Genomic DNA, 288,358 nt, shown 5'->3' on the forward strand with positions numbered 1-288,358 from the left:
ACTCTTTGAACCTCAAAAGGGAAGAAAGCAGAAATGCTTGGAAGACAAACAGAGAGGATCATGAAGATGGAAGGCCAGGTTTTGGAACAGGATCAGCTCCTTTAAAACACAGTCAGATGGGTTCTAACAATGGATGTATTCATGGTCATCAGTCGACTTACTGTTGCAGGATTTTACACATAACTCAGCCTTGCCATCTCTTCGTGGGGCATATAGCTGGTTTACAGTGACAAAAGCTTCTCCCCCTTTCTGCCCCTGGGACCCCTCATCTGTGGCACCCAAATCCCTATTGCAATACTCTGAATGGAGGTAACAAAAAGTGCCTGGTCCAACACATTTGGCTAATTTGGAAGATGTGCTCTTGTTGTTGTGGTTCTTTTGGAGATAAGAATATACCACTTCTAGCAATAATGGGATTGCTGTGAAATTTTGTAGACCCTGCATTAAAAGATGTTATGAAAATGAGCAATGTGAATCACAAGGTTACAATTTTGACCTTGTTCTGGACAAGTAGTGGCAATTATTTATCATATTCAGCATAATCAACATTACCTCATGCAAGGTGGAGTGTGTAATTATTTTATGTTAAAATACTTTCTCCTATTCAAGCTTAATATGCAGAGTCAACTATAAGCAATTTGTGAGTTGAATTTCCAGAAAAGTGAAAACACTGTGGCTCTGTTTTGCTATCAAAATATTTCTCTGTTTGTTGGAGAATCTGACTAGTTGGACTGGCTCATCCAACGGCATGAGTTTGAAGCGGAACTATCAGATTGATTGAAAAATGGCAGAAGGGAAGCTTTTTCAGCAATCAGGATTTTTTCAGTCATTATTTCTGTAATTCCACACACAAATTCCACAACTTTATCTTTAACCTATGAAAGGCAAATTTTTGTGAATAATTTTTGGAATCATAAACAGGTAAAATCCATGAATCTACATAAGGTAAATAAAACAAACAACAAATAATATATTTAAATATAGCTGCGAGCAGCAGTTAACAGGGTTCAAGCAGTTTAAGGCCTTTAAGCACATGTGTAAAAAGGTATTATATTTTATTTAGCAAGCATGTAACCTCCTAGATTATAGATCTAGGAGGTTAGACCATTTACAGCCAATACAGGCAATTTACTAAGGAAATACATGGTTTTTAAAGCTTTTTAAGGCTCTTAGCACCACCTATGATCCGATCTCCATAAACGTCTGCATGCTTGTTTAGAATCATATGTCGCAATTGCTCACCAAATTTCGTGAAGTTCTTCATTTTTGTTTATGAATTATGGGCTTATTTGTACACTTGACCATGCCCATTTTCTGAAGGGTAAAGTTAATTTTTTTTTAATATAATTATTGACCTAGATTCCAGAGAATTGTACTGCTTTGGTTTTATAGAGGTTGAGCAAAAAACCTAGGACTCGTTCATAAAAGTAGGTTTTTTACATAATCGTAAATATTTAATGAACGATTGACAGCAGTGTTTCTCAAAGCAAAGTTGTTCAGTATGAGGATATCTAACAAATGATATGAACTTGCGTCCCAATTCAGAGGCTGCATCCTTCAGAGGTTGCATTCGAAGGCTAATTGCGTCACTGCTGCTTGACAAAGACTGTCCCAATTCAAAGTTTCCCGTGAAATGAATGATACAACAGATGGATCCTTCGCGGCCTTGCCTACCCCAGAATTCATTGCACGCCAGTGAGGACACAAAACTTTGAGAGAAATTGCAGAATTACGTTTTTAAACATAAGTATTGGGTTTAAACTTACTCAAATATCTAATGGTACAAATGTTAAAAAAAAAAAGTAGTTCAAATGTTGACATACAGTGGTTACGGAAAGTATTCATTTTTGCACATTTATTAAAAAGAAAAACTGAAATATCACATGGTCCTAAGTATTCAGACCCTTTGCTGTGACACTCATATATTTAACTCAGGTGCTGTCCATTTCTTCCGATCATCCTTGAGATGGTTCTACACCTTCAATTGAGTCCAGCTGTGTTTGATTATACTGACTGGACTTGATTAGGAAAGCCACACACCTGTCTATATAAGACCTTACAGCTCAAAGTGCATGTCAGAGCAAATGAGAATCATGAGGTCAAAGGAACTGCCTGAAGAGCTCAGAGACAGAATTGTGGCAAGGCACAGATCTGGCCAAGGTTACAAAAAAAATGTCTGCTGCCCTTAAGGTTCATAAGAGCACAGTGGCCTCCATAATCCTTAAATGGAAGACGTTTGGGACCGACCAGAACCCTTCCTAGAGCTGGCCGTCTGGCCAAACTGAGCTATCGGGGAGAAGAGCCTTGGTGAGAGAGGTAAAGAAGAACCCAAAGATCACTGTGGCTGAGCTCCAGAGATGCAGTCGGGAGATGGGAGAAAGTTGTAGTAAGTCAACCATCACTGCAGCCATCCACCAGTCGGGGCTTTATGGCAGAGTGGCCCGACGGAAGCCTCCCCTCAGTGCAAGACACATGAAAGCCCAAATGGAGTTTGCTAAAAAACACCTGAAGGACTCTAAGATGGTGATAAATAAGATTCTCTGGTCTGATGAGACCAAGATAGAACTTTTTGGCCTTAATTCTAAGCGGTATGTGTGGAGAAAACCAGGCACTGCTCATCACCTGTCCAATACAGTCTCAACAGTGAAGCATGGTGGTGGCAGCATCATGCTGTGGGGGTGTTTCTCAGCTGCAGGGACAGGACGACTGGTTGCAATCGAGGGAAAGATGAATGCGGCCAAGTACAGGGATATCCTGGACGAAAACCTTCTCCAGAGTGATCTGGACCTCAGACTGGGCCGAAGGTTCACCTTCCAACAAGACAATGACCCTAAGCACACCGCTAAAATAACGAAGGAGTGGCTTCACAACAACTCCGTGACCGTTCTTGAATGGCCCAGCCAGAGCCCTGACTTAAACCCAATTGAGCATCTCTGGAGAGACCTGAAAATGGCTGTCCACCAACGTTTACCATCCAACCTGACAGAACTGGAGAGGATCTGCAAGGAGGAATGGCAGAGGATACCCAAATCCAGATGTGAAAAACTTGTTGCATCTTTCCCAAAAAGACTCATGGCTGTATTAGATCAAAAGGGTGCTTCTACTAAATACTGAACAAAGGGTCTGAATACTTAGGACCATGTGATATTTCAGTTTTTCTTTTTTAATAAATGTGCAAAAATGTCAACAATTATGTGTTTTTCTGTCAATATGGGGTGCTGTGTGTACAATAATGAGGAAAAAAAAAATGAACTTAAATGATTTTAGCAAATGGCTGCAATATAACAAAGAGTGAAAAATGTAAGGGAGTCTGAATACTTTACGTACCCACTGTATATCTTACTGAGATGCAATTATATATGGTTTATACTCTTTATTATATACAGAAATGGACCATGGTGAAAATATTTAGACCTTCACCTAGAACTGAATATTTAGACCTGACCTTCCCATGCACTTCTTCCGACAGAGTCCCTTGAGCTATGCATATTTTAACCACTAGGACACTAGGACACAGAAGCCAATATATTGTCTTGAGCCTCTCCTCTTCTCTTTTCACTTGTTGGGGTTCTCTACTTCTGGGCTTTCTCTGTTTCTGTTTGTTTGATGTCCTAGTGGTTAAAATATGCGTAGCTCAAGGGACTCTGTCGGAAGAAGTGCATGGGAAGGTCAGGTCTCGTAGCATAAATTGCTGCACACAACAAAGGTGGCCCTGATGAACCATGCTAGGGAGGTGAGCTCAGGGGTACTGAAAGCACCTCTATCTATGGGAACAACTCCACTTCCATCACATCCTTGGAACACGTGCCTTTTAAAATGGCCTTCACTCCTTGATAGAGCTGTTAGGTACAAGAGTGACGGTCTATTGTTTTAATTTCAAACAAAACTTCAAAGCCTTCCCTTGAGGTCTAACTAGATTGAAAGGTTTAGCACATTAAGCAGAGCACACATAATGACTTGCAGTCACACAGTCTTTTGTTTTCTGTAGTGTTGGTGCGAACACTACACAACTGATCACAGACTTGATGTATCAACGACACGGTAGTTCGACCCAGACAGAAAATACGATCCTCAAATTCATTCACATAGCAACAGAAGTGTTTATTCTTGATAACATGTCAACAAAGGACTTGAAAGACATCGGCTTGCATCGGTTATTGCAATGGTATAAACCATTATACCATTATAGTAATAGTTATAAACATAACTAATATTAGCATTATATTAATTATTTTTATCTTATATTGGAGGACGGAAAGGCATCTTTAAAAAGACGCATCTTTAAAAAGACATTCAACGTCAACGTGTGTACTATTTTAAGAATAGTATATAAGAAAAAATATACTCTTTGTTAACACTGTCGAAGTGATTCATTGTTTGAAAATCCAGTAACAACAAAATCCACATCAAAATCATTCAAGCTATTTTGTTGTCAGAATTACTTGTTGGTTTTTGAAGAATTCAATGTGAGTTTTTTTTACATCTTCATATGAAGTCTGTGTTATGAATTTGCAAGATTTTATTAAAGAATTGAAAATAATGATTTCTATTGACATATTAATTGTGTTGGAAATAAACTTACAGTATGTATATAGTTTTTTCCATCCATAAGTTTCAGTTTCTCTGTGTAAAGTCCCTCTTTTCTGTTGTTGTTTAGTTTTTTTGTGTATTCAATAAACAAATAAATACAAAAATCACACTTGGCATAGCATTGTGTGCAGGGCTGGCCCAAGCCTTTATGGGGCCCTAAGCAGAATTTGATTTGCCCCCGGTGCTGCCAATATGATTGACTATTTTCAATTCACACTATAATCTAACACACCCCTTATCAATTGTATTAGTTGTAGCTGTGTTGCTTACATCATACCAATGTCTGCCTGGCATGATTTTAACCTTCTACGGTTTTTAATTGTAACAGTAGCACACCTATATTGTTGTCCCTCTGTTACCAGTTTTGTGGACTTCCTAGAGAACAATTTGCAGCAGAAGCTGTAGACTCATCATTTCTTTGAAAATCAGCTCTGCTTGATTTGTTCCCCCATGAATGAATTGTCTGTAGGTGTAGTGGTAGTGGAAGGTTTTTCAGGGAATGTGAAGTTTTCCTTTATAGGTAGTGGCCCTCTGCTTACCAGATCAGTCTTTTCTGAGTCAGACAGAATAGATGACCACTCAGCTGGGTCAACTGGAGGAGCTGCTGATCCATGGTGTACAGTCTCCTCCTGAGGAGTCAGCTAAGGAATCGTGTCACCACCAGTGCAGAGCTTGCTCAATATTGGCAGCAGGTTGGTGTGAGGCCATCTGCATGCACAGTGAGGCAAAGACTTTTGGACAATGGCCTGGTGTCAAGAAGGGCAGCAAAGAAGCCACTTCTCTCCAAGAAAAACATAAAGAACAGACTGAAATTCTGTAGGAAGTACAAGGATTGGACAGCAGAATACTGGTGCAAAGTTATTTTCTCTGATGAAGCCCCCTTCCGACTGTTTGGGACATCTAGAAAATCGATAGTCCGGAGAAGAAAAGGTGAACGCTACCATGAGTCCTGTGTTGTGCCAACAGTGAAGCATCATGAGACCATCCATGTGTGGGGTTGCTTTTCATCCAAGGGAGTGGGCTCTCTCACAATTCTGCCCAAAAACACTGCCATGAATAAAGAATGGTATCAAAACATCCTGCAAGAGCAACTTCTCCCAACAATCCAGGAGAAATTTGGTGATGATCTGTGCATTTTCCAGCATGATGGAGCATCATGTCACAAGACAAGAGGTGATAATGAAGTGGCTCGGTGATCATTACAATGACATTTTGGATCCGTGGCCAGACAACTCCCTGGATCTTAATCCCATAGAGAACCTGTGGTCAATCCTAAAAAGGTGAGTGGACAAGCAGAAGCCCACAAATCGTGATCAACTCCGAGCACTAATAAGACAAGTATGGATCGCCATCAAGCAGGATTTGGCCCAGAAGCTGATATATGTGTACAGTAATTTAGGGAACACAGGAATTTGGATGGATGGATGGAAAGTAATGCCATGTAAGCACCAAAGGTTATTTTCATGGCAAAAATAGAGTCATTTAAAAAGCAATGACAAACAATAAACAAAAACTATCACAGCACTGTTAAAAGATTCATAAGAGATGTAAGACACATGGAGACACAGAAGACACAGAATCTCTCATCGACACCAAATTAACAACAGGGAAAACAGAAGCACGCTTCCCACAGTGGTTGATGAAAATGTCCTTTACAGAGATTCTTAGAATCGTGGTCCCCCTCATGAACCGAAGAGGCGTCGGAACGTGCTTCGAGATCATGTGAAGGACCAGCTGGGTTTGGGGAGAGAGCAAGAGAAAGGGACAAACCCGTCTCTTGCTCCTCAGCCAAATCCATGCAAGAGTCCCACGAACTAAGAGTGGATTCTGACTCCCAGAAGCAAGCAAGGCGAGCGCGAAGCACTTTGCCAGAAAGCAAATCGCAGTGCTCGCACCCACCCTGCTGCAACGCAAGAGCAGCGTTCTCTTCCCCCAGACAAACAGAGCAAAACTGATGCGTGTCCTCTTCGGCTGTAGAGCGAGAACAGGGGAACACGTGAAAGCCCCGGCTTTCAGTCATTCTCTCTCTTTTTATATATATATATAGATTATTTTCTTAGAAAGAAGAGAAAAGGAGAAAAGGTTCACTGCACACTACCTAACAAATTCTAATTTTAGCAGAGGAAAGAAAGTTTTGACAGGGTTGCACCACGCTTCTATATGGGCGCTAAAAACCTATACATTACACAAAAATATCTCCATTTTCGCTCGCGTAACGTCTCAGACTCTCTGGATTGCAGCAGCAACTTCTTGAGCGTGTCGTTGCTTATGGCCAATGACATAAATAGAAAAACACTACACATTTCTGGTGCTGTTTTGTGATTGGTTGGGCAGTCTATAGCCCACCCTCAATGTTTGCAACACACAGCCCGCCCCATATTGCGTTTAACCAATGCACAAATTGGGATTTTTTAAAATGTTTTATTTAAAACTGTTTCTCAAATGTTTGATTGGGTGGGCAAGACTCACATTTGGGTGGGCTCAGCCCACCCCTGCCCATGCCTACATACGGCCTCAGCACTTTATTAAATTAATAATTTATGTCCCAACTTAAACAATTAATATAATAATGGAATATCTTGTGTATTTTTCTTATCTTTGAAGTATGATTTAAAATATGTCTAGACCTTATTTTAGTCTTACTGAAGTTATCACAGTGTTAGTAGCATGTATAATAACTAATCAAAAGAATAATGAATGCTGAGTTTGCATGATAGCATTTGATGTCATCAATTTATGAAATATAAGCCAAAGCAAATGTTTATTTAAAAAACAAATACAAATAAAGAATTTAAGAATATATTATCATCATAACAAATTCCTGCTTATTTGCTTTCTTAAAGTTTTTGTATTTACAGAGGTATTTAGACAGTAAGTTGAAATTTTATATCCCAGGGGGTCAGAAAAGGAGAGGTCACTTTTTATCTCTGGGTGTTTTGTATGGTCTTAAAATAATTATAAATAATTAAAAGAAATGAACCAGGGTTTGTGTGGGCTGCTATTCCGTCAAGCTATAAACATTTACTTATAGTCAAGCTATAATGTATCTTGTATGGATTTTAGTCCTACCTAAAAATCTACAGTGGATGACATGCGGTATTCTTGGTATTTGCTTAACAACTTGTACTGTATATCGATGCTAGATGTATGGATTGGTAGTTAGGGTTGCTCAGACTGAACCTTAACATGCAGTAGCCTTTGGCTCAGCTCCACCAAAATATGCCCATTATTTACATTTTTAGCATGAGTTATGTTTCTAGTTGCTATTCCCTTAAGCGCCTGCCTATCTCTGAGGTCTTTGCTCAGGGCAAAGTGACTTGGAGAAAATGATTCATTGCATTTTTAAATGAAACCAATACCCTGCTGGAAAAAAACCCCATCTGAAACCCACTTATGCTGGTTTACAAGTCATAGCAGGTTAAAGCTGGTCTTTAAATGGTCTAGTAGGTCTCAAATCATGACCAAGCTGGTCCTCAGCTGGTCTAGCTGGTCTCCCAGCCTAGACAGGATGATGCTCAGCTGGTGTAGCTGGGTGACCAGCTGGTCTCCAAGCCTGACCAGAAGAAAAGTGCCCAGAGTCCCTCTAAAACCAGCCAACAGACCAACTAAGACCAGCAAACCACCTTTGCCAGGTTTAATCTGCTTTTACTTAAAAACATTTCTGGAGGGTAATCTCTCTGTTAAAGATTATTTATTAAAACAACATACATTTAAGATGTAGTATTTAAGTCCTTATTTTAAGATATTTTATTTAAGTCATAACAATTAATGACCTTCAGCAAATAAAATTACAAAAAATGATCACTGTTGTGGCGGAATGATCCGGCCCTGTCTTTAAAATGCAGAGCGCACCTCTTCTCTGGGAGCTGGCTTTAAATCTCCACGTGTGCATACACTTGCATCCTTGCACGCCAAGGACCAGAGCTGGGAGGGTACGGAGCTGCTGAGATGGTTTGCAGCCGAACTCGTTCTTCGGACCCCCGGATGTTTTGAAGAGTCAACGGGGATGGACAGCTCACGTTGTCGCCGACGGGCTAGATACCGGGCCGCCTTCCCCTCATGCTTGCCTTGGGCCTGGGAAACCTGGCCGCCAGTGACGCTATGGACATTCGAGGGGATCATGAGCGGCTGATTGACCCAGCTTGTGCCTGGGCCTTCCTATGGACACTACCCCACCCTTTCACAGAGCCCAATTCACCACGAGGATGCCAGATTTCCCCATTATTATGAACACTATTCCCCCTTGGACACTTTATTACCCATTTTGGACATATTTCCAATAAATGCCTCTCCGAGGCTTGACACAACCCCCTCTGTGTCTGTCTCTTGCTCACCCTGCCACACTGTTTTCAAACAGAACCAAGAAAACATCCCCTGTCTTCCATTGCTTTTTACAGACAAATCAGGCTGGATTGGCCGCTTAAACAAGTTTTAGGTGAAATCAACCTACAAATGGCTTACCTTTTGTTCAGTCACTGCAAATTAAGCTGGGATATGAGAAATTATTTAATCATAATTTTTTTTTTAAATCAGCTTTAAATGTATCTAACCTGATATTTTTGTAGTTCTTTTTATAGTGTTCTCCCAAGTAGGCAATCTTTTATTTAGAAATGCTGTTTGAAGCAAGCTTGCAGTATTACTGTAGCCATGGTCCCTGAATGTAGTGCAAGGCATCTGAGGCATATAACTGTTAGCTATTTCTTTTATGGAGAAATAGCTGGCCAGCAGTATCATATTTGCCTCTCAGATATAGGGCATTTCATAGCAGCTTCACTACAGTCAGTTCTGACTGGTCGACTTGCACCCAGTAAACAGTGAGAGAAATGTTGTACAGGTGCTGCTGTTACTAGGAGGGCATGAGTGTGCGTTTCTGACATATAGTGTGTACAGTATGCATTTAACATGTCTGTCTGTGAGTTATGACTTTATAGAACAAATAGTACAGTGGCAGATTCTCAGGGCCAGCAAAGCCTTCTCTGCTGGCCTAACATGCCAAATAAATATTTTTCATCCTTTTATTCTCAATCCCCTTTTTGCCTATGTATTCTCAATCACTTTCCACTCTTAATCAATCTACAAACAAATTGAGAAAATGAAGTTTACGAGTTTATCAAGTCAGAATTTATTCCTCGATGCTTACAAGCAAAGTGTGACAAATGTTTCACAAATTGCATGCCCGAATCCGAAGCAGCTCCACCCTGTCAGGCCTTCAGAATTTCCACAGAATCCCTCAACAGTGCAAATGAATGAGCATCTAAAGTCAGATTGTCAGATTCATCAGCCAATCAGATTGATTTATTTGTTCTTGTTGGGTGTGATCTTTAGGATATGTCCCGGTCAAGGCCTTCTAGCTGGCCTTGAGTAACACAATCACGCTTTAAGTGATGTATGTAATTCAAGTGCGAAAAGCGTAAGATCAAGCTGTCTGGCGAGTTGATCTCTGCTGGTGAAACTGAGATGTTCTGCCTGATCATGCGATTGAATAATTAAACAGGAAAGGAGGAAGGATTTTCACTTCAAGTAATTTTTTGCATTGTTATAGCAACCTCAGGAGTTTTCTAAATGTAAATTAGGCTGTTTGAGAATTCACTGTTGGATCAAGTTTTGAAAAGTAGTGCTGCGCTCCATTCAACTCGGAAAGTCAGATTTGACAACTTCCTACTAGGAAACGTGTAATGGAATGCATCTTTAAGTCAGAATTACAACTTGTAGGCTCGTGCAGAAATTCTCAACTCTTATTTTGCCGAGATGCAAGTGCATGATGTCACACAAACCTGTCGACACTCAGGGAGATAAACAAAGTAAGTGATAAACATTCACTTTATTAAGTAATATAGATACAGCTTGTTTAAAAAAACACCTGCAGAAACAGGTGGATAAAACATAATCTCTTTTGATAATCGTACACCTGAAGCACAAATGCTAGCGCTGCAGCATTGTTTATCAGTTGGGTTGCTAAGAGACATCTCTAATGAGAGTCAAACCCTTGCTAAGCTAACAGGAGCATTGCAGATCTGAATATTTGGGAATGGAATGCATTTATGGTCAGATATATCAAGTAGGAATATATCAATTATATAACTATATATATATATCAATTGGTATAACTAGTTATCTGCGACATAATGTATGATGCCCAAAGGCAAAGGATGTCTTATTCATTGCGAAACTATGTTTTCTTAATGGCATGAATCACACTGAAGGCCTAGACTTTAAATGCACAGCCCACCACTGAAATAGTAGTATGTATCTATAACTACTGTATAGAACTTTATTATTCTAGTAGTTCGGCTTTAGGGAATGCTCCATGCTCATATTGTATTATTAACCTCCAATATTTAGTTTCAACAATGTTAAAATAGAAATCTTATTTTCCACCATGGTGCCAGGGTCAGCTGTTTTTCGGATGTGTTCAAAGCTAGTAGACTAAAATAATCTGTTCTCTGAATAGTAATAAGAGTATCATAGGGTTGGCTAAATATGATGGGATTGAATTAAATATAACAGAACACCTGCTTCAGCCATCCAAAGGGTATAAGTAAAACAAAATTGGTCAAGTGTTAATAAATGACTGCTAATGTTTTTTTTGTTTTTTTTGCTTGAATTGGGTGTTGGATGCATTGATTTTAGTCTGACCTTTTTAAAGGCTGGGAGTGGAGAGGAATGATTTAAATAGCCATGTTCAGATCCTTGTAGTTTTGAAACTTAAATCCATCTTTAAAAACAACATCTTAATTTGTTAAGCCTACCTCTCAGTAAGCTTTAAATCATCCTAGAGAAGATACCTGAGTCAATCCATTCTTCCATTTCCAAACCTACAAATTGATTGAAACTAAATACCTCTGTGTCCATGTGGCTCTGTTCCTGCAGGATAATGGACTGTAATGGGAAGGAAATTACTCTGCCATTCAGTGCCAGCCTAGCCTGTCCCTGGGCCATAATTACCTAGTTTGGACCTTTTTCTCACATGGTTAGTAGTAGTGGTGGAGGAAAAAATATTCAAAGTATTGCAAAATTTTACCTTGTGATTCTGCATTAATATTTTATCCAAAGAATGAATTCTTAGTTACATTTGAACAAAATAATTATTGACAGCAATTGTGTGAGAAGAACAAATATTGCAGCAGTATAGTTCAAAATGATTTCAGTTTGACCAAAATGTAAACTCAGAATAAGCTAAGTCTATTACTTATTTATTTTTTAAGGATCTTTGTACAGATCCTCCATACAGCTAGACAGCAAGTTTTTTTTTCATGGAATTATGGATAACATGATCACATGGAAAATCGACCCCTTTCAGCTGAATAACTGACAAGCAATATATCCCCTTTAAATAATTTTGCAGTAAATATCATATAAATACCAACACACAAATTGCAGACAAACAGGTGCAACTCCTTACTTCAGAGGCTGATCAAGAAATTTGATGGGCTGAACATTTCAGCGAAGTTTTGAACAGGGCAGCAGCAGAAGCTGATATTCAAGAAGCAGAGACTGACCTTGATATCAATGTAGAAGTACCAGAGAAAGGAGGAGTGATCTCAGCCATTAAATCTCTAATAAATAGAAAAGCCCCTGGACAGGACAACCTCAATGCAGAGCTATTAAAGGTAGATCCAGAATTTGCATCCAGAATGTTACAAACAGCTTTTTACAGCCATATGGGAAAGACAGAAGTACCAGACAAATGGACAAAAGGCATTATCATAAAGATTGCCAAGAATTTAACTCTTATTCCAGTGTAATTAGCTTCCACTGTGGCTTACCTGATGGATTGTTAGACTTCGGACTCAGAAGACTGTAGTTCAAAACCAGTCAGGCACGCAAGATGACTTGTGGTACTCTCGTCTCACATTTCATCTTAGAAGCAGCACAAAAAGATGTGGTTGCTCCATAAAATATGCTTTTCTTTTCTCATTTTCTTTTTGGACACTATCAGTTAGGTTAAGGCTTTGGTTTAGGGTAAGGATGTCTGTTTTCTGTCTACCTCTCATTCTGTTTTAGATCACTATTGGTTAGGTTTACGTTAAAGGTTTAAGTTAGGGAATTCACTTTTACATGGTGTTTGTACATAAATGTGAGTTGGCAGTGTGTGTACACATCCACCCTATAATATCAAAAGTCCACCCACTCCTGTTTCTTATATTTCTATTAATCAAAAACAGTGTGTCAAAATGAATGGTTATCGTTTATGCTCTAAAGTGACTTCACGTTAGAGCAGGCCTCACCCACGACTGGTGACGGACTACACCCTTTTATCATAGATCCTCCCCTTAGTGATCTACAGACAGTCTGCCAATGTTTTCCACGCAACATAGAGTCCTCATGTAATCCCAGCATCAGAGCCACTGAAGACGCAGTGGACAAGTTTTGTTTTTGAAGGAATTGTGCCCCAAAAGATACAAAAATGTGTTTATGTTTGTGCAAATCATTTTACACCGGAATAACACCGAATTTTGTGATTGAGTGTCAATAAAAAGCAGGATTTTCCCAAAATTTGATTCTCAAGCATGGATCAGTACCAACTGTTCTTTTTCCAGCTTTATATCCTGGATGTAAGTATCGCACTTACATATTTTGTGAATGTTTGCAAATCGCCTTTCTGAATGTGCTTGTTAGCTGATTCCATGGCTAATGCAGCTAAAGTTACCTTTGTCTCAGATTGTATTCACAGAGACCAGAGCTATGTTGCTATTTTACATTTTTAACCCAAAAACGCTTACTTTCAGTTACCATTGTCTCTGATTGTATTCACAGAGACCAGAGCAATGTCGGGGTGGGAACACACGAAAACAACGTGTTTTTGATTCCACTCAAAAAGAGGCATTTACAACATGGTATTATAAATGATCCATGGGGTATTTTGAGCTGAAACTTCACAGACACATTCCGGGGACACCTGAGACTTATATTACATCTTGTAAAAAGGGACATAATAGGTCTCCTTTAAAACCTTGTCTGATCCTGACACCATTTTACTCACTTTTGGCTGGGATACTGCAATGTAATGAAGCATGTAATTTCATTTTTGCAAAAATGTTGCCTCGTTCAAGTAATGTTAATGAGACTAGGCTATATTAAACAGTAAACAGAATGGAAGAGACAACTTTACATCAACTTTGTGGACTTTGAAAAGGCCTTTGACAGCATACATAGGGACAGCCTATGGTGTATACTCCGAGCCTATGAGATCGCCAAGTGTTTTTACACCAAATTCACATGCAGAATAGGAAACAGTGACCACAACTTCGAAGTTAAAACAGGAGTGAGGCAAGGATGTGTGATGTCAGCACTGCTGTTCAGTATGGCCATAGACTGGCTGATGAGACGAACAATTGAAGATCAGCCAAAAGGCATAATTTGGACTCTTCTTTCAACACTGGAAGATCTAGATTTCTCTGATGATCTAGCATTGGTCTCTCATAATAACCAGCACATGCAGGAAAATAAAACATCCTTGCTCAACAACATTACACAGCAGTTAGGAATGAAGATCCACCATAAGAAAATGGAAGTGATAACATTAAATGTCACAAATGCCCTGCCAATCAAGTTGAGGGAGTAGATCTTCCTAAAATGAAGAGTTCACCTATCTAGGCAGTATCATCAGACATGATGTGTGAACAGGTAGTGACATTAGGAACTGCTCCAGCTAGAGCCCGAAGCCATTTGTTTTGAGAATAATGGCTGGCTGATGAAGTTATTGGCTGGCTAGCCGTCTCAGCCAAAACCTAAATGGCTGCTCCAGCCGCCAAACTTTTCATAGCTGCAAATGGCTGAAGCTGCCACTTCATGTGTACAGATGTCTATGTTATACTGATTTACTAGATCTCAATATTTCCAAGCAATGCATGGCTTACACTATATTTCTACAAAATGCAATACAATGTAATAAAGAAAACACCAGATTTTACTTTCACAACGTATGTACATATTTATTTTGTAGTCTGTATGCTACTAAACATTTTCAAATAGCCTACAATGTGTTGTGTTTAGGCTAAATGTATGTAGGCTAAGTTGTGTACAATAACTTGGCATTATCATGGATGAAGCTTATCATATTACACCTTGAAGGAGCAAGTGATGATTGTTTGCCATTGAGCAGTAGGCCAGTGGAACTAAACATGCATTCCACCGGCACACTACCTGGTGAAATGGAGAGGTAGCACCGGGCCATAGCGGACAGTGTGGGGAAAGTATTGCTATGGGTTCACCAAATTATTGAAGACAAATATCCAAAAATCTCAAAATTGACCAGTAAAAAAAAACGATGTTTTTGCCTGCCGTGTCTCGCCTTAATATAAACACACACTGTTATCAGTATTATTTTGGACAAAGTTTTGCACATTTCACTTCAATGTACACTGAAGCATGCGTCGTGAATTAGCAATGTGGAAACGGTGGTTTGTTACTGCAGTAATATCACGTTCAGTGCTATACATCTCTCCGTTCCAGAATATTTGGTTCATAACATCAATCTTTGATTCAGGTGTTTGTGCAACCGTGCCCTGAAGATTTAACAAAAGTCTGGGTAGGCCTAAGTTAAAAAAAAAAGTAAGTAGGAATTAGGAAAGTATGTGAGAAGTGAGATCAAAATTACCTTGCTTGCTTCTTTCCGCCATTTCACCTCAGTGCAAGAAAAAAATGCATCGCTGCTTCTGTACGGAAAACGAGCAATTTTAATTGGTCGTCAATTCACTGTGAGTCTGCGTATCGTAGCAACGAGCACAAGACTGTGCTGTTATGAATCCAGTGGGAAAATAGATCTCGTGTATTGTTTATATATTTTGTGTGTGTATGTCACTATGTGATAGAATTATTATTTGATGCAAATAATTCTAGCCGGCTCAGCCAAACTTTATCAGATGGCGGCTCAATTTGGCTTACGAAATTATTGGCCGGCGGCGGCTGAAATTCTAAATGGCGCAAATGGTGGCGCCTGGTGGCAGCTTCGGGGTCTAGCTCCAGCAAAGCTAGCAACACCTTTCAGATGCTAAATAACATATGGAAATGCCCAAAGTACAGCATTAACACCAAGCTGAGATTATACCAGAATTGTTTCCTTTCCACTCTGTTCTATGTTTTTATTTTTTTTACACTGATGTGCTTATGCTCTACATTAATTTTATGGCTCTACAGTGAGGTAAAGCAGGAAGTTCAGCTCTTGTTGTTGCTCAATGCACAAAAGTTTAATGAAGATGAATGAGAGTCAAGTAAAAGATTGCAAATATCACAGTTCACTAAGCAATACATTGAATCGCAATACACCAAGCATTAAGAATCGCAAATTTGCAATAGTATTGTTTCACAAACCAGATATCAGTATAATATCACCAGGCCCCTTATTATTCAATTTTTTTTAGGTATTGTATTGTAAATGGGATAACTTGATTTACTTACCTCCAGTTTTACATTAAAAATTTTGTTAAAAAGATCAAAGTCAAGCTTTTCATGCTTGAGCCTTATATTTAAAGAATTAAAAATGATTTTATAAAAAATAACAACTTTGTTTACTCTATTAAAACTGAATTGGGTATGTTTTGATGGAGTGGAGTCATGTCATTCTTAAGATGGCACACTTTGAAGCTGAAGAATTTATCTTTGTGCAATGATACAAAAAAACACAATTAAGGGAAGTTTTCATTGTTTCATTGTTAGGAGTTAGTGGCAACCATGTTAAAAGAATAGTTAATCCAAAATGAAAACTCTCACCCTCATGCCATCTCAGATGTGTATGGCTTTCTTTCTTATGTTGAACACAAATTAAGATTTTTAGAAGAATATTTCAGCTCTGAAGGTCCTCAAAATGCAAGTGAATGGGTGCCAGAGTTTTGAAGCTCAAAAAAGTACATTAAGTCAGCAGAAAAAACCACGACTTCAGTGGTTAAATCTACATATTCAGAAGCGATATGATAGGTGTGGGTGAAAAACAGAATAGCATTTAAGTCCTTTTTTACTATAAATTCTCCTCACTGCCCAATTGGTGGCAATATACACAAAAGTGTGAATTGCAAAAATGAAAAGACGTATGTGAAAATGAAAACTGTGATTTCAACAATTAAGACGGCAATGCTGCCTGCTGCTTGTACAATCAGGTTAGTGTATGTTCAGTATCCACTAACAGTGCAAATAAAAAAAATCTATCATGTGATATTAGCAGAAAAATCCAGCTCTCTGTGAATACCTACTAAGTTATTTATGCATTTTTTTATACGATAGCTTTGCTGCGGATAAAGCCTTTAATTCTAAATACACATGGACCTTTTGAGTCACAAGTTTAGAGACCCCATGTATACATTTTTATACAGTAGATACAAAACAGGCATCAGAAAGTGTATGTACCATTTCTTTCACATGCATTTTGAGGTATAAACAGATTTGGGTGGATTACTTAAAGAAAGTATTCTAGGCTGAATACTAAATACTCTCTTAAACGTATTCATTAAAGCATTCCGAATACATCAAATAAAAAGTATTCAGAATACAAGAATACTTTTAGAATACATTTGTATAAAGGTACAGCATTATTGTAGGAATTAAGTGTGTTATGTCATTATTATCTTATCTGAAGGCTACACCTCCACTCTTAACTAATCTAAGTAAAACTGCATAGCTAGTTTCTTTAAATTAAATGTGTAGTTGGACAGTAATATTTTTATTTATTGAAGGAAGAAGACAAACAGAAGGCAGTTTGTGGTCAACTACACTATTTTAACATTTTAATCTTTTTCTTAACTCATTATTTGATTGGACTGACAAAGAATAATATATTTTGAAGAAAAATATATATATATATATATAAATGTATATATATATAAATGTAAAAAAAAATCTCATAAGAAGAGATATATATATATATATATATATATATATACAGTATATATATATATATATATATATATATATATATATATATATATATACACTCACCTAAATGATTCTTAGGAACACCTGTTCAATTTCTCATTAATGCAATTATCTAATCAACCAATCACATGGCAGTTGCTTCAATGCATTTAGGGGTGTGGTCCTGGTCAAGACAATCTCCTGAACTCCAAACTGAATGTCAGAATGGGAAAGAAAGGTGATTTAAGCAGTTTTGAGCGTGGCATGGTTGTTGGTGCCAGACGGGCCGGTCTGAGTATTTCACAATCTGCTCAGTTACTGGGATTTTCACGCACAACCATTTCTAGGGTTTACAAAGAATGGTGTGAAAAGGGAAAAACATCCAGTATGTGGCAGTCCTGTGGGCGAAAATGCCTTGTTGATGGTAGAGGTCAGAGGAGAATGGGCCGACTGATTCAAGCTGATAGAAGAGCAACTTTGCCTGAAATAACCACTCGTTACAACCGAGGTATGCAGCAAAGCATTTGTGAAGCCACAACACGCACAGCCTTGAGGCGGATGGGCTACAACAGCAGAAGACCCCACCGGGTACCACTCATCTCCACTAAAAATAGTAAAAAGAGGCTACAATTTGCAAGAGCTCACCAAAATTGGACAGTTGAAGACTGGAAAAATGTTGCCTGGTCTGATGAGTCTCGATTTCTGTTGAGACATTCAGATGGTAGAGTCAGAATTTGGCGTAAACAGAATGAGAACATGGATCCATCATGCCTTGTTACCACTGTGCAGGCTGGTGGTGGTGGTGTAATGGTGTGGGGGATGTTTTCTTGGCACACTTTAGGCCCCTTAGTGCCAATTGGGCATCGTTTAAATGCCACGGCCTACCTGAGCATTATTTCTGACCATGTCCATCCCTTTATGGCCACCATGTACCCATCCTCTGATGGCTACTTCCAGCAGGATCATGCACCATGTCACAAAGCTCGAATCATTTCAAATTGGTTTCTTGAACATGACAATGAGTTCACTGTACTAAAATGGCCCCCACAGTCACCAGATCTCAACCCAATAGAGCATCTTTGGGATGTGGTGGAACGGGAGCTTCGTGCCCTGGATGTGCATCCCACAAATCTCCATCAACTGCAAGATGCTATCCTATCAATATGGGCCAACATTTCTAAAGAATGCTTTCAGCACTTTGTTGAATCAATGCCATGTAGAATTAAGGCAGTTCTGAAGGTGAAAGGGGGTCAAACACAGTATTAGTATGGTGTTCCTAATAATCCTTTAGGTGAGTGTATATCTTCTTATGAGATGATTTTTTTTTAAAGTGAGAAATAATATTAATATGCCTATATGTTAAATATGAGTCGCACATACTAGCCTCCCATACGTCTATAAGGCACAGATTGTATGGTAGTTTTGAATCTGATCAAGTCCTTTTCCATCATGCAGTCTTTGCATTAGGCCTACTTTTTCTACATTTGTTTTTTACCTATTCATATATGGAGGACCAAATGTGACAGTATTAGAAATAAATAAACAAATAAATATATTTGCAAAGAAATTTTTTATTTTTTTTTAATAAAGTGTACATATACCTTGGCGGCCAAATGTACAGGTTTTGCTGTTTTGGAAGGAAATTGTACTTTAAGTCACCAAAGTGTCATTCAACTGATGACAAAGTATAGTTAGGACATTACTGATGAAAAAACAGCATCATCACTATTTGGAACTTTTTTAAATTTTTGATAAAATCTAGACAAGCCCCATTTCCAGCAGACATCACTCCAACACCTTATCCTAAAGTAATCATGTTAAATTGCTAATTTGATACTAGAAAATCACTTGCCATTATATCACAGCTGAAAGTTATTTGTTTCTTTAAATTAAGCTTAACATTGTATTTGTGTTTGTTTTTGAGTTGCCACAGTATGCAATAGACTGGCATGTCTTAACGTCAATATTCAGTCAAAAATGCCAAAAAAGAAACAGCTTTCTCTAGAAACTCGTCAGTCAATCATTGTTTTGAGGAATAAATGCTATACAATGCTTGAAATCACCAAAAAAAAAAATACAAAATTCATACAAAGGTGTACACTACAGTCTTCAAAGACAAAGGACAACTGGCCAGATGTACAACTAAACAAGAGGATAAGTACATCAGAGTCTCTAGTTTGAGAAATAGATGCCTCACAAGTCCTCAGCTGACAGCTTCATTGAATTCTACCCGCTCAACACCAGTTTCATGTACAAAAATAAAGTGAAAACTCAGGGGAGCAGGCCTTATGGCAAGAATTGCAAATAAAAGACACATTTGAAACATAAAAACAAAAAGAAAATGTTAGAGTGGGCAAAGAAACAGACATTGGACAACAGATAATTGGAAAAGAGTGTTATGGATCTTAACACCATTGAGCATTTGTGGGATCAGCAAGACTGTGAGGTGCGTGAGAAGTGCCGACAAGACAGCCACATCTATAGCAAGTTCTACAGGAAGCGTGGGGTGAAATGTCACCCGAGTCACCCTGGACAAACTGACAGCTAGAATGCCAAAGATCTACAAAGCTGTCATTGCTGCATGTGGAGGATTTTTTTTTTAATAAGAAATCAGTTAGTTTCTTAGAAACTTTTTTCTTGAAAATCTTTTTCAAATTGTAATAGTAATTTTTAATGTTATTAATGTCCTGATTATACATTGTGATCAGTTGAATGCCACTTTAGTGAATAAAAGTGCTAATTTCTTTCCATAAGAGCAAAATCTGTACATTATTCTAAACTCCTTATGTTATTTCCTTATGTATTATTGTATTTATTTATTTCCACATGTATTTACTTCCTCTTTTATATAATTCAACATGCATTTATTTCTAAATTTATTTGTTCATTTATATATGTTTATATTTCCATATTTATTTATTACATCTGTGTCTAGTAATGAGGGGGCATGCTTCCTAATTCAGGCATAGCAATCAACCTCGGAGTGCTCTAGAGCTGTGGTTCTCAACCAGGGGCCGGAACCCACAAGTGGGCCTCAGCACACTTCCAAGGAAATACATAATTATGGGAATATAAACATATATAGATCAATAAATGTAGAAATGTATACATGTTGATATAAATCAATAAATTAGGAAATAAGTACATGTGGAAATAAATTAATATGGAAATAAATACAATAATGCATAAGTAAGTGCAAATATTCATTTATGTCAGATTCTAAAATGTATTTATTTATTTTATATGCACATTATTAATTTTTTACATTTCATTGCAAATATATTTATTTGTTTATTTATTTTTAATATGGTCTAATTTGGTCCTCCATATTATAGTAATCTATTATTGTCGTTAATATCTGCTATTTCTCAACAGTTCTGCAAGTTTCAAATACTTATCGTGAGTCGTCCGTTTTTACTCCACCTTTACACAGAAGCTGCATCTGCGACTGCATAATGTATTTACAGCAACAAGAGCTGGAAACAATTTATCATGCGCGCAAATGTTATACTTGTGGAAATAACTTTGACGACTGTATTGATACTGCTGCACAGCTGACAGTGCTCTGATATTTAAGATGTGCCGGAACGGTTGCCAGGTATTGAATCCGGGAATCATTATAAATGTATAAGATGTTGCATTTCTATTCTATAGTGAGTATCATCAGACCCGCAGTCCATTTGTAATGTCCAAAAACACAACCTGCAATTCCTTGATTTTAACCTGTGATTGTGTTTTCAAATTAGCCCAGTTTTACATGAAACCCTGGCCACACCGCTCATGTTGCAATGAAAGTATTACAAAATGAATGTATTATCTTTAATAGAAATCACTTTAATGTCATCATCATGCAGTTAATCTGCAATGTGCAAACTGCTCTGACCAACAGATGTAGTTGTGAGACCGGCTGGGCAATGATTCCTAGTTTATCAGATGGTAGTGCTGGTAACTGACTTCAAACTCAATCTGTGCATTTCATCTTTTATTCATTCAGCTCTCAGATTCTGGCTCCTCACACCCAGACAGAGCGAGAGGCAATATTGTTTGCCACATATGGTGATAGAACAGGCCAGTGGCATGATAAAACTCAATGAAAATGTTTGAACTCCTTGGTAGGTACAGTATTGTACAGTCCTGCTAAGGTTTGACTCATTGTAATGGCTTTTGCCATATGGCACAACATTGACTGTCTCTACTGCATGACTGCCAACTACAATAATGATTCCAACCCTGCCCCTCTCATCACAGTGTTTGATGCAACAGCAATTTATAGACTTTTGGATGTTATAGTATAAAGTGAAAAGAATTGTGAGCATGGTGCAGTATTTTCACTAAATATTAGTTGTAATCAAGCTCAGACAATAAGCTTTTGTTTTCCTTTAGTTTAATGCATACGCTGTATGCAGGCTGTGCCATCATGGAGTTCAAATGTCAGAGTCCATGCAATGAAAGTATTATATATGCAACGTTTTAGGATTGTGAAAAATGTAAAACAAAGAAAGTTAACTTCTTTGAACCAAAGGTCAAATTTAATTGCTTCAATTGAAGCACACAGGATGCTCTTTAGAACATTCTCAAATCAACCTGGGATAACATGGATCATTAGGTTTTGCTAAAAACTTATGGAGTCCATGCCAGCTCGAATGAATGCTTTCTCTAAACCAAAAGAGGGTCATACCAAATATTAAGAAATTCATACGTTTCTTTTGGTGTTCTAGTTTTCATTTTTAATTATGCTGATTTATACCATTAATGTAATTTGCAACAAAAAATTTATTCAATTATAAAAATGTTAATGAACCCCACTAATTACCTGTAAGTAATACAATTTGTTTTTAAAGTACACAAATTTGGCTGTTTTAATATGGATGGAGGATGAAGCCCAAAGTCTTAACCTCTAGGAGCACTTCTGATTAACAATTTATTCTTGTCAATGTTCTCTGAAGCAAGGTGTATTCAAGCAATACAAAAGTGAATTGTACCAATAACCCGACGTACCCCTTTTAATCCCAAACTTATGCTATAATCCTATTAGAACAGGACTTTTCTGTAAAATGTCCTTCATTCCTTGAGTGTCCTTGAATTCTGTCTGTGGGAGGAATGATTTGTTGAGGAATTTGTCCTTTACGTATGACATCAGTCTGTCCCTGGCTCTCGAGCCCTCAGTGGGGTTCGGCTCAGCTGCAGGCCCCTTTGAGTGTTGCTCAAAAGGTTTGTGGGATTTACCACAGATTTTTCTCACAGTCGTCCTGTGTATCTTCTGCTTCCTGTTGTAGGCACCTGCTGGCCTCTCAAGCTGTAAAAGCTCTGGGCAATTTGCCTTGTCCTGGCCTAACCTGTCCTAAGGAGGTTATAATAATGCAGCTACACATGTGCACAGTCATGTGTAAAGCTATCATACAGAATATGATGCATTTTATACTTTAAACCATTTTAATATAATTTTGGTGATTATTGACATGTACCCTTAATTAACTGTTTGATTAACTGATAAAGGTACATTTTTTAGGAAAGCATCTGCAAGAAAAATTTTATAAATGTAAGAGAGAAAATAATTACATAATAGTGTTATATTCTGGAAAAATATTGTCGTAAACATTATATAATGAAAAAAAATATATGAGTGACAAATGACCAAAATATACTGTTACAATAACAATTCTGTATGACATTACATTAGAGTCATCAATGAGAAAAGAAGGTCTGCGTGAGGTACACAAATAGTGAAAGATTTATAAAATTGTGGATGTGTTTGTGTCGCAGCGACAACCTTCATCAACCACCCTCCATTTTCAAACATGTAGTTCGGCCCTGAATGTCATATAGTGTTGTTTACATACATACATCTAGAAATAATACTTGATATTTTCTATAAAACATGGAGTGACAACCAGTGTGATGTGTTGAGTCCAAATATGAAACTTTTGTTTTAAAAAAAGTGCAAATGTGACAGAATAAATGGTGGTGAGAAGTTTGGTGAGATTGATACCTGTCTGTACCAGAGCGTTCCTCAACATAGCACTATATACACAGACAATAGTCTTAGGGGGCTTTTTAGTCAAACTTCTTGGGCATCAAAAAAGGTTTTGTTTGTGTTTTACACATTTAAATAGACAAATACCTTTTTTCCCCATTTAATTGAATCTGTCATTGATGTAGTAGCTCATGATTCCCTGGTTGGGAAACACTGATATAGATGGAAATTATAAAATAATAATGAAAAAAAATAAAAATATTCATAATGATGAATGCAGAGAAACATGAAAAGATTTTGATTCATCATGCCAGATCTTCTAGGGAAAAAGAGATTAGCAAAGATGCAAAGAAGTTGGGAAAAAACTGCTTAAAACGTATTTTATTTTATTTAATTTTATTCTAATTTCATATAGTATTTTAAAAGCAAACAGTTGCTCTTGTGAAATGAATGTCCTGCTGTTAAAAATCAGTTTGATCATAAATAGAGCACATGACTGTTAACCATGAACAAACGCAACATTGTCTGCATTCTTTAGTGTCGAAAACGGCACACTTGAAGCCGTTCTTCTCACATTGTCTGCCAGAACCCGCCCCATAGACAGGATTTCCACAAAACCATTTCTTGTGAATAATTTACCATTTCTCATGTCTAGAGAAATTTCACTGCCTGATCCTTCTAGAGAGCATTTTTTGGTACACAGAAGGATTCTGAGTGCAGTGGCGATTACAAGAGATTTAACTGGGTAGTGTGTGGTGGTCTTGATGTTTTCCCCCTCACCTTTTAGTTTTTTATCATTAATAATTCAATGGTTGCTTTGTGCACTTGCATTGAGGTGAAGTGAACTTTCATTTTTGAATAATTTCACTGTTGTACCTTGGATGGCCATGTACAACTCAAGATCACTCTTTCTTTTTTAAAACAGAACTAATACCAGAGGCAGATTTTATTGCTCAGATGTTGTTTGTTCATGAATCAGGAGACTTAATGGAGTTTTCAATAAAGTTTAATTTAAGTATCAACTTTCAGATGTTCCTTTTAAATTTGCTTAGGAAAACTAAAAATAGACACAAATTAGACAAACCCGTTGACACCTGAACAGTAAGTGTATAGAGCTATAAATGTACGTGAATAGCATTTGGTCATATTGAAATCTCAGATTTTTAATAGCAGATTATGGTATCTTGGCAAGATTTGAGACAGTGTTGAGATATCATCAAAACTCTAGTCTAGAGGAGATACTAGTGAGATTATTGGGTCTTTTTCTCAGGAGAAAAAGCTGAAAAGCGTGAGACATCTACATTTGTTCTCCATTTAATCTCATTGCTGTCTATGAAAAAATAAAATACAGATATCAAAGAGATCTCATGAGTCATTTTTCTTTCTTAGGATATTGTGTAATGTGTCCAACTCTTGATGTAAGTGAAGCGCTGGTGACAGAACACAGCCACTTTGAGCTTTGTTAACAGTGGCATTGATATGGTTAATGTGTTAATGTTTGTAACATTGTCAAATATCTTGCCATATTCATCTGTTCATTAGAGAAAATAAGCTGTAAGATAGAAATGGTGAATTATTGAAAATCCATCTGTACTGGTCATGGTGTTTGGCAATAGTGAGTTGACACCACTGTTGAAAGAACAGTGGCAGCAAAAAAACAACAACTTTTGATCACATTCCTTTTACTCCTTTTCATTACTCCTTCCTTTCCTTTTTATCGTAACACTCAGAGTCTCCATTTATAAACTTTTATACCACGGGCTGTTTATATACTCGATTCTGATTGGCTGGAAGGTGCGCAGTAAAACCGTTTAATGCACAGGTAGTACCAGTCAGTTTGATTACAGTTCGAAATTAATCCGCTACTATAATCATTGGTAACCATAGTAACACAGTTACGCTTGCAAACAGAGTGAGAGAAACATATGAAAACGTTTATTTAGGTAGGCTAAATGGATGATTTTTGCATATCGTTTAATTTGTATGGTGAATATGGCAATTTTGAGAAATGGGCCCAGGCACAAGACGAAATAGAAGACTTGGAGAAGACGTTGAATGACAAAAAGCGGCACAAAGAATTAACACCGACAGAGCTAGATAAGATCGAAGACGACAAAGATGAGGTCAATACGAAAAAGACAACTAAATGGGCAGTTAACACTTTCAGTGACTTTTTGCGCCAAAGACAGAAAAATTTTGATTTCGAGACCTGCTCTGCTTCTCTTTTAAATGAGACATTGCGGGAGTTTTATGCCTCTGTTCAGTCTACCGCTGGACGCGAATACAGTGTTGCAAGTTTGATGTGTCTCAGAGCAGGTATAAACCGTCACATTACAAAATACAACATCGTAAGTGATAAAGACTTCAAGTCAAGCAATGCCTTCTTTAAATCAGTTTTAAAGCGCTACAGGAAAAATGGAAAAGACACCAGCGTTCATCATCCGCGTATTACTGAGTCTGACTTGGAGAAAATTAGAAATGCACCTGCACTCTCCCCTTTCACACCCACAGGACTTGTAAAAAAAGTTTGGTTTGACATACAGCTGTGTTTTGCACGGAGGGGAAGAGAAGGAAACCGTAACCTATCAAAAGAGTCTTTCGTTCTCCGGCAAGACGAGAATGGGAAAGAGTACCTGACCCTGGCGCATAACCCAGAGACAAAAACCACAAGGATCCCACCGCATCGGATAGAGAAAATTTACGAGGATTTATGTTTGCGAGCCCCGGCGACCCACTTTGTCCCGTGGACAGCTTTAAAAAATATCTGTCAAAGTGTCCAGAAAATACCGGAGCGTTCTATTTGCATCCGAGACGCATCCCTCTGTGCAAACTCGAGAGCACCGAAATGTGTTTCACCAGGGAGCCGATGGGGCTCAACTACCTTGGCAATATGCTAAAACGTATTTGTGAAGAGGTTGGTAATAGATAGCCTATTTCGTTTTTGCCCATAAATTTAAACTGTGTTTATATTATTTTCCAAATCTAAATTGTATACTTTAAATTGTTGTTGTTCAGGTGGAAGGTATCTCACAAATGTACACAAACCATAGTTTGCGTAGCACTGCCGTTGGACGACTCTCTGATGCAGGACTAGAAAGTCGCCAGATCATGTCAGTGACAGGCCACCGATGCGAGGCGAGTTTGCGGTCATATTGGGCCCCATCTTTGTCAGAGAGGAGGGAATGGAGTGACATACTGACATCTAGAACCTCAACAAGCAAAGCGAAACGTAATTTCACCTCCAAGCCTAAAACTGAAATAACCCTACCCTTTTCCATGTCTAACTTCACGATAAATGGAAATGTGGAGTTTAACATCAATTAGTATAATGCTGAGTAAAACAATCCCCTATCGAAATTTCCAACTGTTTGATTTTTTTGTTTTCATTTAATTTAATGCATTTCAATAAATTTTATGTGTCTTTATATAGCCTAATCGTGGTTAGAGACACCGGTTTTATTTCACACTCTACATAATTCATTTAAAAAATGACATGATTATTTCAAATAAAGATTGCCTTGTCACTGTCAGTGTTGCCTGTCATTCATAAATAATTTTAATAAATCCATTAAATAATCATTAAGTTAGCTATATGCTTAAGCAACGAGGGACTCTTTCAGTTCTTTGTCTCTCTCTTTTAATAATGAATTTAAATAAATGTGATAATTCATTCAAATAAAAGCAATCCGATGGCTCTACTTTATTTAAAGTGGACGGAGTGCTAGAACTAACGAGCCGTAACTTAAGAAAATAACCGTCATTTTTACACGTCTGTTAAAAAATTACATTATTTTTACAAAATTAACATCAGTTACAGCTTTAACTTATTTTTAACTTGGCAAATAACCGTGGTATAAGCGGGATAATCCACGGCTAGCCATGCATTAAAGGATTTAAATGCTCCGCTTCGCGTCGGGTGGTTCTTCGCCTCTACGTCGTGCATTAAAATCCTTTAATGCATGGCTAGCCGTGGATTATCCCTTACATACGTATCAAATATATCAATGGCACCTTTATTTAGCTAGCCTTCTTTCAAAAAAAGCAAATAGTTTTGTGTTACAATTTTCTACTTTGGCAACAAAATCTCAATGATCTTTCTTTACACGGTCAAACAAGCAAGTGATAGACAGTGCTGAAGCGTTTTACCAATCCAAAATTAGCTAAATTAATAAATAATGACCAGCATTGTTCAATCACTGCCAATCATGTTAAAGTAAACTTTAGCATAATAAATTCTGAATCTAAGTTCTGATTACCATTGTCCCATTTCTGCCAACCATGTTGAGTGGTGCAAACATCATCTGCAGCCTGAAACTGAACTTTTAGTTGGATGTTAGAAGTGAATGAACTTGGCTGCATAGGAAATATAAGCATGGATGCTCCCTTGTTCCCTATTTAGAGAATGACTTAACTTCCAGGTGTGCTATCTGTCTGCACCGGTCTCAGAACAGTTTGAAATGCACCTTATTGCAACTCCTTTCAAAGCCTCTGAAAGCAAAATATTTGGATAAACCCATTAATTCTCAATGTGATAATGCACAGTAATTAGGGGATTTCTAAGGGGAAAATAACACTGTAGTCCACTGTGGTGGACATTGTTTTTATCAGCGTGCCGTTTTGCGATAAATTACTCAAAGTTTTTAAAGGCATACCGGATAAATCTAGAGACTCAATCTCAAACATTTTCTCAAACAGATACTCAAACATTTTTCAGTGTAAATTTAATTACTTTAGGTTTCTTACCTGATGTAGTTTTGTTGGCGTTTCTCCCAAAGAAAAAGCTCGGCACCATATTGTTTTGTCACATTACTCTGTGCATCAAAAGTTTAACCCTTAACTGACAGCCAAGAGTGTCCTGAACTGAGATCAGTCAGTTGAAATGAACTTAAATGATGCATAGCATATTGCAAGGACAAAACACACACACAGAAGGACACAGGTTTGAACTTTTATAATGACAGTGATACTAGTTCTATTCCTGCATATATGAGATCAGGTCAGTTGTCAAGTGATAATTATAGAGCTAAGTACTGGTAGGTTTCCATGTCATTAACAAAGGACATTTCTAGTTATTATCCAAGATGTTTATGACTTTCTTTCAGCTGCTGAACACAAACAAAAGATTTTTAGAAGAATATCTCAGCTCTGAAGGTCCTTACAATGCAAGTGAATGGGTGCCAACATTTTGAAGTTACAAAATCTGCATATTATGGCAACATAAAATTACTCCATGAAGCCTCAAAATAAACAGATCAATATTGAAGTCTTTTTTTTTTACTTTAAATTCTCCTCCCTGCTTATCACCACTTCACTTTCACTTTCCCATTCTTCTTCTTCTATTTATGGTGATTCACATTGTTTCTGCATATCAAAACCTACTGGGCAGTAGGTTTGTCAAATTAAAATTTGAATTTCAAATATTCTGCGAATTTAAGAAAGAAATGCACATTCGAATGTTAAAAATTTGAATTTTGGGGTTGTGCCAAGCACTGCCGATGACTTCAGATCGATCGCATTCTTGTACTAAAAAAGGTAAACACAGTACAGTTTAACAGAAAGCAAGTATCTCAAGATGCTTTTTAAATAGATTTTTTATAAGACACAGCATCTAAAAAAAGAGCGATCCTGCACGAGACCCTGAATAAACAAAATCAAATCAAAACATTGACGTTCGTCTAGCATGCGTTTACATAAAAAAACGAATGGATGGTTGCAAAAGCATTCGGTGCGAACAGCACCTTACAGTTGATGGAGGTACTTGGCCATTGCGTCTTGCTCTCTTATAAGCATTTCTCAGATTAAGCAATTTGTTTTTTAAACGCTGTCAGGAAAACAGTTCAACTTGGAAATGTCTGTCTCGAGATCCTCGAATATTATTAGAATTTTTAAAATATTTAAAGTACAAATTTGTACATAGTTTATCTGTCCACTTGACAGCCCTACTGGGCAGAGAGGAGAATTTAAAATTACTTATATATTTACCTGTTTCTCACACACACCCATCATATCATGTCTAAAGATATGGATTTGACCAATCTTATATTTTATTACCAATATAATGTAAGACTTATGGATTACTTTTATGCTGCTTTCATATGGATTTTGGAGCTTCAAAACTTTGGCACCCATTCACTTGCATTGTGAGGACCTACAGAGCTGAAATATTCTTCTAAAAATCTAAATTTCTGTTATGTAGAAGAAAAATGCATACACATCTGGGATACCAGGAGGATGAGTAAATCATGAGAGAATTTTCATTTTTGGGGGTGAAATATCCCTTTAAGTGATCTAGGGTATTAGAATAATAATTTACATATGAAAGAAAGAAGAATTAGAACATACTAGATATCTGTATAATGCCCTTTCCTCTGCATTCTTATGATATTTGTTCCTGCTTTAATTCTCCAAAACAAGATGTGACCATTTGAGCATTTCTGTTTGGTGATAAATAGATTTAGATGTCATTCAGCTTTCTGGCAACATTTTAGTCTTACTGCATGCCTTGCAAGAAATTTGCATATAATCATACTTGTCAGGCATTAGAAAGACGTTGTAGAAGGCAATTCAAGTGCAGAGACTGAATTTGAATGTATTAAAAACTGGCTTTATTCCAGGTACAGGAATCATAGAGATGTGTCTTCAACACACCACCTATCCCTGAAACATGGAGCCAAATGTCCTTCATGCATTTTACATTATGTTGTTAGTAAAGAGACGGACACCCAGGGCTTTTTCATACATATCCATTCTACCCAGGAATGTCCGGGGCAGATAACATTAGCAAATCGTCCTCTCTGCAGAGGATGTAGGACGAAAAACGTAGTAATGGGATTTTTGCTATCCATGTAGATCCATGTTGTGGATCATTCATTACATTACTCAAAAAAGAACTCAATTTAATTAAGGGCGGGATTTCCATTAAATACATTTGTATAGCCCCTGCTCATACAAAGTACATACATGCAATGACATGTAATTGAGTTGGTCAAACTTAATTTGGTCAAATATAGTTTAAATGAAATGGTTACATTTACAAACTGAAATTAATTTGCGCTTGTCAAACTCAAAGTAATCACAAGTTCATTGAACTTAATTAAATTGAGAAAACTTTTCCATGCAACTAAATAAATGTTATTAATCATTTGTATATGCCAGATGAGCAAGTGTAATGACAGTGAGGATGGGTGGATTGATACTAATGTATCGATGCTTCCGATACTGATGTGGTATCAAGAATATCGATCCTCGCATAAAAATATAGATTCTGAAGTTGTTGTTTTTTTAACTAGTGATCTTATTATTTAGATAATATGATTATTAATGCATCTCATAGGCTTCGAAGTGGAAATTAATAATTATATTAGCGAATTGTTGCATGGCACCGGAACTATATTTTCTTCCACTCATCTTGATGCACAGAAATGCTAATATACACCAGCAGACAGACAGCACTCACACTTTCAGTCTACAATTTTAATGACCACAAAACCGCATCTGGAGTTATTCACACCAAGTAATGACAAACCTAGACATGACATGTCTTTTTTATTGGTTAATTAAATTAAGAGGTGTTAAAACATTGATAATGATCTTTAAACCTTGTTAATAAATGATACCCTCATGAAATCTACCTGTGGATTTACTGTAGTAATATTGTATTAACCATGACTAGTAACCATGACTGTAGTGACCATATTATTTTTATTTTGGCAGCAAAAAATGTGATGATACAATTAACCATGGTTTTGCTACAGCATTACTGTAGTATCCTAAAATAATCGATACTTCCGATACTGATGTTGTATCAAAAATATCGATCCTCACACAAAAATATCGATTCTCACACAAAAATATCGATTCTAAATTATTTATTTATTTTTTAACTAGTGACATTTTTATTATTTGGTTACTACGGACAATAATCATTAGCTTAAAAGTGAAATAAAATGGATTAGCCATTATTAGCATACACTTGTGCAGGATGGGAACTGTTTCTTCTTCCACTCATCTTAACATTCATAAATGCTGAAAAACACAAGCAGACAACTGCTTGTTCAATCACAAGACTCATTCAAACAAGAGAGATCCGTGCCTTGTAGAGGTAATGATAGAAAATCAGAGAAACAGCTTCTGGTGTGTAGTCAAGGGCATATATATACGTCGTATGCCCTCCTATCTGTTGTAGGATTTTGCATATGCCCACCTGAAATAAGTGATTATACGTATGGCCGCCGGATCAACGAGTAGGCTTTTGACCTGGAACTTTTTCAATCTAATAACGCGATGCCGCAGTACCGTTGAGTGAATTGTGTTTTATTATTATTATTTAGAAAATGTACAGAGATTCTCTCTAAACGTGCACAGAGATGCACTGGGGATCACTGGCAAGACAGACAGTTCGAGTGAGCTGATCCACCAATCAGAACATTCATTTCAGACGCGATTTGCTAACCAATCATATTTTCCGTTTCAGTAAGGTGCGGGACATTTCCAGCGTCTGACACACAAGCATCCCTGGAGAAACTATTTTGCTCTGCATATTTATTTCCCTGCTAAACGTAAATATATGCATATACATTTAAATGTAACTTATGCAATTAAACTTTGTGAAAATACTGCATGTTACTGCACCACTTTTTTGCACTTTACTGCTGTCCGTTGTGCCTTTTTCTTGTGATATCAAATAAGTTACATTTATACATTTTACATTTAAGTAGGAAAAGAATTTCACTCTACACAAAAGCACATAATAGTACACAAATAATAAAAAAAATTATATAGGCTATATATGGTAATACAACATAACATGTTAACGTGAACATTACACTCATATTAATGCTTAACAGTTTATTGCGTATTATGAATTAGTTTATTTGTTAGACTAATTATAAAGTATTAACAATTTTCATAGTAGCCTAATAAAAGGAACAATAATGACAAGTATTAATTTAAATACATATTTAACACGAAATTACTTTACCATTGTTCTTAGCTGTGTACTCTACACCATGCCAGCAAGAAACTTTAATTCTTACACATTTTACATGAACTGTATATAAATGTAAATTAATTGTAGAGATCGGGTGCATGCATTTTTATAAATTCACAATATGCCCACCTCTTCAGACACTACAACAATGCTTCTTGAGTAAATTCATGCTAAAATAACATATCTAAAGGTGACATTTCTTATTTCTTGTAATTGTTGTTAATAAGTAATTAAAAATATAGTTAACCATAGTTTTACTAAAGTAATATTGCAGTAACTATTTACATTTATGCATTTGGCAGACGCTTTTATCCAAAGTGACTTACAGTGCACTTATTACAGGGACAATCCCCCTGGAGAACCCTGGAGTTAAGTGCCTTGCTCAAGGACACAATGGTGGTGGCTGTGGGGATCAAACCAGCAACCTTCTGATTAACAGCCCTGTGCTTTAGACCACTATGCCACCACCACTTGTTTTTATTTAACTAAATACCTTGGTTAAACTATAGTTACTGTATTGAAATGGTTAATTTTTGTAAGGGTAACAGAAGTCTAATCATTTTCTATTTAGGCAAAAAAAAAGAAAAGAATGACTTGAATAATGACTAGAAATATTATTTTTAATTACCCACTTTATGTCAAGTAATTGCAAAAAATGTATTTAACAGAGGTGTCGATGATCCTGGACTTAAAAATAAGTGGTATCGCCCATCCTTAGCCCATTCCTAAATGACAGTGAAACTGATGCATGTCAGTTTGATAGCAATTGCAAAGAGCTACACAGTATTCACTTGAAAGTGCAAGTTCATCCTCAACCAAAGCACAAACACCAGTCTTCACCACAATGGTAACCCCCCAAACTCAAGCCAAACAAACATTACTTTAAAAAAATGATAAATCAGAATAGTAAACATGAAAAAAAAAAAAAAAAACATCCTGTTCTTATTTTGCTCAAAAATTCATAAAATAACACTTTCAACATTTGTTCACACCATCCAGTCCCCTGCAAAGCATGCTGGGAAATCTAAATCCCCTGGCCACTTTCATCACTGCTACAAAAAATATTAATGTAGACCGTACTCTACTTGAAGTAAACTTCAATTTTACAAATTTAATTGAATTTAATGTAATGAATTTAATTTAAGTTAAGAGAAAATGTTATAGAATTGTGTTGCTTTAGTTAATTTTAATTAAGTACAGTGAACAACTTGCAAAAATAATTGTTTTGTGCAGTTTTTTGCCATTTTGTTTTCTGAGAGCACCAGATTTCTCAAGAGAAAAGCCTCTATAAAGTCATAATATAATGTTTATCTGTATTCATGTTTTAATATTTTGTAATGGGTTACTACTCATTTACAAAGACCAGAACACAGCTTCCCCAGCAAAACAAAAACTGGTTGACCAGCATGTTCTTTCTATGGAAGCTGATTGCCTTGCTCAAGGCAACCTGGTTAAGCCCTTTAAAGCCACGTCCACACTAATACATTTTGAGTTGAAAACGCATTGATTTAGCTATGCTTACTCCTCTCATTCTCACTTGATCAGTGTTTTCTTCCATCAAAAACAAAGACTTTAAAAAACACTTTCTAGCACTACATACTTTGGAAAACGATGAACTGAAAACCAGATTTTCGACAGTAAATGTGTTAGTGTGAAAGTGGCATAAGAAGCCATGCACACCTGGGGCCGCATTAAAGAAACATCTGAACTTATCTGTTTGGTAACCATAGCGATTTCAGGTAGGATCTCATTTAGAACATTGAAGTGGTCAGGTCTTTAATGCTGATAATGTAATTTTTTCAATGTAAAAAATAGTAATATGCAGAGACAACTATAAGAAAGCCAATCTCAGGTTGATTCCCCTTAATGCCTATTGCACACTACAAGACTCAAGCTTGTCGCTTTTGATGTTTTGATTCAGTGTCTGGGACTGAAAGTCTCAGATCGCAGCATGTACCCTTTGCAGACAGTTATGTTATGTGTGCACTCCTGCAAGTCACTACGACGGATCTCAAACCTGTTTGAAATCTGGATGGTGAGTCATCTGGTGAGTCATCATCTCTCCCAATGAGTGAAAGACCGGCAAAGAGCAACAGCGAAAAACAATATATGACGTGAGTACAGGAGGAGTGCATTGGAAGGCAGGAGATGGCGTTTTATGGAAATTATATAAAATTGTGATTATTTTTGCAATTCCGTTTGGTGTCGTAGGTGCCACATAAATGACAGCATCTGAAACAGAACATACGTTATGCTGTTGACCAGCCATGCTCTTTCTTATCAATATGGTATGAACAATTGCAATGTTTTACAGTTTCCTTTGTCCTCCCACATGGCTAATATCCTCCACATAATTGATTTAGGATGTGCTTGTTCAAAATTTGTTATACTCTTAATCGGCAGCCAAGCTCTCTCATGCTATATGTGAAATTGCTCTGGTTGTGTCTGTGGTGGCCAGCCACAGCTTTAGTGGACTAAATTGGCTGGGGACATGATTTAGCACGTTCCTTAATTGAATTAGACTGTGCAATGGTTCGGTTCTGGCTAATCTCTCAGCGCCTAAATCAAGGCCAGCTCAGTTTGGACTCATTTACCATCTGCTTGCTTGGCAACTGGCTTTTCGCTTATAGAACTTAAATAGGAAAAACATAAACACATGACATGCATACAACTTGAAATCCACAGTTGCCTTGAGTTTATGTATTTATTTAGCTTTTAATGTGTTGTTTTCTCCCAGATAGTTATGTTATCTTCATTTAAATACCCTATGCTGCCAAACCTTACTGTGTAGAAGGCAGTCACATGACACTTTCAAATGATGCAGCAACAGAAGATAAATTGAATTTCTTCACTATAGTCTTGGACTATCCATTGCACACAAGAGACAGTTTGTCTGTGGTTAATGATGTGGATCTGAACTTTACCTTTTAGGCCCACCAGAGATGTCACATTACTTGCTCAGTGGAGTTTTCAAATATGTTCTCTCAGACAAACTCTTAGTGTTCCCTGGAGATAGTGCAGGCACACCTTACCCACAGTATGCCCCTGATAGCTTAAACATGCCAACTGGATCAGATCCAGACCAAGTCCTTATTTGTCCACATTTTTCATTTGCTCTAAGCAGTGCCAGGGGCTCTTTCAAAACTACCTAGTGTTTCTGACAACCCAATACATCAACCAAGTAACTTTATGGCATGGAAACCCAATCTATCTTCATTTTGGTGACGTTCTACATGTTTATTAGCCTATAGAGACAAATTAAGCAAAAATGCAACCATTGTGTTTAGTGAATAAGGTTTCAGTGTTGTTACAATCAGTAATATCAGTTCAAACAACTCAAAATATTGTCAGCAAGTATTGAATGCATGCATGAAATTCATCTCCTATTTCAGTGGTTCTCAACCAGTGGGCTGGGACCCACTAGGGGGGCCTCAGCACAGTTCCAAAGGGGCCTCAATATGACTAAAAATTTATTTGAAAAAAGACAAATTAAATTAATCCAAATGCAAAAAATACTTTAAGATGTATGCCCATAAATTATAAAAAGACTCTTTCTGAATCTTCTAGAATAAAAAAAATTATCCATGATTAAATATTTTAATCAGACACGTCTAGTTTCGGGCAAGGGGACCTTCAAATATTGTCTTGGACAGTGGGGGGGGGGGGGCTTGGAGTCAAAAAGGTTGAGAACCACTGTCCTATGTAACTGAATTTACAATGTCACGATTTTTTTGATCAGATTCAATGTGTAAATGCATCATAGCATTTGCAGTAAAGCATAAAGTTGATGAGAAATTTTAAGGAATATTTTACCCAAAATTTAAACCTCTGTCATAATTTATTTCTCACCCTCATGTTGTTACAAACCTGTTTGACTTTCTTTTACTTCTGGAATACACAAAAGGAGAATGTTAGCCCCAGTCACCATTCACTTTCCTTGATAAAAAGATCAATATGCAATGAAAGTGAATGGCGACTGAGGCTAACACTCCGCCTAACATTTTCTTTTGTGGTCCACAGAGGAAAGAAAGACATTCAAGCTTGGAGCAATATGAGGATGAGTAAATTATGACAAAATGTACTTATTTATTTACTGGTGAACAATCCCTTTAAAAAATACTGTAAAGGGATCAATGGAAAGGAGGAGGCGAGAACCAGCTTGAGAATATAAATAATAGATTTAATTATAAACTTAAAAGACAACATAAACACACACATGACGGACATGTCCGTTAACAAACTCTCTCTCCCGCACGATCCCCTGCAGTCGACCTTTATCCCTCACGGAGGCTTAATTAGCCTAATACGGGACCGGGTGTGTAGGATCACGACCCGGCCCCGCCCTCCGCCCTGCCACATTCCTCCCTCGTTCTCTCAGGCTGGGGAGCCCCCAGCCTGACGTACACCCTCCCCCCCCCTTTCCCTGGGGGAGGGCGTGCTTTAAGTCTAGTCTGCCGGCAGATCATCCCCATCTACCTGGATGAGGGAGGGGACAAGGGGAGGGAAACAGAAATAATTAAAATGGGGGGGTACTTCCTGTAACAGTGTAGTACCCCCCAAAAAACACTGTCAAATTTAAAAGAGGGAAAAGGCCAACACAGAGTGACAGTGAGAGAGAGAGAGGAGAGAGAGATAAAAAAAAAAACCTCGCCAGTTCTCCGATACGCCGCAGCTTGTTCCTCGGCCACTCCTCCACCCTCTATCGGACGACAGCCGCGTCTCTCCGGGCGGATCAGAGGCAGTCCTCCAGCCCCTCGGGGAACAGAAGGGGTCTCCCACACCCCTGGCAGCGGTTCTCCCACTCCACGCGGTCGCCAGTGAGCCCCTCCCCGCTCGCAGTCGGCAGTCTTAAACCCCGCCACGTTTCAGCGGCCGGTAGGCAACTCTTGCGCCCCTGGCAGTGGCCCTGACCGCTCTAGACGGTCGGTTAGGAGCCCCTTCTCCCCACACGGTCGGCGGCCATCGTCCTCTTTCAGGCGGCTGGGCTCCTCGTTCCCCGGCAGATGGCTGCGGCTGCTCCGTTGGGGTGGACGGTAGTGGCGAGAACTCTACTACGGCGTATCCCTCCTCCTTCCCGGGTTTCCGGCACCAGTGTAAAGAGATCAATGGAAAGGAGGAGGCGAGAACTGGCTTGATAACATAAATAATAGTTTTAATTATAAACTTAAAAGAAGACAACATAAACACACACATGACGGACATGTCCATTAACGATCTCTCTCTCCCGCACGATCTCCTGCAGTCGACCTTTATCCCTCATGGAGGCTTAATTAGCCTAATACGGGACCGGGTGTGTAGGATCACGACCCGGCCCCGCCCTCCGCCCTGCCACAAATACAAATTAGATTGTGTACATTGCTTCTTGTGAAAATGTTTTGTGATAACACGTTTAAATTAAAGATTGTAGATGTGAGAGCCTTCCCCTCGTATTGCTCCTACTTAAGAATACAGTTTCATTAAACAGACATCAGACAGAGACTGTTGAATCATTTTATTTTTATGACTACTGCCATGCTTGGAGCACACAGTTGTAGTGGCTTAATTTCTTGTCATGCAATTACCTCAAAAGTGTTACTCTCTCCAAACTGCTATTAAATCTGCTGGCAAAATACAACACTCTGCTTTTCATCACTTTAAAACTTTAATAATGCACAGCTTTGCTTGCTCGTGGAACCCACTCTACAGGAACAACATCTCAATGTAGAAGAAGCACACATGTTGTATTTAGACAACAAAAATTGAAACATTCTTAGTTCCAACTAATTAAGATGGTTTTGTTTAGATTAGTTTGATTTGATTTAAGTTTGATTCAATTAGAGTTTTGTAGGCATTTCACCATAGAGGGTCTTATCAAATTACAGTATATGATACAATGAAGAAATCAAAGCTGAGTTTTTTACTTTTAATCCTGCAGCTGTTCTCCTGTTTAGCTGATGAAAACAAAAACAAGCCTATTTCCATCACAATCACTTAATATTAGTGTGCTTTTCCCAGTATATCAGTATACTTGTCTTTGTAGGTGCAATGTTGTATTTATTGTCACTCACAGTTTTGGCAGAAGGTGTTTCCTGCCACATATCAAGTGAGGTGCATTATTAGAACTCTAACTACTGAGATTCTATCCAGCACTCGGGGCCTCTGGAATGTGGATACCCATAGACAGTATTCATTATCCTCAGATCTTGCCGAGTTAGCCATTCAAAGCCACACTGGGGCCATTCCCCATTAAGACATCTGTGCAGAGTGTCACTTCAGAGGCTAGGTGCTGTGCTGAAATGTGCCACTCATCAACACTTGCTCAAAATGTCAGTTTGACAAGATAGCTCCTCAGGACAGCTGTCACTGCTTTGTGATTTATAATACATCTGCTCAGAATTTATGATCAGTAAGCGAAAATCAAAGTTTTCGCTACATAAATCTGAATCCTTATGTAAACTTTAAAGAGTATGACATAGATCGTTAAAAATTATGAGTTATTTTTTTAGTTTTCAAAGATTAATAAATGCTGTAAAAGTATTGTTCAATTTTAGTTCATGTTAACTAATGTTGTTAACTAATGTTGACAAATGGAACCTTTTTGTTAAGTGTTACCCTCGTAATAAGTGACATTGTCAATAGGCCGAGTGAAGCCTGAATTACCAAAATGCCTTAAATATAAAAAATACATACACACATGTTTGTTTCTCTATCACGGTGACTTAGATTGTTTTTTTTTGTTTGTTTTTTTATGGAGATAATGCTATCTTCTATTTGCTAAAACTTCCCCTAAATCCTCACAGAAACTATTGTTTATTTAATAGTTTTATTAAGACATTATTTATTATTTTCAAATTTTAATGTATTTATAAAGCACAATAAAACATCAACAGTTGACCACTGTGCTGTACAACCATATTACATGAGGATATAACAATCAGAAATGTAAAACACATACAACACACAATACACTCTGGTTGGTTATGAGCCAGGTCAAAGAAATACATTTTTAGCATTAACTTAAATTCAACTATTGTGAAAGCAGACCTGAGAAACACAGAAAGACTATTCCATAGCTTTGGGCTGGCTACTGCAAAGGCACGGTCACACCTCATCTTTTGTGTTGACCTGGGCACGGTCAACAGTCTTTGATAAGATGACCTTAGACATCTAACAGGTTTATTTGCACACAGTAGGTCAGAAAGATAAATCAAAAAGTAACATTTTAAAATAAATTCTGTAGCAAATTGGCAGCCAATGCTAATTGAGCCCTTTTCCTAATGGGCATTGTTGGCTGGTCTCCACAAGGTAGGTGATTTCAGGTGGGGTCATTACTTGTGTTTCTTTGCATTGTGGCAACGTGTTGATAAGTTACTTCAAATTAATGCAAAACTTCATGTGGCAAGTGGTTTACCATCTTTAACACTGGAAAATCACATTTTATCACCTCCTACAACTGATTAACTCACAGTTTACAGTGTTAATTTCACCCCCACCTTTACTGGAGCCTTTTCAGAATGCTTGTCTTTGCACACACCCTGTTTGAGGACCAGGCCACTCCAGGATGGTTCTTCTGAATAGCTCTGGGTGGATTAGTTTAGTAAAAAGGCTATATTCCCCTAAAGACTCCTCTGTTTTACCTATTTGTTAATTCAATACCCTTGGGTTCCACAGGTAAGACTGTTAATACTGTTAATCTTAAAATAGCAAGGCCACCTCTTTTAGTCTTACTGTTGATGTTCTAATTTGTATTTTATTGTAGGGTTAGGGTATGGGATGTAATTTAAAATAAAATATAATTTTTTAGTTTTGTGTGAAATTTATGTTTTTTATTTACTATATTAAATTGTGTGATATTTTGGCATTGTATCAGCCACCCTGCTCTCTGAATATCCTGGATAGCCATTAAAAAACCCATATCGGTTGACCACTAGCCAAGATGTACTGGAGCTGTTGGCTGGGCACTTGGGATTATTGTCTGTTTTTTTTGGGAATGGAAGGCATTTCTGGTCAGATCTGTCCATAGAATCTACAGGATAGTTGGACACTGAACTCCTTGATATTAAGAATGTGACAATGTGAAGGTTTTGCTTTTTAGTGCTTTGTCGTTTCCAGTGCATGCTCCATAAACTGAAAGACAAAGTAGTTTAATGTGCTTGGATTTATGTCGTTGTACCATTCTTCCTATTACAGAACAATACATCATGGAAACCAGAATCCTGTACAGACTGTACCTGCTACAACGGTATTGTCATCTGCAAACCCACTCGCTGCCGGAATCCCCAGTGTGACTTTCAGAGAGTAAGGCTGAAATCTTTTCTCATACCTGGACTAAAACAGGGCAGTGACAGTGTCTAGATGGATGAGTGGGTTGATATCTTAAAGGAATGAATGAATGGTTGCGTGGATGGGTGAGTGTGATGAGTGTGCAAATGATGGAAGTCTTTTATCTGGTAGCAACTCTTCTCAATTCCAAAAAAGTTACTCCTAAGCTATTTCAACCCATGTTGAAAAGTCACTTAAACGTAAAGACCCTCCTTTCGCTCTCCTTTCATTCCAAAATATGACTTCATTTTGTGGAACAGAAAATTAGAAGTTTTGACATATAATGTAAAGTATATTGTGATTTTGGACTGTTATACTCCAGAAATTACAAAGTAAAAGTATTTTATATGACTCATGCACTATTTTCCTGGACTTATGAAGTCAAAATTAAATTTAAGTTGTCCTTTCTTCTTAAGTTAAATACAATTAATAAAGTGTTGAAATCAAAGGTGGCTGCTACATCAATAGCATAAAAAAAAAATTCTTGGAACATATTGGAAGGCTAAAGATGCATATTGCATGTCTATTTGACTTCTACCTTTTACCCTCTTTACTCTCTTGGTCTGACTTTGTATTGTATTGTATAGTCAATGGATTTGGCATGTGTGTGCATTAATTGTACTCATTAATTAATTTGGCCCAATTAAACATGCCCAATAATGCTTCTTTGTAGAAGAGATAAAGTTTATTATTTTTGTTCCTTTGTCCTTGGTAGAACCCTCAGAAACCCTCCAAAAAACCCTATTACAAATGGTTTGATCCATGAGGGTTCAACTGGTTTATATGATTTGTCAAAGGGTTCTTGAGGGCTTCAAAGGGATTCACTAAGAAAAGGCACTGAAATGATTTATTGAAAGTCAGTGCAAAATAATCTTTCTGAGATATCAATGTCTTTATATATTCTTTTTGCAATCTGAAATCTCAAAAATCTTTTAAACATCTTTTTTAAGTGTGTGTAGCAGAAACCAATATACTGCTCCCTTATTACACTGAAGTGATCAGCCAACTGAAAATTTTTTCTAAAATGTTCCTCGTGGAAATGCTATATATGGAATGCTAATGAACATCTTTGGATGTTTTCTCAGGGTGAACGCTTGAGAATCCCACCAAACAAATGTTGTCCAGAATGTGTTGCACAGTTGCCTGGCACATGCCAACACGAGGGAGTGGTTTATGGGGTAAGTAACGCTTCTGATGACACAGCCGCTATGAAAGATGTTTAAGGCGCCCTGTCACTTGACAGATTTTCCCACTTCTGGTCAAGTACCCAACTCATTGATTGCTTCAGTTTTTGCACAATAGTGTTCTTGTTTGTGTTCCACTCTTGCCTGACATAGCAAGCTTCCTTATTTGGTCCCAATCACTCCTGCTAAAGAGCCACTTTGTGCTCTGTTTAAGATTCCAGCAGTGTAGCTTCCAAGTCAAGCAGCATTTACTTTTAGACACAAGCTGTGTTGTTATAGGGGCTCTGAACCATAATTTACATATGGTACATTTGCGCAGTTGTAAAGATAACACAGGATAGAGTTTTAAATAATTGACCATTAATCAGCTGCTTAATCACTTCCTGCGCTGATGTGTCTTGAAGTGGTATGACCCTAATGACTCCTACTGAAACCAGACTGAGGTGGTTTTCTGGTATTAGCTGGTCTACCAGGCTGGCCAAGCTGGTCTTCAACTGGAATATCTGGTATAGTGCCCACTTCCCAGAATCCTGTTAAAACCAGCAAAACAGACCAGCTAATCATCTGGTTTAAAACCAGCAAAACAGACCAGCTAATCATCTGGTTTAAATTGTTGTTTTCAGCAGGGATATCAACATCACTATCCAACCATGTTTTGATCCACAGCTCTGACTGTATGAATTTCTCTCTCGCAGCATGACAGTCAATGGAGTAATTCCAAATGTTCAGTGTGTACATGTTCTCTCGGGATGGTGGCCTGTGGGCCACGTGCTTGTCCACCTCTCAGCTGTAGGAGAGACCAAAGTCCCTTAATACCAGATGGAGATTGCTGCCCAATATGTGCTCAGAATGGAGGTACAGTAGTCTAACCCATCTAAGTAACTTGATTGGATACTATGCTATTTAATATTACTGTGGTAGAATCCTTCCTATGTAATTGCTGTCCTCTCTTTTGTGTCCTGTTGCCATCAGTCAGTTGTTGCACCTACAGTATATAGATAATTTGAATCATAAAGAATAACATATTAGTTATTTTAGATGCTTCCCACAGTCATGGGGAAATATCATATAATTTAAAATAGGGATTTCCAGACCTGGAAAGACATGGTAATTAGTTCATTCTTAAAAAGTTGTTGAAAAGTGCAATATATTACTATAGTGAATATACAATTTTCTAGTTATGCTCTGCTCTCAAATGTTTCATTGGCTGGAAATTGATCTTTGTTAGTGCAATCTCTATAATATTGTTTAAAAAAATCCTTATCCAGTAGTTGTTCGGATCCAACTGTCCACCAATGCAATGGAAATGCATTGGTGTTTCTCGGGCGGATTGACTAGAAAGGGTTGTTTTGTTTTTAATCTACTTTCTATTAGCATGATACATTGATACTATTGGCCACAGTAATACACCAAATAATACACAAACTGGGCAGTCATAACAGTGGCTCAACCAATGGTGTGAGTTTTAAGGCAGTGCTACCTGTTTGCCCAAATAATTGGAAACAGGGGGTAGTGTTTGAATCTTGTTTGAAAACCGTCATTATTTTAGAATTTTTGTTTGGTGTCGTTATTGGTGCAGAAATTACATAGGTCCATTTCTCTTTGTTGGATGTTTTGCTGATTGCTTTAAAGGCTTTTTTTTTACTTGACTGTATGGGTCCCAAGAGGGTTTATTCTGCTTTATGTTCTGTCCTACACTAATTCTGTCTTTTGAAATTGGTTCCCATAGGATTCTGTTAAATTTTGCAATGCAATGAAAGATAATTAAAACCTCTCTCTCTCTCTCTCTCTCTCTCTCTCTCTCTCTCTCTCTCTCTCTCTCTCTCTCTCTCTCTCTCTCTCTCTCTCTCTCTCTCTCTCTCTCTCTGTCTCTCTCTCTGTCTGTCTCTCTCTCTCTCTGTCTCTTTCTCTCTCTCTGTCTCATTAATGTATGTGACATTTCTTCATAGCCTCTTGCTCCTGGGAAGGCCGTGAGTATAGAGATGGAGTGGATTGGACACCCAGCCCCTGTACAAAGTGTCGATGCATAAATGGTCAGACTGACTGCTTGGTTGCAGAGTGTCAGCCTGTTACATGCAAAGCGGTCAGTAACAACCCTGAACTGTCAGTTGTGGTCTGTGTTTTGATCTATTTTACATGATACCTCAGATGAATAAATAGGCTACTGTATAAACACTGGTTATTATACAATTCATCTCTAACTCTAAAATTAACTAGTGATATAAGTTTGATGAAGCCTGTACTAAGGAAAAGTTCTGTAAAAAATGAAAATTCTGTCATCATATACTCATTCTCATTTCATTCCAAAAACCGTATGACTCTCTTTCTTTTGTGAAACACAATATGAGATGTTGGGCAGAAGTTTTGCCTCAGTCAACATTCACTTTCTTTATATGGAAAAAAAGATGCAATGAGGTTAACAATCTGCCTAACATCTTATTTGTGTTCCAAGAAAGAAAATGATTTGTGTAATTTGGAACAACATGAGTGAATAAAGGATTTTTTGGGGTGAACTATCCGTTAAAATGTAATTATGAATTCAATGAGAATAGGACTTACTACGAAACATTCATTCTGTTTGTTATGCAGAATGAGGAACTGGTGGTTCAGCCGGGACTGTGCTGTCCTCAATGTGAGCAGAATCCATGTATGGAAGCCGGGAATGAGTATAAAGTAAGCTGAAAAGAGATTAGAAAAGGCAATAATCTGATTAACCCCTGATAATCAAAACAAGCAAGTACCACCTCCCTAATGTTTATACCCTGATCAATGGAAACATGTAATCCCCCTTAGACCTTTTAAGTGTGTTTATTATTCATGTTGTGGCAGATGGCTTGAGGATAGAGCTGTGTAGAGCTGTGTTTGTTCACTAAGGAGAGTTTGGTGTATGTGATGTGCATGTCACTCCTGCCTCTATTCTCTCTCCAAACTTCTCTCTTTATCACATCTCCATCCATCATTCCTCCCGACATCGTTTACACATACAATAAACATTATTCCCTCAACTGGCTTTTCTGTTTGCTCTCTCGATCTCTTGTTCATTTTGATACAAAGCGGTCAATCCACCAGGAGTGTAACCACCAATATTCTGATTGAATATTGCATTTGAACTTAAAATTTTGCATTTGGTCCCGTCTGCCCCAAACCTAAATATGTGGATATAGGTATGTAATTGACATTAAATACTTAAATCTTAAACTATTTTAATCACCATTTTGCTAATTCTTTCTTACTTTGAAAGAATTAGTCAAAGGAATTCTTTCAACTTTCATTATTTTGCATGCAGTTATTATGACCGTACTAATTTAGAGCCCACAAGAGTATTTGTACTTTTGCAATATAATTTGTGACATCCATTTAAAATGAAGACCAAAGGTGACTAAAGATGGTAAAAAGTCTTAAAAGAAATTATGATCAGAAACAACACCTAAAATATACACTTTCTCTTATACATTCATGTAAATCCGAACTTAAAATTAAAACAATTAGACTTACATCCTTGCAACGCCCATACACACACTTCTCTTATACCTCTCTTTAGAAAAACACACAACATTTTTAAGCACGTCATTTAGTGTTGATTTTCCTTAAGACTTGCGCTTTCAGCGATCACGTCCCACTCAGTGGATTTTAGCTCTTTTGATCACCATGGATTGTGAAAGGTTTAGAGAGGATCACATTCAGCAGCCTCCTCATCTCCTTTCTTTATTTTTCTTGTTCAGTACAATGGCTCAATGTATAATTTCTTTGATATCATGAATTATTTACTGTAATGTTTTCTGTTGGAGAACAGCTTTGGGTTTTCTGAGATTTGTATTTTTTTATTATTTAGTTTGAATTGGAATACAAAATTCAGCCACCCAAATTTTGAAATTGAATAGAGATCAAAAAGGTGTTTGTGTTTTGAGTCTGTGTACGTTGCTTTCATACATTTTTTGTTTGTTTTGGAATTAAAAAACAAAAAATAAATTCTGCTTTGAATTTTTGTTTTTAATTTCAAAAGAAATATGCAAAAAAAAAGAAAAAACTTTTGGAAGAATAGGAATGTTCTAATTAAAATTGAGACTAATCCATCTGCATAGTTCTATCGTGTTGAACTCTTATTCTAATGGACGTGATTGAGGCAGGACAGATCACCATGTGCATATTGACCGGTCATGTTTCAGATCCACCCACATGTGCAAATCAAATATTCACACTGTCATCCATTTTATAAGCATGAGAACTTGAGCTGATTTCTCACTATTTGTCTTTTCTAACAAAACTTTATTAATTCTTTGTTTTTCAAATTTTGACAAAAAAACTAATGAACACGGACCGTTTTGCCATGAGATTTGTAATTTTACAAACATTTAAAAACACTGATGCTTTAATGGAGGATTGATGATATTCAGTAGGGTTCTAATAAAGTAAATTATTGTGTATGTATGTGTTCTTAGCATGGTGTGCAGTGGCAAAGGGGCAGCTGTACCACCTGTGTGTGTGATCGTGGTCACTCTCGCTGTTACACGGAGAAGTGCCCTCCCCTCCACTGTGACAAAGTAGGTTGAAATCTATTACATCCAACACTTCATAACAGGGACGGTTACTCTTCCAGCGTGGTGACTGAGAAGTTCAAGGGAGGACAGCTGTTGCCATACTATCTAGTGTCTTTTTAATATAATAGAATCACAATTTGATACTGATAGCTAATGCTTCTTATGCCTGAAAGGGACAGTTAGGATTTTTTTGTCATCCAAGATAGTATGCGCATGTATTTCGCATCTCTGTTGCTCAAGGGTGTTTGGAGTCCATCTCAGTATTTGCTTTAATACAAAATTATTTACATAACTTGCTTCAGAACAATACTCAGCAAGAAAAAAACAGACATTTTATTTGAAGGCCTTACCTTAATAGGGGTGAATCCTTTTGAGCCTTAAAGTTGAATTTAAATGAAATTAAACAGGAAATTAAAATAAAGTTTTCAGAGTTTTCTGGCTTTTAGTCCATGTTTTTAGATTTGAATACATCTAAATGCTAGTGTACTCCTGAAAGTTGACCAAATTAACTGTTATAAGGTATATGTGCTAAAAGTAACATAAAACTGTCTTCCCTTTTAAGGGTAAACTGACTAAAAATGTTATAAGGTATATGTGCTAAAAGTAACATAAAACTGTCTTCCCTTTTAAGGGTAAACTGACTAAAAATGTTATAAGGTATATGTGCTAAAAGTAACATAAAACTGTCTTCCCTTTTAAGGGTAAACTGACTAAAAAAATTATTCTCCACAGATTTTTGTCCAAACAAATCTTCTTTCCAGTCAGATTGCCCCTCCCCCTAATACAACCTAAGTGCATTAAATACACACATTTTTCCTTTGCTTTTACAAACTAAAGAAGTCAAACATGTGGTCAAATAAGTGTAACATTTTATAATGTATGCAAACTTGTGTTCTCCTTTGGGTCAGACAAAGGTCAAGAGAGCTGGCCAGTGCTGTGAAGACTGTGTCACGTCTAAAGGCAGCTGCCTCTATGAGGGCGCCCTCCGTTACCATGGTGATATGTGGAACGCCACAGGTTGTGAGTTCTGCATGTGTGAACGGGGACAGGTGCTGTGCCAACGTGTTGAGTGCGCCAGATTGGAGTGCCCACAGGTATGTGCCCAAATTTTATAGGTAATACATTTTGATGCAGACCTTTCAGCAAGGCATTATTCATTAAAATAAATTATTAACAAGCTCAGCTTGGGGGATGACCTATATACCACCATAAAAAAATTATTTGACAATTATAGAGCAAAATGTACCAGAAAAGTTTTAAATGCCTGTCGAAGATGAAACTTTGTAAAGTTGGATGCACTGTTATCTCTTAGGTCATTTTTTCTGGCTATGAATTTTTAGTATATTCAATCAATATATTCCAGCTTCTTCATTAATCATAAGGAACATTGAAAAGTTGAGCTCTAAGGAGATATATTACTAATTAATTGAACTTTTGGCCCAAATCCTGTACAGTCACTCTAAAGGTTATTCTTTTAGAGAGGGAACTCAGACTTAATCGAGTTGTGTCTGTACTTTTGTGAACTTTTCTGGGGCCGTAAAGTCATGTTTGGGTTTATGATAGGAGTATATGTGTATTACACAAGTTTGTTGCTGTGTTACCAGACTTGGTAATAACAGATTCCCCTTGTGGGTAAAACATCTCAGTTTAAAAACTGCCTGTCAGATGGATCTATCTGGCATCCAGGAGCTTCCATAATTTATTTAACAGCAAGGACAACAGCAGACCTGGCTGTACAGTATCTTTTTGAATATAATGATCAAACTTTCTGCCCAAATATGTAGTTCCAGATTTCACTGAAATCTTCATTTGCATGAAAGACCACCATGACTTTGGTAATCAAACTATGTTACACAGACTCTCCTATGCATATAAATTACTATTGAAAACAGCTTCTTATAAAGAAGAATTGAAAATCGCTGAGGTAATTAGAGAAGTGTGTCAGTGTCAAAAAACTAATCATTCCATTGGGGGTGTTCAAACCGAAATTAAATGAGCTTAAATTTCACACCTTGTGCCAGGGAGAAAAACTAGTCCATTTGCCAGGGAAGTGCTGCCCAGAGTGTAAAACAACAACCAGTTTCTGTATGTATGCACAGCCAGACCAAAAGGTATGAACCTTATTTTTTCTGTGATATTATGTTAATCACATTCAGTGGTATTAACATATATTATATCAGTTTTCACATGTAAAATATTACAGTATTTCTTATAATGGCAATAGAAGAAACAATCAAGCAAATCAATCAATCAATCTGACTTTATCCATGTAGGGACAGAAATCCAATGTCAAGAGCTTTAGACGCCTTTCTGTAAGTAAACATTTGAGCTTGGTTTATGGCTTAAAAATATGTGTACATATATATTTTGATATAATAAAAAAAAAATTATTACAGGAATCTTGTCTTTTTATAAGATGTTTCTGTATTTTTAATCACTGTTCCTTTTTTGAATTAGTAGTCTTTTGTAACAATGTTTTCTCAGAATCTGCAGAGTGTAAGAGAGGGGCCATGTCATGAGTGTCAGTGTCAGGATGGCCATGTGACCTGTTACCAGCACTCCTGTCCCACTTGTCCATTGGGCAGCCTCTCTATACCTCACAGTGGGCAATGCTGTCCAGAGTGCAATCCAGGTGAAAACTGCATCTGTGTTTTTTTGGCTAATAATAATAATGAAATACAATGATGGCTAAGTTTGGAATAATGTACAGATTTTGCTCTTATGGAAAGAATTGCTCGTTTTATTCACCAAAGTGGTGATCACAATGTATAGTCAGGACATTAATAACGTGAAAAATTACTATTACAATTTGAAATGGATTTTCAGAACTACTTCAAAGAGTTCTCATCAAAAAATCCTCCATGTGCAGCAATGACAGCTTTGCATTCTAGCTGTCAGTTTGTCCAGATACTCAGGTGACATTCTACACCACACTTCCTGTAGAACTTGCCATATTTGTGGCTGTCTTGTCGGGCACTTCTCACGCACCTCACAGTCTTGCTGATCCCACAAAAGCTCAATGGTGTTAAGATCCATAATGCTCGTCTGTTGTCCAATGTCTGTGTTTTTTGCCCACTCGAACCTTTTCTTTTTGTTTTTCTGTTTCAAAAGTGGCTTTTTCTTTGCAATTCTTCCCATAAGGCCTGCTCTCCTGAGTTTTCTCTTTATTTTTGTACATGAAACTGGTGTTGAGTGGGTAGAATTCAATGAAGCTGTCAGCTGAGGACATGATAAGTCTCTGATGTACTTATCCTCTTGTTTAGTTGTACATCTGGCCTTCCACATCTCTTTCTGTCCTTGTTAGAGCCAGTTGTACTTTGAAGACTGTAGTGTACACATTTGTATGAAATCTTCAGAGTTTTGGCATTCATTCCTCAAAGCAATGACTGACTGACGAGTTTCTAGAGAAAGCTGTTTCTTTTTTGCCGTTTTTGATCTAATATTAACATTAAGACATGCCAGTCTATTGCATACTCTGGCAACTCAAAAACAAACACAAAGACAATGTTAAGCTTCATTTAACGAACCAAATAGCTTTCAGTTGTGTTTAATATAATGGTAAGTGATTTTCTAGTACCAAATTAGCAATTTAGCATGATTACTTTAGGATAAGGTGTTGGAGTGATGTCTGCTGGAAATGGCACCTGTCTAGATTTGATTAAATAATTAATTTTTTCAAATAGTGATGATGCTGTTTTTTACATCAGTAATGTCATGACTATATTTTGTGATCAGTTGAATGCCACTTTGGTGAATTAAAGTAAAAATGTCCTTCCAAAACATCAAAAACTGTATATTTTTCCAAACTTTTGACCACTAGCATATTAAGAAAATTAATAAACTGAATACCCTCCAATTGCATCAAACTGAACTCTTGAAAAAAGAGACAAATCCAAGGCTCTCACATGGTATGGAAAAAAAAGCCTTTATTCAACCAAGCTTCAACATCTTAAACCTTACCTTTTCAGCACACCTTGTTTTTTTTTTTTTATCTTTTTCACTTATGAATCAAACTGAAATTAGGTTTTATATTTAACATTAGAGGAAAAATACCTGATTTATTTACATCACAAGCATTACATATTTCTATTCCAGTCTTAACAGCATTTCTTTATGTGCCATGTACAAAAAAAAAGTTTTAATCATTGTGAAAATCTTTATTTATCATCTCTCCAAGGAACAATTCCTTATCCATAAAGACAAAACATAGTTGAGCTCAGTGGGAGACAGATGAGAGCTATAGTATTAGATTATATTCTGCAAAGAAAACATGGTTATTTAGCTCTGCTGTACTTATGCGACTTGTGGTCTGCTCTATATACTAAATCCTTGGTGACTTCCATAGAGGAAGGGAAAATGCATCTCTTTCTCTCTCCCTCTCTCTCTCTTTCTCTCTTTCTCTCAAGGCCTCCTGTTCTCTTATCTAAGGTCTAGGGAATAAAAAATGTATTGACAATTTCTGTATGTGTCTATGTTTATATATTGCTTTTGTATTTAGGTTTTTGTCTAAAGAAATAGGGCAAATGATTAGCTGTTTAGACTGTAAGTGTGTGGATCGACCGTTTAAAGGCATCTCCATGTTTATGCATATAGATTATGCTAATATATCCTCTACACACAGCAGATACATTTTTATACTCTTAGCAGGTAATTGGTTGTCCTTTTTCCTGATTACAAAAAAACACTCTCCCTTGCTTCATCTGCATTTACTATCAACACTATTAATCACACATGTTAGGGAACATCTTGCATGCCAATAGTGCCTGTAAGATTTATAAATATGCTGAAGGCAATGTGTGTGTAATGTATTCACAGTCACATGACCGTTTGAAAACTTGAGTGCTTGTCACGGCTCTGGTGAGTTTGCAGGTTTATTCTGTTGTTTTGTTTTTCTCTCTCCTTCATGCCTTGCAGGCAGAGTCAGCACACATGATCAGTATTTCCATGGGAACATTGTTCGTTCCCAGGGAAGCGCTGATCATGCCGCTGATTAACGTGCTAGCTACACCTGTTCCACTTTTATTCCACTCCCTACTTAATCCTTGTGTGCCCTCATTGTCTTCGCTAGATTATTGCTTGTGCTGTCAAGTGGAAACCTTGCTCTCTTTATCTAGTTGGTGCTCTTGTATCAGTTGGTTGCCTGTCTCTGCCCATGTGTCGGGAAGTGTGTTTACCTTCCAGTTTGTCGTACACCTGTCCTCGTTGCCCATGAATTGCCAGTGGAGGATTCCTTGTCTCTGCCCGCGTGCCGTGAATATGTCTGTCGTCCTTCGTCTGGGCTTTGCTTTCTGCACCACACGACGCTTCAATGGAGTCTTCCTTCAGATCTGCTCCTGACTTCCACAACGCATACACCTGTCTATGAATACACTCATTCTTTGCCCGCTGCGGGGCCACAACGCACACACAGACTTGTTCTTCGCCTCCTGCTACTGTATCCACTGCTGGGATTCCTATTAATTGCCAGCACAGTTTAAGTTGACATTTGTTGTTAATAAATCCTCTGAACTGTTCTTCTGTTATTGAGTCTCTGTCTCACACTCGATCTGACAGTGCTAGTAGTGAGGAACAGTAGGAACCCAGCTTCAGTGTTCTATTAGGTAGCAACGGTGTTGGGCAAGCTACACAAAACATTTAGCAAGCTAAGCTACTAACTACTCAACAAATAAATTAGTTAAGCTAAGCTAAGCTAAGCTAAAAGTTACTTAAGAGAAAGTAGAAAGTTACACTACAAGCTACATGCCAAAAGTAGCCTGCTACATTTAAGAAATTTGTTTTTTCAACCAGATGCACAGAGCATACTTTGTCACAGATAAAGCATCTAAAAGACTTCACATAATGCTTATCTAAGCCATGGTATAGTATTGTACAGTATAGTGCAATACAGTATGCCGAATGGTGCAATATGAAATGTATGTGCATGTAAAACAAAAATAACATTCATATATATAGTACATTCTACCTATACACACCCATGTGTTCCAAATGAAACTCACTATTTTTACATACATTTTTTTCATATTTATACTACTACCTCTACAAACCAATAACCATTTGAACATAATTTCCTTTCCTTTTTTCCTGCATAAGAACTTGTACACAAACTATTAATCTTATCCGTTAATCCTGTGTCTAGTTGTTGTATTTATGTTCTAGAAGCTTATGATCAGAGGCCAAATTTCTTGTGTATGTGAGCATATCTGGGCAATAACAATGTGATATCTGATGGTATCAGATGGTAATACCATGGTACTTTTAGGAACAATTACGATATTTATGTACCATTCTGTATTTACGTGGTTCTTCAAAGTACTTCAAAGAATACCATGGTACTACCATTATAATTTGATATATGATTATCATATTCATATACAATTGAATTTACATTGATGCTTCAAGGAAATTCAAAGAATGCCATGGTACTATTATGGTACGTTACTATATGATTAACTTATTCATATACTGTTGTCTTAACATGGTGCCCCAGGTAATGCTACATGCCCAAAAAAACATGGTAATGCCATGGTACTTTTTGATGAGTTTTCGGGTACGCTACTGAATGTTTTCATACTCTTTTTAAAATGTCTTTCTCAGCAGCAGTCGCTCACAAGCTGCACACGTGTTGAACTTAATAAAGATTTTCTTCATCACTGACAAATGATAGGATGTACAGTATTTGCAGGTTTGGTATTTTTTGATTGTAGATCCACTGCAATCTGCGTTATCTTTATTTTCTGTATTTTGAAATATTCTGTGAGCGTTTTGCCAAGTGAGAGTGCACACCAAATGATTCATCAGCGTGTGCGTGAGCTTTCTGTGTCATACAGATTGATTCGTGAATCAATTCAAACTGCTTTACTATCACGTTTGAACAATTAATTGTAAAGATTGATTAATTTGAGTCTTACATCTTTAGTTCTGATTCAAATCTGGCGATAGTAAACACCAGGTGCACGCATGATATAGCGGTGTAGCTTTTGTTAAAGCTACACTGCTACATAATCAAAAATATAGCTTCGCTACTGAAAAGCTACTTGATATAATAACTAGTGAAGCTACCACCTTGCTACTCAGAAATGTAGTTAAGCTATTAGCTTCGCTATTTGTAGCAAAGCTACTGCCCAACACTGGGTAGCGATGGCTTGACTGAAACAGTATTGACTTGCAGGGTTACTGTGAGAAAAGCTATGTTGGATTTAGAAGGATTTGTGTGCTAGTGGTGATATTATAACACATTTGACTCCAAAAAAGTAGATTTTCCCAAATCAATGGCAAGTCGCAAAGGTCATTCTGGCAAAACATTTTTATGCTTGAATTGCAAAATTGAGAGCAGGATAGGTATTCAGTAAGAGTTATTGATTCACACACTAAAGTGTTTAATTAAAAGTGATGTATGGGTTTATGTCATAAAATTATAAAAAGGCTCTTATATTCTCCCTCTGGACATGAGCATGGCCCTGTACTTGCAGTCCGGGGGGGGGGATTATAAATGACCACCAAATAATCAGTAATGCCCCTTGTATCTCAATTTCTGTTACGGATCGGTCATAGTTGATATCGATTAGTGATATTTATCTAGATTTATTCTTATATAGGCCTACAGTACTGTGCATAAATATTAGACACATTAGATGCTTCACAAAAATGTCTTTAGTTGTTTATTTTATATTTTCTGATTTAGTGTGTCAATAGGAAATATCATTATTTTTGTAAACAGAATAGAATTGAAGTAACAAGGAGTCCTGCAACAGATGGTATGATCTCAACATAATTGAGCCAGTCTGGGATTATATGAAGAGACAGAAGCAATTGAGCCTAAATAGATAGAAGATATGTTGCAAGTTCTTCAAGATTCTTGGAAATCCTATCTGACAACAACCTTGAAAAACTGTGTGCAGGTGTACCTCTGATAATTTGTGCAGTTGTGGTCACATCAAATATTGATTTAGCTTTTTTTATGTTTACTGCACTTGTATTGATAAAATTTGTTTGAAAACATCCTCAATGTACAACATTTTGCACAGTGCAATATGTTTTATTTAATATTTTTACTTAAAAGGCCAATTAGTTAACTATTTGTTAGGAAACCAATTGACTAGTCAATTTTGAAAATAAGTATTTTTGCACATCACATCATTATGTCTGTAATGTTTCACTCTGCCCTACTGCCATGTTTCTTGCTCTTGCCTCACAGATAAAGCCAGTAACCTGCTACCAAGTGTCATCAGAAAGGGATTTATCAGCTCATTATAAACTGTGTAATTTATTATTGTGCCAGATAATGGTGCCAAAGAGAACCATGATTGGAGGCTCAGGTTTCATTTGAACCATGTGGAGAAATCATTTGTGCTCTATCAGTACACCAAAGACTAGGAGGCAGTTTGTTTGCATGACTGTTCTCTAGGTAGTTAACACAGTTAGTTGGAGTATTCTGTATGTGGATTAGGGTGTTTTCTGACTGTGTGGTGTATGTTTATGTCTGTAGCAGTCCAGTGTCATCAGGACTGTTTAACGTGCTCTGGAACAGCAAATCACTGCAGCAGCTGTAAGGACCCCTCTGCTCTGCTGATGAATGGACGCTGTCTGCAGGCCTGTCCTGAAGGCTTTTTTGCTCAGGGGAAAGATTGTGCAGGTAAAAACTTTCCCTTTGTTATAATATTTCATAGGCAGGTCACTAGGTTTTGGGACAGGGCAATTGTCTCCTTCTGTTTTGGGCCACTTCTTTATTGAGTTTCACCTTTTTTACCTCTGTAATGTTTAATGTGTTTGTTCAAGTGTTTCATGTCATGTGGTCCCCTGGTAGTGTGATTTCATGTTTTCCTCCATGTTCATGTGTCTTGATTTCATTGGTTTATTGTCTAGTTTCCTTGTTATTAGTTCTGTCTTGTCACTGGTTAACTTGTTTGTCATGTTACCCTTGTCCATGCATTTAAGCTTCATGTTTGCCATTGTCCATTGTCAGGTATTGTTTGTTTATGTAATGTTGTTTGGTAGTCAAGTCATAGTCAAGTCCATGTTTTGTATATGTTCACGTTTGTAGTTAGGGATTTGGGATTTCATGTTTGGAAATAAAACTGCACTTGGGTTCATCACGCATCTTCGTCTACCTGTTGCCAGCCATTGTTACACTCTGCTACTCTGCCCTATTTTCTTGGACAAGTTATCTTTTAACTCTTCATCTTACTTCCATTCTCACTTTATTTCTCCTTCTGCTGTTTTCCCAATTCCCATCAACACACACCTGGGTGCTTTGAGTGACTTTTGGAATTTTAAAATAGTGAATCCTATAGCTTTACTGACATGTGTGTGTGTGTTTGTGATCACGCTTGGGCGTGCTTCACCTTTGTGTCACAGTCATTTTAACAAGTTAAAACACAGACTGGATCCTTGACTGGAATTTCCCATCTCATTAGAGGGCTACTGGAGCTGTCACAGGATAAGAGCATAATTTGACAAATTTCTTCCCCATCCAAACAGACATGTTTAAATGCTGATGTAAAATTGGTCTCTGAGGCACAGAATAAGATGGAACGCTGTTCAGGGAAGATTTTTATGCATTTTTAAATCTGATATGAAGCCTGACCTAGTTTTGTGTGTGTTCACCACATACTCACACACACTATTTCAATTACAGTCTCTTCAAAATTTTTGTGCCCCTCTTTTGCAAAATGTTTTACTTTCACAGCCATAAACTGTATCCCACAACCCCTTTCACACTTTGCTTTCTCTCTCTGCCAGCCTGTCAACTGTCATGTGCCACCTGTGAGAATGACTTTGAATGCACAGCATGTGGTGGGTCCTTTCTCCTCAGTGGCATGCAATGTGTGACCACCTGTGAGAGCGGTCTGTTCCAGGACCGCACACGCTGTCTCAGTAAGTCAACTGCAGTAAACACTTAATTCACCATAATTTAATTTGCTTTCTATGATACTTTTTACATTTGCATACTGTACTTTCATGATGATTTCCTACCAATTACTGACATACAAGAAGGTGCATACATTGCATTGTGACAATCTCGGCAGGTAGCTGAACAGGAAAGATCCCCGTAACACTGTAAGAACACAGTATTATTTCATTTATGGACTTATCATGGAAATTATTCATACCCCGGTCACCATTGAATCATTCCAGGGTGATTCCCCTGCCGGCGAACATTTGTGTTTTCTGATACGGAATGCATATTGTTTGAAGTTGGAAGATCATTTAGGGGATCCCCGGGCCGGCTTCTCTTATAACACTCTCCCTACAGCTTGATACACATTTATTATCCTTCCACTTTCTCACCTTGTGTTCGACTATATTCACTTTTTAAATAGCGTTATTTTATCACCAAATCTTTTATTGTGTTAGGAAGCAACAGTGTGACAAATTTCTATTGTTATTTCAGTCAAACAACTGTTGTAATTTGAGTGTGTACTTTACATAGATGGGACATATCAAAGATTGTCTGGACTGAATACTTTTAGGTGATTTTGTAAATCGCTTGCAATTTTTCATTCTTTCATTCTTGGAAAAGACATTTCCATACTTAGTAATGTGGTAAAGTAATGTGAGTGCATGCTTTTCAATGATGTTAGCCAATAATAACAGTGGGCATGTCTTAAATGTGAAGTACACAAAACTGAAAACCTTTTTTTTATTTATCTATTTCAAACTATTCAATGATCTATTCAAAAGCTACAGAATAAATATATGTTTTTAAAGAAGATTTAAAAATGGCTAGTGTTGAAGCTGACCTCAAATGGAAAGGAAGACAATTCCATAGAGTAGGACCTATCACAGAAAAGGAACGATCAACTTAGATCAAGAGTGGCAGAGGAACCCTCAATAAAATTTTATCAGAAGACCTGAGTGCTCTGGTAGGGGAGTAAGGGAGGAGAAGGTCACTGATATATTGGGGTATGAAACCAGATAGTGCCTTGTAGACATAAATCTGAATTTGTAAATTGACCGTGAATTTCACAGGAAACTCAGGATTTCTCTTTCTTGAACTTGTTAATAGTCTAGCTGCCGAGTTTTGAACTAGCTGTAGGCAGGAAAGCGCAGTTTGGTATCTTTGCATGTTTGATATCTTTGAAGCAATTTAGGGCGTTCTTAAATTAACAGTTCTTGTCTATACTCACTGGGAAATAAAACTGTGAATCATCCACATAACAGTGTTAAAATATGCAATACTTCTGAAAAATAGAGCTCAGAGGAAGCATATGCAGTGAAAATAACAAGGGTCCTAAAATCGACCCTTGAGGGACACCACACTGTAATTGAGCCAACGTCCTTTCTTTTAGATAGGGGAAAACCACAGGAGGGCCATACCCCGGATGCCAACCATACACTCAAGATGATAGAGAAGAATATTATGGTCGATAGTGTCAAATGCAGCACTGAGATCTAATAAAACTAAGATGATATGTGAAGCTGAATCCATGGAGAGTAAAATATTCAGTGCTGTGCAAGGGCCTGAAACCAGACTGAAATGTATATAAAATGTTAAATGTATTTAGGTAGGAGTAGAGCTGTGAATATACAACTCTCTCCAAGATATTAGAAAGAAAAGGCAGTATGGAGATTGGGCTGTAATTGTTGTGTATTGCTGGATCCAAAAAAGTTTTTTTTAACCAAGGATGTAGAATTGCATGTTTGAAACTTCTTGGGACAACCCACTTGCTAATGAGCTGTTAATTATAACTGTCACACTGGAAACGATAGTCATGAAAAATTCTTTAAGAAGGCACCAAGAAAAAATATCCAGCTTGTAACTGGAACACTTCATCTTTGAACCAATTACAGTATGTCATAAAAGTTAGCAGACGTAGTCTCTAAGTGAGTCAGGGAGCTGGATGGGGAAAGCATGTCATGCATTCCATGACCCCTTTAAATCAACAAAACTTTACTCCCTACCCTAAACCTTCAACCTAAACCTAACCGATAGTGTAATAAAAACAATTGTTAGGTGAAAATCACAATTTCTGAAGCAACCACATCCTTTTGTGGCACTCACGTGTCGAGATGCATGATCTTCAGGACTCAGCCTTTGCATCACAAGTGCAACGTTCTGTCAGTTGAGCTATTGCTCAATTTGTAAATGTTAAAATTGATTGTCTTGAGTGAATTGAGTGTTTTGATGCAATAAGATAGCATTTTGTGAAGAAATGGTGAAAAGGACTGTAAGTGTATATGAACTGAAAATCTGCCATTTTACTCAGGATTTGTGTGAAAGTGAATAAAAGCCATTGTTGTTGCAATACTTTAGTGTTCATTTCACTAGGAAGATACGTACAAGCCAAGTAAAAATTATTTTGTAAAAATGTAGCTCTAGTAACTTTGACGAGGCAGGCAAGGAAGGAGGATCTAAATGCAGCTTTATTTAACAGCAAAATAAACAAGCTAATTCAGAATAAAAAGGAAACGCAAAACACAGGGCATAGAGTATAAACAATTCATGCAAAGACTGACAAATTAACCAGGGGAAACAAGGGCTTAAATATACAAGGGAAAACAAGGAACACCTGGGGAAACAATCAGGGGGAACCAGTCATGAAATAAAACTACAAAAGGATTACAAAAACAAACAGGACAGTGGGAACTAAACAAGAATTTCAACATAAAAGCGCTAAAACAGGAGTATGTGACAGTAACATGGTTCTATGAGACAATATTTGTCTAGCTGGTCAGAATGCTCAACCAAACAGAGCAATGTTTTGATCACAGTAGCTACACTTTGGGGGAATCAACTTACCGATGTAATTCTTATGGTTGTCTAAGCATAGATAAAAAAAAAAATATTTTCATGTCGAAAAATTGACACGTCACTTTGAATGAAGATCACTCTTTTTTTTTTTCTTCTTTTTTTTTTACTGTTCCAAGTAATACTTCAAAAATTCAAAAAATACTTTGTCTGTATTATGGTACAGATGGTAATACTAATTTACCACCATATTATACAGTATATAATGGTACTGAAACATGTATGTATGGTATTGCTATGGTAGCTTTCCAAAAAACATGGTATTGCTGTGGTGGTACACTTAAAAAAAAATTAACCAAACAATTCAAAAAAAATGTGAGACTTTTTTGCTTGTGTCAAATTGATGAAACAAGAAAAATTATGAAATAAGATTAAATAAACTTTTCTCAACCAATCTAAAATATATGTTTTATTTATTCATTTATTTTTAGCATTTAAGGCATTTGCACCATATGATTTTGCATCACATGCCCATATGGAAGATGTGTTATTCATGTTTTCTCTCAAATCAATATTTATATTCATTTCACAAATACTTTTCCTCTAGAAGATTTTCTTCTGATTCTGACAGCATTTCAATTTAATACATTAGTCATGTGAAATGAAGGTGTATTTACTGACTCAATAACTAAAGAGCCACCGGATTAGATTTAGAATTCCTGTTCAACGCCATTTTGCATCATGTTCTGAAAGGACAATATCTTTACTTAAAGCCTTATGGAGCATTAGACCATTGCACCAGTAGTGCATTCACTCCTTGAAAAATCAACTTCAAGACATGGCAATTTGATCTTGATAAGCTGCCTGACTATAGGAATCTAATCTCTAGGGGATCATGCATTAGTGACCTGCTAACTGGTCTGTAACAGTGTGACTGGGAGCACTAGACTGTTACTCCAGCCCCAACTTTCATTAAATTTCACACTTTAATAAGCCTCTGTCACTGATTTGATCTTAATGTTCCAAAAGAGACAAGATGGAGAAGAAGAATCCAGCTTGGGTTGAGCTCATTATGGTGCATTTAGCATGACTGGGTTCTACTGAGGGATTTAATGTGGAAGGTTTTTTATTGTGGTAGATGCTGATTCATTCTCTTATTTTTCTCTCAAATTGAGTGCAATTGTCTGTCTGTCTGTCTGTCTGTCTGGCTTGCTTGAAGGGATAGTTCACCCAAAAATGAAAATTCTCTCATCATTAACTCCCCCTTGTGCCATCCCAGATGTGTATGACTTTCTTTCTTCAGCAGAACACAAACAAAGATTTTTAAAATAATATATCAGCTCTGTTGGTCCATACAGTGCAAGTGGATGGTGATCAGTCATTTTAAAGCTCCAAAAAGCACAGACAATCATTGTAAAAGTAAGCCATGCAACTACAGTAATTAAATGAATGTCTTCTAAAGCGATACCTTTTCACTGTATTTGTTTACTTCCGGTCGCTCTCCAATGCGATCTGACGCAATACAACTGGAAGTGCAGCTCGACTTGTTTACAAGAGAATGCTGTTCACAAGCTTCATTGGTTTTGCTTTCATTTGAACATGCCAGCGTGCTTATGTCACGCGAGAGGCAGCATGAACTGTTTTCCCTCATAGATGTGCATTGGATAAAATTGCAAAATTATTTTAAATATTCAGAATATATATACAACAAAAAATAAATACAAAATACATTGAAAAAATAAAAAACTCAGTAAAGGAAATACAAATAAAGATTTATTAATATATTTCATTATAAAAAATTAATAGTATTGTTATAAAAAAAAAAAAATGTAAAACACAGACAGGCATTACCAAACTTTTACATTTGCAGACAGCCATACCCTAATGTGCTGTCACAAATTTTTTCTAAAATGCCAAGCTTTTTGAAACCCATTTGGCATTGTTACCTGCCTCTCTTGTTCACACATTGTTGTTGGCTGGCAAAATATTTTGGTACCATTCCAGTTTCTCAAGGATCCGGGCAGGTTTTTTAGCAGTGTGTGAAAGTGTGTGGAGAGGTGCCATGAAGTACAGTGAATGCATGTTTCACACTGGGCGCTGTGCCCAGACTCGCAGTTTAATCCTGAACGCCAGACTCACGTAAAGAATGAGAGAAGGTGTCTTGTGACCTTATTGCTGCAAAACCATAAAATGTTTTCACAGATACATTTTATATTTGTAAAAAGTATTACATTTGTTTATATAAACTTTATTTATATTTAAAGGGATAGTTCACCCCAAAAACCTCACCCTCACGTGGTTCCAAACCTGTATGAATTTCTTGCTTATGTGGAATGTAAAAGGAGATTTGTTTAATATGTAAATATCACAGTCCGTCTGTTAAATAAAATAGCAGATGATAGTGACTCACTTTAAAGCAAAGAACCCAAAGGCATCATAAAGCAGTCCATGCGAATCTTACTATCTAATATTATCTAATAACTTAGTGGAAAACTAAAAGAATACCTCATTTCTAAAGGGAAATATGTTTTGAGGTCACATTTACCCAAATCCCAATCAGACACTAATTCATTTCAAATTGAGTTCTGAAATTCACAGTCAGCTGATGTCAGACATAAATAAAGATATAATGATTAGCATGGCTTTGTGTTTCGTGATTAAACTTTAGATCTCAGTAGGCTAGCTTAAGGCCCTTGATTACATTGCAGTGCTTGCTGTGTGGTTCAAAGAGGCTGTGAAATGAAAGGTTACTTTTAGTGAGTGACACATAAAGCAACACATTTTGTATGTGTTTGTGTGTGCTTCAAATTGCGAGAACCTGTTTATGTGTAATCTAAATATTTTATACTTGTAACAAGCACCAACAGAAAGGTCATCTTTTGTATTTGTCTGACTGATGTGTTTTCTCTCGCAGTCAGTAGCTAAATCTGCTTTTATTCCTCACAGAAAAGTCTCACCAAACAGACCATAAAGTGACCTTGTAAAGCTGGCTCATGCTGATTTTATTTTTTTGTTTTGTTTTGCTTACTTAGAACTTAAAGGGAGCTGTTTTTTGCTCTGATTCTGAACAGGTTATTTACTTTTTCCTCTTTAGGTTGTCATGAATCATGTTCTTCATGCCAGGGGGCAGGGCCTCAGGATTGTTTGACATGCTCCGAGCCCTCCCACTTACTGAAGAATGGTTTCTGTGTGATGGACTGTGGCCGTGGCTTCTATGCTAGTCAAGGCAGTTGTTATGGTACAGTATGATGGGCAAAATTCTATTTTTAGTTGCTCTATGTGGATTTGTTTTTGTGATGGTATTTAATTTGATCAGGAATTAAATTGTAAATGGTTCTGAGCCTGGCTAAAAGGCTTTATAATCAAACTATGGTGCTTCTCCTCAATTAAATGAGGACTTGAGCTGAAGGGCTACATTTGCTAATTGAGTTTCTTTCATCAGCTTCACTTTCTCATATTTGTTTCAATATAAAATTGTATTCAATATACGGGAAGAGCCAACAGGTCATATACTGTATGTTGTGAACAAGTGTGTTGCCCTTTGCCATTTTTGATTTTGTATAGGCTTATTTTTATTTAAAGATCAAAATTGTGTTGTAAATTACAAAATTGTATTGTATCATTACAACTCAGTTTTTCATTGCATTTTATATTCATTATAGCATGCCTTATTATCACAGTTGTATTGACTATATCTTGCTGAGTAGAAACAAAAGCATGCTTTACAGATCTAACCTAGAAACGATTCAACCTGACAGCATTACGGCAAATGCAGAATGACACTGAAAATGTATTTTTTTTGCAGTGGGGAAACTTAAAGATACCTCAGAGATGGCTTGTCTATTTAGCATAAGAGAGAATTGTGTTGGCAGATGTTGTGTTTATCTTAGCTTCTTTGGGTTTGCTAACAATGGGTAAAAATAGCTTGTGGTTTGAGCAGCATTGACATTTATGCATTAATTTTTTTCGGCAATTGAATGATTACGGTATTGCTCATTTTGTTTGTGCCATGGTGTTTTAGATATTTTAGTCTTATGAAGTGTTTTTTAAAGTTAAAGTTGAATCTATATATCGATCTTTCTATAATATTGTGTACGTGCCCCTCGTGCTGCCAAAACAGCGCCAACCCGCATCTCAGAATTGCATTCTTAGATAATATTCTTCTCACCACAATTGTACAGAGCGTTTATCTGAGTTACAGTAGACTTTGTCAGTCCAAACCATTCTGGCCATTCTCTGTTGAACTCTGTCATCAATAAATTGTTTCCATCCACAGAACTGCTACTCACTGGATGTTTTTCGTTCTTGGCACCATTCTGAGTAAATTCTAGAGACTGTTGAGTGTAAAAATCCCAGGAGATCAGCAGTTACAGAAATACTCAAACCAGCCCACCTGGCACCAACAAATCAGCCAATCATGTGGCAGCAGTGCATAAAATCATGCATATATGGGTCAGGAGCTTCAGTTAATGTTCACATCAACCATCAGAATGGGGAAAAATGTGATCTCAGTGATTTGAACCATGACATGATTGTTGGTGCCAGGCGGGCTGGAACTGCTGATCTCCTGGGATTTTTACACTCAGCAGTCTCTAGAATTTACTCAGAATGGTGCCAAGAACAAAAAACATCCAGTGAGCGGCAGTTCTGTGGGTGAGAGTTCAACAGAGAATGGCCAGAATGGTTTGAACTGACAAAGTCTACTGTAACTCAGATAACCACACTGTACAATTGTGGAGAGAAGAATATTATCTAAGAATGCTATTCTGAGATGCGGGTTGGTGCTGTTTTGCCAGAACAAGAGGGGGACATACACAATATTAGGCAGGTGGTTTTAATGTTGTGGCTGTGGCTGCGGTGTGTGTGCATATATATTTGTTTTTAAAATGTATGTATTTTTATTTTATTATACAATATGCTTTTGCAGCTTGTGACCCTTCCTGTGCAACCTGTCAATCTGACAACCCCAGCTGCATGAGCTGCCCCCATGAATATGCTCTCCATCATGGGAAATGTATACCACAATGTCCACCACAGCATTACAAGGACAACCATGGCCGTTGCCAAGGTAAAAAGTTATCTGTTGCTGTTTTTATATTTTGTGCAATGTATCCATGTTGGGTGAATATTGTTAAACTTGGACACTTTTTGTCATTAAGATCAATGGCAAAAAGTGTCCCAATTTACCTGTAGTCACCCTAGATTTCCTGGAAACCAAAAACTCATAAATCACTTTTCTAGAAACTTGGGGAAAAAATAACAACAAATAAATCACATAACCCCCAAAAATCACTCCCTTAAAATTACTTAACCTACTTTTTTCTAAAACAAAAAAACATATTCAGTACATTAGAAAATTCTTATGAATGGATATTTATTTTATGATGGTGTTTTAGTGCCACGTAAAAAAAAATATATATATTTTGAGGATAAGTCGTAATATTTTGAGAATATTCTCATAACATGCCATTTATGAGAATAAAGTCATAACGTTTTAATAGTAATGATATTAATATAAAAATATTTTGAGAATAAAGTAAAAATTACAAGACTAAATTCAAAGAATTATTAGAATAATGTAGTATATTGTGAGAATAAATTAGAAATATTTTAAGATAAAAGAAATCAAAATATTAAACAGTGCATCATCACAATTATAGAATGGACTCAGAACCAGCAGCTTCATTAATGATAGAAATGGATGTACTGGATTTAGTCAAATCATATTTTGTATATGATTTAACAGTACATAAATTGGTCTTTTGGCACATCAGCACAGAATTATTATTGGTATCCGGACACTATAACAGTTATGTAGGAAATTTGATTCATTCATTTGTGGGTGATGCTTAGTCTTTTTTTTTCAAAACAATGCTATATTTGAGGGGATGGTACTACACAGAATGTCTTGAAATGGACCTATATATAATTCACAGCAATTCAAATGATTTTTCACTTCACTTGTGTAAGCATATTGCACCTACCTTGACAGGCACCCACAGGTTGAAAACTCTAAAGCACACCTCATTCATGAACAGTAAGCTAACAAAAAACTTCCCCTTATTGACAACAATGTTGCACAGCCAATGTTATCTCCCTGGTTAGTGGTATTTACTGTATCCAAAGACCCAGACACTCCACTTTGCTGTTGTCCACCACATCAACTTCATGTTACTTTCCTTATGACTTATTCTTAAAATATTACAATTTTATTCTCAAAATCCTATGCCTTTATTCTCATAATTTTGACTGTATTCTCAAAATATTATGACTTTGCAAAACTTTTGATTTTTTTTCATGTGACACTAAAACACTGTCATAATATTTCAACTGCTCTTCATTCCGTTTACATTAATATTTTTGGTGGGTGTTACGACCCAAGTTTGGGACCAACATAAGAAGCTGTCAAAAGAAAAAACCAGGGTATAAAACATGCTGAACAAAACAAGGACAGGTGAGCTGACTAAATGAAACTCAAATAACTAAGAGTGGGCATACAGTCATCAAAAATATTAATGGATATTATTTGATTACTTTTGGCTAGCAGTTCACAAGAAAGTGCATACATATATATTGTGGTTGTGACCGTTTATTTAACAGGTAGTTAAAGGGGTAGTTCACCCGAAAATTCTGTAATCATTTACTAATCCTAATGTTGTTCCGAACCCATGACTTTCTTCTGTTGAACACAAAAGGAGATGTTAGGCAGAATGTTTCTTCCAGTCACTATTCACTTTCATTCACTTTTTTTTTCATATAATAAAAATTAATCCTAAGGCTATCGTTCTGCCTAATATCTACTCAGTTGTTCCATGGAAGAAGGAAAGTCACACGGGATTGTATCAAAATGAGGGTGAGTTTTCATCTTCTTGTGAGATGTTACTAAAACCTTCTCCTGACCTGTGACTCTTTTGTTTTCTTCCAGCCTGCCACAGTTTATGTGCATCCTGCTCAGGACCCTCTGTGTCTCAGTGCACCACCTGCTCAAGATCTCTCATCCTGAACCAGGGCCAGTGTATGGATTCCTGTGGAGAGGGGCTGTTCTCCAGGGATGGACAGTGTCACAGTATGTAGTACAACATAGTACGACTGCATTTATACTGCTGCCATATTCTTCCCACCATTACATCATGATGTTGTAGAAACTGGGTCATGATAGATCATAGATGTGATGACCAAAACGTTATTGATTTTGTTAGTGAAATGAGAGGAGAAGGCAGATTAAGCCTTGAAAATGTGGCCTAAATTGTCACAGTATCAGCATTCTTATGAGCAGATACTAATCACATATTTACCATCTGGGTTATTACTAAAATACAAAAAACAAGTCCATTTAAAATCACTGTAAAGAAAAAAAAAACACACAAAGGGTGAGTGGCTTTTGTTCTGTAGGGGTTATATTTTACCTGTAGCTGTCCACTGCCCCAGTACATCAATCAGCACTGCATTGCAGGTGTGTGTGTGTCCCGAATACAGATAACCTTCTCTGGAGTTTATGTGTGTAGAGTCACACTCTTGTGTATGTGTTGTAGACTAGAATTGTTCCCAAAATTGTCCACAGAAGTGTCTTAATTCTGACAAAACCTGCATTTGCAAACATCATCATTTGAAAAAAATATTTATAAATAAAATAAATTATATATTTTTAATTAAAACTAATGCAATATATATATATATATATATATATATATATATATATATATATATATATATATATATACATTTTTTAATTAATTTTTTTTGCTCATCCAGTTTAGATTTGTTTTGTGGGCTTGAAGAAGGCATACGATGGGATGTCCTGTGGGGGACGCTGCAGGAGTATGGGGTACCGGGGCTGCAAGTGTGTGCCATTCGGTCCCAGTATAACCGTTGTGAGAGCTGTGTCCGCAGCCTTGGCCTTAAGTCAAGCTTGTTCACAGAGGCCTTTGGACTCTGACAGGATTGTCCCTTGTCACCGATCTTGTTTGTGATATTCCTGGATTGGATCTCAAGGCGTAGGCGATGTGTGGATTGTGTCTAATTTGGGGGCCTCAGGATTGCATCCCTGCTATTTGCAGATGATGTGGTCATGTTGGCATTATCATACTGTGACCTCCAGTGCACACTTGGGAGGTTTGTGGCTGAGTGTGTAGCGGTTGGCATGAGGGTCTGCACCTTCAAATCTGAGGCCATGGTTATCTGCTTGAAAAGGGTAGTTTGATCTCTTCAGGTAGAAAGAGAGCAGCTGCCCCATGTGGAGTAGTTAAAGTATCTCAGGTCTTTTTCACAAGGGAGGGACAGTTGGAGCGTGAGATTGACAGGCGGATCGGTGCAGCATCAGCAATAATGCAGCCACAATACCAGACCTTGGTGAAGAAGGAGCTGAGCCTGAAGGCAAATCTCTCAATTTACCAGTCAGTATATGCTCCAACTCTCACCTATGGTCATGAGCTTTGGGTAGTGACCGAAAGTATAAGATCACGAATACAATCGGCTGAAATGAGCTATCTTTGTAGGGTGGCAGGTTTCACCTTATGGGATAGGGTGCGAAGCTCTGACATCCAAGAGGGGCTCATAGTAGAAGCGCTGCTCCTCTGTGTTGAAAGAAGCCAGTTGAGGTGGTTCGGGAATCTGATGATGATGCCTCCTGGACGCCTTCCTGCGGAGGTGTTTCAGGCATGTCCAACTGGGAGGAGGCCCAGGGGAAGACCCAGAACACGCTGGAGGGATTATATCTCTCGGCAGGCCTTGAAAGACCTCAGGATCCCCCAGGATGAGCTGGAGGATGTGGCCAGGGAAAAGGACGTATGTGCTACTTTGCTTAGTTTGCTGCCACTGGGACCTAGTCCCGGATAATGAAGAAGATGTAAAGAAGATGGATGTAAACGTTTGTTTGTATGAAACCTGAAACATTTACATTATGGGACCATCCTCATATCTAGTTTTTAAAAATGTAAAAAAAAAAAGGCCAAAGTTATAGGATTAGGGTTAGTCTATAAATTTATAATTAATGAAATTTAAGAACAATAGAAGTCAAAGAGCATTCCTCCCTTTGTGACTGTATATGCATTTGCACTCTCCCTTTTTTCTTTTCTCAGCATTTTTCTTTTCTTTGTGCAGGATGTCATGCATCCTGCAGGGCTTGTATGGGTCCCGATTCCTCAGACTGCCTGCGGTGTGTCAAACAGGAAGAAGTTCTGCAGCCTCAGAGTGGACATGTCTCTCACGGGTCCTGTATGTCTGCTTGCAGGCCACAGCATCACCTTGACACAGATCACACTTGCAGAGGTGAGCATACAAGAAGACAAACTCTTACATTTTTCTCTGAATTTGAGATCACACACATATACTTTGGAGATTCTCAGTAGCTCCCTGATTATGAATGATACTATGGAAGATACATTCTGGAAAAAGTATCTTCACACTGTCCTGTTGAAAGATTGTTTACAATAGCTATTCCAAATGTCTTCATCCTTGATGAGTGAAAAACATTCAAAGATGCTTCTGCAGTTCACTTTAAATACAATAGGGGTTGTGCATGATGTGAAACACTCAGTGGAAATGGTGTTCATTTAAAATTAAAATCCTGACCAAATTCCCCCCAGAAAGGATTAACAATGGCTATTTCTTTACAAATTTAAAGAGTAAGCTGTTCTTTTGAAAAGGAGTGACAATGTGAACAATCATATATTATCACAAACACCGTAAGACATCTACTGATGACAATATACAGTAAGCTACATGCTTTCTATAGATCACAACGGAAACAAAAATTTACACTGTACACTGTAAAAATGTCAGGTAACCTAACAGATAAAGTAGCTAGCTTTACATATTATATAATCAAACATATTATACAATATGATTTAATCATATTATAATGAAAGTTATTGTAGGGGTTATATCAGGTAGAAATAGTTCCTTAAGGTCACAACTGCGTATATTCACTTTTTACAGTTTTCAATACCGATATAGCAATTCTGGCTAATAGAGTAATCAATAAATATTTTCACTGTGTGGCCAATTGCTGATGATGCTAATGGTAAGTCTACTGTTGACTGTTTTGTTTTTGTTTTGTTTTTTGTAAACCAACATTCACACTGGTCTAGTCTACACTGGAAGAGGTATTAGGGGGGCCAGAAGGGGGTGTTCACCCTGTAGTCTGTTTGGGTCCAAATGCCCCAGTATAGTTATGGGTACACTATACTGTAAAAAGGCAAGTCTTTCAAATGAGATGTTGTAACGAGATCCTGATTATAATTCCTTCCATTGGCCCTTCTCAATCATGGCCTTCTAATAATCCCCATCCTTTAATTGGCTCTATAACTCTCCTCTGTGTGGTGAGCGTGCTGGCGCACTATGGCTGCCGTCACATCATCCAGGTGGATGCTGCACACTGTTGGTGGTTGAGGAGAGTCCCATGTTCACTGTGCAAAGCGCTTTGAGTATAGAGTCAGAAAAAGAGCTATATAAATGAAACATTCATTCACATTCATTCATTTCATACACTGAACAAATGTTAACCAAAAACAATGTGTTCATGTGGTAACACCGTTTTATATCGGTAAAAGAATATGTATTAACATCACAGAATCAACCTGAATAGATTAAGTTAAAGCAACAAAACACATTTTTGAGGAAGACCAGGTAGAAAATGCTCCTTTAGGTAACAATTATAGGTTACCAGATACCACATACTCTACATAAAGCTAAAGTTTTACACGCAGATATCTATGACATGTTGTGAATTTTAATTAACCAAAGAGCAGAAAATGTGTTTCTAAAAATGCTATTTAATTTAATAACATTTAGAAATTCCTTGCTGTCTTGTTTCCGAAGGTTGTGAGAAAGTGGCCAGCGGGGCATCTATTCAATAGATCTTCTGTCATGAAGCTCACCACTATAATAATGACAAGTGCCTCTTTCTTCAACTAAGTCCTTTGTGTTGAGCCAGCATGCTCAGACAAATGTTGAGCTTCCTCAGGACTACTTGTCTGGAGAGTGTGTGTGTGTTTGTGTGTTTGTGTGTGTGTGTGTGTGTGTGTGTGTGTGTGTGTGTGTGTGTGTGTGTGTGTGTGTGTGTGTGTGTGTGTGTGTGTGTGTGTGTGTGTGTGTGCATGCGTGTTCTGATGGATCAGATATCATGCTGAGGAAATTCCAATGTGTAAATCCTTCCATGCTAAAGTCAGTCTATTGTGTGTGTGTGTGTGCATGTGTGGTTTAAGACTCTTTAACCTTAATGTGTCTTTATAAATTGATTAAGAGTGCATTAAAGAATTTCGCACATTATTGCAAATCATCACCTCCTCATCTTATGTATCAATCTCTTTTCTCTGACTTCATTTTAAGACACACCCCATGGGTCAAAATATAATTTAAAAGAATACTGATCAATATGCAAACCCTTTGGACATGTTTATTGTACATCTGAATTTCATTAAAAGATAGCTTAGCCCTATCATCCATTCACTCAATGGAATACAGATTAACTTAGTGTTAGTATTTAGGATGCCTGCTGTTCTTCTTGGGGGAACATACTCTATTATGGAGATAGATAAGCCCCTTTATGTTGATCGGCTATGAAACTTGCCAAAGCAGACGTATAATTTGAAGACAAGGAGATGACTATTAGGCCACTATGAAGGATGGGTGTATGTCTCAATGTTGATACCTGTTGATAAAGATGATTGTCAAAGGTCTCTATGTTTATATTTGTCAGTTTTCCAGTGATTATGGATGTTTTTGTGTGTTGCCTGTATGTGTCTACCAAATGTGTCACTTTTAGTCTGGCAGTAGTATGTTCAGACTTCTCACTTGTGACAGTCTTTCTTGTTTGAGTCCACTCCTTTCATTCAGCTGTGCCCACCATGCCAAGCTATTGACAGACTGCTCTTTAAGAGGAAATTGATTATTTCTATATATATATACAGCTTGAGGCATGTCTGGTAAACCTGATTTCAAATCCAGTGAATGTTCCTCAACTTTGGGGATGATATACTAGTAAAGAAAATTATAAGAGTGTTCTGTAAGTAACTAGTCTATGCAGCTAACCAAGATGGCTTTAATCCTCATTACTGTTTGTGTTATTGTGTTAGTAGTATAATGTGGTTGTTAATGCAAGAGTATTATTAGGAGAAATGTGCCAGTTGTGGTTGCGGGATTTAGTGTCTTCAGATGTCTGAAACAGTAATATCTGATGTGTCAAAGTGCCAAAATGAATTTGCTGTTTGAGACTTGTCTTTGTCCAAAGTGTTTATTTCAAATATTTTTGTTACAAATAGTAGGCTATTTTTAGATAGCATCTTGTTTCCAATACAGAGTATGTGGCCACATAAGAATGCAGAGTAGAAAGAGTATAATTGCGTCTTTCCGGCCGTCCATCCATACTTTCTTTTATCTCACCTAAAACCATAATTATATTTCCTCTTTTTTCAGAGTGTCACACCTCATGTTCAGACTGCACAGGAGGAAGTTTTCAGAACTGTACTTCCTGTATGCAGCCTAATGTTCTTCACCAAGGACAGTGTCTCAATAAGTGCCCCCATGGCTTTCATGCTCAGGACAGCACCTGCCTATGTGGGTATTTTTTAAGTTGTTCTGTACGGTTTTGTTTTCCCACATTGTAAATATAGATGTAAGGGTGCTTATTTAACTACAGGCTCTTTTGAGTTCCAGGGTTGGTTTTTAAAACAGATTTCAACTTTTCTCTTTTAGTTGTATGATTGTAACATTAAAACTCTCTGTACAATGTACCATCTGCAGCATTCAAAGATCCTAAGCAGAAACAGACTCAGTTTTAGCTTCTTCATTAAATAATATTCAATAATATATCATGAAATTATTAAATATGTCATGAAATGTTCCAATAAATAAACAAATAAAATATAATGAAATGTAAGCATAAATATATAAACAAGGCACACAATATTTATTTGTATTCACTATATATGAATATATATTATTATATAATTTTGTCTGGTATATTAAAATATGAAATGATAACAAAATATTAAAATATAATTTATATTTGCATATAAGGATGTGTTAAATAATGTGAATATTTAAATTGATGAAGTCAAATATCTCATTCTTTCCTTTTCCCTTCAGCCTGTAATCCATCATGTAAGGAGTGCACGGGCCCCTCTCAGGCTGACTGTCATGCCTGTCCGGCCCATGCCAGTCTCCATAATGGATACTGTCGAACCAGCTGTCCTGAGGGCCAGTACCTGAACGCTGTGGGCTACTGCAGTGGTGAGCGAAAACTTCCTCTGATCATCACCAAAAAAAGCATTATGACATGCATTCAAGTAACACTTTTGATCTCAAGTCACTGTGCCTGTTTGGGTTTAAGGTTTCAAATGGCCAAATATAGCCCTTGAGGGGGAATTTGGTGTTAAAAAAAATGACAGCTACTGAGTTAAAGTCAATGCCAAGAGCTTGTGTGTTTGTTTCTTTTGTAGAATGTGCTCTTAGCTGGTTTCATTCCTAAAAGTAGGAACTTTTTCAGTTCCTTTTTCAGTTTTTCAGGAACAAATATAAGAAACAGTAAGTGATGAAGAATCTTAAGATTTAATCTTGACCAGAAGATAACAGTGAATTACAATCATCTAAATGCATTAAAAAAAAAGAAAGAACAGATTACAATATATATTATATAAAGGTAAAAGGCAACATTATGAAGAATGCACATTTAAATACTTGCTGAAGAGTAACTGTAGGTTGTTGTGTTAATGCTAACTCATTAAATAGAAATGCTTTCATTGTTTGAAGTAAAACATACAAATAAAATGAGGTAATGTATTAAGATTGTATAAAAACAACAAATAAATCCCAGTTTTCTCAAGCAGTAAAAAAAAAGCAAAAGTAGTAATTGCATGCCAACACTTCATCAGTTGGGCAGATAATTGCACTATAAATAAGGGAAACAAATATAGGCTATAGATCAGAATTACATTTTTAATTACAAACAAGAAAAAAGGCAGTATTTGATTGCAGGTGTCCTATCCTCAGACCAGCATGACTTATAAGTAAAGTCTTGTCTTTAAGTCTTGTAAACTCCCTTCTGCTTTATGTAATCATCTGCTTTCATCTGTCCTCCATCGCTGATATAAGAGTTATGTGATTTCATCTGTCCTCCATCGCTGATATAAGAGTTATGTGATTTCATCTGTCCTCCATCGCTGATATAAGAGTTATGCGATTTCATCTGTCCTCCATCGCTGATATAAGAGTTATGCAAGCTACAGTGTCCTTAAATTTGAATCCTTCCTTGATATTTATTTAATTAAATCTAATCAAGAGTCAAGATTCAAAGCAGTTCAGTTCAGTCCCCATTGATGCCAGACTTAAATAAAAAACAGGCTAATATAGGTTTCAATTCTCAACTGAGAATTTTCCCATGAGAAACACACAGACATGCAATATGCTGTAGATGCAAATAAAAATAGCTACCGATGAACATCTTATATCTCTGCCAAATATTCAAATTTTTCATTATGAAACAATTTTATATGATTTAATAAGAATACATTTTCACCAGAGGTTTTTCAAATTTTTCTGATGCAATTAAAACTTTGTAATGCAGAGAATTCTCGTACTACTGTCTCCTTAAGATGAATTGCTTATGTTTATTCTTGATCTTTTTGTATATCGCTTTGGATAAAAGCATGTGCCAAATAAATAAGTAAATGTAAATGTAACACTCCTTAGAAAATATTGTCCATTTAATGACTTCTATGTGAACATCTGATGTAAACCTTTCTTCAAACTGTTTATGTTGTTTTGTTATTAAGTGACATATATGATTAATATAACAATAAATAGCTCTTAATTGAAGTTTGGGAATTATATTGAAATAGATCAGGTTGGGTGGGTTTATGTTAATGAACTTTATATTCTTCCTGGCCACTGTTAAAGTACTGGTGGAATAGTTTTCTGACATTGAAGACTCACATAGTACACTGAAATCTCAAATTATATGTGGACTTTCTTAATTGACTGACATTTTCAGAGGCAAGTGTTAATAGTGCTTGTTAATGTCAACATGTTAAAATATACAGTTTTGTCATTGTCTGTGGTAAGTTACATCTATATACAGTAGGATATACTGTATGCTGTTTATATATATAGATATAACCAGTATATATTCATATTATTTTTTAAATCAGAGAATATGAAATAATACCTTATAGTCTGCATTTTCTTTTTAGAAATGAACCAGTGATAGTTTACACTGGTTACTATGCAACACTTTATTATCTGAATGTTCAGTAGCCTTCATTGCAATGGAGGTAGTCTACTCCCATAGCTGATAAGGAGTGAGAGAGGCTGTACAGATGAAAAGAGTGTTTACTTTTGCACCTTTAGGAATGTCATCATGATAAAAATCAGATGATATCATTTTTATCTTCTTCTTTATATTTATCCCCTCTCCTCTTAGCTCACTTCAGTTCTTTTGAATTATATTTTGATAATTTGTGTTCTCTTTCTGTCTCTCTGCCTGTTTGTTTGGCTTTCAGAGTGTGAGGAGGGATGTCAGCGGTGTGTGGCAGATCTGAAGACTGGCTTTGGCACAGTGTGTTTGTGGTGTAAGGTTCCCAGGATGTTACTGCTTGGAGATTACTGTGTACCGCAGTGCCCACCCAGACACTACCGGTGGCATGGAGCCTGCAAAAGTGAGTGTAAAAATAAAGAGATGTGAAACCAACGTAAAACAAATACAAATAAAATAAAGTATGTTGTTATAACCTGGGAATAAAATGTATTAAATTAGATATTGATTTAGTACAATCAATTGTATAAAAAAATATTTTGAGTAAAAAATGTATTCAACTAACACAATTAATCAGCATGGCAGGTAACTAATTTGATAATTTTTTTTTTTTCCATTTATAGCAAAGGTTTGTTTAAATTAATGGGTTAACTCACCCAAAAAAAAAGTTCTTCCATCATTCACTCCTCCCCCATTCCAAATCCATATCACTTCTTCCATGGAACACAAAGTATATATTTAGCAATGCTATAATGTTTATGATGTTTTGAATTACCAATACCCACGTGCTCATCATTACATCATTATCATTATCTGCATCATCTAACAACACTTGATAATTCATTAAATCTCTCAATATCATATGGCTGTTTTCCTCTAAGTCCCTAGAGGGGTATAAGTGCAGTCCAGAACTCCAGTGGAGAGAGAGTGATGCACGCAGCAGTGTTTATGTTTGTGTTCATTTGTTGTGCTGAAAAGAAAACCTTTATGTGTTATGTTGAAATGTGTTAAAAATAAAGACTTATGTGGACAGTTTACCCAGCCCTCACTTCCTTCTTCACAAGAGAGCATGAGATCTTTCACAGTGGTGCCGTAACCCAGGAATTAGGAGGAAGAAATGCCGTCATGGAGTCCTCGCTGCTGGCCGAATTAATCAAGACCCTCACCGGCATCTACCAATCAGGGTGTGCTTGAGCTGCATGTGGAAAAGGAGCAGCAGTTCCAGATGCTCTTCCAGGCTCAAGCGAAGGACCCACCCCGGACCCACCTGTGGCCGTGGCACACGTCATGCTGGTGAAGATGGGACCTCAGGATGACCATGAGTTCCTCAAGCTCTTTGAGTGGACGGCTGGTGCATGGAACTAGCCCATCATTCAGTGGGTGGCCTGCCTCCTGCCGCTGTTGTCCAGGGAAGCCCAACTCACAGCCCAACAACTTCCTGCGTCCAACCTCCCGGTGTACGAAGACATCCTACAATGGGTCGGGCCGACGCCCAGAGCAACACCGCCAACATTTCAGCTCGCTGATACTCGGCGAGCTCGGCCACTCGTTCGTATTGGCTCGACAGCTCCGTGACACCTGCTGACGGTGGCTGCTGGCTGAAGGTCGCGATGCCGAGGAGGTACTCGAACAATTCATCGGCTGGCCACTGAAAGGGACAGCGGAGTGGGTCTAGTGCCTCTGACCGGCATCGCTGGACAAGGCGGTACAGCTGGCTGAGGACCATATGGCGGTGTATTTGGGGGCCGGCGAGGGGTCCTATAGGGGTACTTGACTATGGGAATTTACAGCAGGAGATAAAGTCCTTGAATTGCTCCTCATATCGACCTCTAAATTACTTGCCAAGTTGCAAGGGCCCTTCAAAGTCACATGGTTCAAATCGATTATGAGTTGAAACAATTAGGATAGAGGCAGAGCACGTCAGATTTACCACCTCAACCTCCTAAAACCATGGAGAGAGGTGGTTCCCATGACTTTGGTGACAGGATAGGGAGGAGCTTAAAAGTGAACTTAAAAGCCACCGATCAAGTCACCCCTTTCACTTGTAGAGACCACCTTTCACCATCCCAAGTCACGGAGGTTGCAAGGTTGCAAGGAGAGCTCTCCGATATGTTCTCACCTCTCCCCGGTCAAACGAATCTCATAGAGCACCAAATCAAAATGACACCAGGGGTATTTGTACGCAGTCATCCCTACCGATTGCCCAAACACAAAAAAGAAGTGCTAAAGAATAATTAAAGGCCATGCTAGATATGGGGGTAATAGAAGTATCCCACAGCGACTGGGCCAGCCCAGTGGTTCTGGTCCCCAAGGGTGATGGCTCAGTCCAGTACTGTGTAGATTATAGAAAAGTCAATGTGGTGTCTAAGTTTGATGCATACCCAATGTCTCAGATTGATGAACTGCTCAGTTGGGTATGCGTGGCTTTTATTGGCTGATCCCCTTAACTCCCATGTCCCGTGACAAGACGGCATTTTCCACACCATTCGAATTACATCAATTAGTGACCCTTCCGTTCTGTTTGTTCGTGGCCCCGTGTACATTTCAGAGGCTTATGGACAGAATCCTCAGACCGCACACTGCTTATACTGCTGCCTATTTAGATGACATCATTGTTTTCATTAATGATCTGAGGGCTGTCCTGAGGTCGTTGAGACTGGCAGAACTCACGGCAAACCCAAAGAAGTGCGCAAATCCAAGTGGAAGTACAGTATCTAGGAAACCTTTTTGTGTTACGCTGAAAATTTCCTGCACACAGGAACAGTTTTACAGTTTTCCATTTTATAATTTTTTGACTATAACGTTTTTTTCTTTTACGTCTGTCTAAACATCCTAATTTTATGATGTACAAAAAACTTAAGAGCATGGTAAAATATATCTGTCTGAAACAAATTTTATATTCATGAGAGGGCACATTGTTATATAATGCAATATGTTCATATGAGGGCACATGGATATATAATAGACCATGCCATTCAAAAATTACCTTTTGAAAAGATAAGACTTGAGTTGATATTTTTTCGATCACTTTTTCTCTCTCCCTTTCTTGTACATATGTCAATTATTACGACGCTGTTTTAGTGCCACGTTAAAAAAATTATAGTAAATAAACTATATCCTCTGAAACCGTGTGAAATGGCTTTCCAATAATCAAAATATATTAATACAATTTACTAAATGTCTCTTTGTATCTGATAAAATGTGAAAGATGCTAGAACAATACATATAGTTGCACTTAATGGGTTTAAGAGTGGTTCATAGCTCTAGTTAATTTACAAGCGTTTTTACATGCTACTTATATTATGATTCATTTATGAAAACATGCTGTATAATTTCAGTGCACTAATGTTCAACTTAGAGCATCGGGAAACACAGTCCAAGCATCACCCATGCTGAGCGGGATTGTGCAAACGTCTGTCTGGTTCTTTCTCCAGAATAAATTCAATTCATAACCGCTGCAGTGTCCAGATTCCAATAATACATTTGTGCTGATGTGCCAAAAGATGAAAAAGGATTTCTTTGTTGCTAAATCCTAAACTAAAATATGATTTAATTAAATCATCCACATCCATATCTTGAATTGATGAAGCTGCTGGCTCAGCATTCTATCGTTGTGATAATGACGCCCTATTTCTGGTAATTCTGACTTTATTCTAAAAATATTCCGACTTTATTGTCATTTTGACTTTGAAATATTACTAATCTCGTAATGCTACAACTTTATTCTCGAAATGTTGACTCTATTCTCTAAATATTATGACTTTAATCTCATAATGTTACAACTTTATTCTTGAGATTTTGACTCTATTCTCTAAATATTATGACTTTAATCTCATAATGTTACAACTTTATTCTTGAGATTTTGACTCTATTCTCTAAATATTATGACTTTAATCTCATAATGTTACAACTTTATTCCTGAGATTTTGACTTTATTCTCTAAATATTATGACTTTAATCTCATAATGCTACAACTTTATTCTTGAGATTTTGACTCTATTCTCTAAATATTATGACTTTAATCTCATAATGTTACAACTTTATTCTTGAGATTTTGACTCTATTCTCTAAATATTATGACTTTAATCTCATAATGCTACAACTTTATTCTTGAGATTTTGACTTTATTCTCGAAATATTATGACTTTAATCTCATAATGTTACAACTTTATTCTTGAGATTTTTACTTTATTCTCGAAATATTACTACTTTAATCTCATAATGCTACAACTTTATTCTTGAGATTTTGACTTCTAAAAATATTACGACTTTAGTCTCATAATGCATAATGCATAATGTTATTTTACTATATTATTATACAAAATTCACAAAACAAATAATTAAATTGAGAAGATATTACTCACCGAGAAAGTTGTTGATATATCATAGATCAATCTTTGTCACTACATTACATACACTACCGGTCAAAAGTTTTAAAACAGTTACTCATTCTTTATTATATTTATTATTATTATTTCACATTTTAGAATAATAGTAAAGTCATCAAAACTATGGAATAACATAAATGGAACTATGGGAATTATGCTGTGACTAAACAAAATCCAAAATAAATCATAACTATGTTATATTTTAGCATCTTCAAAGTAGTCACCCTTTGCCTAGAATTTGCAGACATGTACTCTTGACATTTTCTCAACCAACTTCTTGAGGAATCATCCTGGGACGCATTTTAAAGAGTATTGAAGGAGTTCCCATCTATGTTGGGCACTTATTGGCTGCTTTTCTTTATTATTTGGTCCAAGTCATCGATTCCAAAATCTTTTTTATTTTAATGAAATGTTAGTTTTATAATGAAATAAATTAATGTGTTGGCACAATTATATTTTTGTCTACAATACTAATTTCAAACATTTAAGCACACACCTTCAGATCAAAAGATTTTTAAGAACATGAGAAACATTTCAATCAAGTCTTCAAAAGTTTTGACAGGTAGTATATCTCCAGTTTACAGTGGATTTATAATTATTATAAACATTAATTTATCATTTATATACACAATGGAAGATGTAAATGAAGCCTTACTCATCCGACCCTTACATCCAAAGTTTAGGGTACAAATTCTCTGTGATCCTGTCTTTATTCTAACTGCCCTATGCGTTCTCCAGAATGTCACTTTTCCTGTGCGGAGTGCAGTGGTGATGGACCTCTCTCCTGTACTTCTTGTTTGGCCCCTGCTGTTCTGGCCCCATCAGGTCTCTGCAGCCCTCGCTGTCCAACTGGATACTATGCTGATAGAAACAGTGTGTGCCAAAGTAAGTACGGCTTACTTTTATTACAGCTTACATACCAGTCCGATTAATTTACTATCATAAACTATCATCTAGTTTACAGTATTCTGCATTCCATCCATCCATGATTATTTTGTGTTTTCAGTGTGTGACAGCCAATGTCTGAGCTGTGAGATGTCTGGAGTGTGCACATCCTGTAGAAACCCAGCTAAAGTGCTTCTCTTTGGGGAGTGTCAGTATGAGAGCTGTGCTCATCAGTACTACCTCAACACCACAACACGCACATGCAGAGGTGAGTCTCAGTCCGGCTGCTCTATATCTGTCAAACCATGTCTCAAAGGGGACATTGTGGAGGTTTTGTTATGTGTGCATTTGTTGTGTCATAATTTCTGCCTTTTTGTTGTTTTTTTTTCCTTTTAGTTTCTCATTATATAAAGAAGCATCCTGCATGCCAGAAAGTTATATCTAACATATATGCCTAAAATAATCACACACAAAACCAGAGAACAAAGAGATTTACTTATTTTTCTAAAAAGCAAGGTCTCGCATAATATTATAGTAATTAAAACACAAGGCTGTGTCGTTATAGAGGAGAAAGTTATTTGCTAATTGTTGTTGGTGTTTTCAGATGCTAATAATGTGGTTTGGGATTTGGGAGTGGTCTTAAAGCACCACAGACCCCATATGGCAAGACCTTTCTTTCACTTTGTTGGGATTTAGAGCAGAGAGAGGAGATCGAGAGGAGAGATTAGTTTTTGTCCCTGGAGTAATTTGCTGTGTGTGTGTTTGAAAGTGAGTGAAGGAGAAAGAGAGCAAGACTTTTTGTGAATGCATGCAAAGCTGTTTATTCCTGTAGTACAGTGAATGAAGGTTACCTTGACAACATGCACAACAGTCTTATTCCAGAAGTAAAAAATCCCATTCATTTATGACGAATTGATTTTCAACGATAATCCATAAAAATTTAAAGACAGACCTACCATGAGCTACGAGGTTGTTCATCAATGGTATATGCATCCGTTGAAGCCATCCATCCACATTATCAACTTCATTGTTTAAAATTAGCATTTGATAGCGGAATTCATGTTAAACAACTACATTACCCATGGTACATCAGAGTAATATCCACCAATCAGACAATGGAAACGTGGCTCGGTGGCCATGACGGGGGACTCTGGCGTGGCGGCCATGAAGGTGGGTTCTGGTGTGGCGGCTGCTGTGGAATTGCTGAGTTCCTCATCCGCAATTCCAACAGTGAACGAAGATCAGCTCAGCATAAGAGCATAGTCGAGGTATTGAGCCAGACTGAGGGTAATTCGACCGCGAGGCGTCATGTAGGAGACCATCTCATTCAAGCCTGCACGGAAAATGTCTTTGAGAGCGATCTCATTAAAATCAACCTCGCAGGACAGAGCGCAAAAGTCCCCCACATATACTTCAATGGGAAGGCTTCCTTGACATAGATGTTGGAGCTGAAATGCTTGGTTCATTTTGAAGGTCAAGTATTCTGTAACGTTGCTAGCAATGACAGGCAGACGAAGTCGAGGAAGTGTGAAACACCCAAGTGCATTTTTATTTACAAATCTTAAACATGAATCCAAACAAATGTGAAAGTACAAAACAAAGTGACATAAACATGGACTTTACTTTGACTACATTACACAAAACAATACGTGACAACTGACAAGGCAACCACAAGGGCTTAAATACATAAACATGTATGACAATGACAACCAATCAACAGACAGAACTGTAAACAAGATAACAAGACTAGTATACTTTAACCATTGAATAACAAGACCGCTAACAAGATACTCAAACAATGAACTAATGAAAACAAGACACATGAACAGGGGAAACACATGACAAGATTGCATGAGGGAACAGTAACTAAACTATCAAAATAAAAGACATTAACTCATGAACTTATTATTAAACATGAAACAAAAACAGATTTATACATGACAGATGATAAGTGCACAGCCTTGTACTTTATGTCCGGTTTTCAAATAAGTTTTTGCCTCACAACAAATTTGTGATGTTGTGATTCATCTTGGAGCTGGTTGGTTTGGTTCATGGCTCACAACTCTATTATGAAGGATTTTATTAAACATCTATGGAAGACATTAATGGGGAAAATACTTCCGGGACCCAGGCGGCTGAAAAAGTGGGCAGTCTCTAATGCGCTCTATACTGGAGGGTGTTGTGGTTGTTTGTTTCTCTATGGATGGGCACTACATACTGTGTAGAGCAACACAGTCAGACAGAGTGCTTTTCATGCCATTATACAGCTAAGATTGAGTTGAAACAGAGTGCTGTAAATATACAGTACCGTATGTCACTGCTGTTTAAATTGACTTTAGTGTGAAATTAAGTTTTTCAGAATGTTTCATATGTTTTGACTGGCAAGATCTTTTTTTTTTCAGTGAATGAGGGGAGAGAAAATGAGGTTATGTGGATAGAAAATAAGAAAAGACTGTTATGGGGCTTTTTAATATGCTGACGTGATTAGAGAGTAGGGATGCCAAGATTATACGGTTTCACTATTAACTGTGATTAAAAATGTCACGGTTAATTTTACCGCAAGAATTTAGAATTCAAGAATTAAAACCGTGAAATGCTTTATTTAGACGTGACAAAGATAATATACATATAAATATACAATATGTACTATATATTATATTGCACCTGTGTGGGTACTGCAGCTCTTACTATGTTATGGACGGTGGCTGAGGGGTGCTTAGCCAGGTGTTGCCGACTGAACGTGAACTTTTAATTCACATGAAACTGGGGCTACTACACACAAACTCCAAATGGAATTCAATCTACCAGACTCATAAAAGAGCGACTTAAATCAGCTGTTTGTGAACATTTCAATGACTGACTGAAGACGAGTGATGTAAATTTTGCTGACAGAAAGTCATAGAAAGAAACACATCTTACAAATGTACTAGTAAGTTGGTAACACTTTAGAATACTGTATCTTACTTAATGCATAACTAATAAGGAATTACTGCAGAACTAATAGGTAATTCTTCATTAACACTTAAGTCACTATTATTAACTTCTAAGGAAGATGTGTTAACTAATCAGTATGTAATAGCATTTTATAGTTGTGTTAAGTAACAATTTGCTAATCTATAACTATTGAATTCAGTCATGCCTCCTGATGAACTACTTTTAATTATCTACTAATTCAGCTTCAGGACAAATAACTATTGAGTAACTACTAATGAACAGTCGATTAATTACAATTACAATAATATCATAACAATTAGCCATTACAATATTCAGGTTGTGGCCCTTGGAAATGCAATACGCATTTCGTGGAATTACTACATTCCCAAAATGAGTCATTACAGCAAATTTAGTAGTTTTGGCCTGTATGGTCAATTGTTTTGTGAGTGTGGTCTGCAACCAGAAATCAACAACGGAATGGAATCCCATCCCTCTATAAGTGACTAGCCAACTTACCTCAGGTAGGTTTATGATTTATATACAGTATAGTGTGTGTGTAAAGTATCACATTACATTTGGGTAAATGATTCCTGTATGTAAGGCAATGACTGAGGGGAAGGGAACATACAGGGAACCCCTGAGTAATTAATAAAGAATTACCACATAATTATGAGGGAATTACTACAACCTGGAACAGTATTCTAAAGTGAAAATACAGGGAACCCATGATTATTCCCTGTATTTTAACTTTAGAATACTGTTCCAGGCTGATATTGAAGAAGAAAGGGTCACAACCTGAATATTGTAATGGCTAATTGTTATGATATTATTGTAATTGTAATTAATCGACTGTTCATTAATAGTTACTCAATAGTTATTTGTCCTGAAGCTGAATTAGTAGATAATTAAAAGTAGTTCATCAGGAGGCATGACTGATTTCAATAGTTATTGATTAGCTAATTGTTACTTAACACAACTATAAAATGCTATTACATACTGATTAGTTAACACATCTTCCTTAGTAGTTAATAGTAGTGACTTAAGTGTTAATGAAGAATTACCTATTAGTTCTGCAGTAATTCCTTATTAGTTATGCATTAAGTAAGATACAGTATTCTAAAGTGTTACCAGTAAGGTTAATATTTTAGCTTTGGTTATTTTAACGTGATGAATATGTTGTGCTTGAAATTCGTCCTTCGCTGTCAGGGCATGATGTACTTTTTATATGCCTATGGAAATTTACACCACTGTTAGTACTAATTGGATATTGGCTACGTTAAATTATAGAGAATGTAAGTAAAATTAATCTTATTTTATCAACTGACACACAAATAGTGGCTAGAATAACAGTGATGGTATAGGCACGCACTTCACTTCTAGTGGTCAATTTGGATTTAAAAAATTTGTATTACTTATTACATAAATGTAATCATTAATTAACAATGGTCATTAAATATGTTGTGGTATTGCATTCCTTTATCTTCTATGTAAAACTTTAGATTTAATTGCACCAGTGTTATTACAGTATAACAAAAACAAAAACCAACTATAACAATTCTCATGAACTAAAATAAAAAAATAAAAACATAAATACATTTTTCATAACCCCAAAAACACCTTTATAGAAATCTTAGGATGCTTCTACCTTAAGCAAAAGCAAAAATTGAGAAATTCTTAATACTGAGAAGTACATCTTTCGAAGAGCCTCTTTTCACATAATCCCAGAGAAACAATGATTGTCTAAAAAATATCTACAAAGTATTTGAAATAAGATGTCTTATACACCGTTACATCATAAATAAGTATGCAACATTTACAAACATTCCACCTCAAAGTCTATTAATTTTCTTTTAATATTACTATTCCCACCGGTGTTCATGAAATCAGCTCTTCCACACTTTCCAGTGTAAAATTTAAAGAGATCATTTCCCCAAATATTAAAATTATCTACTCACCCTCATGCCATACCAGATGTTTATGACCTTCTTTCCTCTGCTGAACACAAACAAAGATTTTAGAAGAAAATCTCAGCTATGTAGCTTTAAAGCTCCAATAAGCAAATAAAGGCACCATAATGTAATCCATAAGTGGCTTAATTTATATATTTATTTTTTAAATTAGACTGTCTTTTAGGGTGAGAACAGACAAAAATGTAACTCCTTTTTCACTAAAAATCTTGCAAATGCAGTATACAGGAAAGACCAGCAAGGAGACAGGTCTCCTGCCTGTATGTGCTTTTTGGAGCTTAAAGGTTTTGTACTGTAATGAATTTCTATGGACTTACAGAACTGACAGATTCTTTTAATATCTTTGTATGTGTTCAGCAGAACAAAGAATGTCAGACACATCTGGGATGTCATGAGGGTATAATGAAAGATTTTAATTTTTTTGGGTGAACATTTTATGTTTACTTCACAAAGATTAGTTTAATAAAAATGTATAATGAGTTAAAAAAATTCATTTGGATACAATGGCATTAAAGGGTTAGGTTAGGGTTAGACTTTTTAAATGATACCAGTACATGGACCTCCCTTTCCAATAGTGTTGACGCTGGATAGCATTGCATAGCAAATGTTCTGCACCAGTCCGGGCTCATTGATAGGGTTGCAGGTTTTTTTTCCTGCTAAATCAGGATTGGAATGGACTGACTTAGCAAGTGATCAATTGTGAGTCACCATGTCACAAAGGCCACATCAACACTAATACGTGGCACTTATGTCTCTAATCCACACTACAACGTGTTTTCCTCCACCGAAAACTGAACATTTTGAAAATACTCTGCATTACTGAATACTTTGGAAAACAACGACAGCAAATTAGCAAATAAAAGCGAAAATGGATCAGTGTGGATATGGCCAAAAGCTGTCCCACCAGCACGGTTCTCTCTTTCCTGAGTATGGATAGCCAACCATGCTGAAAATTCTGGGGAAGGAACGGTTTGTAATCGTACAGTATTGAGCCATGCTCTAATGAAAATGCTACTGGAATTGTAATTCACCATGCTCAGAACCATTTGGCCTAATGGTAGAAATGCACTTATTGTTAGAATGTTTGCCATTTAAAATCTAACTGCTGGTGATAATGTTGTTGGAATGTATGAATACCGAATTGTGAATAGTCTTTGCTTCAGGAAATGCAAATCAAGATTCTCTCATGCTCTCACAACACTCTCTTTGCCTTTTTTCTATCTAATTTTCTTTTTTATTCTTCTTCAATCTCATTCTAATTTATCATATTTTCTTCTCTTATCAATTCCTCCCACATACTGTACCTTCTCTCTCAGAGTGTGACTGGAGCTGTAACGCATGCCGCGGGCCCCTGCGCAGTGACTGTCTGCAGTGCATGGAGGGATACGTCCTGCAGGATGACATTTGTGTGCCAAGCTGCTCCCCAGGATTCTACCAAAATACTGAAAGATGCCTGAGTCAGTGATCAACAAAAAGAACAGTCTTTATTATGATAATGAGTCTAACTTATCAATGTCCAGTTCAATAGACTGACATTTCAGTCTCTCAATCGGTTGTGACAGTACGGAGTGCCATTAAAGCCCTTGCTGTGTAGTTCCCACATCCACAGCTGTGCTACTGTCAAAGTTTAATTGCACTTCAATGGATTCATTTCAAATTAGACTAAAAGACAAGTCTGTCAGTGTTGCCGTAATTAGAGATTGGAATGAAGAAGCCACTGGCTCTCACTTAGAATTCACTTTATTTTACGTCATATATTGATAACAGTGGTCATCTGATATGAGTATTTCAATAGCCGATGCCAATAACATTAGTTGCCAGAAGGTCAATATACTGTTATACCTATGTATACATAACACAATTTAATGATAGCAAATACTGTCTACACAAAATTGCTGAAAAGAAATGAACACTTATTTTACACAATATGTAATCAACATTTAATAATACAAACTGAAAAGAGAAATGACTTATTATCTGGAATCAAGAGTCTGATTTGACTTAAAATTGTCTTAGATCACTTCCCTAAACTATTAAAAGCAAGATGTAAAACTAGATCCCATATCTATACCAATCTATCTCTTTCTCTCTATGAACAGGCTGTGAAGAACACTGTGAGCAGTGCCATGCCCATGACCAATGCCTACAGTGCCAGCTGCCATATGCCACGCTGAACGGGCACTGTGTACTGGAATGTGGCAAACATCACTTTCTAGATGACTCCACCCGTCAGTGCACTGGTGAGTGCTGTGAATTTCATCACTAATCTGAAAGAGTGATTGTTACTGTTTAAAGTGGTGATTTTGGCAACCTTACCAACCTGGTGATTTTAGAGAAATTGAATATAGTGTGATGCAGTACTCCATTGTGTCACACCTCAATCTAATGACGGGATGTTTTGCTACTATTTTGCCCCAGCATGCTCAGCTGGTTGTTTGCAGTGTGTAAGTGTAGGTGAGTGTCGCGTCTGCACTGAGAATCTTTTCCTGAAGGATGGCCGATGCATCCCGGAATGTGGTCATGGATATTATGGTGATCGAAAAACAAGAGCCTGCCATGGTAAACTGAATCCTCTACATCACATATTTTCCAGAAAAACAGATTCACCTGTAAAAATCATAAAAGTTACTGAAAGTTTACAAGCCTCATATTTAGACTCATGGACAGCAAAACTGTTGCAATGCTTTTAATATGCAGTAAATATAATGTCATCTTGTGTCATTTAAGTTTACATGTTTTTTTGTGGTTAAATTTCAGACAAACATTCTCACGTTATTATGTAGTGTTGTGATAGACCTTTATAACAGCCAAGCTGAAAAATCGGTTGTTATTTGGATATTTTCAGATTTGAAAGTGTCGTCTTGGTGAAAGTATACCTACTCCTTGTGTCCATTTCGAAATCTATTAATAGCCTTGACAATAAATAATAAACAATGTCTGTTTTTAAATACTTTAGGAAAGTTTGTGTAAATATTGTGTAAAACATGTTTAATACTGTGAATTCAAAACATTTGTACATCTCAATTATGTGATTAAATTGTATTTAGCCTACATCACATATACTTCAGAATTATATTGGCCATCAGCCACCTTGCTTTCTAGTTATCTGCATTAACCATTGAAAAGTAATTATCGATCGACCACTACTATTATGAAAGGGTGTCTGTTAATAAGTTAATAACATCCCAACCACTTCTGTTTCTACAGCAAACAGCCGTGCTCCATCACTCTACATCAATGGCTCTCTGCTGGTTCCTATTGGTGGAGTTAAGCCTCTGGATCAGGCGCTCCTGTCAATCAAGGATGCAGACAGCCAATCAGAGAGCATGGTGCTCCAGCTCCTTCAACCGCCCAATAATGGCCACCTTGTGATCCTCGAGAATGAAAGAGCGAGGACACTGGCCAGAGAAGACATTTTCACCTTCACTCAGCTCAAACGTAGAGCTGTGCGCTTCATTCACGACAAAGAGCAGACCAAGTTAGTGTGTGTTTGTGTGTTAAGTGCATATTAAAGTGTTAGTTCACCAAAAATATTTTATTCTCTCCTTATTTACTCACCCATCATGCCTTCCCAGATGTGTATGACTTTCTCTCTTCTGCAGAACACAAAAGAAGATTTTTTAAAATAATATTTCTGCTCTGTTGGACCATTAAATGACGCTTCAAAAAAGCAGACAAAGGCATCATAAATGTAATCCATGAGATGCCAGTGGGTTAATCAGTGTCTTCTGAAGTGATCCAATCAGTTTTGGGTGAGAACAGACCCAAAAAAACTATAAATCTTGACAGCAGTCTCCTCAATGATCATGATTTCAAGCTCGATTACTCTTCCTATAGCGCCATCTAGAGCTCTGCGCATGCGACAACCACTAGGTAGTGTAATCGAGCTTGAAATCATAATCGTGCTTGGAGATTGCAATGGCAAGATGTACAGTGAAAAAGGAGTAACACTTTGGTTTGTTCTCACCCAAAACCAACTTGATCATTTCAGAAGACCTTAAACTACTGTAGTCGAATGGATTACTTTTATGGTGCCTTTATGTGTTTTTGGAGCTTCAAAGGTCTGGCCACCATTCATTTGCATTGAAATGACCTGCAGAGCTGAAATACATTTTCATTTGTGTTCTACAGAAGAAATAAAGTCATACACATGTGGGATGGCATGAGGGTCAGCAATAGACACAACTTTAAATCAGGCATTCATTGGTTGATTTCCCTGAAGAGTCTCTGTGGTGCTATGAAAACATGGCTCTGTTTATTTGAGCATTCCAACCAGCCCTACATTGAATTATTGGTTCAAACATTGGTGTGTATCTGGGTTGGGGCTATCCATTTGATCAACCAATGGCAAATGGGTAAAGTATTCTGGAAATCATTAATTCCAAGAATTGTCATTATTTTCGCTATTCCTCTTAATGATGCTTTAGTAACAAATAAATTACACACTGCACCTTTAAATTCAACCAATAAATGCTTCCAACTACTAGCATGTATCAAACCACAGACCCACAGATTCTAGGGATTAAGCTGTCTTGTGTAGGTTTGAGTGAGTAATTGCATGCTTGTCAGGGGGTGGTGTGTTTTCATTAGCATTTAAGCAGCAGTCGCAAGTATTTATGAACTAGATGATACATTGTAGTCTCAAATCATTAATTTCATATTGTTTGCACAGTGTTCTGCTGCTCATGTAAAATATTTAATTTCTCACCCCTGAAATATCACGTTAGTACATTCCTCATTCCAGTGACTTGTGACACATCTCTGCTTTGGCTAATATTGCAGATGTAATATATTAGTTGATATTTATACACTGAAAAATCCAGTGCTTTGCAGCTTTACAAATATTATGCAATGTTTGAATTGAGATGAATATGTTTGTAAATATGCTTTTTTGTTTGTGTGTGTGTTGGGGATGGACTGAATGTGAGCAGTGTGCGCAGTCATTAGCTTTAATTACCTCGGTGAAGTTGCTGAGGCATTTGACAGAACACACACACACCCCACAGTGCTGTTAAGCCACAGCACATGCAGGAGTCACAAAGTCAGGCTGACTGCTGACCTTCACATTTCTCTCAACTTTCTCACAGTTTTTATTCTCTCTCTCTTTTATGGCTCTGTTTCCTTTAGCTGTGTGCTTTAATTAAGAAGTGATCTGTGTTCCCTCACACTTCATCTACCATTTTATTTCTCATCCTAAAACCCCCTTCTCCCATGTATCACTTATTCAGTCTTTATCATTTCTCTTAAAAAAAATATTTTTCAAATGTTTTTCTCTCAGTCCTTTGCCTCTGAGTCTTCTATTCATGCTCTCTTTTTCTGTGGTTCATATATATATATATTTTCTTTTTTTTCAGAAGTGGGCAGTTCACTTTAATGGCAGCAGATCCTCAGCTGTTCTCTCAGCCACAGACTGTTCCTGTGCAAGCCATCTCCCAGCAGGTACACACACACACACACACACACACACACACACACACACAAACAAATATATAACCACTCACACGTGGCTTGGGTAAGAACAGTGAGTAATGGGGCTTAATTCTGTAGTCATAAAACCATTTAAAACAAGATAAAACAGAAGAAGTTGTAGAAGTAGTAGACTCATTTTTGAATAGGTCAGGCCATTTAATCAAGCATTTTTTTATTATTGACCAATAACTGTACTTTTTTGCCCATTCGGGTTCTGGAAGTAAACATTTTCTCCATAGGCAAATAGATTTTTAACAATAACTTATAAAAAGATCCACCAATCAGAGAATCACAGCCAATAAAGTGTGCCAATCAAGCTCTGAAGCAACCACCTACATGAAGCACTGCCAATGATTTAATCATGTATGTCTCGTAACACTCGTAACCACTCAACTAGGTACTGAAACCCTCTGCCCCTCCGCCTGACGTCAATCAGTTTCCTGATTGTATATGTTGGAGAACCCTCATCAAGACGCAGAGGAGGTGGGATGGGTTGGTGGGGTGTAACTTGGCAATGGTGACTAATGACATTGGCGATGCGAACCGGCCCGATAAACTTGGGATCCATCTTACGTGAGGGGAGTCGGAGTGGGATGTCCTTAGAGGACAACCAAACCTTCTGCCTGCATAAGCTTGGGGCTTAGACCGGTGCTGGTCCGCCAACATCTTAACGTGAGCACCAGTCCATTTGAGGGCTTCTCTGGTGGCTTTCCAGGTGCGTCGGCACCTATGAATGAAGGCGTGGGCGGACGGAAACTGTACAGTGGGTTCTTGTGTGGGGAAAAGAGGGGGCTGATAACCGAGGCTGCACTGGAAGGGTGATAACCCCGTAGATGACGACTGCAAGAAGTTGTGGGTGTACTCGACACAGACTAAATGATTGCTCCAAGAAGATGGATTACGGGAGGGCACAAAGCGCAGGGCCTTTTCTGCCTGCCCATTTGTCTGGGGGTGAAACTCACCTTAGCCCCCAGCTGTCAATTGAATTCTGCCAAAAACCGTGACGCAAATTGGGCACCTCTGTCAGAAACCACATCACCCAGTAGGCCATGAATGCGTGAGACACGAATAATGACTGCTACCACAGTCTCCCTCACTGAAGGTAATTTGAAAAGGGGAATGAAATGAGCTGCCTTTGATAACCGGTCCACTACAGTCAAAGTGACTGTGTTGCATGGGGGGGACTAGTTACAAAATTCATGGCTATGTGCGATCAGCATCTCGAAGGGACAGACAGCGGCTGGAGGAGCCCGGCTGGGGGTTCACAAGACATTTTATTAGTCGCACAAATGGGGCAAGTGGCTACATACCAACGTATGTCCTGCGTGTCTGGGTGTGAGTCGTCCCTGGATGACAAGCGACGTTGGTTACCCCACTGTAGGTCGTGCATCTGAACAGGTCATAGAACAAATAACTGGCCCACTGGGCATGTAGTGGGGGGGGGCGCTGTGTTTCGTAGTGCAGGACGGCTTTAGCCTCCACCTCCCATTCCACCTCAAAACATTGAGACAAGGAGTCGGGCTTGACGATTTTAGAGCCCGGATGATATGACAGGATGAAATTAAATCACGTGAAAAATAGTGCCCAGCGAGCCAGTCTAGAGTTGAGGCATTTAGCGCTACGAATGTATTCTAGGTTCTTATGATCTGTCCAGACAACGAAAGCTACTCCCCCAACCCTCTAACCAGTGACACCACTTGCCCAAAGCCAACCGGAGAGCGAACAATTTTCGGTTGCTGACGTTGTATTTCCGTTATAAATCTAATGATAAAACGAAGGGCTTAAGAAGGGAGTGAATTAGAGGGGAACAAGGTGTTGCTCGGCATGCTAATTAGTGGCATGATCAGCGTTCCCCTGGGAGCAATCAATGTTCCAATGGAAACACTGATCATGTATGCCGGCCATGCCTATGAGACATGAGGGAGAGAAAATATGAAAACATACAAAACAAACCGACAAACTTACTGGAGCTGTGACAAATTTATTTTATAAAAATGACAAAGCTGACTGTACATTCCGCTTTTTACACAGCAATTTATCAAATAAATGGATGTAAAATATTCATTTTAATTGAAATTGTTTGAAAGTGTGAGAAGAGCAAGACCACGGAGTGATACAGGAGGCATGAAACTAGCCAAGCTTTGTGGGAAATATTTTGTCTGGGATTAAATAGTTTAGTGTTCATTATACAAAAGTATTAGACTGTGGAATGCTGTGATTGAATCAAGTATTCCAGAGAGCCCTGAAATAAATAAACAAAAAATTATGTCAGTGTTTCTTTGTTCATCAGCCACCTTTCTCTTTGCCATCAGGTACCATAAAATCCAAAACTTAGTAAAACTCATAGCCAAGAACTTGATTATGTGTATATTTGCATTTATGTACAGAAATGTATGTGTTTGTGTATATACCTACTGGACTTACACCCATAGTTCACATCCTAAAAATTTATTGACATTATTGCTGATATCTCCTACTTTTCTCTCTATGTCTTGCACTCTCTGACTTTGTCGCTCATTCCTCTGCAGTGCAGCATTTTATTACACTTCCTTGATACAGTCTCCAGAGTGTTTTCTGTGTCTCAGTGCCTGACCTCCACCAGCACACACCCTCTCACATACACTAACACATATAGAAACCTGAGCTCCCTAACAGGAATCTAATGGATGTTATTACAACAAATAACACCCAGAATACATTCCCTTCCCTCATGGACTGATAACAGCAACTCAAGAGGTCAGGACAATGTTTCTCTCTTCTGTTGAGTGAGCAGTTATATAGTAGTGAAATATAGAGGATGGATCTCAAAGCAGAGAGAGAGAGAATTTGAGAGAGATTGAAAAGTTTGTCTTTGCAAATAAAATGTTTGCTCTTGTCTTCCCTGCCTTCATTACCACATGTACTGTGGTAAACAACAGTGGCCTGATTCTTCCCACAACTCTGCACTGCTAATTGTGAATGTTTATTAATTTTTGTCAACAAGCATATTGTGTATAAATGTGTGTGACACATAACTGATAGCCGTCGGTGATGTTTGACAATGTGGGTTCAAGTCCTGCTCGCCTTTCCTTATCCCATTCTCCTCTCTTCTCCCCATAATTTCCCATAATTTCCTGTCATTGCTCTACTATGCTTTTAAATAAAACTTGCCAAAAATAAGAACAGTAGTATGCAATTGGTAGAAGTAAAAATTTAATTACAGAAAAAAGTATATAAGCTATTTGGACCCTGACAGGGGGCTTGCACAAAAATGCTCTAAACACTTTCCAATGTAGCAGAATCCAGTACTTTCATCCATTTGTGTCCATTTGTATTTCAAATTAACCTCAGATGCAAATCCATCTCTCTCTTTCTCTCTCTCTCTCTCTCTCTCTCTCTCTCTCTCTCTCTCTCTCTTCGTGCAGCTTGTTTCTCATCACATTTGACCCACAGTAGCCAAACACTGACTGTGATTTAATGGAGTTGGCAGAATTCTCAGCTCTGCACACCTTCATTTATAACCCTTCCACAGTAGTGCCTTTATATCTGTGCTCACACCTAAAGGAATTGTCAGGTCTGATCAAATGACCCAAAGCCAGTGAAGTTGGTCCAGCATTAAGAACAGATTCACATCCTGACTGCCTCTGAAGCGGTTCAATATTTACTCTAGTTAGATGGTTCTTCTACTTTTGCAAAGAGAACTGGTGAATGATTAAATGTTTGTGGGCACTCAGTTCAAACTGAATGTTTTGTGACTCTAAGTTCGGCTACACAGACATTAGTTGTGATTGATTGGTATAACATGGTAATGGTTCCCTCTCTGTCACTCACTCGACATTGTGTCGATGAACTGACATTAGGGGTCACTCTTGGGAGCCAAAGACACCTCTGAACTTTGATATAAGGCCAATGGATGCGTCTTCTTAAAGATGCTTTTCCATCTGTGTGTTATTCCTGGTTGCGGTCATTATCTCTCGCCTTCTGATGGCCACGATCACTGTCTTTCGTGCCTGGGCACTGCCCACACGGAGACATCGTTTTGCGGATGCATCATGTTCTCACTGCGAGAACATGACCATGGCAACGTTGCCGTCGCAGCTTGCCTTCGAAAGAAAGCAAGCCATCCCAGTGGCTTCTCGCCTCGGTCCTTCTACCTACGGGTTAGAGGTCAGTGCGGCTAACACTGGGGGCGATTTGGGGACCTCAATGTGACCACCTCCGCCAGGTAAATCCCCACAGACCTCCCATTCCCCAGCATACTCGTTCGGCCCGATCAGCGGCGGTGCAAACAAATTGATTAATTTCAAATTATTTTATTCTGGAAAGGGGCATCCGGCAGGGTTGCCCTCTTTCCCCCTTATTGTTCTGTCTTGCCTTGGAACCATTAGCAGCAATAAGTAAGGATGAGGATTTCCCAGGGGTGATGGGGGGAGGTGTGGCGCATAAGCTTTTGCTTTACGCAAATAATATTTTATTATTTGCTTTGACCCCACTAGACCTATGCCTTGCTTCCACAGAATTATTCATTCCTTTTCTAAGTTCTGAGGATACAGAGTGAATTGGTCTCCCCAATATTTAGTTTTACTATTGTGCTTTTGGGTTCAGACATTTGGCACATTGGTCGCTTCCACCTGAGAGAGCCCCTCCCTGGCTCTTTATTGAACTGGAGGTCCTTGCCCCTATCTTGCCATTGCAAAGTCTTTCTACCAAGCTGCCTGGAGAAGTAAAGACCGATTGTCAGTTATTGTTTATCTTTATTTGATGGAATGTTACATAATTTCAAAAATCATAAAAATAATAAAATATTACATCTTTAAATATTGACTCTTTTCTCTATGTTTTACTTAAACTGATTTTGTTTATTATCTAGTATTATTTAAAATATTTCTTTACAATTGTTCCTTCCACAGCCCCCTACTGTGATCACCAACCAACTCTTAAACATGAACCCTGGCGAGACAGCTGTCATCAGCAGGTCCAGTCTTTACATTAATGACCCTGATAACCCACAGGACGTTTTCATTACGGTTCTGGATCCACCTCAATATGGCCACCTGACAAGAGTACATAGCGATATGCCGGTAACCCATTTTAAGCTGGAGGAGCTAGACCGTGAGCAGCTGCAGTATGCTCATGATGGTTCAAAAGGAGAGCAGGACAGACTTCTGCTGCAGATCAATGATGGAAACAGCTACCAGAACGTTTTGTTTCGCATCAGCATTGCACAAAAGGTATGGACATGACAGGTTTAGTCTTAAAAAAAAGTTCTATGTTATCTGACATTATAATATTCTTCTTCCCAGTCATCTAATCTGATTGAACAAGCTGCATTCCAAAAGTGTTGTAATTTAGTATAACAGCACTGTGATGCTTAACTGTTTGTATCACTCCATTCATCTGTAATCGTGTCGTTCTTGAGAGACTACAAATTCAGCCAGGACCTCTTTCATCAAGTGTATAACTTTTATTGACAGTTAAGAAATATGATTGTGTTGGTATAGTTCTGTTCTTGGCAAACTTTTCTTCAAACATTCTTGTCAGAATATATATTAAATTATATTCTGCTTATGATAAAGTTTTATATTATTTGATCTGCTGAAATTACATGCGCTGTACACACACACACACATGCATACAGTACATTATCCCCAATCTTTATGTTTGAAATTGCCCCGTCTTGACTATTTGACATGCCCACAGCCCGCTGATGTCTAGACAGATTGCAGCACTTTGTTCGGTCTTTTCCCAACCCCCTGCCATCCCTTTCAAGTTCTGCCCCCCCCCCCCCCTCTCCCCCCTACATACCCGTATCCACACATCATCAGATTTCACCTGCTTTTTTCCCTGCTGCAGCCAGTATACTATCCTATACTGCTGATGCCAAGCAGCTTTTGACTAATGGAAGCCCTGTTTTGGGGTAAATATTCTGTTTTCAGATCAATGGGACATTGTTTTGATTCTGAGAGTTGCAGCAAGATTAATTGTGCAGAAACATAAAGACTCCATGAAATCGCTTGATGAGTGCAGTTTTCAGTCCAATGTTGAAGCATTTCTTATTGAAACAAGCTATTTGTGTGTGATAGATTGAAAGATTTGTCCCATTTTTTTTTTAATAGCCAATTGGCTTTAGTTACTTCATGGCATGATGAACCATCATTTGCTGCCTTCTAGTAAGTTCTAGGATGGTTGCAGGTGGTTTTAGGGGAAGAAAATTCTCATCCTAGAAAGCATTTGAGTGGACAAAAATATGTGTTGTGCAGCATGAGTCATCAAAGTTTTTGGTTTGTTTTCCTGGAAGAGAAAGACTGTAAATTATACAGTGCATCTGGAGTATTCACAGTGCTTTTTCCACATTATGTTATGTTAGAGCCTTATTCCAAAATGGATTAAATTAATTCCTCAAAATTCTAATTTGTAGAATTTCCTCAAAATTCTACAAATAATACCTGATAATGACAGCGTGAAAGAAGTTTGTTTGAAATCTTTGCAAATCTATTAAAAATAAAAGACAACAAAATATTGAGCAAAGGCTGTGAATACTTATTTACATGTGATTTTTTTCTAAGCACCTTTGGCACCAATTACAGTCTCAAGTCTTTTTGTGTATGATGCTACAAGCTTGGTACATCTATTTTTGGGCAGTTTCTTCCATTCTTCTTTGCAGAACCTCTCAAGCTCCATCAGGTTGGATGGGGAGCGTCAGTGCACAGACATTTTCAGATCTCTCCAGAGATGTTCAATTGGGTTCAAGTCTGGGCTCTGGCTGGGCCACTCAAGGACATTCACAGAGTTTCCCCGTAGCCACTCCTTTGTTATCTATCTCCTGTGTGCTTAGGGTCGTTGTCCTGTTGGAAGAGAAACCTTCGCCCCATTCTGAGGTCTAGAGCGCTCTGGAGCAGGTTTTCATCAAGGATGTCTCAGTACATTGTTGCATTCATCTTTCCCTCGATCCTGACTAGTTTCCCAGTTCCTGCCGCTGGAAAACATCCCCACAGCATGATGCTGCCACCACCACGCTTCACTGTAGGTATGGGACTGGCCAGGTGATGAGTGGTGCCTGGTTTCCTCCAGACATGATGCTTGCCATTCAGGTGAAAGAGTTCAATCTTTGTTTCATCAGACCAGAGAATTTTGCTTCTCATGGTCTGAGAGTCCTTCAGGTGCCTTTTGGCAAACTCCAAGTGGGCTGTCATGTGCCTTTTACTGAGGAGCGGCTTCTGTCTGGCTACTCTACCATACAGGCCTGATTGGTGGAGTGCTACAGAGATGGTTGTTCTTCTGGAAGTTTCTCCTCTCTCCACAGAGAAATGCTGGAGCTCTGTCAGAGTGACCATCGGGTTCTTGGTCACCTCCCTGACAAAGGCCCTTCTCCCCCGATCGCTCAGTTTGGCCAGGCGGCCAGCTCTAGGAAGAGTCCTTGTGGTTCCAAATTTCTTCCATTTATGGATGATGGAGGCCACTGTGTTCATTGGAACCTTCAATGTTGCAAAAAGTGTTCTGTACCCTTCCTCAGGTCTGTGCTTCGATACAATCCTGTCTCGGAGGTCTACAGACAATTCCCTGTACTTCATGGCTTGGTTTGTGCTCTGACATGCACTGTTAACTGTGGGACCTTATATAGACAGGTGTGTGCCTTTCCAAATCATGTCCAATCAACTGCATTTACCACAGGTGGACTCCAGTCAAGTTGTAGAAACATCTCAAGTATGATCAGTAGAAACAGGATGAACATGAGCTCAATTTTGAGAGTCATAGCAAAGGCTGTGAATACTTATGTACATGTGATTTTTTTGTGTTTTTTATTTTTAATACATTTGCAAAGATTTCAAACGAACTTCTTTAACATTGTCATTATGGGGTATTGTTTGTAGAATTTTGTAGAAAAAAGTGAAGCGCTGTGAATACTTTCCAGATGCACTGTAAATGTGCATATCTGCTAACCCTGTTGAAAAGATCAGCTGAACCAGCATTCAATTGTCATGCTGGTTTAGGCTGGTTTGTGCCTGTAAGTTAGTGTTGGTTTGGTGCTGGTCTAGCTGGTGGACCAGCATAGCCATGTTGTTCACCAGCAAGGTGAAGCTTGTCAGACAGAATGGAACCAGCTGGTTAGTCAAAGAAGTCTTGTTAAGCTAGTCAAACTGGTTAACTGTGTTGGAACACCTGTACACCAGCATCCTGTGTTGTGGACCAGCATTTAAAACACAATGCTGTTTTTGTTTTTTTTTACAGAGAAAAGTTTGACTTTGTCAACTTTTAGGAATATATATGTATACATTATATATGGCTTAAAGGCATGGATTTAAAGTCAAAAAACAAAAATGTTTGTATCTTGGTATCTTTTACACCCTGTCTCAGGGCCGTTTCTAGCTATAAGCAGCTGCTTGGGGCCGCCAAGCCATCAGGGGGCCTCGCAAAGCAAAGTCGTTTTTTTTTTTATATACTTTATTTTTTTTATATATATTATATTTAATTAAACTGAAAGCTGTGATTAATACTCAGGCAGCTGTTATTGCTCAATTAGACAGTTATAGGGGGCCCCCTTGTGGTCAGAGACGGAAGGGAGAATATAACTGCCAGTAGAGAGTTGTAGCCACATGTGACATGGATGCATACCTACAAGCCAGGAGTGAGAAAAAATAAAGGAAAAAAAGGTAGAAAAGAAGAAACGCAGCCAAACCACTGGTAAGAAATGAATGTAAGCCAGCTACCTGGCTAGATGGTGATTGTTTGTTGTCATGAATACAACTGCAACAATTAGTTAGCTAGCATTTTACATTTGTGTCCCGTATATAGTTATGTTAGGGCTTTGGGGCCCTCAAGTAGGAATTTGCCCCAACATGCTCAGAAACAGCAGTGCCGTGTCTACACCGGACGCAAGCGTTGCGTCGTGGCAAAAGCAATAGAACCCTATCATAATCAATGATGCTGTCTCCACTGAAAGTGTCCATGTGGTGCATTGCGTCACACCGACAGTAAACAGGTGTCCCATTCCATTTTGCATTGCAAATAAATGGTTTAGAATATTTGTGCCGACGCATCTAGTGTAGACAGTCTCAAGCTGTTGCGTTGCATCAATGGTGTAGACAGGGTGTGAGTGTGGCACAAGGGTGAATTAACTTGTTCACCTAAACAGTTGGCATTGATTCTTAATGCAAGATTTTGAGAACTGTAAAAGAGGACGGTTGATTAGGTCACATGTCAATTGTGGATCAATGACCAGTTGATTGCTTGTGGTTTTGGCTTTGAAAGTAAGGTCCCAGCTCTCAAGATCTTTAGGGATTTCATGAATGGAAACAGAGAGGGATAAAAGGGGAACTTGACTTTCAGTTAGCTCTTTGGAGAGGTCCTTTGGTATTTGCAGTCCCTGATGCATTTTATTGGTCGGTAAGGGTGAATAATCCTTGATTTAATGTGGTCTGGAGACCCTGCACCCTCTGCTACTTTTGTTTTGATCTTAAATAGAGAGATAGTAAGAGAAAAAGTAGCAGAAACTTTTCTAGGGATTGCCTTTCACTGTATAAAATATTTACCTAACTTTTTAGTTATGTGCTTTATGTGGTCACATCAAAATGAACTGGTTTGTATTCAGGGCAATAATGGTATTTTAAGACCTTATGAAGTCATAAGGAGTTTTATTGCTCTTAGTAAAGTCAAGAAATGCTGAATATATATATATATATATATATATATATATATATATATATATATATATATATATATATATACACAGTATATATACTTACAGAACATAAGAGTCAATATATCACAATATTCCATGTCTTATTAGCTTTGAAGCCATGTTCAAGTGAACTCCTCAAAGTTGACAAAAGTAACCTTTAGCAGATATACACATTTCAAATGTACAGTCTTTCTCTGTAAATTATTGTGACAGGGCGGAGGGCAGGGCCGGGTCGTGATTATAACACCCGGTCCCTTATCAGGCTAATTAAGCCTCCAAGATGGATAAAGGCCGATTGTGGACAGTGGTGCGAAGAGAGAGCGATAATTTACGGACATGTCCATCATGTGTGTGTGTTTGTCTTTTGTTTAAGTTAATCATTAAAATGTTGTTTATATCGCCAGGCCGGTTCTCGCCTCCTCCTTTCCATTGAACTCCCTTTACACTGGTGCCGAAACCCGGGAAGGAGGAGGGATAAGCCGTAGTAGAGTTCTCGCACCACCATCCGCAATCGGCCTTTATCCCTCTCGGAGGCTTAATTAGCCTGATAAGGGACCGGGTGTGTATAATCATGATCCGGCCCCGCACTCCGCACTGTCACAATTATATTAATGTTGCTTAATAAATCTTGCGTTATTCACAGATTGTTGTCTAATCAAATGTCCTCTTGATTGAAAATGACCCTTCCACAAAATAATTTGCTACTCACTTGCTACTCCTACACAACTAGGCTGTGACATAACTAATACAAATGGCTGTTTATTAAAAGAGGAATGAGTCCTTTCGATATGTACCACATACATTTCCAGTTTCTGCAGGAAATACATAAATACAGGACAAAAAGCATCAAGTGTCAATCCATTTTATAGAGTCTTTATTGTGGCTAAATCAAACAGAGCACATTGGGTCACACAAATTAAACCATTTTAATGGTTAGAACAGGTAGAAATAAGTAAAAACACTAACAAATGTAAATGATTTATTGTATTGTATGTTTAAGTTTTGATTGGCCTTGAGGACATTAGACAAATCTGTCAATTAGGTTGTGAGATCCTTTAGAACAAGATGTTAGTTTGACCTTTGACTAAATTCTTCAATGATGACCTTACCTTATAAATAAATGATGCTCTCAACATAGAGAGGGGATCAGACTCAGAAGGAAGGTAGTGGAAGGGTGCCAAGGTGTTTGCTCTGTGAATCTGAGCTTTCATCTTCACTCATCCTTGAAATTCTTTGATTATCTGTGATCTTATTCAACACAATGAGCTCCTCGTTGAGATGCTCAGAGCCACATTAAGATCTAAAGTTTTCTGGCATAACAATAGCTGAGAAGGTATATGAATAGGATGTGTCTTTGTAATTTGCAGGTGTCCTTGAAGTTTCTTAATGTAATATGCCAGGAAAATATCTTCTTATATTCTTTAAAGTGCTTCAACTTCTGTACATAAACATCAACTGCGCCTTGTTCATGCTGTTATAAACTGAAATAAACAAGTAAATAATCATAATGGGACATTATCCCTATAGGTTGGACTGACTGCTCATCTGCGCTCAGTGCCCAAAACCTGGGTGAGGGAGGGAGGAATGATGCAGCTGTCTAAGAAGTGTCTCAATGCTCAGTTCAAAGGAACTAGTGACTCTGAAATCCTGTACACCATCCACTCCGAGAATGGGCTGCCCAAATACGGTACCAATTTATTTATCATTTGTAGTGGTTCTTACTGAACATCAGGATTCCAACAGTCTTCTAACAGGAAAAATATCAGGGAATTTGGGTCATAGAAAGTCTTGAAAATTGATACAATTTCTTTGGTAAATATATAATTCTTTCTGTATATGCTCAGCTCTAACTTATTGGTTGGAAGCAGTATGGTAGATAAAATGAATCCTTCCTGCCTTCTTTCCTTTTTTCTCATTTTCCATTTATCCACTCACCCATTTGTTACACACAACTGGAAAAGTAATTGAAATTCATTGGTCTAAAGATGTGGAAACCCTGCAACATGGCCTTTCTTTCTTTCTTTCTTTCTTGCTTGCTTTTTGTCCCTGCTGTCTCATGTTATATTCAATGGCACAAATACGTCTCTGTTTATAACAGCATCATGTGTATGTGCTTGTGTAGGAGAGATTGTGTTGGTTTCTATGCCCGCTGATGGACCAGTGGAGGCGTGGTCATTCCCAGATGACCAGGACACTACGCCCACCAGCTCATTTACACAGCAGGATATCAATGAGGGAACTGTCTGGTACAGACATTACGGATCCGGAGCTCTGAGAGACACTTTTCAGTTTCAGGTAAAACACACACACATGCTCATTCATGGCCTGAACAGTGCACTATGAACTGCCAAATGTAGAGTATGAGACCATGACCACATAGATTTTTTGGACTGTTGGACACATACAGATATAAAGGAAATCGTTCAGTTATGGTGGATATTCTGAATAAGGTGTTTATATAACCCAAATTCGAATTAATACATGGCTCAGATTTCTAGAATATTACCGGAATATTAGCTTAATCTGGTTATGGCAATCAGGTTAGTTACATGGCAGTAACTGGAATATGTCTAAAATCTGAATGTTTTGTGCATGTTAATAGTCATTGTTGCAGTCTCTCATCCAACTGGACTATTTTCTCCTGATTTTCAGCTCTCTTTTACACTCTCAGACCAATTTGTCCATCTATCCAACTTCCCCTTCAGAAGCCTTACTGCATTGCTTTACCATAAATTAGATTAGTGTAAAAGGCATTTAAGGACATTCACTCGCTTTCAATTCATCAACTAAAACCCCTAATGACTTTTGGCACAACAGATTTTCTGTCCTCCTCCAGAAAATCACTCTTTCTCTTCTTGTTTGTTCTTTTCTCATCTTGCCTGAAGCTGCACCCTCACCGAAGCACCCTCACCGCAGACTTCATTAAATAAAATTTGCGTTTTAATGGTTCCACTCAATTTAGTTTATGTCCCGGGGGATGTTATTGTTTTATTATTGTGACCATGAAGAGTTCCAGCCTATCTGAGAGATGTGTGCTCAAGACATTGCTGGTTTATTTCTTAAATAAGTTTGTTTGGGAATTGGCTGTGATGAAAATTAAATAGATCAAGTGTAGAGTTGTATATTGCTATAAGTAATTTTGTAGTTGTTTTTTCCAACACATTAATGATTAATCATTTATTCTCTGGGAAGTAAATTCTCTGGGTTCAGTCTTAAAATCTGCAAAAGCAAATCAGATTTCTAGCAATTTAACTTTTGTGTGCTTTTGTTGGCAGGTTTCAAGTGGGGTGCATCCAGAGAGTCTGAGTGATAAGCAGACCTTCACTATAGGAGTGATGCCGCAGACCCCTGGCATGCCTCAGCTCTCACCTGGAGCTGACCTGCAGATCACTGTAAGATGCAAACAGCAGAAGATGAAAATATTTTCCATCTGAAAGAATTTAAGATTAGATGTTCAGATTATGTAGATGTGTACAGACTTAAAACTGCTTTTTTTTTTAAACTTGCACTTCTGTTCCCAGTAAGTCAAATATTTTTTTTTATTTATTGAATGTGCATAGGGACAACTTTGAGTATGCTATTTGACTGTATAAAGACCATTACTGTAATCCATTTGTGGGTTGATTTCCCCAAATAGTGTTAGCACTGTGGCGTTGTGGCGCTTTCATTCTCTCATTATTTTCTCACCCTCATGCCATCCCAGTTGTGTATATCTTTCTTTCTTCTGCTGAACACAAATTAAGATTTTTAGAAAAACATATCAGCTCTGTAGGTCCTCACAATGTAAGTGAATGGGTACCAAACATTTGAAGCTCTAAAATGCACATAAAGGCAGCATATAAGTAATCCATACAGCGCCAGAGGTTAAATCCATATCATCAGAAGCTTTATGATAGAATTGGGTGAGAAACAGATCAATGTGTAAGTCCTTTTAGCTTTGTCCAGTAGGTGGCAATATGCATGAAGAATGCAAATCGTCAAAAACAAGGAACATGGAGATTGATAGGGAAAAAAATGACTTAAATATTATTCAATCAGGAACACTTCCATCAAATGAATAATTGACTTGAATGCTTGAATGAATTCTTTATTACTTGTAGACAATTTAGCAATCTGTTGGTGTTGGTGGTATTGTTCTGTTCTGGGCAAATTCTCCGCCCATCCATGCATCCATGCAAGGACAGACCAGGGAGTGCAACACTCCCCAGTGGTACCAGAACAGATCCAGCAGAATTATTACAACATTATTCCATATTTTTAACCATTCTGACGGTGCAAATTGGTACAATCTTTCATTGCATAAAAGACTTAATGGACACTTAGAGACTTTGAAATACTGTATATTAAGTTGATAAATAAACAACAAGGCATGGAAGAAAATAATTCTAAACTGGCAAATGATTGTAGTCTCAGAGCACAGAAAAAAAGACAGATGTAGAGAAAATGTGGAGCTGGGGATATAGGTGGGGGTGAAGTGAAGTTTGCATGGGGATGAAGGTGGGGGTGAAATGAAGTTTGCATGGGGATGGAGGTGGGGGTGAAGTGATGTTTGTATGGGGATGAAGGTGGGAGTGAAGTGAAGTTTGCATGGGGATGGAGGTGGGGGTGAAGTGAAGTTTGCATGGGGATGGAGGTGGGGGTGAAGTGAAGTTTGCATGGGGATGGAGGTGGGGGTGAAGTGAAGTGAAGTTTGCATGAGGATGGAGGTGGGGGTGAAGTGAAGTTTGCATGGGGATGGAGGTGGGGGTGAAGTGAAGTTTGCATGAGGATGGAGGTGGGGGTGAAGTGAAGTTTGCATGGGGATGGAGGTGGGGGTGAAGTGAAGTTTGCATGAGGATGGAGGTGGGGGTGAAGTGAAGTTTGCATGGGGATGGAGGTGGGGGTGAAGTGAAGTTTGCATGGGGATGGAGGTGGGGGTGAAGTGAAGTTTGCATGAGGATGGAGGTGGGGGTGAAGTGAAGTTTGCATGGGGATGGAGGTGGGGGTGAAGTGAAGTTTGCATGGGGATGGAGGTGGGGGTTAAGTGAAGTTTGCATGAGGATGGAGGTGGGGGTGAAGTGAAGTTTGCATGGGGATGGAGGTGGGGGTTAAGTGAAGTTTGCATGAGGATGGAGGTGGGGGTGAAGTGAAGTTTGCATGGGGATGGAGGTGGGGGTTAAGTGAAGTTTGCATCCATTCAATAGAAAGGCAGCTAAGTGAATAAATATATGGAGGACTTAAATAAGACCACTCTGATAAGAGTCTGAATCGTATTGTTTGGCATCATGATCAGCTGAGGATCAGCTATTTGTAAGCTTGACTCACTTGACTTGACAGAACTGATGCTACGCTTGATATCTGTTTCTCACCCACACTTGGATTTAACCACTGGGGTCTTATTTATTACTTTTATGCTGCTATTATATGCTTTCGTAGCTTCACAATTTTGGTACCCATTCACTTGCATTGTATGGACCTACAGAGCTGAAATATTTTTCTAAATATTTTCATTTGTTTTCTGCAGAAGAAAGAAAGTCATTCTGGCATGAGTGTGAGTAAATGATGAGAGAATTTAAATTATTTGGGTGAACTATTCCTTTTATCAATGGTGTAATTTTGTTTGGGAGTGCCTGTTTGTACAATCAAAGGAAGATGTGGGTGGAAGAGGTAGTTCAAGAGTTTGGGAAGCATGTTTGTCATCGTATCTAAATTCTGTTTTGCATTGCTAGTGGCGCAGAAATTATTCACTTTACTTTTAAGTAAGAGAAAATTAGCATTTTTATATCTGTCTTTTAAAGGTATAAGTAGTACTGTATGTTTTTCAAACATTTGTAGTAATGTCAAAGTAAATAGAGTAATAAATAGAGTAAAGTTATGGGAGGCTCTATTCATTCAGGTGTAGATTTATTCTATTCAAAGATATTTCAGTTTGATTATGACTAACTGTTCTTATTTACACTGGACTGTCAACCTGATCCATGTTATCTCTAGACATCTTTGTCTTCATCAGTGTAAATATTTTTGGTTGTGTTTGTGTGTGTAGGCACTGGAAGATCGTGTGACTGTAATATCTCCTTCTGCTCTCTCCTTCACTGACTCTGAGACGCCCAGCGACAAGCTTGTCTACAACATCACCAAGCCGCTCACCTCAGGCCATGGTAACTAAACCACCGTTATTGTCATATTGAGGAGAGGGGCATTCAGAAGCATAATGGTAGCCTGAAAGTTTATTTTACTATTATTATTTTTGTACTGCTAAATATAGAGTATAGAATTTCAAATGTCACAGAATGGCTTCAGAATTCTTGGAATACAGCGAACAAATCATATGGACCACTTTAATGGTACATTTATAGTGGTTACTGGCATTTTGGACATTACAAATTTATAATTTGTGTTCCACGAAAGAAAGAAGTCAAGAAATTAATAAAGGTTTGGAATGATATGAGCTAATAATTTCATCTTTGGGTGAACTATGCCTTTAATCTTATTTTAAGGTTATTCCAAAAACCAGATAAGATGTTGCCTTTGACCTGTCCCAAATAACAATCATGATCATTATGTCACTGTTGAAAAAACTCACCATCTTTCCCAAAATTGTATTTAAGAATAAAATACAAGCAAAATGTTGCTGCTGCATTTGATAACCAGCACTGATCTCTAATCAGCAAGACCCATAATAAATTCAATATAAAGCAACCTTCTTTCTTTCATGATTTCTCAGCATATAACATTGAATCCATTCTTGTTATATTAACATTGTGATGATGTCACTGTCCTCCTCTCTAAGGTGTGGTAGAGCACAAGGACAGACCATACCATCATGTGCGTCTCTTCACCCAGGCTGATGTCAACAGTGGCAAAATTATCTTCAGGCCCCCACAAGCCCCCTCCCATCTTCAGGAGCTCTATCAGTACACTTTTACAGGTTAGTCTTGCTTTGCTGCTGCCAAGAACTGCTTTGCAATAATAGAATGACTTATTTTTGCATATAGTTTGTGTGGGAAGTTAATTCATGAATATGGTAGTGCACTGTTGATTTGTAACTCGTTTAATACTAATTGCTACTTCTGAACAGTTAAATGCATAGGCTGTGGCATGATGCTTTAGTGTGCCAAACTCACCTGTTTGACTTAGACATTTAAATGTATAATGCCCTCTCACTCTGCTCACTACCTGTGCCAGTTGTCAGCATTTATTTGTTGTGAAAGTAACCACTAACACTGTTTCATCCTGCAGGTCTACCTGAGTCAGTGAGCCTCCATTTCACAGGTATATAATCTCGTTTGGATTCTTCAACCCTCATGTGACTCCTTGTATTATTTTTATTTTAAGTACACACTTCCAGCAGACCCAGAATTCATCTCCTCCTCTCTAACGCCATAGACTGATCTCTCTGTGCCTCTGCGTTGAGCCCACATTCCATTGTGTCTTGCTGTTATTTGTTTATGGGACCTTCTCTCCCATAAGAGGTTATATAATTCTTTCTCTCATTCTGAAGTTCATCCACAAGCGTAATTCTGCCTGACAGAAGTATACGATTTTGCATCCATCTCCTTCTCACTGCACTCATGAATCAGAGTAGTGACACTAACACACACTCTCATATGCCCTTCTTAGTAATAGAATGTAATGGATTGAGAATAAAGCTTTACTGGAGAAGAACAGCAGTGTCAGGAGTAGATGCTAAAAAAGCTTTTTATTCCTCTCCGGAGTTGTCATTGTATATGTATTCTCAGCTAGAAACGAACTGAAGAAAAACAATAAACACAGTCAGAAAACATGAAATCTGTGACAGCTCAGCCAATGATATATCTGTTAGCCAGCAGTACACTTTATAAAAAAAAATGTATTCTTCATTCACCTTTCTGGCAGAAAAATCTCTTGTGTATTCTCTAATTTGCATTGAACATTTTTAAATTGCAACTGTTGATTTAGTGTAGCGCTGTAACGGTTACCCTCTCTTGTCCCTCTGTTGCCCTCTTGTTTTCCATCTTGTCACTTTTGCACTTCTTAGTTTTCACTTTAGTCCCTTATTTAACTCCATAGTCCACCCTGTCTCGTTTCACTGTTGCCCTCTTGTTTACCATTGTTGTCACTTTTGCACTTCTTAGTTTTCACTTTAGTCCCTTATGTAATTCCATAGTCCTTGTTAGCGTTCGTGTTCACTGTTCATTGTTTACACCTGCCCTTGTTAATTTGCCTTTGGTTTCTGTTAATCACCTTGTTATCTTGTTTGAGTTCTGTTCTTTCATTGGCCACCTATCCCATGTTTGTGTATTTATACCCCGTGTCTTTGTTCTGTCTTTGTCGATCGTCGTTTGATGTTTAACCTGATGTTCCTTTCCTTCCCGAGTTCCCTGTTCGTGTCAACCTTGGTCAGCTCATTCAGTTTATGTTTCATTTCCCCATCGTGGGTTGTTGCTTTGTGTTTTGCCCTGTTCATTCAGTTAAATAAAGTTCAACTGCGTTTGGATCCGCATCTCCTCGTCAGCCTCATTACTCAAGCGTAACAGAACGATCGACCCACACAATGGATCCAGCAGTTTTTCGAGCGAATTACGATCTGCTCAGCCTGAAGCAAGGGGACCGACCTATAGAAGACCACATCCACGACTTTCTGGCTCTGGCAAACGTTTCAGACTTTCCTAATTACTCCCTCGTGGTCTTCTTCCGAGGCAACCTGAATGACGGGCTGAAGGAGCGGCTGCCACCGGCAACGCGCGACTGGACGCTTGACGCGTTCGTTGAGGAGACCCTACAGATCTGCGGTTCTCATTTAACAGTGGACATCATCGAGGAGAACCCCGTAGCGCCTCCCGCAGAATTGACCCTCCATTCGCCCGTGGTTCGTCCTTTCGCGCCGGTCAACGAGCCAGCGCGGTCCTCTTCGTCTGCCCGGAGAAGGAGAAGACAAGCTTCCGCCTCTCGGCCCATGCCGGCCCCTGTCAGCGAGCCCGTCCCCACGCCAGTCGCCTTCCACGAGCCAGCGCGGCCCACTGCGTCTGCTCGGAGGAGGGAGAGAAGACGGGCTTCCGCCTCCCGGCACGCGCCTGCCACGGTGAGCGAGCTAGAGCCCACTCATGTCACGGTGAGCGAGCTAGAGCCCACTCATGTCACGGTGAGCGAGCCCGAATCCTCGTCAACCACGGTAACCCAGCCAGAGCCTGTGGCCTCAGACGTCAGTGAGCCAGTGCCGCAAGCCTCAAACGTCCCTGAGCCAGCGCCTGTGGCCTCGACCGTCCCTGAGCCAGCGCCTGTGGCCTCGACCGTCCCTGAGCCAGCGCCTGTGGCCTCGACCGTCCCTGAGCCAGCGCCTGTGGCCTCGACCGTCCCTGAGCCAGCGCCTGTGGCCTCGACCGTCCCTGAGCCAGCGCCTGTGGCCTCGACCGTCCCTGAGCCAGCGCCTGTGGCCTCGACCGTCCCTGAGCCAGCGCCTGTGGCCTCGACCGTCCCTGAGCCAGCGCCAGTAGCCATGACCGTCCAAGAGCCAACGCCAGTGGTCGTGCCCATCCTAGAGCCAGCACCTCTCGAGCCTCCCAGGGCTCCTCCTCCCAAGTCTCTCAAGTCTCGAGTCTTCTAGGGCTCAGCCACCCGAGTTTCCCGAGCTTTCCAGAGCTCCGCCTCCCGAGCTTTCCAGAGCTCCGCCTCCCGAGCTTTCCAGAGCTCCGCCTCCCGAGCTTTCCAGAGCTCCGCCTCCCGAGCTTTCCAGAGCTCCGCCTCTCAAGCCTCTCGAGCCTACCAGGGGTCCGCCCCTCAAGCCTCTCGAGCCTCCTAGAGCTCCGCCCCTCAAGCCTCGAGCCTTCCAGGGCTCCGCCTCTCGTCCCTCGAGCCTTCCAGGACTCCGCCCCTCAAGCCTCCCGAGCTTTCCAGGACTCCGCCTCTCGAGCCTGCCAGGGCTCCGCCCCTCAAGCCCCTCGAGCCTGCTAGGGCTCCGCCCCTCAAGCCCCTCGAGCCTGCCAGGGCTCCGCCCCTCAAGCCCCTCGAGCCTCCCAGGGCTCCGCCCCTCGAGCCTCCCAGGGCTCCGCCCCTCGAGCCTCCCAGGGCTCCGCCTCTCAAGCCTCTCGAGCCTTCCAGGGTTCCGCCTCTCAAGCCCCTCGAGCTTCCCAGGGCTCCACCCTTCCGAGCCCCTCGAGCCTCCCAGGGCTCCGCCCCTCGAGCCTCCCAGGGCTCCGCCCCTCGAGCCTCCCAGGGCTCCGCCCCTCGAGCCTCCCAGGGCTCCGCCCCTCGAGCCTTCCAGGGCTCCGCCCCTCAAGCCTCTCGAGCCTTCCAGGGCTCCGCCTCTCAAGCCCCTCGAGCTTCCCAGGGCTCCACCCTTCCGAGCCTCTCGAGCCATCCACGGCTCTGCCTTCCGAGCCTCCTCCCGAGCCTCCTGCGGCTCCGCCTCCCGAGCCTCCTGCGGCTCCGCCTCCCGAGCCTCCCTCAGCTCCGCCTTCTGAGCCTTCTACGGCGCCGCCTCCCAAGCCTTCTACTGCTCCGCCCCCAGGGTCTCCTGCGGCCCTGCCTATACCTCCTGCGGCGCCGCCACCCAAGTCTTCGACTGCCCCGCCTCAGAGGTCCTCCTTGGCTCCGCCTCACGCGGCTTAACCAGCCCTTGCCCTGTGGTCATCTCCCAGGCCCCCTGAACCGGCCACTGGCCCCCTGAACCGGCCACTGGCCCACGACCACCTCCCAGGCCACCGAAGCCGGCCTCTATCCTATGGCCTCCTCCCAGGCCTCCTGACCCGGTCCCTGTCTTGTGGCCTCCACCCAGGCCTCCTGCCCCTGTTCCCGTCCTGAGTCCTCTCTCCGGGCCTCCTGACCCAGTCCCTACCCAGTGGATGTCCACCAGGCCACCTGACCCTGGTCCCTTGACACACCCCCATAGACAGCTTGCCTGCCCTCTCGGCCTCCATGGTCTACCGGTCTACCCTCTCCACCTCCCTGGACTGCCTAATGGCCCCCGTGGACTGTCGCAGTGCCCCTTGTACCCCCGTGAACTGTCTCTGTGTGTTTGCCCCTGGTGCCCTCATTTTGTTTTTTCTTTGTGGGTCTTTGTCTTTTGTGTTTTTTTTTGTTTTGTTTTTGGATCGTCTGGTATCCGATCTTTAAAGGGGGGGCTATATAACGGTTACCCTCTCTTGTCCCTCTGTTGCCCTCTTGTTTTCCATCTTGTCACTTTTGCACTTCTTAGTTTTCACTTTAGTCCCTTATTTAACTCCATAGTCCACCCTGTCTCGTTTCACTGTTGCCCTCTTGTTTTCCATCTTGTCACTTTTGCACTTCTTAGTTTTCACTTTAGTCCCTTATGTAATTCCATAGTCCTTGTTAGCGTTCGTGTTCACTGTTCATTGTTTACACCTGCCCTTGTTAATTTGCCTTTGGTTTCTGTTAATCACCTTGTTATCTTGTTTGAGTTCTGTTCTTTCATTGGCCACCTATCCCATGTTTGTGTATTTATACCCCGTGTCTTTGTTCTGTCTTTGTCGATCGTCGTTTGAAACCTGATGTTCCTTTCCTTCCCGAGTTCCCTGTTCGTGTCAACCTTGGTCAGCTCATTCAGTTTATGTTTCATTTCCCCATCGTGGGTTGTTGCTTTGTGTTTTGCCCTGTTCATTCAGTTAAATAAAGTTCAACTGCGTTTGGATCCGCATCTCCTCGTCAGCCTCATTACTCAAGCGTAACAAGCGCTAACATTTTAAACAGTTTGTCCTATCACTTACACCCTTACAGGAAATTACCTTGGTAAATGCCATTTCTGCTATATGCCAGAGTTGCGAAAGTTATTGTAAGAAACAGGCCTATGCAATAAGCATCTGTGACCAACAGAGTGTCAGCCAGTGTTAGCATTGCTTTAGAGTATTGGCATCTTGAAATATTGGATGGAATATTGGAAGGTTGCTTATTTCTTCTAGCTTATTTGTCATTTATTTTTCAATGCAATATTTTCAAATAAAATAAACAGTTTTCCATCTTTTCTACAGTATATTATAATTTGTTGATGTTACTTGCATTTAAAAATCTTCAGAAATGTTTTGTGGAAAAAGCAAACCTGGCAAAACAGTATAGATTTATAATATCTGCAGTCATATCTATTATTTGCCATAAAGCTTTAAAGGAATAGTTAACCCATTAATTAAAATTCCATCATCATTTACCCTCATGTCATCCTAGATGTGTATGGCCTTCTTTCTTCTGCTGAACATAAAAAAAGATATCTCAGCTCTGTAGGTCCATACAATGCAAGTTAATGGTGGCCAGAACTTTAAAGCTCAGAAAGCACATAAAGGCAGCATACAAGTAATCCATAAGACTCCTGTGGTTAAATCCATGTCTTAAGAAGCAATATGATAGGTGTGGGTGATATTTAAGTCCTTTTTACTACAATGTCCACTTTAACTTTCACTTCCACATTCTTCTTCTTTTGTTTATAGCAATTCACATTCTTCATGCATATTGCCACCTACTGGGCAGGGAAAGAATTTATAGTAAAAACACACTTAAATTTTGATCAAAATATATCAAAACTAGGTGGTATTATTAAAGGTATTATTATTATTAACACACTTGAGTTCCCACACCTCCTGAGCTCTCAGTGTTAAAGCATCTGAAAGGGATAATACAGCATCATTAAAAGGCACTACAGTGCTAGAATTTATCGAGGTGTTTGTCCCAAGTTGTCCCTGTAAGTATCATCGTATGATTATTGTTTGAAGGATAAGGTTGAGACGATATAGTGTCTCTTTGATCTGTTTTATGTTGTATACGGTATGTCTTTCTATTTCTCTCTCTCTCTCTTTCTCTTTGCTGCATTCACTCAGCTGTGTTATATTGAGCTGAAGTACAGAAGACAGAACTGACCTGGAGGTCAAAACTGAAGTGCAAATGTTCTTGTGCATCTGTGATTTATTCCTCTGTTTGAATCATTCTCCTATGTCAGTGTCTGATGGAGAGCACACCACACCAGAGATGGACTTTGCTATCCTGCTGCTGGCCAATGATCAGCAGCCACCAGTCTTTCAGATTCTGGATCCGGTGCTGGAGGTCAGCATTGGAGGCAGGGCACCAGTGGGTAAGGGCAAATGTATTAGGCGACGGAATGCAGATATGATAATAATTAATTTAAAAGATGCTTAAATTAAACAAGCGCTTATTTTGCCCCAAATTTGATCAAAATTCACCTTAAAAAATATGATTTGTCTGGTATCTATTAACAAGGTTGTCATGCTTCTGATGTGTATTGAAAATGACACACTTCTTTTAATTGCCATGTACACAGGATTCGCAAATCACATCGGATGCTTTTTTCCATCTTGTTGTTTTATGAATATATGTCATAAAGAAGGAAGGAAAACTTATGTCCATGTCATCTAGGTGGTCACCACTTAGCGGTGACAGATGCTGACACAGCCCCTGATGAACTGGAGTTTGAGCTGGTAGAGGGACCCCAACATGGCACGCTCCTGAGAGTGGACCTTGGGTCCCAGATCCAGATGGTCAATGGTAAGTCCAGCATTCTTTGCTGCTTTTTTCTGTGGTGTTTTTGACCCTTTTATCATACTTCCTGACCATTTTGGGATTTATTATTTATCTAAACTCTCCTCCACTTCAGGAGACACCTTCACCTTCAGTGACATCACCAGGAACATTCTGCAGTATGAGCATGCCGGTCTCACCATTGAGGAGGACTCCATGACCTTCTCTGTGACAGATGGGATCTCCATGACTTCCATCACGGTGCAGGTCTTGGTGTCAGAGGTCAAAGGTGCCACGCCCAGACGTGACCCTAAGGCCTTGCAGTCCATGGAAGTGGCAGAGAAGAGCAGCACCATCATCAGAAGATCATACTTAGCTTATCTGGTGAGGAAGTGTTCTGGTGAGTAGTTTCCTGTATGCTTAAAAGCAAGTAGTACTTAAAAGGCTTTTTGTCAATATCTTCTAGGATGATGAATCTCCAGATGAGAGCATCTTTGTGCAGTTAGTATCTGTGCCAATGTATGGAATCCTCACGAAAACCAAATTTGAAACAGACCATGAGGAACTCAATGAATATTCTTCCTTTACAATGGCAGACATCAACAACCATAAAATCAGGTACACATATACATTTAACATTATTTGATTTCATTTAATAGTATTAGAAATAATACTAGTAATCGAACTAATAGAAATGTTAAAGTATTTGTTTTTTTATTTTTTACCTCAATCTTTTTCACTTAAATTTTCTACATGCTGTATTCAGGTTTGGATATGTGGCCTCATCCTTGACACTGATTTTCTCAAATCAACAGCAATATATTCCTCCATTGGCTTATGTTAATATTAGACTCCATTAATGAGGCATGTTAAATGTTTAGATAGCTGAATTGCTTGGGGAGTCTCAAACATGCATTACAACATGAGCTTCTTTAATTGCTTTAAGCCCTGCAGAGAAGTGTTGAATATAAACCCAGCTTGATTGCCTTTGATGCTATAAGAATCTGAAAGAGAAATAGGAAACAATTATCTCGGGCAATGAAGTTTTTGCCTTATTTGACTGTTTTGCTCTGGTGGTTTTCTTTTTAAGCAAATGCAATATTTTACTTATTTGGGATTTAAATTTATTAAATTTTTTTCTGTAATTTTTTAGAATTAAAACATTCTAAAAAATTACAGAAAAAAAAAAATTGAATGTGTATTTGTTGGTTCACCCAGCTCTCTTTATCTACACTCTACACAACTGTTACTTCAATATTTTGAAGGTGTGAGCGTGTGTCACTGACAGATCAAAAGGTTGGGATACGAATATTGGGTTTGATATTGTTTTTTACAAATAGGTACGTTACATCCATTGAAACTGGGAACCAACCCGTCTCCGACATTTTCCACTTCATCGTTTATGATGGTGAAAACAATAGATTGGAGAATCAGATGTTTACTATCACCATCACAGATGCACCGAGGCCGCCACCCATCGTCACCATCCGCAGTGGCATCAAGGTGAGCGCTGTCTCCACCTCACCATTCCAGTGGTTTTAAACAGGGTTACCTGTTTAAATTGTAATTTCCAGGCCTGGAAAATTCATGGAAATAAGTTCTAACAATCTCTGTAGTGCATATTTTTTTCTAGTTTTGCCCCATTCTATAATGCTTTGAATATATATTGCTCTGTGTGTGTTTTTGTCATGTAAAATTTGCCCACAATTCAGCATGACAACTTTAGTCTGTCAACTGAGAGTAGTTGCACTCTATTAAGTGTTCATTTGTGAGGGTAATTGTTTAAATACAGTACTGTGCAAAAGTCTTAGCGCATTGTATTTTTCACCAAAAAAGTTGTCTCAAGATGGTTATTTTATATATTCAGCTTTTAGTGTATCAGTAGGAAATTTTTGATTTTAACATTCCCTTAGCAAATAGAATTGAATAGAAGAAGAGCAAGTATTCCTAAAACAGATGTTATGGCCCCCACAGAGCCCAAATCTTAACATCATTGAATCCGTCTGGGATTACATGAAGAGACAGAAGAAATTGTGACAGCCTAAACAGACAGAATAACTGTGGCAATAAACTTGTAACATCCTATCTGCTAACAAACAAGAAAAACTATATACTAGTGTACCTAGGAGAATTGGAGCTGATTTGAAGGCAAAGGTTGTCACACCAAATATTGATTTAGCTTTTTTTTTTATGTTTACTGACTTTGTGTGGTGTTAATTGGTAAATTATCTGATGCACAGGTAGCTGTCTAAACCTGCTGGCCATTATTGCCTGCCGCACCTCCAACAGTGCCTTCAGTCATCCAGCTATCTGTAATCAGCTGGGACCAAATGGGTCAGCGGAAATAATACCTTCTCACCCCTATCCCTCTCCCTCATACTACCTCACCACATTTCACAAATGTTCCATATTCCTACTTTCTAAATTCTGCATTTTCTCAACTTCCTTCTTAACAATAGTCAGAAGCTCCCTTTTTCAACTTCCTCTGTCATTTCCTTCAAAGACTTCTTCAATGCTGATCTAATGAGAGCGATTTCTTTCAATAGATGCTGCATTTATCTTCCCATACATCCTTGACACCTGACCTCCATGGGGTAAATGGCAGCCCTCTATCCATTTTCCCTGCACTCTGCTGCCAGATCAGCATATTTTAGCTTCTTCCTCTCATAGTCTACATCCAGTCCCTCTTCCCATGGGAAAATAAAGTTCAATCATTATGACTTTCCTAGTTGACACCGACCATAACACTACATCTGGCCTCAAGGAGGTAATGGCAAACTTAGAAAGAAATTTCAGGTGCTGGCCAAGGTCGACCACCATTGACAAATCACTTCCAGGTGCCGGGATTGATCTTTCTTCCCTCCATGCAGTGCCTTGTGCGATGCCTCCCTTTTTAACAAACTCAATGTACTTCCTCTGAGGAACACGATGGAATTTGTTTGTCTTTACACACCTCTAGGAAAATCTAGGATTTTGCAGGACTTAATTATTCCTCCACCTGTACTGCCCTTTTGCCAAGGTAGTATTGCACCCAGCCAACTTGTGCTGCAGATTTGCTCTTGGGGCCTCATAGAGGGGACAACTCTCCTCTTTACCATACCACAGAGACAAATTTCCAGAGCTTTGAAGAGGATCATTGGTGAATATTATTAGAAAACTTAACCTGTCCTGGGGTAACATCCATAGGTCAGCCCATCCTAAAACTCTATTAGATGTACCTTCCCATAATGTCCAGCGCCCTTGATGCTGCTGGCTGACTGCTCAAATCATATACCCTTCCTCTTCCTTCTTAGATACATATGTCAATACCATTGCTTTCCTCTATATTTTAGAGGCTGCTGACCACAGTTTGGAAGTCATCCCCCATTCAAGGCCTGCTCTTCCTGATTGGGTCCCTCCAACAATTTCTTGTTGCTTCAGTCTTGAAACCGCCCTGTTTACAACCTCCTCTGCCTTCCTTACCATTTGTTTTTCTGAAAGATCTGCTGCATATTCTTTCCCTAAATTTTGAATAGGCTGCTCTGCCAGCATCGGGATTCTTTCCCCATACCCCTCAAACGATATCTGGTTGCTCCTAACTCCCTTATGATTGGGAAGGTTATGTAATTTTGTTGGCTTAATCTTCATCTTGGCCCATGCCAAAAGCTCCTCCAGCCTTTTAATGAGACTGTTTTACATGCAGCAGTCTGGAGGAAGCTTTTGACATTGTCTATATAGCTGAGTAGTGCTGGCACTCTCACTCCATACTGTGGACTGATTCCTCGGGCCATCTGTCAGGCACCAATTAGGATGATCTCATTGTGGGGATGGGGGCGTGGTCGTGTATCTGTCTGCGAGAGAGAGCGAGAGCGGTGAGGCTCATCACCTGGGTTGTCCTTATTACTAACACCTGTTTCTTGTTGTTGTGATGGTGGAGGGAGACCTGAAAAAGAGTGTCAGAGAGAGACAGCAGAGAGAGTGTTGGCTGCATGTATCCAGCAGATTATCAAAGACTCATTTGTGTGTGCATTTGGCCACTAAGAGCCCTTTTTTGTTAACATTTTTGTGTGACGCTGAAGAGTAATAAAATACTCATGTTGACAGTTCACTGCCTCCTGACATCTCCATTGCCCAGAAATTATGAACCTTGTTACACTTATATGCATCTGTTAAGTGTGAAAAAGATGGGAGAGATTGAAAATCCCATCGCAATTCCTTTTTACAGTTGCATAAAACTATTTATGCCATTATTTTTTTACATCCTCACTATGCAACATTTTTCACAAGTGCCTAAAACTTTTTCAGAGTACTGTATATTAATATAAAAAGATTGGTGCCTGACATACAAATGGAAATCTACTCCAGCATTATAATCAATTTCAAAATCAATTTCTTAAAAATACATATCCGTTAATTATGAAACGACTGGACAGGTCATGGAAAAATCATGGAAGTTCATTTATCAAAAAGAGCGGGCACCCTGTTTAGATTTTTCTTCTGTTTAGTGCTTTCAGTGTGTCTAAACACTTAATGGTCTTTTCTATGGAAAGGTCCAGGAGGGAGGCAGAGTCCAGCTCTCAGCCAATCACATTATTGCATCTGACCCAGACACGCCAAGAAAGGATCTGCTGGTGTGGCTGATCAGCCCACCTAAATATGGCTTCATTGAGAACACTAAACAAGGTGAACCTTAATTCTGTGAATGCATGCAGAAATAATATGTGGAAGTCTTTGTGTGTAAGATATCATTTAACATTAAATACTAGTTTCTTTTACTCAGTCATGCAGAACCAATGCAGAAGGCTTTGGTTTCCCTAACAATTTCAGATGGCACCATTTTATTCATGAGCAGAGCACTCTATGTAATAAAGATTTATAGATGTGTGAAATTCAGATTGGATCAGTCATCTATGTACACTGGCAGACAGAAGTTTGCAATAATGTACAGATTTAGCTGTTTCGGAAGGAAATTGGTACTTTAAATCACCAAGTGGCATTCAATTGATCACAAAGTATATTCAGGACATTACTGATGTAAAAAAACAGCTCCATCACTATTTGAAAAAAGTCATTTTTGATCAAATAGCAGCCATCACTCCAACACCTTATCCTTGAGTAATCATGCTAATTTGGTACTAGAAAATCACTTGCCATTATATCAAACACTGCTGAAAGATTTCATACAAAGGTGTACACTACAGTCTTCAAAGACCACTGGCTCTAACAAGGTCAGACAGAGATGTGGAAGGCCAGATGTACAATTCATCAAGAGGGTAAGTACATCAGAGACTCTAGTTTGAGAAATAGATGCCTCACATTGACAGCTTCATTGAATTCTACTCGCTCAACACCAGTTTCATGTACAACAGTAAAGAGAAAACTCAGGTGTGCTGGCCTTATGGGCAGAATTGCGAAGAAAAAGACACTTTTGAAACAGAAAAAGAAAAGGTTAGAGTGGGCAAAGAAATGCAGACATTGGACAACAGATAATTGGAAAAGAGTGTTATGGATCTTAACCCCATTGAGCTTTTGTGGGATCAGCTAGACTGTAAGGTGCGTGAAAGTGCCCGACAAGACAGCCACATATATGGCAAATGCTACAGGAAGCATGGGGTGAAATGTCATCTGAGTATCTGGACGAACTGACAGCTAGAATGCCAAGGATCTAAAAAGCTGCCATTGCTGCACGTGGAGGATTTTTTGATGAGGGTGTGTATAATCCTCCGTCCTCCGCCCTCCGCCTTCCGCCTGGTCACATTCACGTTATTAATGTCCTGACTATATATTATGTTCCCTTTCTGTCACTCACTTAAAGATGTGTCGATGTAGTGACACTAGGGGTCACTCTTGAGAGCCCCATAACACCTCAGATGAGTTATGCCACCTTCGGGTCTGCCCACCCAGTCTGAAGCCGACACAGATCTGACCGCCATGCTTGCCCGGGCCGCTGTGAGTGTCAGGTTGGACTGGAACCCTCCGTCCTCCCCTGAGCCCTCACGGCTAGATGATTGGTTCCTGGGTTTGGGGCACCGCTTACGGCCACATAATTGGTGTTTACGGCCGCCGTTGTCACGGCCGGCAGACACCCAGCACTCACAGCCAGGGCCCCAGGAACATGGCCTCCCCCTTGCCACACCTACAAACACGGCCAGCTGGTTGTGATGAATCTCGAGGACGGCCCAAGAGGCCCTTCTCCTCAGTCGCTAACCCACCCTAGGATGGGTACACGGAGGGAGGTAAGTGCTTTGAGGTTCCCCACAGCGCAGCTGCCTCAGGTCGAAGCAACGCTCCTCGACGTGGTGTTGCATGCTGTCCTCTGCCACGAGGCCCCACCCTCAGGTACGTCAGACGCGATCGTCCCCTTAGTGCCCCTTGACCCGGAGTTTGGACACATGGCTAGCGTTTTCCAACATGTCGCGTAGGCTGGCCAGGACTATCCAACTCGTCAACGTGATTCAATTCGCCAGGCGCCCACCCAGGTTCAGTTGTGTCTGCTTCACCTCGGTGCAGGGCGAGAACGTTGCCACCCTCCGAGCCTGTCCCTCCAACCGAGATAAGGAAATGGTTCTACAGCCCTTACTTCATCGTGCCAAAGAAAGTCAGTGGGTTGCGGCCAATCTTGGACCTGCGAGATCTGACTCCCGTTCATGATAGTGATGCAGAAACATATTTTGCCATGTGTCCGGCATCAAGATTGGTTCATGGCGGTAGACCTGTAGGATGCCTAATTTCACATCTCGGTTTTACCTCGACACAGACCCTTCCTACGGTTTGCTTTCGACGGCCGGGAGTATCAGTACAAGGTCCTCCTCTTCGGCCAGTCCCTGTCCCATCACATCTTCACAAAAGTTACAGAGGCAGCTCTTGCCCCATTTAGGGAAGTGGGCGTCCATATACTCAACTATATCGATGACTGGCTGATCCTTGCACACTCTCGAGAGTTGTTGTGCGCACACAGGGACCTGGTGTTCATGCACCTCAGCTGTCTAGGGCTTTGGGTCAACTGGGAAAAGAGCAAGCTCTCCCAGGTTCAGAGCATCTCTTTTCTCGGAATGGAGTTAGACAGGCATGGTGCCGTGGCACACATTGCATAGCTATCACGCCTTGGTCAGACCTCATGTTTTTGCGGGCAGGAGTCCCCTACAGCAGGTGTTCAGATGTGTCGTGGTCACCACAGATGCCTCCAAGTTGGGCTGGGGTGCCATGTGCAACAGGCATGCAGCTGCTGGCTCCTGGACAGGACCACGGCTGTGGTGGCACATCAACTTCTTAGAGTTGCTGGCTGTACTATTCGTCCTTCAGAGGCTATTGCCGTTGATCTGGGGCAAGCACGTGTTGGTCCGGTCCGACAACACAGCGACAGTAGCATATATAAAAATCCAAGGCGGCATACATTCTCCTCACATCTGATTATCAGGTTCCTCAGAGGTGCCCGGAGGCTGAATCCGGAAGCAAAGATGTGCACTTGTTTCCATGCAAGTTCATGAACCTATGAACCCTGGATCACTTCCTCCCTAGCCCCGTGGCTCGCGAATTCGGCAGAGGAGTTTGCAGCCAGACCCACTATGGTTACTAATATGCCCTGTACTGGGATAGGTGCTCTACAGGTCCGGTTACTCCGGTAACCCCTGTGATGTATTTTCCATGGTACGGTCTCCATGTAGGCAGACCTGCGTCTCCCTTGGGCAGAGCTCTCTCTTCCCCAGGTTGATGTTTTTGTAGAGCTCCTCCCCTTTGAGGCAGGACCTACCACCGCACCTCTTCCATGTGTGGCTGGTGAGCCCACGTGTCATATTGCTACGTTACCTCCCTTTCAGGCAGGATATTTCCTCTGCGGGGTCTTTTCCCCCCTGACAGAATTGGAAAGGAAAAGAACCTTCTCATCATCTGCATCGGCAGTTCTCGTAGCACGGTTCGGCTGTTGTGGTGTTTTCCTATAGGGACCCCTAGTGTCACTACTTCAACACAACATCGATTGAGTGACAGAAGGGGAACGTCTCGTTATGGTTGTAACCTTCCTTCCCTGATGGAGGGAATTAAATGTTGTGTCCCTCTTGCCACAATGCTGTTCTTGCCGCTGAAACGGCTGGGACCTGGTCTCACTTCCTCAGCACAAAATCTGAATGAGAGTGGGCATTCCTGTTCCTTTTATACCCATATGTCTGGTGGAGTGGCATGCAAATTACACTCACCAATTCTCATTGGCCTTTTCTCAAAGTTCTGAGGTGTTTTGGGGCTCTCAAGAGTGGAGTGCCCTAGTGTCACTACATCAACACAATGTCTCGTTCCCTCCATCAGGTCACGACAGTAACCGAGACAATCAGTTTAATTAATTTTTGTTGGATAAAAGTACCAATTTCTTTCCAGGGTTCCTAAGATGGTTTGAGTAGCTAAGATGAAAGTAGATGCAGATCATGCTGAAACATCAACAGCAAACTACACTTTGTGTAGTTGAAAATGCTGTTTTTCATCAAAAGCACAGATGTAGTACTGTAAATCTGAAGTTCACTTTAATGTATCTACATTAAGAACACACTTGTTTTATCTATGTCATTTTGGTTTGGTGACGCCACTCACCCAAGGCCAACTGGACAGCCAACAATTCTCAGTTACCGACATCGTAACTCTGTTTAGCTGGTGTTAAACAGTGCTAAAAAAAGGCACATGGATGCAACTTTCCATCAGAGGAAGAGTGCTGCGACAGGACTGCTCTGACAACAACCTAAGACGCATCCACCTCCACCACGAACTGACTTGTAAGGTCGGGAGTACGAGGATGGGTGCTGTAGAAAACAGCTCCTTTAATTTAGAAAATGCAGCCTCAGCTCACGGGGAACAACAAAAGTCAGGAGGTGAGATCCATTAGAGGTGTGGCGAGTTGGCTGTAATTCCTAATAAACCTAAGATAAGAATGAGCAAACCCAGAAACCTCTGTAATGCCTTGTGAGAATCTGGGGTTGGCCAATAGGAGATGGCTCTAATCTTAACTGGATAAGTCCAACAGACACTCCCTGCAAGAGTTTGAAAGCTGAGGACATCAACAGCAAATGATAGCAATTCTTTGCTGTGATGTAATTTAGCCCAGATAATCTATAAAGGGTCTAAGCGAGCCATCCTTCTTTTCCACGGAGATTAACCCCACCCCTGCCAGCAACAAGGAAGTGCGGATGAGACCTGCTGCCAGAGAATAATTTATATACCTGTTCATGTTCAGTTGAGAATGAATACAGTCATCCCCAAGGCAGCGAGGTGCCAGGAAGCAATTCAGTCGCACAGTTGTATGGGCAATGAGGCGGAAGGGTTGTGGCAAGGGATCGGCTGAACACCGCCTTCAAGTCATGGTATATCAACAGTACTCTAGATAAGTCTGCAAGTTCATCCTGCAACAAAACGCAAGACTGGACTGTGGAAACAGCAGAGTTAATACAAACAATAATGACTCCAAGCAAGAACAGTGTTGGTTGACCAGTCTATGTGTGGGTTGTGCATTACCAACCAAGTATGCCCCAACACTACCGGTGCCAATGGAAATTGAATCAGGTAAAAGGACAACTGCTCTGTATGATTTCCAGAGATGAAAGTGACTGGCTTTGTGGACAGAGTGATGACGGACAGCGGTGTGCCACTGAGGGTGTGGGCAGAAATAGGTTTAACCAACCGGACCACAGGAAGCTGCCATTTTGAATTCAACTCGAAATTCATTAAGTTCCCTTCAGCTCCGGAATCAACCAAGGCTGAGACCATGTGACAGGCAGGTCCATACTTCAGCCGAGCCGGGAGAATTGTCTGAAGTCCAGGGGGTTTTGTCCAATTGTGTTGCGCTCACCAGTAACCCCTTTCCTACTGACGAGCGGTGCATTTCACCAGACAGGAAGCAGAGCAATGACCAGACCGAGCACATTTAAAACATTGTCCATTGATGAGGCATCGCTGTTTCTCCCTACGTGAGAATTGAGTTCTTTCGATTTGCATCGGCTCAGGGTTGGTCCATGATACTGGCTGAAGAAGGAGACCGGGTAGGAGGAATGCACAGCAGGGATGTCTGTTGTTCCACATAGCAGTGCCCCATTCACCAGCCCTTCCGGTGAGGAGTGCGATCAAACAAGCCACCTTCATCGTACCCAATGCGAAAGTAGAGGCTATAACGTGACGAACAAGGAACATTGTGAAAGGAATGCGCTTCAGATTCCAGCCACACCTGAATACTGGTCTCGAAGGGGAATGCGGGCTTCTAAGCATCCAGAAACCTGTGTAATCTCCAGAGCCAGTGAAGATGCTTCCTGAGAGGGGCCAGCATCAGGAGATAGGCAGAGCTGCTGCACAACAGAGGTGAGCTCAGTGATCTGCTAAGCCATCATCTCCAGAGCCCGGTTAGATGCGGAGATTTCATCCTGCTGACGTCCCAGCAAAGCTCCCTGCTGAGATTGGGTGGAGCAGAGGGAATTCCTACACTGGGTCCATACTTGACTAGATCTAGATCTGTTCTGTAATGAGTGACAGCCAAACAAACAGACCCAAGAGCAGAAAAACAGTTCAAAGTATTTATTTACAATAAATATGAGTAGTCACTGTGAATGTTGAGGATCCCGGCACCGGCTGCAGCACCAGGAGGGGATCTCTGAGAAGCATGCACCATGGCCGCATAAGGGGCAATCCATTAAGAGTGTGTTCGTAGAATGAGTGTGTGCATTATGGAAGTCAGGAATATATTAGTGGAATCCTCTGTTGAAGTTTAGTGAGGTGCAGAACAACGCCCAGTAGAATAGGCCCATCTTCCTTAAGAAGGGAGTGAATTAGAGGGGAACCAGGTTTTGCTTGACATGCTAATTAGTAGCATGACCAGTGTTCCCCTGGGAACAATCAATGTTCCCAGGGAAACACTGTTCATGCATGCAGGCCACATCTGTGAGACATGAGGGAGAGAAAATAAAAAAACATACAAAACAAACCGACAAACTCACCAGAGCCGTGACATTTCTTGTCTGGCAACTGACAGACATTTTGTCTTGTGTTTTGAGGAAATCATTTGGTCTTTGTATTTTTTTTTTTGGATATTGGGCCCAGAAATAAAAGTAATAAAAATAAGTGATAGGCCCAATTTACACCTGGCATGAACATGTTTTCAGGGATCAAATCATAATTGGATAGCACTTGACCACATTTGACAAAGGTGTAAATGCAGATGCAGGTGTAAATATCCAAATACTGTACAACTTTGTAAGTAATACTGTATTTAAGTGGACGGGATCTCTCTCTCACTCTCTGATCATATTGGAGGTGCTTTGGAAAAGTATAAATGCAATCCAGCTAAAGAATGTCCAGAAATGTCAAGATGTTAAATGCTAAGTGTTTTGTTTTTTGAGATGTGACCTTTGTTACCAGCAGAGGGAACCATCGGTGGATCTCGTGTGATCAGCCCTGATGTCCCCTTTACTATAGAGGATCTGACATCAGACCAGATCTTCTATGTCCAAAACATTCACCCGCCCAACGTCCACCAGGATGTATTCGGTTTTTACATCAGTGATGGATCAAATCAAACAAATGCTTTTGATGTCACTATAGACATCCAGGTATAATAATATATATATATTAATTTATTTATTTATTTATTATTAATTTTTTTTAATAAATAAAAAAAATTACATTTAAATTCTATGCAGAGTAAAAACTCTGTTTAGTATTTTACTGAATATATTTAAGAATCTATTTTCCTATTACTGTAGCAGATTTTCTTAATTTAGCAACCGCTTCAAAGCCGTTTGAAGCTGTGATGCAGTGGATGTTGCACTTGATTTTGGGGCATAAAGATTCAAAGCCACCCTGCTTCTTGTCCCGATTCCCTCTCCCTCCCCAATGCTTTCCTATCTTGCTCTACTTGCCTTGTCCTTAAAAGGCATTTAAAGCTGCTAAATAAAAGTCAAAAAGCAGTGTTGATTTAATTAGAGCAGACACAGTCCATTTTAGGTGTGGTGTGTGCAATGAGATTTCGGTAACTCTTCAGTTCATGGTTCACCCCTTATGGGGACTGAACCTGCTTCTTTAGGTTGTCAGGTCAGATATTTGTTATTTCATGTATTATACAGTAGATCCAAAAAGTATTTGGAAATGTAAGCCACATTTAAAATAGATAAGCTGCAGAAAGTTGATGCTAAGGCTTTTCTCAGAACTAAATTCACTTTACACTTTGTAATTTGTTTTAACCAACTGGTGAAGCTGATTTTTAGTCGATGTATGTAGTCAGTTATTAGTAGCTAGGCAATTGTGCCATCATCCACCCTAATAAAACATAATGTGAGTAATTGTTTATAGTTACCTATAGGCCTATTAGAGCCATTTATTACTTTTGTTATATAACATTTATAAATAAGAAGTCATAAGATGTTATTTGATGTTATTTACAGCAAACCAAGGAGGACAGTGTCCCAGTCATTTCAGTAAACAGCATCCAGGTGGAGCAGAACTCAGGTGTGGTCATCACTAACTCCTCCCTGAATGTGCTGGATCAGGACACACCTGAGAATGAGCTTTTCCTCACCATCATCAAGAAACCTACATATGGTCAGTGCCTCAATTACATTTAGTCAATTAGCAGACGCTGTTATCCAAAGTGACTTACAAAAGGAGAACATAACAAGCAATTTGTCAAACAAAATTCAACAATATCTGCAATATTGCGCTGCCAAGTTTTCAGAGAGGCTATATAGTATATGATATAGATGCCAATGCAGTAGATAATAATATTATTAAGTAAGTGCATTTAGTGTGGATTGGTTAAGTGCTCATGGAACAGATGTGTTTTCAGCTGTTTCTTGAATGATGGGATAGTATCAGCAGATCATGTGGAGGTTGGAATCTCATTCCACCGCAGAGAACAGAGAAGTGAAAGATGATGAAGAAGACTTTGTGCCTCTTTACGGGACCACTTTGCGTAACTCGTTCATCATCCTCAGAGAGCATTATCATTAGCATCTTTCACTCTCTCTTTCTTTTACCCCACCCCCATTCTGTTGCTCATTCATGGCCAGTCTTCAGCAAACATCCATTATTTGCCACATTAGCGCTCCATCCAGCTCCTGTATGGCTGATTGATGGTCTTGTCACCGTGCCTCTGCCATTATAAAGGAATAGGATCACTGTTCTTGACCAGAGAGGCAGTAGAAAGGCCACGGGACTGCATTGGTTAAACTTTGATGGATGTATGTCAAGGTGCTCACAGCAGAACTCTGGAGTTTTATTAGGAGTCAGTAGAGAGGAATGGAGCTCACACAGCTGAAATACTGTCACAGTGTCATAGCAGTATAACAGCACTGCAGTTTCACAAACAAATGGCATAGAATGACCATTGTAGGACAAGTGCACCTTTTTTGAAAACGTGAACTCAAGAAATATGTATGGTTGATTTATAAAGGTGTTTGACAGAGGGAGTAAAAGCGATGGAAAGATAGGAAATAATGTAGAGCATTGATATTAATTTCTCTGCAATATTTCTGTTTTTGTGTGTTTCAGGGTTTACAAATATCCCCAGAAGTTAGCTAAAAATGAAAAAACCTTGTAGGAACATCCTCATTTGGTTTAAAGTGATTAATAAATAACGTATAAATATTAAGTCCTGAATATGTTGTTATAAATCTGAATATATAGTTTGTAGGTGGTGCAGGGCCGGCCCAAGCCTTTATAGGGCCCTAAGCAGAATTTGATTTGGGGGCCCCTCGGTGCCGCCAATATGATTGGATATTGTCAATGCTTGATTATTCGCACACTATATATCTAACACACCCCTTATCAATTGTATTAGTTGTAGCTGTGTTGCTTACAACATACCAATGTCTGCCTGGCATAATTTTACCCTTCTACGGTTTTAATTGTAACAGTAGCACACATATAGTTACCCAATCTTGTTATCCCTCTGTTACCAGTTTTGTGGACTTCCTAGAGAACAATTTGCAGCAGAAGCTGCAGACTGCATAATTTCTTTTTGAATAAGTGAGCCAGTTCCACATACATTATTTCCCCATTAATTTATTTTCTGTAGGTGTAGTGTAGTGGAAGTTTCTGCCATCAGGTTTTTCAGGGAATGTGAAGTTTTCCATTATAGGTAGTGGCCCTCTGCTTACCAGATCAGTCCTTTCTGAGTCAGACAGGATAGATGACCACTCAGCTGGGTCAACTGGAGGAGCTGCTGATCCATGGTGTAGGCTGGAGGTTGTTAAGGGGGTAGTTGTGACATCAATCCAAATGACTACAGAAGTAGAAGGAAATATAAGGAAATTACATTAATATTTATAATTAGAAATATTAATCTCAGGATATTCTACAGAAACTGAGCAAATACAAAGGCTGCTGTGCTATTAACTTGCCACATCCCCTGAGGTTGAAACAGACATGGAAGGAACAGTAGGATCAGTGCATGCACGTGCTGGGAAGTGCTCCTCTCCTGCAGAGGATGGACCTGATGAAAGATGAAAATAATAATAATAATAACAATAAAAGCTAGCCATGTTAGATGTCATATTAGAAGGTAATGCAACTGTCTGTCAAAAACAAAAAAAGGTCTCACAAAAGGCATGGTTTACCAAATAAATATATTGATCTGAGATTATTGAAAACCTGCTGTATCAACATCAGCTGTAGCACTGGCACTTGGGGCAGGTGGCGTTGGTTGTGCCCCACCTCCAAAATATTTCAACAGTACTCCTAGGGAAGTTTCATAAGAGTACATATTTGACAGAAAAGAATGTTATTTTCTCAACACATATTATTATACACAGCAGCAAGACATCTGTACACCTAAAACAACTACTCTTAATCTATAAATTGCTAACTGAGGCATAATGATATTGGAATATAATAGCAAAGACCCCAAAATGGTAGACTAATATAAATAATGTTAAGTTGTTATCAGTACCAAGTTTAAGGAACAAAAGCTTAATTTTATTACAAAAAATATATACACAGTAAAGTTATTTTTACACAGAAAACAAAAACTTTAATCTAAAATTAGCTAAGTAATATGTTGTGCTATAATATATTAAGATGTCAAGGCTATTTACGGATGTTTAATCAAACTTTCCTAAAAAGAAGATATGCTACATAGGCTGTTTTAACTAACTAGCCAGCTAATGTTAGCTCGTAACATAGCCTAGCTACTTAACATACCTTTATCTTGCTGTTTTTCTCTTCCTCTGTTTTCTTCTTTTTCCTTTTCTCTGCATCAGAGGATATGTCCTTTTTTGTGACATTGCTGCTTTGCTGTCTGAATGTGCTTGCATCCTGCAGCCCGTTAGCGTAATATTGTGTTTTTGTATAATTATCATTGTCCATTGACATAGTATACCACAAAAACAAAGAAACAATATCAAGCTGTCATTTCATGTGATCTTGGGGGCCCCCTGGTAGCCACGGGGGCCCTAAGCAGCCACTTAGTTCGCTTATGCCTTGGGCCGGCTCTGAGGTGGTGGATGAACAGCTTAACTTCACTGCCAACGTCTCAGCAATGCCCGGTGTTGCAGGTTCATGCTTTACAACATCAGTAAAGTTAGACCTTTCATGTCTGAATACACTGCACAGCTCCTGATCCAAGCTCTGGTCATTTCAAGACTGGACTTCTGTAATGCCCTATTGGCCGGTCTGCCAGCTAGCATGCTTAAACCACTGCAGATGGTCCAGAACGCTGCAGCACATCTGGTATTTAATCAACCAAAGGGGGCTCAAGTCACCCCACTCTTGATTTCACTCCACTCAAATTCAAGGCTTTGGCTCTGTCTTTCAGGACAACCAATGGAAGAGAATCCTCTTTCTTCGATTCACTCCTTCAGGTCTATTTCCCAATTCGCTCTCTGCAGTCAGTTAATGAGCAGTGCCTGGTCATCCCTTCGCAAAGAGGCACAGTCCATTTTACATTCATTGACTTTCTCTGTTCCTCTGTGTTGGAATGAGCTTCCAACCTCCACACGATCTGCTGACACGATTTCAGCATTCAAAAAACAGCAGAAAACACATCTGTTCCATGAGAACTTAACAAGCCCACACTAAATGCACTTTCTTTCTTATGTGCTAGCATCTTTACTTTCTCCAGCAACTGTGAGAACTTGGCAGTGTGATAATGCAGATGTTGTTGACATTTGTATGACAAATTTCATGTTATGTTCCTCATCTTAAAAATCTGCTAAACGTAAACGCAAGAATTTATAAATACATATTAAAAATGTATATTATTGTTTCCTGTTTGGACCCAAGTTTTTTTTTGAGGAAGAGGTTTGTCTGACTAAGAATATGTCCTCATTTAGATTTTTAAGTAAACATGTGTGTGTATATTTGTCTCCATAGGGAAGCTACGCAGAAGACAGTTCTACTCGCAGCCTTTAGAGAATGGCAAGATCCTTCAGCAGGGATCCACCTTCACATACCAGGACGTTCTAGACGAGCTGCTGGTCTATACTCCAAACGGGCATAGTTCTGGGAGAGACGAGATCCAGTTTTCAGTTACAGATGGCATATACACTGAGACGGGCAGTCTAGAGTTCAGCATGGATATTAGGAAGAGAGAAGGCCCTAGAGTCACTATAAACAGAGGACTACAGATTACAGCAGGTCAATATACTAGATTGCATTTCTCTTGCACACACTCCAACCTGTAGCCAGGTTACTCCAGGTTACTAGGACACTTTATTTTCAGTAGTATTCATCATATCAAAAATGCTTTTTTACTAAATGTTGTGTCAGTTCTTTAACTGTTGCTGATTATAGTGGCATTTCTGAGTGACGAATCAAAATACATTTTTGTGGTAATCAATATTATGCCACATATGCTGTTGATTAAGCTTAACTTGTATTGAACTTAGAATACTCCTTTAAGTGATTGCATTGAACCTAATGCTATTGGCTTGGTCTTTATAGGCATGAAAATCAGTAGAGCTAATTGGCTTTGAAAGGGAGAGATGGAGAGATGAAAAATATGAGTCATTGAAAATAGAGGTGAACAAGAACGATGCGTTCATGACCGAAACATCACTACTAGTCATTTCTATCCAGTCAGTTCCCACGCTATACTACTTTTAAATGCACACTTCTGGCACACTCATTAAAAGTAGTATAGCGTGGGAACTGACTGGATAGACATGGACATGGAAATCCATGTCAGTCAAAGTTCAGTTGAGGTGTGGGCTAAAGTGGTTTCCGGGGCCCCTGTTCATTAGGATGCACCAATTAAACATTTCCTTTCCATAAATGTTTATAATATTGTATATTATATATTTCTATTCTGAGTAGCTGCTAATAAAATAGCTTAGACGTCACTTCTGGTATCAGTCATATAACTCTTCCTCTCTCAACAGGTTCCTCATCTAAGATCACAGAGCAGCATCTGAAAGGCACAGATATAGACTCAGATAACCTTAAGCTGCAGTTCACACTCACTAAAGACCCGAGCATGGGCTCTTTGCTGTTGAATTCAGGCAGAAACAAGGCTCAAATATCTGTCAAAGGACCTGCCACCAGCTTCACCCAGGATGACATTAACAAAGGTTTTTGCCTCAGTTGCTCTTTTTCCTGCTCATACATAATCATCCATAGGGAACGGCTGAGCAGAGATTTACTGTCTCATGTGGTTTTGCATCTTGTCTGTCAGGCTATGTGGAATACATTCATGAAAAGGGAGGGAGTGGAGGGAGCTTCTCTTTCAAGTTCAACCTGGAGGATCTGGAGGGAAACCGAGTCATTGACCAGTCTTTCTTCATTAATGTTCAGGGTATGACAAGAAGTTGTTTAGGGGCATACGAAGATGCATGTTCTGGAATGTTTTTAAGAAAAGTGTTTTTAAAGGGATAGTTTACCCCAAAATTTTAATTCTGTCATCATTTACTCACCCTCAAGTTGTTCCATACCCATACGACTTATGTTCTTATGCCAATCACAAAATTATACATTTAAAGGGTGTTCTGTTCACTGATTTTAATACAATAGCACTCAAAAGGGAATTTAAAGCTTTAAAAAAAAGAACCCAAAAGTGTCATTGTATAGTGTCACATTTCAAGTCTTCTGAATGCATTGGATAGGTGATGGATGGAAGGATAGATTGTTAGAGGCAAGGTGAAAAGTTGTTTAATTGTGAAATTCTTAAATGCATAAATCTTAAAAAAAATGTCAAATGAAGTGACACAAGGGGTCTTCCTTGGGAGCCTCACGCACCTCTGAACTTGAGAAAAGGCCAAATGTGAACTTGGCAGACAGAATTTGCATGTCCAGCCCCCAGACATATGGGTATAAAGGGAAGTGGGCGTGCGTCTGTCAGTCAGATTTTTTCTTCAGAGCCGAGCGGTTATGCAACAGCCAGCTGAGTTCACCACTGTTCCACTCACCTCTACTGGCAAGAAGCACTGCTGTTGGATCTTACAGCGCATTTCCAGCTGGCATTCTCTCTCTGCACGCTGTGCAGTCCACACTCCTGGGCGCCTCGACAGCGCTTTCACTGCCTAAAACAGTATTTTCCCCTCCTAAAAGAGTTTGTTTCTCTAAAAGAGTTTGAGTTTTCACTCATAAAAGAGCAATGCGTTGAACGTCCTTTTCAGGACCGTTCATAGTTCCTGGATGCGGTCAATTTCTCTCCGCGTACCTGGGCTGCGATCACACGCAGCGTTTTATGAATGGTTCATGTTCTCAGTGTGAGAACATAGCCATGGCAACATTGCGGTCACGGCTTTCTTTCCTCACGAGAGAAAGCCACTTCAGCCACCCCCTGCTTCGCTCCTTCTTCCCACGGGATTGAGGACGACCCGGCTGGCGATTATGGCGATTTGGGGATGACGACGGGCTCTGTTTTGCCGGGTAAATCCACACGAACCAACCGCCCCCCCAGCACGCTCGCTTGCTTCCTTCTGAGCTCGGGATTAGTGCAGCTCGCCTCGCGGTCAGCCGGCATACTCCCTTGAGCCCCCAGAATTGGATGACGACATCGCCGCTGTCACAGCAGCGTCTGATGCCACATTCATGTCTGCGTGGATGTCCGCTTTCAATGACCACCGCGAGGCTGGACTGGAGAATTCCGTCCCCCCTCACGGCTACTCGATCGGTTCCTCGGGTCAGGGTGCCTCTCATAGCCACACATCCTTTCTTCCCGGAAGCGCATGATGAGCTGACGCAGTCATGGAGGGCACTTTTACTGCCCGGAACCGACCCCTCCGCTTGTCCGCTCTCACTATCCTGGATGGCGGGGCGGCCCACGTGTACACGGAGGTCCCCCAGGTGGACAGAGCGGTTGCAATCCACCTGTGCCCGGTACTCCCCTCCAGAGCCTGTAGGATGACATCGTCACTGACCTCGAAAGCCTACAGCGCCACCGGACAGGCCGCCTCTGCCCTGCATGCCCTGCATGCTCTCCTGCAGGTCCACCAAGCCAAAGCACATAAAGATCTGCACCTAGTCCCGACCCTGACGTGCTGCAGGAACTGCACTCTGCTACCAACCTCGCTCTCAGAGCCATGAAGGTCACCGCGCAGACACTCGGGCAGGCGATGGCCACCCTCGTAGTCCAGGAGCACCACCTCTGGCTGAACATGCGTGACGTTGACAAGGCACACTTTCTCAATGCCCCCGTCTCCCAGCTTGGCCTCTTCAGTGACACCGTCGATTACTACGGCCAGCAGTTTTCGGTGGTGAAAAACAGATGGAGGCGATCTCCCACATCATGATGCGGCATTGCCAACCAGCGCACCCCGCCTGCCCGCCGAGGGCATCCCCTTGCGGCTAAACAACAGGCAGCTCTGCCTCAACCCGGGCCCAGCTCTCAGCCCCAATTCAATTCAATTCAATTTTATTTGTATAGCGCCTTTCACAACACACATCGTTTCAAAGCAGCTTCACAGAACATCAGCATTAACAGACGACAAAAACTGCAACGTCCATAAAGTCGATTAATCATCATTGTGTAATTTAGACAAAATTTGATTTTAATGGTTTAAAAATAATTAAATGATAATTATATTAACTCTTTCCCTTCCAAACACAGAATTTTCCGGGTTTTATGAAAAAAGCTTCCGCCAAACACGGAATTTTCCTGGTATCCGTGTTTTAGGTGGAATACGGTAAGAAAGACCCATACGCATGTTTTGAAAGAGTACGCAACTCTTTGATCAAAGAAACAGACTGCGATCGTCTTAAACGTAAAGTGGAGTTTTGAGAATGTAGCTCAAAATGTAGATAGAAATGCCTTTTTCTCAGCTTTTTGTCCGAAATGTTGTTTTTGACAAAGCCTACCTTTAATGCCTTAATGGCATTAAAAATAACAAATGAAGATAAAATAAAATCGTTTTTTATTTGCCTAAAAGCAGAGGCTCAGATCTTTATTTTGATATATAGCATCTTCATATATTCATGGAATTAAATATTCTGCGGGCCATTAAAGTTTTGCGAAAATCGTCAAAAACCCTGGCGGTGGCTGGCAACTTTTTTTTTTTAAAACGCTGGCGGGGAAAGAGTTAATAACCCCAGTGAGCAAGTCGTAGGCGACTGTGGCAAGGAACACAAAACTCCATAAGATGTAGATTAATGGAGAAAAATAACCTTGGGAGAAACCAGACTCACTGTGGGGGCCAGTTCCCTCTGGCTAACATTATGAATGTAATGTAAATATTAATTATGTATAGGTAAAATCATGTTTTAAAATTATTAAACTAAGTGTTAAGGTGTCAGTGAGTAAAAATCGATTGTGTTTGAACTGTAAGATTAATGACCAAAGTCTTTGAAGTCCATCTAGATTAATTGTAGAGGTTCACATAGATGCAAGTGTCCCTGTCAATTGGCCGACGAAGGCTTTTGTGGGCAATAGTTAGTCTATGCATTCCATTTCACGATCGTAGTCCATCAATCGACCGCATTTAGTCATCATCATTCAGCGACATGTAGCAGTGGAGTCCAACATGAAGCAGGAATGGTGCTGGATCCAGCCGGTTCTGGTGACCTCAGGATAGGAGTCCCGAGGTTGAGACAGGGAAACAAATAAAAAGATGTAAGCGTAGATGCCATTCAATTTATTGCAGAGTTTGAGATCATGCTCAATGTTTCTAGTTCCGGCAGACTCAACTAAAGCAGCCTAAGTGTGGGATAAATTAGGTGTATGCCTGGCTAAATAGATGAGTCTTTAGTCTAGACTTAAACTGAGAGAGTGTGTCTGCATCTCGAACAGTGTTTGGGAGATTATTCCATAGTTTAGGAGCCAAATATGAAAAGGATCTTCCTCCTTTTGTGGATTTTGATATTCTAGGAACTATTAATAGGCCAGAATTTTGCGATCTTAATGAGCGTGTTGGAATATAGCGTGTTAGAAGATCACTTAAGTACTGTGGAGCTAGACCATTCAAAGCTTTGTACGTAGATAACAGAATTTTAAAATCAATACGAAATTTAACAGGTAGCCAATGTAGCGATGATAAAATGGGGCTAATATGATCATATTTCTTGGTTCTCGTCAGCACTCTGGCTGCTGCATTTTGAACCAATTGAAGTTTATTTATTGATCTTGCTGGACATCCTCCCAGTAATGCATTACAATAATCTAGTCTTGAGGTCATGAGCATGAATTAGTTTTTCGGCATCAGCAACCGAGAGCATTTGCCTTAATTTAGCAATATTTCTTAGGTGGAAGAATGCTGTTCTACAAACATTTGTAATTTGATTTTCAAAGGACAGATTTGTATCAAATATAACACCTAAGTTCTTTGCTGTTGAAGATGATGTAGCGGTACATCCATCTAGAGTCAAATTATATTTTAGTGGCTTATTTTTAGAGCTTTTTGGTCCAATAATTAGAACCTCTGTTTTGTCAGAATTGAGTAGAAGGAAATTTCTGGCCATCCAATCTTTTATTTCATTGATACACTCTGTTAATTTTGATAATTGTGAAATCTCATCAGGTTTTGAAGAAATATAAAGTTGTGTATCGTCAGCATAGCAGTGGAAACTTATTCCACGATTCCTGATAATATCTCCCAGGGGAAGCATATACATGGAGAAAAGCAGAGGCCCTAAAACTGATCCCTGTGGCACTCCACAGCCCCAGTGTCGAGCACATTGTAGGTGCTGCGTGCCCCCCGTCTCCAGGACCCCTTCTAGGACCAGGAAAGCTACGAAGCGCTCCTGAGATGGGCGACCCAGGCAGTCAGACGTTAACTCCGGAGCTGGTACCAAGACGCGCTGGTTGGCCAGGACCATCTGTCTTGGCTACGCGATTCAGTTCACCACCATTCGCGGCAAGAAAGCCAGCACTTTACGGGCAGAGATCACGACTCTGCTCCTCAATGACGTGATAGAGCCCGCCCCTCCAGCCAAGATGAAGAAGGCTCTTCAGCTCTTCATCGTACCCAAAAAAGGTGGCGGTGTGACCAATCTTGGACTTGCGAGTTCTCAACCGGGCCTCACACAAACTCCCGTTCAAAATGCTCAAGCAGAAACAGATTCTAACCTGCGATCGACAGCTAGATTGCTTCACGGGGGTAGACCTGAAGGACACGTACTTCCACGTCTGCCTCTTGTCTCGACCCTTCCTACGGTTCACGATCGATGGCCAGACGTATCAGTACAATGTCCTCCCCTTCGGTCTGTCCCTGTCTCCTCACTTCTTTCCGAAGATCGCAGATGTAGCCCTTGCCCCGCTACAGGAAGTGGGCATCCGCATACTCAATTACCTCAATGACTGGCTCATCCTGGCTCACTCTCGAGAGTTACTATGCGCTCACAGGGACCAGGTGCTCAGGCACCTCAGCAGTCTAGGGCTTCAGGTCAACTGGGAAAAGACAAGCTCGCCCCAGTTCAGAGCATCTGTTTTCTTGGCATGGAGTTAGACTCAGTCTTGATAACAGTGCACCTCACCAACGAGCACGCGCAGTCAGTGCTCAGGTGCCTCGCTCTCTTCGAGCCCGGCACAGTGTTTCCTCTAAAACAATTCCAGAGTCTCCTGGGGCATATGACATCCTCAGCCGCGGTCATGCCACTCGGGTTGATGCATATGAGACCACTTCAGCACTGGCTACAGACTCGAGTCCGAGATGGGCATGGCGCCGCGGCACATACCGTATGCTAATCACCCCCTCCTGCCATCAGACTTTCAACCTTTGGACAGACCTCTGTTTTCTGCGGCCTCAGGTCGCTGCGTGCCACTCAAATCCCTGGCAACCGCAACACGGCGGCGGACGTGCTGACGTGACAGGTTTTGCCCAGTGGAGAGTGGAGACTCCACCCCCAGGAGGTCCAGCTGATTTGGGACTGATTCGGCATGGCACAGATAGATCTCTTTGCCTCCCAGGACAACTCCTGCACGATCTGGTACTCCCTGACAGAAGCCCCTCTCGGGACAGACGCGTTGGCACACAGATGGCCCCGGGGGCTACGCAAGTATGTATTTCCCCCAGTGAGCCTTCTTGCACTGGTGCTGTTCAAGGTCAGGGAGGACGAGGAACAGGTCACCTTGGTGGCTCCTTATTGGCCCACCCGGACCTGGTTCTCAGATCTTACACTCCTCGTGACAGCACCTCCCTGGAAAATCCTCCTGAGGAAGGACCTTCTTTCTCCCTGACAGAAGCCCCTCTCGGGACAGACGCGCTGGCACACAGATGGCCCCGGGGGCTACGCAAGTATGTATTTCCCCCAGTGAGCCTTCTTGCACTGGTGCTGTTCAAGGTCAGGGAGGACGAGGAACAGGTCACCTTGGTGGCTCCTTATTGGCCCACCCGGACCTGGTTCTCAGATCTTACGCTCCTCGTGACAGCACCTCCCTGGAAAATCCTCCTGAGGAAGGACCTTCTTTCTCAGGGACGGGGCACCCTCTGGCACCCGCACCCAGACCTCTGGAACCTCCATGTCTTGTCCCTGGATGGTACGTGGAAGATCCGAGTGACCTACCACCTGCAGACGTAGACACAATCAACCAAGACAGAGCTCCCTCCACCAGGCAACTTAACGCCCTGAAGTGGGGCTTGTTCGTGAATTGTTGTTCTTCCCGAGCCAAAGACTCACAGAGATGTGCAGTTCAGTCAGTGCTTTCATTCCTGAAGGAAAGGCTGGAGGGGAAGCTGTCCCCCTCTACCTTGAAGTTGTATGTAGCTGCTATCGCAGCCCACCACAACGCAGTAGATGGCAAGTCCTTCGGTAAGCATGACTTGATTATCAGGTTCCTTAGAGGAGCCCGGAGACTTAACTCTCCCAGGTAAAGACTGTTCCCCTCCTGGGATCTCTCAGTGATTCGGTCCGGCACATACTCACGTTATCCTGAGGCCATGACGGGCTACGTGCCCAAGGTTCCTAAGACCCCCTTCAGGGACCAGGTCGTGAACCTGCAAGCAAGCTGCCCTGGGAGGAGGCAGACCCAGCCTTCTCATTGCTGTGTCCGGTATGTGATTTGCATATTTATTTGGAGCGCATGCAGAGCTCTAGTTGTTCTGAGCAGTTCTTTGTCTGCTTCGGTGGAAAGGGAACGAGTGAGTGACAGAAGGGGAACGTCATGGTTACTGTTGTAACCTCTGTTCCCTGAGGGAGGGAATGAGACGTTGTGTCCCCCCTGCCACGGCACTAGACCTAACACTGAAAACACCGTGCCTTATTCTCGGCTCCTCAGTGCAAAAACCTGACTTACAGACGCACACCCGCTTCCATTTATACCTGTATGTCCGGGGATGGGACATGCAAATTCTGTCTGCCAATTTCCCATTGGCCTTTTCTCAAGTTTTCATTTGACACAACGTCTCGTTCCCTCCCTCAGTGAATGGAGGTTACAACAGTTCACATATCAGCTTGTTTCTCACCAAACCTATCTTTATAATGTCTTTGGAAGACTTGGAATATGATGCACAATTTGCATAAACAACTTTTATGACACTTTTTTATGACACCATTTTTTTTTTTACTTAAAAATGAGTTACTATCAATTGCTATTTCATTAAAACTAACAAACAGGAATGTCCTTTAAAGTTCCCATTTGTGTTCCACATAAAAAGACAGACAAATGGGTTTGGAACAATGTGAGGGTAAGTAAATAATGACAATTTTTCTGTGAACTATTGCTTTAAAGGATTAAAGGCGAACTCACTCTCTCTCTCTCTCTCTCCCTATCTCTCTCTCTCCCTTTTTCAGAGGACAGACTCCCTCCCACAGTGGTGGTTAATAAGGGTTTGGTTTTGGACGAGAATTCTTTGAAGAAGATAACAACTCTGCAGTTATCTTCTACTGATCAGGACAGTGAGCCAGGCGAACTCATTTATAGAATCACCAAACAACCCCAGCTCGGCCATCTAGAACAATTCAACAAACCAGGTACACAAACATACACATACATATACAGTACACTCCATACATTGGGACTATTCAACTCTGCTTGTGGAAAGCTGACATCCTGCAAAGTTTAGCTCTAACCCTAATCAAACACACCTACTCAAGGTCTTCAGGACTACTTGACAATTACAGGCAGGTGTGTATGACCAGGGTTTTGAACTAAACTATGCAGGACAGTGGCCCTCTAAGAAGGCTTTTGAAAAGCTGTGCCATACATCTTATGCATCTTGTATTTAGTAATTTGATAGTGGTAGCAAATGAGTTCACATTATTATTTGATACTGACTGCAGTATTTGAAGTGGTGAACTGCTGGTCACTGAGGGAGATTTACTGAGGCTTGATGCTGTTGCAGGAACACGCATTAGCATGTTTACCCTCCATACAACACACTGCCTGATTGCATCACTCACTCACAAATCTGTTACATAAATGCACACACACTGCTTCTCCTTAAAGAAATACACATACACAGGTCCTACAGCATTGTTATTCATGCCTGTATATGAGATTTAATCCATAGAAGCAGGAGAGATCATAGTGTATATCAAATCAAATCAAATCACTTTATTGTCACACTACCATGTACACAAGTGCAACAGTAGGTGAAATTCTTGTGTGCAGTTCCGAGCAACATAGCAGTCATGACAGTGACGAGACATATACCAATTACAATAAACAACATACTTACACAACACAATTTACATATCAAATGTACACATACTTACACAACACGATAATTATATACAATACACACAATATAGAATACACAATATACAATACAATAAGTAAGGAGTATATGAAATATATATATATATATATATATATATGTATATATATGTATATGAAGTAGTATATTGAGGAGAATATGTTGACAGTCCAGTGTGAGATTATAGATTAATAAAGTGCAGTGCTAATTATTGATCCTGATAGATCAAGTGTTCAACAGTCTGATTGCTTGGGGGAAAAAGCTATCATGTAGTCGGCTGGTGCGGGTCCTGATGCTGCGATACCGCCTGCCTGATGGTAGCAGTGAGAACAGACCATGACTCGGGTGGCTGGAGTCTCTGATGATCCTCCGAGCTTTTTTCACACGCCGCCTAGTGTATATGTCCTGGAGGGAGGGAAGCTCAACTCCGATGATGTTCCTGGCAGTTCGCACCACCCTTTGCAGGGCTTTGCAGTTGTGCGTGGTGCTATTGCCGTACCAGGCGGTGATGCAGCCAGTCAGGATGCTCTCTACAGTGCTGGTGTAGAACCGTGTGAGGATGTGGTGGTTCATTCCAAACTTCCTCAGCCGTCTCAGGAAGAAGAGGCGCTGGTGAGCCATCTTCACAACGGCCTCAGTGTGGACGGACCATGTGAGTTCCTCAGTAATGTGGACACCGAGGAACTTGAAGCTGCTGACTCTCTCCACCGGTGCTCCATTAATGGTGATGGGGCTGTGTTCTCTGTCTTTCTTCCTGAAGTCCACAACAAGCTCCTTGGTTTTACTGACGTTGAGGGAGAGGTTGTGCTCTTGACACCAGCGTGTCAGAGTGTGCACCTCCTCTCTGTAGGCTCTTTCATCATTGTCAGTGATCAGACCTACCACCGTCGTATCGTCAGCAAACTTAATGATGGTATTGGAGCTATGTGTTGCCACACAGTCATGTGTGTACAGGGAATACAGGAGTGGGCTGAGAACACAGCCCTGCGGGGATCCAGTGTTGAGGGTCAGTGATGAGGAGGTGTTGCTGCCCATTCTAACCACCTGACGTCTGCCTGACAGGAAATCCAGGATCCAGCTGCACAGCGAGCTGTTTAAGCCCAGAGCCCGGAGTTTCTCATCAAGCTTGGAGGGCACTATGGTGTTGAATGCTGAGCTGTAGTCTACAAACAGCATTCTCACATATGTGTTCCTTTTTTCCAGATGGGAGAGAGCAGTGTGTATTGTAGATGCAATGGCATCATCGTTGGAGCGATTGTTGTGGTAGGCAAACTGCAATGGGTCCAAAGAGGGGGGCAGAACAGAGCAGATGTAATCTCTGATTAACCTCCCGAAGCATTTGCTGATGATGGGGGTCAGAGCAACAGTACGCCAGTCATTTAAGCAAGTGATTATAGCTTGCTTCGGAACAGGCACAATGGTTGATGTTTTGAAGCATGTGGGGACTACAGACAGGGAGAGGGACAGATTGAAAATGTCCGTAAAAACACCAGCCAGTTGATTCGCGCACGCTCTGATGACGCGGCCCGGAATGCCGTCTGGACCTGCGGCTTTACGGATGTTCACCCGTCGGAAGGATCGGGTTACATCCACAACAGAGACGGAGAGTGAACCAACCTCTGTAGCGTCAGCCGCGAATACTCTCTCCGCGAGGGCGGTGTTATTGTCCTCAAAACGAGCATAAAATGTATTAAGTTTGTCCGGGAGATATGCAGCGGTGTTCATGGCGGAAACTTTATTCCGTTTGTAGTCCGTGATTGTGTTAATTCCCTGCCACATACTTCTAGAGTCAGTGGTGTTGAACTGACCTTCAAGCTTGTGCCTGTACTGGCGTTTGGCTGTACTGATAGTGTTACGGAGGGCATAACTGGCTTGTTTACGCTCCTCCGTGTTAGAAGAATTAAAAGCAGAGGTCCGCGCAGTGCGAACATCGCCGTTAACCCATGGTTTCTGGTTGGGGTATATCCATATAGTTTTGGTTGGAACAATGTCCTCTATGCACTTCCTGATGAAACACGTTACGCTGTCAGCGTAAACCTCGATGTCGTCATCAGAGGCGGACCGGAACATCTCCCAGTCCGCGTGATCAAAACAGTCCGACCAGCACTGGATCGTTCTGAGGGTGGGTGCTTCCCGTTTTAGTTTCTGCCTGTAAGCAGGTAGAAGTAGAACGGAAGAATGGTCCGATATGCCAAATGGGGGGCGGGGGAGGGATTTGTAGCCTTCCCAGAAAGGAGAGTAACAATGATCTAAAACCCGGTCCCCTCGTGTGTTGAACTTTATGTGTTGGTGGTATTTTGGAGCGATTGTTTTGAAGTTGGCTTTGTTAAAGTCCCCGGCAACAATGAACGCAGCCTCAGGGTGTGCGGTTTCCTGCTCACTTATACTCCTATACAGTTCCCTGAGTGCCCGGTCTGTGTCGGCTTGTGGGGGGATGTACACAGCTGTGATGATGACCGCTGTGAATTCCCTCGGCAGCCAGAATGGTCGACACAGAAGCATGAGAAATTCCAGATCAGGAGAGCAGAAAGACTTGATTAAATGTACGTTCCTCTGATCACACCATGATTTGTTGATCATAAAACATACACCACCACCTCTGCTTTTACCGGAGAGGTCTTTCGCTCTGTCCGTTCGGTGCACGGAGAAGCCCGTGATTTCGATGGCGAGTCTGGAATCTCCGCAGCCAGCCAGGTTTCTGTAAGGCAGATAACACAGCAATCTCTCGTCTCTCGTTGGAAAGAGATCCGCGCTCTCAGCTCGCAGAGCTTGTTGTCCAGAGACTGAACATTTGCCAGTAGTATACTGGGTAGCGGGGGTCGATTTGCAGGACGTCTTACTCTGATGAGAATGCCAGCTCATTTTCCTCTTTTCCTTCTTCGTTTCCGCGGCCGGGCAGCCCAGACAAAGGGCTCCGCCGGCGTGTTTGTAAACAGCGGGTCGGCATTAAGGAATTTGAAGTCCAGTTTTCGATGTGTAATTGTAGAACCAATGTCCAAAAGCGTTTGTCTGTCGTAAACAATAAGGCAGACAACATCCAAGACAAAAAAAACAAAGAACTGTAAACAAAACAATCAATAAACCGCAGTGTTGTAACGGAGCTCGCAACGCAGCAGCCATACTCGGCGCCATCTTGAGAAGAGTCAAGTCTGCAGTATATTTAAAGTCTGCAGTGCTGATGTTTTGTAGTGGGCAATAAGTTTATAAATGTTGGCCACAGCTGACCAATGCATTTGAAGTGTTTACATGGAAGATATCATTGATTTCATATCTCAACATTATATTAAATTGAAGACTGAAGACAAGATGTGAGCCAACCGATACATCCCAAGGCTCCAGGCTGCAAGTAAATGGTCACATTTTGATAGAGGTCACACTGGTGCAACTTTAAAATTATTTTCTGATGGATATGGAAAACATGAAATGTAGAAAACTCTGAAAGAGAACAGTGCTTGCTGTGCGAACTATTTTGAAGCACGGCATAACCTGATCCATTTTAATTTGGCATAGAATTCTCCTTTACAAATCGCTGATACCACCCAAATGACTCAATTCTTAAAAGGGTAGTTACCTAAAAATGAAAATTCTGTTGCCATTTTCACACTCTCATGACATTTCAAGCCCGAATGATTTTCTTTCTTCTGTGGAACTCAAAAGAAGATGTTAGGCAAAATAATAGCCTCAGTCACCATTCACTTTCATTCTGTGTGACATTTTTGTGTCCCATTCAAGAAAGAAAGTCACAAGTTTGGAACAACATGAGTGTAAATAAATCATGAAATAGTTTTTCATTTTATCCCTTTAAGCTACTTGAAACCATATTAAACAATCATGACATTCTAAACCGCATTGATGAGGAAAACTGGAGAAAACTAATTAGAGGACTTTTCAATCATTTATCCTTTAAATATCTCACTCTAAAAGGCCCTTCATCTGTAGAACCCAGTGGCACCAGTGCCGCTGCACTCATATGGTATTCTGTAGACCTGCACCTTCATCAGGACACCATATGCATTTGTTTGATGTGTGGAGATATGTTTTCATTTTCCTCTCTCTCTGGGCTACAGCCTCAGTTAGTTTGACCTGATAGGACCACACTTATATCTGGAGCATATTATATTTATTTGTTTAATTTCATCTGTGGGATATTTATAATTATTTCAAATGCACTATTATTTGATGCCAAATGCAGTATATGAAGTGGTGGGTTGTTGGTCACTGGTGAGTTTCACTGTAATATGATGTTCTTGCAGGAAAACACATCAATACGTTCACTCAGGCTGACCTGACCACTCGGAACATTCAGTATGTCCATACCAGTGAAGAAGAGATACACTCAGATGACTTCACCTTCACTGTGTCTGACGGAGCTAATGAGGTATACACACACACACACACACACACACACACACACACACACACACGCACGCACGCGCACACGCACACTTATTCCTCCACAGTAACCTCCCCCCATTTATTTTCTCTGTCTTTATTTCACCTCATTTATTCCCATTACAAACACACTTTCACAGACAAACACTAATTGGAGCCAAAAGTTCCCAAATAAACACAAGCTGGTCAGTGAAAGAGATTAGCATAGTGGAACTTTAAAGTTCTCCCGCAGTGCTTTGAAACAGGATTGAATGCTCAGTTGCAAAACCCTTATACCATTTAGAATCTACAATTAGTTGTAAATTGTAGATTCTATAAACACTTTGTGTTTGTATTGTGCTGCTTAATTAATGTACTACATTTTCTGTGCTCCCTTTAGTTAAATATATATATAAATATATATATATTTATAATAAATATGATATATATATATATATATATATATATATATATATATATATATATATATATATATATATTTATTTATTTATGTATTTACTGAGTGTTGTTTATATTTAATTATTACACACAGCAGGGTGATTAGGATCAGGTATTGTATCATCCTAAATGGGTTTATTTTGCAGTCTTTATTTTGCATTTGTACTTTTAATGACTGGCTGGCTGTACATTATTTTTCTTTGTCCTAACTATTGTAAATATTTGAGTGTAGAATGTTGTGTGTGTCTTTCAGATCTCACAGACATTCTACATCACGATCCGACCAGTGGATGACTCTCTGCCCGTGTTGCTGGTGCCAGGGATGAGGGTTCAGGAGGGAGTGAGGAAGACTATCACTGAGTTTGAGCTGAAAGCTACAGATGCTGACACTGAGGTATCACTATGAAAAGACAGATGATCGATTAATTCAGTCTGTGCACGTGTTTTCTTTATAAAATAAATGTAAAAAACATTATTATACATTATTGTTTAAAGACAACTGTATGTTTAATGCTGCTGTATGTTATCTAATTTAATTTCATATGTCTGTGCTCAAATGCTTCTTAGTGTTCATTTTATTTCTAATCATGATAAACTGTCTCTCTTTCTCTCTCTTTAAATCTACTAGGAGGACTCTGTTACGTTTACTATTGTTCAGGCTCCTCATCATGGTACCATTGAGCGCACAAGTAATAGTCAACATTACCGTCAGACAAACACTTTCACTATGGATGACATCTATCAGAACCGCATCAGTTACAACCATGATGGCAGTAACTCACTCAAAGACAGATTCACCTTCACTGTCGGTGATGGCACCAACATGTTCTTTATTATTAAAGAGGATGGAAAAGAGGTTGGTAGACTTCCTGAGTTATTTGAGAGCTTGTCCATGTGGCTAGTTTGTCTTCCATGTTATTTTAATGTTAATGTTTCTGTGTCCCTGTGAGTGTCATTCAGATCAGTGGTTTAGCATTACTGATCATCACTGACTCTTGACATTTTTCATGTGGTCTAGACCCAATCTTATGTGGTTACCAACATGTAGGACAGCCTTTCTGAAAATGTCCTCACAAATGTAGCTATAACTTAAAAAACCTGCTTGTCAGGATGGTCCTTCACAAAAAAAGCTTAATTAATTAAGGGATTATACAGTATATTATTATATTTCACATTAAAATTGCCAGAGGTTCAGGGTTAGGGCTAAGGTTAGCGTTAGTATGCAGCAGGGTCAGAAATTGACTAGAGTTTAAAATGCCATAGAAAGTTGGAACATGCAGTTAGAGATAAAAAAAAAAATGTTTGGCATCAATTTGTATCTAACATTTGATATAATTTAAAACAAATTATTTTTATTTTTTAAAAACAAAAAAGTGTTGATAAAAGTGTTGATAAAAGAGTAGCTTATATGAAGTGATTTGTGATATTAAAAGTCACATCTGCATTTCATTCAGTTACAACTTTTTACATGTGTTTTTATATGGCTATACTAAATATTGGGTAACACGCTACAATAAGGTTCCATTTGGTAACATTTGTTAATGCATTAGGTATCCTGAACAAACCATTAACAATACTTTTTACAGCATTTATTAATCTTAGTTAATGTTAGTTAATAAAAATACAATTGTTCATTGTTAGTTCAAAGTGCATTAACTAATGTTAACTAATACAACTTTTGATTTTAAAAATGTATTAGTTTATGTTGAAATTAACATGAACTAGAATTAAAAATGTTGTAAAAGTATTGTTCATGTTAACTAATGTTTACAAATGGAACATTATTGTAACATGTTACCAAATATGGAAACACAGGTATGGATTATCTTAAAAGATCCAGTCTATTTGTATAAACTAGCCAATTAGGCAACATGTCAGCAGACCTCAACGACCCCCTAACCAATACCGCTGTCACTTTCCATCTCTCCCTCTTTCCCCATCATAATAATTCCATCTATCAGCAATCGCTTTTTCCTCTTCTTGCTGTATCAGCTTTCTGTCAGCTGCTCTAGGAGGTGAATAGTCTCTCAGTGGACATTGGAAAAGGGGAATCTCACTTTGTAATAAAATGAACTGGGCCTGAAGCATAATTTCTCAGCACCAGTGGAGGGCCGTGCATTTAAAGTCTAGGCCTTCGGTGTGATTCATGCCATTAAGAAAACACAGTTTCACAATGAATAAGACGTCCTTTGCCTTTGGGCATCATACATTATGTCGCAGATAACTAGTAATACCAATTGACATTTTAAAAACACGTCCATGCATGAAAACCAGAACTTGAATCAACACTTAATGCTCAAGCAAGCCTAATTTTAACTGCAGCATGACTGTTTTGTGAATTGAATGTCTCCCGAACAGACATTCAAAAATCATAATTTTTCATATGAATCTACCAAGCAGGTCTATAATACCTGGAAAATCTTATCTAACAATATTTGTGATTTAAATGTTGCTTGCAATACATTTCGTTTCATCAGGGTAGACGGTTCTGCTGCGTTCCATTCAAGTTGGATGTGGGATATTCCAACTTGATATCTCCAACCTCAAATGCATTCCATTCCCAAATATTCAGATCTGCAATGCTCCCGTTAGCTTAGCAGGGGTTTGACTCTCATTAGAGATGTCTCCTAGCAACCCAACTGATAAACAATGCTGCAGCGCTAGCATTTGTGCTTCGGGTGTACGATTATCAAAAGAGATTATAATGTTTTATCCACCTATTTCTGCAGGTGTTTGTTAAACAAGCTTTAATATAATGTAATATGGAAACAAACTAATTTACTGTATCGATATTACTTAATAAAGTGAATGTTTATCACTTACTTTGTTTATCTCCCTGAGTGTCGACATGTTTGTGTGACATCATGCACTTGCATCTCGGCAAAATCGGAGTTGAGAATTTCTGCAGGAGCCTACAAGTTGTAATTCTGACTTCAAGATGCATTCCATATTTCAGATGCACTTTTCCTAGTAGGAAGTTGTAAAATCCGACTTCCCGAGTTGAATGGAACGCAGCACTACTTTTCAAAACTTGATCCGACACAGAATTCTCAAGCAGCCTAATTTAAACTTAGAAAACTCCTGATGTTGCTATAACAATGCAAAAAGCACTTACCAATTTACTTGAAGTGAAAATCATTCCTCCTTTCCTGTTTAATAAATTAAGCAATCACACGGTCATGCAGAACATCTTGTGTTAGAAATCCATAAGGATCTCTTTCTCAATGGCAATACCAGAAGTGATGACAGTCAACTTGTCAGACAGTTTGATCTTTCACTTTCTCTTGAATTACGTACGTCACTTAAAGCGTGATTGTGTTACTCAAGGCCAGCTAAAAGGCCTCAACTGGGACATATCCTAAAGACCACACCCACCAAGAACAAATAAATCAATGTGATTGGCTGATGAATCTGACAGTTTAGTTATTCATTTGCACTGTTGAGGGATTCTGTGGAAATTCTGAAGGCCTGACGGGGTGGAGCTCAGACTCACACGCTGCTTCGGATTCAGGCATGCGATTTTGGAAACAGTTGTCACACTTTGTTTGTAAGCATCGAGGAATAAATTCTGACTGGATGAACTATTTGTTTTTCTCTATTTGTTAGTAGATGAATTAGGAGTGGAAAGCGATTAAAATTGCATAGGCAAAAAGGTGATTGAGAAAAATATTTATTTATTAGACATGTTAGACCAGCAGAGAAGGCTTTGCTGGCCCTGAGAAATCGCCACTGCTCAGCACTATAGAAATCAAGTCTTATGGGGCTTTTCCACTGCGTGGTACAACTCTACTCAACTCAACCTGACTCTGCTTGCTTTTTGGGGGTTTTCCACTGTGGATAGTACCTGGTACCTGCTACCTTTTTTAGTATGAGTTTCCAAGCGAGCTGATACTATATGTGACGTCAAAATCCTGCAGATCACTGATTGGTCAGGGAGAATCGTCACTACCTGCGTCACTGGATTTCCGATACGCGACATCAACCCGCTAGTATTAAAGTTGTCACGCAAATTTCTAATTTGAAAAAGAAATGGCTGTGCGCAAAACCACGCCTTGGTCAATAAACGAGGTGCAGATGGTCCACTTGTTAGCGATGAGAGAAACGAAACCGTCTCTCAGGAAGTGTCTCAGCTGTTGGCCGCACACGGCTACCACCGGACCTACCAACAGTGTAGGGAAAAGTAAAAAAAAAAAAAAAACTTAAAAGTGACTACAGTGCCATCAAGGAAAAGTGGATGTTGTTCTACCTAATGGATGCTATCTAAACCGGCGAGCAATGGGAGGGAGAGTGCCCTGGATTGATCCACGATGGAGGATGGTATGTTTTGTTTTGTTAACTTTATACTCTGCTTGAAAGCTTCACATTATTTAGTTGACCAGCTAATGGAAGCTTGTTTCTAAAACAACCAGGCCAATTTAACTGTTGCACTTGTGTAAAATCACCATGCAACAACTGCTTTATGCAGCACAATGAGCTAGTAGCTAACAGCTAGCATTTGTGTTATTATTTTGGTCAGTTTGTGTCTTGTTTAAGATAATGTCACGGCAGTAGAGGTGGCGTAACTATGACGATCATCCTATAATCCCTCTCACGTTGAGGGGCACAAAAATGCAGTGGAAATGCAAGCTCAGAAAAGTAATGCGAGTAGAGTCGAGGCGAGTCGAGTCGAACCGTAACGTGCAGTGGAAAAGTCCCTTTACTGTACATTAGAATGTAAATACTGTAGACTCTGCTTAAGGAATGAACAGTGATTAAAGTGAGTGTTGTTGGTAAATTGGAAGCAATTACTCTTATAAGAATGCATGAAAAGGGTTCTGTCAGCCAAGCGATTTAACGCTTGTCCATTGTTACAGGTCGTTACAGCTGCTCCACAAAAGTTTAAAATCGACATTTTACCTGTTGATGATGGAACCCCTCGAATTGTCACCAACCTAGGCTTGCAGTGGCTGGAGTACATGGACAATAAGGTAGATAATCACTATCATAGCAAACCCAGTTTTATATTTAGAATCACATAGCAGTTGGATTAAGCCAAATCAATGTTCAGTCAGCTGTTTTGAGATGTTGACATCATGACACACAGTGCACTTTTGCCTCCTACTGGCTTTTTCTTGCATGACAACAAAAGCGAGAGTATTTTGCATTATTACAGAATTCACTTTAACCTACTGGAAAGTACTGAATAACATTTTGATGTGAACTGTGGTTATAGGCCACCAATCTGATCTCCAAGAAAGAGCTCTTCACTATTGATCCAGACACTGATGATGGACAGCTGACTTATGAAGTCACTACAGAACCGAAACATGGTTACCTGGAGAGTAAACTCAAACCAGGCAAACCTATCACCTCTTTCACGCAAGGTATTACTGACCTTTAAATCTCTTTAAAGTAACTTTAGTGTTGTAACTTGTTTGGATCCACCTGTACAGAACACAGTGTACTGGTAGTTACAGTTACACAGAGTTTATTATGGATCTTCTGACATATTAAGTATGACTGCATTATGTTTTGCCATCACAAAAATATTGCCTAATGAACAGATTGGCTGTTATTACATGACTACTTTCCAAATAAATAATGTTTGAGAACAATTTTATAAAAATAAATAGAATAGGAATTATACAAAGACATAAAACTAGCAAGGCTATTTATAGTAGGAAATCAGTTGCCTGGGACAACAGTCAATACAGTTCAGATGTCATAATGGATAAATATTTGACCGCAGAATGGTGCAATTGACTGATCACAATCAAGTGTTTCAGAGTGCCACGTTATAACCTTAAAGGAATACTTCATGCAAAAATGAAAATGCTTCCATCATTTACTCACCCTCATGTCATCCCAGATGTAAATGACCTTCTTCTGCTGAACATTAACAAGGATTTTTAGAAGCATATATCAGCTCTGTTTGGTTGATTCAATGGAAGTGAATGATGTCCAGAACTTTGAAGCTCCATAAAGCACATAAAGGCAGCATAAAAGTAATCCATACGACTCCAGTGGTTTAATCCATGTCTTCAGAAGTGATATGATAACTGTGGGTGAGAAACCGATCAATTTTGATGTCGCTTTTCTACTATAAATTCTCCTCTCTGCCTAGCATGTGGCAATATGCACAATGAATGCAAATTGTCAAAACAAAAGAAGAACAATGTGGAAGTGAAAGTCAAGGTGGACATGTATATTAAAAATTGACTTAAATATTGATATGTTTCTCACCCACACCCATCATATCACTTCTGAAGATATGGATTCAAACACTGGAGTCAAATGGATTACTTTTATGATGCCTTTATGTGCTTTTTGGTATTTCAAAGTTCTGGTTATCATTCACTTCCATTGAATCAACCAACAGAGCTGATATATTCTTCTAAAAATATTTGTTTGTGTTCAGCAGAACAAAGAAATTCATACACATCTGCTATGGCATGAGGGTGAGTATTTGTGTGGTCTTTTTTTGTTTTCGGGAGAACTATCCCTTTAAATAATGCTTTCTTGCAGCTGACATTAACCTGGGACTTATCCGTTACGTTCTGAACGAGAACATCGTTCAGAAGACTATGGACAACTTCAAGTTCCTTGTGAAGGACAGCAAGCCCAACATCGTCAGTGACAATGTTTTCCACATTCAGTGGTCCCTCATCAGCTTTGAGCACAAGAGGTATGTCTGTCTTGAATTTTGTCCTTTAGGAAGTCACAAACTGTGCTTCTTACGGTTTATGCACAGTGACATGGATCACATATTGTAAATAACTAATAAGAAATGTATTTCATGAAAAATCTTTACTTTGTTGTCTTCTGTCTGCAGCTACAATGTAAGTGAGAAAGATGGAACTGTGTCAGTCACAGTAAAGAGGACTGGCAATCTGAACCAATATGCCATTGTGCTGTGCTGTACCGAACAGGGCACTGCAACCTCAACCTCCAGCATGAGCTCTCTGCCTGGACAGCAGGATTATGTTGAATATGCAGGACAGGTACAGTATGTCCTAATGTTGATTGGTTGACTGATCAGAGGCTGTGAATTCATAATATAGTCTACTACACTTACATAATTAAAATCTCCTTGATTAAATAGACAGATTGTGAGCAGGGTTTCCACGGTCACGAAAAACCTGGAAATATTAGGGAACTTTAAATTGTGTTTTTCAGGCCTGGAAACTTCTTGGAAATTTCTGTAATGACTATAATTTTTTTCTGGTTATGCTGTGCTTTAAGATATTTGTTTGATTAAACATTGCTCTAGTGTAGAGAAAAACAAAACCATAATGATGTCTGAGTCACAAACGGCTGGAAAGGTCATAGTTAGTCAATTCTATTAATTTGGTTAGTAAAGAACATTCTGAAGCTGAACATTTATGAAGCTCTTTAATGTGGTTCCCCAGGTTCAGTTTGATGAAAGAGAAGACACTAAGGTTTGCACCATCGTGATCAATGATGACCGGGTCTTTGAGAACACAGAGAGCTTTAATGTAGAGCTGAGTATGCCGGTGTATGCCCTGCTGGGATCAGTGAACCGAGCTAAAGTTAATATCAATGACACAGAGGATGAGCCCACCTTGCAGTTCAATAAGAAGTCCTACCATGTCAACGAGAGCACAGGCTTCATCTTTGCTCCTATTGAGAGAAAAGGTCAGTGGAACTAATTCCTACAAAAGGAAATCGGAGTTGTTGTTTTTTTAAAGATGTTCAAATATGTCCCTAATCCTACTCCAAACATTAATCATGGCATCAGAATTATATATCCAATTTCTTGATTCAGTAAAGGAATGGTTACATAGAGAAAAATCTGCTCTCAGTAATTATGTTGAGTAATGCATAACTGCATAAATTCATCCACCTATAGAGTTGTCCCATCACTAAAATGATTTTCAAAGTAATATTGTAAGCGCATTGCTTTACGTGTATTTTTTGTTTGGAAATATTTTCTGTGGTATCACCACAAATCCTGTTGATAGAGCTGAATCTACAGTGTCTTGCAATCTTTGCACAAGTTGTGAGCTTGCCATCTGAATTAAATGTGATGAGGAAAAAGGACAGTATACCACAAAATAAAACACTTATTTTGCATTGTCTGCACTGGCTGCTCTCAAAAACAAACAAACAACACAACTATCGTGTAGTCCAAACAAATGTTGTGTATTTATGAGCATATGACTCTTAAGAGCCAGTTCTTTTAGTGAAACACTTAAAAAGACTCACAAACTCACAATTTAATAATACAATTAATAAAGTAAAAACAATAAATATCTAAAAAGTTTCAAATAAAAGTTAATCTTTATTACCATCATCATGGTCATTGCTCATTTGTCCTCCAGGTGACACCAGCAGCACAGTCTCTGCTCTCTGCTATACTGTGCCTAAATCAGCCAGGGGTAGCAGCCTGCACGCTCTGGAGTCCGGTTCTGACTATAAGACCCGCGGTATGAGCAGTGAGAACCGCGTCATCTTTGGTCCAGGAGTGAGCATGTCTACATGTGATGTAAAGTTGATTGATGACAGTGAGTATGAGCTCTCTGAGGAGTTTGAGCTGGTGCTTTCAGATGCCTCAGATAATGCACGCATGGGTGACGTCTCTGTGGTTAAAGTCATCATAGATGGGCCAAATGATGCCTCAACTGTCTTCCTGGGCAATGGCTCCTTCACCTTCAGTGAAGATGCAGGTTGGTGGAGTTTGGTTGTTGTACTGTAGGTAATCAGCAGTGCTGTGCAATATTGCTAAAAAAAAAACATTTCAAAATGAATTACTACTTTGACGATATTTAATATCTTAATGTTTACGTATTTGCTCTGAAATTCTTAATGCTTTTTTTATTATTTTTGAAACCATAATTTTGACCAAACATCCATTGTTGCCAATTAGATAAAACGTTTATGCAAGAAGTAAAAAAACAGCAAAAATCTAGTTAAAAGAATCAAGACACAGTTTTCACAGTTTTTCACTAAATGATATCTAAATGAAGAATATTTAATCATTTTCATTTTTATGCATTAATATAGTAATACATAGTCATAAACAGTCATATACTGTATATTTTTTGCTTAAGTATTTTAATACATGTATATGCCACACGTCAGTGAACATTTCTGAGTGGTGGCACAAATTAATCAGTTGAATGAGTTTTGAATCAATTTGTAGAAATTACAGTTTCTTTCAAACTCTTGTTTGCTACTTAAGATGAGAGATGCTATTAAATTGTATTTTCTAACACTCTCATACTCATGAAGGAGGGATCGCAAAATGAGGAAATTTAATGGCCAAATAAAAAGTGAATTAAAATCACATTTTAAATCACTGGCAGAATCATTATGACTATATTGTGGATATAATTATGATGTATCACCCATTTGACAGCATACAGCGATTCTGCACTGATATAATAATTTGTATCTTTACCTTTGGTAATTTCTTGAACTTGTGTGGTGAAGAACAAGAACAAATCAAAAGCAACTATTTATTCAGCATTTAGTAATCTTTTCAGAATAATATATATTCAAAACTGAATGTGAGTTATGTTCCCACAGGCACCATTGAAATCCCTGTTCTGAGGCAGGGCAGTGACATGTCCTCCGTGACCTCTGTGTGGTGTGCCACACGTCCTGCAGAACAGGATTCAGCCACACCCGGGGTGGACTACATTCCAAGTTCCAAAAAGGTGGAGTTTAAGCCAGGCAAGACTGAGGAGGTATTTCAACTCTAAACCTTTATCACATGTCTACTGACATAGTGTAAGATGATTGGAGTTTAAAGGCTTCTTTTCAGTGTTATCAAGTTAGAAGTCTTATAATGAAATCGCTTCCACTATCTGTTTACTCTTTCCTAGACATGCAGTTTGACTATAATGGATGACATCCAGAATCCTACCATTGAAGGGAAAGAGTCCTTCATTGTGTTTCTTAGCTCTCCCAGTGGAGCGGTACTCACTGAGCCATATGAAGCTTCTGTTTACATCACTGACACCAGTCAAGACAGTGCGTTCGCTTGCCAATTACAAAAGGGATAGTTCATCCAAAAATTTCAAATTTGGTCATCATTTACTCACCCTGATGTTATTACAGAATGTTACCCACGTCACCATCCACTTTCATTGTATGGAAAAATGATGCAATGAAAGTGAATGGTGACTGAGGCTGCCATTCTGCCCAAGATCTCCTTGTGGGTTCCACATAAAACAGAAAGTCATATGGGTTTGTAACAACATGAGGGTGAACAAATGATGACAGAATTTAAATTTTTGTGTGAAGTATCCCTTTAACAACCATGTAAAAACATATGAAGTTTCTGATGAAGTAAATGCTTTCTCATTGCAGTACCTAGCATGCAGTTTGAGAAATTGGCGTATACAGTGAAGGAGAAAGATGGCATCCTGCATATCCCGATTTTTAGGACAGGAGATCTAATGTACAAGTCTTCTGTCCGTTGTTTTACACGCACCATGTCTGCTATGGTGATGGATGACTTTGAGGAGAGGAGAAATTCAGAAGATTTCAGGATCACCTTCCAAAAAGGGGATAAGGTGCTCCTTTCAAACAAAATGTGTTTTGTCATTGATTAATAAATTAGATGTAGGACATTGTGTAATTATGTGCAGGTGTAGAAAATTCCCCTTTATGAGATGGTCTTGTTTCAGATGGCCTCAGCTGTCAGGTTTAGGGATAAGAGTAGACCATTTTAAACAATATTTAATATTTCTTGAAATATATTGCTTCTGATTGACAGGTGAAAAATTGTACAGTACTGATTCAAGATGACTCAGTGTTTGAGCCTGAAGAGGAGTTTCAGGTCCACCTTGGCAGCCCACATGGTGACCACTGGATTGGAGCCATGACTGGAGTCAATGACATTGTTACTGTGACCATCACAAATGATGAAGATGGTGGGTAGTTATCTCGAAGCTTAAAAAAAAGCAAATATTAAAACTATGTAACATTCAAACTTCTTGAAAAAAAAAAAAAAAAGAGTTGAACACCATGCTTTTCAGCACCTACAATTGAGTTTGAGCAAGCCTCATACCAAGTTCGTGAGCCCCCTGGCCCAGATGGAATTGAGGTTTTGAACATCAAGGTAATTCGTAAAGGAGACCTTGACCGCACCTCCAAGATCCGATGCAGCACAAGAGATGGATCGGCCCAATCAGGTGTGGACTATAACCCCAGGAGTCGAGTCCTCAAGTTCACCCCTGGTAAGTCATGGCTTCAGCAAGTTCTAATCTCTTTTACCTCAACATAATGATTCTGTTTTAATGATTTCCTCTCTTATTGAGGACAGGTGTGGACCACATCCTCTTTAAGGTAGAGATCCTTTCCAATGAGGACAGAGAGTGGCATGAGTCTTTCTCACTGGTCCTTGGTCCTGATGACCCTGTTGAAGCTATGCTTGGAGAGATCAGCATGGCAACAGTGACCATTCTAGATCAAGAATCTGCAGGAAGTCTCATCCTTCCAGCTCCACCTGTTGTAAGTTGTACTGAATACTTGTTTAGTTTTTCATTTTCACATTTTCTCACAGCATTTCTCAGCACACTATACATTAAAACTAATTAAGCTTTTCTTTGATCCTTTAATCTGTTTTATATCAGCTCTACTGAGTTACTTAAGTCTTAAGCTCTGACAAACAACAGGCCTATTTTTTTTTAACTGTTCTGTTTTTATAATTACTAGATCAACTTGAACAGATAAATAATATTTCTATGTTATAAATATGTGGAAAAAGGAAGAACCATTTTTTATTTATATCTACATTTTGTCACAATAATTACATAATCATTAATAATGTAATATGAGGTATTATTATTAGTATTAGTAGTATTATTATAATTAGATATACTTTATACTTTATATATACATATACTTTATTTATGCCATTATATTTATGCAAAGTTGTTTTACATTTTAAATGGTCACAAATCTACTGTAGTTATTTCATCTTAGTTTTGAAATATTTCTAACTTTTACGCTTAAAGTGCTACGCATTGGTTTTGTTGTTACATAAAAAGGTGAGTAATTTATTTAAACAATGCATTACGTTACTTGACCTGTGTACACTGTTGAATGCAGAGTAGGGTTAAGGCTTCACTGGGTGCTGTTTTTAGAGAATAGAAGTAGTATGCGCACATCCAAACATGGTAGGTGCACAATCAAAAATTTACAAAATTCATTAAAAAAAAAAAGGAGAGAACGGCACACTACTATAAATGCTCCCATGCAATTTAATAGAAAAGATAATGTTTCGACCACTTGGGTCTTCTTCATCAGGCAGGCCTCGAAGACCCAAGCAATCAAAACCTTGTCTATTCTATTAAATTACATTTATAGCAGTTTGCCATTCACTGCTTGTTTTATGCTATTTTTAGAGACCCACCAAATGGTGCCATTTATTGACTTAATATAAAGGAACCATTTAAGTAGAAAAGCCTTTTATACAATATCTGTAAAGCAAACATCGGTCTTAAATTGTCAGACTATCTCTAATAATTACACAAAACAATTTGGACTCTTTGGTCCCCTCACAGGTAGTTTCTCTGTCAGACTATGACTATGTCCAGGAGGTCACTAAGGAGGGCAGTAAAAAGTCTCCATCTCCTGGATATCCTTTGATCTGTGTGACTCCTTGTGACCCACATTACCCCAAATACTCAGTTATGAGAGAGCGCTGTGAGGAGGCGGGCATCAACCAGACCTCTGTCCACTTCAGCTGGGAGGTTGCAACCCCCACAGACATCCATGGAGCTCGATCACCCTTTGAGACAGTGACGGATAACACACCTTACACCACAGTCAATCATATGGTTAGTCTAAAATGTAGTCTGTTATCATCTGTACAACTTTCAAAATGTGGAATACTATGTTTTATTATTGTTAACTACAACTTCCCATATTGCAATCAACTATTTGGTTTATCACATTCATGTACAGTGGCCTCCAAAAAATCTTGATACTTCTGGACACTGAAGTCACACAAATTAATTGCATTAGATAACACAATTTAACACCTAAAAGCAGATTTTTAAACAATTTATAAAATGTTTTATCATTTTAAACCCAACAAACTTCTTATTGAGGGATGTTTTGCTTGAAGAGTGTGCTTGTGCATTTTTTATATATAAATGTTTTGTTATATATAGCAAAGACACTCGTACATTTTTAAGTGTGGCATTAGTGTCAGTACGTTTTAGGGATATTGTATATGTTAATAGTTAATGTGATCTGGAAGAATTTCTCTGTCGCTGTCACTTATCCTTATGTTCTTGGGTTTATGTAAATGTTATTGCTTCACAGGTCCTGGACAGTATCTATTTTAGCAGACGTTTCCATGTACGCTGTATTGCCCAGGCCAGAGATAAAGCCGGGCAACTGGGTACTCCCCTGAGGAGCAACATTGTTACCATCGGCACTGAAGGCTCAATATGCCATACCCCTGTTACCACGGGAAATGCTCGAGGCTTTCAGGCCCAGTCCTTTATTGCCACTCTGAAATATCTGGATGTGAAACACAAAGAACATCCAAACAGGTCAGGAGAGACTCTTTGTAAGCAAATGGTTGCATAGTCATAGTTTTATCCAGACAGATTTAGACAGAAAATACAAACATTTCTCAAATGAGATCGCAGCTCTAAAATGAGGAAAAAAAGTAAAGCAAGGTCAACACATGGTAATTTATCACTTTGAAAAAACATGAAAAATAGCCCTTCCATAACAACACATTTGAGTTATGTTCAATAAAAGCAGCAGTTTAGTAAGTGAGTTTTCCTTTTCCTCTGAATAGGATCCATATCTCAGTGCAAATCCCTCATCAGGATGGAATGCTTCCCTTGGTGTCCACCATGCTTCTGCACAATCTGCACTTTCTGCTCTCTGAGTCAATTTACCGTCAGCAGCATGTCTGCTCAAACCTGGTCACACTTAAAGACCTGCAGGGTGTCTCTGGTGAGAAGAAACCCATAATAGAGCACAGTTGATACAGCAGATCAAATACATCTCAAGAAAACGCACATTTTAATATCAAAGTTATATAGTTGCAAAATTAATAACATTTTTCTTTGTTTACTGATTATGAAAACTGTTACTCTACAGAAGAATGTTTTTGTTACGTTCCTGTGTTGTCTGCCCTTTGTTCTCAGTTTCACTATCACGATTATTTCACGTTTCCTTGTTGTCCGCTCCGTATTTTTCATCTCACCCGTCACCGATCCCGGTCCATGTCACGTTTTCCCTGTTGTCCGCCCTGAGTCTCACTGTCCGTGTGTTAAACTACATTTCCCACAATTCCCGGCCTCCCTCACTGCCTGCACTCATCATTGTTTCCACCTGTGTCTCGTTCAGTCTCCACTTTGTCTGTGTATTTAAACCCCGGTTCTTTGTGTAGTCTCTGTCGATTGTTGTTCGTTTCTTGAATGTCGTCTAGCCTGGTCTGTGTCCCTTACCCGAGTTCTTAGTTGTGTTTGAGTTTTGTTTCCTCGTGTTTATCTGTTTCATTGTGTTTTAGTTTCCTGTTTTCCCATCGTGGACTTTCATTTGTGTTTACCTTTGATTTCTTATGTGTTTATCCCAATAAAACCGCATTTGGATCCGCACCTCTTGTCCGTCTTGTCCTGCTTCACACCCATCATAACAGTTTTAATATGGGATCAGATTTGAGTGTATTTCTGAGTGGAGACTATTGTTTTGCATTTTAAAATAGATTAAATAAGTTAACATTAGTTAACGCAACAGTTAACAGGAATTAAAATATATATATTTTTTTTTACAGTATTAATCTTAGTTAATGTTATTTTCTACATACATATATTTGTAACAATAAATATTATAACATGTTTCTTAATATAAGTTTGATGTAAGCATTATGATCTAACAATAAACATTATTTTATTTTACTTCTTATGAAGTAAAACTAACCAAGATTAATAAATGCTGCTCATGATACCTAATGCATGAACTAATGTTAACATACAGAACTTTATGTAAAGTGTTACAGAGAAGCTTTGAGAATGCAATTATATCATCCATCTCTAACTTGTGCCAGGAATTATGCTTTACTTTATTGACTCAAATGTAATTTCCCCCCAGAAACTGGCTTCCTCGATGATGTGCATTATGACAGCATATCCCTAGGTCCTGGATATGATCGTCCATACCAATTCAACCCTAATGTGCGAGAACCCAAAACCATCCAGCTGTACAAGCATCTCAATCTAAAGAGCTGCATATGGACATTTGATGCATATTATGACATGACAGAGCTGATTGATGTATGTGGAGGATCAGTAACTGCTGACTTTCAGGTTTGTGTCCACCTGTTTTTGTTCAAGGAAGACCACATGATTTGCATTCCACTTCAACAGACAAAATAGATATAAATATCCTAATCAGACTAAATCTGATGTAGCTGATTTGATATGTGCTCAGAATGTGTGGCTGTGTGTTTGTGCAGGTCAGAGACTCTGCTCAATCATTCCTGACAGTGCAGGTGCCGCTCTATGTGTCGTACATCTATGTCACGGCTCCACGTGGATGGGCCTCACTGGAACACCACACAGAGATGGAGTTCTCTTTCTTCTATGACACAGTCTTATGGAGAACAGGTGTCCAAATCTAACCAATGATTTTTCATTTCTATGTGTGACATTCACATCTAGCATGAGGCTGCAACATAAACATAGCAAGCAACACAATTGTTTTTCACTTTTTCAATGTGGAAGCACAGGTTTCAGGGATAGACAAATGCAACAAACAAACACAAACTAACCAATTAACAAATAAATAAAATTGCAACGCCCATAATTAGGGTTTATTTGATAACATAAGTTAATACAATATTTTATAAGAACTAACAATAAACAACACTTTTACAGCATTTATTAAGCTTGTTTAATGTTAATTTGTTAGTATCCTGAAATCTAAATATATTTGTTTGTGTTCTGCAGAAGAAAGAAAGTCATATACACCTATTAACGAATTGTAGCTTATTTTAAATCCAAACCATAAGAAAGCAATATATTCAGAATATATTGCACCTATGCCATACAGTTTCCCGAGGGTAAATTAATCATTTACAATATTTACAATTGTGGCAGGGTGGAGGGCGGGGCCGGGTCGTGATCGTACACACCCGGTCCCGTATTAGGCTAATCAAGCCTCCCGAGAGGGATAAAGGTCGACTGCAAAGGATTGTGAGGGAGAGAGAGATCGTTTACAGACATGTCCATCATGTGTGTGTTTGTCTTTTAAGTTTACCAATTAACTATTATTTATGTTATCAAGCCGGTTCTCGCCTCCTCCTTTCCATTGATCCCTTTACAACAATATATACAAAATAAATTATAATAAAATAGCAACTAGAAATTTTCTCCACACTGTCACCAAGAAATAATTAAGCTCTTAAAGGGTTAATTCACCCAAAAATAAAATCTATCCCATAATTTGCTCACCCTCAAGCCATCCTAGCTGTATATGACTTTCTTCTTTCAGCCGAACACAATCTGAGTTACATAAAAAAAAAAAATCCTGGCTCTTCAAAGATTTATAATCAGAATGAATGGTACCTTAGATTTTGAAGCCCAAAAAAGTGCATCCATCCATCAAAAAAGTAATCCATTCAGCTCAGGGGGTTAATAAAGGCATTCTGAAGCGAATCGATGTGTTTTTGTAAGCTCTATAAACTATAATCACTGGATTCCGGTAACGGCTGCCCGCGCGTTCACGGCGTACGATGTAGGCGTAGCTTAAGCTCTGGTGAGAAGTGCCGAAATGCATAGATTCATTTCAGAAGGCCTTTATTAACCCCTTGGAGCCGTATGGATTACTTTTCTGATGGATGGATGCGCTTTTTTGGGCTTCAAAATCTAAGGTACCATTCATTCCCATTATATAGCTTGAAAGAGCCAGGATATTTTTTAATATAACTGAAAGAAGAACGTCATATACACCTAGGATGGCTTGAGGGTATTATGGGATAATTTTCATTTTTGGGTGAACTAAACCTTTAAAGGTGCAGTATGTAAGATTCAGAAACCCTTGTTGTTAATGACATCTGTAGCCATTAAGTGAACTGCAGCAAGCTACCTGTCGCTGGTGCTTGCGCTCGTGCACACACTCCATAGGGACGCGAGCGAGCATCAGCCAAAACATTGATGCAACATACAAAGAGACTGAACATGATTCACCGGCATCATACTGACAGATGAGGTGCCATAATTAATATTACACAATTATGATTGTTTTACTACAAACTCTGAGACTAAACTAAAACTACTTATAAGCTAACATGGCATACTGATACACACATACAGCTACATACTACCAAACTATACCAGACAGTTTACTGTAATGTTGTACAACGATCAAGAAACCAGCATATTTGCTTAAATGTATCCTGTATTCCTGACTTTTAGTATAAAGAGAGGATCGTTGAAATGATTTGAAAGTTACGATTCCCTCCAGGAGTCAAATGCCCTGGTGATGTTCACTCTAGTTTTCACTTGACCACGATCATGTTCCCACTTAGCCAGATGGATTTCAGTAGATACATTTTTTGGCTTACTCTGAGTTTGTGTAGGAGTGGGTGTTGTGCTGGGGGCTGGACGTTTGCTGGATTTCATCTCTAAGATAACATTACCTAGTGTTGCAGTTTGTTGTCGCTGTTGAATAGCAGAAGAGAAGCACAGAGGCAAGGCTCTTGGGAGTGCACATAAACGTCACATCCTTTGGATTTTCCGGCAAAACTGACACGCTCCCTTCACATGAAAATCAATCTACAGATTTTATAGGCAACCTAGGAAGTCTGGGAAGGGCTAATTTTTAAGTTGCGTTACAAGCCGTTCAGACAAAAGAAAGGTGAATATTACATGAAAATTGTTACATTTGCACCTTTAAAATAAAATCATTATCTCATAAAAAGGAGGGAAGTGTCCCACTTTTAACTGATTCTACTCTCCAGGTCTAGTTTATGTTGTCTGCTGTCATCACTTAACTACTGAGGATGTGTTTATATTATATCTGCCATTGAAAAAATGCTTATGAATATCTTTTTTTACCACAGGCATTCAGACGGACAGTGTGTTGTCAGCTAAATTACAGATAATTCGGATCTTCATAAGGGATGACGGACGGCTGGTGATTGAGTTCAAAACCCACGCCAAGTTCAGAGGTCTGTAACAATAGCTATTTCATTGTATTTCATTGTATTTGCACACATAATGAAACCTGATGTTTTATCTAGGAAGTATAAAAGTATATCTGAGAAGAAGATTTATGTTTACTGAAGCCCCATGGAAACCCACCTCTAGATGACCATAAGATTCTGTGAGAGTTTTGTTGCCTGTATGAGTGTATGAACTTTCATTTCCCTCTAGGTCAGTTTGTCCCTGAACATCACACACTCCCTGGACAGAAGTCTCATCTGATGGCCCCGAATCACTTGGGAGGCATCGTATTTGACCTGCAGCTGGTTTGGAGTGCACAGTCTTTTGATTCCCCCTACCAGCTGTGGAGAGCTACAAGCTCCTATAGCAGGTTAGCAGCTTGAAGTCCAACATTATGACATCAAGAAAATGTGTCTAACGTCACATCACTGACAACATGCTTTGTTGTGCTGTAGGAAAGACTACTCCGGAGAGTACAAATTCTTCCTCATTCCCTGCACAGTACAGCCAACCCAGGCATGGATCGACTCTGGGGATAAGCCTCTCTCCTGCACGGCTCATGCTCCTGAAATGTATGTTACCATGGAGCTTTTCCAGTGTAAATGTATAAAGTAAAACCCTCACACACAATTTTCTGTTTCACTTTCATCTATTTATCCTACAATGAAAATGCAAAATAGTGTCTTTTATACAGCAATGTTGTTAATACCAGATGCATTTTATTGCACATCTTTGCAATCATGTCACAGATAATTGAGTCATCAGTGCACTAATGTTCAGTGGATCAACTCACTTGTTAGTGCCCGAATTTGTGTTTGTGTATACTCATTCACAACAAAGGGAGCTAGAGAGTGAGATGAGACGCACCCAATGTGATCAAGAGTATACTTCAACTTGCAAGGGCTTGCAACACCTTTTGTCTTTCAATCTACAGATTCCTGCTGCCCATTGCCTTCCAGCAAACCAACCGCCCTGTTCCTGTAGTCTACTCACTGAATACTGAGTTCCAGCTCTGTAATAATGAGAAAGTGTTCCTAATGGATCCTGCTGTTGCAGAGATGTCTGTTGCTGAGATGGACTATAAAGGAGCCTTTTCTATGGGTAAAACTAAAGCAAATGAATACATAAAGATGGTCTATTGCCACCGTTATTCTTTCCTTCATTCATTGTGTTTGATTTTATGCAGGTCAAACACTGTATGGAAGAGTACTGTGGAATTCTGACCAGAACCTGAATTCAGCCTATAAGCTGCAACTGGAGAAAGTCTACTTGTGTACAGGGCGGGATGGCTATGTGCCCTTCTTTGACCCTACAGGCACCCTGTATAATGAGGGCCCTCAGTATGGCTGCATTCAGTCAAACAAGCACCTCAAACACAGGTTCCTGCTTCTGGTAGGTAATAAGTCTATTCCCTTCCATTGAAACAAGTCTGGACCAGTTCAACTGGTTGAACAAGACTAAATGTTTGGTGTGGTTAAGTTTTAACCGAACTTTAGAAATGCTGTTTTGCGAATTTACATTTTTAAGGAGTATTTTGAAACTCAAACGAGCTGATTTTGAGTCTGACAGTTAAAGATTCGACAGCAGAGAATTTTAAAGATGCAATGAGAATGACCTTGTGAAAAATCTAAAAAATGAAGTAACAAATCTAGGATTCTGTACAGTCTGCCTGCCATTATTGCAAAATAAACCCTGATGGGGGATCAGGACCCTGATCCAGAGTGGATATCTCACATAGTGCATGGCTACTTATCAAATAAATAAGTAAATGGACGTGAAATTTTGATTTGTGTTGAAAATATGTTATTATGTGAGAGCAAAGAGAATGTAAAAAAACAACCTCCAGTTTGCATCAGATATCTTACTGTCCATTAATCTGCTTATTACACGACTACTTGCCAAATGCATTAATAAATGGACGTGAAGAACAGGAGCACAAAACATAAGTAGGAAAGAGTACCTAGAATACCCTGTGAAATATTACTTTTAGCCTGAATGTGGGGTCATTTTTCAGAAAGATTTGATTCTTGATTGAGTGTTGAATCGAGTATTCAAGTGAGTTGTCTAATAATAATTGATAATGAAACATTTCAAATTAACTTATAGGACCGGAAGCAGCCTGATGTTTGTGATCGCTACTTTCATGATGTTCCGTTTGATGCGAACTTCGCATATGACGTTCCTGACCTCCAGTCCATGTCTGCGATGCCAGGTGTGGATGGCTTCACCATGAAAGTCGATGCCCTATATAAGGTCAGACGTTGCAAGATTCATAAAAAAAAATCAAGTTCTCCTCTTCTCTTTAACACGTACTATATATCCTGGCAAATGTCAGTGCCAAAACGATTCAATTCTACCCTTCTGGGAACTGTCTTGATCTGTTTGTTTAGGAAAAGATGCCAGACTAACAGTCTGCATGCCTATAGGGAACTTGGCTAAAAGACAAAAGTGCTTTGGTTGGATTTCTAAAGAACCCTCTCTTTTTTCACTAATCTTTAGGTTGAAGCAGGGCATCAGTGGTACCTTCAGGTGATCTATGTCATTGGACCTGAGTCAATATCAGCTCCTAGGATTCAACGCTCCATCACCTACGAGCTTAAGCGGAGTCGCCGAGATCTTGTGGATCGTTCAAGTCGTCTAACGCTGGATGAATCTCTAATCTATGACAATGAGGGTGACCAGGTGAAGAATGGCACCAACATGAAGACCTTGAAACTTGAGGTGGAACCATCAGGCACATTCAATCCCCAGATGGGAGGATCCATTGGGGGTGGTGTGGCTGCCATTGTCCTCCTTCTCTTGGCCCCTCTAGCTTTCTGCCTTGTGCTTAGGAAGTGCCTCAGGGTTGTGAAAAAGAGACCTCCAAAGGCAGTGGAGGAATATCCTCTAAATACCAAGGTAGAAGTTTGCATAGAGCATCTGGAGAAAAACCTCAACAGCAAGCACTGCTCAGTGAGGAACGTCAACGTCCTCAACAAGAATCCTGATACCTTCAAGGTCAATGGGGTGAAGGTAAAACAAGTCAATCTTGAGGTCAAACTCCACAACAACCTAAATGATGGCACTGAAGTCTGACCTTCTCCTTTTATCAACTAGAGTATTTAATGAGGTGGAGAAAACAATTCAAAAGAAAAAACATTTTCTATTAATATTTGTAAGGATGAGATATAAAGTTGTTAATGTATTTTTGTATGACCATGAGGGAAAAATGGAAATTATGCTTGCCAGCTATGCAGTGTAAATCATTTCACAACTGAGCTACCTCTAAAAGAAAAAAATGACACATAACAGTCATCAAATCTGATGTTCCCATTCTGTGAGTTTCAGTTTCAAATCATTGTTCTCTATGAGTATATTTATACAGCTCAGTGGTAGCTCAGTCACTTTATTTTAATCTATATGAATGGAGAGTTTGTATTTACTGGTATTTAATAATGTCAGTAAAAACACATGAAAGTATTAAAAGAAGGATGAGTGCCTATGCTTTGGACTGGGTGAGTGATGTAAATATGTTTACTAAGTGCAATTACCTGATGACATGGTCATCCCTTGTTTAATCCCTGAATTTTGATCTGGGTTTTGATGCTCTGACTCATTGTATAATTTACTTTTCACCTGATCACCGGTGTGCCCTGCTGATACTTGTCAAGTGTGATTTATTTAAGTCCAAGTCTGAATAGACTTCCCAAAGTGATGCATTTGTTAGTTTGTGTAAACCATCGGTACATGCTTTTGACCATCAGCTAATGAGAAACCAAGTGTTTTGATGAGTTGTATCACTATAGATCAGGGGCACAACAACTGATTTCAAAGCTGGTATGTGAAACAAAATTTTGTGCACCATGTATCTGTCGAGCGGTTGGGGGTTGGGGTGATTGCAGCCCCTCTGGTGAGCCGCCAACACCCCCCATGGTGCCCCTATGCATTGCATACCTTGCATATATAGTTTTTGTGCCTCTGCTATAGATCATAGTTTTGACATTTTGTTTTTCACATTACTGCTTTCTGTACTGATATAACTAAACACTTCCAAAAATCTACTCTTTTTTTTTTTTTCCAGTTTGTACAAGATTGCAAGTTGTTGTTTTTTTACTGTTCTGATTCAATTTTGTCATGATTATTTTGTTTTGTATTAATATCACATAATGTAAGGAAAATCTTTTTGATTTAACTGATTCTATAGTTTCTGCTAATGTTCTGTAACATTGTTGTAAGTCAAGTCGTTAAATGTCATATGGTGCTGATCTAATCAAGAATACCTATTGACCTGGACTGGAAATGCTTTGATTCTTATTTCACTGTCAGTAATTATTTGATTCAACCTTCATTCTTTCTTTCATTCTCTTTTATTTTCTTCCTTCTTTCCTCGCTCACTTTGGATTTCATTCAGTGTAATCCATTACTAAGTGGAGTGCCTATTGAACAGAGGTTTGGCGATAACAGTTTTGGTGCTATCATTTATGGTGAAATATAATGCCTGTACTTGTGCCTTTTTAGCAATAAAATAAATGAATAAACATGTTGCTTGTGTGTGGTGCACTGTGCTCAGATTTGATTTATGGTTAATTAATCTATCATCAACTTTAATTTACCTCATTAAAAAAAAACTGTTAAAAGGAAGCTTGAGTCTGTGTGGAATAGTTTTATGCAGTACAAAGATAACTCAACCCCAAATACATTTGTTGATCTGCAGATCTAGCAGCAATTATATTTAATGGTAATTTAATGGTAGTAGCAAAACAGCAAAAGTTTATAGTTATTGTAAATGCTATTAAGGCCTTTGTAGGGAGGTATATGCTATAGAACAGCAGCAGAATATATGTGCATTTTTATTTTGCATTTACTTATAGTAAATTGAAGTTCTTATCACCTAGAAGCTCAACAAAAATGAGGCTCAGAAAGACGTTGTCTTTTGTAAAGGTGACATGTTACTCACACGCCCTAGGGAAGCTCAGGTGAAGTAAAGTTACACTCGGAGCAAAGGCAACGTCGTCGAATATTATTACACTGTATCGAAAAGGTAAGCGCAAACTTAGAGAATACAAATGTTGACTAAAACCACAGTAGCACCTCGAATGCTAAATGTTAGTACTTTACATGTGCTCGGTGAAACGCGATATACAGTACGTAATGTTCAGATTTAAATCTGCGTTTATCTGATTGCAGTCAGGAATCAGAACGATAATAGGCTAGGACACTCATAATCAAGGCATATTTTGCTGGTGTCGTTCAGTTAAAAAAAAAAAAAATCTGGAGTGAAATAGTTAACCTTTTAGTTTATTTAAAAACAAAGTGAAAAAGTAAGAGAGAGAGAGAGAGAGAGAGAGAGTGTGTGTGTGTGTGTGTGTGTGTATGTGTGTGTGTGTGTGTGTGTGTGTGTGTGTGTGTGTGTGTGTGTGTGTGTGTGTGAGTGGCAACTTCGGTGACTGCTTGAAGATGATTTGTGGAAGAGAAGACTAGCACAGAAATACTACTGACAATGTCCTGTTTAGCAGTGTCACATCATGTCATTTCAATTTAGTCATTTTTCTTTTGTAGCTTATAAAAGCAAGCCAGCAAATGCTTTAATCATATTCTTTTAGAGGGTGTAATGGAGTAATCAAATTTTTTCAAGTAAAAGAGAATTGGAATAAAATGCATTCTCTTGCACAAGCTATTAACTTGTGTCTGCAAAGATAATTTATTAGTTGTCTAATCAATGATCTGAACTTATGTTTATGTTTATCACACTATAGAATACAGCACAAAAAAAATTGCAGACATGTGGGTAAGTAAATATCAAAAAGTAAAAATAAAAGCTGTATTGACACCTTTGAAGGTGATGTTTAGACACTGAAGTCGTTATAGTGTATGTATGTTAATAGAATCTTAACTTTTAGGATTTAACTTGTATTGCAGGATGACTTGGAAAGTATAGTGAATGCTCCCTGTTCGTTCACAGCAGCGGTAAATAACTTTTGTATACAGTTATATGGTTCATATTTCAATTCATGCACCCTTTTGGACATGTAGCCTATGATTTCTTTGCTCATTCTATTTCAGCCAGGGGAGAGAGGTTCCATTAAAGCCAAGGCTAACTTCAACGTTAGTGAAGATGTTGCAGCTCTCCGCAAAGCAATTCAAGGCTTTGGTACATAGGCTAATCTTCAGAAGTGTTTTGTATATGTGTTGTATGTATTGTACTATATATATATATATATATATATATATATATACATTGCCTTGTGATCCTGTTTATTCATCATGTGATCCTGATATTCAAGTGATTTTTAGAATGAATCATAAGATGTTCCATGAGTATTGAGAGTTTCACCATCATAATATACCAGGTACAAACGAGAAGACTCTGATAGACATACTGACCCACAGAAGCAGCGCTCAAAAACAGGCCATTTGTAGGGCATACCAAGAAGAAACAAAGAAGGTAAAATCTGTCATCTTGCTTATACTCATTTGTATGTGTGTGTTTGTGGGTGCAGTGATCTGTGTTTAAATGGGTTTGTCTTGACTCTTGACCACAGATTCTTGTTAATGACCTGAAAGGCGATACCCATGGCGATTTTGAAGATGTACTTGTTGCGCTCGTAACCCCGCCTGCTGTCTACGATGCTAAAGCATTGATCAAGGCAATGAAAGTAAGTTATAGGCCTATTTCCTAATTTATAAATATATTGCATACTGTTTACAAATTGTACCTATTTTTCCTTGTTTCTCTAATCTATTCATGAACTGCATTCCAGGGGGCTGGAACGGACGAAAGCATTTTGATAGAAATCTTGTCATCAAGGACAAACAAACAAATTAAGGACCTGTCAGCAGCACACGCTGATGGTGAGTTGATGATGGTAATAATGAACCTTTTCTATTTTAATGGAAGACAAAATTAACAAAATACTTATGAAAAAAGTTATTATCTCATCCCATTGACCCACAGAAACAAAGAAAACCCTGACACAGATCCTAAAGTCAGAAGTTTCAGGGCATTATGGCAAAGCCATCCTTATGCTTGCTGAGGTACTTAAGCAGACTTGTACAGATATACACTGTAATACGTGTAGCTGATACTCTACTGTACAAATACTCCGTGAAAGATATCTCATTTGATTTTATTCATTTATTTCATCGCAAGGCTGCGAGGGATGAGAGCACCAGTGTGAATGCAGACCAGGCTAGAGAGGATGCAAAGGTACAGAAAACTACTTTCAATGCTTGAGCTCCTCTTTTAACCTTGCATACAAAAATAAATAAATAATAATGTTTAGTATTATTTAATTTGCTAGACAATATGCAATCATATGACCCTGAAATTAATATATGCTCTCAGGATTGGATGCTGGTTGTCCTTTTATTTTATTTTTTGTAGGTTTAACTAGTTCTGTGATGAATGTTGCTTGAAGGGCTATCACACCACAAAGTGTTGTTTCCTCCATAGGCTCTCTATAAAGCAGGCGAGAAGAGGTTGGGAACAGATGAGTCCAAGTTCATTGAGATCCTCTGTAAAAGGAGCATCCCTCAACTTAGACAAAGTAATACAATTAATCACAACAGTTTCACATAAGAATGTCAAATATGGCAAGTGTGTTATGAATGTAACTGTAAATGTCATGTTGCAGCAATAGTGGAATATAAAAACATCAGTGGCAAGACCCTGCAGCAGAGCATTGAGAAGGAAATGTCTGGAAACCTGGAGAATCTGCTGGTTGCCATTGGTATAGTTTTAATCAAGAATTACAAATACATCTACATACAGCAATCACATGGTATTTAAATATTTTTGCAACTCTTAATTTGCTCCAAAAATACTTTTATTTCTTTATAGTGAAGTGTGTGCAGAATACTCCTGCATACTTTGCTGAAAAACTCCATAAAAGCATGAAGGTACACATACAGTACAGCACATTATTCTCAATAATTATGTTTGACCAACACTGACATTTGTATTCAAAATATGACTGTTTTATATTTGTAAACCTGCAGGGAGTAGGCACAGATGAAAAAAATCTGACCAGAATAATGGTCAGTCGTGCAGAGATTGACATGTTGGACATCAGAGCTGAATACAAAAAGCTCTATAAGTGTTCACTCCACAAGGACATAAGTGTAAGTATTCTCTTATTCCTTCATGCAGCTCTGCAGATGTTTTGCTGCTCTGGATTGTCAGACGGGTCATGCACAGGCTTAGCCCAGTAGTACCTGACTTCCTGATGCTCGTGTTTACTGGTTAAGTCTAAGGTGTTTTTGCAGGGCTGGAAGGCTTTTCTACCCTCTCAAGAGGACTGATTGGGAGACAATACAAATGATGTATTGTCACTAGAAACTGTATAAGCACATGAACAAGTGAGGAATTTACTTCCCATGACACAGACCATTCCTCATATCTGACAATGACAAAAAGACTCATTTGTCATCCGTGTCATTGTTGTCCTTGTTTTATCCATGTCCTCTGAAGATGATGCTCCCATCTGTGATAGAATATTCCATGCAAATGAAACTCATTTATAGATGACTTATTTGAGAGTTTGAATTTAGGTTCTCGTACTCATGGTACTACCTGTACTGATCGTCTCAGTGATTATGAGTGTGGTGAAACTGTGGGTGACTTTGCTCTGCTTAATTTCAGTCAGACGTGTCTGGCAACCTCGGTGACTGCTTGAAGATGATTTGTGGAGGAGAAGACTAGCACCGAAATACTACTGACAATGTCCTATTTAGCAGTGTCACATCAGGTCATTCCAATGTAGTCATTTTTTCTTTATCTTTTGTAGCTTATAAAAGCAAGCCAGCAAATGCTTTAATCATATTCTTTTATAAAAGGGTTTAATGGAGTAATCAATTTTTTTCAGCTTCCTTGGTAAATGTATCTTTAAAAAATATATATCCAGTTTACTGCATGTAAGAGTACTGACAAAAACAAAAGGCTTATATTAAGAGAAACATTCATTTTAATTTATGCTTGTTAATATCTACTACACAGCATGATTTTGACTAAACATTCATGGTAATTTTGCAACTCTGATTTGAATGCTAAAACAATTGTATTATGCATATTTGAAACCTTTTGTTTATCTTTTTAGATTATATACATCAGCATAGTTTTAATATTCTTTTAATTCAGTATGGATATCACAGTTTACCAGATGTAAATGTCACAAATAAAAAGAGATTATTGAGTGTCTGTTAGAGTCCAGTAACCTATTTGCTTTAATGTTTGGCTTCTAAAAATGCCTTTCTCTGTCCGTATGGTTCTTGTTTGAACTGTGCATTACCGCCTTACCCATACTCTTTGGAGGGCTTTTTAATTGCACATTTACATGATTCAATTGAAGCTATTCTTTCCTGGAGATGATCTTGGCACAGAGTTACCCTACTATTGGGTAAAATGATTTAACATTATTTGTTTTATATAATTATGTATTTATATATTATTTTATACATTATTTGTATAATTATTTAACTTTAGATACAACAGTAGATTGAAATATGTCTGTTGATACTCAGTTATTATGCAAAATTATCAAAGACATTCCTGTGCCAGACAGTGCACAGCGTCGAGTCATCTGTTAGAGAAGGTACTGCTGATGAAAGATAGCAGAGTCAGGGGAGTTAATCTGTACTGAGGTTGAGAAGTGCTCAAGGGAACAGCAGACCCTCATTAATCCCAAGTAATAATCCCAGACTCCCAATCAGTCCTCTGCCTCTCCATCGACCTTACATATCTAGCTATTATCAGATAGCTTTTACTAGCATTAAATGCTTCCAGTTTTGCAGTCCTTGTCGCCTTTGTTTTCTGGAAATCTTTCAGGGCAATTTGAATAGGCCATGATTTTCTTGTGATGTTCTGTAGTTCATTTAACACATTTTAAATATTTATATTTCAATTTATCATAATTTTTTTATGCGCAACTATTCAACCTAGGAAAATTAATCCAAGGTGAAAAAATAAAAAAAAATAAAAAAATGTAAATAGAATGAAAGTGGCAGGTATTTTAGTAGACTAAGAATTCACCTTGCAGCTCTCGTCTGGTCACTCACTAAAGCTAAGCAGGGTTAGTCTGGTCAGTACCTGGATGGGATGGGTGACCTCCTGGGAAAAACTAAGGTTGCTCCTGGAAGAGGTATTAGGGTGCTCACCCGGTGGGCTGTGTGGGTCCACACAGACCCCGGGGGGGAGGCACCGTCCTTCGGATGAGATGTTAAACCGAGGTCCTGACTCACTATGCTCATGGATAATCCAAGGGCACTTCTCGTAAAGAGCAGGGATATAACCCCATTGGCCCTTATCAATCATGGCCTCCTAATAATCTGCATTCCTGAATTGGCTACATGACTCTACTCTCCTCTCCATCAATATCTAGTCACTAGTGTGTGGTGAGTGTACTGGCGCACTATGGCTGCCATCGCATTGTCCAGGTGGATGCTGCATACTATTGGTGGTAGAGGAGATTCCCTCTATGCTTTGTAAAGTGCTTTGAGTGCCTATAAAAGTACTATACAAAGCATAGGGGGAATCTCCTCTACCACCACTAGAGTGCAGCATCCACCAGGAAGCACTATATAAATGTAAGAATGTATTTTTTTATTTTTTATTTTTTATTTTTTTACACATCTCTTAAAGCGATATTCTGTAGATAGAAGCACTCAAATATTTCTCTCTGGGATCTAGAGGCACCTGCTCGTCACATTAAGCAGGTTTTGACCAGAAGAGGGCAGTACACTTTTATGAAGTGAGTAACGAGGGTACCTGAGAACCCTCAAAGGGTCCTGTGATGACATATAGTCTTCCCAGACTAAAGAAAAAGATGTACAAATACAACAACAATAATAAAAAGTGTAATATAAAATAATGATCTCTATCAACGATTTGGGTGCTGAATCAGTGTCCTGATCGCACAGAAATTATGCATTTTAGTACAACGGGGTTAAGGCAGGGCCACCTGGGGTAAAAGGCAACTTTGATTTGATTTTCTTCCAAAACACTAAATATCATCAAAAACTACCACAGGTCTTTCTTTAACACCTGTATTTTTCCTATTCCATGAAATCATTGCATGTAATGTCTAAAGGTTGATTTGATCTAATATTTTATATTTGAGTGTTGTACCATTTATGTAGCTAATGAATATCCTAATATATATATATATATATATATATATATATATATATATATATATATATATATATATGTTGTGTATACTAACAACAGTTAGTTCCGGTCCTCTAATCTGATTGGACGAATCACAGCAGCGCTGACGGGCCAAATGATTTGTATTTGGGGTAAAAGGCCCCATGAAAGAATTAAACACATTGTTTTTCTTAAGTGAGAGGAATAGATATGTTATGAAGAATGTTGGCTCTCATTGACTGATCCAATTACAGTAATCTACATTACTTTGTTTATAGAATACTTGAGATTAGGGATGTGCCCGAAGCCAAATACCTTAATCGGAATTGCACGGACAATGACATCAAAATTAATAACAGATTCATCTGAATAATATAAAGAATATTCGTTTGACTGATTATCAAAAACGCACAAGGATAAAGCGACATTTAAAAAAAAAACATATCCAAAATTACAACAAATTTATGACACTGTAAAGCCAATATTTCTAAACTGTAAAACTTATGAATGAAAATGCGCATGGTGGGTTTACAGATCGGATGTGTGTGGTCTCAACGTTTGCCGTCTTTTTTAATTGTGCGCGTCTGGAGCATGTCAAGTTTAACTTTAAGATATGGCATCATACACTTTCAACTTCTTGAAATGTCTTTGTTAATGTATCACACATTTCACACGTGATTCTCATGTATTTATTTTTAGCCTACACATGAGCGCGATGTTAAATTCCTTGAAGTGATGTTCTCTTACGAGAGGTTCTCTCGTATTGCGTAAGCTAGCTTACGGGAAAGATTCATCTTTTCTGAGATATTGAAGCCAAAAAATTATCCTTAATTTTTGTATCCATTGTCAACGCAGTGCGGCAGCTGCAGACCTTGAGCGGGCTAGCTAGCGAGCTCATAGGTTGCTCTGTGGCAACTGCTGCAGCCTATAGACGAGCTTGGGCGAACTCGCATCCAATGAGAGGCGTCCGCGCTCACTGCATCAAAGCCCGCCAAAATGGGCGTGACTAGAGTGCATATAAGCGTAGTTCGTAGGCTGGAACCCTGATTTTCATCTCTTCAGCTGAAGCTCTCCGCATCGCTGACCTGGAAGCCGCGTCGCCGTTCGAGGGGCATCTAGCAAGCGTGGACAGCGCTAGAAGAAGCCGGCCGTCTCAGCCACCTTCAGCCATCCTGCGAAGCTACGCCATCCGACAACGTATCCTTTTATTCAGCAAGCTAGTTCTCACGAACTATTCACAAAAGAGTACGGCGTCTTTTTCAAGATGCCTCGCCCACTTGCGCCTCATGTCGCGCCCTTCTCAGCACAGGAGACCGCCACATCATCTGGCGCTCTCTGCCTGGGACTGGGGCATGCAGAGCTCGCCCTCACTGAGGGCAGATGCGATTTCTGCGAGGAGCTACCGATGTCGACCCTGCGGGCTCGACTCGAGCGGTCAAAGCAGAAACCGCCACGCCGCCTTACCCTCAGCCAGCGCAGGAAGAAGCGCCGCTCACAAAGGCTGCCGGAAACTGTGGTTGAAGCGACTGCCTCGCCGGAGCCTCTCCCTCGAGCATCGCTTTCACCCTCCCCGCCCCGGGACGTGCAGTTGCCGCCAGCGGCCGCACTGCTGCCATCTCGGATGACGAGGTGGAGGATAAGGGCCGCTGTTCCATCATGGCTTCGGACAGCGAGGAGTGGACAGGCTCCCAAGCCTCCTCCTCGGCCCAGGAATCCAGCAGGACCCGCCCGAGTCGAAGGGAGTTAACACGCCTCCTCACACAGGCCGTCGACCGCCTCGGGCTCGAGTGGTCACCGCCCCTGAGCAGGCACCCAACAGACTCGACGGCTGCTTTCTTCAAAGCCATCGCCGCTCTACACCCGCGGCCGGGCCGCTCCCTTCCTGCCGGAATTACATACGGAGCTTGCAAAGTCGTGGAACGCTCCTTTTTCAGCCAGGACCCGTTCCCACGTCTCCACCTCTCTCGCGTCGGTGGACGGCGCCACTGAGAGAGGCTACTCCTCCATCCCCCCGGTCGAGGACTCGGTAGCAGAACACCTTTGTCCGCCCTCCGCGAGATGGCGTTCCAAGCCTGTGCTCCCGTCTAAGGCCTGCAGCGCGACTTCCGCCTATGTTGGCGCGCCTATTCCGCCGCCGGCCAAGCCGCATCTGCTCTGCACTCAATGGCCGCTTTACAGATCCTACAAGCAGACCTTCTTCGGAGTGGGATGAGAAAGGCAGGCACCCAGAGGCTGTTACTGATCTACGGCGCGACAGACCTCGCCCTTCAGCTACCAAAGCTGCAGCCCAAGCTCTAGGGAAGTGCATGGCCTCGCTGACTGTGACCGAGAGACACTTATGGCTAACACTAGCCGACATGGGAGAAGCAGAGCTCCCACGTTCCTCAACGCACCGCTCTCTCCGACCGGTCTCTTCGGCTCCGCGGTGAGTGGCATTGTTGACCGCTTCTCAGAAGTCCAGAAAGCCACCCAAGCCATGAACCTCTTCCTGCCGCGTCGCGCTAAGCTCCTCTGCAGGCCGCTCACGTGATCAGCCTCCTGCACGAGCCTCTTCACAGCGCCCAGTTCAACAAACTCAGACTTCTCAGCGTCGACAGGGCGTCGACAGGGCGGCCGCCTCGATCAGCGCTCAGACAGCCGCCGCGAGACCGCCGCCCCAGCGGGCCTCGATTTAAGGTAACGCTGAAACCAGAGCAACCGAAGTCTTCCTAACTTTGTTGAACAAACGACGGCTCAGTCCGCCGCGGCGGACCACCGTCAAAGCTTTGCCCCTGTCAGTCCCCTTCTCTCAGGCTACTGCAGTGGTGAATTTAGCAGCCAACAAGCCGGTGACACTGCCCGCTTGCCTGCACTCAAACGCCGTTTTCACGGCGACCCAAATAAATCTTGTAAAGAGCAAACATGTCTTATGTGTAGAAAAAGTGCCCACAACCCAGTGTTCAGCCCCTACACACAAGCATAACACATCCCGTGCCCCTATCAGAGCACGCTATCATAAAGCGATTACTGAACCGCTCGAGCGTCAGAGTCAATGAAGGCGCCCACAAATGCATGCGCTGCGCCATTCTCTGCCCGCTCTGTCACACGACCAGCCCTATGTGTAGAAAATGTGCCCACAATCCAGTGTTCACTTCTGCACACAAGCACTGCATGTCTCGTGTCCCCACCAGAGCACGCTCACATAAAGCGGTTACTGAACCGCTCGAGCGCTAGAGTCAATAAATGCGCCCACAAATGCGTCGTGGCGCCCATTCTCTGCCCGCTCTGTTACACGGCCAGCAACCATTCCTCTGTGTGTAAGTCCCGTGCCCATGACTATGCTTGCGCATCACGTAACAGATGTGACTCTTTCCCCATTCATTCCAATCGGAAGTCACTCACAAAACAGCCTGTTCATGCTGTCTCGCGAGCAATCATGCATGAACACACTAAACGTGCTCACACATTTTGTTCAGCTCTGTGTGCGGCAATCAGAGCTGAATTGGCCATTCACCCTCTAGCGTTACGCTTCAAAGCGTGGGAAGCTATTCCAGGGATATCCAAGTGGGTGTTAAGCACAATACAACAGGGCTATTTGCTACAGTTCGATCGCTGCCCCCTCGCTTCAGAGCTGGCTCGAAACCACTGTGAACACGGAAGCAGCGTGCATGCTTCGTTCAGAAATAGCAAGCCTTCTGTGCAAAAGGGCCATAGAAAAAGTGCCACCCTCTCTGAGCTGAGTCGGGGCTTTACAGCCGTTATTTTCTTGTTCCCAAGAAAGACGGCGGCCTCAGACCCATATTAGATCTCAGGGTTTTGAACAAGGTGCTTGCAAAAAGACCGTTCAAAATGCTTACAATCAGGAAACTCCTCGCGCATGTGCGCCAGGGGACTGGTTTATTTCTCTTGATCTGAAAGATGCATACTTTCAGATTCAGATAAATCCCCGTCACAGGCCATTCTTGAGATTCGCCTCGACGGCCAGGTTTATCAATACACCGTCCTTCCGTTCAGCCTGTCCTTAGCACCCGTACTTTCACGAAGTGCATGGATGCGGCGCCGCACCCCTGCGGAGTCAGGGTTTGCGAATTCTGAACTATTTGGACGACTGGCTGATTATGGCTCAGTCACATATGGAGCTTCTGTCTCACAGAGCAGTTCTCCTCAGCCATCTGAACAGTTTGGGTCTTGCAGTCAACTGGACCAAGAGCTCACTACAGCCCAGTCAGACCATTTCCTTCCTTGGAATAGAACTAGACTCCGTGGCAATGACGGCTCGCTTATCTACACAGCACGCACGCCGTGTTCAGCGACTAGCCGCATCTTTTCAGATGAACAGCCTCACGCCTCTGAAGAAATTCCAGAGAGTGCTAGGTTACATGGCCTCAGCCGTAGCAGTACTTCAGCTGGGTTTACTGCACATGCGCCCGCTTCAGCATTGGCTAAACACCCGCGCTTCTCGCCGGGCTTGGGCCACAGGCCGCCAGCCCATCAAGGTGACTCAGACCTGCATATCAGCTCTGCAGCCCTGGACAGTGGCCGAATGGTATCAGCGGGGAGTGACAATGGGAGCTGTATCTCGCCGAAAAGTCATCTCGACAGACGCGTCCAACACGGGTTGGGGCGCGGTCTGCGAGGGCTCTCCGGTTTTCGGCCTATGGTCAGTTCAGGAAAAGCTCCTTCACATAAATTGTCTGGAAATGATAGCGGTCTAGTACGCTCTCTCCCGGTCATTCATGCGCTTTCTCCCGGTCATTCAGGGTCACCACGTCCTGGTCTGTTCGGACAACAGATCTGTGGTATCCTACCTAAACCATCAGGGTGGTGTCAGATCCAGGAACCTCTTCCATCTGACAAAACGCATACTGAGTTGGTCCCAGTGCCACCTGCGCTCGCTGAGGGCGACGCACGTGCCAGGCCACCTGAACGACGGCCCGGACAGACTGTCCAGAGACAATATTCCCCCAGGGGAATGGTCCCTGCACGCTCAAACAGTCCAGACGTTATGGCACCTATTCGGCAGAGCAGAGATAGACCTCTTTGCGTCCAAAGAGAACTCTCACTGCCCAATATTTTTCTCGAAAGCGAGGACGCAGCTGGCCCAGGACAGACGCCCGCTTTACACCTTCCCTCCCGTCTCGCTATTGCCACAGGTAATGCAGAGGATCAGGAAACGCGTCACTCGGTGCTCCTCATAGCCCCGCGTTGGGAGAATCAGACATGGTTCCCGGAGCTTACGCAGCTGTCACTGACAGCGCCGTGGCCCATCCCAGTGAGAGCAGATCTCCTCTCTCAAGCTCAGCGGCACAATCTGGCATCCCCACCCAGAGCGCTGGGCTGCATGCGTGGGTGATCAACGACTACCCGTCGCTCTGCCAGGAGTAATAAACACCATCATACACGCTAGAGCCCCTTCCACGAGAAGACTCTATGCGTCAAAATGGTCTGTGTTCTCAAAATGGTGCACCGACAGAGACCTGGACCCGCGGACATGTGGGGTGTCGTCGCTGCTCGTATTTCTACAAGAGCTGCTGGATAAGGGCAGATCCCCATCCACGCTCAAAGTGTATGTGGCGGCCGTTGCGGCGTTCGCTGAACCCCTGCACGGCCAGTCATGGGGTAAAAACGAGCTGGTCATCCGCTTCCTCAGGGGAGCTAGAAGGATGAACCCCCCGCGCCCCCCATCGGTTCCTGTCTGGGATCTTTCTATAGTTCTCGAAACTATGAAAGCCCCCCCTTTCGAACCACTTCAATCCGTGGATTTGAAATACCTTTCACTCAAAACCGTTTTTCTGACTGCCCTGTCATCAGTCAAACGTGTGGGAGACCTTCACGCGCTGTCTGTCAGCGCTGCGTGTCTTGAATTTGGACCAAGTGACTCCAAGGTCATTTTAAAGCCTAGACACGGCTATGTTCCCAAGGTGATCAGTACTCCTTTCAGAGCACAGGTCATTTCCCTATCGGCGCTGCCAGCACCGGATAGCGAACGCGACGCCAATCTCCTTTGCCCGGTCAGAGCACTGAGATTGTATACTGCGCGCTCCGCTGCTTTCAGACGCCCGAGCAGCTTTTCGTTTCGCTCGAGGGCGCACCAAAGGTCTCGCCGCCTCGAAACAGACACTATCTAGATGGATAGTGGACGCTATTGCTGCTGCATACGCGTCAAAAGACCTGCCATGCCCGTTGGACATTAGGGCTCACTCCACTAGAGGCATGGCATCCTCGTGGGCATGGTCCAGCGGGATTTCCATTCACGACATATGTGTGGCAGCGGGATGGACTTCCCCTCCACCTTTGTCAGATTTTACAATATGGAAGTGCCCGCTCTGCAGGCAAAACTACTAGCGGTTTAATACGCTACAGCTCCCCTGGTGAGCTGCACTGATGGGACACATTCCACACAGACCGGCACCGCCGCTCTGTCGTTCCTTCCCACTATGTGCTTATGTATTACACAATCAATGACCCGCATTCTTGCCGGCCAAATATTATTTCCCCACTCATAAGGGCTCCCCCGGGTCCCCCCTTAATTCCCTGGGGCTCATACAGTGGATGCTTGGCGCATGGCGTTGACAATGGGTGCCCGTAGCGTAAGCTAGCTTACGCAATACGAGAGAACCTCTCATAAGAGAACGTATCGGTTACCTAACGTAACCTCGGTTTTCTCTAGATGAGGGAATCATCTAGAGAGAACAATTACGTTAGGTAACCGATACGATTTTCGTCTCTTAAAGTTGACCACATTTATATTAACATCAGTGAAGGTAAATAACTGGTTAAGACTTTATTCCGAAAAAAAAGTTGGTCCACAAAGGTTTAAATATTCCATTCATCTATTCGGAATATTCCTCATATGTAAAACGAAGAAACTGAAAAATGCTTTTCTTCTTCATTTTAAAATGTGTATCCCCTTGTCTCCTCAATATGGAATGCCCAATTCCCACTACTTAGTAGGTCCTCCTTGTGGTGCGGAGGACAAGTCTTACTTGCCTCCACTTCTGAGACAGTCAATCTGCACAATTTATCATGTTGCTCATTGTGCATGACACCATGGAGACTCACAGCATGTGGAGGCTCATGCTACTCATAAAGTAATAAACAAATTACCACACACACCACTAAGAGCAAGAACCACTAATTGTGACCACGAGGAGGTTACCCCATGTGACTCCACCCTCCCTAGCAACCGGGCCAATTTAGTTGCTTAGGAGATCTGGGGCACGTTCAAGTTCAAAACGGTGCGCAACGTTTTGCTACGGTTTCCGGGTTGAACGTCATGTTTCCTGGAAACAGCGTGCACCGTTGTGCAACGGGGTTTGAGATGTGTTTTCTCTTGTTTGGTGGGTGTGTCAGAACTGCAGTCCAATCAGCAGCATGTATATAAAGCACGCGGAATTAAAGTGAACTCACACAATGGGTTCAAATAAAGTATTTTACAAATGTGTTCGATGCAGCTCAGTTTACGCATCAACTGAGGATATTAGAAGACATGTTTGTCGTAAGTTTTATTGTAAAATATAGGATATCAACATAATGATGTAGTTGTTTAGGCTATATTTTTAGCTTCATTGCAAGTGTATAACATTTGGTATAGAAATAAACAATGGTAATTAAGTGCTTTTCCTAAAAATGAGAAAGAAAATACAGGGTATTAAAACAGTATGAACTACAAATCAAGTCAGTATGTGAGGCTAAATAGATGTTTTAGTCTGAATTAGGTAAGATGTGTGCTTCCATTTCAGTTTCAGCAATCCCTTTGGGACAGGCTAGTGCATCAAATGGGTCTAGTCAACTTCCACTGGGCCTACACATTCCTGCTGCACCACAGAAGTTGGCTGCTGCACCACAAATGATGGCTCCTGCACCACAGAATTTGGCTCCTGCACCACTGCATTTGCCTCCAGATACTACACCACTTAATTTGTCTGTTGCTGGACCATCACCTGCCTGTGCTCCAAAGTGGGCATCAGTGTCAGACCCCCAACACATGCCAAAAGGTACATTAAGTTCATTCCTTGCACAACTTTTCTAATGATATATTGTCTGTTACTTATCTATTTAAATGTGTGCTTTAGATTCAAAGCCATGGACGCACAATGCAACATTGCTTTTAATTTCTCTGGCAAAGCAAATGGCTGAAGATTTTCAATCTCCTGTGTTAAAGAAAGTAGAAGTGTGGAAAAAGGTAGCTACACAAATGCAGGCAAAAGGATATGACTTTGGAGCAGAGGCATGTGACAATAAGTTCAGACAGTTAAAACACTGGTTTGTTTTGATACTGGCATTTGCATTATTTTGGGAGTATGGCCACTTGAAGACATTTGCTATTTCTCGGTTTCTCTTAATAGATACAAAACAATAGTGGACAGTAAGAAGAAGACTGGGAGTGGTGCCAGCAGCTGGGTCTTTTTCTCATCAATGGAGGACCTCCTGGCTGATGATCCCAGTGTGGAGCTGGTCCTGGTCATGTCATCTTTTGCTGGTGATTATCTTTTCCATGTTAATTTTTTTTTGTGCCACATCAACCTGAATTAGCACAACAGATTCAAAGAAAATGTTATTCATGATTTACTAAAAATATTATTATGTAAACATTATTGGATGTTAATTGTAGGTTTTAATTAAATCACTCTGTGATGGTCTCACATTAGCATCCATGTTTGATACATAGTAGCTCCAATGTTGGCATCTATTTTTACTCCATAACTTGGTAGGGTTGCTAACAGCTTTATTTAAAAGATGTCTATTGTGTGGCTCAGGTAATTAGAATCTGGGTTAACTGGATGTTTAAAGAAGCTTTGTTGGTACATGACTCAAATTTAGAGGAGATGTGTCCATGTGAGAACCAAAAAATGTATTTGTTAGAGGTAAGTGATGTTTGCTGCCTTCATCATTATCATTTTAAGGCCAACAAGTTTAAACTTTTTTTCTTTTTTTTTTTTTCCACATAGAGGCTTCTTCAGGATCATCAAATTCACAATCATCAAATTCACAACCTAAGGCATCAGCAGATTGTAGCAAAAGGAGAAAGCGCAAGTCTGAAGCACCTGAGTGGTTTGAACAGTATGTCAGTGAGCAAAGGAGGCAGATGTCAGAAGTCATAAGCCTGCAAAAACAAGCAGTGGAAGAGGCAAGTGAACGTAACAACATCCTAAAAGATTTTGTTTCTGCTTTGACGAAGAAATAGCAATTTGGGTTTTCTCCTTTTGCTACATTCTGCTGATGGTTAGGTTCTATTTTGTTTGTTTAATTACATGATGTACAGTATATATGCTGAGAGATATAAATGCAATATTGATCACCTCACATTTGTGGCTTTTTATTCATTATTTTACTTCCATTCTGTTATGAAACAAAAACTTCTGAAAACTTAGGTGTACACAATAAGAATGAGTTAAACATAAACTTTAATCATCTTCCACCAAAAATAAAGCAAGTTCATCCCTTTTTCTTTGACCTGAAGTATTTTCAGGGTATCCTGCTTCACAATCATTGTCATTGTTGCCATCCACTTCTTCACAATCCTCCATTTGGTGGCCTTCCTCCCTCAAGAGGAAATTGTGTAAAACACACGCAGCTGTGATAACCACTGGGACTTTTTTAAGGTCTCCCATGGGCAAGTATTTTAGTCGTCTCCATTTCCCCTTTAGAAGGCCAAATGCCCTTTCTATCACAACTCTGGTGGAGCTGTGGACTGTGTTAAATTTTTTCTGTCTTTGGGACAAGTGCCCATTATCTCTGTATGGTGTAATGAGAGATGTGCTGAGTGGGTATGCAGTCTCCAAGCAGGTGGTAGTCACTTCTCATCACATCCTGGAGATGGCTATTTAATGGGCAGTTTCGAAACACTCTAGCATCGTGCACAGACCCTGGCCAACCAGTGTACACATCCAGGAACCTCATCTGTGATGTACACACGGCTTGGAGTTGAATACTTGCATGTCCTTTCCTGTTTATGTAACTGTTTCTATGGAATGTGGGTGCTAGGATGGGAATGTGTGTGCCATCGATTGCTCCAATGACTCCAGGAAAGCCAGTTTTGTCCTGAAAGCCATTTGCCAGGTTTGCAAACTCATCCTCTCTGGGCCATTGAATGTATTGGTTACTCAGTGTACAAAGGACCGTGCAAGTATCCGAAAAAATATAATGAAGGGTTCCTTTTGACATATCAAACCGGTCTGCAACACCCCTGAAGCTCTCTTGGTTTGCCAACAACCAAATAGAGCACAGCACTTTTTTGGGGATGTCCAAGGTTCTGTTTACAAGGAAAGGACCAACTTTCTCACAGAGAGCCTGTAGAAAAGTATATGCAGCATTTATATTAGAAGTTTCTACATCCCTATGATGCTGTAAATAAGATGAGACAAATCTTGCTATGACTGTTGTATACACACTGATGCACATATTGCTTTATACAGTGGAATTTGTAAGTAAATGTAATTAACATCAAAATAAATTCATTAAGAGCAAGTATATTGTTTGCACATGTTTACTTACATTACAGGCAAAATAACTGAAATAATAAAATCACAGGTATAGATCTGGAACTTTAAGTCTGTCAAAATATTTTGTAATTGCAATGTCTTGTGGTCCTTTCCTTAGGAAGGTTTGCTAAACACTGATTAAACGCTACACATCTCTATATATTTTGCTATTGAATTGTGAAGTGACCATTTCATAAACTTTTCTATACTCCTCTGATTATATTATGGTAAATATTACAATAATATAGCAAAACAACAGTGATCAGCAATAATGATAAGCAATAACAAAACAAGGTCATACAGATCATAACAACTTCTCTCGGAGGTGAGAAGTGGATTATCATTCACCTGAAATGTTTGTCTTTTCATCCTAAAATGCGAGGCAAATGTTGTATCACAATAATTAGGAACCACAGTTTCCACAAATCCCTTCACTCGATTGGGAAGTTCTCTCGTGTTCTGGGCGGCAAGTGCAGTAACTGTAACATCGGGCATATTTTGCAGTATTAAACACATATTTATACCGACTTCATCAGGCTCCGAAAATTCTTCACAAAGAACAAAAAGAATGGCCTTCTCAGCTGCCATAGTTGCAACTCTTGCGTCATCAGAACAGTGCGTTCAACGCATCACCGTTTCTGTTTAAAAAACGTTGTGCAACGTTTTGTCGGCGCTGAACGCAGCCCTGGCTAGAGTCACTCAGTACACCCGGGATTCGAACTCACGACTCCAGGGGTAGTAGTCGGCATCAGGTAGTCAACCTGATAGACTTATGGGACTTTGACTTTGTTTGTTGGCTGTATAAATTGTATTTTAATTTATTGTAATGTTTGAATTTGTCTTTATTATTCACTGCAAAAATGTGTGCTTGATACATATTTTGCTGGACACCTCTTGCCTCCAGAATAATGTCGTTATACATGCACACACAAACGAAAACTCTGTATCATGCAGATATTAATATCTGAAATACCAGGAGAAACATATTTCACAGTTAATGTAGCCTACAAATCCAGCTTCATCTGGTAATAAAAAAATATATATATTTTTTTCAAATAATAACTGTATATTATTATTATTAAACTATTGTTATTATGAAAAGGCATATACAAGGCATATTGTATTAATAGAAACTATAAATGTAAGAGTAAAACATAAAAATGGATTTCGTTTTGACCTACTTCCTGTTTAAACCCCGCCCACACAATGTTCTATCCGAATACAGAGACAGATACTTTTGTCAAATGAACAGATACAGATAAGTTTGTCATATGAACGGAAAAAAAAAGCATCTTGATGTCTTAAACATAATTGTTATTATTATTTGTACATACGTTGACAAATTCAACCCTATAACTATAGCCCCGGTATCTGCACTTTATTATTATAACCCCTTGGGGCCTATTTATTTTTTATGCATTTTATTCAAAACAACCTTCTGTTATTTACACAAATTGTTGCTCCATCAATATTCAATAAAAATACATGCATTTCTTGAACCTAGATACACTATGTGACAAAAAAAAAAAAGCTAATTTTCCCTATGATGTGCTTTTAGCCCCCATTGTACTCCATAGACCTATGTATCTTTATTTTGGGTATGCATTCATAGGTAACATATTGCATAAATTATGTGAGCCTATAGGCTTTTGCTATTTTTGCTATACAGTGAAGACAGCTTGAGGTGAAAAAAATCACGCATTGTGAAGATATCGCATTCAATTCGGTATTTTGGTCTTTGATTAGACATTAAATAATCTATATAACTGTAGACGATCCGCTGAGTAAAATATTAACACATTTCTAAATTAACAATCTCTCACAGAGCCTCAAACAATTCATTCACACATCTCGATATCAAGCCAAGTGTTAAACAGAGACAGTCATCCGTGCCATCCCATCAGAGAAGAGCGTGCATGGAACGCAGTTCGTTCACACCAATCAAGACAATGGGATGGAGTCGGACAAAAACAATGTTAGGTTGTCAGACAGTCGGATTGGGCAATAACAAACCTCCCACTAAAACCTATGGCGAGTCACGAGAGTTTGAACTTTATCATCAGTGTGTGACTGGGGGAGTTCCAGAGCACGAGGAAGCGCTCCGATAGATATAAAAGAAAAACCGTCGCTGCTCGGTTTGAAGTATTTTGGGGGGATTATTGGTTGTAATATTTTATCATACACGGTGTCTTAATGCAAATAGAGGAAGCCAGTCAGCTAGCTGGCTATCTAAACTATCCGAAGGGGAAGTGGCAGCAGTCATCGCTTCAGAGTTTCGCCATCTGGCTCAACGGCTAGCCTAGCCTTCGCCTAACACACCCACTGTCTGCCTGTTTGTCGTTCACGCTGGTTTCAAATAAGCTGGACTTCAACCAGCTCCGGTTTTTCGCTCAACTTAAAGGCATGGTTTGGCTAAAAAGAGCATTTGGCTGTTGTTAGCCAGCTAGCGAGGCGAATGGTCTATACAGCTTCCACACTGGCTCGCTAGCCAGCCGAAACTAGAGTCGGCCTGACAATACAGCGGCGAGGATCATTCGTGCTGTTGCACTCATTAACAACAGACTGCTTCACTGAAGGGTTACTTCTAAGCAGTTGCAGCTCTGATTTTGGTAGAAATAGGAAGCATTCAGTTACGCCTTTCTGGTACTGGCGCATCTCTGGAGAGCAGATCTCTCTCTCAGCATGCAGGACAAAAGACTGGAGATGAGCAGATTGGAGTTTTAATCACCTTTGTCTGTTTGGAACTGTCTTAAGTGACTGTCCATTTGGGGGAAGTCAGGAACACGGAGGCAAGAATGAAGAAGTTTTCCCGTATGCCAAAGTCAGAGAGCGGAAACCTCGGGGGTGGGTCTGCATCTGGCACTGGAAGCAGCAACTACATTGGAAAGGTTTTTGCTGTCGGTCGATACCAAGTCACGGTGGAAGAGCTGATCGCTGAAGGTAATGGATCAGTCGAATTTGGGTGTCATTTAAAGTGTTTTATATGAGATGGCAAGATGGTGCCTGTGAAGTTTATGAGACGTTTAAACGTTTGAGCCCAACACCTCAAACATCTGTCTTTACCTCTATATAGTTCACCCAAAAATGAAAAATCACTCATTATTTACTCACCCTCATGCCATCCCAGATGTGTATGACTTTCTTTCTTCAGAACACGAATATTTCAGCTCTGTAGGTCCTTGAATGGTGACCAGAACTTTGAGGCTCCATAATGTGGAAGTTTGAAATATGACATTTTAGTAGTTTGATGTTTTGAAAATGTCCTCTCCTAGTGGGCTGTAAACAAACAAATCTGGATTGAATTAGAGCCACACTTGATTTTGTAAGGTTCAGAGTTACTGCACATATTCTTTAATAAAAACACATTTCATTAAGGTTAAATATGTTCTAGTGTATATTATGTATTGTTTTACCCTGCTTCAATATTCAAATGTCTTAGATAATTCTGTTTATTCTGTCATGTGACTGTGAATGTGTGAAACTAATTATAAATTGTTTGTTTCTCACACAAATCTGTGAGTTTCACTGAAGAGCAACTTGGCAACTTTTGCTTTATTGATTTTGCTTAAAAAAATATAACTCATTTATTGAAATATGAAAAACTTGACATTTCTAAATTCAAATTGCACTTTAAAAGAAACGAAAAAGCAATTAAAATATTGAAATTATCAAAAAATCTTATTTAACCACCTCCCCAAATCTAAACATTTACAGATAACGGCCCCATTTGCCATCACGAAAGCATCCGTCAATGACAACAGGTGTAAAATTACTAATAGCCTACAGATTAAGAACTGAAGACAATTTTAAAGATAATAATAATAATAATAATAATAATAATAGAAAATAAGCCTAATAAATTCCCTTGTGTTCCAAAATAATGCTGCCATCTGTGTGTTCTTATCTAATTTGTGTTTGTATTGCGTTTTGGTAATACAGTTAATGCTTCTTAAAGAAAATAAAATAGAACCAAATTTTAGGTTAAAGATGAACCTGTCTTCTATTAATTATGATTCATTTAATACAAAGATACCTACATTACTGAACATGCAGAGCGGCGTTCACAATGCATGCTAACCGCGTGGAAATAAAGCCAACTAAACTTACAGCTCCTCCTGAGATGTTCGGAGATCATTTGCAATATTCTCATAGACGGCATTATTCTTGCACAAAGTTTTCAGACAAATGAAATGGAGAAAAAAAAAGAGTGAAAACTCTTTACATGTTCCACAAGAAAGGCTTGTGCTGCACGCCTCTGAACAAACAGCAAATCAGACACAAGGATTGACAACTTTTCTTTTGTCTGTTCTTTAAAATCGAATAAAGTGTGTTTCTTCAAGAGCATGTCTTTGTGTCTAACCGTACGTTCACACCAGAGGCGGCGAGAGCGTCAAATCAACCGGAAGTCATTCTTTTTCAATGACAGCCAGCGTCTCTCTGCGGCGAGAAGCGGCGCGGCGAGTCTTGGGCGGCGTGGGCGTCAGATGGAAGTTCAAGAGCAGTCAACATTATGGTAATGAGCTGTGATGCGGTTCGGCGGCAACCAATTGGAATATAGAAGTGCTCCGCTCTAGCGAAGTCGAGAACACAACCGTGTAAACTTTGGTTCCCACCAAACATTCGTTCCGAAGATAAAATGTAGAAACGAATTATTGCCGTGACGGGTTTCCTGTAATATATGACCAAGACCACAGTTATTATTACAAATGTATTTTATTTTGATAACAAACAACTATAATTTTAATTACTTTTGCCATCGATCGATTTCTTATTTTCACATTTTAAAGAGTTCATGAGGATATACGCTACTTGTGATCGGTCGGCAAAAAGTAAATGGTCGACATGTCTGGATGTTTAAATTGCGGCCCCTTTAAATATAGTTCACAAAACAAAGCATTCTGAACAAACGTTGCCGCTTATTTCAACTACGTCAGAGCGTCCTTGAGCGTCGAAGGCAGGGCTGCCAGAGCGAATTTTGACGCTCTCGCCGCTTCTGGTGTGAACGTACAGTAAGGGTACGTTTACACGACAACGATGTACTTAAATGGAAAAGTTTTTCCTTTGCATTTTTGAAAAGTTTCGCATACAGAAGACGTTGTCAAAACGATGCCCGTTCACACGGATCTGAAAAATTTACTAAAAACACTGTATTATGCATGCCAGGCCAGTAGTTGGCGATGCCACTTTGTAAAGAAGCACTACGTGCTCACACACAAGGATTCTTCCACAAAGCGGTGAATGCAAACAATCAAACAAACAATCAAAACATCAAACAATTTTGTCTGGACGGTCGATGAGGTTGCTTTATTACTCCAAGTGACAGTGGACTATAAAGCACGCCACCTTTTTAAGGATTCCAACTGGTGATCTCATGTTGGTCTGTTCAACCTGGATGTAAGGACGGGTTCTCGAAGTTCATGCCTTTGACATGACGTCATCGTTTTCACCAATTCACATTTTTGTTTGTTTACACGGAGACAATAACGGCATCGTTTTCAAAAACAGAGCACTTTGAAACCTCTTTTCAAAAGTTTGCGTTTTCAGGCAGCAAAATGCCATTGTCATATAAATGAACAGCCAAAATGCATAAAACATTTTCCGTTTTAGTTTAAAAAGTTGTCGTGTAAACAGCACTTAACAGAATTTCTTGTCACATGTCAGTCCGAGTTGTCTCACAGGTCACCCGCAGAAAAATTACCCGTGCATAAAATACATTTGGACGAGGAGCTTGTGAACTGGATTCAGCCATGTCTCATTTGGCGGGTGCTAGATTCACAACCTGGGCTACTGTTTAATATATTTGGTGACTTCCCAGATCCATGGTTTTGCTATTTCCCAATATTGTTCATCATCGTCTGTCAATGAGTGTCGCAATCGGCATCGGGAAATTTGTAAGATATCGTCGATATCTGATTACATAGTCCTATCGCCCAGCCTATTGTGCAACTGCTAAAAGAGTTTTGGTACTATGCAGTGCACTATCCTGTAATGAAAGTGCTTCTTTTGTGTCTGCTTATTGAGCCTGACTGTTTTTCCCTCTTGTATGACCACTGTGCTCTCTTTATATTATTACAATAAATTATTTCAACCAATTCATTAGGGACAGATGTGGAGTTGGTCAAGTGTGGGCTAGAATTTAGATGAGGGACTCTGGTTCAATTGTGGTACAATTTAGTTTTTTCATTTACCCCATCTACAGTAGCTCTCAGAGAGCTTGTCTATGTGAATGTAATGTAATGATACGACTACAGCTTTTGAGTAAATCCATTTACACTTACAGAGGTGAAATCTGCAGTGCAATGCATATCAGCTGAATTTCACCTGTTGTGTCTGAATAAAGATCTGTTTTTGCCTTGAAATTTTAAGTGTAATCTATACACCGTTCATAGAGCAGTTGGCCTGTATTAAAATGTAAAAGGAGTCAACAAGCTTTCTGTGGTCACTAATGGCTGGCCCCCTGCTCACATTTCTGTCAACAAACCCTTTTAGGACTGTTTTCTTCATGTAAACATTACCTGTCCAGGAGTGTTTTGCCCTGATTTACCTACTCAGCATGTGACTGTCAGATTCTGCCTCGATCTTTGATCTTTACTAAAACACTAACTGTTAGAGATATTTGAAACCAAACCGGTTCAGAGTGCTGCTTCATTGTAATGTCAGTAAGTACATTCCACTGCACATTTGATAAGAGGGCATATCAGCAGTGGATAATGCAGCATTACTGGACTGACCTTGAATGAGCTGTTTGCTGAGGTGTCACTCCACTCACTGAGCATGTGCTTGGGGAGTGTCATTACCAAGAGGCCCTCTGATTCCTTATCTTCCTTCAACTACACTAATCTGCTAAAGCACCTGAATGGCCTATTGGAAGTTGAAGGGGTTTTGATGTGTGTTAAGGAGAGTTCAGTGATCTCTCATGCTTGGACTGTATATCTATACTTTTCTACTATGTAGTCAGTGTAACAAGAACTGTATGCCGCCAGTGGCACTTGTGAGAGATTGCAAAGACGTGATTGTCAGGATTTCCACTCTCTCCTCAACATAGCTGTACCATAGACACGCAGACAAACATTTCTTACACTGCTTGGAGAAAATAGGTCACTCAAGCTCTGAGTAAGAGTGGGGTGGCATTTCACATCGTCTGTCAGCTCTAAAGAGTTCCTTAAGCAATTCTCTGTCAAAACACTAGTATTCTAAGATTATCTAACTGTGATTTTAACACACCGCTCTAAATCCCTTTGTCTAAATCAATATGTCACTAGTTGTTTCCCAACTTGTTGTGAATGGTCTTTAGAATCTGTTTTGTCTGGGATCTGACCAGTTCCACTTATAAAAACAGTGCAGTTGTTTTTGGCAGACAGAATGGGATTGCAAACATAATGTTAGATGTCTTTTAACATCCAATATACTTTTAAAACGTAATTTTAGAAGCACATAGTAGTGCTAGGTGATATGGCAACATATATTGTTGCAACATTATAAAGTGTCAAGTGGTAGAGATTTTTCTATACTTTTTATATTGTGTTATGTAAAGACAGGTGCGGACTGGCCATTGGGAAGTTCAGGAATTTTCCCAGTGGACTGGCTGCAAAACGGGGCCGAATGGGCCGCCACAAGCTGAAATGGGCCACCGCGTTATAACACCGACGCTCAACAACTTTTGGGCTGGTTTCTATGTAAAATCACAGGACGATTTCTCTTCCCAGTCCGCCCCTGTGTAAATATATGTGTGCTCAATGGTCCACCTGGCTGCACGTGAGACTGATAGGAGGAGAGATGAATAAAAGATGAACGCAGAATGCAGGACAACTCTGAAACAACAAGTCAAACGCAGGAGGAGGAATACAGTTGTCTTGGATGAGAGCGCTCTTTCTGATGCGCGTGGTGCGAAAAAGAACCTCAGATTCTATTCACTTTAAATTCCGAGTGAAAATGAGGAATAGCTTGTTAATAAAACCTGTTCTCTGTGGTGTGAAAACTGACCCTCCGCTAGAAGCCCCAAGAACACAGAAAGATAAGTGATTGAGATTAGAGATTTCAATTTTCTGAGATTTTTTTAAATCAATTGTCATGGAAATTAACAATCAATTAATCGTTAACGTTAATATCACAAAACCCACGTGGGGGACTCCAAATTTTATGTGCATGTATGCTGTTTAGGTATAATTAAAATGAATACTCTTTGGGTGTGTTCACACTTGGCAGGTTTGGTTCGATTAAAAACTAACTCTGGTGCGATTGCTCTGTTAGTGTGGTTCATTTGAACAAGTGTGAATGCTGCAATCTGAACATTGCTGTGCACCAAACAAGCGGACTGAGACCCCCCTGAATAGTTGGTCTCGGTCCGCTTCGAAACGAACTCTGGTGCAGTTCGACTGAAATATGAACTCAGCATGGACCAAAGGCATCTAAACGGAACCAATAACAGGATGTGATGTCACAAGATGTGACCTTAAAAATCACATGATTTTAAAACATAGAAAGAGCGGTAAGTACGCAAAACAAAATGAGCAGAGGGCAAAACATCTAGCAATGAGGAGGTAAAGTTCCTTATTAACATTGGTCCAACGAGCATATTTCTAGTATACTGGAAAAAAGCACAAAAATGCTTAAGTGTTCAAAATGACAAGTGAAAGTCGGTCCAACATTAAACCCAGCATCCAACATTGTTTTGGATGTTTGTCAAGTTCCGTCGCAAAATATACATCATAAAAGCTGTCCAACCAGGTTGTGACCTTATCCTTATGCTTATTGTTTTGTATCTTTAGGTTCGGTGTTAAAAATGCCAGTGTGAACGCTAAGCGAACCAGGAGTAATGTATAATTTTCTTTTTTGGTCCGGACCAAGAGAACCAAACTACAAGTGTGAACACACTCTTAAAGGGTCACAACAACACCTGTTTCAGCATAGTTGAGCTCTCACAACATTTTTAAAAGATGCACCCAAAGTGGGCTCAATCAGCAGCACAAATAACTTGTTGGTGCCAGATGGGCTGGTTTGAGTATTTTTGTAACTGCTGATCTCCTGGGAATTGTTCCAAAAGCAAAAGGCATCCAGTGTGCGGCAGTTCCGTGGACGGAAAGACCTTGTTGATGAGAGAGGTCAACCGAGAGTGGCCAGACTGATTCGAACTGGTAAAGTCTACGGTAACTCCGATAACGCACTGTACATTTAAGTGAGAAGAATAGCATCTCAGAATGCTATTCTGAGATGCTGGTTGGCGCTGTTTTTGGAGCACGAGGGGGACATACATCATATTAGGCAGGTGGTTTTAATGTTGTGGCTGATCGGTGTATATCTAGTTGGCTATATAGCTGCTAGTGGAAGGTTAAAACCAAAACAAATACTTGATGGAGAGGTTGCTGCTTTATCAACACTAGATCAAATATCATTTTTTATATTTATTTATTGATAAAGGTTTTTCATTGTAATGGAAATATTGTTTGGCTACTTTGGACATCGTTGTAAATAAAAAATGAATTTTAAGTTTTTGAATCCCTTTCCATCAAAATGTTTGGAATAGTGTGTGTGTGTGTGTGTGTGTGTGTGTTCACAGCGCTCCACAGTTTATTGATTAAATTCATTATCTTCCTGTGGCTCAGTGGTTGAGGCTCAGAGTTACTGACCAGAAGGTCGGGGGTTCAAGCCCCAGCACCACCAAGTTGCCACTGTTGGGCCCTTGAGCAAGGCACTTAACTCCAGGTTGCTCCGGGGGATTGTCCCTGTAATAAGTGCACTGTAAGTCGCCTTGGATAAAAGCGTCTGCCAAATGCATAAATGTAAAATTCTACAAACAATACCCCATAATGACAACGTGAAAGAAGTTTGTTTGAAATCTTTGCAAATTTATTACAAATATAAAAAACGAAACAAATTCACAGCCTTTGCCATGACACTCAAAATTGAGCTCAGGTGCATCCTGTTTCCACTGATCATCCTTGAGATGTTTCTACAACTTGGAGTCCACCTGTGGTAAATTCAGTTGATTGGACATGATTTGGAAAGGCACACACCTGTCTATATAATGTCCCACAGTTAACAGTGCATGTCAGAGCACAAACCAAGCCATGAAGTCCAAGGAATTGTCTGTAGACCTCCGAGACAGGATTGTATCATGGCACAGATCTGGGGAAGGGTACAGAAAAATGTCTGCAGCATTGAAGGTCCCAATTAGCATAGTGACCTCCATCATCCATAAATGGAAGAAGTTTGGAACCACCGGGACTCTTCCTAGAGCTGGCCGCCCGGCCAAACTGAGCGATCGGGGGAGAAGGGCAAGTCAGGGAGGTGACCAAGAACCCGATGGTCACTCTGACAGAGCTCCAGCATTTCTCTGTGGAGAGAAGAGAAACTTCCAGAAGAACAATCATCTCTGCAGCACTTCACCAATCAGGCCTGTATGGTAGAGTGGCCAGATTGAAGCCACTCCTCAGTAAAAGGCACATGACAGCCTGCCTGGAGTTTGCCAAAAGGCACCTGAAGGACTCTCAGACCAAGAAACACAATTCTATGGTCTGATAAAACAAAGATTGATCTCTTTGGCCTGAATGGCAAGCGTCATGTCTGTAGGAAACCTCATCACCTGGCCAATACCATCCCTACAGAGAAGCATGGTGGTGGCAGCATCATGCTGGGGGGGATGTTTTTCAGCGGCAGGAACTGAGAGACTAGTCAGGATCGAGGGAAAGATGAATACAGCAATGTATAGAGACATCCTTGATGAAAACTTTCTCCAGAGCGCTCTTGATCTCAGACTGGGGCAAAGGTTCATCTTCCAACAGGACAACGACCCTAAGCACACAGCCAAGATAACAAAGGAGTGGCTATGGGACAACTCTGAATGTCCTTGAGTGGCCCAGCCAGAGCCCAGACTTGAACCTGATTGAACATCTCTGGAGAGATCTGAAAATGTCTGTGCACCAACGCTCCCCATCCAACCTGATGGAGCTTTAGAGGTCCTGCAAAGAAGATTGGGAGAAACTGCCCACAAATAGGTGTGCCAAGCTTGTAGCATAATACTCAAAAAAGACTTGAGGCTGTAATTTGTGCCAAAGGTGCTTCAGCAAAGTATTGAGCAAAGGCTGTGAATACTTATGTACATGTGAATTTTTTGTATTTTTATTTTTTTTATTTTTTAAATAAATTTGCAAAGATTTCAAACAAACTTCTTTCACGTTGTCATTATGGGGTATTGTTTGTAGAATTTTGAGGAAAATAATGAATTTAATCAATTTTGGAATAAGGCTGTAACATAACAAAATGTGGGAAAAGTGAAGCACTGTGAATACTTTCCGGATGCGCTGTGTGTATATGTGTATGTGTATATATATATATATATATATATATATATATATACGCACCTCTGCGGGTCTTCATATCTGGTAGAACACCAATTCGTGAACAAGCGCCATTTCTGGCCATAAAGTTGCACGGGAGCTCTGGCTTGGTTTATTGTGTCCACAACAACAGGTGGTAGGTCACTTAGATCCTCCGCATCCCATCCAGGGGCTAGACGGCGAGGTTCCAGAGGTCTGGGCGCGGATGCTAGAGGGTGCCCCGTCCCTGAGTAAGGAAGTCTTTCCTCAGGGGAATTCGCCAGGGAGGGGCTGTCGTATGGGCCAGTAGGGGGCCACCAGAGGGACTTGTTCCTCGTCCTCCCTGACTTTGCACAGCACCCGTGCAAGTAGGCTCACATGGGGAAATGCGTACTTGCTCAACCCCTGGGGCCAGCTGTGTGCCAGCGCGTCTGTCCCGAGGGGAGCCTCCGCTAGGGAGTACCTGACCGGGCAATGAGAGATCTCTTGGAAAGTGAAGAGGTCTATCTGTGCTTTGCCAAATCGCTCCCAAATCAGCTGGACCACTTGGTCCTCAATCCCGTGGGAAGTAGGAGCAATGTGCGGGGCGGCTGGAGTGGCATTCCTCTTTAAGAAGGAAAGCCGCTACCTCAATGTTGCCATGGTGAGGTTCTCGCAGTGAGAATGCGAACCATCCACAAATGCTGCCTCAGTGTGATCGCTGCCTAGACACAAGAGGCAGCATCTGTGACCGTCAGGAGCGGAGATAAATCGAACGCATCCAGGAACTACACAGGGCGGAAGGGCATCTTTATAAAGACGCATCCTGAAAAGGATTTTCAATGTCGCTATGTATTGCTCTTTTAGAGAAATTAAACTCTTAAGAAAATATTCTCTTTTAGAAGCGCTGTCGAAGCGCCCAGGGGCAAAGCTGCACTGCCGTGCAGAGAAGGAGAAAGCCACTGATATGCGCCGTAGATCCAACAGCAGTCACTCTACAGAGGTGAGTGGAAGAGACTGCAGCTCGCTGATCACACAACCGCTTTGCTCCGAAGAAAAAATCTGAATGGACAGACGCATGATTCCCTCCATTTATACCCGTATGTCCGAGGGAGGGACATGCAAATTCTGTCGGCCAATTTCTCATTGGCCTTTTCTCAAGTTCAGAGGTACACGAGGCTCTCAAGAAAGACCCCTAGTGTCGCTTCATTAATCTTGTTCCCTCCATCAGGCAATGGAGGTTACAACAGTAACTGAGACGTTTTCCATATAACAAGTACAACTGCAATCTTGTGATTTACAAAAAGTCTTGCTTGTCCCCCTGTGATTTAATTGTCATCCAAACGCATGAGTTTTATCACAGAGGACTTTTACAGATGTCACCCTGAGAAACAATTGCCGTCCGAATAGGGCAGCATTTTTAGGAGTTTAAGAGACTAATATTTTTAACTTAAAGTTTTGAATGATGCTCTGCTTTGTAAACACAAAGTTAAATGCCTGCCTTTTCATGACTTTGAGTACTAAATGCTTTCATAAAAAAGGGGTAATGAAAATTATTAAAAAACATTTAATGGGCAATATTTAAAACTTATGATTGGCTATTAATTTTTCTTGGAAACTCCTATCTTGATTTCAATCACTTACAGTTTTATTTTTAATTTCACCTGGTATTCCAATCACACACTGTTTTTAAAATTGCTAAATCTAAGAGTTTAAGTAAGTCAGTCCCTTCCAGGCATTTAATGAATGGGAATACTTAAAAAGCTCAATAAGCCCAAGAATATTTGCGCAAAGCATAACTCATCAAGCCCTTTCGCAGATGAGCTTCACCACCTCTGCCAGATAATGAGCTGTGAGGAGCTGCTAATGTAGGCAACACACCAAAAGAGAGGAAGAAAACCACTGGCCTGATTTATTAAGAACTTGAGCCTGCAGCATATGGGCACCATCAGTGGGTATCAACACCACTGACGCTACCAGTGCCTTGGCTTTCTTAAACCACCTGTCTCTATAAGATCTTGTGTGAGGGATGAGAGGCTGCTTTCAGACAAAAAGGTGACAGCTGCTTTTTGTGTGTAAGTGCCTGTGTGCATGTGTGTGCTTTAGTGCAAAATATTTTTATTTTGGTCCAGGTTAGGATTTTTCCTTAGTTAGACACTTAGTTTAAGCCAAGGCTAGATTGACATTTTGGCTTGATTCATTTTTCTACCTCTGCTCCATGGCATGAAATTTAGGTATAGGCATAATAAAAGTGATTTTCATTCATATAAGGGAGGAACACCCTTTGACTCGACTTTACTTGAAAGTTGATTTTAAATGAACAAAGTTTCTTTTTTTAAATGTAATGATCTTTTCACTCTTGTTCAATTTCTTGACTTAAACCTGAGTTCAATGACACGTACCTCCCCTGCAGGTTTCTTTTCATTTGTTTGGTTTCAAACCGTGGTATGTCATTTGCATCATCAACATGAATACCAATGTGAGTAGTAGCGAGTAGCAGCCGCTGTAAAGAAAACTATGAGAAGATGCCAGTTTTTTGCACCTCTTGGTTTCACTTCCTAGACTTAAAATGCACAGAACACTGGTGTCTGTCTGCCATAGATGCATTGCAAGAGATTTGAAGAATGTGAGCTGCTTATGGAAGGCAATTTTTGTTGTGACGTGGAGTCACAACCTCTTGTGCTATAATAGACAAATTTGTACATCAATTTCAGTTCTGCAAGTAATAGCATGTAATGCAAATCATACTGGAGTCCACATGAGCAATACCCCAGACTAGAAGCTGACCACTATATCGGTTTTAATGATTAATCAGTGCCGATAGTTGCTTTTTGGAACTAGTGGTCATCAGAAAAACAAATCTGTTGATAGTTGTTGTCTGTTTTTGGTTCTACAGTATAACAGCGGCCTCTAAAATAAAATTTAATAAAAACAATAACTGACTGACAATATTCATACCTTATTTTTGTCCTCAATCCAAAGCAAATTTGGTTATAACTCAAGTGTTCTTAATTTAAACAATGACATGAAAAGGAAAAATGCAACTATAATGTGCTCCGTCAGCACATACATTGTGTCTCCAGCTTCATATCTTGTGAATAATAATATAAAAGGCATCTGGTGAAATATAGTTACCATGGTCTGTTAGAATACTCTATTCTGATTGGCTGGAATGCTTGCATTAAAACCGTTTAATGCATGGGTAGGTAATTTAGAATGGGCAGAACTCTTGATTAAGTGGTCGACTGATATATTGCAGAGGGCGATAAATTGGTTCATATTTGGAATTTTTTGGTTTTCGGCTTTGGCTGATAAATATTCCGGTGTGGCTGATTTGTTTTTTAAGCCCACAAGTGCACAGAGAATTACCTGCTTGCACGTAAAGGAGCCATCTGAGACGTGAAAACGACAAATCACAGTTTGTTTTGTTACGTGCCATTGTTTTATTGCAATAATAGACCGTATGATAGGGATGTGCATGAGTAATAGAGTACTCGTTCTGCACCAGCTACTTTAGTATTAAAAATACTACTAGAATATCACAAATGAATTTTCCTTTGTGCATTTGCCTGACGTGAGCAATGCTGAATTACTCTGTTCCCTCTGAATCTCAACAAATCATGCAGTTACAATTGAGTTCATTGGGAGGCACCTTGGCTGTGAGTTGTTGAGGGAGAGAAGATGTAATGGTGTCTGTGTTTTCTAACAAAGCCAAGTGAGGCAAAACTTGTAATTTTTTAATTGTTATTGAATTCTGCTCTTTGTATTTGGTTCTTGTTTGAGTCATGCAAACCAAAAGATGAGGATCTGGTTTTATCGTTGGAAAGAAAATGCTGATCAGACCAATATGTGTTTGTGTTAGATCACTAAACACCAGCAGAGTGCATTTGATAAAAAGCAAACTTTCACCGCTTGTTTTTCTGAGTAATAACATGTGAAATTATAAAAATGTGATAGCCTTTATGTAGACTGAGAGTTTGTATATGTACTAGGGCAGCAACTTCGATTATTGCAAAGATTAATCATTAGCTCTTAACTGATTATTCAGCTTGTGGCCCGGCTTAAAAGGTTGTATTAAACGTGCTTACTAACAATAAAGAGGAAAAAAATAATCTTTTAAAGATACCTCTAAATGACATTAACTGAGTTAAAGGGAAAAAATACTTTTGATTAAGTTTAATTCAGTAAAGGAATTCACTGCAAAAAAAAAAATATTGTTAATGTGTTTTTGTTTTGTTTTCCATTTAAAATGGTCTAAAAATCTTTAAAACAAGATAAATTACCTTGAGAAGCAACATTAGATATTTAGACTTGATTTTAGAAAATAGATCTTAAATATAAGTGTATTTTGTATATAAGTGCATTTTTTCACTTGTTCATACTTCTGTGAGTGCAGTAAATACAAAATACACTTTATATTCAAGATCTATTTTCTAAAATCAAGTCTAAATATCTTATGTTGCTTCTCAGGGTAATTTATCTTGTTTTAAAGATTTTTAGACCATTTTAAATGAAAAACAAAACAAAACCACATTAACAATATTTTTTTTTTAAAGGATTTTAAGATATTTTAAAATATTTGTATTTTTAACATTATATTCAACATTCTCAGAATTTTTTTATTTTATTGAAAAACTTATTTTGTTGCAGTGTATAATGGGGCAAAGACTACTCACCTTTCTGTTCACTTCAATCCATCTTGAAAAAGCTGCATATTGCCAATTTTCTTCACGATAAGAAACAGTGACATATATTATGATTGAATAAGTCACAAGCCAATACATTATATTCTAGCTGCATTAAGCATGTGAGCTCAAGTGATGAGCGTCCCCATAACATAGTTTGCATCAGCCGGGTGCAGTTTCAATCTCTCGCCTTTTAGATCGGGACACTTCTCGCAACTCATAGAAGAGGCACTGACCGCACAGAGAAATGCCAGTTTTGGAGTTTATAGTTTTTTAAATGATCTGCTTCTGTATTATTTGAACTTTAATGAAGCTATAATGCATTAAATATAACTGCATTTAAGATGTAACACCAGGGTGTTTCCTTTAAAGAGCTCCGGCTCTGCTTATTCCACAATGAGAGTGCTTCTGAATTTACTTCTTTTTTTTATTTTTTATATCATACTTTGGAATCTACATCACCTGAAGCTGTTTGGAAAGTTTAGAGTGCATCTGGACGGTGATCTGTGTAATTCTTCCTCTCCTTAGTCTTGTGTGAACTGCAGTGCTGCTCTCACGTGTCATCATTATAGTTTAATGTGATCTCATTTAACATTAAATGAGATTAAACGACTATTTTTTTATTATCCACATTGTCGACAATGTCGACTAATCGTTTAAGACCTAATATGTACATTACTCTAATGCTGTCTGCTCCAGGTAAGCAAATATTATTGCTGTTATGTTTAAATCTTTATTTTGTTTTTATTTTTATTTATTTGTTTTTGGGATTTTCTCCCCAATTTGACATGCCTAATTCCCAATGTGCTCTAGGTCCTCGTGGTGGGGTAGTGACTAGCCTCAACCAAGGTGGCAGAGGACGAATCTCAGTTGCCTCTGTGTCTGAGACATTCAATCCATGCATCTTATCACGTGGCTTGTTTAGGGCGTTACCACGTAGACTTAGCGCATGTGGAGGCTTCACACTATTCTCCGCGGCATCCACGCACAACTCACCATGCACCCCACAGAGAGAGAGAACCACATTATAGTAACCACGAGGAGGTTAAACAACGTGACTACCCACCCTAGCAAACCGGGCCAATTGGTTTCTTAGGAAGCCTGACTGGAGTAAATCAACACGCCCTGGATTCGAACTTCTGACTCCAGGTGTGGTAGTCCGCATCTTTACTTGCTGAGCTACCCAGGCCCCTGTTTAAATCTTTATTAATAATTGTATTAATCTAAAATTAATGCATATTGTTCATTTATTTATTTATTTTCCCCCCAAAAGAAAATAATAGTTTGCTGAAGTTATCTTATTTCAAAACAATTCTTGGTAACGTTTGTGAATAAAACAAAATATACATTTCACGTATGTGTCATACTTGCTACTTTTAACATGCATTTAATTTACGAGTAATCAGTTGCAAATTTTTTGTGAGTTAGAGTACTCGACTACAAAATTTCTCAAATGCCCATACCTAGTGTGCATTAAATTAAACAGTCCGCATATCGGGTCAGATGCACAAAAAAATCATTGTTAAAGTGTTTGCGTGTTCCTCTCTCTGTCTCTCTCTTCAACAGTTCTAACATTTAACTGTCTTGTCTAATAATAAAAAGGCATATATTAATTAAACTGATATCATATACCTTCTGCAAATATGTAGCTGTCTCGTAAACAGATTTAATTCAGGGACCTCTGAAAAATTCAGCTTTTTTTTCCTGTCGTGCGCTCATATAATATATTCCTGTGAAGCATGTACTCAATTTGTCTGGATCAAAACTAAGTTAGTCTGATTGACAATCCGGGCCGTGTAAGCTGTTTGCTGCTTGCTGGACCGGCACGAGCACGTACCAACTTCACATGTGCTATGAGTAAATGTCAATTAAACTGTGTTTGATTCAGTCTTTTGTGAAAACAAAATTCTATTTTTAATGTGCATATGCCATCTGTGGTTGCTAGAGGACTGTCCTTGTTCCTAATTTATTAACAGTTTATCTTTTTATAAATGTATTTATTTACTAAAAGTGGATGACTAAACAGTAATCAGAAGAAACTGCTATGTACCATTTAAAACACAGTCGTATTTTAATATTGTTAACAAAGTTAACATTTTGTGTGAACATTTGAGAATATATAGTGCATAAGATGAATTTTTTGTTTAGCAATTGTATGTGTTATTTACTAAATTAAATTTTGTGATATATCAGCTTTATTTGAGCCTACCGGCCTCCCAGCTCTCTGGATATCTTCAGCCATTTAAAAAAAAAAAAAAACATATTGGTTGACCGATACTCTAGATCTAATGACCCGAGATTAAGCTAACTGTTATTATTATTCTTCCATTTAAAGTCAATGACAGCTGTAACTAATCAACGCTGCAAGTGACCATGGTATGATGTGCACGATGTGGAGCGAAGAACCACCCAATTCAAATCTTAATGTTTTTCTGAGTACTTTTGGGATTTTGTTTGCACAATAAGATACATCAGGGATTTTATTATTTTTGGACTCTTGCCCGTCATAGGAAGGAAAGGCTGATGTATATTTAACATTCTTTAAATCGATAAAAAACTAACAGTCGATTAATCGGTCATCTGCCTTTTCCCCCACCTTAAATATCGGTATAGGCAAAATCCACTATCGCTCGACCTCTTCCCTAGACCGCTGTTTTCAAGCAGACGTTTGTGGTTCCCTTACTTTGTTCACACATAGGCAAAATTCCACATTCTGATGTTGAATGGACTCGTTACTGACCCTTATAGAGAAGATGAAAGGATTTTTTTCTAATGTGTAAACATAAAAAAAAAAAAAATAATGGATGTTTGCCTGATATCCCTTAGGTTAATGGAATGATTTATAATCAGTTTCTTGCTTCTGTTCTGGAGCAGGGAAAGAAATAACTGACAAGTTGTCAGAATAGGATCTGACCTGGTTACATATCATGCAAATCCAGTCACATTTAGGCCAGTCATCAGTGTACGATTTTATGGCATGTGAGGCTCATTGCAAATACCAAAGACTGCTTCTTGAAAAAAATTAAAAATAAAACCGTGCTTGCACAACACATCTTGTGATGTGATTCGAGACACTTATTTTCTGTGCCAGTTAATATACTGTCATGAACTGCTTTTACATGGAAGGTTTTGTAGATATATTGGTTTGATGGAACTGAGGTTTATTTATTTTTTTATGTTAAAATCCTTTCTCCTATTCCAGCAACAATAAGCATGCCATCTAGGTTTTCTCTGAATAGTTTACAGAAACATTGACAGATTTTGGAAACATATCAAATAGAGAAAGTAACTTTTAAATTTAGAAACCAAAGTTTGGAATGTGAATACATGGGATTTGCTTAAATTATGCTAAACATGGATATCATTTTTTTTTTCTCTTCTTGATTTTTAAAACTAAACATTTAAATAAAGATGAGATTAAGATGCAATGCTAACTTCACTCGATATTACATGAAGATGTGATGCTTTTTTATGTATTACACATTCTTGTAAGTGAATAACTTTTTAATATATAGAATAGGTTAAATATGTATGATTAAACAAATTACTGCATGTGTGTAATTGTTTCTTTTTTCCTAGTATATTAAAATGTTTTTGATGATTGGTGCAGCGTGGATAATGTGTTCCCACTGAAAAATTCAACAAGTACAAGCATACTAAGATTAAGGACACATACAAAGCATACATGCACCAATCATCAAAAACATTTTAATATACTAGGAAAAAGAAACAATTACACACATGCAGTAATTTGTTTAATCATACATAGTGCAGAAGTATGCGATTTGGGATGCAGCTTTTGTGGACTTTTCTGTACCAATTTAGCCAGTTTAGTGATTTTAAAATGAAGTATTTTAGTGTAATCAGGATGGCAGACCAATGCTCGTATCTGTATTAGTCATCAAAAGCATGCAGCTCCTGGAGAGCTCTCCTTTTCTTTCACAATGCCATTGGTGAACCCTTTCACACTTTCTGAGCTGTGTACAGTTCCCTGTGTCTTAGGTCTCTATCCTGTGAACTTGATTCTTTGTGTTTGCCCATGGTTGCTGGCAGGGGCATAGCAGTCATTTTAAAAGTGGGGGACAGCTGTCAGTAGGTGGCTCGCACAGACCCAACACTTACATTGCAATATTAATATACTACAGTATATATTTATTAGGGCTGTCAATCGATTAAAATTTGTAATCAAATTAATTACATGGGGTCCCGATTAATTAATCGCGATTAATCACATTTACAAATATTTGCTGAGAAAGCCCTCATATAACAATAATTCAATATATAATGCTGAAATAATTATACAGTTATCTTTTAAATACTTATAAATTATTTATATATATAAATAATTTAACGCATTCTTTTTTTGTAAAATTAATCACACTGAATTAATGTGTTAAATCGGTAGCCCTGATATTAATATACAAGTATGATATGTGTATTATATTAATATATATGTAGCATTTACTTTTAATTTAGTATTTTAAAGATTCGAGTATTGCAAAATAATTGCACAATTTTGCAAAATTAGCTGCAAAAATAAAGGGCATCTTGTGGAGCATTTGCTTATGTTCCATACATGACAATAAAAGCCTGAATATAATTATTTAATCAATTGCAAAAATGACAATTGTGCATGTGCACAATATTACTTTTTACTCTGTGCTTGTGCATTGTGGGATTTAAATGTAGTGGCTTGAGTGTTTTGACTACATTTACCAACATTCGTTCAGATCCATTTAATAATTCAATGACCATTTTTGGTGATGCCAGAAGGTGGTGATCAATGAGTGTATTATGTGAAATTAGTTAGTCACTGAATCAACGAACAAAAGAAAATTTTAATCCTTAAAAAGGTGTATGTCTACAGATCTACAAAGAGACTTCAGTAGAGGTTTTAAGCATTATAAGAACAAAGCAATCTATCATTTCAGTTTGTGAGCTGCATTCACTTCAGTAAAATTAAAGTGTTCTATGAACACAGCAGATCTTTCTTTTTTCCTACAGTTTGTCGAAGGCACACCAGCATAGAGGTAAAATACAGGAGCTGATATTAAAAATAGCTTTACATATTTAACGCTGTTCTAGTAATCTGATTAAATTGGTAAAAAGAACCGATCAAACTATTACCTCACAAACAATGTAAAAAGCATAACTTAATGAAGACTCTTGCGCTGATATAAACTCCACTTGCAATGTATGCTTAAAAGGATTGTCCTTTGTTTTATGCTGTAGTGCATTTCACATAATGCTGCCAATCAAGAACAATATGCCAATAAATAAATCTTGTTTGTGTGTTCCTTGTTAAACATCTCTAGTTTATTAATTTCGATCAACATCAATAGCAATAAAAAATATGGATAAATTAGCATTGTTGAAAGAAAATTTGTAGAAATGAACGGAGCCACGTTGATTAGACTGTCTGACTGATGGCCTATTACATAAGGGTTGTTTCGGCTCATGAAACTCACCTGTGATTTGGCTGGATGGTCGCTTAATCAGCCCTAACAAAACTAACAAAACGTAAATACTGTATACAAATCCACCATTTGGACTCTGTATGGGTTTAGCTTGGAAAAGCTTGGGGAACAAAAGTCACCTTTTTAAAGAATGCTGGGGACGTGTCCCCCACGGCTGCTATGCCCTTGGTTGCCAGGTCTGCTGTGGGGAGTTGTGCTAGATCTGCAGTTCATTAGCCATGTACACTAGAGTGTGTGAAGATAAGCATCTCCATCGAGAACAGGTAATGGCAAATGTGCAGTGCTACCCAGTTCTGCTGTTAAATGGACTGGTTATGGAGGTTTAATTTTCTATGCCATCAAGAAGCCTGGACTGGCAAAAAGAATGAGATATTTCACACCAAGTTGGGTAGCGGAAGCGAAGATGGGCTGGTGCAGAGGGGACATTGGGCTCAGAGGCAAAGAGATAAACAATTTACATTTTAGTAGACGTTTGACGATATCCTGCTTGACTTGGATGTGGAGGACACCTGATACATGCATGGCAAGTCTCACTTGCTCACACGATTAAATGCACTTTGAAAGTTCAATTTCAGTCGACTCAAACAATAATTCGTTTTTAAAAATGTAATGTAAATGCTTTGTCTGACTGAAATTGTATCAGTCCAAATTTTGCGAAAACTTTTCTGTGAAAGAATATCGACCAATCATTGCATTCAGTCCAAATGTAATGATAGGATGTCCTTCCTGTCTGTCAGTCTATATTTGCATACCGCCACGCAACTTTTTCGTGCAGACAATCACACGTCATCAGCAGGGGTTCCTTGACGCAGTGCAGAGCGAGTGTGAGAATTGCATTCGTTGTTATTGTAATGTCTAACCTGTGAATGAGAGGTAATCTGATACCGTTGCGATCGATTCCACCAACACATCTCTCCTCCTGGCACTTAGACTCTGCTCTGTGTGTTCATGTGTAATAGAGGAGGCTTGGCTTTGGCGACACCTCTGAAGCGAGAGCTGGCTCTATGCTTTCAAAGCTAGCTTGCTAAAACTGCGTTCACACTGCTGGCGACACGCAGTGACAAAACAACCTCATCTCATTCATTTTCATTGAGAGCTGGTTACTTCCGGAAACACGAGCGATGGAGACCGTTGACGAGAGGATGTAGGCGTGTCCAGCAATGCGACAAAGTTGAGAAATTTTTTAATTTTATGCAAATGATGATTGACTTTCGGGAGTAAATCGGCCAATACGAGAGACGTGATCCTTCTCTCTCTCTCTCTCTCTCTCTCTCAGCACCTGCAGTGACATAAAGATGGAGGAAAGGCTAATCCTTGCTGTTAGCAATTTACCAGTGTTATTTGATATGTCTCTGCCCACATACAGGGACATATTTAAGAAAAGTTATGCGTGGAAAGGTTTATCTGAGATCAAGGGGGATTCCATGTAGGTTTAAATCATCATATAGCCTGTAAAATTAACTATTAAATAATTTGTTTTGAAAATGCGTTACATGTATCACAGCAAACAAAACCATATAAATGATCAGATATAGTGAATAAACGTACCATATATCCTTACTAATATTTTAATAATAATATTCATTGTAAAGAAACAGTGCTGTTTAGACTCTCCACACACCACTTGCGACCTAACCACCAGCCACTGCTAGCCTCTCTGGATTACACAACCTAGCTTTTATCAGACCGCAATTAATTGGCCTTGGCATTGTGCACGTGCTCTGAAAGAGAGGTGACACGCAGTGTGTATTTAAAACAAACTCTGTTGTCCTTCCTTTAATTATACAATTATGTATTTTGTTGTGTATACATAGATGAAGACTTTGTAAACCCGACTATGCAACAACCAGCTGTATCTTGATTGTAACTGAATGTAAACGAACTAACTATTGAGTAAGGAGATTACATCATTTATGACAGCAGCGATGTGGCACAATAAGCATTTGATGGGTCTCACAACGTGTTGACTACAAGGCTCTGTCAAGCCCCTCTTTGCTGCCCACTCTTGTTACAAACCCAGACTTTTGCCAGTGGATCCTCCATCACCACATAAAATCAAAAACACTTGGAATTCAGCTTAATGTTGCCTCATTCCCATCACCTCATAGTGTTTTAACAGAGTAGGTTATGAACACTTTGAAACGCACAAAGTCTTTTCTCTAACTTATTGAGAGGGATGTTATTACTGCAACATATCTTGGTGGATTATGCATGATGGTTAATAAATATTTTAAAAACGTATTCCATTAGATTTCATGCAACACTGTTTTTCTTTGCATTTTCGAGGTCTCGATTAGTGGGTCTCCATTCAAATACATTTTCAGTTCAGGGCAGCTAAACAAGCATGAGTTTGTTAGGCAATAAGTCCGGCATTGTAAGTCCTCCTTTGTGTCAGGGCACTCTCTTTTTCTGCAGTCCGCTCCGTGACTCAGCATGCTGTTAATGAGAAAAGACTTGCCAGTCACACGTTGCCAGGATTCATTCACCCTGAAACGGATGGGAAAAGCATTGCGGAGGCATGGCGCCCCTTTCCGCTCCATGTTGGTGTTTAGAGCCCCTTTCCACTATGTAGGCAGTCAATACTCACATTCATTATGATTGCCACTTGGCTGCAGCTTGGAATCTTAAGCAAGGTGGCTGGATATTAAACTCTGGGGTGTTTTGAACCTTATTGCAATTGCTAGCAAAAACTATTTTAATGTGGAGCATTTTCTGCAGAATTCTCAGAGTGCTCTTTGTCAAAGTACTTTAAAAGTAGTCTATTCAACTTGTGCATTATATTCAATTCTGTCAGTAAAAAAGTCCCAGGTTTATTGTGAATGTCAATGGTTCTTGTGTATCTTTTTATTTTTAGAATATAAATATACCAGCATCATGTGCTGTCTGTCTCCTACCTGCATTGAACATAAACAAGAGTGAGCCTTGAACACATATCATTGTGTTACAAAGTTTAACCTTTTCTGTCTGGTTAATCTTCATTTACTGCTGCTCCAATTCATTATGCAGGGGAACAGGTCTTTCAGTTGTAGATGAGGAAAATATGGAATGAAATGGAAAAGAATAAACCAGAGGTTGCGCTAGAAAAAATCTTTATCCATCATTTTGACGGGCTGAGTTGTAAAATTTCATCATGGTCTATTTTTACCCGTCAGAGTCTACAACATTCAGAGGCGTAGAATCCATTATAATGGCATATACATTAAATTATATATATATATTTTTTTGTTCTACCTGTCAATCATCCATCACGCTAATACATGAGATTTATACTATTTATACTATTATATCGATAATCAATTAATAGTCGTTAATTATTTGATTGATTTAAGCTTATCGATTGTTGATTAATCAATTTCAGAACAAATGGGTTCAGTAATCATGCCAGCAGTCTTCTGATGTTAGAGGGCGAACTGCAGTTTGCACCTTGTCACTGCGTGTCCGTGTTGTCCACAACACAGAAGATAAAAAAACACAGCTGCACATCCTTCACGTCCTCTGTTGTAAAGAGAGCATTTCTCTGTAAATGCATGTTTTCACAACAATCGATTATGAAAATGTCTGCAAGTTCACATACCAAATAAATTTTTTATAAATTTCTTTGTATATCAGATCAGAGTGAAGTGATTAGATTAAAAAAATTAAAAGACATTTTATTAAAATTTTTAATGTAATGTCACAAACGCCCTTCAGTTCATGGTTGGGAAACCCTCCCTTGTTTGCTTACGTGCATATGTTCTTGTGTATAAATCAAGCAAAACATTTTTAACCATTTCAAAGAAAATAGTTTTGTTTCAAATGCTCGATGATAGTCACTGGACAAACTACTCATTCGCTGGGGCTGATAAGAATCAATTAACCCTTTATTATGTATGTGGATGTTTATGCAGGAGGTTTCTCCATGGTGTTTTTGGCCCGCACACACAGTGGAGTAAGATGTGCCCTGAAAAGGACGTATGTAAACAATATCCATGATCTAAACATCTTCAAGCGGGAGATCACAATCATGGTGAGTGAAACAGGGTGTTTGGGGTGAGGGGTATTTTTCATTAGGGTCATGTGACCTACAGATATGTTCATACAACTTCAGTTCACGATGTTACTTGTGTTCAAGGGTTCTGTACTGTTTGTAATTTCCTTCTAGGCTTACTCAGTGTCATTTGCTGTAGTGATACAAAGAGAAACTGATATTCAGTGTTATTGGTTAACGTATGTGTGCTCGTTTATGTCCCCACAGAAAGAGTTGTCAGGCCACAAGAACATTGTGCGCTATCAGGACTCAACCACCAACACAGTGGGAGACAGTGTATGGGAGGTTCTGATTCTTATGGAGTATTGCAAAGGTAATACAAATCTAAACATTATATGTCTGTGTGTGAAATGTGTGATTTATAATTAATGAGACAAAAGCTCGAAGAAGTAAAATTTAGGTTATTTGACTTTCAATCATATTATATATTACGGTGTCTATATTAAACAGTAGGAATGTGACGGATTTTCTAAAAGAGCTTCAGTTTTAGCTGAAATCACAATTTTATCAATTTGCTGCACAATTTGTTCCTAATAGTAAACCAAGTAAAACCAGCTTCCTCCGCGTCTGAAATCATCAACCCGTGCTTCTTATCACGTGGCTTGTTGAACGCGTTGCCACGGAGACATAGCGTGTGTTGAGGCTTCACGCCATCCACCGCGGCATCCATGCTCAACTCACCACGCGCCCCACTGAGAACTAACCACATTATAGTGACCATGAGGTTACCCAATGTGACTCTACCCTCCCTAGCAACCGGGCCAATTTGGTTGCTTAGGAGACCTGGCTGGAGTCACTCAGCACACCCTGGGATTCGAACTAGCAAACTAGCAAACTCCTGGGGGTGGTAGCCAGTGTCTTTACCAAGTGCAAAATGAGAAATTATTTTGATAAAAGTAGGCTGTTGATTTGATATAATTTTTTGTGCTGTCTAGCTGGTCAGGTGGTGAAGCAGATGAACCAGCGACTTCACATAGGATTCACTGAGGCAGAGGTGCTCGGCATGTTCTGTGACACCTGTGAAGCTGTTGCCAGACTCCACCAGTGCAAAACTCCAATCATCCACAGAGACCTGAAGGTACAATGCAGAAGCTGTTTTAGTGATGTTATAGACAACTGGATCTAGATGATTTGCTTGGCATTAATTCCTTACAAAATTAAATGTTTCATTAAACACTTGTTTACTCTTGAGAAACACTAGATGTGAAGCTATAGACACAAGCAGAGACATGCCTGCACTTTAGTCTTCGTGATATCATAATTGCTGGAGTGCAAATACAAGGTCACTGGATGATCGGTTATTCTCTTTTGTCTGACTATGTTGGCCTGGTAGGGTAAATTAAGGACACTCCTTGTCAAATTAAAGAACCATGTCTTGGCCATTTCTGTTCAACTCAATGATACCAGACATGATTTCCCAAACCAAATACTAGAGTCTCAAACATTATTGGGGAAAACATTAGTTGAAACCCAGGCAATGTTATGCTGTGTCTATGAAAAGCATCAGCACTTGAAAAAGCATGGCTGCCCTTTTGACATAAAGATGTGGGAACAGGCCAACAGTGCCATTCAACAGAATGTTCTTTTCCCACCAGTCAAATTCAATCACAGTCTAAAATAATTAGGAAATCATTGAACATTGAAGCGGAAGAAATTTGTTTGTTTACTTGTCGATAGCCTGTCATCATCTTCACACCCTCTTGCCACTCAAAAGGAGTAAAATTGTAAAATGTCTAGGCTGTTAATTTTTATATAACAAAGGTGGATAAGGACCAGTCATTGTCAACGTCCAAAAATAACTTAGTTAGGATAGTTCACCCAAAAATGAAACTTCTCTCATTATTTACTCACCATTATGATATCAGGTGCGTATGACTTACTTTCTTCAGTAGAACACATTTGAAGAAAAATAGAAAAATATCTTGGCTCAGTAGGTACTAAAAATGCAAGTGAATGGAGATTACTCATTTGAAACTCCACAAATCACAGACAGTTGGCATAAACGTCATCCATATGACTCCAGCGGTTACATTAATGTCTTCTAAAGTGGTGCGAAAGTTGGGTGCGAAAAAGAAAAATATTTAATTACTTTTTTTTATTTTTGTTGTAATCAATATTTTAAGATATTAAAATATGAGCTAAAGCTTATGCACCACCCCTTCCGCCATCAACCCTGGAAAATCATCCTCCTTTCTTATTGTGGCTGCAAATGATTCCAGGGCAAGACAGAAAAATAATGGGAAAGAGGGCAACCCTGCCGGGTGCCCCTATCTAGAGTAAAATGATCAGAATTTTGTACCGGCACTACCAGGTGTCTATAAAGTAACTTAATTCACTCAATAAAAGTATTTCCGAACCTGTATATTTCCAAAATCTTAATAAGATCATCCCATTCTAGCACAACGAATGCCTTTTCGGCGTCAAGTGAGATGGCAGCGACCGAGTCTGATCATTCACCACTGACCACATGATATTGATGAAACACCTAATGTTATCAGAAGAGTGACGACCCCGAATAAACCCCACCTGATCTATATGTATAAGAGTTTTCATAACTTAATCGGTTAACCAAAATTTTAGTGTCTAGCTGAATCAGGGAAATTGGACGGTAACTCTTGCACTCGCTTGGATCTTTGTCTTTTTTATGTATCTGATTGATCCGGGCTTGTGTCATGGTTGGCGGAAGCTTTCCTTATAAACTTCTAACAAAAGTGGAGCCAACTTTGTAGCATAAGATCTAAAAAATTCAGCAGCAAAGCCATCTGGCCCCAGAGATTTGCCTGCAGCTAAAGCCTTAATTACCTCATTAAGGTCCTCCCAAGGATATCTGGGAATCGAGAATTTTTTTGCTCATTTGTCAGATTAGGGAGATCTAATTTTTCCACAAATTTCTAATATCTTCATCAGTAAACAAAGACATAGAACTATAAAGATGAAGATAGAATTCTTTAAAAGCATTATTAATATCAATGACTGATGTAAATATTTCACCACTAGCAGTTTTCATTGAAGGAAAGGAAGAAAAGGACTCTCTCTGGTTTATAAATCTAACCAAAAGCTTCCCTACTTTATCCCCCGACTCAAAGTATGATTGTCTTGTCCTGAATTGCCAAAACTCCACCTTCTGTGACAAAATAGTATTATATCTATATTTCGATCGGGTCAATTCTCTGATCCCATCAGATGACATTCGGTGCTTCAGCTCTGCCTCTGCATTTTTAATATTCCCTTCTAACTCCACGAGTTCTCATGATTTGGATTTTTTGATGAATGAGGCATACTGTATTATCCGACCCCTAAGAACCACCTTAAGTGCCTCCCAAGCCATGCCCACAGAGAATACTGAGGACCAGTTGATCTCCATATAAATATTGATTTCAGCTTTTAACATTTGTTGGAATTCTGGATTTTGCATTAGGAATACATTAAAGCACCAACTATATGATTTCTTTTTCTCCGTATATGGCAACACCTCTAAACACAACAGGGTGTGATCTGAGACTGAAATGTTTCCAATTGAGCAGTCCACAACAGATGAAATGAGGGACTTTAATATATATAAGATTTATTATATAATATATATATAAGATTTATTCTAGAATAGATTTATATATATAAATCTTATGGACTGATGAAAAAAATTTATAGTCCCTACTAGATGGGTTCAAAAGTCTCCAAATATCTGTGAGACCAACATTTTTACACATCCTGTGAAGCGTCAAAATTACTCTAAGGGGGTTACAAACTTTTGCTTCACTATGATCAAGGACTGAGTCCATCAAAAGATTAAAGTCTCCTCCCAATATTATATCATTAGGGGTGCCAGCGGCTTGCAACCTCCCTTCAAGATCTATAAAAAAGCCCTGATCATCAGTTTATGTGAGTAAATATTAGCCAAAATCAAACTTTGCCCCTGAATTTCTGCTAAAACAATAATGACCCTTCATAATTTATCTTTAATCTGATTGAGACGTTTGAATTTTAGCTGCTTACTTGTCAATGTCATTACTCCCCTGCTCTTAATTGAGCCAGCACTAAAGAAAACATGCCCACCCCATATCTTTCCAAATCTTTCAGCTTCCTGCTGTGAAAGATGCATTTCTTGAAGAAACACTATATTTTATTTCTTATGTTTAAGAAAATATATAACCTTCCTTCTTTTTATGGGGTGCCCCAACCCATTCACATTCCACATGGAGAGAGATGATCCACTCATATTAGCATTGACATTTTGACATATTAGAAAAAATAGATTGTGTGTCAAAAATAAAATTATAAAAACCACATTCCACATTGGTGCAACAATCAACCCCCGAACATTCCCCAGAACAAAACAAACAGAAAAACGTGTGCACCATCCCTGCGTACGACTAAATGGCGCCCATCCCTCTAAACTTAAACAGTTCATATACGCATACGAGAGCCCACACGACAAATTTGCTTTCGGATTGCTCAAGTCTAGTGTTTCTATACAAATATTTGTGAAACGGAAGATAATCTATAAAACAAACTCCATCCAATAAGCGGAATAAACACACACACAAAAAAACATGTAGATTCATCCACTTAACTGTCTCGAAGGTGTGTGCCTCCACAAAACAAGCTCCAGCTGCAAGCGGAACCAGCACAAACAAAAAAAAAAACAGGCCATTCAGTTCTTCGGGCAGTCACACTAATTCCAATGTCCTGCAAGAAATATTCCACAAAACAAACTCCTACAAACCTGCACAAAATTAAACGAAAAGGTGCCCATCTTCCTCAGGCTGTCGAGTGTGTATGTCGGCGAAGTGATTCGGTTCACACTCTACACTAAACCGCAACATAAAAATAACCAAATGGCTTACTCGTGCCAATGTTTTTATGAAGGACGGTGCTTGATGTGGGCATGTAAATTCTCTATGCCCATCCTTAGTATCTATTCTCAGTTTGGCCGGAAACATCAGAGCAAAAGTGACCTTCCGTTGAGTTTCTTGCATTCCCTGAATCGTTCACGTTTGTCTCTTCTCAAATTCGCAAAGTCTGGGAACAAGAAAATGCTGTGGTTTTTCCAAGAAAGGCTTCCTTTTCCTCGACTTGTGTAACACGAGATCTTTATTGGATGATCTCAGAAATTTGTCCAGAATTCATCAGGGCCTGTCTTCCTCAGCGGATCTCCGAGCCGGAACTATGTGAGCTTGCTCGATTTCCATTTTATGGCCTATAATGTCGAGCAGGTTCAGGAAGAGCTCGTCTAGGAATTTCACCATATCTCGCCCTTCCTCGTGCTCAGGAATTCCAACAATTCAGACATTGTATTGTCGATTATGATTCTCCAAATCTTACAGTTTCTCCCAAACGCAGTCCAAATCTTGGTCTCTAGCTGGTTAAGCTAATTTCCTCTCCGATGACTCCAGATAATCGATCCGTCTCTCGATGTCCGACAATCTCATAACCAACTCAGAGAATTGATTAGTGATCGATCGATGTATTACAGCAAGATCTCCAAGTCTGCAACAGCCTTCGTCAGCATCACCGACACATTCATCATTTTACACCAGATTTCTTTCAGTTCACCATCCGAATTAAGACCAAGGCTTTCGGCCTGTTTCTCATGGGAATCAACCCGAACATGTAAGTGTCTTTTAATATCTCCAGAATTTTTTTACATTTTGTCCACCAAGAACAGTTAAGAATCAGGGTGTATCGAATCTCACCGGGTTATGACACAAATAGTATTAAAACTAGCAAAGTATGCAGAGCTCGCCTTTCACACGTCCACTCACTCAAATGGCGTCATGTGACTTTCCTCATTTAAGTACTTTTTAACTATAACGCTTCAGAGAGGTTGGAGTTCAAGCGGTCTCTCGTGTGATGTATTTGCATTACCATGATTCACAGGTAATCTCATGTTCTTCTCTCGGTTTAGACACAAAAGAGCACACAAATGCACCATTGTGAGTAAAGAAACAGAAATACAGATCTAAATCAAAATCAACCAAGCTACTGCAGTGTTTTTCCTTCTCACTTGTAAACAGCGCTGACGCACGTGCCTCCGTTCTCGCATGTTTCAAATGCCAATACAATTACATCACGCATGTACCGCTGCCGACTGGATGCTTGATTTCGAGTTTAAATATTTATCTTTTTCTATCCAAAAGCGATTGTGCTACTTTAGAAGACATTAACTGCTGGAGTTGTATCGATGATGTTTATGCTAACTGTCTGTGATTTTTGGAGCTTCAAAAGAGAAATCGCCATCTACTTGCATTTTAGGGACCTACTGAGCTAAGATTTTATTTTTCTATTTTTCTTCAAATGTGTTCTGCTGAAGAAAGAAAGTCATACACACCTGGGAAATCATGATGGTGAGTAAAAAAATGAGAGGATTTGATTTGGTGAACCATCACTTTAAATGTAACATTACAGTTGTTCGCCCTACTCTTGTAACAAATGTTTTTACTTGTAATTCACTTAAAACCTTACCTACATGTTACTCATTTGAAATTTGACTTCATATTCATATTTTATGTCAATATTTAATTTGACTTATATACTTATCACGTTGACATACAAAGATAATGTGTTAGCATTTAATTTTCCACAGGTTCTAAGGAGCATTTCATTTTTCATATTGTTTGAATGCTTGTTCTTTTTGTGCATTTTTATCTTTAATGACAGGAAGTCATCAGAATACTAAAACTTTTTTTATGGATATTGATTATCTAGAAGATGCTAAGAAAGTGCTTGACAAACACAATTTCCTTCCTCTCCTGCCACTCTCTTGTGATTGTTGGAATCCAGTTGGGTCTATCAACAAGGTCACTAAGAGTGGTTCGAATATCTGTGTATGTGTGTTGGCAGGTAGAAAACATCCTCCTAAATGACATGGGAAACTATGTCTTGTGTGACTTTGGAAGCGCAACCCATAAAGTGCTGCTTCCACATAAAGATGGAATAACCGCCGTGGAGGATGAGATCAAGAAGTAAGACTCTTTCTTCAATACTGAGAAGAGTTATGGCTGTGCGCCTTGCTTGAGGGCACAATAGTGATGGTACACAAGCAGCAAATTTACATTTTGTCAGTGCAAGGCATTCTGGATATGCATTATCTTGTCTAGAACAACCTACAAAATGTGTTAAGCCTGTCAAGATTATGTAATTTCTTGTTACTTAATCTACTGCAATTCTTTTAAACCTTCCATTTGTTTTAATTTTTTTCTGCTTAGATACACGACTCTGTCATATCGTGCCCCAGAGATGATTAACTTGTACCAAGGGAAAGCCATCACCACAAAGGCTGATATTTGGGTAAGCACACATACAAAGTATTCTCAAATACACAGACATGCTGGAGAGCTTGTTTGGTCAGACTGACATGGCAGGAACAGATTCCAAATTGTTTTTCAAATTTGGTCCTTTGTTAATGTTGTGCTCTGATATAGATACGGTATATTATTTATATAAAAATAACTGTAAAGATCAAGATGCGATCAATCATATATCAAAACGTGTTCACTAGAGAGAACATATGGGACATTAGGAAAGAAAAAAGAAAAGACTGGCTGTAGCTTCCTGATTTCTGGCCACGTTGTAAAGAAAGAGGGCCTCATGAAGGCAAACTTCCTCTTTAACTTAAAGAGGTAGACTAGTCTAATTTCACAGCTCTAACTCCTAAACAGATGCTGGGCATTAGAACAGAAAATAAATTGTTCTCCTACAGTTCCACCGAAGGAAAGGTCTCTTGTGCAGATGGTAGCAGTTCATGGTCATTGTGTCAGAACATGCTCCTGTGGGAAGTGGATATGTATGGCAATACTTCCTGCTCATTTGCTCCCTCTGAAAATAGAAAGAATTATCAGCAGCTGTCAGCTCTATATTAAGTGCTGTCACAATGGAGTATTTACTCATTGCAGCAACCTGTAATCATTCAAATGCTCTAAATAGGTAATTTTTGGCTTGTTTTGAGTGGAATTACTCATTCTTGTCTTTCTCTCCCAGGCACTTGGTTGCTTGTTGTACAAGCTGTGTTTCTTCACACTTCCATTTGGGGAAAGTCAAGTCGCCATATGCGATGGAACCTTCACTGTTCCGGATGGTTCCAAATTCTCTTCGAAATTGCACTGTTTAATCAGTAAGCATAAGATTCCCAAGAGATGTGAAATGTATTATTTACTGTAATAAAATGGTTTAACATACGAGTGTGGACAGAATGGCTAGTGAAATTGTATGATTTTTGAAACTATGTTGAAGTTAAACAACAGCTCCACCCTCTAGTTATACAGAGCTACTGCATGCTTGTATCTTTGCTCACCTCAATACTACAGTGCATCCGGAAAGTATTCACAGCGCTTCACTTTGTCCACATTTTGTTATGTTACAGCCTTATTCCAAAATGGATTAAATTCATTATTTTCCTCAAAATTCTACAAACAATACCCCATAATGACAACGTGAAAGAAGTTTGTTTGAAATCTTTGCAAATGTATTCAAAATAAAAACTAAAAAAAAATCACATGTACAGAAGTATTCACAGCCTTTGCCATGACACTCAAAATTGAGCTCAGGTGCATCCTGTTTCCACTGATCATCCTTGAGATGTTTCTACAACCTGATTGGAGTCCAACTGTGGTAAATTCAGTTGAATGGACATGATTTGGAAAGGCACACACATGTCCCACAGTTACCAGTGCATGTCAGAGCACAAACCAAGGCATGAAGTTCAAGGAATTGTCTGTAGACTGCCGAGACAGGATTGTATCGTGGCACAGATCTAGGAAAGGGTACAGAACAATTTCTGCAGCTTTGAAGGTCCCAATGAGCACAGTGGCCTCCTTCATCCATAAATGGATGAAGTTTGGAAGCACCAGGACTCTTCCTAGAGCTGGCCTCCTGGCCAAACTGAGCGATCGGGGGAGAAGGGCTTTAGTCAGGGAGGTGACCAAGAACTCGATGGTCACTCTGACAGAGCTCCAGTGTTTCTCTGTGGAGAGAGGAGAACCTTCCAGAAGAACAACCATCTCTGCAGCACTCCACCAATCAGGCCTGTATGGGAGAGTGGCCAGACGGAAGCCACTCCTCAGTAAAAGGCACATGACTGCCCGCCTGGAGTTTGCCAAAAGGCACCTGAAAGACTCTCAAACCATGAGAAACAAAATTCTCTGGTCTGACGAACTCTTTGGCCTGAATGGCAAGCGTCATGTCTGGAGGAAACCAGGCACTGCTCATACCTGGCCAATACCATCCCTACAGTGAAGCATGGTGGTGGCAGCATGATGCTGTGGGGATGTTTTTCAGCGGCAGGAACTGGGAGACTAGTCGGGATCGAGGGAAAGATGAATGCAGCAATGTACATGAAAACCTGCTCCATAGTGCTCTGGACCTCAGACTGGGGCGAACGTTAATCTTCCAACAGGACAACGACCCTAAGCACACAGCGAAGATAACAAAGGAGGGAATATGGGACAACTCTGTGAATGTCCTTGAGTGGCCCAGCCAAAGCCCAGACTTGAACCTGATTGAACATCTCTGGAGAGATCTGAAAATGGCTGTGCACCAACGCTCCCCATCCAACCTGATGGAGCTTGAGAGGTCCTGCAAAGAAGATTGGGAGAAACTGCCCAAAAATAGATGTACCAAGCTTGTAGCTTCATACACAAAAATAAATGAGGCTGTAATTTGTGCCAAAGGTGCTTCAACAAAGTATTGAGCAAAGGTTGTGAATACTTATGTACATGTGATTTTTATTTTTTTATTTTTTATTTTGAATAAATGTAAAGATTTCAAACAAACTTCTTTCACGTTGTTATTATGGGGTATTGTTTGTAGAATTTTGAGGAAAATAATAAATGTAATCCATTTTGGAATAAGGCTGTAACATAACAAAATGTGGAAAAAGTGAAGTGCTGTGAATACTTTCTGGATGCACTAAGTTAATTCACAACCGCCTCTTCTCAGCTGTCTTCTCTGCATGTAAACGTTGTTCTGGATAGATTCTAAGTGCCTGTAATTATATTTGTATGGTTTCTATAGGTCTAAAGTTAAAATCTGATGTGGATTTAGACAGAATATAAGCACCATTCATTTTCTTTCTTACAGGATACATGTTGGAGCCTGACCAAGAAAAGAGACCTGACATCTATCAAGTTGCTTACTTTGCCTTTCGGTTAGCTGGAAAAGAGTGTCCAGTGCCAAATCTCTTTGTAAGTTACTCACTTTGTAAGATAAATGAATGTACAATGTTGTTAGGAATAGTTCACCCAAAAATGAAAATTCATGATTTACTCACCCTCAAACCATCCCAGTTTTGTATGACTTACTTTCTTCTGCAGAACAAAAATGAAGTATATATTTGTTCTGTAGGTCCTTACAATGCAAGTGAATAGTGACCAAAACTATGAAGTTCCAAAAAGCACATAAAGGCAGCATAAAAGTAATCCATATGACTCAATTAATTTAATCCATGTCTTCTAAGGTGATCCAGTCTGTTGTGGGTGAGAACAGACCAAATATTAACACATTTTTCACTACAAATCTTGATAACAGCAGTCTCCTTGGCAATCATGATTTCAAGCTCAATAACACTTGCTATAGCACCATCTAGCACTCTGTGTATTAGTCAAGCACTAAGAAGTGTAATCGAGCTTGAAATCATTATCTTGCCTAGAGACTGCAATGGCAAGATGAACAGTGAATTTTGAGTTATATTTTGGTTTGTTCTTACCCAAAAATTATTTAGATCACTTCAAAATACATAGATTAAACCATTGGAGTCTCATGGATTACTTTCATGTTGACTTTGTGCTTTTTTGGGTTACAAAGTTCTGGCCACCATTCACTTGCATTGTATGGACATACAGAACTGAAATATTCTTCTAAAAGTCTTTGTTTGTGTTCTGCAGAAGAACGAAATTGATATATACATCTTGGATGGCATGAGGGTGAGTAAATTATATGAAAAGTTTCATTTTTGGGTGAAGTATTCCTTTAATCTATTGCTCTTATTTTCCCCTTGCATTATTTGGAATGTTTTGTGTGTTTTGAGTTTTTCGTTGTTTTCTCCCATACAGAACTCTAACCTCCCTAGCTCCTTGCCAGAGCCCTTTACTGCTAGTGATATTGCTGCTAAGAAGAGCCTGACGAAAGCAAGGTATCATTTTTAGAGTTATATGTATGAATGTTAGATTAGATTGTAAAATTCACTATTTAAGTGGCTCGTTCTTAACTTGGATTTTTTTTCTTCATCAGAATAACAGATTCAGTTGGACCAACAGAAACATCAATTGCACCCAGGCAAAGACCAAAAGCTGCAAATAGTACTGTTTTGCCTTTGTCCAGCTCTGTAACTCCTATGAAAATGACTGTACCATCAGGTACGGTCAGTAATGGCCAGAAAGGTGAGTGAATATTTTTCTGAAATATTGTCTATGTGCGATTGGAGAACACAGATTTGACTGCCTATGTGTGTGCTTGTCTCAGAACCTGGAAATGGGCAGCAGTCGACTGGACAGCTGCTGAGCAGTAGTCAACAGAAAAGAGTATTACAGCAGCTGCAGCCTGGAGACCTCAGACTACAACAGTTACATCATCATCAACAACAACAACAGCAGCAGCAGCAGCACAATATGCACCACCATCAACAGCAAGTCACTGCACAGCAGCTACAGTACATGCAACAGGTAACGGGTACCTTAGGGATTCAGGACACCTTTTCAGTGCACCAGTGTGCAGCACTGCTAGGACTTATTAATGGTTTCAAGCCTCCCTGGAGGAAAAGGGTTGTCACGCACATCCTTTGTTGATAATATGTCTAAAATGTTAACCAATCTCATGCAGATCTTTTAAAAAGATCTTTGTCGCACAAGTTCAGTTTAAAGAGCTTTTTTTTCCAAGCCAATGCATATGTTTTTATTTGACCCAGTTAAGTGATTACAGAAGATCCATGTGACAGCAAATGTTTTTTTGTATTAAACATGACTTGTGACAGTCAATTGGTCCTTGTTTGGATTGAATATTTAGGTCTGATGTTAAGCACATGATGACTGCATTGTTTACACATAATAAACACAACCTAGAATGTGGTGGCGCTGTTTGAATGGAGCATTTATAGGTTTCCTTACAAACTCCAGTAAACATGCTTGTAGTGATACATATTTTTCATGTGTTTTATATGAGGCATGATCTCCTGTTTGAAAAATATAATTTGAATGAATTTACATTCCTTAAATCTGAGCTATGAATCTCATGATATTTAATATCATTTGTTAAAAGTACATAATGTGGTTGGCAGACAGCTATATTATAGTTCTTGTGAAATTCCAAGTTTGTCCGTATTAACTGTTTGGATGAAAGATTATTCTGTTTTTTTTTTTTTTTTTATTAAATTTTTTTTCTCATTTGGTCATCAAACTGTAACACAATGAGCAATAGTAAACTCTAGATTGAATCACTCTCTCAGTGTGCCCAGAGTTCGAAAGGCACTCCAGTCATTCAAGCCTCACACACACATGCAGACTTTCAGTGACAGTGACTAGATCTCATTTATATTCAATGTGAGCTGGAAACACGAGCGACAGCGACCTCTGGTGACTAGATTTGGGCTTGTCCAGTGACTTGAGAAAGTTCACAAAGTTTAAAGGGATAATTCACCCAAAAATGGAAATTCTCCCATCATTTACTCAACCTCATGAAATCCCAGATGTGTGTGTCTTATTTTCTTCTAAAGAACACAAATTAAGATTTTTAGTAGAATATTTCAGCTCTGTAGGGCCATACAATGCAACTGAATGGACAAAAAGCACATAAAGGCAGCATAAAAGCAATCCATATGACTCCAGTGTTTTAATCCATATTTTCAGAAGCTATATGATGGGTGTAGGTGAAAAAAATAAATTATGGGCTGTCTGAGTGAGTTTGATTCTTACATTTATAGATTGTGCATCTTATTAATGATATGATGCACTGAAGGCTGCTGTAGTTAATTTAAAATCAAATTACCTACAGATTGTGCATTTTTAGGGACAAGAAATTCAAATTAATCTATCATCAGATTTTCAAGAGATATGGTCAGATGTGCAGTCCACCAATAACTTTAGAGCAACAGCAGTAGAAATGCCCACTAGTGATTAGCGAGAGTACAGAGACTAGTAACATTTAATAATAATAATAATAATAATAACTTTATTTTGTATAGCGCTTTTAAAAGTTAATTCTCAGAGCGCTTTACATAGCAAAATTAAAAAAAAAAAAATATAAAAAACACATAAAAAGGCATGATCACACAATACAAAATATTTCACACAGGATTACAAACCTAAAAACAAATTATAAATAAATATCAAGACAGATTAAGACCATAAGATACATCTCATTGACAACCACCAATATTACCTTTACCCAAATGCTTCCGTAAAATAATGAGTTTTAAGTGATGTTTTAAAACTTTTCAAAGATGGTGCAGATCTGATTTCGGAAGGCAAGGAGTTCCATAAATTTAGCGATAAAGATGCTGCATGTGTGTACATGGCTTTAGACCATCATAGTCTCCATATTTCAAAAGGCTGGCAATACTGTAGTGTTGTAATGGCTCTAAACAACTTCTTGACATCTTGTTGTCTAGAGGTCACCTCTATTGCTCTAGACCAGGGGGGTGTCCAAAATATGGGGTGTCCAAAATATGGCCCGTGGGGTGTCCAAACTATGGCCTGCGGGCCATCTGCAGCCCGCCAACTGCTCTGATGTGGCCTGCGAGAGATTTTGGAAATGGAATAGAATTTGTCCCGCTATTTTATGTGAAATGATTATTCTGAACACTGGGTTTCGCTATAACATTAAGCCACATTTCATAGCGCATCATATCAGTAGTGCGTTCTCTTTGTAGTCACCACCAGCTTCATCCATTGGAAGTTGAAAATCTGGAGGATTTCCAAGGATAAAGTAGCACACCTAAAGAATGATGCATTTTTTATAGGACTGGTATCTGGTTAGATACTTTTGCTCATGTATTCGTTCTCGATCAAATGTCCGGATACCACACATTGTACAACTGAGTTGAGCTGCCGTTGTGGCCACACCGAGTGCATTAAGTGCTCTCGAGCCAAGCACACTCTCCTAGAATGTTTTCTGCAATGCTGGGAAGTTTAATTAACTGTTGTAATTTGGTTGAAATGATTCACAGATTTCTCAGTGCTATTTGAGAGTTAGGGCATAAGAGAGCACGAAACACTTGCACATCTCTGCTTGTACTGCATGCACTCAGCTTGCCCTTGTGTATTAACCAATAAAAGAGAGTGCAATCATTTTTATCAAATTAAAATTGTTTTTGTAGCACAAGTAACAACAGAACAGAAACCATGATTGAATTACTGATAGAGAGTAATGACTTGAATCACATCATAGTAGGAAAATGTAACTTATTCTGATTATTGTTACGTGTCACCCTACTGCTCGTGTATTGCAGTGACACTGAATGGACATTAATAAATAAAAACACAAAATCCAAGGGCATTGGAATTTACAAGCTCTTACCCAGTATAATATTTATTAAATTACTGTATTATCAGAAATTAACTGTTTCATAAAAGGGCCAATAATTGCTCTCTGGATTTATATTTATGAGGGCATTTTTTGTAAACACAGAATGTACTGTGTCATTTATATATTCAAAAACATATTTAATGTGATCGTGTGAAATGCTTCTCTTTAAGTATAATTTTAGGAAACTATATCACATGTAGTATCACAGGCAGAAATAGTTTGGTCACCCCTGCCCTAAACTATAAATGTATATTATGAGATTGGATAAACCTTTTGACGGCACAGCTCCTCACGAATATCCATTGACACATCTCTCTTGTCTACTTTCCACCCCTCTTCATCTCCCACTTTTTCTTTTACAGTATCATCAGGCCATGCAGCAGCAGCAGATGATGATGCAGCAGCCTATATATCAAGCCCAGCAGCAACAGCAGGCTCACTACACTGCCCTGGTGAGACCCCTCCGACACATGGAACAACACTGGAAGGGCCATTTGTTTACTTCTTAAAGAGGGATTTTAATTACATTAAGCTCTAATTAGTGATGTGCCTGACAAAGGGAGAAATGTTAAAGATTAAACGCTGAAACATTTGGCACTCAGTGTCCTCAACAAAACATAAAAATGGTGGCACTTTTTCTCAATTTAGCCTCCCATGTGAATGTCAGTAGGCTATCTAGTATATTGTATTTTAATGAATCCTTTTTCTTAGAAGTCTGAAATTAGACCGTGTTTGCCTTAAATAATAATTTGGCCTCTCACTGAAGCAGGTTTCTGTGCCAGACAGTTTCCCTGTCCAAGAGCATGTCACCAAGTCATAACTATCAACAATTCCTTTGAATTGTACTTCTGCTAAACGAGGAAATGTTGCTAACTGACTTTCACTAAACACATAATGTTAAGGCGGAGCAATTTTTAGCTCATTTTCCACCGAATGGTTACCATCTGTTTAATTTCGGATGCAATCTGCTCCATGCAAAACCATCAGGGGATTGAATCGGGTGGTGAAATCGACCGATTCTTAGTGTTAAATCGTAACATATGAGGCAATTACACTGTAGGGATATTCTAAGGCCGCCGTGTGGCTCTTTCTTTATGTCTTTGTGTCTTTTTCTAACTCCCTGTGTCCTTATGGTCATTGTGTATGGAGAAAACACACTTAGTGTAAAGTATAAAATGCAGTACCTTTTTAAATACTATTATGATGTATTAATTAGGTTTGGTCATTTTGTTAAATTGAAAACATAAAAAAAAAAAAAAATCTAATCTTGTAGTAAGATAGCTTTGGGTTACTCTAAGCTGTATCTCCACTTAGAAACAATGGCTCTTGGCCCAATAGCATTATTGTTGCTATTATTTGCATGAGAGAATGTGTGTGTCATCCATGCCTAGAGCTTTAGAGCATTAAATGTCTTGGCTCTTCTTTTAAATGCAATTAAGTCTGCCTGTTCTTTTTATCTTTTATTTACTGATGTTTGGTTGGATGAAGGCCATGGCTTTTGAAAGTGTCATAAGGCTCTGATTTACACTGTAGTAGAAACATCATTGTTTACGATTTGTCAGTAAGCCTCCTGTCAAAGAAAGCAAGCGCAGTTCAGAAGATGAACGAGAACAAGCACACCACAAACAAACTTACACTCATTCATATAATGTAGGCAGTTACATTTTAAAAGTTTTTCTTCTTACAGATGCATCAGTACCAGCATGCCTTTGCCCAGCAGCAGCGTGCTTCATTACAACAGGTGCCCTATATCTCCCCTCTGGAGTTCCAGGCCCCACTGGGCTCCTATAACCCTGTCGGACCTTCCCCAGTAGAGACCCCCTTTGCTAATATCAGGCAAGCAACTTCTGTACTTCATAGACATTTGTACAACTTCTGTGTACACTGGCACCGAGTCAGTTTACCTGTCACTTATTTTGCACCTTGGTCATGGAATTCCCTCCAGAACACATTACATATAAATCACTTTGTTACCTTGGGTGAATTCAAATCTTTGATAAAAAAAAGTGTATGACTGAAGAGTGCAATTGCTATGTATAAATTGGATTCTGTAATTGTAGACCAGGTTTTCATTATTGTGTCCTATTTTTTTCTTATGTCTGTTTTTGTTGTGTTGATCTTTTAACATTTTACCTTCGGTGTGCTTTCTTGGCCAGGTCTCCCTCGAAAAAGAGATTTAATCTCAAGGGACGTCTTGGTTAAATAAAGGGTAATAAATAAATAAATAAATGTCCAGTAATTCCTAGAGGGACATTTTGGCCTTTTGATGCTGCAGAAATGGCAGGCATTTTGAATAGCACTATGTGTTACGCATGCTGTTTATAATACTGAACCATACTTGTGCAAAGTAAGTCAACATATTTTGTAGAGTGCTGTACAGTTTCAAAAATGTGCATCTTTTATTTAAGGTTGATATTTGCCCCCTGGAACTGATTTTCAGGGTAATGACCATTTATGTCTTCAGTAAATGGCATTTAAATTGTGTCTACAGTGTCTAAAAACCTGTAAAAAGATTTGGTGGTAATTCCTCCACATTTTAAATGTATGCATTTTAAAATATATAAATGTTTTTTCCTCCACATTTTAAATATCTGAGGCTTTTCCCAATCTTTCTGTAACATTTTACCCATTACTTTGGTGTTATATTTATTGGCCCATTGAAGTATAACTATTTCAATGTCTGTTTCTTTTTTCTTTCCTTTTTTCTTTCTTCTGTTGTAGTAGAAACCCAGTGTCCACTGTTGATGTCATGAGCCCTCCTCTCCAGACTGTCAGTAACCCTCCTGATATGTCTGGCTGGAACCCATTTGGAGAGGACAGTTTCTCCAAACTCACTGAGGAGGAGCTGCTTGATCGAGAGTTTGACCTTCTCAGAGCAAGCAAGTGTCTTTGTTTCTTTTTGTAAATCCTAATCACTGAAAATGCCACAGTGTCCTTCAGTGTCCCTCAGCCACTTAAGATTTCAAAATTGAATTTGCATCCATAAATCTATCCTCTTATAATATTCTGCATGCTCTCCAGCAGAGGGCATACACACCCTTCTTTATTCCCACACTAACACCTATTTGTCTCCCACCATTCAGAAAAGCCAGTAGAGAGATCTGTCAGCATGGTGGCCAGCAGCACAGACAGACAACAGCCGGTACTGCAGCCCTCACACCCTGAGGATCCTTTTGGCTCTGTGCCCTTCCTGGCCAACGCAGGCAAGTTCTAGCAGCCGGCTTTCAAAGGACCCTCAGCAAACCTTCCTGTTTACCGTCCTCTATCCCTCTCTTCATCCCCGTGCTTCCCTTTTTTCTTCTCTTCCCGAACCCTTTACTGATTCGGTGGATGTGGCTGCTACACCACAAATTACTGTCACATCTGGAGCTAGGAGAAAAACTAAATCAATGTTAATTATGATTGATTCCTTTAGGAACTTTAAAAAGGTACATTTACCACAGTTGTGGTCTTGTCATCATTTTTTGAAGACAGGTTTGTATCTCACCAATCATAAGGTATAAATATGATAAGAATATAAATAATACAGTATATATCTAGTATACACATACAGTAGATTAAGATATTCCTAGTAGCCCCCAATAGGCCAGAGATAGTAAATAGTAAAATATAAGCATTTGAGAGAGAATCAGCAGATTACAACAATCATACACATATAAGAGATATAGACTAACAGGATTTGTTGATTTAAATATACATTTTCATTCTAGGGTTTTGTATTTACTAAAGCTCTCAAAACCATAGCTTTATAGCACCTCCATGTTTGTTGCTGGTGCCTTGTGTATTTTATTGTATTTTTCTTTTTTACGTACAGTATATATATTTTTAAAGCTTTGACTTTTATTTGTCTTTGCACTTTCAAAATATAGTAAATTCTTTTTGTGCTGTGCGCTTGCTTTTCAAATCTTTGTACTTTTATTTGATTTAGTTTTAACAAAATTGTTTGGGCCAACTCTTATATGGTGGTGCAGTTTTACTGTGGTATGTATGTGTGCAAGTCTAATCTCCATGTTCAGTGATAGTGACATATAAATACTTTAGAATTTATTTGCATTATCGATTTAATTTAGAAATTGGTGGCTGCTCTTTTGTGCTTGTTTTTACAGATTTCTGCAAATTTTTTTAGCCAACCAGAAACTGTGTTTTTCCTTTTGTAAAGAAAAGATTATACAGAATACAAGGGATTTTTTTTAACCTTTTTTAATTTTGGCATAAACATATTTTTGTAAAAGGCACCAGGTTGGCATGAGAGAGTAGCTTTACAGATTCTTGAGCAACCTAATTATCCACAAGGTTTTGTTTTTCATTTTATTTTTTCAGTTTGCTTCATTTTGTGTTTGAGTTGTTCATAGCAACTGTTAGTGCCAAAAGTTCTCAGGTACAATTTGTATGGACCTCAAATGACAGAAAACTTTGCGATCCTCGTAATCACTTTGTTTACTTCTAAACATGCCAATTTTTCTTGGAGTTTAGCGCAAGTCTCTCTCCAGTGTTAGAGTTGGCTTTAAACTCCTCATTGAGCCTTGTTTTTCCTTCTTATAATTTACTGTGAAGATACTTTTAAGTTGCCAATTTAGGGAACATTGGCAGGTTAAATTGGAGTGAGGTTAGCTGAATAAGCAGAACTGTTGCATCTACAGAAGCAACTAAGAGTTGGCAGCTCTTTTTTCTTTTATTTACCCTTATTTACCCTAATTTTTGTCTTATGTAGCCTATGCTAGAACTTTTTCTGGTTACAAATGATGTTTTCCATAGAAAACGCTATGTCTAAGAATGTATGAGCCATTTTACATGTTAACGCTGGTAACCTGATCACATGTCACTTATCATTATTGTATCATTCATAATGGCAGCATTGACCTTAATTAATAAAAAAATTTACATTTAGTTTGTCATTGCATGCATTTTGAGGTACTCATTGTACATTTAGTAATGGTTTACATAAGGGCTTGCCATAATGTTTACTCAAACTTAATTTTTTCAAAGGTAGGTTGATCTTAAAGTTTAGTTTATTAATAGTGTTCTGGATTCCTATTCTTGATGTCCTCATTCATCTCATCACCCACTCAAGTTCTGACTTTATCAGAACATGTCCGGTACATCTTTTGGTGTTATATGACATTTTTAATGTGTTTGTAACCATTCTGTATTAGCTAAAGACAGCCATTCTCAGAAACATCTTGACTGAGTGGGATATTGGTGGACAGTTTAGCTGAAATTCAAGTAATTAACAGACTTGTGTGGGGAAGAACAAATCTATGTATTTAAAGACTTTTGAGCCATATTGTTTACTGTTGTGCAAGTGTAAGCTAAACAATTATTGAGAATCTGACCAAATCCACTTATACATAAACTGGAGTTTAAGGTTATTGTTTATGGTGTTTCTTATTTGTTTTATTAACACTAATACTAAAACTACATGGTAGAAAATTTCTTCATTAAAATAATCAGCTTTCATTTCAAACCTCATGTTGCCCCAGAATACACTGAACAGGTGTCAGAGGCTTAGCTGTTTAACAAATTGTTTATGTTGCATATGTTTCACTTTTGGAAACAAGGATATAGATGACAGAACAGAGGTTCATAGCTCCACCATTCCTAGGTGATCTTTCATCTGGACATACATGCATACATATAACATCAGTTAAATAAGTTGTTAATGTTTGGTCTCCAATTGACAAACTGATGTAAATACGCATGTATCATAATGTATAACTGAATGTTTCTTTATAAAATGCTAATTATTAATAAAGCTTATTTAAAAGCAATGCTATAATTGTTGATTTTTGTTATAGGAACTCAAACCATGAGTGAATGTAAAATGCTTTATTATTGTTGAAAAATATCTTCCACCTTTATACCACAAGAGCAAGATGTTCCTCTTGTTAGATAATAGCATGGCTGTCTTTGTCTAATATCTCTACATTTTAAACATGAATAAAAATGTGTCAGATGAACAGTTGAAAACAACTGTTCTATTATTTTAGAAACGTAATCTACTTTTATGTTTCCACGACTTTCCAAAGGAAGAAACCAATAGAGAAGTGGTTTACAGTAGTCAAAAGAGTTGTAAAAAATTATTTAATCAAAACGAAGTTTGCTGTAGGTTTATGCTGCTAAATATGTTGGGAACACTTAATCACACTCTGTGAAAGGGGTTCATTTATCTAAATGAGTTCCCAAAGATTGAATACAATTTAGTTTTATATTTTGAAAATGGCATAATGCCAACCTCATGATCATGTGAACATTTCTGTAAAGGAAAAAGACTCATTTAGTGTCACTAAAACATACAGACTGTCTTAGTCACCGACATTTCTTTTGGTGCAACAAGTGTTTGTTTATATCAATGGCTAGTCACATGATTTAATTTAAACATCAATGCTTACATTGAAGTATCAACATTAAATGCTTTATCTGCTCATATTATGTGAATTACTTGTACAGTAAGATAAAGTTGATCCAAAGCCTCAAAACCCCCTTATAACATGGTTAAAACAAAGCTTGTGTCCATTGAAACCATTGTAGATGAATTAAACGGGACACTTATAGAGTAACTCTATTGTTTTAAACCTGATGGTGGAAATGGCTATGGCCTATAGTCTTTAAGAATGTGGACCAATAATGCGCTGTGGCTGCCCTGTTGTTTTGTGTCATTTGTGAGCTTAATCCCATTGTTAACTCTTAATCTAAGCAGCAAAATTGGTCATTGGGGGAGAAAAATAAACAAAATGGTCTTTAAACAATAGAATAAATAATCTCTCTATATATACCGATTTCAAGAATTAACACTTGAATATTCAGCCTGGTAAAGTTGCATGGATGAAAAACACTTGCTCAAATAATGAGGTAAGAGAATGGGAACTGTGGCATATCACAGATATGTGACCTCTGCCCCGAAATCATTTGCATATACTGTTGAGACAAAAAAGGACAAACAGCTTAGCATCTGTTGAGCCGGGTGAAGGAGGTCTGATAATCTGTTGGATGAATATGTTACTTTCAGAGCAATATGACATTTCCATTATGTTCCCTATTTAACCAAAGCAGGGAGAGGTCTGGGCATCCACATGGTCAGACATTACATGTTATGGGCAACTTTACTAGAACCGTCATCGGATGGGCCTGGAAAAGAAAACTCAATACATTTCTGCTTATGGTTGCGATCTTCTATGATTAAGGATGTTCCAATATGCTGCCCTTTAGACTATTGTATTCCAAGAGGTGGCCATGATTAGACATTGTAATCCAGACAGTCTAAACAGATGCCGTTTTACATTTTTTCCACCAATTTTCAGACTTTGATGCAAAACCACCACAATTACTTTCCTCCCTTGTTCTACCCTCACCCCTTCCCCAGCCACATCTATCTTATTATTATTATATCAGTAGTAGTAGTACTTGTTTATTTAATTAGTTATTTAAGTTTGATTTATTTATATATTTTTGCAGTTGATCATGTACATAGCACAGAGTTTGGCTAATCATGTGTCTTTTGCTGCCAGTTTGGATGGATTTGATGATAACAGATCTGCATCTCTTCCAGCTCAGCAGGGGGAGAATGGCAATGCCTAGCCATGTTGAGAATTTTAGGCTTTTAAAATTAGTGAAATGTCTCAATTATGCATGTTGACAAATATTGTGATACACCATAGAAAGTTATTTTAGCTTCAGAGATTTTGTTATTTCCCTTGTAATTTGATAATCTCAGTTTTAATGACTTTAAAAATAATTTATAAGGATGTATGGAAATGTCTGTATACATTTTTAAACTGACATTAAACATGTATTTTCTAAAGATATCCATATTTTACCTGAGGGTTAATTATTCGTTATCTTTAGGGCACTTAAGTCGGGCAAGTAAAGTGCAACTATTTGACCATACCATTTTTTTTTCTACCATTTTTGCGACATCTATTTCAATGTTTAAAGCAGAAGAATTTGTAGTTATTAAGGGAGTACTGTGTGAATTTCTATTTGAGCTTCATGTAAGTGCAGTGACATGCAGTGATTTATCAAAGCTAAGAAGCATAATTTGACAAACAACAAAAATATAAATTGTAAAATTATGCTTTTTTGCTTTTTAAACTCAACATTTCACTGACGGTCATGCTTAAACCCACACTTGTAGGTTTGTAGGTCTATCCCTACTGTAGCTTTCTTTATAGAGCTCTGTGATTTTAAAGTGAATAACTTATTTTGCTGATTTTTTTTTTTTAGGCTAAAGATAAATATTAAATATACTTAATATTTGTTGCTACAAGAAGTCAAAATGCCTTTTAAGTATCTGGATTTTCTGTTGGAAAGCTACAGGTACAAGATCTATTAAGAGTATTTTTAGTCATATGCAGTGTAAATTAGGCATTTACCATCAACCTTGTGTTTTCATCCAGCAGGAGCTGGTGTGCACGCAGCGGAGCATCCAACTGAGAATCCCAGTGTTGCTGTTGCTGCACTAACAGCCATGCCAGATGCAACCCTGCCATCTGTCAAGGAACAGAAACCTGCCAAAAAAAGTAGATCCACTAGTTTACTGCCTCAGAAAGCAGGGGAGGAATCGGATAGTGATTTTGAGTCCGACCCACCCTCTCCTAAAAGCAGTGACGACGAGGAGGTAGAAGAGGAGGAAGGTCTTAACAGTGAACATGAAGACACTGAGCCTGAGAACCTGGGTCAGAGGCCATTACTCATGGACTCTGAAGAAGATGTTGAGGAAGAGGAAGACAAACCTAGCTCAGACTCAGACTGTGATCTAAGGAAGACAAAACTTCAGTCAGTGAGGCAGTCAGATGACAAGGCTGCAGTTAATCTTACGGGAATTGTGAAATCTGAATCTAGAGCCAGTATGATTAATCCTCCCGATTCGCCAAGTCTCACCATACCTGCTGCAGACATTGTGGATATTTTTGGTGCTATTCCTTTTGTTGGCAGCGGTCAGCCCAGAGTGTCACCAGAGAGCATAGATATTTTTTCCAAAGCCCCTTTTAGGCAGGCAAGCCAGGACAATGCTGTGGAAGAGACTGATGTATTTACCAAAGCTCCTTTTAACAGAAACCTCTCCAGGTCCAGCAGGAGTGGCGATGGTCCCAGCGGCCAGACGCCACCCGTTTCCCCTGACAGCGTGGATGTGTTTGGCTTCTCACCTTTCCAGCCCAGCCACAAAATAGCCACCTCTAGAAACCAGGAGGATATTTTTGGTCAAGCGCTTTTTGAGGAAGCAGCAAGCCCCCAGCAACAGAGGCAAAAACAGCGCAGCCTTCAAAAACTTAATTCACGGCAAAGGCGCACCAAGCAAGAGGCCAGTGTCAACAATGGGAAGCGGCACCACGGCACACCCACTGGTGGTAGGAAGAGCAACAAGCCCAGTTTCCGTACCCCTGAACGGGTGAGAAGGCACAAGAAGGTTGGCAGAAGGGACTCACAGAGCAGCAATGAGTTCCTCAGTACATCTGACTCGAAAGAGAACATCAGTATATCTCTGGGGGAGGTGAGGGAAAAAGGGGCTGCACTGCCCACTGAGGATGCCTTGTTGGATCCGTTTGGTGCCAAGCCATTTCCTCCACAAGATGGCAGTCGATACAGTCAGACCCAGAGCTTGGGAGACAATAAAAGTGGGACCAGCTCCCTACATGTATTTGATGGAAATAAAATAGATGACTTTGGTGCTGTACCTTTCACAGAACTGGTGATACAGAGTGGAGCTCAGCAAACCCCACAGATGGATGTTGACCCTTTTGGAGCTGCTCCTTTCCCCTCAAAGCAGTAAATGTCTTGTCTTCCAGCACACTTGCAAAGATAGTCTGCAAGGATGCAGCTATATTTATGCAATGTAGAAGCAGCCTTCTGAAATTTACTGAATCGGTGGCAGCTTCTTTGTTTATGTGCAGCCATTAGCCTTTCAATTAGATAACATACAACTTTTGTAGATTTTGAAGTTTTAATACTTAACTGGACAGCTATAACACCTTTTTCATTTTGGTAACTTAAACCTGTGGTGTATATGGATGTTTTTGAATAGGCTTTTGAAGCATATCCCTTAGCCTTTACTCGCAAGTAAGCCCTTTAAGCTGCATCTCAATATGCGCTTAGTCAACAAAATGGTGACTGTGTATAATCCTTCGTTTAAATAGAATGAAGAGGAGAACAATACCAATTTAATAAGTTTGTATTCCATCACTGACCTCTAAGCTAAAATTTGAATGTAGGTAATATCTGCATGATCCACCATTAAACACCATGAAGCCTTATATGGGTATGCCCCACCCTGCTTTACAGTACCTTTTATTCACAGTGGCTGTTGTAGCCCATTTGTGTCAATGGAATCATCGGAGTGTAGGCCTTCTCCATTTTAATTTCATTTACACAGACCATTTTTATGCAGATTTTTACACATTTAAAGGAATAGGTCACCCAAACATTTAAATTTGCTGATAATGTACTCCATTATTTTGATGCACCCTAAATATACATTTTGGACTGTCAAAAAATGGAGTACATTTAATATTTTAAATCCTTATGTTGTGACAATGTTCTTTCAACATACATGCATGAAAAAATATGGCCATACCAGTTAACATGCAGTTCATCTTACTATGGTGTTGAATATGATGAAAACAATAGACTTATAATTAACATTTTATTAACTATGCTCCCATATTATTATTCCCCAAGGTGACCTTTAAATGCAGATATATGTTCCACTGTCTGTACATACCATAAACCTACAATCATGAACCTGTATATGCCTTGTAGAAAGGGAAAATTAAAGAATATAATCAATTAAATGTTATATTTAAATACCAATTGTTTGATTGAAACAAAAAAGGGCACCAAGTGTATCACACATAAAGGGTGTAAGATGAACTGGAAGTCTGAGGAAAGGGCCATTTGGAAAGTTACTGCTGAATATCTAAGTGCAGTTGAAACATTCAAGACAAAAAAAAAGCATTATATATATATATATATATATATATATATATATACACACACACACACAGAGTACTGTGCAAAAGTTTTAGGCTCTTGTGAAACATGTTGCATAGTGAGAATGTCTTCAAAAATAATGCCATAAATAGTTTATTTATCACTTAACATCATACAAAGTCCAGTAAACAAACTACATCAACCTTTGCCTTTAAAACAGCCCCAATTCTCCTAGGGTACAGCTGGACACAGTTTTTCTTGGTTGTTGGCAGATAGGATGTACCAAGCTTCTTGGAGAATTCGCCACAGTTCTTCTATCTATTTAGGCTGTCTCAATTGCTTCGGTCTCTTCAAGAAATCCCAGACTGACTCGATGTTCAGTAGAGGGCTGTGTAGGGACCATGCCATCTCTTGTAGAGCGCCCTGTTCTTCTATTTAATCTTTTCTATATGCAAAAGTAATGTTTGGGAGTCTAAAATGTGTTTTTTTTCTATATATATATTTTTTTTTTTTACAAAATTATTTTTCTTTTTAAAAACCCTTCAAGACTTGGAATATGAATAAGAAGCTTATTAAACTACTGTGAACTTGCCTACAAAGATACACATACAGGTCTTCCTGAAGTGTTTAGAATGTCAAAATAAAAGCGTGAGGGTTTAAAAAGTGCACAACATAAATATATTACTGTTGTATTTAAAATTAAGCCAATAATAATAACCACTTTAAATATATAGTACTTCACTCTAATAATGCAATAAAAAGGTTGGTTGGATATCAGTGGCCTGTAGTTTTATCTTTGGGAAACACTTTAATTTAAAAAAACAATTATAAAACAAATTTTATCTACTGAACAGCTTATAAAATGTTTATTTCTATAAAATTAAATGAGCAGAACCTTCAAAACGTTTAAAGGACAAAAACATTTATTTAGATCTCTTTGTTGGGAAGACCACAATATAGTACAAATAAAAAAAAAGAACTGTGACATAACATGTAGTTTCATGATTCAATAGCCGCTCACAAAGAGAGACAGACATTGCAATAAACCTGCCGATATACAGTTTAAAAAGAAAAAGCAGAACAGACATTGTGCTATGGAAAGCAACATTTGTATAGCCTTTCAGTACATTGCTGGAAGGCAGACAATGTTTTACAGTTTTTCCTCAATCACTTTGGCCATTTTTCAAAACAGTCTTAACATTCACTAAACTGTAAGTGTAATTGTCACAACTGTTTTATGGGACATCACAACTCTATTGCATGTCTGCAAAATGTAGTAACTCACCCAAAACATTTAATTCATGCTTCAAAACCTAGTTATTTTGTCAGTAAATTGGCCAATGCCACCAAAATGTAAAGTTTTTTTATTTATTTTTTTGTCATTGTGTGAGCCATACTGGTCAAAATGTTTAGATGTCAGTCAACCATGGAAATATTTGTTATTCACAAATTTCATATTTGTTCTACTTTGAAATTCTTGTATAGGACAGTAAGCAGTCAGTGTCAGTTTTGTTTAGCTGAATACTATTATGTATCACACTGAGCTTTTTAGATACCAATTTCAACAGAATGTAAAAGTTTACTGAAAAGTCAATACTGTACAATACTGTAGTACACAGAAAAAGGATATGCACATATGTATACAGTTTATTTTTGTAGCAATGTTTTACATGTAAACAGAAGATTCACATTTGCATGTCCATTTTTACACATTTCTTACATGTAAAGTAATATATAGTGAAAAAAACCCCTGCTGTAGTTCTGTAAAAAACAAATTGTACCTCCTCACAGTACGTAACACTATAAGTTAATATCTTCTTGAGGACATCCTGTTGCTTTTGTTGATCTGGCCAAATATTTAGCAGACATCACAAATATTCCATGCCATTGATATTTATGGAATATACATGTATGTCAGACAGATATTGATAATTGAATGGATCATTTTGCATGTGCTCACAAGATGAAATAATATTTAGAAGTTGTGAAGAGTGACAATTTTACTAAGAATCAACTCATCAGTTTTAATCAGCAAGACATGTGCATTTAGTTATTGTGAAAATTGTAGACAATTGTACTTTATTTGCACACATGCCAAAATGCAATTTGCTTAAATTAATAAGAAATTCAAATCAGTTGTGAACAAGAATCGAATTGTTCAGAGATTAACTTGTTTTGAAAAAAAAAATATTCTCATTTGAGAACTGAGCCAAAGCAATTGAGAAAAACTAAAATGAACACTAGCTGTATTTCACAAATCCTTAACTTGGTGTCCTAGAAGGATGTCAGATCCTGACAATTTGACTCCACGTGATTTCAACTGATGATTCAGTTCCACTGTGAACTTACTAAGCTTAATATACTGAATAGTGTTCAATACATTTTAAAATTGTTAGTGGTAAACTGAGCAAGAGCACAACTTAAAAGCAAAAGAAAATGGTAAACAAAAGGCATCTGCCTTACAATTTTTTCCAACTGTTACACACAAAATCTTTTCATCTTTTCAAAATCTTTTTTGTATTGTGTGATCATGCCTTTTTATGTGTTTTTTATATATTTTTTTTTTTTTTTTTTTATTTTGCTATGTAAAGCGCTCTGAGAATTAACTTTTAAAAGCGCTATACAAAATAAAGTTATTATTATTATTATTATTATTATTATTTTCATGTCACACGATTTTTTAAACCTTTCACTCAAAGTGCAAAACTACACACCAAATCTCCAAAACCATAAGCTATTTCTCAGCCTTTGACTCAGTTGTCAAATTGCATAAAACACTTTTTTCAAAACACTACACACAATTCTCTACCTAAAACACAAAAATCTAACAGGAAGTGTCTTGATTTCCTTTTCCAAACACAACCAATCAAAATGCTACACTTATTCACCAGGGCTGCGTTCAGCGCCGACAAAACGATGCACAACGTTTTTTAAACAGAAACGGTGATGCGTTGAACGCACTATTCTGATGACGCAAGAGTTGCAACTATGGCAGCTGAGAAGGCCATTCTTTTTGTTCTTTGTGAAGAATTTTCGGAGCCTGATGAAGTCGGTATAAATATGTGTTTAATACTGCAAAATATGCCCGATGTTACAGTTACTGCACTTGCCGCCCAGAACACGAGAGAACTTCCCAATCGAGTGAAGGGATTTGTGGAAACTGTGACGGAAGCACACATCTTACCTAATTCAGACTAAAACATCTATTTAGCCTCACATACTGACTTGATTTGTAGTTCATACTGTTTTAATACCCTGTATTTTCTTTCTCATTTTTAGGAAAAGCACTTAATTACCATTGTTTATTTCTATACCAAATGTCATACACTTGCAATGAAGCTAAAAATATAGCCTAAACAACTACATCATTATGTTGATATCCTATATTTTACAATAAAACTTACGACAAACATGTCTTCTAATATCCTCAGTTGATGCGTAAACCGAGCTGCATCGAACACATTTGTAAAATACTTTATTTGAACCCATTGTGTGAGTTCACTTTAATTCCGCGTGCTTTATATACATGTTGCTGCTGATTGGACTGCAGTTCTGACACACCCACCAAACAAGAGAAAACGCATCTCAAACCCCGTTGCACACCGGTGCACGCCGTTTCAAGGAAACATGACGTTCAACCCTGAAACCGTAGCAAAACGTTGCGCACCGTTTTGAACTTGAACGTGCCCCAGGTCTCTCACACACACTCCTCACATGTGCAAACACTAATTGCTTAACTGATCACTAACCAATCACTGCTTTACTGTAGTATAGGCCTATAAATAGGTCAAAGGTCAGATTACCTGTTTTGAACAATGGATGCCAACAATGGACAGAGAGCAAGATGAGTAGGCATTTTGTGTAGAGTTTTGAAAAAAGGAGACATAGTTTTGAAAATTTGTGTAAGCAGTTGGAAAAAACTGTAATAGAACTAATTATTCTATATGCATTTCTGCAAAATTGCAATGATGTGCAACAACCTTCAAAATATAAATGACACTGTTTTGCTTAACATTTGATCAATCCTGAAAAAGCCCAACCTCTTTGGTTTATGCAATGTTATAAAGGAGATTATATAAGACAAAGCGTCTTGTTTAGACTGTCACTTTAATGTAAAAATGCACATAAATTTAAATGTAATACTATTCAGTTTGTTAGAAGGGCTGTATGCTAGCTGCAAAAACAAATAAGTAAAAAACTAAATAGTATTGAAAAGAAAATACAATACTGAATGCTTAACTATTAGTATAACACTTTTTTCCAGATACTGCATATAAATAAATACTGCAGGTTACCCAAACACAGACACAAAGAAACATGTTTGTACTTGTTTTAAGATGGAGAAACCCACCTCAGGCAGATGCTGTGAAGCCCAACACTGCTTTACCCTATCAAGTGCCTTTTTTTTTAAATATTTAGATTGGAACAGCTAGTCACTTATGTAAAATTTATATGAAAAAAAGGCTATAAAAACAACTTATAATTAAAATAACCCCATACATCTCGCAATCATATTTTATAAACACTGAATGTGTTCAAGCTTCAAGACAATTAAAAATGGTAAACAACAGTCCTCGGGGCTGACCCTCCTACCCCAATATTCTAGGAATGAAGATGGTAGTCAGGGCAAGGGTGAGAATGACGGTAGTTGGTTATGAAGAGTGCAGATTGATGCCACCAGTAGAACATGAGTACCACCAGTATGTGCCAGACTTGATGGCTGGAGCCCAGGTAGTTCAGCTGACCTAGGGATTACAAAAAGAGCATTAAGCCTTAAATTAAGATGTTTTTGCATGGTCCCATCTCACTTTTCAGTCAGTTTAATTACAGCAGCAAGGAATGGTCTTTGGTTTAGTCCACCTTTAAACCATATCTCTCCTTTACCATCTTGTTTTCAAATTAGAAAAGAAATTTGAATTGTTTGCCGTATGACCTCTCTCTTAGGTAATCGTGGGTAGGAATTGTGCCATTAAACACTTTATTTTTAGTAAAGTTGAATAAATGTACACTGATGGCTTAAACAGAAGCATACACCATTGTTTAACAGCCTCTGAGCACACAGTAGTAGTAGTAGTAGTTTAGAAGTTAAATTTGTCTATGCAGAAAATTAATAGGATTTTTCCTTCGGAATCTGACTGCTGCACGCAATTAGTGATGGGAAGATCAAATAATTTGACTGACTTGGATCTTTGAATCTCATTCAGCAAAATGAGCAAATCTTAATTCAAGTCATTACATTCACTAGTCACGTGACAGCCGCATAAGATCTACAGGAAACAGAATAGATTAGTTCACTCCCGAGTACCGAATGGGTCTTCGGATCTAAAGCTATCCTTCATCTGTCACGTGACCATGAGTATGCTCTGCAAAGAAGACAGAATAATTCATTCACAAGTGACAATTACTGTTCTTTCATTATTTTTTCTCCTCTTTACGGCTTACAGTTCTGTGTGTTGCAGTTGTTTGTTTGTTTCGTGATCAATACATGTCAGTGTGACAATAAATACAAATTTTAAATCAAACAAAGTGTCATGATGAATTATTTCCAGGTATTTAATGCAGGAAGTGTTTACAAGAAAGTATTTTCTACCAAGTGTAAATTTGATGTAAAATTATGTAAAAAAAAAAATTAAATAATTAATTAGTAAATACTAGGGCTGCAACTAACGTTTTTTTGATAATCTTTTGATAGTGATTATTCGACTATCCTGTGATTATTGAAATTAATTGCTCTTAATTGATTCCGCTTGTGCACTGACATAAAATGTTGTATTAAACGTGCTTAGTAACAAAAAAAAGAGGAAAAAAATCCTATTGTTTTCAAGTGTTTTTTTCTTGTTTTCCATTTAAATTGGTCTAAAAATCCTTAAAACAAGATACTTGTGAAGCAACATAAGATCTTTGGACTTGCTTTAAGAGAATGTCTCTTAAATATAAGTGTATTTTGTATACAAGTGTACTTTTTTCACACGGTTATACTTCTGCGAGTGCAGTAAAGACAAAATATACTTTATATTCAAGATCTATTTTCTAAAAGTCTAAATATCTCACATGCTGCTTCTCAGGTGAATGAATCTTTTTTTTTTATATATTTTGAAATTATTGTATTTTTAATATTATATTTAACATTCTCAGACAACACATTTTTCTTCTGCAGTATAGCTGCTAAAGAAAATGAACATTGTTTTAAAAGAGTTTTAAGTATTTATATTGGAAAACAAGCCAAAACAAAAACAAATAAAAAATGTATTTTGTTGCAGTATAATGGGGCAAAGACCTCTCTCACCTTTCTGTTCACTTCAATCCATCTTTAACTCACAAAAAACCAAACTCTGAAAATAAAGCTGCGTATTGCCAATTTTCTTCACGATAAGAAATGCACAGTGACATATTTTATGATTCAATCTCTCCCCCTTAGATCGGGACACTCTCGCAACTCAGAGGCGGCACTGACCACACAGAGAAATGCCAGAGTTTGTAGTTAATTACATAACCTGCTTCCGTAATATTTGAACTTTAATAAAGCTATAACGCATTAAAACTGCATTTAAGATGTAACGCCGGGGTGTTTCCTTTAAAGATCTCCGACTCCACTTATTCCACAACGAGAGTGCTTCTGGAATTACTTATTTGGTATTTTTGTATAATTCCCTTGTACTTTGTGATGTACCTCACTTGAAGCTGTCGATTCTAAACTGATTATGCAAAAAGACAACACTGGTATCGAATCAGGATCAGCCGATATTGAGATTTCTGGTATCGGAAGAGAAAAAGTGATATCGGTGCATCCCTACTTTAAAGAGATATTTATTCCACAACGAGAGTGCTTCTGTATTAACTAATTTTGTATTTTTGTAATATAATTCCCTCATATTTTGTGATCTACATCACCTGGAACTGTTTGGAAATTTTAGAGTGCATCTGGCCTGTGAGCTGTGTAATTCTTCCTCAGTCAGGTGTGAACTGCAGTGCTGCTCTCACATGTCATCATTACAGTTTAACGTGATCTCATATTACGTTAAATGAGATCAAACGACTACTTGACAAGTACAATTTTTTTTTTGTCATGGTTTCAGCCCTAGTAAATTCAAAGTTTAAAGCTAACACTTTATAACCAAATTCAGTGTTACAGAAAATAACTATCTTGAGAGAAATATTCAAAGTTATAAATAGCAAGAAACAAAGATCAAATTTGTGTAACTGTAAGGGAAAATAATAAAATGCAGCGGTCACATGTTAAATGATCGAAAGTACCTGAAGACCGACTTGTGAGGTGAACTAATCATTTATTTTTCCTGTACCAATCCTATGGGTACCAATGCGGCTGTCATGTATGAAATTAAATAAAGACTCGTACCTGAAGACTTGTAAGGTGAACTAATAATAATAATTTCTGTTTCCTGTACAGAGCCAATGTGGCTGTCCCGTGTCAAATGAACAAAACACAAACAGATTTTGAGAATGCGCAGCCACAAAAAAAACTACTCTTTCTTCTGAGTCATATAAAAATCTGGTTAAAAATGAACGGATCGTTCATGAATGACCCATCACTGCACTCAATAGTACATTCATCATCTAAAAGGGTAAAATTAGAAATATTTCCTACCTGGAAAATAACGCTCTGGAACTTTGGACATGTAGAAGATGATAGCAGCTATAGCAAGTACATACATTATCAGCAGTCTGGCAACAAATTCCTAAAAAATAACAAAATAGAGATTATCTGCAATGTTGAGAGTACTAGGCATATAATATTCAAATATTTTGCAGGAATCTTGCCTGGACTACATCTGAGCTGAAACCCCCACTGAGCCATATCCAATGAAAGGTGGGAATAAGGCCATATCCTGCTACAGCACAGAATATAATGGAGCGCAGCTTCTGCCACTTCTTGGTCAAGTAATGAGGGTGTATCTGAGCAAAGAACACTGCTAGCATCATGGCAAGAACAATTAACAGATACATCTGCCGCCAGTACTGCAAAGACAGACACAAAAATCAGACAAAACAATCATTAGAAATTGTCTTTAAACTAGCTACATGACCTGCAAACACATGGAGGTCATCTTTATGGGCACAACACAGACAGACAAAAACATCTACTGATTTACAAACAAATTTCACTTGTTCTGCAGGAGAAAGCCGATGCAAGAAAAAGCAATGGAGAAAACAGTCTCTCTTTCTCTTGGGGCACTTGGCTGATTGAGTAGTCATCCAAAAAGCAAAGCTAAACACTTGGCAGGGGGAGAGTGGAGATGGCTCACCCACGTGTGAATGTCATATGGTGGGGAACAGAAGTGACAGAGTGGGTCCACGAACACAGCCATCTGCTTTGGGCTGGAGCAGATTTCTGCCGCATTCTGGGGCACAATAAGCCAGCACTTCCAATATGCAGGGAGAACCATGTGGATCAGCGTGGCCAAAAGCGGCGGTGCTCGGCAAATAGCAAGTGGGAGTGGAGAGAACAAGAGCAAGCAGCTTGCTCAGGATATTCAAGATCCAAGTTTTCAGAAAACTGCACCGAAATCTCGAAACAAAGATTGAAAGCCAAGCAGCACCTCTTAGTTTTATACAGGCAGTACACAGGGGGTCCATTGTGCAAACTAACAGGAAGGGAGGAACAAAGTATCATACCACAAAATCAAAGACATACTACTACAGTGTTACAGTAATCTCAAGGGGAATGTCAACATGGTACACCTCTTAACAGGACTCCTGCCTGTGTCTAAAATGGACTAAAATAATTGATTGCGACAATAATTTAAAATCTAGTCGCCATTGGAGACAGCTGGGATGTGTGCATTCATATGCGGTTTCATCAGGTTTTATCTAGTGAGTTATTAAATACATATTTAGAGCATGCAATAATGTGTCTCGAGCCGCTTTTCTATGGCATTATTTTTATATCAACAGAACTTGAATTTTAAAAAACCTCTGAATTAATGATCTTGAAAAAAGATTGTGTAATTTGATGTTATCAGAAAATGTTGTTCATTTTAAATATTTTAAAATATTTTGTGTGAATTCACCTAAAAAAATTCAGGTTCTGAAATTCAAGTTTTTATTATTCAAGTGGTGGATTTCAGGTCATGAAATTCAGGTCTCAATATTCAGGTTGTTGAATATGGGTTGAGAAATTCATGTGGCAACATTTGAGGATGACATCCGGGAATGTAAGGAAGAGCAAACAAGCGTCAATGTAATCCATCTCTCTCTTGGAGAATCGCAAAGTGATTTATAAAAATGTATATATATATTAAAAAAAAAAAAAAAAAAAAATCGCTGTCTGATGAAAAAAAGGAATTGTTCAAGAGCATGGAAAAACTATTTTTCTCATAAACAATCTTACAAGATACTTGTTTAAAAGACTGTCTGATTAAACCTCTTCATCTTTAATTTCGAAGCAAAATTCAAACAGTAGGAAGAGGTCATTGGTTGCATTTCGTCTATGGTAAAAAAGTCACATTTTCCAAAAGTGGAGATATATATATTAGTCAATGTCAGATGAAAAAATATTTTTGATCTCACAACCATTTAACAATGTAAAGAAATGTATATTTAATTTTTAGATTAATTATTTAATACTTAGACTACAAATTTATTTTTTTTTTTTTTGCAGACTTGCAGTTAAAAAAAAGAAAAGGTTTTGAATGGGTATTCGTTTCCACTGGTAAATTTCCTTTGCCCATATCATTATGAAATTAGTTTCTTGATTAAGCTTGCTCATTTGCTCTTCCTTGCATTCCCAGATGTCATCCTCTAATTTTGCCACCTGAATTTCTCAACCTGTATTCAACAACCTGAATATTGAGACCTGAAATTTACAACCTGAAATCCACAACTTGAATAGTTAAAACCTGAATTTTATTAGCCGTTTTAATACAAAATGTTTTCAAATATTTAAAATTAACAGCAACATTTTTCGATAACATCAAATTACACACAGTATATTTTCAAGATCATGAATTTGGAGGCTTTTTCAAATTCAAGCTCTGGTGATATAAAAAAAAATATGCCATACTTTTCACCTGTTCTGTTTCTGAGGAGCTTGCTGCACTGCACGCAACAACAAACCCAGCGCGGAAGAGTCGAGACCAAATTACTCTTTTGAACTGGGTCTCTTACATGAATTGCCCAAAAAGAACAGATGGTTTGAACTCGTTAGCTCAGGTTAGCAGTTTGAATCAAGAGTCACTTTCTCAGTGAATCAGCCATAGTGACAGTGAGTTCACAACTAGGAGTGCATACGTTTCAAAATAAGAGTCTGTTTTGGCTTCTTTATAATTAAAAGCCCTGCATTATGAACCACTTTCTCTTTTCCTTCTGGTTATTACTGATTGAGATGGGGTACCAAAAACTGCATTTGGGATTTAATTCAATTTGCACTCTAGTCTGTACTCTGTGTCTGGTCCATCGGTAGCAGTAAAGAAGGACCAAAGCAATATTTTAAAACAATTTCAATTATATAAAACAGTCTTTCGGATGAGACATTAAACAGAGTTCCTGACTCTCTGTGGTCATTAAAAATCCCAGGGCACGTCTCGTAAAGAGTAGGGGTATAACCCCGGTGTCCTGGCCAAATCCCTCCCATTGGCCCTGATCAATCATGGCCTCCTAATAATCACCATCCCTGAATTGTCTACATCACTCTACTCTCCACCAATAAATAGTGTGCGGTGGACGTTCTGGCGCACTACGGCTGCCGTCGAATCATCCAGGTGCATGCTGCACACTGGTGGTGGTTGAGGAGATTCCCTCTGTACTATGTAAAGCGCTTTGAGTGCCTAGAAAAGCACTATAAAAATTTAAGGAATTATTATTATTATTATTATTATATATGAGCTCAAGCTTTTGACACTTAGGACAATTGAGGGTCTTGTACACCACTATTACACAAGGAGCAAACAGTCATTGATGCTCAAGAAGGCAACACACTACTATATGCATACTATCCTTTATGTAAATATCTGTTATGTAGATTCTGAAGGGTAGTACCAAATAAAACAAATATTTTCTCTTACATTTGCATAAATTATTAAAGGGGTATGAACATTTATGAGACAAAAGGTGAATCCAAACTTATCTTCTGAACTACACATACTGTATATTAAATCTCAGATTAATGGGTTATCATCAGCAGTAATGGGTATCGTGCCTTACTCATCCCTGCCTTCCTGAATCTGGGAGGGACAGGGGGAGGGAAACAATAATGATTAGAATAGGGGGTACTTCCTGTAACAGTGTAGTACCCCCAACAACAAAAAAAAACACTGTAAAATTTAAAAGAGAGGGAAAAGGCAAACACGGAGCAGCAGAGGGAGAGAGAGAATTAAAAAAACACTTACTCGCCAGTTCTCCGATACGCCGCAACTTGGTCCTCGGCCACCACTCCACCCTCTAACGGACGACAGCTGCGACTCCCCGGGCGGATCGGAGGCAGTCCTCCGGTCCCTGGTGGACAGAATGCCCAGACACGTTCTCAGGGAACAGAGGGGATTTCCCCCACCCCTGGCAGCAGTTCTCCCGCTCCAGGTGGTCGGCCGGGAGCCCCTCCCTGCTCGCGGTCGGCGGTCCTCTCTTGACCCCTCCGTGTTTGGCGGCAGGTAAGGGTCTCCCCCCGCCCCAGGCAGCGGCCCTGACCACTCCAGGTGGTCGGTTATGAGCCCCTTCACCCCTCACGTTTGGTGGGCGGGCTTCTCCGCTTCCCTGCGGCGGGGCTCCTCCATCCCCCGGCAGATGGCCACGGCTGCTCTGTTGAGGTGGATGGTAGCGGCAAGAACTCTACACTACGGCATATCCCTCCTCCTTCCTGGGATTCGGCACCAGTGTAAAGCAGTTCAATTGAAAGGAGGCGGCGAGAACCGGCTTGACAATATAAACATTTAATTATATAAAAAGACACACACAAAAATCACACACGGGGCAGCTGCCCGTAAATGCTCTCTCTCCCCCTCCCACCACCGTCGGCCTTTATCCCTCTCGGAGACTTGATTAGGCTGATAAGGGACCGGGTGTGCCCTCCGCCCTGTCACAGTTACCCAAATCGCTTTCAATAAAATCTAATAAATGGAGGATAACAACAGTAACAGATAAATCTCCCAATCCATCTCAACTCATTACAGATAAATGGTAAAAAAAATATTTTTACTAAACAAATATAACAAGTATTCACAGCACACATACACACCAGACGGTTGTACCCCAGGAAAAGGTGAACTCTTGCTCTGTATCTGTTGCACAGGTAACATATGCCCACAACACAAGCAGGCGAACCATCTGCTGCTAGAGACCACAGTGGGATGATGCACCTCAAGCCACCTAATTAATCTACCGGTCCACAATTGTCATTACCTCCAAATGCACAAAACACAAACACCGTGCAGATCTCTCCATATCATTCACTTGAGCCTTATATGCTTGGATCAATCTCTACCATAAACATTTATTACCATGCTTATGAATGGGAGGTTTACTGTACCTCCAGCCCCCACACCCCTCCCCTGACCCAGAATGGTTTAACTGGAGCACCTTGTTACTCTGTAATTACTCCGCCCCCACTGTCTCAAAAACTGCACGTACATTATTGCAGTAGAAGGCGTAGAATACTCCAGTTACATAACAGCCTAGAATTCCGACAGAGATTCCAGCGTAGTCCAGCGTCATCCAGCGCCGGCTGGTCTTTTCGGAGCGGTGGCAGCAGAACAGGTGATAACCCACGGAGCACAGCATGCACACCTGTGAAGTGTTTTTTGATCCACTGAGCCTCATATACGCACAAAATGTTCACAATCTACTAGCACATGTAAAGGAACAGCTGAAAGCTGCATTGTGAACCTATACAGTTTTTTGTCTTCACATAATTCGATGTAGGCCATATATACATTTTGTATGTGATTCTTACGGCTCTATAAGAGAATACCCACCACAATGGCCTTGGAAAATCAGTGAATCTGTTATCCTAATAGAGAGGGTGGTAGTGGAGACACTTTGCCTAATCCTAATGTTTAAGAGAATAGCTGCCAAGGATAGAAGCTGCTACTTTCTATCTATTAACGATGGCACTATAGCAGCCTAAAACAGATAAAGAATTTGTAATTTTTAAAAAGACAATTTTTAATTAATTTAATATTTGGCAAAAGTGAATGTGAAGTGTGCAAAAAAACTGTTTAGCTTATCACAACCATAATTTATATATTTTCTGATTAAGGGCAATGATCTATCATCAGTTTTTATTCAAAAGGCTGGACCCAACCAAACAAAAACCCACATACAATAAACAATAAACATAACAATTCTGAAGAGCAATTTTTGAAGGGGACACCAAGGTTTTTTTTGTTGTTGCCCCGTTTGCATTTGTATTATTTTATTTCTTAAACAATTATTTTAAGAATATATATCATTATATTATTTACAATACACATATTTTAATGATAATTTAAGGGGGGGACAACCCTCAGATAGGGGGGGTCCTTTCCGCCTATGCTCGACCTCATACCAGATTTGTATGACTTTCTTCTGCAGAACACAAAGGAAGATATTTAGAAGAATATTTCAGCTCTGTGGGTATATACAATACAAGTGAATGGGTGCCAAAATTTTGAAGCTCCAAAATCCACATTAGGGCAACAAAAAAGTACTCCAGACGACTCTGGTTTAAGTCTTTTTTCCCATTCACTTTCTCATTCTGTTTTCGGTGATTCACATTCTAAATGCACATTGCACCCTACTGGACAGAGAGGACAATTTATGACAAAAAATTACTTAAATATTGATCTGTTTCTCACTCAAACCTATCATATCATGTCTGAACACATGGATTAAACCACTCTTTAAAGCATTAAAGCATCTCATATAGATGCTCCCTTTGTGTGGGTTTTGGAGCTTCAATATTATGGCACCCATTCGCTTGCATTGTGAGGACCTACAGAGCTGAGATAATTTTTGAAGAATTTCATTTGTGTTCTGCATAAAAAAAGTTATACACATCTGGGATGCCAGGAGGGTGAGTAAATGATGAGGGAATTTTCATTTTGGGGTGACCTATCCCTTTAAGAGCACTTTAAATGGATCCACCCCAGCAGTTGACATACAACTAGACGTTATTTCACAATTCAGTCAATGCATAAAAGAGTACCTGGAAGCAGAAGAGACCTATGGAGTAGATGACATAGTCCTCCCTAGATGCTCCTAATGAAGGCAACACTGCCAGCAAATCATAGACTCCCAGTGTAAAGAACAAGAAGAATCCCAACATATGACTCCAGATGTTTACCGTCTCATTGGACAGAATGAAAAGGCTAAAATAATAATAAATATATAAAATTAAGGATGGGCATTCTGCCACAGGCACTACCATTTCATAATTTTACCATTAAATAACAGTGTTACTCTCTCAACAGACTTATATTATGTCACGTTATTAATAAAATGCAAAAATATTTGTTATGTATTTGAATGATTAAAAGACACATTTTAAAGACAAAGATGTGAGTAGGACATGCACTCACCTTTTAATGCACAGTCTAGAGGTCAGATAGGCTCTGTAGCCATCAGTGATATAAGGATTTTCCCTAAGAAACCCTGGCACTTGCTCATAAGTGTACAGGCGAATTCCTCTGGGCACCAGAACTGGCCAATACTGGTAGCTTCCCAATTCAATATACTGAGCATTTTTCAGCACCTTTGCTGATGGCATTATGATATTCAGTCTCTCACTCAGAGTCCTAAAGACACACATATGCAACAAAATACACACGTAAAAGGGGGGAAAATCCTTGACACAATACCGATAAATATTTTATAGTAACAAAATTCCCTTCAATGATCTGTACTAGAAAACACTGTATATTAACACTGCGCTGAAAATAAGAAGCGGCTGTATTCAGGTGCAAATTTCTTACATGTAATTTAGAACCGAAACTTAAAATGACGTAAACGTTTGAAGTAAACTCGCTGTCCAACAAGTTGTCGGAGTAGACGGCTAAGCACTAAAGAACTTTCACACAAACACACAGATATACACAACGTATTAATCTCCAGAACGCTGAACATATTTATTATAATAATAAATTATTAATTTCATATAGCTAGATAAATGTCTTCATCACCAAATAATCAATCTCACTGTAGTGTATATAAACTAGGTAAACAGCTCAATGCTATTCACATCTAGCAAGTGGGTTATTAAGAGGTGTTCGCTTAACTGTGAACGAAAACTTACCATTGAATGAAATAAATATTTGCATTGAAAAATCTTTTGTATAGATAAGGCTCATGAGCAAAAATAATATTCCTTCCTCAGACTCATGTTAGCCCGACAACAAGACGTGCTGTCTTGCTAGCAGCTGTCAGGCTAACAGGCTAATTTAGAGATTAATTCATGTCACATGTAACCTGAGGCTTTAATCCCGGTCTGTCTTCAATTGTCCTGTGATAATTTTATCAATCCTCTCAAGTCCTATGATAACATGTCGAGTATATTATAATAATGAAGCTAACATAAATTCGAGGAAATAATATTTTTAAACCTAATTTCTAAGACTGGCATCCTTTGTTCCCTATTTATTTGTTTATTTAGCTTCAAGTTGCAACCTATGAAAAGAAAGGGGGTTTGCCATGTTTACGTTTTTCATGTTTACTCCGTAAAAAATTCGTTGATTAGTTGTTTTTACACTTTGATTAGCAATAGGCACATTAAACACTCAATATGATTCTCCGGCATCAGTTCTGGATATTGTTCCAATACTGATTCAGTGTTATCTATTGAAATGCAAAATTGTTAATTTGGATCTTTTCCCCACAGGAAATCTAAGTTAATAAAATACTAACATGTGGCTGCAACGTCACTCATTTTCCCAAAGCACTAATTGTATTCATTGACTGAGTTAAGACCTGTAGGTGACAGACTGCTGTCAACATGATTTGAAGAAGACTTTTTATTATTATTATTTTTATTTTATCTCAGTTGTAATCTTGTGTGATACTCCTCTGGGGCTAGAATCACACTTCATCTTCCCTCAACATCTACACCCATGATAATTACCTTCTCAAGTGGGAGTGTGTTCTTCATTAGCACTCCTAATTCACCTTTCAGCATTTATTTTCTTCTTAACAGGCTGTCATCAGCATTGCCAAGGCAATTTGCCTGACTCCAGCAAATCCACCATGTCAGTGAAAGAGTGGCATCACATTTTTGGTTCCAGTGTCTTTCATTAAAAATATGTGTACTAAATGTTATTGTTTAGTGAAATTTGGGTTCACACTCACTCATTAAAACATTTTACATATCAAGAAAAAAAGTAATAAAAAACTAAAACAAAGTTTAAATCATATATACTCTCATGAGATGTAGAAGCTAGTCAGACTCAGTATGCCTACATTTACATTTATGCATTTGGCAGACGCTTTTATCCAAAGCAACTTACAGAGCCCTTATTACAGGGACAATCCCCCCGGAGCAACCTGGAGTTAAGTGCCTTTCTCAAGGACACAATGGTGGTGGCTGTGGGGATCGAACCAGCTACCTTCTGATTACCAGTTTACCAGTTATGTGGTTTAGACCACTACACCACCATCACTGCCTAATGAAAGACCTTTTGTTTTACATGGAGTGGGACACCTCATGGGGGCTGACATGAGATCTTGTGACCAACCGAATGTTCGCATTATCTTGGTAACACCCATGTAATTGGACTCTATTACTCATGGGGTAAATTAATAATGGCTGACTGCAAATAGCACCTTCCTACGGCTGTGTCTAGAAGGTAACACCCCGACAGCCTAAGTCTCACAAGAGTCTCATTTGCAATTATTAAGGTTAGTTTTATGGTCAGAATAAGTGATAGGGTTAAGGTTAGGCGTAGAGGTTGGTGTTGGATTTCTGTAAGACTCCAAATAAACAGTGTTTAGCAGCTCTCCTATGATTTTAGGTAACCGGACAATTAGGGATCTAGACAAAATCCCCTTCCTACAATGGCATCGGCAATTAAAAACTTTTGCACGATTCTGCATCCACACCACTAGGTGACATTTTAAGTCCAAGACAACTGTCATATTAGCTAGCATAAACAAAAAATTGTTCTTATGATTTGCTCCCTCATCTTCACCTTCTCTAAACCTCTTGTTTCTCGGTCCAAGCCAACCCCCACACACAGATCTCCACTGGTGCCCATGATATGGCTCCCAACCAAGAGCAGACATCAAGTCCAATAACAAGGAAACAGTCATTGTAGAAGAGGTTGGCCAAGTGTCTTACTGAGAAACATTCCAGTGAGTAAAAGACATTGCCACCGTGACAGCGGCCTCGCTAAGGCCTGTCAGTGCTCCCCTGCTCTGGTCACTTTTATTTATTATCTCCGCCACAAGACATCTGCTGCCGCCATGCCTCTGTCCTCGCCGTCCACACAGAAGGTGCACATCAACGTTTCCACCACAACCTGGACCGAAGTCCAGCTTGCAGGCGGGAGATGCCACACTTTGCTCCAATAGGATGTGTGTCGTATTCGATCCCACTCCCTGCCGACTGATTAGCAGGATACAGGGACGGAATGTGGCTTTGCGAGCTCTCAGAGTCTCAGACTGATACTTACAAGATCAGAGTGCCTTTGTTTGTTTGGTATCTGTTGTCTGGTCATGAGTCTATTTTGGGGAGCTGACACTTTGAGAGAGCTCTGGAGCCATCTGAAGAGGCCTAGTTTGCCGCCAGTTCCTGAACAGTGGGAAGTGAACAAGGGTACTGCACTGACCTTGACACAAAATGGCAGAGGCAGTTTCTTGTTTTTGAGGGAAAAAAGAAGACCTCATGCAGTTTAAAATGCCACTTGGCATGTATTTTTCCTGAAAATAATAACTAGAACAAATACAATATATATATTTTTTTTTTGCAGTGAGGATAGATGTCCTCAGAATACACATTTGCTCTCTTTGTATGTGTTTGCAATTGGTGGAAAATGGATATTTACACTATTTCATGAAACAAAAGGACATCCACATGTTAGATCCGGTTGGTTTCACATGAACATCTTAACGGACAAAATTACAGATATTATCACTGCACCAACTTACACCTGCAGATGTTAAAAGTGAGCATGTGCATTAATGCAGGATTTTTACCTAATATATACCCCTAAAATGACTTTACTTGAAGTGACCCAATGTACCTGATTTAGTTGCAATATATAATATTTTTGACTTGAATAAAACCAGTTACTTTGGATTTTACTGCATGAAGTTCATTTTTACAGTGGTTTAACCCTCTGTTGTGTTCACCATATTGTTCATATTGCTTCACAGAGGTTCATATGAGTTTAAATCATGACTGGAGATTTCTGATTAATCTTATTTCTCTAAGTGAAAGTTCCATCTGCATAACAATATTGGGAAGAATTGAGCTTTAATTGACTTACATTTATATCTTCAATAAGATGTAAATTTGGCTCTAAGACTATAATTCCATAGAGAACAAAAGAAAGGGAAAACAATTTCCACAATAAGCAAGAGATTAGGTCAGACAATGCAATTGTTCTTCTGCATTTAGCATTTGCCGGAATAAGATTAAAATCTTGTGATATTAACGACTGTTTGCCGAGTGTCACTTTTGCTGTCAGCATGAAATGCTCTAAATCCTCATTTATGGGAAAAATCATAAGCCTGACTATGGGACCCAGACATGCTAAGCATGCTAAGCACTGATTACTTATTTTTTTATATACGCACTTTGTTATAAAAATTATTATTATTACAGTTTAATAATAACACAAACACACACACACACACACACACACACACTGTGTTTGAAACTTAAAATTTCAAGCAATTTGTGGAAGAATACATTATGGCAGTCGTGTTCTGGCACTGCTCTTCTGGCGGATGAATCTCCCAATTTGAGCTTACTTTAACATCGACTGTATGTGATCATGACAGGAGTCATAACGTGATATTTTCATGTTGATATTATGTTATTTGATTAAACAATGGAAATATTACTTGCTTTGATGAAGATAAACAACACTCTTATTTATATATATGAATTATTTTACACTTAAACAGCATTTCTGACACTACACTCAAAGTGAACAGGGGAATCTTCTCAGCCACCACAAGTAGATCTTAATGATTATTCAAGTGTTTTATCTATTATTAATGTTTGAATTGTACTACAATTTTCAATTTAAGAGGTTAAACTCATGATATGGCTGATACGTGTTCAATAGAAGACTTTACTATTTTTATACTATATTGTCCAGTCTCAGTTGCTAAAATAGCATGTCTATGCAATGCACACTAAAACATAAAATGAGGATTCAATAATGATGGAAATAAAATATACTTAATTAAATATAAAAAATAATATGCTTAAATATGCAATATAACAATTACAAGAAGTCAGTTTCAGAAGTCATACATATTAAACATGCCAACTTAACCAGACAACGCAGATACACCGCGATCGATTAACACACAAGTAATGTTCGATGCAATATAAGCTTCGACAACCCTACCAGAAAACATATCCAAGCATTATAGCAGGTAAACAACTTTGCCAAATGGATAACAGATAAACATCCATCTAAAACGCTGTCCTGAACTGTGTGAGTGTGACTGAACTGAGTTGAACAGTTAGTTTCTCCAGCCGCAACATGAGACACCCGGCAATTCTTTCCTGTGTGTGTGGACATGAAGTAATGGCGCAAGACTGAATGTCATAAACCAGCGATTTTGCACCAAATCAAATCCGACAGCTCAAAATACAAATAATTTTTATTAACCTTATGCGCCAGAGAAACTAGCATGCAGCCATCTTGAAAATGTTGTCTCAGAACTTCCGTTCTAGCAGCTGCTATATAGATATCTATGATGTTGATGTCAAAGTGTAATTAGCTGGCAAAGTGGATTTACAAGTTATATAGTTGTCAAAACTTTCATGAGTATTTTAAGGCACTCAGGGGATGTCATAACAACTGGAAGCAATCGTCAAGGGTGCATCTCAATCAGCTCCCTAGTTCAGTAGTTAGGGCACTGATCAGTGAGTTGAACATTTTAGGGCAGTCTCATTCGCAAAATCATTCCAGTTCGCTCCCTAGAAAAAGTCCAACAATGCACCATAAAAATCAGGGAGTATAATTGCTCACTATGTTCCCTTATCGAAACATTGTCATGTCTTCTGTAGGCTTTCAAGTCATTAGATGACAAGAACAAGTGTAAAACTATGAAGTACAAGCCTTATTTTCTTTTTAAAAGAGTTGTTGTTAATGTCTTTCATTCATAAATAACATGAAAGTGAAACAATCTTTATTGAAGTTATTAAAATAGTCAAGTCAAGTTAATTTTATTTGTATAACGCCTTTCACAACACACATCGTTTCAAAGCAGCTTTACAAAAGATCAGGCATTAACAGAAGATAAAACTGTAATGTATATAATGTCGATGAATCATCATTGTGTAATTAGATAAAATACGATTGTTAATCGTGTATAAAATTAAGTAATAATTGTTTTCATAACCCCAGGGAGCAAGCCGAAGGCGAGCGACTGTGGCAAAGAACAAAAAACTCCATAATATGTTGGTTAATGTGTATAATGTCAATATTACTTATGTGCAGTGCAAGTCATGGTTTAAAATTATTAAACTAAGTAACTGTTAAGGGTCAGTGTTTAAACATAGATTTTGTTTGAAATGTAAGATTAATGACCAATTTCTTTGAAGTCCATCCTGGATTAACTGCAGAAGTTCACATAGATGCAATTGTCCTTGTTAATTGGCTGATGAAGGCTTTTGTTGGTAGTCTATGTATTCCATTTCGAGAGTGTAGTCCATCAATAGACTGAGGTGATGCAGGAAGTGATCAGGGATATGAAACGCAATTCAACCTGGCCGGTAATTTCAGTGAGGTTTGGTGTGGTCCATCCTAAATCCAAGGTTCAGACAATGGCATATGAAGTATCCCATGTCTTATAGTTGGAGTTGGCATCAGTTCATCCTCTGAAGTCCATCATAATAGACTGAAGTGATGTTTGGCTGGCACCAGCTGCATTTAGTCATCATCATTCAGCGACACATAGCAGTGGAGTCCAACACGAAGCATGATTGGTGCTGGATCCAGCCGGTTCTGATGACCACAGTATAGTCCCGAGGTTGAGACAGGGAAACAAATAAAATAATATAAGCATAGATGCCATTCAATTTATTGCAGAGTTAGATCATGATCAATGTTTCTGGTTCCGGCAGACTAAACTAAAGCAGCCTAATTGTGGGTTGGAGGATAAATTAGGTGTATGCCTGGCTAAATAGATGAGTCTTTAATCTAGACATAAACTGAGGGAGTGTGTCTGCATCACGAACAGTGTTAGGGAGACTATTCCATAGTTTAGGAGCCAAATATGAAAAGGATCTTCCTCCATTTGTGGATTATGATATTCTAGGAACTATTAACAGGCCAGAATTTTGTGATCGTAACGAATGTGATGGAATATAGCATGGTAGAAGGTCACTTAAGTACTACGGAGCTAGACCATTCAATTTGTACGTAGTTAACAGAATTTTAAAATTAATATGAAATTTAACAGGTAGCTAATGTAACAATGATAAAATGGGGCTAATATGATCATAGTTCTTGGTTCTCATTAGCAATCTGGCTGCTGCATATTGAACCAATTGAAGTTTATTTATTGATCTTGCTATTGATCAATATTGATATTGATTATTGATCATCCTCCCAGTAATGCATTACAATAATCTAGTTTTGAGGTCATGAACGCATGAATTCCTTTTTCGGCATTAGCAACAGAGAGCATATGCCTTAATTTAGCAATATTTCTTAGGTGGAAGAATGCTGTTCTACAAACATTGGTAATTTGATTTTCAAAGGACATATTGGTATCAAATATAACACCTAAGTTCTTTGCTGTAGAAGATGATGTAACAGTACATCCATCGAGAGTCAAATTATATGTTTTTATATATAAAATATATTATATTCGTTTTTTTGTCCAATAATTAGTACCTCTGTTTTGTCAGAATTGAGTAAAAGGAAATTTCTGGCCATACAATCTTTTATTTCACTGAATCACTCTGCTAATTTGCAGAATTGTGAAATCTCATCAGGTTTTATTTATAAGGTTATTCTTTAAATAGTTATTAAAAGAATGTTTAAAATGCATTTTATTTATGCAATTTATATGTTATAATAACACTGTACATTTGAATATCTTCAATGAAAATGAACAATAGTGTCATTTATACAGCAATGGTGCTGATTAATAACAGCAGAGCTTCATTGCGCGAGCTCCTTAACCTGTGGCAGGTGATTGAGCTATAAGTGTCCCAATTTAAATGCTTGGGAGTTAGAAAAAAATACCTCGCTGGTCATTGTCATGTAGTAAAGGTGTGCTGTAGGCTTGGTGAAAAAAACTTTCTGCCCTCCCACACATCAACTGTTCTATGTAGCTTCAATACAAACAGGAAGTTAGATGACAAAATTCGGAAGAGCGCAGCGCGGAAAAGGGGTGGGGCTGAATACGATGAATAGGCTTACAGAAGGGAAGGTAAGGGCATTGTTTTGAACACTGATTTTTGATGTACGCAATCAATAATGGCAATTTTTAACAAACCAAAAAAAGATGACAGTGCAGCTTTAACAATAAAGCAATTAAAACTGTTAAATATTGGCTACCAAGTACCAATACTCAGCTCTTTACCAGTACAAATTCATGATATAGATAAAGGCTACATACTTTCATTTTAGTCTGTGGGTTTTGTGAACGATATCAACGGTTTTATGTAAAATGATATATTGTACCTTTTATGCAAGTGCAAATCATTTTCCTCCTGTAGATGTCACTCTACGTCTATATCCCATCACACAATAGGCCTGCATATTTTGATTCATCCACCATCCACCAGTGTACAACTGTACAGTTTGCGTTTTTAAAATAAATGAATGGAGAAGAAACAACAGTAGATACAAAAAATTCTACCTTTTAAAAGATCATTAAAAGCTAATACTGTGAATGGATATTTGATAATAGGAATGTGAAATCTTGCAAATGTAATATACAGGTTAATACAATTAAAAAAGTAAAAAAAAAAAAAAGAAACCATAGACCATTGTAAGTGTGTCCTGATTCAGTGTTCCTCACCTTTTGCTGGGTCCTAAAATGCACGCTGTGGTGGTGAATGATTGTCGAAATAGGTCTAGAAATGTCCACTAGATGGTACTGTGGTAACTCATTTAGTTATTATCTACCTTCATAGCTCATGTTTGCTCAATTGTCCAAGAGTACTTCTTTCCGTTGCCTTCACTCTTGAATAGAATAATTTTCATATAACTAAATCTTGTTGACAAATTATCAAAGGAAGAATAGCATGGGGAATCTGAAACTAATGTATCAATTAGCTTGCAATGTGATAAAAACAAATGTGAACAAAAGATTGTTCAGATGAGTACAGTGCAATGTCTGAGGTCATTGTCAGACCCATATCCTGATATTTAAAACATGAATAATGAGTGCTTTTGGGGGACTTTTATCACATTGGTGTATTTGGTCATTGTGGCCCTGGGTTGAACAACCTTCACCACTGCAAATGGATTGTTGTTTTTATTCGATGGTGCACCACCATGTTGCGGTTGTACAAATTAGTATTACCTTGCAACTCCACAATAATGGATTTCTCATATCTTGTGGGGGTAGTCAGCATAAATTGTTTTCTTTTCCATTTGTGTTCACCTAGCTCAGATGCCAATGGAAATTACAGTCTTCTCGTCACAAAATTAATTCTACTGATGTTTTTGATACATCCGTGGACTCTGACTGTTGATGATTGATGGTAGATTGCCTAGGATCTGCTGAATTCCCTGATATGGAGAGGGGAGAAAGAGATTGTGTGTCATGGACAGTGCAGCAGAAAGAAAGCCAGGGAGGGTTATCTGCCCTCCACAGCGCTAGCCTCGACCCTGAATCTCCTCCCGCCACAGGACTACCCCACGCCCAGGCCTGTCTGTGGGATTGGCACTAATTCAGCAGCCTCAGAGTCTAAACGCAGCAGTGCTCCGAACTGTAAGAGGACCCAAGGAAATGCGAGGGATTCACCTCAACCAGGGTGGGGAGGGATGGCTGGGTATGTGGGGTGTCTCAAGGTCAGTTAGGGGCATCAGGGAATTGGGGTGGAAGGAGAGAATAATGAGATTTTCATTCTCCCTTTCTCTCTGTCGCTGATGGCATCACCTTGCAACCCCCTGTCAATCTAGCACCTTTCATCAGCTGAGAAGGACAGAGGGGTGTAGGCGGCAGGAAAAAAGGAAAGAGGAAAAATACTGTTTATTTTTTAACAGGACTGTTAATCTATTTGGACCGGGGTAATAGAACATTTGCCAGGCAACTGCAGAGACGCATCTGCGGGAACGCGGGGTTGTGACATTCTGCCTAAATATGCTGAGCTTTCTCTCACCTCTCATCAAATAGTGTGATCTTTATGGACTGTATCATATTGTGCCATAATGTGCTTTATTGTCCACAGAATAAGCTTTTCTTAAAGGTAATTGGAAACCTGGAAATGGCTGCTATCGGCGGATTTTTAAATACATTATATCTGAAATGTGGCCTGGGTAATGACCCTGTCAGTGTAAAATGTTAGATTTATCTTGGCAGACAAAATTGATCCATTTCACCTTTGTCTAATGGAAATTTTTTATCAGGGATTATCTGTTCATGTAAATGAGCGTTGCCCTGGAACAGGGAAATAAAAGGAGCTTGATAGGACAGTTAATCTAACACTTGACACGTCAATGTGGACATAACACACATAGAGCTCTCTCTCTCTCTCTCTCTCTCTTTTACTCTCTCTCTCTGTTAAGGTTGGAATTATTGGAGGGAAATAGTCGGTCCAGACTTCACCAGGTTGCTGAGATTATTTAAATTGGGAACTTCATTACCATTTTAAGAAAAGACACAAGGGCCACCCACAGGGAAGCAACGCTTGCTAAAAACATTGATAAAAATAAAATGCAGAACATGTGGATTCTAATTATGATTATTTATCCACTATACCTATATTAATTATAATAATATTTGACCTCTTTTTGGTCAGTTTAAAATGTATGGAGGCTATTTTAAATATTGAAAATATATATTCTTTTGCATTTTCATAGGCTTTATACAACCGTTTTTGTCCACTGTGTTCATGGAACTGGAAAATTTCTCAGAACATTGGCTAATGTTCTACAACAGGTCTCTTAATCTTATTTACAAACACTCTTTTCATTTTCTGTCATTGATAAATTCGCAAAACATCAGCATGAAAGCGTTATTCATGCATTATTGGTGGAACATTCTTTAAACTTTACAGCACTGTTACAAATTTTTCAGATGTTCCTATAACCAAGAGAACATTTTATTAAAACAATAAAAAAAAAATAAAAAAACATTTTGAACATTCACAGAACTTTTAAATAACTTTTTCATAATAAAATGGGAATCCTAGTAAAATGCTCAAAGAACATAAAAGTGTTAGCCTTGGCTTCTTTTGGAACAATTTTTTTCAAAATAGACAAAAAGCAAAAATAGACAAAATAACTTGTGTGTAACTGCCAAATGTAAGTTAGTTGTAATGAGGCTGCAGGCAATCACAGTTGTGCTGACATATGAACAACAGCATGATTGCGAGTTTGATATTGTTTTTATACAACAGTTCAACAAACAAGTGAACTTTACATTTCAGACAACAAAGAAAGGCCATTTAGTTTGTGCATTTCTTCACCGCCACTTAAAATAGTTCTAAAAGATGCCAAATCATCAAGCACATCTCGCTCTCTGCATTCATGCTCTGCTTTTTAACTAGTGCTGTTTCGTTCATTAACAAATCAGTGTTCTTGAATTAATCTTTAATGTGAACAAATCAATTTTGTTCACTTATATTATTTCGTTGGTGATCGGCTCCATGTTTTTTTTTAATGAAGCTCTTGCATCAACGATTGAATGACTCACTCATTATATAAAAGATGCTGATTTGTTGCCCCCTTCTGGCAGAAATATTGAATCTCCGGATGTGGTCACAGAATGAATCATGAAAAGAAATCTAAATGAACAATAAATAAATATTCCCACAATTCTTTGGAAAGCCATGAAGACTGAGAATCGTAGTGAGGCAAAAAGTAGAGTGTAATAGTGCTATTGGACTATATATTAGCACTCTTGGAATGCCACTCATCCAATCAGATTTCCGGACTGGAACAAGTTGTTGAATAAATATCTGATGCCGTTGTACTGAATATCACCATGGCAATGGTTACCTGCAGCTTTCTGCCTTTGAATGAATCACAGCAGTGTTAATGGTGAGTACAACAACACTCTTACTTGTGTGAAATTGCTTAGCTATTTGATTGTTTGGTGGCTTTTAAGCTGATAAACTGAACTGCCAGTTAAATGCAAAGTATGCTATTAGGCTTGTCTTTGGTCAAACTAAGAGATTCCAGTGTCCAAATACAATGTTAAATGATCAGACAATGAAGTATGTTTTCTGTCTGAATAATTTTGTTTTCCCATATGGGCCCATGTACCTTTTAGAAACATTTTAGGTGTTTTGTAATGGCCTTTGGACACAAGACACTTCAAAACAACCATAGTGTAATATTGCTTTTATAGCTCTAGAAGCCTCTGTGCAGCTTGTATCATGGTCTATGTTGTGTTTTCAACAGGACAACCTATCATTTTCACCAGAAATGTGTTTATGTGGTGGCTGTCCAGTATTTGACAGAGCAGTCACTTAAAAGCAGGCCGTTTGGATTGACAAGGCCTCCTTGCACGCATTTGTGGCACTCCTTTGGATATGATGTTTTATGAGGGGTCTCGTGTTGTTTGTAGCATCTCAGTGTGACAGTGTTGCTATGTTTTGAAATACAGCCCAAGATCTCCACTGAGAGAGACAAATGAATATTTAACATGTGCATGGCTAGTCCCAGGGCGGCCACATTGTCAGCTTTACTGAGGCAAGCCTAGTGCTGATGGAGTGTCAGACATGCCAGTGTACATTCCACTATGAGTAACCCCATCACTGTTTCATCCATTGACTGGTGTCAAGGGGCCCCCAGACAGACCTCGTCCCTCACGAAGGGTCCACAGTAATTGAACAGGCAACAGATGCATAGCAGAGCATGAGGAGCCATCATAGTCGCAGTGCTATAGAGCTGGAAGTGATCTGAAATATGTCCTGTGGTGATCAGTGCTGTTGTGTAAAAGCTCATGACTGGTGCAGTGAATGTTGGATTTCAGGCCAGTGGGTCTGCTCTAGGGTTGACTGCTGTCCTTAAAGTTTTAATGTTTTACTGATGATGAGAGAATAATGAGATATATTTAAGATATGTAAGAATATTGACACGGCCTTCTCTCAATGAATGTAAATGTGGACTAATGCTGGCAGTCCTTAACATTCTGTCTGACATCTCCTTTTGTGTTTCACACAAGGTAAAGAATAGGACGTCATGAGGGTGAGCAAACGATGATAGAATTCAGATTTTTCGGTGAACTATCCCCTTAAATTGATTTCACTTAAATACAACAATCCTTTCCCCTTTAAGTAATTTGTTTAGGTGTAAATTTTTTTTACTAATAATGGGCAAACAAGGAGGTGGGGTATGAAGCAAGACTGAGTGACATGTGACTATACAGAAACAAAACAAAGCCACATGCTCTCACAAGACACAGGCACCCGAATGTCACAGGCGCATATCACATCATGCCAACCGACAGATAAGAAGAGGGAATGCACGGCAATACTGCTTCATTTCTGTTCAGACATATCTGCTTACTGCTCCATGCTTTGCTCCCTTGCTTTTAATCTCAAATGTTCATATATGAAGTTAAGCAAAGTGCTCAAAACTACATAATTTGGCACACACTCTACAATCAGTAACTTTTGGGACTGATATTCTACTACAAAAAACAAGTTTTTCTGTAAAAGCGTTCTACCAGCCTCCTACAACTGGCAGTTTATGTTCCTGAAAAGGGACAACAAAGCTGACTTCACACATTTACATTTATGCATTTGGCAGACGCTTTTATCCAAAGCGACTTACAGTGCACTTATTACAGGGACAATCCCCCCGGAGCAACCTGGAGTTAAGGGCCTTTGCTCAAGGGCCCAACAGTGGCATCTTGGTGGTGCTGGGGCTTGAACCCCAGACCTTCTGGTCAGTAACCCTGAGCCTCAACCACTGAGCCACCACTGCCACTGCCACTGCCACCACTTCACACAGACAGACTAGAAAGAAAATGCCTCCTTTCAGATCAAACTCCACTTGCTGCACAAACTGCCATAGACTTCACGGTTCTTGAAACTAAACTACTTGCAGTATTGCCAACCTTGATGGAATACACAGGAGAGTGTCACCGCGGACATCCTCAGCCCACAGGCGGTGAGTCCTGTAATCAAACGTTCCTCAAAAGGCTATACTGAGCTTAAAAAACCCAGCAAAACAGATTGCAAAAGTGACTGATGAAAGTGAGAGCAAAAACCAATGGCATAAACGGGGAGATAGACCCAAAAGTATTCGACATATCAAACAGTCTCAATCATTGTATATTGCAGCATTGGCATCTTCCACTTTAGTTATGACTCGACTCACCAATACTGGTATTCTTCCACACCGATTCATCTTGAAAATAGATTTGAACCATTAATGAATGTGGAGGAAGAAACCCCAAACGTGATAAGGCTTAAATCACAACAGCCAGCAGCTAACACTTCAGCTGGCAGACACTCAAGGGCCCAGCACTCTGATAGTGGGGGACTCCATTATCAGAAACATTGGTAGTGGGGCATTCCTCTAGCAACAGTAGCAAAAACACAACAACTTTTGGCTTAGCCCCACACAGAGCATACTACAGTCAGACTGTGACGAAAAACTGCTCCAAGATACAGGACCCAAGGACATCAGCCTCAAGTAACACCAGAGCCACAGTCTTTGTCACCACACACCTTCTGCCTCTTGTCAACATTCCAACTTCTGAGCCTCTCTGAGAAAATGGAGGAACTAGTGTATGCTGGTAGAGAGCTCTCCTACTCCATTGCTGCAAGCCCCCAGATACAAATCAAAAAACGACAGGCCCCTCTACCACCAAAACCTTGCAGGCCCTGCTCACCCTCCCACTGAGAGAGCTCTCCGGCCACAATGCAAGGGTACATCTCATCCTTCTGCGCTTGATGAACAACAAACAACTGATAACAGCTCAAATTGATGTGTATCGGGTTCCCGCTATGGTAGCAGCAACACTTACAAATGTTTACAGAACCTGCTGTGCCAGTGGCTTTTTCAATATCTGTTATGTTAAGTGATTGGAAGACTAAGGCTTTCTCAATACGCATGGCAAACCAATCTAATCTGTTGCATATTAGACATAAATCCAACATTAATGTGAGGCCAAAAACAGATACTATCAAGTTAGCACTTTTAAACAACCGCTCCATAAATAACATGTTGTTTCGAGTCAATGACCTCATCACCACAAACAACCTGGACTTTATTTTTCTAAATGAGACTTAGTCAGTTGCAGTGCAACAGTCCTCAATTAATCATCCCCTCCAAACTTTACTTCAATGAGTGTCTGCAGAGCTGTTTGGAGAGGTGGAGGATTATTGGCAATATTTAAATATATCTTTAAATGCATGCTTCACTTGGTGATTACTTTTGAATATCTAAGTATTGGACTAAAAGGTGCTCCACACATTCTATTCTATTTAAAATTATTTATAGGCCTTCAAAATTGTCTCCTGGCTTTGTTCTGATAATTTTTTATTATTATTATTGATGCATACAGATAACAGAGAAAAGCAAAACATATTCACAGAATCAACAATTTACCCCTACCCAACCCCACCCTGACACTCAACAAACATCCCTTTGGTCACATATATGTATACACACACAGAAAAAAATATATAATAATCACACACATTTTAAAACTGTTTTCCTCTCCAATGCCCTTCCCCGAGAGCCCTCCAAAAATGCCAAAAAGCTGCCCCATTTCCCAAAAAACGAATCCCAGATCCACAGCCACCACACTTCCTCAAAAGCCGCCACCCTCCCCATCTCTGTGCACCACTCTTGAAATGAGGGTGCTCCAGCTGACTTCCATCCCCTTAAACAATAATCATATCACTGGTTAGGGCCTGATTTTTTATGCACTTATCCCCTATATTGATGACTGTTCCATCGCCTAAAAAAACAGAGTCTGGGGCCAAATAAAATTTGAGTGCCCACTATGTCACACATAATACTCAAAACTTCAACCAAAATTCTTGGATTTTAACACTCCACCAAAAAACATGGGTTGTGTCTCCATCTTCTGATTGGCATCACCAGCCTATACAATCTAGTGTGGGGTCCAATAAAATCTATCTAAAATATTTAATTGGATAAGATGCACCCTTGCATCTCTAGATACAGATTTGATATTTTTAGAATCCTAGCCCACATTCCTTCCTCCAATACCAAGTTTAAATCTTTCTCCCATAATCTCTTGATAGAAAAGCTCTGCCCCCCAGACTCTGAATTGGCAGGAGTAATACACTGATGCCTCATGGCCTTTTCCAAAAGCAGTAATCACCACTCCCAGTATCTGCTGCTTTAGGGGGGTGCTACTTATGCTACTCCCAAAAATAGTACAGAGCAGGTGGCACAGCTGTAAATACCTAAAGAACTGAGATCTGGGAATCCCAAAATGTTGAACCAAATTTTCAAAGGATCTCAACACTCCACTCTCATAAAGGTCACCGAGTGTATTAACATCCCTCACAATCCACTCTGACCAGCAGAATGGGGACTTCTACATAATTTTGGGTTCAGCCATATGCTCGAGGCAACATTTGAATAAATGCCTGAATTAAACACATTGGACACTTTGGTCCATACTGAGTGTAAATGTGAGATAACGGGGTGTAATTTAACTTCTCCAAATAGTATGATATAAAGTCTTTGCAATGTTGAAATAGGGGCAAAAACTTCCTGTTCAATACAAAACCAGGGAGGGGCTCTCTCAGGTGGAAGTGACCATTGAGCCAAATGTCTGAGACCGAATGCATAATAATAAAATAAAATCTTGGGTAGGCCCAGCCCACCTTTGTCAATCGGCCTATGCAACTTGCTGAAATGTTATCTGGGACGTTTACCATTCCAAATGAAGGACTTCGCTATGCTATCAAATTGCTTGAAATAAGAGAGGGGAACATCTATAGGGCCTCTGCACTTTTAATATTCCCTTCTAACTCCACCAGTTCTCATGCTTTGGATTTTTTGTTGAATGAGGCATAATTTATGATCCGGCCCCTGAGAATTGCCTCAAGTGCCTCCCAAGCCACGCCCACAGAGGATGCTGCGAACCAATTGGTCTCCGTATAAACATTGATTTCAGCCTTTAACATTTGTTGGAATTCAGAATTTCGCAAAAGGGATTCAATAGAGCGCCAACTATATGATTTCTATTTCTCCATATGTGGCAAAAGCTCTAAACTCACCAGGGCGTGATCTGAAGCTAAAATGTTTCCAATTGAGCAGTCCACAACAGAAATGAGGGACTTGGTTATAATATATATATATATATATATATATATATATATATATATATATATATATATATATATATATATATATATTTCTAGAATAAATCTTATGTACTGATGAAAGAAGTTCAGAGGTCTCCAAATATCTGTAAGACCAAGAGTTTTACACATTCTGTGAAGTGTCATGTTGCTCTAGTGGGCTTGCACACTTTTGCTTCACTATGATCAAGGACTGAGTCCATCAAAATATTAAAATCTCCTCACAATATTATATCATTAGGGGTGCCAGTGGCTTGCAACATCCCTTCAAGATCTATAAAAAAAGCCCTGATCATCAATGTTAGGTGTGTAACTATTAGCCAAAATAAGACTTTGCCCCTGAATTTCTGCTAATACAACGATTCTTCCTAAATTATTTTTAATCTGTTTGAGTCATTTGAATTGTAGATGCTTACTTATCACTTTAATGACATGAAATCATGTCCACCCCATATCTTCCCAAATTTTTCAGCTTCCTGTGGGGAAAGATGCGCTTCTTGAAGAAACACTATATAATTGTTCTTACGCTTAAGAAGAGAAAAAACCTTCCTTCTTTTTATGGGGTGCTCCAACCCATTCACATTCCATGTGGAGAGAGACAATCTGCTCTTTGACATATGAGGCAAAATAGATTGTCCAAAAAAAAATAGAAAGATCACATTCCAACATTAGTGCAACAATCAAACCCCAAACTTCCCCCAGAACCAAACCAACAGAAAAAAGAAAAAGGTGTGAATTAACCCATGCACGACACATCATTCTAAACTTAAACAACCCTTGCACACCTATGAGAGCCCCCGTGACAACTTTTCTGTCGGATTGCTGAAGTCTGGTGTTTATATTATGGCTGTCGATTTAACACGATAATTCAGTATGATTAATTTGACCAAAAATAACGCGTTAAAAAAATGTATGCAATTAATAAGGACCATAATAAGGAAGATTCCTGAGAAATACAAGCTTGTAGTACCACCTGTTTACACCAGAGGACAGTAATTGAAATTTCAGCTGTATGACCAATGTGCAGTTTATACAGTGAAGAAAACGACACTTCAGTAGGCAGAACAACACAAACATGCGTTACGTTCTTGCTTTCAAAACACTTGAAGCGAACTATGGGATCTCAAGATGTGTTTAAAGATTGAGTATTAAACTATATTTAACTTGACACAGTGACCCAAACATTTTATGTTTATGACGCAACGCACCCGAGACACTACACAAGCATGTCTGATTACTGATTGACAAATTCACTTGTGAAATGGATTGCTGTGAACTGTATGCCAATGATTGGCTAATGTTCAATAATATGGTAGTAAACAATACATTGTATTCTAAAGCCGTTTTTTGTATTGTCTTTTCAATTATTTAAAAAAAAGAATGTAATGCATTTTTATCATCTGAATATTTTTTATTATTTATATATATATATATATACAGTGAGGAAAATAAGTATTTGAACACCCTGCTATTTTGCAAGTTCTCCCACTTAGAAATCATGGAGGGGTCTGAAATTGTCATCGTAGGTGCATGTCCACTGTGAGAGACATAATCTAAAAAAATAAATCCAGAAATCACAATGTATGATTTTTTAACTATTTATTTGTATGATACAGCTGCAAATAAGTATTTGAACACCTGTCTATCAGCTAGAATTCTGACCCTCAAAGACCTGTTAGTCTGCCTTTAAAATGTCCACCTCCACTCCATTTATTATCCTAAATTAGATGCACCTGTTTGAGGTCGTTAGCTGCATAAAGACACCTGTCCACCCCATACAATCAGTAAGAATCCAACTACTGACATGGCCAAGACCAAAGAGCTGTCCAAAGACACTAGAGACAAAATTGTACACCTCCACAAGGCTGGAAAGGGCTACGGGGAAATTGCCAAGCAGCTTGGTGAAAAATTGCCCACTGTTGGAGCAATCATTAGAAAATGGAAGAAGCTAAACATGACTGTCAATCTCCCTCGGACTGGGGCTCCATGCAAGATCTCACCTCGTGGGGTCTCAATGATCCTAAGAAAGGTGAGAAATCAGCCCAGAACTACACGGGAGGAGCTGGTCAATGACCTGAAAAGAGCTGGGACCACCGTTTCCAAGGTTACTGTTGGTAATACACCAGGCGGTGTGTGAAAAAAGCTCGGAGGATCATCAGAGACTCCAGTCACCCAAGTCATGGGCTGTTCTCACTGCTACCATCAGGCAGGCGGTATCGCAGCATCAGGACCCGCACCAGCCGACTACATGATAGCTTTTTCCCCCAAGCAATCAGACTGTTGAACTCTTGATCTATCAGGATCAATAATTAGCACTGCACTTTATTAATCTATAATCTCACACTGGACTGTCAACATATTCTCCTCAATACAACTGCTATATATATATATATACACATATATATTTCATATACTCCCACTTATTGTATTGTATTGTATATTCTGTTCTATATTCTGCATTGTATATAATTATTGTGTTGTGTAAGTATGTGTACATCTGATTTGTAAATTGTTTTGTGTAAGTATGTGTACATTTGATATGTAAATTGTTTTGTGTAAGTATGTTGTTTATTGTAATTGGTATATGTCTCGTCACTGTCATGACTGCTATGTTGCTCGGAACTGCACACAAGAATTTCACCTACTGTTGCACTTGTGTACATGGTAGTGTGACAATAAAGTGATTTGATTTGATTTGATTTGATTTGATAATACACTAAGACGTCATGGTTTGAAATCATGCATGGCACGGAAGGTACCCCTGCTTAAACCAGCACATGTCAAGGCCCATCTTAAGTTTGCCAATGACCATTTGGATGATCCAGGGGAGTCATGGGAGAAAGTCATGTGGTCAGATGAGACCAAAATAGAACTTTTTGGTCATAATTCCACTAACCGTGTTTGGAGGAAGAAGAATGATGAGTACCATCCCAAGAACACCATCCCTACTGTGAAGCATGGGGGTGGTAGCATCATGCTTTGGGGGTGTTTTTCTGCACATGGGACAGGGCTGACTGCACTGTATTAAGGAGAGGATGACCGGGGCCATGTATTGCGAGATTTTGGGGAACAACCTCCTTCCCTCAGTTAGAGCATTGAAGATGGGTCGAGGCTGGGTCTTCCAACATGACAATGACCCGAAGCACACAGCCAGGATAACCAAGGAGTGGCTCTGTAAGAAGCATATCAAGGTTCTGGCGTGGCCTAGCCAGTCTCCAGACCTAAACCCAATAGAGAATCTTTGGAGGGAGCTCAAACTCCGTGTTTCTCAGCGACAGCCCAGAAACCTGACTGATCTAAAGAAGATCTGTGTGGAGGAGTGGGCCAAAATCCCTCCTGCAGTGTGTGCAAACCTGGTGAAAAACTACAGGAAACGTTTGACCTCTGTAATTGCAAACAAAGGCTACTGTACCAAATATTAACATTGATTTTCTCAGGTGTTCAAATACTTATTTGCAGCTGTATCATACAAATAAATAGTTAAAAAATCATACATTGTGATTTCTGGATTTTTTTTTTAGATTATGTCTCTCACAGTGGACATGCACCTACGATGACAATTTCAGACCCCTCCATGATTTCTAAGTGGGAGAACTTGCAAAATAGCAGGGTGTTCAAATACTTATTTTCCTCACTGTATATATATATATATATATATATATATATATATATATATATATATATATATACACTCACCTAAAGGATTATTAGGAACACCTGTTCAATTTCTCATTAATGCAATTATCTAATCAACCAATCACATGGCAGTTGCTTCAATGCATTTAGGGGTGTGGTCCTGGTCAAGACAATCTCCTGAACTCCAAACTGAATGTCAGAATGGGAAAGAAAGGTGATTTAAGCAATTTTGAGCGTGGCATGGTTGTTGGTGCCAGACAGGCCGGTCTGAGTATTTCACAATCTGCTCAGTTACTGGGATTTTCACGCACAACCATTTCTAGGGTTTACAAAGAATGGTGTGAAAAGGGAAAAACATCCAGTATGCGGCAGTCCTGTGGGCGAAAATGCCTTGTTGATGCTAGAGGTCAGAGGAGAATGGGCCGACTGATTCAAGCTGATAGAAGAGAAACTTTGCCTGAAATAACCACTCGTTACAACCGAGGTATGCAGCAAAGCATTTGTGAAGCCACAACATGCACAACCTTGAGGCGGATGGGCTACAACAGCAGAAGACCCCACCGGGTACCACTCATCTCCACTACAAATAGGAAAAAGAGGCTACAATTTGCAAGAGCTCACCAAAATTGGACAGTTGAAGACTGGAAAAATGTTGCCTGGTCTGATGAGTCTCGATTTCTGTTGAGACATTCAGATGGTAGAGTCAGAATTTGGCGTAAACAGAATGAGAACATGGATCCATCATGCCTTGTTACCACTGTGCAGGCTAGTGGTGGTGGTGTAATGGTGTGGGGGATGTTTTCTTGGCACACTTTAGGCCCCTTAGTGCCAATTGGGCATCGTTTAAATGCCACGGCCTACCTGAGCATTGTTTCTGACCATGTCCATCCCTTTATGGCCACCATGTACCCATCCTCTGATGGCTACTTCCAGCAGGATAATGCACCATGTCACAAAGCTCGAATCATTTCAAACTTGGTTTCTTGAACATGACAATGAGTTCACTGTACTAAAATGGCCCCCGCAGTCACCAGATCTCAACCCAATAGAGCATCTTTGGGATGTGGTGGAACGGGAGCTTCGTGCCCTGGATGTGCATCCCACAAATCTCCATCAACTGCAAGATGCTATCCTATCAATATGGGCCAACATTTCTAAAGAATGCTTTCAGCACCTTGTTGAATCAATGCCACGTAGAATTAAGGCAGTTCTGAAGGCTGAAAGGGGGTCAAACACATTATTAGTATGGTGTTCCTAATAATCCTTTAGGTGAGTGTATATATATATATATATATATATATATATATATATATATATATATATATATAATATGATATTATATTATATATATTTTTTTTATATATTTAAAGATAACTATGTATAATTATTTCATCATTATATATTGAATTATTGTTATATGAGGGGCTTTCTCAGCTAATATTTGTATATGTGATTAAATGTGATGAATTAATCGGGACACCATGTAATTAATTTGATTTAAAAATTTGAATCGATTGACAGCCCTAGTTTATATACAAATTTTGTTAGAAAATTACACAGCAAAAGATAATCTAAAAAACAAACTCCAGCCAACAGGTGAAATAAACACAAAGAACATGTAGATTCATCTACATAACTGCCCCGAAGTTGTGTTATTCCACAAAACAAACTCCAGCCTCTAGGTGGAACCAGCACAAAAAGGGCTGTCAGTTTCAAATATTCAGTGGGCCAGTCCTTTCGGCTACAACGTGAGAACCACAAAATAACGTACTCACCCCATTGACTTTATGAAGGATATCGCCTTCTGGGGATATCCTTAACATCTATTTTCAATATGGCTGGGGACATCAGTGCTCTTCCATTGATGAAAGAGTTTCTTGCATTCATTGAATCGATCACGTTTCTCTCTTGTTGAATTCAAAATGTCTGGGAACAAGAAAATGCTATGGTTTTTCCAGGAAAGCCTTACTTTACTCCTTGCCTCGCGCAACAAGATCTTTATCGGATGATCTCAGAAATTTGGCCAGAAATGATTGGGGCTGTCTCTCTCAGCAGATCGTCGAGCCAGAACCCTGTGAGCTTGCTCGATTTCCAGCTTATGGCCTGTTATTGTACACCTGTACAAGAGTTCGGCCACACACAAACCCGACACCTCAGACCCAACCTCAGCACAACGTGAAGACAGCTCATGACCCAAGCGCACAGCACAATGTGAAACGATGTGAGTGCATGCAGCCAAGATGAGATAAGCGCAATGCGCTCATGCCAATAACAGACAGAACATGGAGCATGCATGTCCGGATCCCGACACCAACCGAACCAGATGGAAAAGTTAGGATCCAGACACCATGCTCTGAACACGAAACATGAGACAAACTGAGGAGTGCATGGTAGGGAAAACACAACCGAAACACAAAGACAGAAAACGAAATGCAAGAGAAACATAGAATGATGATGTCACGGTTCTGCCACACAAAAACCCAGACTGACAGTGACAGGACCGTGATACCCACCCACCCATCTTGATGAGCTTCAAATAGTACAGAAAATCCCCATCAAGGCACTTTCAACACTTCAGCTCGTATTCTGAAAAATAAGATGAAAAGCGAATTGCACTTCTCCACTCTAGGTGCAATGGGGCTTTTGTGCAATTAAAAGAGTTTGAGACCACCAGAGGCATTAAAAACGTATCCCAGGCACTAAATGTAGTATCCCCACTCATCAAAGATCATACGGCTTCTAAAGGATACTGTGACAGCTGTTAAGAAAAGGTTTCACTTATAAACTTGAGCATACATACTCAGTTAAGAATATGAATGTACCAGAGTGACAGGTTTTGTCTTTACATGTGAAATTTGTTTATGTTTTTCAACAAAGGCCTGAACAAACTGGATGGGCAGTAATTTATTGAATGGACCCCTGACACTACTCATAAAGCTTCAAACAGTGCTAGACCGATTCTAGATTCTAAATGAATACCATCCATCCATCCATCCATCCATCCATCCGACGCTAACAAATACGTTTTTCTGAGATTACAAAAATTAGAAAACTTAATTTTTTTTAGTTTTAAACACATGTATCAAGGGTCTAAATGGGCCTTCCCCTTCTGTCGCTCTCTCCACGTTGTGTCGGAGAAGCGACACTAGGGGTCTCCCTTGAGCGCCGATATCTACCTCTAATCTATGAAAAAAGGCCAATGAGAGTTGGCAGCCGGTATTTGCATGTCCCGCCCCGGACATACGGGTATTTAAGCGGCGCAAATACGGGAGTTCATTCAGAAAATTTCTTCGGAGCCGATGGTCTGTTTGCAGTCTGCTGCGAGAATACACACCACTTTAAATGTTCCTGTTTCCTCTGACGATCTGCATGCTGTTGGATCTTGACGGCGCACAACAGCGGCTTTCTCCTTCACATTGCACGGCGTGCATTGTTGCCCCTGAGCGCTTCGACAGCGCAGACACACACACACATTGTGTATTTAAAAGAGTAAATTCCTATTAAAAGAGTAATTTCTCTAAAAGAGCAAAACACAGCGGCGTTGAACGTCCTTTTCAGGACGCCGTCTTTTCAAGATGCCCTTCCGCCCGTGTTGTTCCTGGATGCGGTAGAGTGCTCTCCGCTTCAGACGGCCACAGGCGCTGTCTCGTGTGTTTGGGCCGCGATCACACCGAGGCGGCGTTAGTGGATGGCTCATGTTCTCACTGCGAGAACATGACCATGACCACGTTAGCGATCGCGGCTTGCTTTCAACAGAGAGCAAGCCACCCCAGCTGCACCCGCATTGCTCCTTCTTCCCACGGGATTGTGGACGATGCGGTTGGCGCTGGAGGCGATTTGGGGCGGCAGCGGTACAGTTTCGCCGGGTAGCCCCCGCGAACCTCCTGTTCCCGACACGCTCGCTGGTCCCCGTCTACGCTCGCGGCGATAGCGGCTCGCCTCACGGCCCGGCTGTCTATCCTCCCGAGCCCGAAGCAGATGAGCTCGCCGCTGCATCGGAGAGTGTGATGTCTGATGCCGAGGACTCCCCTGGACTGTCGCCTTCGGGCCAGCAGCCAGCTCAGATGTCTGACATGCTTTCCCGGGCCGCCGTGAGCGTGGGGTTGGATTGGAACCCTCCATCCTCCCCACAGCCTTCACGGTTGGATAACTGGTTCCTGGGGGCAGCGCGCCGTTCGCGGCCTCGCATCCCCCCGGTCCCGTTTTTCCCGGAGGTGCATGACGAGCTGACGTCTACATGGAGAGCCACGCTCTCCACTCGTCTAGGTGCCACCCACTCCACTCTCACCACCCTCGACGGCGGAGAGCGCCACGGATACGGCGCGATTCCCCAGGTTGATAAGGCAGTTGCGTACCATATATGCCCCGGTAGCCCTACCTCCTGGCGTGGCCGCCCCGTACTCCCATCCAAGCCCTGTAGGACAACATCCTCGCTTCAACGCGAAGGCCTACAGTGCGGCTGGACGCGCTGCCTCCGCCCTGCATGCGATGGCCCTCCTGCAAGTCCACCAGGCCAAAGCACTCAGAAGCATGCACGGGGGTGGACCTGATCCTGATGTGCTGCAGGAACTGCGCTCAGCGACCGACCTCGCCCTGAGAGGACGAAGGCCACAGCTCAGGCACTCGGACAGGCGATGGCCACCCTAGTGGTCCAGGAACACCATCTCTGGCTCAATCTGGTCGAGATGCATGAGGCTGACAAGAACCGCTTCCTGGACCACTTCCTTCCCAGATTGGCCTTTTCGGCGACACCATCGAGGACTTCGCCCAACAGTTCTCTGCGGTGAAGAAGCAGACGGAGGCCATCTCTCACATCATGCCCCGCCGCACACCTGCCGCTACGGGCCCTGCCCCGTCTGCTAGCCGAGGGCGTCCCCCTGCGGCGAAGAAACCAGCTCCTGCTCCGCCCAACCCGGGCCCAGCTCTCAGCCCCAGCGTCGAGCACCCCGCAGGCGACGTACGCCCCCTGTCTCACGAACCCCCTCTAGGACCCGGAAGGCTCCCAAGCGTTCCTGAGACAGTCGACCCAGAGCCGAAGACGTTAGCTCCGGAGGTGGTAAGACCGCTCCGTCCCCCGGTGGAGGGTCGGGTGGAGAATCCTTTGTTTTTTCATTTGCCACACCCCCTGACGGGGGCTGTGGTACCCACATTCTCAATAAAAGAGCTATTTCCTTTGCCTCTGGGTCACCTGGCCCGCAGATGCCGTTCTCACGGCAATGTGCTTTCAGATTACGACAGTCCCGGTACACCGGACGCGGCGATCCCGCCTTCCGCCTGCCCACGACTGTCCCCCGGCCGGCCGGTTCAGACCAGTCTAGAGGACGCCATCATCAGACCTCCTCCTCAGTCATGAACCCACCCCCTGCCGGGCGCGCGGAGCAAGGTAAGTGCTTTGAGTCTATTCTCAGCACCTCAGCCTCAGGTCGCAATGAAGCCGCTCGACGCTGCATTACCTGTTCTGCCCCGCTGCGAGGCTCCGCCTGGTACGTCCAAAATACTCGTCCCTTTGGTGTGGCTTTCGCTTCCCAACGCATCACGCTGGCTGCACCGGACCATTCGACTCGGTTACGCAATTCAGTTTGCCCGACTCCCGCCCCCCGTCAGGGGCGTCCGCTTTTACGCAGTATACGGTGAGCATGCCAGTTCCCTGCGCATGGAAATCGCGACCCTCTTAGCCAAGGGCGTGGTAGAGCCCGTCCCTCCAACCGAAATGAGGGAGGGTTTCTACAGCCCTTACTTCATTGTACCCAAGAAAGGCGGCGGCTTACGACCAATCCTGGACCTGCGAGTTTTCAATTGGGCCTTGTTAAAACTCCCGTTCAAGATGCTCACGAATATTCTGGCTGGTGTTCAGCATCTATATTGGTTCGCAGCGGTAGACCTGAAGGACGCGTACTTCCACGTCTCAATTCTGCCACGACACCGACCCTTCTGACGGTCCGCATTTCAGTACAAAGTCCTCCCTTTCGGCCTGTCTCTGTCCCCTCGCGTCTTCACGAAGGTCGCAGAGGCGGCCCTTACCCCGCTACGAGTAGACGGCATCCGCATTCTCAACTACCTCGACGACTGGCTCATCCTAGCACACTCTCGAGAGTTACTATGCGCACACAGAGACCAGGTGCTCCGGCACCTCAGCCGCTTGGGGCTTCAGGTCAACTGGGAAAAGAGCAAGCTCACTCCGGTTCAGAGCATCTCTTTTCTGGGTTGGAGTTAGACTCAGTCTCAATGACAGCACGTCTCACGAGCGAGCGTGCTCAGTCGGTGCTGGACTGCCTCGCTTCCTTCAAGCCAGGCACAGTGGTCCCTCTAAAACTTTTCCAGAGGCTCCTGGGGCATATGGCGTCCTCCACGGCGGTCGCGCTGCTGGGGTTGATGCATATGAGACCACTCCAGCACTGGCTCCAGACTCGAGTCCCGAGACAAGCATGGCACCACGGCATGCATCGGGTAAGGATCACCCCCACCTGCCTCAAAACACTCCGACCCTGGACAGACCTCTGCTTTTTACGGGCAGGAGTGCCCCTGCAGCAGGTGTCTCGACGCGTTCTTGTCACAACCGACGCCTCCCGGTCCGGGTGGGGTGCCGTGTGCAGCGTGGGGTGCCCGTTAGTTCGGGACAAACACGTCCTTGTGAGATCGGACAGCACCATGGTGGTGGTGTACATAAATCGCCAAGGTGGCGTACGCTCCCGCCACATGTCACAACTCGCCCGCCGTCTCCTCCTATGGAGCCAGCAGCGACTCAAGTCGCTGCGTGCCACTCACATCCCCGGCAAGCTCAACGTCGTAGCGGCCGCGCTACCACGACAACGCCTGCCCGGCGGGGAGTGGAGGCTTCACCCCCAGTTGGTCCAGCTGATTTGGGAACGGTTTGGCAAGGCCCAGGTAGACCTGTTTGCCTCCCAGGAAACCTCCCACTGCCCACTCTGGTACGCCCTAACAGAGGCTCCCCTCAGGACAGACGCACTGGCACACAGCTGGCCCTCGGGGCTGCGCAAGTACGCATTTCCCCCAGTGAGCCTTCTTGCACCGGTGCTGTGCAAGGTCAGGAAGGACGAGGAGCAAGTCACGTCAGTTGTCCCCTACTGGCCCACTCGGACTTGGTTCTCGGAACTCAGACTTCTCGCGACAGCTCCTCCCTGGCAAATTCCCCTGAGAAAGGACCTCCTCTCTCAGGGACAGGGCACGCTCTGGCACCCGCGCCCAGACCTCTGGAACCTCCACGTCTGGTCCCTGGACGGGATGCGGAAGAGCTAGCGACCGTTGTGAATACAATCAACCAAGCCAGAGCCCCCTCTACCAGGCACCTTTACGCCCTAAAGTGGTGCTTGTTCGCAGATTGGTGTTCTTCCCGAACTGAAGACCTGCAGAGATGCGCGATCAAGTCAGTGCTCCTGTTCCTACAGGAGAGGCTGGACAGGAGGCTGTCCCCGTCCACCCTCAAGGTGTATGTTGCCGCCATTGCCGCCCACCACGATCCTGTAGACGGCAAGTCTTTGGGTAAGCACGACCTGATCCTCAGGTTCCTGAGAGGCGCCCGGAGGTTGAATCCCTCCCGGCCAGGCCTAGTTCCCTCCCTCGGTAGTCTTGGCAGGACTCCAGAGACCCCCCTTCGAGCCGCTTGAATCAATTGGACTCAGGGCCCTCTCTCTTAAGACGGCCCTGCTGATCGCGCTGGCTTCTATCAAGAGGGTCGGGGACCTGCAAGCGTTCTCTGTCAGCGACACTTGCCTGGAGTTCGGTCCGGCAGATACGTCTATGATCCTAAGACCGCGACCGGGCTATGTGCCCAAGGTTCCTACCACACCCTTCCGAGATCAGGTAGTGAACCTGCAAGCGCTGCCCCGGGAGGAGGCAGACCCAGCCCTTTCGTTGCTATGTCCAGTGCGCGCCCTGCGCATTTACCTGGACCGCACAGAGAGCACTAGACGCTCTGAGCAGCTCTTTGTCTGCTTTGGGGGACGGCAGAAAGGGAATGCCGTCTCCAAACAGAGGCTCGCTCACTGGGTTGTCGACGCCATCACACTGGCTTATCACACCCAGGCCGTGCCCCTACCCTTGCGGGTCCGAGCTCACTCAACAAGGGGTGTTGCATCCTCGTGGGCACTGGCCAAGGGCACCTCCCTAGCAGACATCTGTAGAGCCACGGGTTGGGCAACACCCAACACCTTCGCGAGGTTTTACAACCTCCGCGTTGAGTCGGTTGCGTCTCGTGTTTTCTCAGGTCCGAGCCCTTAGAACTCGGTAACACGTAGACCGACCGGCCGGGTGGATTGCTTGCGCCCAGCGCCCTTTTCCTGACATCAAGGTAAAGTAGTGCGCCTTCTTCCCAGGGTGCCCCACTCCGAGTCGGGACCCTGGTCGATTCCTCCCCAGCCCTCCGGGTCCGCGGTTCAGCGGAGGAACTCGCCGACCCAAGCCACTGCGGGTACCCTGATGGCTACCCTGTACTGTATAGGTGCTCCACAGGTAAGGCCTCCTGCTCGGACTCCCCCTGTGTGTAATTCCACGGTTCTGTCCCCTTACGAGCGGACCCCCGTGTCTCCCTTAGGCAGTTACAGCTGCCCGGTCGCCGTGCTGTAGCAACTCCCCCTTTCGATGCTGGATCTACCACCGCACCATACTTTCCACACGAGCCCTAAGACGGCCGTGTGACGTGTCTACCACTTTTCCTCCCCAAGAAAAAGGGCAGGTGTGGTCTCCGCAGGGTCTGGGTAAGACCCCCTTCCCTATATGCGTGTAAGGGCCCCGGCCGTGATTGCTCTATGTGAGAAACATAGAGAGAAAAGAGGCTCAGCCAGGCTGGCCCGTTCCCATGTTGGCAAACACCGCCTTGTTCCCCTCCCAGGGTAACTAGAAGGATTCCGATGTTCTTATGGGCATTGGGGAAGGGTACGTGCAGCCAGGTACAGACGATGCGCGGCACTGGATGAAATCCCTGCCCGCCGTTCACGTACACGGTTCAGCGCATGGCAAGATTGGATTGGGTCCCCTAGTGTCACTTCTCCGACACAACGTGGAGAGAGCGACAGAAGGGGAACGTTTGGTTACGTATGTATCCTCCATTCCCCGAGGGAGGGAACGACACGTTGTGTCTTTCCTCCGCCATGTCGCTGAACCGAGCCACTGTTGTGGCCGGACCATTTCCGGCTCCTCAGAAAAATCCTGAACGAACTCCCGTATTTGCGCCGCTTAAATACCCGTATGTCCGGGGGCGGGACATGCAAATACCGGCTGCCAACTCTCATTGGCCTTTTTTCATAGATTAGAGGTGGATATCGGCGCTCAAGAGAGACCCCTAGTGTCGCTTCTCCGACACAACGTGTCGTTCCCTCCATCGGGGAACGGAGGTTACATACGTAACCAAACGTTCTCTGTGTTGTGGTTTTCTTCTCTCTATTTCAACAAAATGTCAACAAGTTACCTGCATGTTGTCACACCACATGATTTTGCCAGGACAACAGTTTTTTTCTTTTTAATATTATTATTTTTTAAATATTATTTCAAACTACTTATATCAACATTCAAGTGTTTGAAGTGTTTCACCTTTTATTTTTTAGATTTTTACACAAGTCAGATATTTTTTAGTTTATGTAAAAACAATGAAATGACTGCACTCAGAAATTTAAAACATGTTTATAAAGATGTATTCTAGTAACAATTGTACAATAAAATAAAAAAATAAATAAAATAAAAATGAGCAGCATTTAATTGAAACAAATACAATGTTTCTCTGACTATATCAGCAAATACAACAATAATACTGAATAAATGCTATTTTCTATTTAGCAACTAATATATACAATACAAGAGACATCTTATGTTCATTTAAAGTAACAATAGCACTGCTTACAAGCGCTTACTGTAAACAAATGACATTATCACAAGATTGATGTTGCTCTGCACCTACTGCTGCTGCCCAGATGTGGCCTATTACTTTAGACTGTTTAGTTTCTCATCTGCTCTGTTCCCCCTGGATATCAGAGCACCGTCCTGATGGTAATTTGTTGCTAATCAGCTGTCAGCTCACAAGTGATGATGAGGAGATCATGTTGCAGTGGCGGTAGGTAATGGCCTTAAAAGTCACAGAGTCAATGTCAATGGGATCTCTTAGATTCAATCAGGAAGCTGCCATGACGGATGGCCCCTGCTGACATAACCACTCATTTTGAGCCCAAGCATCTGGGCCCTTGTAAATAACCATCAGAGGGAGGGTCCAAGGGACAGGTCATTAGCCTTGAGTTAAATAAATATCTATTTTCTATGAAGGCTGCAAGCCATTTAGCACAGACCTGGAAATTTCACTCAAGATTAAATATGGTCTTACTGCATGGTGCTTTGATGAGACGGAGAGGAAATTTAAATACATGACTTGGCTGGTGAATGTAATTTTAAAGAGCTGATGTGTTGGCTTAGGGGTCGGATAAATATATTATTTTCCCCTGCCCCCTGTGCAATGCAGAGACCTCAGTCTTTACACATTTATAAGTGTATAAGCTTTTAAACATGTGAGACTATACTGGCTCCTTATAAGGTTTGTTGTACATCTGTGTAATACAGTACCAACCAAGCTATTTGAAGTAGAACTTTAAATAGCTACTAAAGCTTTACTGGAACAGAAATTCCCACCCAGCAGATTGAATGTCCAGTAACTTTTCACTATTATTGCACTATTATTAAGTGCATAGCGTTTCCATTTATCAAATGCATGCAGAGAAGGCCCCATTTAGCTAATAGAACTGGTCAGTTTGTATTCTTAAAACCCGGTGGAGAACTGGCATTTTTGAACCATGGGTTCCCACATTTTTAGAATAGGGATTTTTAATTTATGAGTAAAATAAGGTATGTGGTTAACATTACTTGAAGAGACTTTCACATTTTGTTCTGCAACATACAGTACAGTAAATTACACAGTCGTAATTTAACCATTCATTTGAAAGCTTCTTTGTTCTTTTTTTTTTTTTAAACTTTTTTTTTTTTTTTAAACTTAAGTTGCTAACAAGTTACAATACAAGTATAAATCTGATAAATGTTGTAGTCCATATCTTAGCAGATTTTATTTGCAAAAAAGCACAGTGGATTCACGGTGGACTGACTGTGTGTTATTTATGTTGTAGAACAAAGCATAAATGCTTCTTCAAAGCTGAACACCTTATTTTACTTGCTAATCCAAATTCCCTTTTCTAAAAACCCATTGGAAATTACAGAGGGAATCCATAATGAATTAGCCTTCTGAGCTGGCCTACAAATTGACGTCATGATGACTGCAACAGCTCTAAAAGTCAAAAATTTTGCATTAGAAACACTTCTGTCTTTCTAAATTGTTCACAAATAAACTGCACTTATTTAATCATATACCAACGTACAGTATAAAATGCAAAGACAATGTATAAATGACTCTAGCTGATGTGTTGTCATAAGTTAATAGTAATGACTTGTATTATCACGCCACACTCAATGTAAACATTATCATATTAACCTCCAAAAATCTATTTTTAATCTATCAACATAATTATTTTAATAGAATAGGGGTTATCTGAATAATTGACACCAACTCTAAGATATAAAATATTCATATTCTCCCTACATGCCTTAACCATGATTGTGAATAGCAGGTGTCTCCTTCCAAATTACCTTTGGACCGGTCAAAAGGGTGGCATGTCTGCAGTACAGCAGGACCTCCAGGGTTGAGCACTGACCTTCATGCTGTGGTCCATCTTCACAGATGAGTTCATGCAATTTCTCAGTTACACCAACACGCTGGCCATATATCTCTGTTTCACGCCAGATCTCACACTCAGCAACTCTGAGAGAAGCATCATTAGGTATAATGCTCTTTCTCCGTTTTGGCAGCAAATTTCCAATAGAGAGGAGCACAATGGTGAGAAAGTGACCCCCCATTAGAAATGATGTTATTGGACACCTGAGTAATGCTAGGTGGCATTCATGTTTGGCAAGTCTAAATGTTATGTAGAATGACATTCCCTTTCAATGTATATTTCTCAAATGTAAGTGAATGGTGACTGAGGCTAACATTCTACCTAACTCCTGAATCTGATCTTATCACTGACAATGCCTAGACAGAGGAGGTGCACACTCTGACATGCTGGTGTCAGGAGCACAACCTCTCCCTCAACGTCAGTAAAAACAAGGAGCTTGTAGTGGACTTCAGGAAGAAAGACAGAGAACACAGCCCCATCACCATTAATGGAGCACCGGTGGAGAGAGTCAGCAACTTCAAGTTTCTCGGTGTCCACATTACTGAGGAACTCACATGGTCCGTCCACACTGAGGCCGTTGTGAAGAAGACTCACCAGCGCATCTTCTTCCCGAGATGGCTGAGGAAGTTTGGAATGAACCACCACATCCTCACACGGTTCTACACCAGCACTGTAGAGAGCATCCTGACTGGCTGCATCACCGTACACAACCGCAAAGCACTGCAAAGGGTGGTGGGAACTGCCAGACACATCATCGGAGGTGAGCTTCCCTCCTTCCAGCACATATATAACAGGCGGTGTGTGCAAAAAGCTTGGAGGATCATCAGAGACTCCATCCACCCGAGTCATGGGCTGCTCTCACTGCTACCATCAGGTAGGCGGTATCGCAGCATCAGGACCCGCACCAGCCGACTACATGACATCTTCTTCCCCCAAGCAATCAGACTTTTGAACACTTGATCTCTCACGATCAATAATCAGCACTGCACTTTATTAATCTTATATCTCACATTGGACTGTCATAATTATATTCTCCACAATACATATACTGTATATATATATTTTGTATATACTCTTATTTTTTATTTTTATTGTATGTGTATTCTATATTGTGTGTATTGTTTACTGTACATAGTATATTATTATTGTGTTGTGTAAGTATGTGTATATTTGATATGTAAATTGTGTTGTGTAAATATGTTGTTTATTGTAAATTGGTATATGTCTCGTCACTGTCATGACTGCTATGTTGCTCGGAACTGCACACAAGACTTTCACCTACTGTTGCACTTGGGTACATGGTAGTGTGACAATAAAGTGATTTTATTTTATTTTATTTGAAGATTCTCATGAGATCATACAGTATAGCAGTTGTGCAAATATGATTTATTCATTCTTTTCATTTGCTTTATCCCTCCCTTTTTTTCATCATTGGCGATCACTCAAGATCAAGTATAACTGTCCTCCTACTTGGTCCTTTAGGTCAGTGAGGAGGCCAGTTCTGGAACCACACATTTGGGGGCAGTGAGGGCAGGGCTAAGATGCAGTGTTTTGTTCTCCAGTTTGGGCCTTTTTGGTAGCTCTCTACTTTCTGAGTCAGCACCTTCTTCAGCAGTAAGGAGGAGGTTGTTATTGAAGAGCATAACACCTGTTTGAACATACTTGCTCCAGACTTCCCATTTGGTGGCTGTGTGCTCCCAGGTATTAAGGTCAGTGTGGCAATTTTAAGGTTTACTTTGATGTTATCTTTATATCTTATCTTTGACCTCCTGGGTCCCAATGTCCTGTCAACAGTTGAGAATACAGGACTTGTTTTGGAAGGCCTGAGTCAGTCATTCGGATAACATGGCCAGTCCATCTGAGCTGTTGTGCAATCATTGCAGTGACGGTGGGCATGTTGGTCACCACGAAGACGCTGGTGTTGGTGCTGTGTTTTCCCATTTGATCTTGAGGATTTTCCTGATGTAAGTTTCTAAAGATGCCTGCTGTACATAGTCCATGCTTCTGATCCATATATTAGGGTGGGGAGCACTACTGCTTTGTAGACCAGGATCTTAGTTCTGGACTGCAGGTCACGAAAAGAAAGTCCCCTTTTCTCAGTTTTGAAAAAGCAGCACTAGTACAGCTACTGAGGTGTATTTCATCATCAATGTTGGCTTTAGAGGAGAGAAGACTTCCGAGGTATGGGAACTGATCTACATTGGCAAGTCTGGTGTTGTCAACATATCTGGCAGGAAACAGAGCAGAAATGTTTCCATTTATTGGTGGCTGGTATAGAATCTGGGTCTTTTGATGTTGAGGGCCAAACCAAATTGCTTTGCAAAAGCAAAGCTTTGCAAAAGCATCCAGAGCACATTGCAGGTCAAGCTCAGAGAGGGACTCTAGGACATTATCATCGGCATGCTGCATTTCTACAATGGATGTGGTGATAGTTTTGCTTTTGGCCCTGAATTTGTTTATTTTCAGAAGATTTTCATCAGTTCTGTATAGAGGTCGACCGATATTGGTTTTTTCAGGCCGATGCCGATCTTTTGAAATCCAGGTCGGCCGATGGCCACTTAATGCTGCCGATTTATTTTGGCCAATATTTGGCTGATATGTGCTTGTTTTTAACCTCTTATTTGAACCTTTTATTTGAAAGATTAAATGTAACACAAATAATTACTTAAGAGAGACAAAATTTCTCAACAAACACATTTATTGAACACTTGACCAATCTGCACTTGTAGACTTAAATTAAAAATGTATAATGTAAAAACATATTGGATAAATAATGTTTAAAAAATATATTAAATAAACGAAGCAGGTGTTACAAACTGCTCCGAGACACGAAGGTTGAGATCCAAATGCAGCTTTAATTAAGGGGCAATCCAGACACATAATCCAATATTCAGAGCATCCAAGAGAAGCACAGGCATAACTAGGGATGGGTATCGTTAAGGTTTTAATGGTATTACTACTCTTACCGATACTGCTTATTGATCCGGTACTTTAACTGTATTCTTAATGGTTCTTTTTGTTATATATATATATATATATATATATATATATATATATATATATATATATATATATATATATATATATTACACAAAAATAAACATTATATAGGCACAGTGATTTAATTTCAGGAAGGTCTACTAACATTACTGTTCAGGTGTGGTCTAAAAAGAAATCTAATAAAGTAATCAATTCTAAAATAACACTGCATAGTTTATCATAGATAGATTAATGCTCATTAATGCAGAAGTTATTCATTCAAGAGCTGTAAGTAATTTTCTCTTTGCCTTTTGTTGTTTGATTCGCAGTAATGGCTCAATTGTCAGCATGTTGATTAGACAGCTTCCCCTTTAAGACCGAGTTCAGATCTAATAGGCTCCTGATGCAGCATATTTTCTCCCAACTATTTCCATAACTACGTCTATTTAAGACATAAACTGTGTTTAAGTGAATCTCCAAGCCGGTCGTTTTGACATATTTTTGTGTATAGTTGATCGTTTAGACGCACGCGCACATGAAACCCAAAGTAGCCTATACTTTGCTTGTCTCTTTGCGGTCTGTTTCGGAGCGCGCGCCGCCTTGGGAACGGTATCTCTTGCGCTCTTTTTATTATTAAACGCGTCCCGCAATTTAGCAACAGTAGCTAGACTGCATTTTACAACAATCACCGATCGTGCTGATTCTGATGTTAAGTTTGAGTTTTAGGGAGAAATGTCAGTGCACCGCTGTGAAGGGAAGGAAGTTGTGCTAGACAGAATGTGGCTTATGTATAAATATTATTTTTATAATCTTTGGAAGGCGAAATCTAAAATAAAATCATACTAATATCACAGATCTAAACCAGGCTACGTTTGAATGTTTAGTTCTGTCACTCATTAAGCAGGGCTCGTGTTGTGCTCGCTGTGGCACCGCTTGAGCGAGATCTTTCTCTCTCTCTCTGACTGCGAATAGCTAAATTGCGTCACAGTCAAATGGTTTCATATTATTATACATAGAAATGGCTGGCGAGATAAAATAACTTTCTCTTTATAGCAATAATAAATGTATTTTCTTAATTTCTCCAGTACAGCAGAACCGATAACGTCCGAGCTTACCAAAGCCAGTCCTTCAATAGCCTATACTGCGTTGGTATCTTTTTTATTACTTATTTCTCTGCATTGAGTGACAACCCTCTCAAATATAAGACACACAAACAGAACAAATAAAAGTCTCAGATTCACTGTCTGTAATTGCAAAATTCTTGCTTACTTATTGTGACATGATAGCAACCCTTCTGCTGTGATAATGCAACTTCAACTACGCTATCAATATCCAAAGTAGCCATGTGATGTGTGTTTGTCGCGTTTTTTCTTGAAGTTGGCAGTAACATATCAAAAGTTTTTAATTAACTATAAAGAAGTTATACAAATGTAATCCTTACTGTTTTCTCCAAGGAACTTATCTCCTTCCTTAGGCACTGGATGAGGTCTGCTCACTCTGCTGGAAAACTACTCTAGGGGCAGCGTGCGTCGAACACGTGTTCCACAACAACACTAGGCTGCCCACAGATGCGCCTGCCTAATAATCGGCTTGATATACTTGGATATTAGCCGCTGCCGATTATGTTAACAAATGCAACAAATCGGCCGATTAATCGGCCGACCGATTAATCGGTCCACCTCTAGTTCTGTACATGATTTTGATTCCCTGGGGCAGATTATCACCAATAAGGGGAAGGATGTGCAGCTGAAGACAGAGAACAGGGTGGGACAATGATACAGCCTTGTTTAAACTTGGTTTCAATCCTGAAGGTCTCAGCTTCTTTTCCACTCCTACTGAGTACTGTGGTTGGCATATTTTTATGCAATAGTGCGGTGGTTGATTTGGCTCCTGGCATTTTTTTTGGAGATAGCGAGCAGTGAATAACATGTCCATAAAACCTCTGTTAGGACGAAACCCATTTTTCTGACAGAGGGAGATTTGTCAAGACCCGGGATATAATGTTCCTGGTTGTGGACAGGAGGGAGATGCCAAGACCCGCTGCCTTTAGGACTTCAGCTGGAATTCCATCCGGACCAGAGGCCTTATAGTTTTTCAGCTTCATAATGGCATCTTGCACCTCTCTCAGTTTGGTACAGCTATTTACTTCTCTGCTGATTGCTGAGCAAGTTGATGTAGAGCCTCAATCTCGGCTGTAGAGTCAAAGTTTAGGAGATCCTCATTGTGCTCTTTCCACCTTTTTTTCAACAATTAATTATCCTTCAGCAGGGTAAGCCAATCCTTAGAATCGAGGGTAACACAGTGGTGGCTGGACCCATAAACTGCTCTTGTGGTATCAAAGAAACCTCTGTTATCCCCTTATTGTATGTTTGGAGTTGTAATTTGTTTTTTTCTTTCTAAAGGTAAGCTCTAGTTAAGTCTCCTATTTTCTGTTTTGGTATTTTCCTCTACAAGTGGTAAATAGTGTCCCTGTTTGTAGCTATGGAGGAGTTGCAAGAGTTAAGGGATTTAGTAGCACAGTTAAAGGATGACAATGAGAAATTGCATCAAGAGCGTGCATCAACCTCGTCTGTGTCAAATGATGCCCCTTCTAGTGTTGCAGAGGCTCCTGCTACTGTGCCGCCACCCACGGGTACTGGTGCCACCCGGCCTGATAGGTTTGTGTTTGTACCTTGTGATCGGAGATGTCCAAAGTTTAATGGCAGGACTGGCATCAGCATTGACAAATGGGTTGAGGAGGTACAGGTGTGTATGAAGGCACGTCATCTTTCTACCGCTGATCAAGCATTTTTCATGGTTGACCATTTGAAAAGGGAGGCAAGGGAGGAGATTCGTTATTGCCCTAGTATTGAAAGGGGGATCCCACTAAAAGTATTCTGGTATTGAGAGAGCTATATGGGTGTTCTCAGTCATATGTGGCTCTACAAGAGGCCTTTTTCTCTTGTAAGCAGCGTGAGACCCTATTTGAATTTTCCCTTGCTTTGATGTGCCTTTGGGAGCATGATAAACAACAGTTACAGTATGCTATAAACAATTAGTGCATCATTTGCCCTTGTCCAGTTTGCTGGAGTTTCGTCGTGAAGCCATCAGATGGGAGCGGGTGGGGATGCCAGGGGGTGTTCAGCATCAAAGCCAGTCAGTTCCTCTAGCTCCTGTACTTCAGTATGGGGTATGGGGGACCGTCATTAGATACTCATGGTGCATCAAATTCAGAGCTGGGTGAGTTAAGGGATCTGTTGAAAGCACAGCAAGCCCAATTGGATCAGCTCTCTAAAGGTTTTGCCTGGCTACAGGCGATTGCTGATTGTAATCAAGCCCCTCAGGCTCATAGTCATTCTCCGTATCCACATAATCATCTTTCTTGTGCTAGTTCTGTAATTTGTCGAAGATGTCAGCAGCCTGGCCATTTTGCTAGAGAGTGTGATGGGAAACGTGTTCCCCCTCACCATACATCTTCCCATATGGCCCCTTCTGCAGCTGGGAGTAGACGGCCTTTTGCACAGCAGTCATCGGAAAACTAGTACCCACCGTGCTGCAGAGCCACAGCTCAGTTGCGGTTAGAGTATTTTTCAGAGTTCTTGTTCGGTACCCTTTTTGATGTCATCATGCCCTCATTTGGTAGTCTGCATTAGTGGTGTTTTGGTGCCCTGCCTTTTAGAAACAGGCTCTATGGTATCTACTATAACTGAGAGTTGTTTCTTGCAAAAGTTGGAGACATGGGGTCAGGATTGCCTTCAGTTATGCCAATTGCTGCAACTCCATGCTGCCAATGGGATCCCCAATATTGGATATGTGGAGTTGGATGTCGAACTCTATGGCAGGTTAGTGCCAAAATGTGGGTTGCTTGCTGTCAGAGACCGTT

At 39.6% G+C, this 288,358-nt stretch overlaps 4 protein-coding genes across 5 annotated transcripts; 3 read left to right on the top strand and 1 right to left on the bottom strand.

The window, feature by feature from the left end:
• The first annotated feature begins 25,362 nt into the window (after window positions 1-25,362).
• On the top strand, window positions 25,363-166,584 carry fras1 (Fraser extracellular matrix complex subunit 1). The gene is made up of 73 exons (XM_052123970.1): window positions 25,363-25,926; window positions 40,569-40,676; window positions 41,786-41,878; window positions 42,580-42,739; window positions 43,834-43,967; window positions 44,474-44,557; window positions 46,324-46,424; window positions 47,324-47,516; window positions 48,444-48,533; window positions 48,696-48,734; window positions 48,907-49,054; window positions 54,908-55,054; window positions 56,161-56,295; window positions 62,205-62,348; window positions 64,038-64,178; window positions 66,036-66,176; window positions 68,210-68,377; window positions 71,525-71,665; window positions 72,197-72,340; window positions 74,608-74,763; window positions 79,487-79,633; window positions 79,755-79,901; window positions 85,851-85,991; window positions 86,634-86,774; window positions 86,953-87,093; window positions 87,742-88,012; window positions 89,889-89,973; window positions 94,893-95,213; window positions 101,189-101,348; window positions 101,784-101,956; window positions 102,937-103,053; window positions 105,684-105,798; window positions 106,431-106,568; window positions 106,880-106,912; window positions 112,560-112,691; window positions 112,994-113,122; window positions 113,232-113,479; window positions 113,562-113,713; window positions 114,436-114,598; window positions 117,625-117,757; window positions 124,457-124,647; window positions 125,479-125,635; window positions 129,404-129,667; window positions 130,411-130,599; window positions 130,704-130,823; window positions 138,194-138,373; window positions 143,352-143,476; window positions 144,182-144,322; window positions 144,557-144,784; window positions 148,782-148,895; window positions 149,141-149,291; window positions 150,433-150,592; window positions 150,740-150,908; window positions 151,317-151,563; window positions 152,250-152,594; window positions 153,457-153,617; window positions 153,756-153,903; window positions 154,243-154,448; window positions 154,652-154,808; window positions 154,914-155,114; window positions 155,201-155,388; window positions 156,444-156,719; window positions 157,210-157,442; window positions 157,697-157,857; window positions 158,998-159,212; window positions 159,362-159,512; window positions 161,969-162,076; window positions 162,282-162,441; window positions 162,527-162,643; window positions 163,006-163,172; window positions 163,258-163,463; window positions 164,178-164,324; window positions 164,571-166,584. Exons 1-73 carry the CDS (start codon window positions 25,363-25,365, stop codon window positions 165,144-165,146), a joined length of 12,477 nt encoding a protein of 4,158 aa, XP_051979930.1. The 3' UTR covers window positions 165,147-166,584.
• A 396-nt stretch (window positions 166,585-166,980) lies between these two features.
• Window positions 166,981-171,246, top strand: anxa3a (annexin A3a). Its single transcript, XM_052122597.1, has 14 exons — window positions 166,981-167,091; window positions 167,807-167,838; window positions 167,970-168,017; window positions 168,114-168,201; window positions 168,401-168,495; window positions 168,593-168,706; window positions 168,812-168,902; window positions 169,006-169,085; window positions 169,201-169,257; window positions 169,504-169,597; window positions 169,685-169,780; window positions 169,891-169,949; window positions 170,049-170,171; window positions 170,692-171,246. Exons 2-14 carry the CDS (start codon window positions 167,833-167,835, stop codon window positions 170,749-170,751), a joined length of 1,011 nt encoding a protein of 336 aa, XP_051978557.1. The 5' UTR covers window positions 166,981-167,091; window positions 167,807-167,832; the 3' UTR covers window positions 170,752-171,246.
• A 14,459-nt stretch (window positions 171,247-185,705) lies between these two features.
• On the top strand, window positions 185,706-234,358 carry bmp2k (BMP2 inducible kinase). 2 transcript variants are annotated; one of them, XM_052125744.1, is made up of 16 exons: window positions 185,706-186,596; window positions 209,000-209,118; window positions 209,347-209,452; window positions 210,075-210,217; window positions 215,980-216,101; window positions 216,345-216,426; window positions 217,117-217,249; window positions 219,214-219,317; window positions 220,185-220,264; window positions 220,363-220,511; window positions 220,594-220,793; window positions 224,013-224,102; window positions 225,338-225,486; window positions 226,372-226,529; window positions 226,734-226,853; window positions 232,047-234,358. In XM_052125744.1, exons 1-16 carry the CDS (start codon window positions 186,452-186,454, stop codon window positions 233,414-233,416), a joined length of 3,270 nt encoding a protein of 1,089 aa, XP_051981704.1. In that variant the 5' UTR covers window positions 185,706-186,451; the 3' UTR covers window positions 233,417-234,358. The 2 variants fall into 2 exon arrangements, with proteins under 2 accessions (XP_051981704.1, XP_051981705.1); XM_052125745.1 differs by having other exon boundaries at window positions 226,375-226,529.
• A 979-nt stretch (window positions 234,359-235,337) lies between these two features.
• On the bottom strand, window positions 235,338-249,920 carry paqr3a (progestin and adipoQ receptor family member IIIa). The gene is made up of 7 exons (XM_052121085.1): window positions 249,794-249,920; window positions 249,081-249,296; window positions 248,708-248,870; window positions 247,153-247,308; window positions 242,353-242,550; window positions 242,180-242,270; window positions 235,338-239,318 (listed from the first exon to the last, which is right to left on the bottom strand). Exons 2-7 carry the CDS (start codon window positions 249,266-249,268, stop codon window positions 239,176-239,178), a joined length of 939 nt encoding a protein of 312 aa, XP_051977045.1. The 5' UTR covers window positions 249,269-249,296; window positions 249,794-249,920; the 3' UTR covers window positions 235,338-239,175.
• Between the last annotated feature and the right edge of the window lie 38,438 nt (window positions 249,921-288,358).

Source organism: Xyrauchen texanus, chromosome 4, assembly GCF_025860055.1.
Source record: "Xyrauchen texanus isolate HMW12.3.18 chromosome 4, RBS_HiC_50CHRs, whole genome shotgun sequence".
Taxonomy (NCBI): Eukaryota; Metazoa; Chordata; class Actinopteri; order Cypriniformes; family Catostomidae; genus Xyrauchen; species Xyrauchen texanus.

Bases quoted from the DNA above. Each gene is read 5' to 3' on its own strand.
- anxa3a (XM_052122597.1), top strand. The intron at 168,707-168,811 runs GTAAGTTATAGG...ACTGCATTCCAG, and splicing joins CATTGATCAAGGCAATGAAA to GGGGCTGGAACGGACGAAAG. The intron at 169,781-169,890 runs GTATAGTTTTAA...ATTTCTTTATAG, and splicing joins GAATCTGCTGGTTGCCATTG to TGAAGTGTGTGCAGAATACT.
- paqr3a (XM_052121085.1), bottom strand. From the start codon at position 249,268: ATGCCATCAGCAAAGGTGCTGAAAAATGCTCAGTATATTGAATTGGGA. The intron at 242,551-247,152 runs GTACGTGCAGTT...CTGTCTTTGCAG, and splicing joins ACGCCTTCTACTGCAATAAT to TACTGGCGGCAGATGTATCT. The intron at 239,319-242,179 runs GTAGGAAATATT...TGTAATCCCTAG, and splicing joins TCCAGAGCGTTATTTTCCAG to GTCAGCTGAACTACCTGGGC.
- bmp2k (XM_052125744.1), top strand. From the start codon at position 186,452: ATGAAGAAGTTTTCCCGTATGCCAAAGTCAGAGAGCGGAAACCTCGGG. The intron at 220,265-220,362 runs GTATCATTTTTA...TTTCTTCATCAG, and splicing joins AAGAGCCTGACGAAAGCAAG to AATAACAGATTCAGTTGGAC. The intron at 226,854-232,046 runs GCAAGTTCTAGC...TTCATCCAGCAG, and splicing joins GCCCTTCCTGGCCAACGCAG to GAGCTGGTGTGCACGCAGCG.
- fras1 (XM_052123970.1), top strand. From the start codon at position 25,363: ATGGATGATTTTTGCATATCGTTTAATTTGTATGGTGAATATGGCAAT. The intron at 106,913-112,559 runs GTATATAATCTC...CTCCTATGTCAG, and splicing joins AGTGAGCCTCCATTTCACAG to TGTCTGATGGAGAGCACACC. The intron at 163,464-164,177 runs GTAGGTAATAAG...ATTAACTTATAG, and splicing joins AACACAGGTTCCTGCTTCTG to GACCGGAAGCAGCCTGATGT.